Genomic DNA, 281883 nt, shown 5'->3' on the forward strand with positions numbered 1-281883 from the left:
GTTCGTTTGAGGGGGATGAGATCTTGGCCATATCACTGTCGCAATCCTCGTCCCGAGCCACCGAAGGCTGCTGCGCGGTAATGAGAGACTGAGGAATGTCGGAAACATTTACAGCGTGGGAATCTCCTTGCCTGTCATCGGTTACGGTTGTATTGGGGGTTCTGCTGAGATTCTGGTCCGAAGTGCGAGTCGAAGTAATGCCAAGAACCACCACTTTCTGGAGCAAAGATTCCGCGCGAGAAAACGGGCAACGGAGGATATAACGCATCGGTATTTCGGTCATCTGTCAGCCATCCTGGAAGGCCGAGATCCCGAGATGGCTCGGATGGCTGCCAATCTCTTTGAAATTGGGCTGCCATTTGGTTGCCGTCCCAAATACGTTGGATAAGGGGGAGTTGTATCCAGAAGCCGGATTTATGTATCCACTCTAGGTAATTGTTAGCCAAGTTTCAAAAATTTGGAGGTGCCGAGTAGGACCGAGTAGGAAATAGTAACAATTTGGAGGGCTTTCCTTTTCCTGTTCTCTTCGCCTCGCCACAATGCCGAAGAACCGCGACTTTCCTTGATCTCAACTTGATTTTGTGAGATGATGGCAGCTTGTTGGCTATGACCAAATGATGCACGAGCTAGGAAGGAGACTCTGGGTAAAGAAAGCTTGTAAATGCTGTTCGCTCGTCAGTCTTCATCGATTCCTGGGTGTTATGTGGCGCAACTGTCTCAGCATCTTGACTTGATCCGGTGTTGTCTGCAGATGCAGTCGACCGATAATTCGAGTGTGGGATTTTCTCGTCCAATGTCACATCTTGCCCCGCGATTTTGACCTCTGTGATACCGCGCTATTGGCAGACTCCGGTAGATCCCTAATAGAAAGTGGAGATGAGTGGGCTCTCATACTCCATAAGGTCAAGGGTCAAGCAGGCAAGAAGTCCACATCACGGGTCGGCCCAGGCCTCCATCAACAAACCAACGTCTACGGAAGGTCGGAACTATTGCCAATATCTGACTCCTGAAACCGGGAGATTTCGAGGGCCCCGGACAAGAACTGATGTAACTGTACGACATTTGCAGTTCAATGCGAGACCATGATCGTCTTCGTTGTTGTACTGTACAGTACAAAGATTCAGACTTGGCTGGAGGACTGAAAATTAGCTAACAAGCTTGGCAGGTGCTTTGACTCGAGCGGATGGATGCGAGACATGCCGTGTTTTTGACTACTGGCCACTCAGAACGCACTCAGCGTGGTACTAGCATATGCACGCCTGCATACAAATACGGTAAGCCAAGCGACTCTTCTCTCATTTCATCCCCATCACGGACCACGACGACTCCGAATGCTTTGTGATGTATCAAACATTCGATTACATAGACAAGCGGTCTGTTTTAAGTCCCAGGCCCAAAATCTGCTCCCCTTCCCTTTTCCAACACATATAAATTATCTTCCACCCCCGCCCGCCTTCCCTCTCTGTCATTTTTTTTTAAAAAAAATTCTCGACCTTCCGCCTTAGTTCAAATATCGGTCCCAAATTGTCGACAGCATTTCCTAATGCACAATGGCTATTATGAAGCGACATCGCATTCGCACCACAACAAGATCGGTGCTGCGGAGCCTGTGATCGTCGCTCAAAGTCAACCATTGAGTTATTCCTCCATTTCTTGAGTGTTCAAAGCAAACGTCTGGCCCTCGAGTCAGAATGACCCAGTAACCTACAATGTCGAGTACACAATTCGGCCTGGATCTGCGAGCGCCTCGACGGAGGTCTGCCTCCGGCCCGCCTTCATCAAAACTTGCTTTTCTCCTTTATCTTCTCGGAGAGTCTGCATTTGATTGGATTTGAAGCACCCAGCGTCTTCCCTGTCAAGGGCTGCAACGACACGGCCATCGAATTCTTGGTGACGGATCGAGCTTTCGAAATCTCGATTCGATAGGAGGTATAGTACCTCCACTTTGATGCAAATGTCGGCCAACATGAGATCCATCACACCTCACGGAAGTGGTCACCGCAACCCCCAATTGCAGTATTCGGATTAAACATATTCCTTATGCTGCGGAGTGCTGCCTGATACGCCCTTAGTCCGGTACCCAAGCTTTTGTGGCGACTTTCGGGCACACCAAACAATGGGAATTGCGGTTTGTCGTCAACCGTATTCTCGATCAGGCCCCGCTTGTGGAACCCGATTCACAAGGAACGCCTTCCTCTTCAGAGTGTCATCTTTCTGGTTCAGAAGATCTCTACATAACCAGGTTCAATGCTGCACTGCTACATCTGTCCACCCTGGTATTACCAATTCGACTACGCGCGAGGAACCTTTTGGCGTGGACTTATTCAACCTCTCTCGAGGCGGAGCAACATCCGGGATTGATTTTGGAGGCAGGGGTCGTTCCAAAATGGCATCGCGGAACTGGGAGCAGAACGATAATGAAGCAGTAGAAGGCGAGGCGGTCTGGCGATACTTGGACACAGCTCCTCAACCCTCAAATTTTTCCACCCAATGGCTACTGTCACCGAATGCTACCCCGCCTATATGGCCACAAATCTACAAGGTACCATTCGCGACCACTTCGGGGCTTTCTCGCAGCCCTCCACCTACAACTGGTCAATCCATTAACCCTTTTGATGGAACCTTTGGAGACGCTGCGGCATGGACCGCGTGGGGAGACTGGGATGGCTTGGGAGAAAATGGAAATAAGGGAGATGGGGGGTTGGGTGGTGGGTTGGAAGCCCAGCAAATTTGGCCTGGCTTCACGACAGGCATATCCCCACATAATTCCGATATCTCGAGTCCAGTATCCTACGCTCCAAGAATAGACTCGAGTGAAAGAGATTCTGCCAGCAATGGGCACGCCTACTCGCCTCACACCACGGCCAAATTCCTTTCCGTGCGAAGCGCAGAAACAGGTAATGGGGGCAGTGGAATGGCAGAAGCATGGCCGTCGGTGCCCTCGAGTTACCTTGAATCCTCGGATATGCAAGGCGTAGTAGGAATACCAGAGGGGGATAGTTTCCCGAGGGGTCAAAAACTAAGCACGATACAGGAGTTGGTGAACCACGTTTTCAGTTCTCCCGCGCACACAGAGCCTATATCCTCCCCAGCCACATCAATAGCATCACCTAAACCGTTCTCTAAAACCCTCAAGAATAGAGAGTCGAGACTTCAATCAGCAGAGTCCGGTGATGAGAGTCGGCAGAGCAGTCACGCACAGAGCGAGAAGAGGTATAGGACGACATTAAACGGCCGGTTTTCAAGTCTGCTTCAGGCTCTTCCGGACCCGATGGTAGAACAGACTGGACCGTTTAAAGGTAGATTGACGGCCGAGAAACCAGCGACTAAGGCGAATACCCTCGATCACGCAATGCTCCACATCCGAAATCTGGAGGCTGAAGAACAGGAGCTCAAGGAAGAAAGTTTAGTATTAGAGGGACAGGTAGCTGCGTATAAGAGATTGCTTGATGGGAGAGGTGGCCTCTGGAAGAAGTGGCCAGAAACTTGATTTACTGATCCGCACTCTTTATTTACCCTGTTGAGAGGAGAGTGTTTCGTTTTGAACGCTCATATGGAAATGAGGAGTAATCAGAGGGCGACGGATATTGAAAGAGCATAAAATGTTTTACCTTGAAAAAGCAGAGCTCTAGTATCAGCAGGAATCCTGGAACCCGGGTAAAGCTAAACTCTTTTCCTGGTGTGTCCTGTCTGGTAGTCCTTGTAGGGAGTCAGGTAAATCTATCCCCCCTTTCCAAAATCTCCCTAAAGATACGCAGAAAGCATTGAATATGCCTTTAGAGACAATTTTATGTGATGACGCACACACTTTCTTCCCCATGTTTGATCGCGAACACCCTTTCACGAATCCTCGATAACTCCGCTCAGAGCCTGGGACCCACCACAAGCACTTCCATCTTCGAACTGCTTGCGATGGACATCTTTTATGGAGATTTCGTTAATGACTATTAGCCTTGCCTCTCTCTTTTTCAGCACCCGCGGGGCTCGTTAAGAAGGTCCACAAACCTTACAAGGATGGCCGCTCTGCTGACCAGTATCTCGTACAGTTCGAAGACGGCGGCAACCTTCTAAAGACCTTTGGGACAGACTCAAACTCCATATCCGACGCTTTTATACCGACGAGAATAAGACTTTACAACAAGTGGCGACAGCGCTCAGCTACTATCCCCCCCCCCCCCTTGAATACTTACAGTGGGTCCTGGGATAACACCACTCCTGCACTGACCAACTCAAGGGTGTATGGCCAATAGCGATTCTGGAAAGCACCTGATATTTCCTAGTTGGGGGTTATAAACGAGGTTTCAGGGTGGCGTTATTAAAGGACCCGCTGTAAGTATTCAAGGGGGGGGATAGTAAGAGGATGACTTCTTTCCAGCATGGGTCTCGAGGCGTTACAGCTATAGATCTACGAATTGCTGAAACTATCCAGGGAGAAACAATTAACCAAAGGACTGCATGAGTGGAATCTCAGAAAGAATGTCATTAAGGGGAAAAGAAGATTTATTACAATGGCAAGCAGTGCACAGCAGTGTCGCTCAAAAGTTGTAGAGAATTAGATCGCGACAGCGAGACTGGAGACAACAAAAACCTACCAATCACATTTCGAGATAGCTCACAGCAGATCTTCTGAGCTGTCTCCGCCAATTCAATGTACGATAATGTCTCATAGTCGTGACGGTCACTAAAAAAGATCAATTCTAGAAATTTCCACACCTACTTCTCAAATATCGGTTACAGACGATTTCTACTCTCTGCAGAATATTTCACTCCCATGAGTGGTGTCTAATAGCTCGCCACTAAACGATGTCCGCAAACAATCGCCCGGGCCACAGCCATTCAATATCATGTCAGTCCGACTCTTTGTGACGCTGAAAATTCAGCCATTGAACCAATGTTCACTACAGTCTAGGCAGGAGAGCTTCTGTAACAAAGTGTATCAAGAAACGTCCGAGCCAATACCCTACCCAGGAGGACCCTACCGACCTCGCTGGCCCCACAACCCCAATGTTGTATTCACTCCGTGGGTCAAGATCAAATGACTTTCCTAGTTTTGTCTAGCTTTTCGGTGTTGATTCGGCTCCCACTCTTTACGCCAGAAAATACATATTTACTTCACCATTTCCTTCTCAAGTACTCTTTTCCCCATATCAAAGTGCAAATATCGTATTAACAGTATCAATATATTCCACATTCATTCAATACAGATCATTTACCCAGACAGTACAAAATGTTCCCACTCGCATCCCACGAAGGCGAAGCCCCCTTCCCGTACCCCTCCGCCCCCAAACCCCTCAAAACATGGAACAAAGCCTTCGGCGACCTCTCAATCTCCAAATCTCACCTTTCCATCAAACCACTCATCATCATCCACGGCGGCCCCGGGATGACGCGCCACTACCTAACACCGCACACATACCTCACTGAACACCACTCCATCCCCATAATACTTTACGACCAACTGGGCTGCGGCAACTCCACGCACCTCCCCGAACTGGCTGGCGATACTCTATTCTGGACCGTCGATCTGTTCATCACCGAGCTCGAGAACCTGATCTCTCATCTCGAGTTACAAGAATATGATATCCTGGACACCTCATGGGGCGGGATGCTAGCTTCGAAATTCGCAGCGCGCAACCCAACTGGACTACGGAGATTAATATTAGCCAATGCGCCAGCAAGTATGAAGATCCGGTACGAGTCGGCGGCGGAATATCGACGCGAGCTTCCGGAAGAGGTGCAGAAGGTGATCGATAAGCATGAAGCGGCCGGCACGTTCGATGACCCGGAGTACGAGGAAGCGTATAAAGTGTTCACCAAACGGCATATCTGCAGCCTCGATCTCGTTCCCGAGCCATTGTTAAAGTCCGCGATTGAGTGGTCGAAGGATAAGACGGTTTCGGATGTGATGGCTGGCGGCAGTGGGGATCATTTCAAGAATGAGGGGACGTTGGCGGGCTTTAGCACGATTGGCGAGGCGAAGAAGATTAAGGTTAGAACGCTCTTGATTAATGGGAATAGAGAGATTGCGAGTGATGAGGGGGTGCGACCGTTTTGGAGGGAGATTGAGAAGGTTAAGTGGGATACGATGAATGGGAGTACGCATAGTCCGCATTTGGAGGAGGAGGAGAGGTATATGGGTATTATTACGGAGTTTTTGATCGAAGAATAGACTTGCGTATTTATAAGATTCTTTTATTATTGCATATCGTGCTTGTTTGAAGTATCTGACAACAAGTAGCTGCAAGTTCCAGAAGGTGATTGCATCGATTCTGTACCACGAACGTGGCACGACGAGCAGACTTATCACTCAAACTATTCCCTATTCGCTTTGACTTGCTAATTTTTGCTACTCAGCCCTTACGTGTGTTTGGACGGACTAGGTTGATCATGATCGCGTATACGAGCTCTGCGAGGCTCTGCGGCTCGCTTGGCTATTTGGTCATGCATGATGAGGTGTTGAAAAGACTCGCTCAGGCTATAGCGCACCTCACCATCCTTCCCAGAATACCGGAAATTACCTTAGTAGACACAACTCTGGCCCTGAACTTAGATCCACCTAAGGCAACTAGTCAGTATCACCGCTCCCAATGCGTCTGATCAATGTCAACACCTTCAAGCTGAAAGAGTTCTTCGGCGCTGATACTCCGCACTATGCCATACTCTCACACCGATGGGAGAAAGAAGAGGTTACCTTCCAGGACTTGATGAGTGGGCGAGGAAAGACTATGCTTGGGTGGAAGAAGATTGAAGGCTGCTGTCAAATGGCTTCGCGCGATCAACTAGAGTGGGCTTGGGTTGACTCCTGCTGTATCGACAAAACCAGTAGCGCCGAACTCTCAGAGGCCATCAACAGCATGTTTCGCTGGTATCGCGATGCGGAAGTTTGCTATGCGTACCTTTCTGATGTTTCGGGTCCTTTGGAGTGGACATTTGGGGTGAATATGCACCCTAGGATGAAGATGCAGGACTTTCGTTCTAGCAAGTGGTTCACGAGGGGGTGGACGTTGCAGGAATTGCTCGCCCCGGACGAACTCAAGTTCTTCGATAAAGATGTATGTATTGCCCGGGTCCTGTGTCTCCAAGTTTAGTCTCATCCGAAATGGAAGAGATTCAAGTTTCAAGAAAACCTCACTTCGAGAATATCTTCGGAGTTGAAAGTTTCCTGATCAAGCTATGCTAACTCGGGTTACTCAGTGGGAGGAGATGGGAACAAAAGAGAGCCTTGGTGAAACACTTTCTCAAGTGACGGGTATCAAATATCTGTTCAATTTCGAGGATGCGAGTGTGGCTCAGAAGATGAGCTGGGCGGCGGATCGAGTAACTACCAGGCTTGAGGATCAAGCTTACTGCCTCTTGGGCATATTCGGCGTCAACATGCCGCCACTATACGGAGAAGGGCCTGGTGCTTTTCTCAGACTGCAGCTTGAGATTATGAGGATCTCAAGCGATGAGTCTCTCTTCGCCTGGGAAGATCACTCGATAGAATCGGGTGGCCTGCTCGCTCCTTCTCTCAAGTCGTTCAGATACGCAACTAACATCGTATCTGCGAATCCGTCGCTGATAGAACGACCGCCGTACTTGATGACGAATAGAGGGCTTGAGATCTGTCTCCATTTTCGAGAACTAGGTCTGAATGAAGAATACACCTTTCGCGACTCTCCGGGTGAAAACCAGCGGCTTGCACCTCTCAACTGTACGTACGAAGGGAAAGAATTAGTTCCTCTAGGTGTCATCATCTCCCAGGGGCCAAACACAAAAGGTCACTTTCAACGGACACGCTGCGATCTTATCGTTCACGACGGAGAGTGGTGGCGGGTAGGGAAGCTCGTGCAACCAGACCAGGCGCCCTATCGGTTGGAAAAAGTTTGGATCAACCAACCACAAATATATTTCGGGACCCACTCCTACTGCCACTTCCGGATCAGAACCCTGGACCTAAATGCGTTCGGGTGGGAGGTCAAAGAGCGGTTTCTATTGAATCCTGAGCTTGGGCGCTGGGGGGCAGACGCAGACGGTTGTGTAAATTTGAAGCTCTCAAACAGCACCGGATCTATCACATTCCAAGGAGCCCAGGGTTGGGGGGGGGGGGGGGGGGGGGGGGGGGGGGGGGGGGGGGGGGGGGGGGGGGTAATGCCCATGCTCAAAGTTTCATGTACAGGGAAAAATGGCTATGTTGCTCTTGTGCTGGTAGACGCATTCGAAGAAGGTTACAGTAATACAGATGTCTCTCATCATCTGAGGAATCCTACTTTCGACAAGCTTATCTCAAATGAGCCCACGGTCTTGACAAAATCAGTTGGCTGTGGGAAATCTTGGCAGGCTTCGGTCTGGAAGGAGGGTGGCTCTGGTAGTCGCGAGATATTCAATGTCAAGTTGGAAGAGGTCGATGAGGTTCCTGAAGGTTTGCGTATTTAGGAAGGGATAAACAGCTAGGACGCTTCTCAAATAAACCTGGGCTTGTTTTGTTACAAATATTTCGGCACGTTGTGTGACCCAGGGTAGGGAATCGTGTAAACTGCATTCTGAGACCACGGCCTGGATTTCATTTCCTATGCTGAGATATTTTAGACCTTTACGGCTTAAAACTTTGCACTAGACCGGGAAAACTGCATTCGAACCGTAGTTTAGTAGTCAAACCACAGTTTATACTATATTTTAAAACTACGGTAGGGAAAAGTTCTACTGCGCTAGACTGGGGACTTTCCAAGCCGGACTGAATGGCCAAACTAACGTTGCCCTTGACTGAGGTCGCCCTATAACCGACACAACTTGTGTCCAACAGATCATCACAAAATAACAAGCTCTAAGGACATGTCTGATTTGAATGGAGTAAGTTTGAAAAAGATCACTACTTCCTTCTATATCCTCATTGATATGCCTGCAAAATTGCCAAGAGTAGTAAATCTGATCACAAACATATTTCAGTTACGCCCGCTATAATGAAGGCGAGAGCCACCTGTAGAATATCAGTGCTACGTAATATAAAGGATCTTCTATGAGGTGCTACCAAGGCCCTGCGATCTTTGAATCGCTCAACTCTTCTATACTTGCGCGGCTGTGAAGGATAATGACGGTACTGAACATGATGGGCAAAGGTGAAGCAATAGTCTATCATTTTGAATGCATAAGATAGGTGCAAGCAGTAACTGTAGCAAGGGGTTATGCCAAACAGTGGCGAGGGGTCAAGGACCAAATATTTCGGATAGGTCGGAACTAACGTGCCCTACTGAAAACGAGGCTACGTAGCCTTATTACAAAGGATGTGAATTGATTTGGAAGTCGCGAGATATTCTCGGTATTGTAGTAAAACATCTGAAATGAAAGCACTGGAGTCATGTCTAAGAGGCCTGGCAACAAGTCAAATGGTAAAGAATCAACGCAGCCTGAAGGAATCAAAACGCAGTGGTCCTATATTTCGCAGGCTACAAACTTCAAGACAGCCATCTTTCAACCTAGACAATCTAGATGCCGTGAGCAATTTGAAGATATCAGCCACTAGGCGCTCAGGAAGTTATTCGCAGAATGTGCTTAAGCTAAGATCTCTAGAGAGAACCACGGGGAGCGTCCTCAACACGATACTCATGAAGAAATATGACATAGGGAGAAATGGATATCGAAGTCACAGCAAAGAGAATTTTTAATTCAACTCTGTTTTTATTCATTGCCACGGATGGGGTATCAAGCCTATCGTACAAGAAGATCATTGACCCTGCAGCCATATGTGTTTATCCGTTGATCGGAGCAAGTGCAGTATACATTCTGCTGTGGTATCACTATAACAAAGAAATAAATCGTGTGCTGACAATATCGCAGAAGAGAAGGGTTTAAGGGTTTGTTTTGCGTATGTCATATGACGAGCATGTGATGACTTTCATCCTAGGGTCGCACCAGCAGCCTTTGTCTTTGCCAATTCAAGGAACTGGCAAGGTGGCAAGCGATCGGGTGCTGAAAGCGGCATCAGGGTGCGCATGTGGGTGGTTGATATGTAGATTTCGTGAGAATGTTGCGAATAAGGCGAAGGTGAAGAAGAGAATCGCCCCGATGTCCATCCATACCGGCCAAATTCTCAGACCGGAACGCCTCGCTAAAGCCCAAAAATTACCACCAATCCCAAGCGCACCGGGCCTAAAGGCCAAAGAAGTAAGCAAGCCGAGAAGGGCACGCATTCATGAGCTTATGAGCGGCCGTCCCTGCTCGCAGGACGGGCGGTTGATGGGCGACTCTGCTGAAGCTCGGTCATTGACTCGGTGTCTTGGCAGAAACCTTTGCGTCCACCTGGGGCTCTGTTTCCAGCGTACTCGCGATCACCCTCTGCTGAGAAGGCTGCCATGACAGTGCGGAGGCCACCACCGCTAAAGCGCTTGCGATCCTTGAGATTGGTCCAGACTTGTTTGCAGGCAGGCAAGCTGGTAATTGCATAGATGAGTGCGTTCCAGAAGCCCTGGAGGGGGAGTACGAATGAAGACGCATACTCCAGAGGAAGAGAGACTTGACCAGGGTGAACAACAGAGTAAACTCGGTTGGCAGAAGAGGGAATCCAGGTGATCATCATGGCAAAGAAAAAGAGAACAGCAACCTTCGTGTAAGACCAGATCGCGGTGTTCGCTTCCATAGCAGCGTAACGGCGGGTTGGATAAAGGTTGGAATTGGGAGCATTAGGCTGGTAAGCGGAGGCGGGAATAGAGCCTTTGCGATCCGGGGCGGGAAGTGGCTTCTCGGTGTAAGACCAGCGAGTTTGAAGATTCCCAGGTTTACCATGACTTCCCGGATTCCCTGGAGAGGTGGTGATGTTGCAAATGTTCCCATAAGGATTTGCAGTTGCATCTGGCTCCTTTGGGTCGTTGAGGCGCCTGAGATCGATTTCATCGGAAGAGCTGACGGCGGATTCCGAGGTCACGAAAATTTCGGTGGTCTTAACAGAGCTGAAGGGGTCGCGTATGACTGGCATTGGGTCGGGCGGTGGTTGGCTGAAATTGCGGAGCTGTTGCCTCTTCTTGAAGATATCCTTTCCTGCTCGAGCATAGATGGTGATTGTACCAAGGATGACGACCCTGGACAAATATGAGCTTGAAATGAATATGAGAAGCAATGCACATACCAGACAGGACCATAGAAAGTGGCAATTCGGAAGATATCCCATTCGCTAGAGACCCAGCACCAAAGAGTGGCGTTTCCATACATATGCCCCTTTTCCTCCGTAGTTATGAAAAGGTAGGTAAGAGCAGGGATGAAGGGCAAGCCGTAGCAGCACAGGAAATAGTACTTTTCCAGACGCCGAAGTTGATCTGCCCCAAATTTATAGTAGAAGGTCAGGAAAACGTTCAAAGCCATAGCAAAGGTCCAGTAAGCATCAGCTGGCATGAACCTAGGAGAAGTAAGTTAAGCATTTTTCGAAGTTCACGCTATTACTTACATCTGAATCAAGAAGGCTTGGAACTGGCAGAAGGGCCCGTTGTAATGCTTTGTTTCGACTGCTGCTCTGGCCATGATGGTTGCAATGTTTGTGAATACATTGCCCATGGAAGCGTAGAAGACGAGACGGTTGATTGGCTTGTGGAAGGCCTTGGAAAAGAGGAAGGTAATGGCAATGAAGGAACATCCTGCCAAGGACAAGACTGAACCAACTCGCTCGAGGATGCTGAAGTTGATCAGCTGATGTGGGGTGATATCTCCGGCCAACATGGTGGCGATTTCGCTGAAGGCCAAGTGGTGGAGCAAGTGTAGTTCAACGGGCTGGTCCGGATTGACACAGCGGAAAGACTGCAGTCTGTGGGAGACAATATCGGAGGCTGATGGAGACGCCCGTGTCACGGCAACCTCGAACGCGTGGCGGCACTGTCAAGACGTTGTGTTGTCTTACAACGAGTGGGGAGTGTGTGTTGGAAAGTGATGAGGCCGCAAAGTTCGGAATTGAAGGTGGGCGGAGAGAAGGTAATGTCTGAGGCGAGGCTGGCCTTGAACTAGGAGTGAGTGGGTGCTCTCAGCAGTAGCGCGTCTTTGCTCGAAATGAGGGCTTCCGATCTTCAAGTACTTGCGTTCTCCCCACAATTCGCACAACTCCCAGCACAACACCAGGCACAGGAACGGCACAACGTCGGGGATGGTCCGAGAGCCAGCACAACCAGGAATCGACCAGGAGCAGAGTTGCGGTGCGATCTTCTTTTTCAGAGCCACGGCCAGACTGAGGCAAGGCGACAATAAGCTCCAAGGGGAACGAAGAGAGAACAGACTAAATATTTTGCGTCGAGATGTCATGCAGCCCCTGCAGCCAACGCAACCCTTTCGCTGCTCTCTCTAGGGCCCATTCAAGGGCACGGCGCCTGGTGCGTGCGCATGGTGATTGAAAGGGAGGGAGTGGGACTCTTGGGGGCAGCTCGAGCCATACGAAGGATTGCTGGATGGAAGGAGGCGGAGGAGCTCAGCACTTGCTCGCATTGGAGTTCCGAAGCAGCCAAGCTCGACTGCAGTCGTCGTCTGTCGTCAAGCCCCCCTCCCATGCAACGCCCCGGGCCTCGATGCACATTCAGCAGCCATTCTGGGAGCGGAGGGGTGGGCCGTGGGGATGGGAAGACATGGGCGTCGTCCACTGAGGCCGCACAAGCGGGAAGCCACCCCCGAGATGCATCCCTGTGAGACAGAATGCGAAAAAACGCCCGCCGAGCTGTCAAATCACCGGGTACACCAGGGAGGGAACCCCATCATCTGCAGATTGCGGCTGGGCTGCTGCTCTGGTTTGGTCGCTGCCATCCCACGTACGACCAGGGCGCCAAGCACGGGCGAGATCTGAACATTGCTATCCATTGCTGCCGCCCACTTACCGCCGGGTTGCAGGTTACTAACAACAGGTTTGAGAAGTCTGGCTCTGGCTCTGCGCCTTGGAGGATGAGGGGTCAGTGGTACAGCTTGCACAAACAGGCTCTGCACAGATGGAGCGCAACAGACGGTCGTGTGTCATAGCATAGGCTAGCCGTTACTGTGTCACGACACTCTCCGAGCTGTGGGCCTGGACTCGCGCCATCCCCGGACATAGCCTACAATTTGCGGTAAAGACTTTCAGGGGAATTACCAGCAGCGAGGTCGTGCTCAACCGTCTTGATCCAGGGAAATACCTATCATTGGCCAATTCTGGGGTAGCACATGTGAGTGTCGTGCAGAGTGGAGCCAGCAGCCCTTTGGGATTTTGCCTTCGCTGCAGCGCTGTCGACGCTGATCAGGCTGTCAACGCAGGAATGACTTCATTAACCTGCTGTCAGCTATCTACAAGCATCCACCGATTGGCGTTGTGCCCCGCTGGTTGTTGCAGTCAACTGTGGTGGATAAGGGGTCTGTCAGCTTGGATTGCCCCGCCGTTCATCCTCGGCCCCACGCTTGAAACAATCAAGATTCGCACAGACAATGATCTTCTTCAACGGGCAGCCCTTGGCAGGTCACTCGCCAAAACTCACCAATTTCTGGCACACACGCAAATCACGAAAATCTTTGCCCTGGAAGCTGGAAGCCTGAGGAAGCCGTATACTTGACAGCATAGGACAGAAACCCTGGCCTTTATTTAGCGGATTCTGTTTTAACCGCCCTTCCCAAATCCGGTTCCAATTAATTTCGAAGCAATTTCGACAGTCTGGAAGGAGGCCCCCTCATGACCAAGATCGCCCAGGTCTTTTCAGCCGTAAATATTAGTTTCGGCAACGTCCGGAGGCGTGACACTGGTGGAAGGCAGAATAACTCTAAGCATATTGCGAGACTTCTATTTTAGCGGATTGTGGACGAATAGACGTACAAGTTATGGCAGGTGCCTCCTCCTTGGACGGAGGAGTGCGACACAAACTTTTCAGCAAACTACGGAGAGACAATTCCATTCCATTTTTCCGAAAGCAATAATTTCCACTTTTTGTCGCCTTTGGGCCTTTGGTTACGTGTCGGGAATTCGGCGCGGTATTTGAAATCCCTGGGTGTACCGTTCCGTACCTGAATATCGCTCTACCGACTTGACGGTCGGCCGGGGCGGATATGTATATCCATATACTTTGAAATGCAAATTCCCCTGACGGGAATCGATCTTCGAATATCATTGGGGCTCTTGGGCTCGGGGAGCTGAAACTGATTCCAGCGTTGCAACGGTTCCGCTCTGTCCGCCTGCGCGATGTCGATTCTCGTCCACATCGGCAATGTCGGGAAGCAGCTGCAGAGTCGTCCACCTCCTTCAACCTCCATTAGTCTCGCCTCCTGAGTGCTTATCGAGGTCTCAACAAGCTGGAAATCACCTATCATAACACGATCGCCGCATCACAGTGGCACAGTTCTGATAGAACGAGAAGATGTGACGACCAAGTCATCATAATCGCCATCTTACTCATCGCTGGCTCAGCACAGGAGGCGAATGATGTAATGCAATGCCCCCTCAAAGATCGGCGGAAATCTTTTTCTCTTGAAGCGATGACAGCATCATTCCCAAGCTTACTGTTGATCGCAATGCAATCAATACCATGATCCTAAGTCAAAGTGAGGAGGCTCAGGGTTCGGTTCCTTCTACGACACTGATTCTCGTTGGTGACTATTTCTGCACCTGCATCAGATAGGGGGCAAAATTCGATTACCAACCTACAAACTCCAGGCTATCGAGGCTCCTTCAAAGTTGTCCCATAACAACGCGATAAGGCACCCTGATTAGATGGCTCTGAAATCACCCTTGTGGCACGTCAACAATTCTTTCAGAGAGCAAGCCACCAGCGATGACGATTGCTATTCACGATGAGAGATGATACCTCGATAAGAACCATCTCCCCTCCATCGTCCAAGCACTACGGAGGTACGGAGGTACAGCCCATAAAGATAGTAATAGCACTAGCAAGGGACCCCTAGTCTGGCGAAGGACTTGAATAGATCAGGTATTAAATCCCTCGTTTGGCTTGTTTTCTTTACTCACTTTGGCAAAGCTACATTGGAAAATGTACGTGCGCAAGAAACCCTTGCTGGTGCTATTACTATCTTTATGCGCTGTACCTCCGTACTCCGTACATCAGATGAAACGAACTGGCGACCTCTAACAAAAGCATTATCAGTTCGTATTCAAGCGCGTCAACATCCTGGTTCGTGTTCTCGAATCTCGATCCGGCGGCTTCGGTGCTGGTAGGGAGAACCTTGCCCCTCGTTACCAAAGTTTGCAACGTTGTTCCAGGGCTCCCCGGAACCCTCACAATAAGTTTCCGTTTAATACAGCAGGGACACTTCGGCGCCAACGGAGCCTGCCCTGTTCCAGAAATAATAATGTCCGGAGCCAGGAACCAGTTTTTCCCGTCGGTTCCTCACTCAATGCTCCATGGAGGTTGGTGGCTGGAGATAATCAATGATACTTTGTGCAATAACCAATGACTTTCGCAACGCACCCCAATTTGTGTTGCAAGCCCGCATGACTAGGAATCCGAATCTGGAAGGACTACACCGCTGTCAGAACCTCCCGCCCGGAAGTGGATTGTTTTTTTTGGCTTGGCCGCTCTAGCTTTGCGGGGAGGAACCAGTGCGGTGGAGCTGGTGGAGTGCCCCCTTTTTGAATGGCCGAACGGCTCCGTTATAATTGCGGCCGCAGAGCTTGTCTGCACTTCAGCACCAGAGAACTGGCAACGCGACTCTCTTGAATTCTAACGTCAGCTCTGTCATAGTGGCTCTTGAAAAGTCATTAGGGAAAGAATTTGAGGCGCTATCGGAACTTTGCGCACGCCAATTGCAGCCACATATCGAACCCTTGCTACCCCACAGAGTCTTCCTTTCTCGGCCACCTTCCGAAAAACACCTGAATCTCCATAAAACTGCAAGCCACCGTCACAGTTCGTGATCCAAGGCTTTTTATCGCATCATCGACCTCGAGTTCGAGCCTTCACTCGTGGTTAGCTTGGTTCGATCGATACGCACCGCAATTCGCTCCGCCGCTCTGACCGCATCTTCAAACCAGACATGTCTCAAGCCACCTCCACTCTGTTTCGATTCATGAACTTCGTGCCAATCAGCCGCAAGATTTTATCTGCTCTTCCCCGCATTCGAAGTCTCGTTTCAAGTTCTCCTTGCTCTCGTTGGTCGTCAAGTCCACGTGCGACACCTGCACAGTTCACCAGTTCATCGTGCTTGCCACGAGGCTTCAGATTTCGTGCTTTCTCGCATGAACTGATAAGTATCGGCGGCATAATTGATCGCAATAGGGCGAGACATCGCCCAGCGCCATCTAAAACGCCAACGACAGTAAGTACAATGAGTACTTGTACATGTTCATCTGATAGACAGTCCTGACGCCATTTTGTCTCATTCACTTTGAATGCGGATCATCAATCGCCTCGACTAGATAGCGATATCTGCGATTTGCCCCAGTACCATCCTGGTTCTCTCGACCACTAAGTCCACCTTCGCAATTGAGGTTATTCACGTCCTCGCTCGTGCCTGTTGCTCAAGACCAATAGATTTGTATCGCTCAAACTTCGGCCAAGTGCCGAGCCGTCCCCGATTTCCCCTCTCGACAGCCAACGGTTCCTGCATGTGAAAGTAGAGCCAATGCCAGAGCATTTCGCAAGACTCAATTTGGATGGGTGGCGTGCAGGTTGCTGCTCGGGCCATGACCGTGCGAAGCGAATTCGCCTGCAGGCCCCTACGCTCAGATCCTCCACCTGCTCGGTGCCATCCGCTGTCAACTGTGAGGCGGAGAAAGACTTCGTCACTTCTTCTCGAGGACTGATAAGGAGCTTGGGCGCGATAATCGATCATGTGGGAAATATTCCCAGGTGGGATGTGTGATGGGTTTGGGGGCTCGAGCAACGATGTGATGGGGACCGTGAGGATTGCCGATCCAGGCCAAGTCACCCTTCTGTGGATGCTGGAATACAACACTATGCCGCAGGTCAAGCAATGGCTGCAGCTCCAACGTTGAGCTGAAGGCAAGCTACGCAGATCTCATTGGCCATTCGGGGCTCCAATGCAACGGTGCGTCTTTAAGAGGTTCGAGCTCTGGGCAGAGCAGCCGAAGGTGGGGGAGGTCGGCACGCCCGATCAAGTTTCATCGTCTAAGCGGAGGGGCAGTTGAGGGGAACTCCTACGAGGAGGGGATGAGAGCTTGGGCCGTCTTTCGTACCAAGGAGCATTTAGCTTTGTGATTGCATCCACGATTTGTGTAGGTTCAAGGATAAAGGCATCCGAGTTCTGCTCACCGTCTTCTTGTGTTCAACAGTGCTCCAGCTTTGAACTTGGCTATCAAAGGAGCAAAGAGATCTGAACAGCTTCACTCAGAGTTCTCGGGCCCTTCGTGATTGATCACAAGAACAGGAAGTTCTCAACCTAGGTCTAACCCCCGAGCAGTGAGCTTCATGCTGGGCTCGGGGAACATCCGCACTTGGCCTCCAAGGCCTCTAGAGGAACTACGTTCCAAAGAATGACATACGGGCGAGGAAAGTTTCTCAGATCTCAGAAGTCTGAGTACATCCTTCAAACAGAGATGTATGTGGAACACATTTCGATGCAGTGCGTTACTAGAATTGAGGCGAATATCTCAGACCTAGAATGTATTCCGATCCATTCAGCTGAAGATGTTGTAGCAAGAGGTGGTCAATCTTCCTCACAGTCAGGACTCTTTCTCTATCCCACTTGTTCTTTTAGCCGAGGCTCTTGCCCCTTTTGAGTTGTCGATTGATATCTTTAGCAAGAATTGTAGACACCCGCGCCTGCTAGTTTGCAGAGCTATCAGTTCTCCCTGTCTTCTTATCTTCACCTGCGACGGTACCGAGATGACAATATTTTCTCTTCGAGCCATGTCTACCACGACATTCCGTATTTTGTTCTCATGGATTTCCCAATCCGACACTGAAATTCTAGACACTGGAGTCAGCTTCTCAAAACTCCTCCTACATTACTATCCGATCTCAGTTGGATGACAAGAGTTCGAAAACATTTGCGATTATTTTTAGTAGTTACATTAAGTTTCATGCAATATCGCGACGGCGTATCCTCTGCCCAATCAGCAGAGCCGAAATCCCACCTTCAGCGGCAGAGAACTCTATCCTGGTGTTGTTATTTAAGTTTTTCCTTCCTTGTACCTGTAATTATTCTTCCAACGTGGCTCTAGTACCCTCATCTCTGCATACCTGCATCCTTCGGAGATGGGCTGAAAAATCAGATCAAGCCCCCTGAATTTGAGCGATCCCCCACGGCCAATTCCCATATCGTCCACGACGGCTGGAGTGCGCAATGCCTGTACGACACAATGTCCCAATTACCAATCACGCAACACCTCGCCTATCGTTCATCTGTCTCACAATATCGATCGATAACGCCGTCCTTCCCGTTTGCCTCCTCGTCATGGGGCCTCAACCGCAGTATATTAGTCTGCTCCTCATTCTCCCTATTGATGCAACCTTCTTCACCCCGAACTTTTCTCTACCTTCCATTCTAGATACTATTTTCATCTATCCATCCGTGGAACCTGCCACGTCCCCCCCCCCCTCCCCTCCCTTTTTCTGTCTTTTTTTAGATGCTTCCATGCCGCGACGCGGCGGGAGGCAGGGCGGGAAGCTCCGAGTCGAGTCGGCAGCGATGCCAAGCACCGGTGAGGTGCATGTGAGGCACGGGAGCGAGAGCCGAGACGCGAATTCCCTTTTTCGGCCCGAGCTTGTGCAACGTGGGATACCAGTGATCAGCGTCTTAGAGAAGCAGGGAGAAGGGGGATTGGGAGAAATTGGGCAGGAGGCGGGTGTTCTGGAATTAGAAATGAAGGATTGGGATTCCGAGCCGAACACAACCAACGTGTTGCTTTTCATGTCTCTTAATCTATTGGAAAAAACTTGGTTCAATTCCGTTTTGTGGAATGCGAGGATGTGGCGTACATGAAAGTAACAGACTTTAGTTTTGAGTCTGACATGTATGAAGTATGAGTGGTGTTGGTGCTTGAAAATTATGGGATGAGGTTTCCTTTCGAACGTGAGGTTGCGGGGGAGAATTTGTCTAGGAAGGAGAGGAAGTGGCCTGCCTTCCCTTTCTGTTTGCTGTCCTCTGCAACTTGGAAGAGGCTCGAAGAAGACCGGAATAAGTGTTATACCACGGGAGATTTTGTCTTTATATTCTAAAAATTGCATCTACTCTCGCCTTTGCAAGCAACTTTTTCCCTATCCTCTCTCTCTTCTCCTCTCCTATCTTTTCACTTATCTTCTAATTGCTAATATTATAGTGAGTCTTGATCTTCAGATTGAGTCCTCTGGAGACTGGGAGTCTCGGAGTAAATATCAGATCCATGCGCTGCGTATGTAGTCTCGATCGATTCAAAAGCTGACCATGGAAAGCGCCACCTTCCGCACATCACTTCTATCTCACGAGCAACTACCGTCTCTTAAACTAACCAAGTTCGATAAATAAAAAAAGGTCATCGAAGCAAGTCTGATTGCGACCAATGTTTCTTCACTCCTTGGCGTGAGAAAATGTCTCTCGCACTCTCAGCCAAAGGTGGGATGGCTTGAGATTCGGCCAAAAACTTCATAGCGTGCTTATTTGCCACAGTGCTGTCCATGACACAGCGTGCACCCTCTCCTGTCCAACTTATTAGGCATCAATCCAGACATCACGTGGTGCTGGTCACGTAGAGCCTCCAAACCTTTCTTGGTGTACTAGGATAGCAGCAGCGAATCAAATTTTTTACTTTCGCAAGACAAATCATTCTCATCGGTTGGGGCACCTGACAAGTCGAGGCGCATGCTGCATGATCCAAAAATAGGTCGTGCAACAGTTAGCGCGCTTAGGCTCGTTCTTCTTATCGCAGCCTCGATACGTTTCCAACAACTCCTTCCTCCTCTCCTCGAACTGTCTTATGATTAATCACACCCGGACTCTGGAGCATCATAGTAGTCTCTGCCTATACAAAGGCCACAATATTTCGCAGACACAGAACCGCGCTTATTGGCTCTAAGGACGAGCCTGGTGCTCAAGGCTGAGCCACATAATCTCGGCTTCACTCTCTATTATAAGCTGGAAAAAAAGGTCGAAGTCTTTAAATATGGACAATTACCCTCGAAATCTGGAATGGTACATGGAGAGTGAGGCAGCATTCTCTGGAAATCCGATTGAGTTCGAGCCGGCTCCAATCTCATTCATAGAGATCTGGAACTATCCAGTAAGACGAGTTCAACTGTTTCAAAAACTATTCTAACTTAAAAAACAAACAGGACGGTGACTCACGAATTCTAGAAGGCTCACTTGAACAGACCGAAATCAAGATGTGGGTAAGTAAAGAGGCTCCGGGGTTAGTGAAGGATGGGCAACAAATGGTCCCTATCAATGGAATGCGCCTGTGGTAAGTATATTCCCTAAGCAAATTATTCGTTATTTGATAATCCTTGACCGATGTTAAAAGAATAGCAATGAAGAGACGAAAATACTGATCCCGAAGTAGCATAGAAAGTAGAACACATAAGCCAGGCTGGTTCAAAACTTGGTCTTGGGACAAGGAGAACTTACTGGCAATAATGTTAGATTTTAGGTTACCCTCTGCATTTCTGTAGACAAGTACCATGAGTCGTGGTCGTCTTACTGTGTTATCTAAGCAGGAGCTTGCTGGTAGAGGATCGGACCTAGACCTCGGTACAAATATGCCTAATATCACAATCTTCTCATTGCCATACTAAAAGATTCTAGGGTACATTATTGCACCTATTGCAGAGGCACAGACAGAAACCCAACTCGGGTTCTCATGGAAGAGCACTACGAGAACTACCTACGGCATACTTCGTATATGCAACCGAACTCTACTTGGCCATTATCTACGAGTACTTAAGAGCTTACGCCATCTTGTCAGCGAACCGCTCGTGCTCGGTATCGTTCTCTTAGAAGCTATATATATGTTAGTTCCTAAATGGTTAAGTACAGCTCAGGCCGATATCGCGGCAGTCCAAAGGCAAACCGGACATATAGGTGGCCTGGACCTTGATGACCAGAGCTCGCAAGGCCCTCTCGATTACGACCAAGTAAGTCTCGAAGTAAGCAGAATTAGCCAGATGATCATTTGGTGTCGTACTTTATTCAAATCATACTTGTATTTGTGCGAGTTCATTGAACAATCGGCTTCCCGGTCAAAACTGGTTAAAGGCCCCGGATCCTCTCCGGCTTCTGCGACGAATTGGGAAGTCTTCTCAGCACTTTTGAATTCAACTAAATGCCAAATCGCCCATGATCTCATCTATATCGATTATTTAAGGGATATGTGTGTAGTTCAAAATCAAAACGTTCGTCCAGGCTATCTCTCCGAACATATGAAGTGGCTAATTTGAGTTTGGCTTCCAGGTATATAACTTGATCGCACAGAGAGATGTGCAACAGAATATCGAGTTGGCTAGAGATTCTAAGAGCATTGCAGTTGCAAGCAAACGTGACAGTTCTGCGTGAGTTTCCCTATTTATGGACTTTATTAAGTCTGAGCCAACATACAAATTCTAACATTTTCCTCAGCATGAAATCCATTGCACTCCTGACAATGGTCATTCTTCCAGGAACTTTTATCAGCACCCTGTTCGCGATCCCTTTGTTCAATTGGGATGCAGAGTCATGGCGGGATGTGCCTAAATCTCGATTCTGGTTCTACTGGGCGCTCACTATACCTCTTACCATCCTCACCGTGGCAATGTGGCTAATTTGGCAAAAAGCCTTTGAGAGAACCGGGCGCAGCCTAGACAAAGCCGCAAGAGAGCAAGTGCCCAACTCTAGAATCCCCCATGATCAGACGAGCGGCGCATCGTCTTCATCTGGTGAGCGCGACGAGATAGAGCAGCATAATATCTCAGATGGGCCAAGAATGCGGAAGAAAGGCAGGCTTGACGGATGGTTGCCATGGCACAAGAGAAGCAACCGAGACACTGGAACAAATCAAGGCGAATCTCTGGTCTGAGCGTGGAATGACCCCAGGCAAAAGAATTGCGAGTACACCCTAGTAACAGCAGTCCCACCTTCATTATCTGAAATTGTATATACAATATCATGTGACGTTATGCTTCTACATGTGCTATTAGACGTGTGTGTCCATCTGAGAATGCTCTTATAATATTGCCCGTAAAGTTTAGGAAGCTGCCCGCCAAGGACCGAGACGTTTCTTTCCCAGGCCATGCAAAGCCAGCGACTTTTGTGCAGCCTAGTCACGCGCCCATGATATGACCGAAACGACCTCTTAGCCGATTTGAAAAGGGCTCGAGGATTTTCTGTTAACAACTTCGATTTTGAATCCATTCAAATTCTAATCCGGCTCGATACTTCCGTAAGTTCAAGTAATGAGAAGGCCATGGGATGACCAATTAAATGTGCCACGTTAGAGGCCAAGTATTCTTACCCATGTCTTGCAGACTCTTGACCCGTCGTCGGCACACGCGAGTTAAAAAGTGTACGAAATATCTCAACACATCTTTATAAGAGACGAACGGCATCCTTTTAATTGGCTAATATGTCTTGGCCCAGGTCCAGCAAGCTAGGGTTCATTCGATTGGGCAGAAGGAGCGGCATGTTAGAGGCCAAACGCCCTAAATGCCCCTAGACTTACTAGGAAGCGAAATTTTGGGAAATTTTAAATACAGCCTCATTATGGGACTGAAAGAATTTGATTAGTACTCTCTTCCGTCTTCTCTATTAACCCGGGGTTATACAAGAACTTGAGAAGTTCTTTGATTAACATTTTTAGAACTCCACCGAACCCTGGCCTTTACTACATGTACATAAGCGAATATGGATCCAGAAACAGTTCCGGAATAATTCCTGTTGGGGCTATAACGGGACTTACCCGTAGAGACACGGCGAGGAAAGTGTGACCGTGCCTTAAGGGAGCCAAAACAAGCTCCTGCGGATACTAAAATAGCTCTTTATTTGGCTGAAGCTTGCTCACCCATAGCTCAGGCCAAAGTAGCAGCTGCTCATATCCGAAGACGGAAATGGAAAATGTCATGAGAACATTCCCATGTGGGTTGGCCTGTTCACGTTTATTCTCAAACTTTCAAGATTTAAATTCTTCCTTTGCTGTTACATCAAATGGCTCGACCCAATTCTTGGCGATAGCAAACTCACGCACCGTTAGTTATCAGAACTTATTGGTTGACGAGGACGTGGAAGTATAAATGTCATTTTGCCGTTCAAGCAGAATTGGCTGTTGGTGAGATTGGGGCCTTCGGTGGGGGTTGGAAGCGGAGGAGTGATAGCGGCGATAAAGAACTGTACAGAGAGATTACCTGGGGTCTGCGTGGTGATAGTGGTCCCGTTCTCGCGTTAAGGATGAAAACCTTGCTTTCCAGGGAAAGGGGGAACGGTCACGTTTTTTTTTGCTTCACGTGACCTGCAGCCACCTGCACGATTGACTCACCTGCATCCAAGGCAGCAGCGATGGAACCTCGCAGCCTTATAAGGTCAAATACACCATCCCAACTATCCTTTATGCTTCCCAGGACTTAATTCACTTAAGTCCGTTCATCGTCATCATCATCCGTAAGTCTGCTCTCCCCTATTCGCATTCGCTTCGCAGATCGCGACGAATACCTTTCAAAACATCATCACAACCAGCCGGGTGAAAGCTTCTTTTCACAACCGCTTTGAGCCTTCAATGCAGCCTTTGGAGGAAAGCACAGGGCTCACTCCACGGTCCAGATTGCAGTCACGACTAGAGACATGCCTCTTGTACAATAGCGAGGCAACTCCGCAATGCAGTCGAGATCAGAGAAGCCTCATTTTCACGTCTGGATCTTGAGTTAAGCTTGAGAGACAGAGAAAGATAATTTGGGCATCCCGCAATGGGTAATTTGAAGGCGCAAGAGCCCGTGAACGTTCTGAAAAAGCCACACGTAGAAACTGCAGTCCCAAGTTGGCGCTCTTTGTGATGGTTGGATGTGGATATTCTGAGATTCGTGGTTCGTTTTGAAATTTCTAGTCAACACCTTTGAATCCAGCTGTTCCTGGTTCACTTTCACTGACTGGAACGTTGAGACTCGAGATTCGAGATCGCCTCTGCCTTCATCGCTCCTTCTTCGAACATCAGCCACTGAATAGGTCAAGACTACAAAGCGACACCTCTCGCACTCATCACTTCAACCATACAAGTATATTTGTCGTCGCTCGTTGAAACTATCATCGCTAAAATAAATCAGTCACATTCGTTCCCAAGATCGGTCTGCGACTTGAGGTCCACTGCGATACCTCCCCCATCGATCAAGCAACCGACCAAAGAATAATCGCATCGATTACCTCCATCTGCCAACCGAAGGGCAATGCTCTCGTTCCTTCGATCACCTAAACAGCCACAACAAGTCTCAACCCACACCATGCGCCACGCAACAACATTCCCAAAATTCTCCCTCCTTCCAGCTGAACTCCGCCTCATGATCTGGGAGTTCGCCATCCCCGAGCCACGAGTCATCCGCTACACTTCACGCACATACCACGAATACATTAGGTGGTACCACACCAGCATCTACCGGCTCGAACACACGATCCCGGGTATCCTTCACGCGTGCTACGATTCACGAATAGAAGCGCTCAAACGGTTCAAAGTCGCCTTATTAGTCGATCTCTCGAGACCCGTCTACTTCGACTTCGAACGGGATACACTGGAATTTGGAGATTTTGAAGCTCTCGAAGCATTCTCGAAACTCAATACGAAGTTTAATGGAAGTACACTGGAAGCAGATCGCATACGCACACTGGCTATTACCCTCGAGCAGCGCATGCAACCACATCACTTCAAGCTGATATGCAGCAACTTTGGGGAGCTGGAGGAACTGAAGGTTAGAGAAAAGAGTTCGAGGATAGAGTATTATTGGTGGAGCGGGAGCACGGGCAGCCCGGGGAGGTGGATCCCGGATATTAAGCCCTTGAAGGTCATTGAGAGGAAGGAGATTGAGACGTACCCTCCACTCATGGGACTGCTTGCCACAATACGGTGGAATATTGAGGCGAGGGCGGGGCAGGTGAAGGAATGGAAACCGCCGAGGGTGGTCGTGGGGTCGGAGAAACAGTGGGAACTTGCGTTGGAGAATGTAAAAGAATATCAGGAGTTGGATGAGATGGAAGTGGATGAAGAGAGTGGGAAGTGAGATTGTTTCTTGGAACGAGAAAAGCAAGCGAGCCCTTTTATTTCGATACCTGTCCTGTCAGACTGCAACACTGTTTGGAAATGAGTCTAGCGAAGTAATCACCTGGCATCAGGTTGATCAGCGAATTTAAGGTAAGTTTTGGTACCGTGGTACGGGTCCATCTGTGCCGTAAAGTCCGAGGAAATTAAAGTTATCAAAACCCCACTTGACGATCACAAGGACGTGTTTTCATGCAACACACGTATAAATTTACAGGGTGAAACCAAAATATAGCCCACCTCTCTCAACTTCACAGCATTCGCTCTCCCTTCGACCTCGCCCAAGTCTAACATCTCCCACAGCATTTCCTCAATGCCCTCCATCTCCGATAGCATCATCGTCCACAGTGTGTCAAATGAATAGATTAGATTAGAATACTGGCTAGTAATCTAATTTATTCATCAAAAATACCCACTAATTATATTCTAATCAGATTCTAATTGAGGTAATCATGAATATTCATGAATACTTTGATTACTATACACGTGACTGTCTCACGTGATATACTAACCTAATTAGGTATGGCTCCCGATCTAGCATCGTCTTTGCAAGGCTTTCGACCCACTAATTAGGCAGCGAGGTGGCGCTAAGGAGACACTAGAGCGGGATCTCTACTTAATTAGGCTAGAGTATCACGTGCCATGGTCACGTGTAGAGTAATCAAAGTATTCATGAATATTCATGATTATATATTCTAATCTAATCAAATTATTTAAGCATTGCAGTAATTATATTCTATTCAAGCTAATCATGAATATTCATGAATATTCGGAATACCTTGATTACTTTTTTGACACACTGATCGTCCAGGCTCCAATCTTGAGGTCCTCAAAGTCTGTCAAGACTTCGGAATGAATTCATTCTCGCCGCAGTTTCGTTGCCATTCGTTATTAGCCCCGCGCTAGCAAGAGTAAGATTATATGCTCACCTGCAAAATCTCCCCCTAAACTCAGTAACTGACCACTTCCAGAAACGTCGCTGCTCGTCGCAATTCGCAACATCTCAATCCTCCCAACTTCACCGCTGCATCAGACGAAGAAGCAGACAAAGGGTTGGTTGCTTACGATTTCGGCCACAGCAATGGTGCTGTAGCTGCCGGGCATAGATAAGGATACAAGTCGTTGGGCAATCAATCCTTCGCCGAACTCACTTGAACAGATCGGTAGCAAATGAAGTTTTTGAATTTCAGCTCTGGTTGCTAGTCGTATGATAGGCTGAAAATTTCGTGGATGCTTAATGTTTATGATTTGACATCACATTGCTGCCTGACAGCTAACTACTTCCTGTATGTCTTGGAGAAGACTGAGGTTGGGTTGCAGCACTGGATGGTGTAAGTCTGGTTTGTTTTGCGCTCTTTATTGAGGTTTGAGAATCTCGTGAAGCACTGAAGATTGACTTTTTCGGCATCACATTATATTTACTCGTATTTGGGATACAGGCTCGGTAACATCTTGGATGAGGAGCCCGTGGCTGAAAGTTCATCAACGTCGTCATTAAAAAGTGGGGAGGAAGCCCCTTTATTAACCGAGATTGCCCCTTTTCAACTTCCCAACCCAGGCAGATGAGCTCGCCTAGTCCAATAATGTAACGTAGAAACGTAAAAAGAAGGACAAATAGATTTCCCGTCTTGAGGTTGCTTTGGGCTATTGCTTGATTCTCTCGTTGTCGTTGTTTCTCTGGACTCGAGGATGCAATTTGCCACGCGAATCTGGTTTGTTGACATTGGTTTGGATTTTGATGTTGGATTGAATCTGACGTGTTGTCGCTCGGTAGTGTTGCAGTGTAATTTCTGACTCCAGCGGTGTTTTTGGTGCACTTTTCAAGTTTCCTAGTCTGTGAGTGAATCAGACTCAGACACCGCCCATAAGTTGTGTGCTTATCACGTGACGTGAATCGCCCGTACATGGGAACCCTCATCGAGTGCAAGATACAGCACAGAAACAAGGCAGGAAGCATAAAGTGTAATGTGGTCTTCAACAGGAAATATTTGGAAGTGCGGAGTCCGAAGCGGAGGAAAATATGGCGGGGTTAAATCATCCTCAATTCTGCTCCCCACCTGGGAATTCAAATGAAACATCAAGACCGTTCTCGCATCATTGCCTCACAGAACGAAGAATTAAAGAACAAAACAACTATGATTTCCAAGAATAGAACTAAATTAGACTAACAAACAACGCCACATAAGCCCCCAAGTCTATCTCACATCTCACCAAGCCGAGCTCTCCCGGAGTTTTCCCCTTCATCACGAAACACCACATCATTCGCTCTCAATGGAGCCTTACTTCTTAACCTTCATGCGTATCCCTGGTCGCAACCCTCATCGCGGGACCCTCAACCAACTCCTTCTCACTCGCCTCCGTCCCCCCCGCCACGCTCTGACCATCCATACTGTAGAATCTTCCCTTATTCCACAACTTCCCCTGCGCAGCCTTGATAAACCATGGCGGGTTGCCTCCCGGTTTATACGTCCAGTATTCCGCGAGATCCGCATCGGGAGGCTGTACCTTGCCTCTCGTGACGACCTTCGTGATGTATATCATCCCGTTAAGAACCGCGTAAGTGAAAAGACCAGCAATGAGGCCGTACGCAACGGAGTAGGTGTACGGCATCGTGACGATAGTGACAAATGCTGGGACTGCGTCACCGATGAAATTCCAGTTTACGGCAGTCACTTGGCGCATCATCATGCATCCGACCAGAATGAGCGTACAGCCTGTGGCCCAAGGAGGGATTGAGGCAAAGATCGGCGCGAAAAAGATGGAGATTAGGAAGCAGGTTCCTGTTGTCATGGCGGTGAGGCCGGTGCGGCCACCTTCTGTAATACCGGCGCCGGACTCGATGAAAGCTGTCACGGGCGAGCAACCGAAGAGCGAGCCGATGGAGATAGCGATTGCGTCGCAACAGTAAGCTAGTGTGGAGCGCGGGAAATCTCCTGTTTCGGGGTCGACGACGCCGGAGAAGCGGGCCATTGAGTATAAAGTTGCGGTAGCGTCGACTATATCGACATAAAGAAATGTGAAGAGAGCCAGCGCAAAATGGGCCCCGGCTTGGCCGATGTTCCAATCTTGTGCAGCGAGTGTGTGTTGGATGGGGTGGAAAGCGACGACTTGCTTGAAGTAGTTGAACATGCTATCGCCAGAAGAGGTGTGAGGGAAATAAGTGAAAGGAGTGTCTCGGCTGTGACAGTGTCAGTTACAATTCAGAACATCCTTGACATACTCACGGCCAAGACAAGATGGAAACAACTGATATTCCAATGATTATGGCTGCTTTGACGCGATAAGACATTAAATAAGCAGTCAACATGCCTCCGCAGACAATTCCGATCCACATCTGCTCGAAGGTCAGCGAAATGGTTGCATCTTGGTAAAAAGTACTTACTGTTGGGTTGGCCATCTTATGACTTCTGCAATTTCCCGCGACTGGGTCGAGATATTGCGGTGGGCAGCCAGCAATGTCAGTGGGTGTGACTGGAGAACCAGTAATCAGTCCGATGCCAGAGTATGACATCCCAATCTCAGTCAGGAACATTCCAATGCCAACACCGCTGGCAACCTTCACCGAAGCTGGAATCACTTTGACAAGCCATTGACGCATGCCAATCAAGGATAAGAAGATAAAGATAAACCCTTCCACAAACACTGCGGTGAGGGCAAGTCTGTACGAAACATTACCAGTCCCATGATAGCCCACAACTTGATATGCGAAGTATGCGTTAAGGCCCATACCAGGACTGCACGATTTTAGACTTGAATCTCGGCGGGGTCAGGGGCCGAACTTACGCTAGGGCTACCGGGAGGTTTGTGAAGAAGCCGAATGCGAGAGAGCCAATACCTGCAATGACGGCTGTTGCAGTGATGATATCTCTGTTGATACCTGTTGATATGAGCAAAATGATCGAGTTGCTCTGAAGGGACATACCAATCAAACAAGCGTTGTAGGCAACATCAGTCGCGCATGATTTGTCGACGATGTCAGTGCACATGCAAGTACCGCCACTTTGGGTTGTAATTGAAGCCTGCAAGATCAGAATGAGATTAGTACAAGGGAGAATTTGGCACCAACATTGACTGCTATAATATATGCCATTGTAAAGAATGTTGTAAGCCCAGCCCGAATCTCAGTGAAGAACTTGGAGCCTTTCCGCTCCTTGGGCTGCAGAGCGTCAGCAATATCAGGTCCCAGTTTCCTCCAATTTAGACTTACATGACCAGATCCATCGAGTCGAAATACTCTGCCAAAAGTCGACCTCGACACTTTGTAGTCAAGAGTCTTGACATGTTCATTAATTGAGAACATGTTTAATGAAGGGTCGATCCTGCTTGGCACCACATGGAGAAAACGTGGGATGGACAGATATGTTATACAGAGCGAGAGATAGGGGTAAGGCTGCAAGAGGTTAATTCAAACAACATGAAAATCAAAACCGCGAAGCATGGCCCGATGGAGATGGACCAGACATGACATTGGTTTTGCCAGCCGAAGAAAAAGTAATTAAGGGAGCAGCCCCTCCACAATGATTCGGACGAGACCAGACACCGACAGCCACTATCTCTATATGCGGTAGTAAGGGGTAGAAAGAATGAACGACACATCGGAGCATGTCAGCGGATGGGGTTGAAACTAGGAAGATGCACCGGCCCGTGTGTTACGCCGGTTAGGACAGAGCACGGCCTTGCGCCTCTTGATAGAACGAGAAGTTTTAAAAATGGAAGCAGTTGGATACTTGTCGGATGGTAATATGCGAGCGAAATTCTGGGCCAACCCGCTGCCAGAGCTGTGGAGGCGAGGGTGTTGAAATAGGGTTCAGCCACCTTGCGACAGATCAAAAGCAAGCCTTTGAAGATCTGGAACACACTCCCAGATGCGGTGAGTCAAGCTTACGCTTTGACATTTTGAACTCCCGGGATCGTAGATTGGAAAGGTTGAATATAGAGCAAAAAAAAAGCATCTTGGTAGATGCACCGCTGACCCATGAGAAATCGCCGGTAGGTTTCCGAGTGGGTCAATTCTGTGTGACTGGTGGCGACGATCGTACGACGCTGTGCAAGCCTACTTAGCCAAACATAATCTGTCTATCCTCGCACAATACTTGATCTCGAAGATAAGGCCTCGAAATGCAGAATAAAAATGCAGGTAATCGTTGATCGACAACGGGGTGCGACTTGGGACAAATCCAGGTCATCGAGGACCTGCAGGCTGCAGGTGGTATTGAGTTCGTACTCCGTAGAGAGCACACCGACCGACGATGTTTTCACGGCATCGAGGAAATACTTCGACGAAAGACAGGTGTTAGTGTCGGCGAAGGTCGCTGGTCGCTGGTCGCTGGTCGTTGGCTGTCAGCAAAGAAGAAATGGGAGGAAGAAGGAGAAACGTGGTCGAAGTTCTGCGGCAGGTCTATTACTGGTCAAATTGGGCTTAGTCGAGACACCAGCCCCCAGCCCAAAAGGGGGCTCGCAGGCTAGCGGGTCTAGCTGCCGCATGGATTTTGCCCCAACCCAACGGTGGCCCTTCACGCTGCACAACCCCACCCCTTTGCTCTCGGTCAGTCCCCTCTCCCTGCTTCTCTCACTGCCAAAAGACCCCTCTACTGTATCTCACTTTGTCACATCTCATCGGTAAGATTATGTTTCACGCCTCGCGGGCTATCGAAAGCCACTGGCTGGGTCTCGAGTTCGCCGGCAGCGTGCAGCTGCAATATCCAGATTTGAGATCACTAGAGGAACGCTACCAACACACGGCGACGAGCCCTTTCTCTAGACCAGAAGGTCACTCTCAGCCGTAGATCCAGCTGCCATGTGGGTGGGTAGTTTTACCTTTTGTATGATGGTTGTTCCTCGTGGGCTGAGATGGTCTAGGTGACATCTCATATATCCTTCCTTTTGTCACGCAGAATTGAGGGGGTTTGTCTTTTTCATCACATCATTCATTATTCCTTGCTGGGACCACCCTTCGTAGCTATTTCGCACCTGTTGGCTTTCATTTCGCAGATCGCACCTCTTCAGGTTCTGTTGCGATGTTTGATGTATCTTGGGTCGATCCCACAAGGGAAACCGTTGGCCAGCGAAAGAACAGAAAAGAGCACTCGATAAGCGCCAGAAATGTTTCAAGAAGATCTTCAATCCATAGCTCGGGATCGGGATCGACAGAATCTCCAAGCACCAAAACCAAGCCGTCCCTTTTGAACATTTTCGGCAGCGTCAAAACACCTTCTTTGAGCCGAACTGGATCGCATCCCAAATCTTCCAGCTTGAGAGTTCAAGATGCTTCCAAAGCATCAAGAAGAATCTCTAGCTATACTGTTACTTCAGACACATCTACCCAGGAGTTCTCTGACCCGACAAGCACCCCAAGATTCCCTGCCAATGGGTTCTTCAACGGTCCATATCTTTCCGATAACCAGTCAGCCCTATCAGAAGGTATGGCCCTTTCCGCGTTACGTATATTAATCTGATGAATTCGAAGTATCGGAATCCGTATTTTCAGGGCGGACAAGTCGATCAAGGAAGACAGAGTCCACGTGGAGCTCTGTCGAGTCAACCACCAGCGGTAGAAGTGTTCAGCCCTTGAGTCCAATATCATTTGTAACGCAAAGTACAGAAGTCACAATATCCCCAAGCAACAGCGTGAAAGCCGTAGAACAGCTAGCCACGGTCGTGCGGATCTCCTCAGTTGGTACAATCCCGATACAAATTCACGAGTCTCCTACAAGATCGTACGTTCACGAAGCGCAGGTGCAGATGTGGCTAACATCTTAGATCACCCGCTTCTACTACTTTTGATTTCCCAGTTCCAGTCGTCAATCTCCCCAAGAGGTCTTCGTCCGTCACATCAAAAGAGAGTCAATCAACTAGCTTCACGGCCGCCTCGAGAGGACAGAAAGATTCGTGGAAGCCGCCCGAGATATGGGAATGTCTCGATGATGAGGATGTACTACCAAGGGCCACAGTGCCGGAATTATTTGTGCCTCCGTTTCGACAGGCGGACAAAAAGAGACGAGATGGTCCTCGGCAGAGACCGCCACCAGTCGAGCTACAGCTCTTGCAGAGGAACATCAGAAGGATGGAAGCAGCCAGCCCGAAGATCATCCTCGAACGCCTCAAGGAAGAATGGGTTGAGGTCGTAGATGCATCTGTGTACCGAGAATTAGAGCTGGAGAAGCAGCTGTGGATGCTGTTTGCATTGCGCAGTCTCAAGAAGAAGTCGAGCATGACTCATGAATCGGATACCAACGTTCCTGCTTCCGGCATTGCGAAAACCTTGTCACTGTACGAAAATCATGGTACAGTACTTCCCGTAACCCACCGAGGACCTCTTCTCTTCTAACACGTCCCAGCATCATGTTCCATCCTCTCCGCCCTCACAACAGCAAAAGAAGTCCACCACCTCTCCCCTACCCCTCTCTCCCCAAAATCCTACCCTAACATCCACCCCCTCGCTGTCCCCGGACTAACCTCCCAACTTCCCTACACCTCCAACCTCTTCACCTCCATCCAAGCCTTCTGCTTGCCTGCCCTCCTCCCCGCCGCCTCGCTCCCGCTAATCCTCAAAGAATGCCACCGAACACTCGTCTCCGCCCCCTCACCGCCCTCTCCCACCGAACCTACACCTTGCTCTTCAACAACGACTATTGTCCCTATAAAGCCAATACCACAAACAGGAAAAGGTGGGACTTTACATCTCACGATCCTCGACCCGTCGCCTTTGCCCGCTACGCTTGGTCCTCGATTACGAGCATGGCTCGACAATCATCTTATCCTGAATTTGGAGCGACAGTTTCGGTGTATCAATCCTAGTCGCCTGTTCCCGATCTGGCTTGCCGATGCAGGATTAAGGGCCGAAGGAAGCACGATCGTGAACGTGCGATTCTTTGCCTTCGTGGGAACGGACATGGCTAATGGGGAGGACGAAGCAGACAGGACGAAGCAGGAATTAAAGAGCGTCGCGGGCAGGATGCTGTGGAAGGAGATGTGGGGTGGGTATGTGGAGGGGGAGAAGTGGTGGTGGGATGACGAGGTTGTAGTCGAGGAGTGCGAGAGGATGGGGACCTGTTGGGAGTATGCTGTTATTGAGGGGGTGAAAGAGGGGTAATATGGAACCGTCTTTTGATAGGGGGTTTAATTCTTCATTGCCTTTTTCTTGGGGTGGGGCTGGCGTTGGGAAAAGTTGATTTCCTACTCCTTCCAGGGCGGGCAGCTGGCTGGGCTCTGGTCCCCCTTTGTTTTGAGACTCGAAATACTACCACGGTGTGCTGGGCTTGAAAGCTTCATCTTCCAAATCCTGGATGTCCAAATTGAACCTATTCCGAAGTCAACGAATCATGTTCCGTCGGTGCTTGCCTTCGTTCCATGCCTCGCTCCTCCCACTCTCCGTTTCTCGCCATAAATCCCCCTCCCCCACAAAACAAAAGAAGTGTTGCACATCGGCGCCCCGGGACCACTTCCGTTTCTTCTCCCGTCGGTCACTTATCCTTTTTTCCCTTCGTCATCGCACCAGTTACGACACCACAACCCCTCGCCCCACCCCTACTCACCTCCCTCTCTCCTCTCCCGATCCCCACTTCCCACGTCTCTGCCCCAAGATTCCCAATTCCTCTTCCTTTGTTGCAGGTCGCAATTTAAGCCTTGACACGGGACGTGTCAAGGGGGCTGGTCTATATCTCGTAAGAGATACAGGTCACGATCGGGACTGAGAAAGGAAGAAGAGCTGGTGTCGGCAAAATCGCGGGTATGTTGGAGTAGACGGCGCGGAGAGCTCGAGTCAGGGTGGGAAAAATGCCGAGGTTCATGCGCTGCGAGCGTGGGGTGTTCTTGGAAGTACTTACACGAGTCAGGGACAGTCATGCAGTCAGTGGATTTTTGTCATGAGGGGTTGTTAATGAGTCGAGAGTTCTTGGCAGGTATATTTGTGAGTTTGGGTGACGAGACCTCTTGATGATCAGTTAGTTCCCTCTATCAAATTTGTGTAGACTCTTGTTCAGGAATTACAGATTGATAACTGGAAGCGAGTTCCAGTGAACCGCGGAACTTGCCAACAGTACATGAATAAAGACTACACCTCCACCATTCTCACAACTGAGTCAAGAAGCTTTCTTGTTTAAAAAAGCTCGATGCCAGATCTAGATATTATTCCCCTCCCCCTCGCTTTCCCAATCTCGGGACGGAGAAAAACATCCCGGGAATCGGGTCCATCGTCTTGCGCACGTGCCGTTCATTGCAAACGAGCCCGAGAAACCGGGGAAGGGGGAAGCGTGTCTTGACTCCTGACATGTTTGACGTACTGTCTTGGTTGGTCAGACGCAACGTCAATCAACCAAAGTGGTCTCAGTTTGAAATCCATGAGTCGAAGTCGAGGCGAATTAGAGCCTTTTGCAGTAAAACGGACAGCGTGCACTTCCTTGATGCAGGCGACTGACTCGAGTGTGAGGCTCAAGCCGCCCGGGCCCCGGAGAAATGGGAGATGGTCTGATAAGGTTGGGCACGGATCCCAGGGTGGGGTGTGTATTGGTTGTTTGGACGCGGTTTTGATGGGTGGTGTGGAGGCGGACCTGACAGGTGCGCTTTTTGGCCGATGTGCAACAAATATTTGGGTTGACGGTCGTTGAGGGCCTGGATTCGTGATGAGCTTTTGCTTGGTTGGTGAGTAGCGGGAAGTGAGAAAGCTTGGGAAGAAGGGTGAGGAGGGTGGCGAAGGTCGGGGAGCTCTGGATTAAGTTGAGGTATCTAATCTTGGACTTCACGATTCTCCAATTCTGAACAGTTAACTCTCTAATCTTTTCGCGCCCCTTTGAAGCTTTCAAGAAGAGTTCAAGCTTCGTCCCAGTCTCTTGTCAAAGTTGTGGACCTCGCAACCTCAAATGGACTCGAGTCAGGAATCGGGTCATGCTCACGCAAGTAAACTCCAAATCCGAATCTCACGACGTCATGTCTCTCGTCTCACCTCGGCCCTCTCCTACGCTTCCGCGATTAATGTTAATTTCTTTGACGTGCAACAAAGCCTTGGTTGGTTCGCCGAGCTTACTCTTTAAGCACTTGGTAAACCTCGTTGTGGACAAAGCTAGGCACTACTGTACAGTACGTGATAACATCAATTTCGCGCGACGTGCAACGAAGGGGGATTTCCGGAGGAATTATTGAGTCTTGAGAGGGACGGGCTCAAAGAGGTTCGTGCTGAGATGCAAGGGAGATTCGCGAGCGGAAATGGTAAGCGCTTAAATTGTGGAGACAGGACATGACTCCCTTCCAAGTTCCATCCCGTGAGTAAACTCAATTTCGTGCGATGTGCAACAAACCCCTTACTTTTATCTGGATTTTACAGTTGATATCTGCAAGTTTGATGGTTGGTGGCTGATGGCTTGGCGGGATTTGTCAGGGAGGATCCTCCGGACCTGCTAGTCAAGTTGCTTGGCGCTTACATTCCCTCTACATCTCCACTTTCAGGGAAATCGTACGAGGTCCTGAATCGTCGGCAAGTTGCGATATGCAACACAACGGTAGTATTTGGCAGTCAATCCATCAGCTAAGCCTCAGATTACAAAAGCTTGTTTGGATTGGGGGTCATGCTGAGATCTAAATCACGTGTGTCTCCACCACATCTCCACCACAAACAGCATCGTGGACTGATCCCTGAATCGGGAAATGTGCAGACTTGCAACAAATCCTTCAAAGAATTCAAATTTGGCCGCTCTTGACTCCCGAGTCCGGAAAGGATACGAGGCATGGGAGGATATCCATGTCTAGGTGTTACGATATTGTTTGGAGAGTCGGAGATACACAAGAGCTTGGCTAAATGCTCAAGGTTGACACGCAACAATACCTGACTCATTCCTACCATAATTTTGACTTCATCTGAGGTTTTGCCATCTATCCTGGAATCGTGACATCCAGTGGGCAGACTCGAGGTTGAGAGGGGCAGCTTGATACTGAAGACATTTGAACACTCAACGACTCTGGCGTTTTCACTCTGCTTCCCTAATGGTATCGTTGTCCAAGAACTCGCAGTCAAGTTTTAATAGAGCTTAAGATCTTACTCCTTCGGTAGTTCTATGGGAAAGTTTGTGTTGCCTTCGCCCCCACTCACCTCAGCCAGCAACAATATCATCGTCACGCTCCCATCTCGCCCCACTCTCTCCTCCCACGACTAGAGACACCCTGGCGAGGACAGCGACGTGCAACAGACTCCTTAGTCCTTTCATTCTTGGTCTAAATTTCCCCCTCCCCCCCCGCACAGATTGAGGCGGAACATCGGCTACTCCCCGGCGTACATGACTCGCTACTCCCGGAAACCCTTCCCGATTGCCAAACAGCAAACCTTTTTTGTAAGAACTCGGACCCGCGAGAAACTTCAATCAATAAATGCCAATTATTGCTTCAGACCTCCGAAATGGATGGCCTGGGGTCGGAAGTCAGGAGCAGATTCAGCAAGTGTTGAGAGCAGGGATGCGCGGATAATAATATAATTAAACATTAATAGTCTAGCCTAATTATCCAATAACCGTCTAGTCAAATATATAACGCATAATATACTACTTTTATACCAGAATTTTACTAGGCTAATGCAAATATAGGTATTATTCTAGAAGAAAATCTCGAGTTATATAAAAAACCCTAACTTTTGAGGATTGCTCAGGTTTCGGACTTACGTATTCGGGAAGCCCTTACGCCACGGGCCCGCATATTATAATGCATAATGGTCTAGTCAAATCCATAATTATGCCACCCCTAGTTGAGAGGTGGCGAGTCAAGACGGCCCGAAGGTTGTGGAGAGCGACTGTAGGTCACGGGGGAGCAGTGGGCTGACTGACTCGGCGGGGAAAAAAGAGGTGACGACTGAGCAATGCTGAGCATTCCTGAGTCGAGACGGGAAGCACGATATGCAACAAAGACTGCAATCTTTGTGTGATGACGAGCTTTGGTTGCCAAGTTGCCAACGAACAAGCTGCAGCTTCGGTAAAAACTCCGCCTCCCCTACCTTGATATATCTCCGGCTTCTCAGTCCTGGGTTCCGAGTACCCTCCTCACTCATCAGGCGGATATCTGTAGGTCCGAAAACGCGGCTTTACACCCTTCGAGCAAAGGAGATTTGAAGCCTCAAAGCTGGGGAAAATATTCAACGATAGAGACTTCTCTAGTTTAATGGTGGGTTCGCAGGGAGTAAATTCATCATTTGCCACATGTATCAGTATGCAGACGAAGCTACAGGGTAGAGCTACAGGGTAGAGGATGAATGCAATATCAAAGTAAAAGCAAGACTTATTACCCACTACCGACCGTTCATCCGAAAAGTCCACCATAGAACGCCACCCATGCATCCTCAGGTATCGCCCACCAGAAACCCAAAACTAAACGCCATCACTTAATACTCATAGCCACCCTGAGCCACGACACCCTGCTGCGCATATCCCCTCTGCTGCATCGGCATCTGAATTCCTTGATGCTGGGGCGGTCTCATAGCACCAGGCAGATCATTGAACCAAGGATGCTGCAGCGCATCATGAGCACTGATCCTCAACTCGGGGCGCAACTGCAGCATCCGCTGCAGCAAATCGATACCGCTGGGATCGATCTGTGGGAGGATCTGCCTCAAGTCCTGCGTAGCGTACATCTGGAAGTTCTGCTTGTATTCGGAGAACTGGGAGATGCCGGGCCAGGTGCGTTCGGAGGGTGTGCCCATGATGCGGAAGATACGCACGAGTTGGTCTTCGTTGGTTGTGCCGGGAAAGAGCGGACGGCCTGAGTACATTTCTGCCATAATGCAGCCAGCGGACCAGATATCGATGCTGGTGTTGTAGGTGCGAGAGCCGAGGAGGACATCGGGGGCACGGTACCAGAGAGTCACGACTTCGTTGGAGAAGGTGTTGACGGGGATTCCGAAGGCTCGGGCAAGACCGAAATCGGCGAGCTTGAGTTGCCCTTTGTTGTTGATGAGGAGATTTTGGGGCTTTAGGTCGCGGTGAAGCACTCGGTTCGTATGGCAGAAGTCAATGCCTTGGAGGAGCTGGTGCATGAAAGATTTGATGGTGATCGGGGGCAATGCTCCTCGCTCGCCTTGTGTGTCCATATACTTCTTCAGATCCTTATCCATGTATTCGAAGACCAGCATGAGCTTGTTCTCGGTGTGGATGACATCGTGTAGGCTAACAATGTTCTCATGCTTCAGTTCCTTCATCAACGAGATCTCACGGATTGCGGTCGAGGGTGTGCCTTCTTCCGAATCGAGGTGGATTTCCTTCAGCGCTACCAGCTCTCCCGTTTGTCGGTTCCGGCCTTTGAAAACCTGGGCGAGTCAGCAAAGTCCAGCAATTTTGGCAGCAAGATCAGAAGAGCAAGAAGCTATCTATATAGCCTTCCCCCTCATAGCTCCCAGGCTCACCACCATGTGATCGCATCTAAACGTACCGTAGCATATGTACCCTCGCCCAGCTTCTCCAGCTGCTGGAACGAACTCGGATGTCTCTTGTCCATGGCCGCGGTGGGTTCCTCCTTGCCGAGGTTCTGTAGACTGATAGTACTGGGTACCGAGACAGAAAGCCGCTGCAATTTGGGCGAAGGCGGAAATGTGCGGAAGGGAGGACGGGGTGAAGGACGTTCTCGCGATGTGAACTTGGGGTCGAAAAGCAGGGAGGCTGGAGTGATGATCTTGTCGAGAATTGCTAACGTGGCCTTCGACCCGTACAATGAAGCCGTTGTGAGGTCGGGTGGTGGTGCTTCGCGAAAAGGCGTCGAGCAGGCTCGAGGTTGATAGTCGCCCCGTATTGCCTCTTTTGACTCAGAAGGCGATGGCCCCATGAAGGAACATGGGGGTTGGTCTGGCATTGTCATTGGGCTGGATGAGCGCTTAATTCAACAAGCCGGCGCTTCAATTGTCCGCGGCGCACCGCCAGCACTTTAGCGGTTGCTTAGGTAAGGCAACGTAAGCGCCTGAGTGCCTTATATTTAGTCAGGCAGCTCTCCGCAGGCACCGCTTACGATAGGCGGTGGCTGGCATATGAGGGGTACAGCACAGGCAGCATGACCTCGTGTCTGACAGCGGATCCAACCTCGTCCTTGGTCTGAATATCCTCAACATTCTCCCACGGCGACTGCACCAGGATCGGAGCACGATATGACCACAATACACACACCCTGTTCTTGAATGCCCTGTCTCTTACAATATGCGGCCTCTGCCTGGTGACGATGCCTTCACCGCACGCTCTCGGAGTGGGAGCGCGGCCGATAATGAAACAACTCCCCTCGCAAGTCGATCCCAACCTCCGCAGATGACCTACTTCATAGCAGACGAGAAGACGATGGAAGCTTCCCAGAGCCATTCTCCAACTATGCTACCAAAGCACCGAGATTTCTCCAAGAGCAGCACTTACGGTGTTGAGAGCCTTGAAACCACGATAAGCTCTTTGGCTCATGATAGCGACGAGTCGGAGGAGAAGGTGCGGCGAGCAAGGCAGAACTGGAAGAAGCATCTCAGACAGCAGACACCGACTCGAGCGGAGGAGGGCCTGCCGGAATCGACCTCTCCATCCTTGAAATCCTCGGGCGATGTCAGCGGGAATGTCTCTCCCTCGCATCAACGCCGATCCTCCCAAGCTACGATATCAAGACCCTTCACACCTCTCTCTTTCGGATCACCAGCTCCCGCATCGGTCATGAGCAGTCCGAACTCTCGCAGAAATTCAGATGCAGGATCGTACATGGATGATATTGCCAGTCAGGCCATTGTGTCGAGTGGAGATGAGGACCGGGATGTCGGGTCGGAGTTAATAGATAGTGGGAGTGCGCCCCAACTGGTCATGCCGAGTATCAAGATGCCAAGTAGAAGGCCATTTACGGAAAGAGGAAAGAATATGGGAAGGCTCAAGGTGTTGATTGCCGGTGATTCTGGTGTGTATCCTGCCATTACCCCGCGTTTCCAGACTGACTCGTCTCAGGTGTTGGCAAAACCTCCCTCATCAAAGCCATTGTCCAAACTTGCGAAGATATTGTCCATGTCGACCCCTTATCCGCGACACCGATTGCGGCACCGGAGACGAAGCGGAAGAGTTCAAGGGCAAAATCGAGGAGTGGAAGTTCGGATCTACAATCCACGACACAAATCACTGAAGTTTATGCAAGTACGAGGGCATATCCAGCTTGGCTTTCCGGTTTAGAAGAGAGCCGAATTCTGCGAAGGCGGAAAAGCATGGGAGACTCGGTTTTGGAGAGGAATTTGTGCTTTGTTGATACCCCTGGTTACGGCAATAAAACTTCAGTGAGTAATCTGATCCCCCACCCCATGATTCTGCTAATAGCTCGTAGTGCTTAGAGTGTATCACCCCCGTCGTCGACTACGTTGAGTCTCATTTCAAGAAAACGTCTAATTTCGAAGGCTTGAGCGAGTTAGAGATGGTCAATATGCTTTCTGGGAATGGTGGATCTCAGGTCGATGTGGTGTTATACATTATTTCAAACAGTGCGGGGCTTAATAATCCTCTTCTATCCCATACTGACGACTAGCAGGAGTCAAACCCGTCGATATCGAATATCTCCGACGTCTTTCTCATCTGACAAACGTAATTCCATTGCTTGCAGGATCCGAGGCTTACTCCGAGGAGCAAATATCATCAACCAAAGAGCACATCTTGAGCGAACTCCAGGCAGCAAATATTCGGCCCTTCCTCTTTGGTCTGAACCCTGAATTCGCCCAACATACTTCGTACCCATCAGCTCCTTACGCAATTTCGACGACACCTTCTAAGGACCACGACACTATGGACGCTAGTCTCCTCATGTCACCAGACTATGTCCAGCCATTAATACAATCCGAACTCCAAGCACTGGTCACCCAGATGTTCGACCGTGACACTATATCCTGGCTGCGACATTCAGCTGCAAAGAAATTCGTCCAATGGCGAGCTTCTTCTACTCCTGTCTCAAAGCCACAGTCCCTCTATCAACCACTTTCTTCCTCCTGTTCATCTCAAGTTCTCACTGCACCAGTGGGAGCGACAACCTCCTACGCATTGGCAAGAATCACCGATCACACCCAGCGAGAAGAACGCATCGCGCAAGTGCGGCTTGCAAACTGGGCTGCAGACCTCCAACGCAGTCTCCAGAATGAGCGAGCTCGCTTCGATGCCCTGGCCAGGAGCGAACGAGCAGTATGGCTCACCGAACGACTTGGCGAATGCGTCCAAGACGGAACCATTGTCCCGGTTTCACAGGCCCGGAAAGAGCTGACATCTCCACAATTCGACTCTGGATCCGGAGCACTGGTGAAGCAAGGGACATACACTCGACGTCGAGAGCGCGAGCGAGACATGCGTGGAGAACTGGATGTCAACGATCCCCTGGGCCTTCTCAAGTTAAATGAGGAGATGAAGCGAAGAGGATGGGTGGTGTTGAAGATCGGTATCCTGGGCGGCATTGCATTCTGGATCACGAGGTCTCTGCAAAGTGCTGAGGCACAGGGTGGGTGGTGGAGCTTTGGTGGCTCGTCAGGATTGAATCTCAGGGATAGGCTTGAGCTGTGGTGGTTGATGTAGATGGCGGTAGCGATATATGAAACATTGGGTTTTTTGGGGATTTGGGGTTGGGAGATATCTTCGCTCTGATTTTTTGCATGCGTGGAAGGCTGAGGGCGAAGAGATTGGTAATAGGTGTTAGGGGATTGCGCATGGTTGGAGTATTTCATCTCTTCTCATAGTATAGCCGGTTACGTAGAGATGATAAGTAAATGAAGAAATTCAGATGAAGCTGGTGGGATATTTAGTGCGTTGGCACGTTTGAGATAGTGATACTGTGAGGTTTGAGCTCTTGTCTGTGTTTTTTTTTTTTAGCTCCCCAACATCGGACAACCATATAAAGTTATCAAAGTGGCCTTGATATCCATCATATCCCCGAGCGATCGAAATCAAGTTCTCGCTAAGCATCAGCATCGCCAACCAAACAAAGGTTTGTAGAACAGTCATCTAATCTCCTCCTCACCTCATCTACAGCATTGCTTCAATATTCTCAGTATCATACCCATATAGCCAGTAAAGTTGATCACTCTCTTTCATCCAACCCTCTCTTGCGAAAGGGTCATCCGGCCCCATATGCATTCCCAACACACTCAATTCTCTGAACCCGAGCAGTATCCCGTCGAGTAAGGATCTGCATAGCATTTCCAAAATTGCTCATGGTATTGCTTTCTTGATTGCGATTGCGAGGGTAGCAGCATCTTCAAGAGAGAGCGATCCTCCTTGCCCACCATTCGGCTTCGAAGCATGCGCCGTATCACCGATAATCACACCCTCTCGACTTCCGTTAGGAATGTCTCGAGCTCGGGCATAGCTTGGAATCTAGTACCTCATCAGTTGTTGATTGCCATACTGCTGGGAAATATCGACTTACAGCCAGCAATTCAAACCATGCAATAGGTCTCAGTAACCAATCCATGCACAACATTGGGATATACCTCCGAAGCATAAGGTTTTATTATCTTTCTCAACTCCTCCTTATCCTCGCCCAGTACTCTCCACTCCATTGATCCATGCAAAGAACCTCACCACCTCGACTCTCATCTGTAGGTCCAAGTGCAAACTGTCCCGCAGGACCAGGGAAAATACTCGGTAACGGGAATTCGAAAGCGCACTGTCGAAGTCTTGCTCGCTTCTGGTGCTGGGCGATAGCAAATCTGTCTCACTAGCGGGGGCGAGAGTTGACGCTGTATCTTATAGTAGTAGGCGATAAAGCAATGCATTGGAGTCGCAGCCACTAGGATGCTTATAGTCGATAATCGGGGAGAGGCAGTTTACACGCATTGTTTCGATCTGCCAGTCCACTCGCCATGGGATTTCTATTGGAGCGCGTCATGGGTGCCCATATGGCTGGCTATCTTCAAAAGGTGCGGGGTTCATTCGCGTCGTGGCGGGGTTAAGTGCACGGCTATGCCATACCCATGGCCACCAATGATGCGCCCTATAAATTCTGTACAAAGCCCATCGGAGGCCGCCTTAGGCAGCTAAAAAGACTAATAGTCGGACTTGACGTCGCGCTAAAGGGGTCTTTCCATCCAGTCGGGGAAAGCGAGATGTCCCGTTTCGGCCTTTTTTACCTTCTAAAAAAACGATATTAGGAACTAGCTATAGGAAATCTAATTAATACGTTTTATTCGCGATCTCATAGTTACCTATTGCATACTTAAGGGCTAAAGTTTTAAGAAAAAGAATAAAAATTTATAATTAAGCAAAAGTCGTAGATATAATACTCGCGAAGCGGTCGCAAATAAATAATTCTTACGATTTTTGTATTTCTCGCGATTTAATTATTAAAACTTTAATAACTCTCTACTTATATCTTTTTTTAAGATTTAGAGAATCGTATCTAGTTTATAAGGCTTATATTTTTAATTCTATTACTTAGAATTATTTAAAAAGATTAAAGTTTCAAGTTATTCAAGATTTTATTTAGTGCGGGACATCTCGCTTTCTCGGGACAACTCGCTTTCCCCGACTAAAGGGAAGGGCCCCTTTAGCGCGACGTCAAGTCAGACTATTAATGGACAAAAAAAACAAAAAACAAAAAAAAAGCCCGTCGGATTTTGCTAATGGCAAATTGACAGGCCGTTGGGACGACTCTATAATCGGAGGCAGCATTCACATATTCATCTTCAATGAATTATCCTACCTCCATCTCCTCTTCGAGTGGGAGAACCTCCCCACAGAGTCTGACGCGAGTAACGAGACAACTGGCATAAGTCTGTGTTTTCAGGCCGGTTTGAAGCGATATTACGGGCTCCTTTAAGGACGCTACGGCATCTATTATTTTTTTCGCAAAATCAAAATTGCGATATTTTAAAAATATGAGATTATTAATAATCTAAGTAATTCCTATAGTAGAATATAATTAAAACAGTCGATCTATATGGTATTTTATCGCATTCTATGGTGGGAATGTAATAGGGTGGGAAAATTAATAAAATACACGTGACATGCCCCCTTGTGACTACTAGGCTACTGGCATACTTCTTTCATATTTCTGTTCCTTTATTATTATCTTTAATTCCTTAATCTTTTATTATTAATCTCTTTATAATGCCTTATTTAAGGATTAATATTGACTATTATTAAGCCCATATCCTTTATTTAATTAGGTAATAATTATTATATAACGAGATTATAGAGAGGCTAAAGCACGACTTTAATATTAATATTTCCCCTAGAACTTTACGTAATAGGCTTTCCGATTAGAAAGCACCTTCCTAGTATTTGATATTTAAGCCTTCTCCTCAGATAAAGACTCTTATTGCCTGGTTCTTTTATAATATTCATATAACTAATACTAATATACTTGCCAACCTCCAGAGCTTAGGATATAATATTCCTAATTTACGACTATTATAACATGCTTGCTAAGCTATGGGCCTTCGATATCGAATGCTTAATTCGTATATTGAGCTAGAAAAGAAGTAATTATACTATATTCTCAAGTAATATATAATTAATAAAGGCCTATAAGATAATACTAGAAGTTATGGCTACCGGCTTCTATATACTTATCTTAACTCCCTAGGAGATAGCTAGAAGTTTTCTAGGAATAGAATAGCTTCTATAATACAGGAACTTAATCCAGAAAGCATATAATATTACTGGGAAGAGATAAAGGCAGCTAGGGGAGAATATAATATTTATAGGCCAAACTTTGTTTAGTCTATTAATAGCTATTATAAGGTAAGTATAATATATACTTAACTTTAAAAATCATTATTTTAATAACTACTAATCCGTTTACTTAGCTATGATTTTGTGGAATTGAGATATATACCGGTATTAATACCTACTTATAGTTTATACCTTGGATTTATATTAGAATCTCAAATAGCTGTATTATAAGTAGTAGTATTTCCTAATTTGGTACGGATATATTCCCTTGAAAATGCCAATATTCACTTAGTTATAATCCCGGCTATATAATTCTGTAGTATTATAGAGAACTAGTTATTTGAATTATACTTAATTTAGGTAATAAAACCCCTGAATCTTTATATTATATTATTTTTTTGGCCTGATTAATATTATACTAATATATACTTACTTATATTACTTTCTAGGTTACTATCCTAGTTTAATACCTTGATTTAGTAGACGAAATAGAGGTTATTTCACTCTATATTTAATTGGATAGAGGGTGCGAAATGCCTATAGTTATAGATACCTATTATATTCTCTATAAAGCAACGTATTAGATAAGGGATATTAATTCATATTAGTTTTTAGATCTCTATTAGTTCGGGACTAGTATAACTAATTAATATATTAAGGTATAGTAGGAATAAATTACAAAGGTAATTTATTTATACTAATTCTATATAGACTTATTTAATTAGCTAATATTATATAGGGTATACTAAATAAATAGAAGATATTTTTTAAGTAACTATACTCTTAAAGGCTTTATTCTTGCAAGCTTCTCCCCGATTATATAGCTATGCTTTTTGTCTATTTGCCTATTATACGAGAGTAAATTAAGGAGTTTATTCGGGTATAGAATATCTATTTAATTAGGAAATAGCCTAATTATCTATATATTATTCCTAATTAATCTTTCCAGAACTATATATTTTCAGAGTAAATAGGAGTCAGGGACTATGGAATTTCTATTAATATTAATAAATTAAACAAGCTATATAAAGGATATACTAGCTATAATAAAGACGTATATTTACCGGAGGTTATACTTGAGTAGTATAAGTAAGAGCTTAAGGATACCGGCTTTATTCTCCTAATTATAGAGTCTATATATAACTCGAATAGAGATCTGAATTACCTGAGTGCCTATATATATTTAAGGGAATTAATTACTAACTACCTAATTAATACGAAGAATACTCGTCCAAAGCTAGGGCTTTTATTAATATCCAAGGGTATATATAATTGGAATCTATTACTAGAGGTAGCTATAGAACTAGAAGAGGCAAGGCTAAAGGATTATAATAATTAAAATGGTATTTAGTTCGTTAATAAAGGGAGAGATACTAGCTATAGAGATAAAGATCTTATTTATATTAGCTCTAATAATAAAGCGGAGGTTGAAAATAATATAGAGGATACTAGATTTATTATAGATAGTATTACTTTTAATAGGGCAAATAGTAATTAGGTTATAAATAGTTAAGAGTATAGGCAGTTTATAAATAATGAATACGTATCTGAGCCTAAAGCAGAGAAGGAGGATAATCTAGAAATTCCTCCTATAAATATTAGATAGTTTATCCAGTAATAGAGAAGCTAAACGGAGACATATTAATATATATCCTAAAGAAAGAACTAGCTAAAAATATTAATATTTGCTAAAGTAATTAAATATAGAAGTTAATAATAGTTTGCTTAATAAGTCAAATTTATATAGTTACAGGTAGTTTAATATTAAAAGGTTATATAATTTACCTTCTTAAAAAATCGACCTTTACTTCTTTATTTTTTATATCTCCTATAATTATATTATTAACTTATTATTTTAGTAATAAGAATTCTATAATATGAATCAAATTCTTTATTAATACTAGCTTTATTAAATTAATAGTTCTTGAGAACTTTTGAAGTAATTACAAGATATATTTAGTAAAAATATCTCTTTATATATAGAATTTAATTTTTCTTCTTTAATTCCTATAACTCCTTACTTAATATTCTATAGCCCCTAGTATAGGAAACCATGTTTTAAATAATAATAATACTAGGGATAAATAAAATAAATCCAATTTTAATTTATACTAAGGGATATTCCTTATAGTTCTTGTATTTATTTCTTTTTATATATTAGTAATATACTATTATTAATAATCTTCAAAATAGGTCCCTAGTATATAAATTATTAAAGGAAAAAGTTATAGGAATATAGGCTAAAGAATTAAAATAATATTAATATATTATAGTTCTATTTTACTAATTATCTTTATATTACTATTTACTAAACTACTAGATTTATTAGCTATACTTTCCTTCTAATATTCGATATAAATTAAATTCTTATTCTTTTATTCCTAAATATTTATAATAGATAATATTAATCTATAGAACTCTTATTTTATATAAAAGGTACTATATCCCCCCTTTATAATAAAGTATTTATTATGCGATATAATTAACCCTACTACTTTTCCTCCGACTCCTATTACTCCTATATTAATTATTATATTAGACAGTATATTATTTTCTAGTTAAACCTAACTTCAAAATACTATTACCTAATTATTAAGAGATTAAGGAATTAATATCTTAGCTAATTCCTATTCTTTTTATTATCCCCCGGATATAGATCTCTTAAAAGAGGTCCTTAAGGCAGAAGTACGTAAGAGAAGGCAGCAGGCTAAACTCGAATATTTAGAGCAATTATATAGTAATTTTTATTAGGAAGCTTAGGGCAAAAGTATATATCCGTTTATTTAATTCCTAATATTAATATATTATTTACTAATTTTATTAAGTTCGGCCCAGAAAAGGAGTAAAGCCTTTAGATCTCTTATTCTCGGCCAGGAAATATATATAAAGGCCTTTAGTAAGGGTAAATTAATGATTCCTCTTACTTCTATTATTGAAAAACAATACAAGGTCCTTATTTCTATTATACTATATATATATGAAATAGAAAAGATCAAAAGTAGCTTTACTAGGAGAAGTATACCTGCTTTAACTATAAAGAAGTTCCTTAGTTTAGAAGAGTACCGGGAGGCTTAAATTATTCAAATTGAGCTATAAAGTATAGAATAGTTTAATATATATATAAAGCTTACTTATAGAAATATTACTTTACTAATATTGTTTTTTACTATAGTTAAAAACTAGTATATAAGAAATTTGCTATATATTTAGCCAAGGCTTTTTTATTATTAATTCCATTACTTGAAGACTAGGAGCTTAATTAATGAATTATAATCTTAGAATACGTAAATAGAGTTTCTTTTATAAGTAAAGTAAGCTAGTATTTATTAGTATCCTAATAAAATTAGTACTAATATAATTAGGTTTAGCTAAAGAACAAAAATAAGAGAATTAATTATATAACTAATCTTATATATAAAGCTGAAAAAGATATTAATGGCTTATTATCTTATTTTAGCTAATTAAATAAGAGTATACTAAAGTATATTTATCTTGTATTTAATTAAGATATTAATAAAATTCAAGAAAGAGATAACGAGATTCAGGATAAGTATAAAAGGAGAAATAGAGAGATGCCTTTACTAAATTATATCCCTTTTTTAGGGGGATCTCCTGATATTACCCCTAATATAATATCTATATCTATGGCTATATCTATGGTATCTTCTTTACCTGCTTTGACTCCTAATTAACAAATCGAAGCTATATGGGAGAAGGTTTCTCCTGCAGAGAATGGGAATGGGTCAGGTGATGACCTTAATTCGGACGATATGCCTGCGCTAGAAGCTAGAATTACGGTTTCTCCTGCTCCTGATCCTACTCCTGATCCTGCTTCTATACCTAGTAAGTTAATAGATTTAAATATACTAGTAGATCTGACGTTTTTACTAGCGTTCGCTCCCGCTCCCGCTCTACCCACTCAACGTCCTCTGAAGTCTATATTAAAGAGGAAGCGGGAGGTGATTATATCAAGCGATGACGATGATAATTCAGATCTTGATGATGGAGAGAAGGAATTACCAGGGGATGGTAATTATAGGCCGGGGAATAGGCCATTAAAACATAGGGGAAATCGGGGGCAGTTCAAATCAGCGAGGACAGAGTAATATTATTAGGGCATTTGACTATGATACATGGGATTTGTTTATTTGGCCATAATTAGGTGTGTTTTCTATATAAATACGGCCAAAAAAAAAATCGCGATTCATTAATTTTGATTTTCCAAAAATAATAATAGATGCCTTAGCGTCGCTAAATCAACCCGTAGATATCCAGGTTTCGCGACCCCGCCTTCAGGCTCGGAAAACCCAAACGGATCGCGATCACTTCAAACTTATGAGATAATTAGGAATAATTAGAACTTAAGACCGAGTAAACGATAATTTAAAATGGTAAAGAAGCTTGTAATAAAATAAAAAATAAAAATTCACGATTTCTAAAATTGCGTTTATTAGTAAAATGCCCGGACCTACGTGTGCGAGCTCGTATCCTCGTAAAGTCGGATTCGCCACTGGGTACAATATCATTCTGCATTGCATGGGTGTTGAGATGATCATCGGCGCGAGTAGCGCGAAACAGTTCGAGGAGGCGGTGGGTGAGATTGAGAAAGCGGAGCTAGAGAAGAGAGTTGTTAAGAGGACTGAGGCATTATAGGGGGGTGTAAAAGTGGATGCAGAGGTCGATACACTGAGGGTTTTCAAGAATGTCGTGCTGGGGTAAGACATGTAAGGGTATGACGGTCAGAAGGAATGGGGGCAGGTCCAGCTCGCGGTTGATGCGAGGTGAATATTCCCTGCCTCGTAGCTTCACCTGGAGCTGTGTGATGGATATGGACGGTAACTTCTGAAAATTGACGAGACGTGTGATGTGTGTAAAGTCAGAGAGGTTGTCATGTATCGAGGAAGGAATGTCGTAGGCGTGGTTTCCTTTGTGACGAGTTGCACTGGTAACTCATATAGGTATACAAATGTGTTTTCTTTAGTTCCGTTTGCGGTCTCGCTAGCTATCATTACAATATATATTCAGTAACGAGCATTACACACACCCCTCTCCCCACTTCCCCGATTATGGCAGTGTATTAAAAAATAGAGTAAAATAGAATAGCGGCCATTACCCTTATTTTATTCAAGCTTAAAACCTATTACTCTTATTTTATTTATATATATAATAAGGTTAGTCTAGTCGGATAAGACTTTGGGAGGGCCCGTACCTAGTACTACCTTATTATCTAATAAAGTAGTAGTGGCATTTAGTAAGTAAATCGGATCTCAATAATACTAAATGTGATATGTGCAGGGTCGCACGTGACTTAAGGGCATATAACGAACCTCGGATATCGCGGGTGTTAATTAGGGAGATCGGAGGCCCTTTGACTTTACAACTAACTACTCTTTACATTATAAGTATTAGGCTTATAAATCACTAATTATATATATGTTATTAGGGCCTCCTATTTAGAGGGGGCTTCCCTGGACCTTATAGGAGGAATAGAGATTAGTTCTATACTAAATTTAATACTATAATTTCATAACTCACTAATTTATTCTATTATCTTATTACCTACTAATAAATACCTTATAAGCTAATCTTTCTACCCTTAAAGAAGGTAGTTTAATAAGTAATTATGTCTCGAAATCTGCGAAATATATAACCTCTCGCCAAAGCTATTCCTATAAAGGAAGTCGACTAGATTAACCCTAATACGGGTAATAGCGAAGGCTCGTCTAATACTTTTAATAGGGCCCTTTAGGAGCCTCCGAGAGCCAGTAATAATAACGGAAATAATCCCGGTAATAATTAAGATACCGAGATTAATACCTGAGTTACTACTGCCCAAGCTATAAAATAGGGCTTATATACTAAAGTCAAAGCGCTCTAATAAAAGTAAGAATTAGTAAATATAATTAACTAATATATCCTATAGTAGAGTAATATAAGAGTATTCTTAGGAATATCTTATAGTTTATTATATCTCATAGAAACTCTATTTATAAATCTATCTTATTTTCCTTAGTAATTCTTACTAGGGAACTTTCTAAAATAGGATTAGAACCTATTCTTTTTCCTAATATAATAAGCTTTAAGAGTAATCTTAATACTATTTATTAGAAGCTACTATATAATATCCTAAAAATATATTTGAATTAAAAGAAGCTTTTTAAGATCTAAATACCTGATTTATATTATAGAAAATCTCTTAAGAAATAAAGAATATTTATATTTTCCTAAAAAGTAGTCTTTAGGACCTAACTTTAGATTTATAATAGATACTTTTCTAAAGTTAACTTTACTATAAGTACCCTTAGAAATAAACCTTATAATACTTAAGAAGCTATAATAAAGCAAAGCCTATTATTATATAAGGTCTATTAAGAGTAATTTAAGGCCTATTTAGCTAATATACTCTAAGTACTTTAAATCCGTTAATAAGATGCTTTTAAGAAGCTCTGAGATCTTTATTAAAAGAATAATAAGATAGTTACCGAGTTATATATTCGGATAATTAGTCTTAAAGTTAACTAAAACCTATATTCTAAGAAAGACCGGGTCCGGACTTTTAATACTACTTTATCTAATTATAAAACTTATTAGATACTTATATTTATTCTCTTAGAAAATAAGGTAATATCTATTTCTAAATAGCTTAAGAAAGCTTAGAAAATAAAGTATATTACTTATCCTAAATTAAGAAAAATAAAAATAAAAGAATTAAGTAAAAGTAATTCTATTTCCAAAGATTCTAACTTAGTAAATTCTAATTTATAAAGCTATTAAAAAAGAAAAAATAAGTTCTAAAAATTATATAAGAAATTCTTAGATAGTACTTTGGCTTTTTTAAGGCCTTAATAAAGTACTAGTTCTATTTTAGATATGATTTATTAGACTTATAAATAGAAAAAATATTTCTTAGGAAATATAAAGTATTTTAAATATACTAAATAGGCTTAGTAGAACCCTAATAAGGCTAAAATTATAAAAGAGTTAAAGTATTTATAAAAGCAGGTTAATATTATAGCTATAAAGAAATATTCTAGAGAAAACTCTTTTAAGAAATAAAGAAAAAAAAAGCCAAATCTTAAATATTAATAATTTTAGCTATAATAAAAAAGGTATATTACTTTATATAACTATTTAAGTAAGATTAATATAGCTAGAAATAAATACCTTAAAAATATATAGTAAACTCGGTAATACTAGATTAGATTATAACTTCCTTAATAATAATTAGGCTTAAAGCTAGGGCTTTATTATTTTAGCTAAATATAATTAAGAATTTATAATCTTTTATAGGAACTAATTTAAGATTTATTAAGCCTATAATCTTAAGATATTTATTATAAATAATTATAATAAGACATGTTTTTTTAAGCTCTAATTCTATAAATATAAGAATATTAGCTCTTATAGCCTTATTTTTAGTATAGAATTTTATAAAGTAATTCTTATATAATATATAAACTATATTAAGAAATAATAGATATATATATTTATATAATCTAATAATATTAAGATCCTAATACTAAAAGAATTTAGTAAGAAGCTTAACTGGTACCCTAAGCTAGTATCTCAAGTCTTATTTTTAATTAAAGGCAAATATAACTATTTTATATAATAGGCTTTATATATTTATAATAATTACTAGATCTTTACTTTATTATATAGTTCTAGTAATACTAAATAAGAGTTTTTAATATAATAAATTAATATTCTCCAAAAAGAGGCCTTAGAAATACTTGTTTATTTCCGGAATAATAAATATAAAGACTTCTTAGAAGTTTTTAACTCTAATAAAGCTTTAGAACTTTCTAATCTTAGTAGTATTAAATACTTTATTAATATAAATAATATAGTTTTATATAGGCCTTTATATAATTTATTAGAAACCTAACTAGAAGTATTATATTTATATTTATAGGATATACTTTATAAATATTAGATAAGGCCTAGTAAAAGCCTAGTAAAAGTACTTATTCTTTTTATTTCTAAGAAAAATAAAAGACTATGCCTTTATATTAATTATTATAAACTTAACTAAGTTATAATTAAGAATTAGTATTTGCTTTCTCTTATTAATAAAACTCTTAACTAGCTCCGAAAAACTAAGATTTTTATAAAGCTAGATCTCAAGAATATATATTATTAAGTAAGAATTCATAAAGAATATAAGTAGAAAACGGCTTTTAGGACTTATTATAACTATTTTAAATATCTTATAATATCTTTTAAGCTAGCTAATATACTAGTTATATTTCAAGTATATATTAATATTATACTTATAAGGCTCCTGAATTATTTTGTAATTATTTATTTAGATAATATTTTTATTTATTCCCGAAATAAGAATAAATACTATAATTATATTTACTAGATACTTACTAGGCTATATAAAAATAACCTGTTTTATAAACTTAGTAAATATGAATTTAATATTAAGGAAATTGAATTTTTGGGCTTTCTTATTAGAATAAAAGATATTTATACGAATTCTAAATAAATTTATAGTATTATTAAATAGCCAGAACTAGAATTATTTTATAATATTAAAGTATTTTTTAAATTTACTAATTTCTATTATAGGTTTATTTACTATTATTTTTAGGTAATTATAAGCTTAATAAATCTCTTAAAAAAAATAGAAAAAAACCGGAAATCCGGTTTCTTTATATAAATAAATAAAGTAGCTAAAAGCTTTAAGACTTTAAAAAAAGCTTTTATTATAATACTTATCCTAATCTATTTTAATTCTTTTAAGAAAATTTATATTAAAACTAATATATTAAAATTCATAATTACTAGTACTATTTTATAATAAGTTAATTCTAGTAATAGCCCGAAACAATACTAGTATTTAGTAATATTCTAGTTCCGGAAACTTTCCGGAGCCAAATATAATTATAATACTTATAATAGAAAGCTACTTATAATTATTAAAGCCTTTAAGTATTAGTACTATTATTTTAAAAAATCCAGGTTTATAATTAAAGTTATTATAGACTATAATAATTTCTAATACTTTATAAAAATAAAGTATCTAGAAAGCTATTAAGTATATTAGGTAATATATCTTATAATATATAATTTTAATATTATTTATTATAGAGGCGCCTTAAATCTAGTAAATAAATCTAGTAAAAGACCTAATTATAAAAAAGGTCCTATTAATATAACTTAGCTTCCGATCTTTTAAAATAAGTTAAAGAAAGCTTTTATAATTATAATTTAGAGGTTCTTATAAATATTTAAAAAGTTCCCTCTTTAAAATAAGTATTATTTAATACTTGCTATATTTATAATAACTAAAAAGAAATATTTATTATAAAACAAGTAAATAAATTATCTTATAGATTTCTTAATTATAGAATTAGTTAAGAAATAAAATATAGGGAAATGCCTTAAAGGCTCTACTATTATAGCTAAGGTAATAGGAGTATTTATAATTATATTATTTAATAAAATTAAAGATTTCTTAGTTTCCCGAGTTTTTAAATAAGATAATTATAAATACCTAATTTCTTATATATAAATATATACAGCTACTAAAAGAGCTATAATACTAGCTTCTTTATCTAAATCCTTTCTAGATATTATCTAGATAGCTTAGAGAAATAATTCTTAATATTAGAATATTATAAAATAAAGGCTTAGTAAGAAAGATACTAAGAGAAAAGAAATCTAGAAAAATAATTTGGGCCTATTTAAGTACTATTTAAGAATTATTATATCTAATAATTCTGCTTTATATTAAGAAATTATAAAGCTTTATTATAATAACCTAATAGTTAGATATTATAAAATAGAGAAAACTCTTGAGTTTCTTAGAAAGTTCTAGTATTAAGAAAATATAAAAAAAGATATTTATAATTATTATTAAGAATATAATATTTACTAGAGAATTAAGGTAAAGAGGTATTTGCTATATAGTTTATTTAGTAGTTTACTATAGCTTAAGAAACCCTAAGATAAGATCTCTATAGATTTTATTATAGGTTTATTATTATATAAGAATCTAGTAAAAGATTCCGATTTTAATATAATTCTTATAGTTATTAACTAGTACTCTAAAATAATAAGATATATTATATATTATAAGACTATTAATTTTCCGGAGCTTATTAAGATTATATAGAAATATATTTTCTTAATCTTTAGCTTCTCTAATAGAATTATTTCTAATTAAAAAATAGTATTTATTAGCTAGTTCTAGTTTACTTTTTATTTTTACTTAATATATAAATAATATTTAAGTATAGCTTATTATTCTTAGATAAATAGTTAAATAAAAAAATAAAACTAGGTCCTAGAATATTACTTAAGATATTATTATAATACCTAAAAAAATAACTAGTTTAAGAAATTATCTTTTATAGAATTTATATATAATAACTTAAAATATTAGGTTTTATAAGATATATCTTTTTATATATATTATAAATACTATTCTTAATTTCTATAAAATCCTAAGAATAGAATTATAAAAAAAGTACTAGCTATATATAAAAGGCTAGAAATTCTTAAAGTAAAGTAAAAAAAGCTTAAGAATTTATAGTATTATATATAAAATAACCGGGAAATTTATTATAATAAGTACTAGTTAGCTAAATACTACTTTAAAGAAGCCTAGATAATACTATTAATAAGAAATATTAAATTTAAGATAAGAAAGCTTAAGCTAAAATTTATAGATTTATTTAGGATTCTTAAATATATTAGTAATTTAATATATAAGTTAAAACTACTAAATATATATAATTATTTATATCTAATTTTCTATATTTCTTTTCTTAAAAAATATATAATAAAAAAGAATTAGAAGTTATACCTATATTTTTCTAAAGAACTTCTGGAATTAGTAAATAATAATAAAGAATAAAAATAAGAAATAAAAGCTATTATTAATTACTAATAAGATAATAGAAGTAAGAAGTAATAGTATTTAATTAAATAAAAAGTCTAGCTTAAAGATTATAATATCTAGTTATTTATTTTCTCTAATCTTAAAAATTTTAAAAAACTTTTAAAATTATATAACTAAAACTATAACTTAAAATCCAAAACTATCTTTTAATAATTTTTTAAGATTAAAAAGAATTCTAAACTATTAAGGAAAAGGCTATTTAAAAGAAAGAAAAAATTTAAATAATTAAGAAAAGATCTAGAATAATAATAGAAATACTTTTTTCCTAGATTTTTTTATTTATAAAGATTTTCTAGAATTTTATTAAGGCTTATAAGAATTATATTTAAATTATTAAAAAAAGATTTAGGATTAAGAAAGATTTATTATAAGTAAACTAGTTATAGGTATCTTAAATAAATAAATTCTAATTTCTATAAATTTCTAATTCCTAAAGTAAAAATACTAAATACTAGCCCTATTTAGAACTTAGTAAAAAATTAGCTAATACTTTCCGGAATTCGCTTATTTCTTAATAAAATATAATTATACTATAATAATATTAGTATTAAGAATATTAAAAGAAGTAAATAAGGAACTTATAATAGCTATATATATCTTATAAAAGACCTAAACTTCTAAAATTAAGTCTCAAATAGCTATAAGTATTATATTATTAGTATTTAAAGTACTAGTAATAAACTATTTAGTAATCTTAATAATAACCTTAGTAATAAGATTAATACCTTAAAAATAAACTTTATAGTATTTCTTTAAGAAATTAGTAAATACCTAAATATATTAGAAAAAACTTATTTTGAGAATACTAACTCAAATAGTATTATTATTTACTTTATTAAGATAGGAAAAAGAATTCCGAAGCTTATTAGTATTTTTCTAGTTTTTAAAAACCTAATTAATAGTATTATTCTTATTAGTATAATATTATTTAGAATATATTTTAAGAAATTTCTTAAAAATTATAATAGTATTTTTTTAGAACTAGTAAGTCTCTAATAAGTAATAAGAAATCTAGAATTATATTAGCTTTAATAAATATTAAAGCTAAAGAACTTACTAATATATAAGACTTAGAACTCTTATTATAATAGTTATAATTCTTTTTACTAAGTACTATAATATATAAGATAAAGGAATTAATAAGTAAATACTTGAAATATTTCAAGTATTTACTAGTAATAGAAAAGAAGGCTATAAGATTACTTTTATATTTATTATTATATAAGTAAATAATAAAGCTAGAAAAAGATATTATAGAATTAATTAAAAATAATTAAAGAAAACTTAAAGAAAGGCAGAAAAAAAGACTAGAAAATAATAATAGAAAAAGTTATTATATATATAATTATTAGAAAGAAAAAGAATATATAATAATATAAAGAGGTTTTTTTATAAAAATAAAGAACTACCTAAATTAATTACTAGTTTTTATACTAGTTCTAATTAGAAATTAGTATAACTAATTAATATATACTCCTAGAAGCCCGTAAATAATCTCTAGAATCTCAGAAATATTTATATAGGTTTCTTATATAAATATTTATTGAATTCTTTTTATATAGCTATTTAGATTATTCTAATACGAGATTTAATAAGTAGTATTAATTTCGTGAGGTAATGCCTTAGTACTTTAAATTAAGCTAATTAGAATACTCAGATTCTAAATAAAATTATAATTACTAGCTAGCCCTTATACCTAAAATATAATTACTTTTCCTTCTTACTTACTTAGCTCTAATCTAATTAAATAATTTTTATATCTATTATCTAGATTATATTAATAAAACTATTTCTTAAGATACTAGAAGTTTATCTTAATTAAATAAATAATTAATTAAATATTTACTAGAATAAATTAATGAATCTTGGGAATAAGATCCTAGGAAAAGAATATAGTTATAATATATACAGGATCACACGTGACTTAAGGGCATATAATGAATCTCGGATATTACGGGTATTAATTAGGGAAATTAGAAGCCCTTTAACTTTATAACTAATTACTATTTATATTATAAGTATTAGGCTTATAAATTATTAATTATTATTATATATACGGGTACTAGGGAGCTTAGCTTTGCTTACTCAACGGCCCCTTTTATTTCTAGAGGCTCCCTTTAGAGCTTCTTTTAATTAGACAACTACTTATGCAAATCACTATTTCTTACTACTTTACAATAATTATGAGCCTGGCGCACTAGCTACATACCTCTATTAGTAATTAGTAAGCGTTCTAGTAATTGCGGTTATTCTTACTACGGTCATAACCGCCAAAAGAACACGTTTTACCTGTTTTTCTCATCCTTTATTCCTCTCTTTAGAATAGCAGCTTTACTAGTCTCTAATATACGCCTTACTAATCGCAGAAGCTTCCCTGCATAGTACGCAGAGCTTAAAATCAATTCCACCTTTCGAAACGTGTGGTACCTCGTTAATCCCGATACTCCAGAAGCTCCTCACCTGCTCTCTGCAGAGCCCCCCCCCCCACCTCTTATAATCGATTAAATAATTGAGTAATCGAATATCGAGCGAAATACTCTATTAGCGATATGGGATACGGATAGGAGGCCAGAAGCAGAGAAGGGAGCATGACCAAGAGCTCCACGTCCAGCTCGTTTTAATAATATTAAGGAGGAATACTCGTTCAGGCTCAAGGAGTACTCTGTCAAGCAATCGAATTAGTTAACGCAAAGCTCTCGGTATTAGAATATCTGGGATTAGGTACACCATACGGTAGAACCTGCTCTGCTCGCACCACATCTTGAGTTACTCGTTTCCTAGCAGAGGCTCTCTCTTTAGAATATTATACGAGCTCTTCGTAATAAATTCCAGCCATCGGAGAATAATATGCGGGAATAAGTAAGGGAGGATTATAACAGAATTCTGGACCGTGGCAGAATAGGTTCAGAATCTCCCAAAGCCTGGATTAATAATTAGTACTAAGCTCTCGTACGAGCTCAAACCTACCGAGTTACAGAAGTCGAGGGATTCCTGGTAATCAAGGACTTTCTTCAAGTAATAGTAGCCAAGTTTATACCTATTTGGGGAGTATAGTAACTCGCTTTGGTAATTGAGGCTAATACGCTTGGAGAGCCCGTTCGTATACTCGAGTAATACGGAAGGGTCTTTGAGGCCCTAATTTAGTAAAACGAACGCTTTTTACTTGGGATCTTTGCTTCTCTCGCTAGATGATCTGATTTGCAAGGCCACTCGTACTCTTATAAGGAAACAAGAGCGGAAAAGCACCCGTGGAAGCCCGTTAATTGCTCTATTCTAGAGCTTGTAACCACTGGTTCCTATACCAAGAAACTTGATCCATAGCCTATGGACGAGTAATTAAAGGCCGTACGAGAACGCTTGGCAAAGGGATACGAGAAGCTATATGGGCAGCTTGAGAAGAAGGGTTAGATAAAGAATAGAGGGAAGTTACCAGGGGACTTTGAGTATTAATAGTATATATGATGTGGTTTCCTGGCTTTGGGCTTGCGGAGCCGTCCGGGGCTAGAGCTAGGCTTTTTTGGAACTAAGTATACTACCGGAGATATCTGGGGACGCTTTGCTTCCTACCCCTTTTGGTTCTATTAGCTTAATATAAGGCATTAGGGAATGACGGTTTCTTAGCTCTTAATTAGGGGAGATAGACTATATATATATACTCCTTTTTGCTTTGCTAGGAGTACTCCGTAGGAGTACTTTACTAGCTATTTCCTTTATATATAGAATTAGAAGCCTCTGAGGGGTATATCGTATATACGGGTACTAGGGAGCTTAGCTTCGCTTACTTAGCGGCCCCCTTTTATTTCCAGAGGCTTCCTTTAGAGCTTCTTTTAATTAGATAACCACTTATATAAATTACTATTTCTTGCTATTTTGCAATAATTATATATATATTATTAGGGCCTTCTATTTAGAGAAAGCTTCCCTGAACCTTATAGAAGAAATAGAGATTAGTTCTATACTGAATTTAATACTATAGTTTCATAACTCACTAATTTATTCTATTATTTTATTACTTACTAATAAATACCTTATATTAAAGAATTTCTAGAACTAAAAAAAATCAAGATTTCGAGAAAAATAATTAATTCATTATTATAGAAAATTAATATTTAAGTAATCTTATATAAGTACTAGCTTAGCTTATATAAGGCTATTTAATATATACCTTAGTACTTTTTTTTTAAAATTTAATATATATTAATTTATTATCTTAATACTATAGTTTGCTTTCCCGGATTTAGTATTTACTACTTTAGGTAAAGTATATATACGGGCCTGCTATTACTTTTAATATTTATAAAAGTCGTATATTTTCTGCTATTTAACTATTATTTTCTTTAATTATTTTCTAATATGCCTTTAGCTAGTTATTTATTCTTATTATATATTATAAACTCCTATTCATATAGATTTATTCCGAATAATTCTTTTATTACCCTTATTATAACTAAGAATAATTCCCGATCTCTTATTCTGGATTTGATTTCTCGAGTATTTATAATAGATAATTCTTTTTCTTAAATTACTTAAATTAGTTAGAATATAAATATTAGTAATAGCTTAGTTTTCTTATTACTATTATATTATTACTATTTTTATAAGAGTGCCTTACTAGTAATAATAATAGTATTAGCTTGTTTTAGTAAGGCCTTTATATATTATAATCTAGTTAATTAAAAAAACACTTTATAATAATATAGCTAGCTTTTATCTAGCTATATTATAATATTATATATTAGAAAAAAGAATCTTAATAAGCTCTCTAATATTATAGAAATAATAATATATACTATTTGTCTTAATTTAGCTTGATTTATAAAAAAAAAGAATTAATTCTTACTAGATATAGCTATAGTAAATAATAATCTATATAATAATTGTTACGAAACCGGGCTCTGGGCTTGGAAAGCAGGTAGAGTGGCTCTTAATCCGAGGATTCTAAACTAAGGAGGGAAGCTCTGAATACAGGAGCTTTAGTGTTCTAAATACTAGCCCCAGCCGTATGCGTCATCGCGTGATCACGTGACGCTAAATTTACTAGTGAAGCGGCAGAGCGTAACAATAATAGTAGTATTAAAAACTCTATTAAATATTATATAAACTAAATATAAAATACTAGTAATAAAAGAATATATTATAAATAAATATACTAATATAAAAGATTATATAAAAAGAGATTATATAATTTAAAAAGAAGCTCGATTTATAGCTATTATATATTAAAAGAATAAATCTAGTAATTTAAAAACTATTTCGAGAATTCTTTAGTTTAGTATACTATTATAATAAAACTAGAAGTATTACTAGAATAAATATAATATAATTAATACTATAAAGTCTCAATTCTATAAAAAAAAGATTAATTAGGCTTAGCTATACTAAAATAGCTATAAGCTTTATAGAATAGATATAATAGATTAGATTTCGAATAGAATTAAATTAATTATAAGCCAATTTCTCGATTTTTAGTAAAGCCAAATAATATTAGAAATTATATAATAAATAAGTTCTTATAAAAGCCTAGAGAAACTAAAATTTTATATATAAAGCCAGATTAATTCCAGAATAATATATAGTAATTATAAGTAATAAACTAATATATAAATAAAACTAATCTAATTTTAATAAATAAGTATTTATAAATTACTATTTAAGCTATTTAATTTCCTTTATTAAATATTCTATATATATTTAAATTAGTTTTCTTTATCTATTTCATTTTATAATAGCTATTCTTAAAAATATATAATTTATATAATTTGTATTTTCTTTATTAAATCTATTATTTTATAATAGAAATAATTTCTAGTTTTCTAAATTCAGTTATTTAATCTATTTATTTAATACTAGTAGTAGCTAGAAAATATATAAATTTATAGCTATTTTTTCTTATTTGGAATATTAAATTAAGGTAAATAGAAATATAATAGTAAAAGTCAAAAATATAAAAAAAAGCTATACTAAAAGTAAATTATTCTAATTTATTATTCTAGATTATAAATATATTTTTATTAATAATAGTAATAAATCAAACGATTTTCTATTTCTCAAAAAGCTTTCTCGGACTATTTTATATTCGAAAATCTTAATTAAGGCCTCGAAAACCGGGTTTATTCTTTAATAAGCTAAATTATAAATTAACTAAATATAATTAAGGTCAGGTAAGTATTAAAATAATAGTTGAGATAAATATATTAGCTATTATTTATATTTAGAAATAAACTATTAATTATATATAAATTAACTAATAATATTTAATAAGAATAATTTAAATAAAGTAAATACTAGAAATAAGACTAAAGGCATTTCTAGTAATATTAATACTAGATATCCTAAATAAAATACAAGTTTATATAATATTTTTCTAATTTTAGAATTCGCTTTAATACTAATAAAATCTATTAATATATCCGGTTTATAATATAATATTAAGAAGCTAGTTCTGGAATTTGGGCTTTATAAATAATATAATATAACTTCTATTTTTATATAAGTCTAACTTTAGATTCTTTTCTAGTTCTTTAAATTATTATAAAATTAGATTAATTAGTAAAGTATTAATAATATTATTTGAAATATATTAATAAAATCTGTATTTTTTTTAAGTTTCCTAATAATAATATAACTAAACTATAAAAAGAACTTAAGTTAGCTTTAAAAAAGTAATAAATAAAATTATTATTAGCTAGTATATTTATTTTTTCAAGTTTTTATTTAATTAAAATATTATAGAATAAGATCCAGAATTAAAAATATATTAAAATAACTAGTAATAAATTAGAAAAGCTATAAAATACTTTTTAATATAATATAATTTAGAGTTTTAAAAAGTGGAAATAATAAGAGATTAAAGTAGTATTAAAAGAGAAAGCTTAAATAATATAATAATAAAAAGAGTTCGAATATTAAATTATAAATAATTAGTAGAATTTAATTAAAGTTATTAATATAAGTAATTCTAAAAATAAAAAAGCTATTAATATTTTACTAGCTATATAATCTAAGATTCTCGAGATTAATAAATACTATTTTCAATTATATAAAATATAAGCTTAGTAGTTTATTAGATACTAGATAAAAATAATATAATACCGAGTTATATAAAAGAAATATTTAAATAGATCGGATTCTTAATTTAATAAAAACAATATATAAATATTAATATTATAGCTATTTTATAAACTATTTTCTCAAAACTTGGCTCTATAAATAAAAATAAATATTTTCCGAATTTATAATATATATTTTAGCTTATATAAAAGCAGAAAAGTTTTTAAATATCTAGTTAATATATTTGGTTTTAATACTTATATCTGAATTACTAAAGATTAATTAAGAATTTTATTTAGTTCTATATTAATTACTAAACTCAAAAGTAACTAGTTTATAAGTATTTTATTTAGAATAATATATTAAAGAATTAATTAGATTAATTAGATTAATTAGATTAATTAGATTAATTATAATTAGATTAGATTAGAATATAATTAATATAATTCATTTTTTTTAATTAAATTAGAATAATTAATTAAATCAGAATAATTAATTTAATTAATTATAATTAATCTAATTAATTTATTATATAACTATAGTAAATTAATAATTATTTAATAATTATTTATTAAATAGCCCTAATTAAACTAAGTTAGAGTTTATATAATAATAGCTAAATACTAACTTTTAATAATAATAAACTAGTTATTTTTTTTTTGAAATCTCTATATTTCTCTTTTTATTATTTGGCTTTAGCTTATTTATTAAATATTATTACTTCTAATTAGTATAATACTAGAGCTAGAGCAGATAGAAGTATTACTAGATTCGGCTAGTACTATTATATATTAGGGTCACGTGCGGACTAATTAATATATAAATAAAATATAATTAATAAGTTTTTTTTATAAATAAATCAAATTAATAAATATTTAATCTAATCTAATCTAATTATTTAATATACTAGTTTAGGAAATCTTAAGAAATAGGTTATTAATAGAATATATTTCAAATAATACCTTTTTTTTATTTATTAAACCAAATATAATTTAAAATCTATTTTAAGTATTTAATAATTTTAATTAGTAATAAATATTACTATATATTATAAGCTTCTTTTATTTTAGCTAATCTAATATTAGGATATAAGCCTATAATATAAAAGCAAGAATATTAAAATATATATATAAAAATTAATAATAAAACCTATTATTTTATAAATACTAATAATAATTATAATATATATAATATAAGTAATAAAAACTTATAATTTGTAAAATAATAAAAGCTATATTTAGTATTTATTATAATTTTAATTATTTATTATAAATATATTTTAGAGCTTTGCCTTAAATAGCCTAGCCTTATTATATTATTACTAATTACTATACCTGAAATTAATAATTAATAGCTCCAGATTAATTATAGAAATCTATTAATTTTTATTAATAAAAGCTATTATTATATCTTATAAAGTTCTCGGAGCTTATTTATAATAATAGAGGTAATACTAGTTATTAAATATTAGAAATAGCTTTTCTAAGGCTTTTTTAAATAAATTAGAATTAGAGATAATATTATATATAATTTTAAGTTTAAATTACTATTAATTTCGAAATACTTTTATTTATTAAATATTATTAATAATATTATTATATATTTTAAAATATATTAAATATTATTAAAGCTAAAAAAAGAAAGATTTTATAAATAAATAAAAAAGAAATAAAACTATTTGAGATATAAAATAAAGGCTATTTATAGAAATATATCTTTATTATTTTTTAGCTAAAATAAAGGAATTATTTAAATATATTATTTAATATTATTTAAAAAGTAATTATATATAAAGACTAGTTATTCTTAAACTAAAAGAAGAACTAATTACTTTATTAATATTAGAATTCTTATATTAGAAAAAGCTAAACTATTAAATAGTAATAATAATAATAATTCAAGTAATAGAGATTCGGATTTTAGTAAAATAAAATAGAGTTATTTAAATACAAGTAAATAAAGCTAATAATTAGATTTAGATAAATAATATTTAGGGATATAAAAAAGGAAAAATAAGCTTTAGAGCTAGACTTTTAGTGAGTTTCTAAATAGAATTTAATTTGTAATATATATATTAAATTATTATAATATAGAGGCAAATAGGTCTTTTTTTTATAAATAAATATATAATAATTTAAGATATATATTTATTTATTTCTTAGTATTTAATAGCTTTAAATTCTCGAATCTTAATATAAATTTAATAATAATATTTTTAAATTCATTTTATCTAATTTTAATATAAATACTTAAATATTAGCTTTATAATCTATTTATTATTATTAGTTTCACTCTTTTTTTATATAATAAACTTATATAATATATATATTATTTTATTATTATTTATATTTTTATAATTATAGTAAATATATAAAAATATAAAAATATAAAAAAATAATTCAAAATTATATTAATATATATAGCTTTCATTTTTTTAGTATCTTAATTACTATAAATTATATAATATTAGTTTAATAACTAGTTTTATTTAATATATTATTTAGTTCTTTTACTAAATTCAGATTAATTAATTTTTTCTTTAAATTCTATCTTATAGTAATATTTATAATAATAATATTATTTTTAGAAATATTTTAATAAAGTATTTTCCTATTTTCAAATAATAACTTATAGCCTATAATAGTATTATATAGTATTCCTAAAAGCTTTTTAATTAAGATATATATGAAATAATTATTTAGCTAATAAAACTATTAAATAATAATATATTTAATTATTATATATTTTATTCTTTTAATTAGCCAATCTATTAGTTTCGGTTTCTTTAATATTCTAAATATTAGAAATATTTTACTTATATTTTTTTATATCTGGCTTAGAATTTATAATACTTATTATTTAATTATTATTTAATTTAAATCTCTTTATTATATTATTTTTAGATATAGATCTTTTATTTCGTTTTTTTATCTAAAAACCGAAATTAAAATACTATTTATTATAATTTCGAGACTAGTTAAATATCTTATATTATTTTTAAATCTTTTCTAAAAACTATTTCTTATTCTCAAATTTACTCGACTAGATTTTATATTAATATTAATTTAAGAAGCTTTATTAGAAAGTTTTTATTATAGCCCAAATTCTATATCTTTTTATAAATTTATAATAGTATTTATTCTTCTATTAATAGTAATTTATTTATAATAGAACTATTTAATAATACTTATAATTTCTTTTTTTTTACTAATTTTAATAATCTTTTCTTTTATTATTTTTTATTAGATAGCTAAATAAATTTAATTATATACTTTTATTTTATTAAATTATTTCTTTTTCCTTAATAAAATATTATTTCTTTATATACTATTACTTTTATAGAAGTAATTAGCTAATTTTCTAGAATAATTCTTTTTTTAGATATAATAATATATTTACTCTATTACTATTATATTTAATAAATATATTTAAATTCAATTTTATATTAAATATTAGTATATAACTAATAAGGCTTTTAATAAATTACTTTAGCTTTTTATAAATATTGAATTTTATAAAGTTATATAAGCCAGATTTATTAAATATCCAAAGCTATATAAGACTTCTATAAATTATAAAACTAGTAATAAATTATTATTCTAATTAATTTCCGAATACCTCATATATATAACCTACTAATTATACTAGTATTATTATTAAATAACTTTTATTAGAATTTCTTTTATATTTTCTAATAATAAATATATTTAATTAGTTATATTTACTATTTTCGAAAATAATATTAGTAGGAGATTTTAGCTTTTTAAAGTCTAATTTATTTCTTATATTTATAGTCTAAACTAAATTATAGCTTATATTAATTAAAGTATAATTTATAAATATATATTAGATTATTTATAATAGTATTAAGTTATATAAATAATCGAGTATTTAAAAAGCTAGTATTATAGGACTATCTAATTTCCTTTTTAGAAATCTTAATTAAGAAAATAGATTCGAGGTTTTTATAAAATTAATATAATATTTTCCGGAAATTAAGAAAATTTAACTTCTAATAAAAGAATTCTAGAAACTTTAAATATCTTTTTTCTTCTTATATTTCTTATATAATTTCTTTTCCTTAACTTTTTTTTATATTTAATTACCTTTAATAAATATCTTATAAATTATATAAAGTGAAATTTATTATTTAATAGATATTTTATAATATTCTATTTATAAAAAAGATATTATATTTTGAATTTATTATTTATAAAGTTTATATTAAAAACAATTATATAAGTAATTAAAATAAAGGAGATTTTAATTAACTTATTTTAAATATTAGAAATAGCCTAAAGTATTTAAAACTAATTATTAGATTTCTAGAGGCTAAAATAAAGAAATAAGTAATTCTTATTATATAAAAAAGCAAATAGAAAATAAAAGATACTAATATAAATAAATAATTTTATTTTTTATTTTTAATAAAAATACTTATATTAAAAAACTATATAAGATAATTTAATGTTATAATAAGGTAATATTGCAGTAGTAGTAAAGAGCTTGAATTGAGCTGAAGGCTGTGCGCCCGGCTAAAAGCACCGGCTACACGCTAAGTCACGTGCAGTGGCACTACGTGACTGGTACCACGTAACATTTAATTAATATAATATGTTATTATTAAAAATAATAAATCAAGAAAATAAAACTATTTAATATTATTTATTTTATAAAGTTTTAATAGTCTCAAGTTTATTCTTAAATTATATTTAAAGATTTTCTAATTTATTATATTATTTTCTAATTTCCTTTATTAATTTCTTAAAATCTAATACTTTTTTGGCTTTATATTTAGTATTATTCTCTAGAAAGATATATATAAGCTTTATTAAATAAATAATATCTAATATATTCTAAAGGTCTTTTATATTAAATAATAATTTAATATAAGTTTTAAAATACAAGTTCTAGTATTTAATATTATTAGTTATATTAATAAGAAATTTATTTAAATAGCTAATTATCTAAAAGCATTTTCTTAATTATATAAAGTTTTTATTATTAAATAAAAGCTTTAAATAAGTTTTAGGTTTTATAAAATTTTCAAATATAAGTATTTCTAAGTAATTATTTAATAATATCTATTATTTAATAATTTTAAAAAAGTCTAGAACTATATAATAAAGCTCTATTTTAGCTTTTATATTATATTAGAAAATATTATAATATTATAATTTATATTAGATAAATTTATTAGATATTAATAATAGAATAATATATAATAATATAAAGCTATTTATATAAAATAAACTAGTATTAGAAATATAAATATATATCTGATTTCTTTTAGTAATAATTTTATAATATAGAATTCAATTATTTTATATTAAATATATTATATTTTAAGGTTTATAAATTTAGTTTATTAGTTACTAATATAGAATTATAGAATAATTCTCTAGTTTTCTATATTATTATTTTTAAGAGATTTATAATAATTATAATTTTAAAAAAGATTAGATAAAACTCTTATATATTTACTAAATACGGATTTATTAACTTGTTTTCTAATATTTATATATAATTTAAATATTTTATTACTAATTTTTATATAAGTCTTTATTTTATATCTTTTATATAAAATACTTTTAAAATAAAATAAAGAAAACTAAGGTAATTATTAAATATATATTAGCTATTAATAAGTATTATTTCTAGATTATAAATAATTCTATAATCTAGTTTAGTTTTATTTATATATATTAAATAATAATAAAAAGTAATACTTTTTTATTCTAATTTTAGCTAAAATAAAAATATAAAATAATAATTACTAAATCTAGAAGAAATTATTTTATATTTATTTCTAATTTTCTTATAGGAATAATTATAAAAAAAAGAAATACTATTAAACTTATTAATATCTTTCTAGATTTATTATATAAGCCTTTTTATATTAAAGAAAATTTCGTATCTTATAAAAATAATATTAAAAAGCTAATTTTTCTAGAAAATATTCTATTTAATTATATAATTATTAAATCTTTTATATTTATAGCTATATTCTAAAAGTTATTTATTTTAAGAATTAAAGTTAATAATAAAGAAGCTATAATTATAAAATACTTGTAATTAATTTCCGAATCTTTATAATATAATAAGAATCTAAACTAGTTCGAGTTTTATTTTTATATATTTGAGAAATAAATATTCTAAAATAATTAAAAAATAAATATATTTATTATTAAATATAACTTAAAGTTTTTTTACTAGTATTACTAAATTCAGAAGCTATAATTTATATTTCGAATTTCTATATTCGAAAAGATAACTTATATTTATATTTCTAATTAAAAAGTTTACTATAATCAGATTTACTTTATTTAAAAAGTTAGATTATATAATTATAATTTCTATTATATATAAAACTAGTAATACTAGATTTAGAATTAGATATTTATTTAAGGTATCTTTTTATTAAAGAATTAGTTTCTAGATTTAAATAAGAATAACTTAGCTTATTAGTCTAATCTTAATTTAGAAATATATTTTTATATTATTAGAAAAATAAATATTTGGGCTATTTAATATTTGCCTTATTTATTATAATAGTTTAAAATACTTTAAACTTATTATTCTATAATTTCAGCTTTTTATTAATTAATTATAGAAATTATAGTAATTTATTTAATATATCTATTATTTTTTATTTATTAGAAAAGTTATCTGTTTTTATATTATTTATAATATTTTAAATATATTTTAATTAAACTAGAATCTCGTTTTCTCGAATTTATAGTTCTTTAGAAAAAATAAAGAGAAATAAAAAGTTTAAATATAATACTTTTTTATATAATAATATTAAATTAAAAGCAAACTTTAAAATAATAATTATAAAATTTCTATAGTTTTAGTTTAGTTTATTTTATTAGTATTAAACTTTTTTAATTAAGTTTTATATATACTAATACTAACTTATATTTATATTTTATAGCTTTTTATATATAATTATAACTTTAAATATAAATAAATATATTTAATAATTAAATCTAGATAAATAGTATTTACTAATATATAAAAAGATATATCTTAGAATTATATTTTTAATAAGTTCCCAGATAAAAATCGGGCTATAATATATATATATTAAACTATAATATAATATAAAGTCTTATAAGCTTTTTTCTATTCTACTTATTTTATAGCTTCTATTAAAATAAATATCTAAATAGAGCCCTATTTTATTATTTATTAGTTAAAAGAAATTATTAGTTTATTAAATATTAAAAAATAGTTTTAATTTAATTTATAAAACTTATAATTAAAAATAAATATAGTTTATAAATACAAAATAGAAGAAAATAATAGGAAGTTCAGAAATAGTAATTTTTATAAAATAAAAGCCTATATATATTAGTATTTTAATATTTATAAATATATAAAAATAGTTTTAAATATTATAAAATAATTATAAAGCTATTTTCTTTTTTTTTATTTATCTTATTTATATTTATAATTCTATAACCTATTTACTAGATTCTTAATTATAATATTAAATAATTTATTTTTATTATTTTTTATTTATTTAATATAATAAAAAACTTTATTTTTTTTAAAGAATTTTCCTTTAAATTATTCTAGATAAAAACCTATATATTTCTAATTAATTATAGCCTTTATTCTAGTTTTATAGAATTAATAATTATATTATATATTAGTTCTTTAATATAATAGGTATATGTAATAGTATATAAATAGGTATTAGATATTAAGGATCTAGTTTCCTATTTTAGGTAAAGCTTATAATCGGAATTATACGAGTAATCGGAATTATACGAATTATATGAGATTATATTTCCTAGTTAAGTAAAGTGTTTTACAGGCTTGGCTAAGTACTAGGGAGCATATAAGGAAATGCTTCTAGCTTTAGAAAGGGATATTAATTAGTCTTTTATTAGAATTAATTCTTGGAATTAGTTATACTTATAAGTATTACTCTATAATTTATTTATCTTAACTACTTATATATTATCCTATTATTATATATCTTATATTCTAATTAATCTAATCTTTAGGAAGTAGTTTATTACGAGGTAATTAAGCTATTAATAGACAAAAATATTAATAGCTAAAGTATTAACTAGAAGAAATGCCTCTATTACTACTAGAATAACCTAACTAGATATCTAGGGAAGCGCCTAGTTAAGTACTCTTCGTATTACCTAATTAGAAAAAGGAAATAGAACTCAGATACCTCTAGAACTAGTAAATAGGATAATAATAACAGAGAAATTAGTAGCGGCTTGCTATTATATTACTGAGTTAGAAATAGAGATATAATATAGAGAAGATCTAGAGAAGCTAGAAGCTCAGATCTATTATCTTAAAAATATTTGAATATCTAATATAAAACCTATTATATCCCCGGTAATATTCTTGGTTTAGAGAGCTCTAAAAACCCGAGAACTGTCTACTTACTAGAGAAAGAGTATTAAAGAAGCCCAGAACTTCTTTTATTAGATAGAATTAAAGTAGTATAAAGACGGCAGAATTACCTAGGCTACTAATATAATAAAGATTATATATTATACTTCCTGTTTTGAGAATATAGCCAGGGATATCTGGAAGTATAAGAAATAATTAGTAGGTATTAATACTACGGATTAAGAGATCTTTATTGAATTTATAAAGAATTCTATCTTGGATCTAGAGAACTATAATAATAATACTCTTACTAAGTTTAAGAATACTAAATAATAGCCAGGCCAGAGTATCTAAAGTTTTATATCTTACTTAAATAGCTTATTAGATAACTTAGAATATACGGATTTATTATAAAAGCAAAATAACTTATTTAGTAGCTTGAAATAGGAAATCCGAGACAAGATTAATTATTAAGGAAATGCTTTATAAGAGAAAGAAGAGCTTATTTTTATTACTATAAAAGTTAAGAATAATTTAAACCTATTTACTTAATAGAAATATAATAATAAGCTAATAAGATAATAAAAGAAAGAAAATAAGAGAAAAAAAAAGAGAAATAATATAGAAAAACAGAAAAGAAATATATTTCTATTATAAAATTTATAAAACCGAAACCGGAATAGTAAAGGCATAATAATAGAATCTAATATAATACCTATATTAGAATCTATAAAACCGAGTATAATTTGCTTTACTTGCCAGAAAAAGAATTACTATATTATTACTTGCCCTAATTAAGGAAAACCGACTTGCTATAACTATAATAAGTCTAGTTATAAATTATATAAGTACCTAGAACTAAAGAAGCCGGGAAATAAATATATCTTATAATAGTTATATTTATTTATATTATAGAGAGCAAGGCCCCTAAAACGAGAATAATAATTAAGATTACTATTAAGATAAGAAAAGGTAAATAAAGAGTTAGAGTATTAATCGACTCGGGTATAAAAGCTAATTATATAAAGAGGAAATTAGTTTTAGATATAAGTATTTTATTAATATTAAGAGTAACTATTTTATTCTTATTAAAAAAAAAGAGGATTTATTTATATAGAGATTATATTCTTGGGATTATTACTAAGAATATACTAGGGAACTAAAGAGAGGCTAATATATACTTTATATTATATGATTTTAATCTAAAGTATATTAATATAATACTTGAATTCCTATAGCTTTACTAGATTAATTCCCTGATTTTCTTTAGAAAAGCAATATAGAAATACTAGATTTAATTATAGAAAGTTAAAGTTCTAAATACCAGGAAGTTTACTAAAGTAATAAAATATAAGATATATGTTTTTCTATTAATTACCTATTCTATAACAAATAGCTAAAGAATTACTACTATTATTACTAATAAGATAGTTATATTTCCTAAGAAATATCGGGACCTTTTCTAAATATTCTTTATAGAGGCTATAGATATACTACCTAATTATTATATAATAGAATATTATATAAATCTGGAACTAGGATTCTAATTATTATATAGTCTTATATATACTTTATTAGAAAGAAAGCTTGAAGTCTTTCGGGAATATCTTAATACTAGCCTAGAGAAGAAATAGATCTATTATTCTACTAGCCTAGCTAATACCCTAATTATATTTATTTTAAAGAAAGAAAGTAGCCTATATCTATATATTAATTACCGGAATCTAAATAGAATTACTATTAAGAACCAAATACTATTACTACTTATTAGTAAGACTATAAATAGGCTTTATAAAGCAAAGATATATATAAAGCTAGACTTAAAAGATATTTACTATTAGTTATAAATACGGGAAAATAATAAGTAAAAGATAGTATTCCAAATATATTATAGATATTTTAAGTACTATATTATATTTTTTAAACTATCTAATACTCTAGTAATATTTCAGGTATATATTAATTATATACTAGTAAGTCTTATAAATATTATTTATATAATTTATTTAGATAATATTTTAATTTATTTAGAGAACCCAGAATAATATATAGTAATAGTCCGATATATATTCAAGTAGTTATAATAATACTAGTTCTTTATAAACTTAATAAAATGCGAGTTTAATATAAAAAAAATAGAGTTCCTGGAATTTATAATTAGTCTAGATAATATAGAAATAGAAGCTAGTAGAATTATAGCTATTAGGGAATAGCCGGCCCTAAAGAATAATATCCGAGAAATCTAAGTATTCCTGGGTTTTACTAATTTCTATTAGAGATTTATTTATAAATACTTTAAAATAATAAAAGAATTAACTAATTTATTAAAAACTAGTAGAAACTTATAATATTATTTTAGCTAGATAAATAAGGCAAATAGGGCTTTTAAGAAACTATAAATTATATTTATAATAGTACTAATTCTTTATTATTTTAACCTAGCCTTAAAGATTTATATAGAAATAAATACTTTAGGATTTATAATTATAAATATAATTTCCTAGCTCTTTAGTAAAAGGGCAGAAGCCAGGTAGTACTTTATTGCCTTTTATTTAAAGAAGATAACTATAATTAAGAATAGATATAAGATATATAATTTTAAGCTCTTAGCTATTATTTTAGTATTTTATACTTAGTAATATTACTTAATATATATCTAATATACTATTATTATTAAGACAAATTATAATAACTTGAAATATTTTATAACTAAAAGAAAACTAAATAATTAATAAATAAGATAGGTAAAGAAGCTAGCTATCTTTAACTTTATTTTAGAATACTAGCCGGGATATAATAATCCTACTAATAGGCTATTAAGAAGGCCAGACTTTATAGCAGGTATAAATAAAGACACTTTACTACTTATACTTTATAATAAGCTATAGAATATAAAATAGAGAGCCCTATAAGTAATAATAATAGGATATTATATTATTCCTATAATAATATAATTTAAGGCCCAGGAAAGAAGAGATAGGTACTTCTTAATTAGTAAGATACTAAGGAATTTTAAAAGAGAAGTTCATTTTAGTAATAAAGTAATACTAGAGATACTATTACTTAAGTCTATTATTAGTATAGCTAGTTATAAATAGTATATACTACGAATTCTAGTTATATAAATAGCTAGGTCCAAAATAGTATATAAAAAAAGCAGAGAGATATTATTTAAACTACTATTATAATACTAAAGGCTTAATTTATTAGTATAATACTAGTAATATAAATAGTTCTTAAAGGAAATCTTTACTAGAGCTATTAAGACTTGAGAACTTAATATATCTAGGTTATTAAGATATTAGAGTACTATTTATATACTAAATAAGCCGGCTCTTAAAGAAAAATTACTATAAGCTAATTATAATAATCCTATAAGTAGGTATTTTAATACTAGTAAGATACTAGAGATTCTTTAGAGAAAGTACTTCTAGTAAAATATAAAAAAAAATATAGAAAACTATATTAGAACTTGCCTTATATATTAATAAACTAAAGTAAAGAAATATTTATTATATAATATACTTAGTTTATTTCCTCTTCTTTCTAAGCTATAATAAGAAATTATTATAAACTTTATTATAAGGCTATTTCTTCTTAGGTTTTATAATAAGATATATAATTCTATACTTATTATTATTAATAAATATATAAAAATGACATAATATATTCTAATTACTAAAGAAATCTCGGCTCCTGAATTAGCAGAGCTATTTATATATTATATTATTAAAAACTTTAGTATACCTATAAATATAACCTCTAATAAAGGATCTGTTTTTATAAGCAAGTTCTAGTCAAGTCTATACTTCTATTTAAAGGTTTAATAATAGCTAAGTATAGTATTTTATTTATAAACTAATAGATAAATAAAGAATCTAAACTAAACTCTAAAATAGTACTTAAGGTACTATACTAGCTACTAGTAAAATAACTAGATAGTAAAGCTTACTCTTATAGAATTCATATATAATAACTTTATATATTTAATAATATGAATTTCTCTATTCTAATATTAAACTATATATTAAGAATAATATTCCAGAAAAAGAAATACCAGTAATATAAGAAAGAATATAGAGGATTTAAGTAAAATAAGAAATACTAGAGAAGTAATAATAAGAAATAGTAAATATATAAAAAAAGTACTATAATAAGAAATATATTAATAAGAAGTTTAATATATATAATAAAGTTATATTTTATATAAAGAATATTTAATAGCTATAACCTAGTATAAAGCTAGTAAATAGATATTTCGGTTTCTTTAAAGTTCTAGAAGTTATAGAAATATATAAATAGATATATTACTTGGAATTACTATTATTATATTAGATCTATAATATTTTTTATGTTTTTTTCTTGGAACTATAATACCCGCAAGCTAGTATTATAATAGAACTAGAACTAGTCGAGATTAAGGGCAAAAAAGAATTCGAGGTAGAATTTATTATAGCCTATAGAAAGAATAGAAAAGAAAGAAAGCATCTTATTTATTAGAAGAGCTATTTGCTAATAAATAATATATAGAAATTACTAAGTAATCTAGAGAATATAGCTCCAGAATTATGAGAATATTTGGAAAAGAATAATATTATAATACTATTAACTAAATAAAGATATAAAAGATAAATGCTTTTATTAGGAAACTATTAAAAACCATATATTTATTCTTGGAAAAACTATATAAAAATTATTAAGAATTCTAAAAACTCTAATTTCTATATCCTATAAATACCCTATTCTTATAATTACTTTCTATTATTCTTATTATTATTCTTATTAGAATTCTCTCGAGAAATAGATAGTAAATTAGCTTATAAAGCTATTAGCTATTAGTAAGAAATAAGAAAAAAGTAAGCTTACTTAATACTAAAAAATATTAATTATATTATTAAAAGTACTTTATACTTATACTAAGCTAGTAAGAATTACTTAACTTATTTCTTAGATTATTAGGGGAATTTATTAGCCTCAAATAATAGCTTTAATATAAGAAGTATATATTATTTAGTATAAAAAAAAGGCAGTAATAGTTTTCTCTCTTTTGGGTAAAGGTTAGAGAAGAAGCTTATATATATTAATAGCTTAAAAAGGCGGTTTAATTATATTATATATACTTAAGAAACCTTAGATAATATTAGAATAGGAAATAAATAAAGAAAATTATAACTTATAGAATTATACTTTTTATTCTTAAAATAATAGTAATTATATATTAAGTAATTATTATTTTTAATATAAGTAAGGTCAGGAAACTTAGTAATATTCTTAGAATATTAAAAATAATAAGAGCAAATTAAGGATATAGAAATATTAGCCAAACGGGTAGTAATAGGCTAATAAGTACTAAGAGAAATATTTATCTTAATAAATAAAGAAGTAGAAAGGAAATTAGAAGAGAACTTAAATAAAGCTTAAATAAAGCTTAAATAAAGTTTAAAGGAGCTTAAAGAAGACTTAAAGAAGAAAAGCAAGAGATAAAAAGAAGCTAGATATAGTATTATAGTTAAGGAAAAAGAAGGTTAGTTAGTAGAAAAAGAAAGACCTTTTTATAATATTTTTTTCTCAAATAGTAAGTATAAATTCAGAACTAGCTCTATACCAGAAATACCTAGAAAATTCTAAAAAAGGAATTTATAAATAAATTAGAAGATTAGATTAACTTTTCTAAATTCTTAGGCCTATAAAATAATAATTTATTTATAAATAGAGGCTAAGTTAGAATTTATAAACTAATTAGAAGACCGGAAAAGCTTTATATCTAATAATATATATTATATCTATACTATTTTTATAAGAGAAAATTACTAGAGGTAATTTATAAGTTAGCTAGGTAGGATTAGTAAACTATATCCTTAATTCTATTACCTAGTATAATAATAGGGTAATTATAGGAAGTTTTTAGAGAGAACTAGTAGCCAGGAAAGTTTCAGGGAATTATTTATAAAGCTATTTATAGTTCTCTCAGGCTTTTTGGGAATAAGGGCCTAGAGAGAAAGTTAATATAATAAATATATATAATAGTATATAAATAAGTATTAGATATTAAGGATCTAATTTCCTATTTTGAGTAAAGCTTATAATTAGAATTATATAAGTAATTGGAATTATATAAATTATATAAGATTATATTTCCTAGTTAAATAAAATACTTTATAAGCTTGGCTAAGTACTAGGAAGCATATAAATAGACGCTTCTAGCTTTAAAAAGAAGTATTAATTAGTCTTTTATTAGAATTAATTCTTGGAATTAGTTATACTTGCAAGTATTACTCTATAGCTTACTTACCTTAATTACTTATATATTACTCTACTATTACATGTTTTATATTTAAACTCAAAAGGCTTTATTTTTTATTTTTAGTAGCTATTTTTAATTATAATATAATATAGTAATATAACCTAAATATCTTAATATAAAAAGAAATTTATTATTTCCGAGAATTTATTCTAAAACTTAAATTTTAACTTCTTTATTATTTTAAATAAATCTCTAATTTCTTTTTAATAACTTTTTATTTTATATTTTATATTTTATTTATTTTTTTTTATTTTTTTAATATATTCTATAATTAAATAAATAGTTTTATTATTTTCGAAATAGTAATATAGTTTAGAAATTAGAAGATTTATATATTTAATAATAATAAAAATATAATATTATTTTATTAAGAAATTGTTTTTTCCGAAATAAGAAATAACTAATATATTTATAAAAGAATTAATTTACGATTTTATTAGTTATAAGTTATATTTTATTTAGGTCTAATTAATTCTATAATATTCTTATTTAATTATAATAAAAATATAGTTTTTTTTATATTATAAATTAAGTATTATAAAAGAGAAACTATAATAAGATAAAAATTTATATAAAATATACTAAAATATAAAACGTAACTTAATAGTAAAATAATAAATTAAAAGTGTAAATAATAAAGTATAAATAGTATATAGTATATAAAAGCTTAATTAATTAAATACTTATAAGGAATTATTCTTTAGAACTATAAAAAAACTAGTTTTCTTATATAATTTCTATAAGTTATATATAAAAGGCTATAGCCTTTACTATATAACTAAAATCTTAAAACTATTAAAATAATATAATTTTTAGAAAGTATAGCCTATTATACTATATCTAATCTTTTATTTATTTATATCCTAAGTACTAATAATAATAAAAAAATCCTATTTAGAATCCGAAATAATAAAATAATTAGAATTCTCCTTTATTAGCTAATCTAATTTCTCTTTAATATATCTAAAATAAGACTCATTATTCTTAAATAGTCTTATTTTATATTCCCGAACTTATTTAAAAATAATCCGAACCTATTTAGCTATATTCTTATACTAAATCTAATATAATTCTCTATATTAATTAGTATTTACTTTTAATTATTACTCAATTTCCGTCTTTACTACTAGATATTAAAGAGACTTATTATAGTAAATTATATTATGAATTATACTAATATATTCTAAATAAATAGCTTTTTTAAATTTTATATCTTTTATAATATTCTTAAATTAATCTTTAATAAAAGAAGAAAGCTCTAGATAAAAGGCTTTAATAATCTTATAAGAAACTTTATTTTTATATATTCTATTTTTAATAGCAACTAGACTTATTAAAATTATAATAAAAGGCCTATTAAATAGCAAATTATTATTAAGCTATTTTTTGGCTTCTATATTATTCGAGAATTATTACTTGCTTATAATTCTAGACTTATAGATTATCTAACTAAAGGCATTTATTTATCTAGTTAAATAGACTATATTTGAAATCTTTTTTCTTATTATTTTTAGTAAATACTTACCTATTTCCTTAGATGTTTCTAACTTAAAATTATTAGAAATAAAAAAATAATTAATATTTTTAAAGAACTTTTTATTAAAAATAATAGCCTTCTTATAGTTTATAAGAAAAATATAGCTAATATTCTAATATTTTTTACTAAAATAGAATTTACTATTTAAAGCTTTAGTAATAGCCAGATTTTTAGTATTACCTTTATACTAATTATAATTAATATTTCTAGAAATATAGTATCTGGCTAGCTAAAGATAAGTAATTAGATAAATAGAATACTTATTTAATATCTTATAAAATCCGAGCCATATTAATAGATCTATTATTAAAAGTAGGAACTAAGATAAAGTAGCTATTACCTAGATTTCTATATTTTAATATATTATTTTTTTAGAAATAGAATTATAGTATTTCTATTTTCTTTATTAAAAGCTTTTAAATATTAAGCTTTTTAATTTATTTTAGGTAATTTTTCTTATAAATATAACTATTTATATTTAGATTAATAGTACTAGATTCAGGAATAGGAACTATAATATTAAATTAGAGCTATAGATTTGAATAGAATTAATTAGAAATATAATATTTATATTTATATTTCTTAATTTTCTAGATTTTAAAAAAGAAATCCTATATTTCCTTATTTATTCAAATAATAGAAATATACTTCTTACTTTTAATAACTTTATAAATCTTAGTAACTAGCTTTAGAGTATCCTTAATATCTTATATATTAATAGAGAAAGTATTAGTAAGCTACTAAATATATATTATATAGGGAGTTTTAAAGAATTTATTAGTAATTCTATAGTATTCTTACTTATAAATAGGTTCTAAAATACTACTATATACTTTTTTAAAAATATACTTATTTTATTAAATAAGTATTAACTTCTATTTAACTAGTATTTTATAAGTATATTAAATATCTTTTTTAAGTTCTCTGAATTTAATATCCTTAGTCTTTTATTTCTTGGTTCTAGATATAAATATAAGAGTCTTTCTAGATAATATCTTTTTCTTTAGAATAAAGAATTCCTTCTTACTTGTCTTTTTGTTTTCCTTAATTTTACTAGCTTTATATTTAGACTAGTATTTAGATTTTCGCTATTTTTTAGAAGTTTTGGGCTTAGCTTACTTTCCTTTTTTATTAGGTTCTTCTTATCTAGTAATACTAGTTCTACTAGTCTTATTAGTAGATTTATTATTAGGCTATATTAAATTAGTTCTGTTTTTATTAGCTAGATCTAATTAAGTTAAAGCTAAAATTATAATAGGAGCCTATTTTTTAGGCTTATTTCGGAAAGCAGGAAAAGGCTTATTATTATAAATTCTCTTAATTAGAATTCCGGAAGTATTAAAGATATACTATTTAGCTTTAAGATTATTAGCTAATAATAGCTTAAAAACTAATTCTCTAGGTTCCGAAATAGCTTTAGTATATTTAAGTACTTTAGTAATATCTAATTTAGTAAATATACTAGTATTCATATATTTTTTATTCTTAATATATTCTAAAATAGCTTTATTAATTAACTAAATAGCTTTATATATTAAAGCTTTTATTTTAAAAAGGAAATATAACTTCTTATAAATATTTTTATTAAGATTATTATAAATATTATTAATATATTAGCTAAAAGCTTTATTATATAATATAATTTCATTCTGATTCTTAGTATTAAAACCGTTTATTATAGTCTTAATCTTATTAAGCTTTTCTTATTTACTTTTAGAAATGCCTTTAATAATATTCTCGAATTCCCTATTATTAGCTTAGTAGTTCTTTAGTTCTTTCTTAGTTAATCCTAGTTTAGTTTTATTTCTAATAAAGGTTTTTTATTTTAAGAACTTATTATATATATTACTTAGCTTATCTAGGATATTTATATTAAATTCGGTAATTATAGCTATTTTTTCTAATATTAGTAGGCCTTTTATAATTATCTAAGCTTTCTTAATATTCTAAACTTTAATACTATTAATCTATAGGCTTTTAATAATATTATAGCTTATAAGAACTAGCTATTATACTTTACTAGCTTAAGAAATCTATTCTTTAGCTATTTTATTATTCTTAAAGAAGTTATAAAAGTATTACTAGTATAATAGTTATTAGTTATAAAATTAAAGATTCTCGAAATTATAAGAATTTCTTTTAAATACTTTTTAAAATAAAGAGTAAATTAGAATAAACTTAGATTATATAAAAATATTATATATATTCGAGTTTGTTTTTCTTTCTAGTAAGAAAATAAAGCTGAAATAATAATATATATAATAGAGAAAGTAAGTATAATAATTAGATATATTTAAAATAATTATAGAAAATAAAATATAAAGTTAGGGTTTTATTATAGAAAAAAATATAAATATATATATTTAAGGAAATATAATCTAAGAAATAATTAAGATAAGTTAAACTAAATAGTAATAATAGAGAAATAAGAAAGTAATATAATAGAAATAGAAATATAATAATAATATCTAAAGTATTAAAATATAGAAGAAAATAACGAAAATTTTATAATATAGATATATTTTAACTCTTTATTTATTTAGAAATATTCCTATTAACTCAAAGAATAGTATAAAAGAAAAGAAATAATATAAGAAATATATAGAAGATAAGATATATAAATATATTAAAAATATTTAAGAAATATAAAATAAGTATTAATAGAAAAGAAATTAAAATAATAGAATTAAGAAATAATTTAAAATAAGATATTACTTTTTCTAAAACTAATTTATATTTATTTAGTATTTATTAAAATCGACTTTATATAATATAAAACTATTTAGTTAATTAGGACTTTAAAATAATATTTATATTTATAAAAGTAATATTAAAAGTATTAGAGGTTATAGAAAAAAGAACTATAAAATAATATAAATAGAATTTATAATACTATTATTAAGAATATAAGATTAAAGATATCTTTTTAATTATTTAGATAATATTTAATAGTAAAAAATAGATTAGTAATAAGAATTAGTAAATTATACTAGTTTTTTAAAAAAGTAATTAGTTTCTAGTAATAAAATAATATTTTAATTAGGGAATGAGTTTTATATAAAAGAAGTTTTCTTTATATAGAAATAGAAATATATAATATACTAATTAAGCTTTAGTATATACTTTAAGTATAGCTATAATTATATAGGAGAAAAGATAAGCTCCTTAATTTAAGATAAGCTAGATATGAAATAAGTTTTAAATAAATAGATCTAGTTTATTTAATATTTAAGAGATTTCTAGAATTATATATTATTAAATACTTTCGGAAATAATTATTAGATTTAATAAGGTTTCTTTTTTCTCTTATAAGGCTTCTAGTTTGGCTATTTTATTTATATATAATTCCTAATTAGGAAGTTTATTTAAATATTATAAATAAACTTATAATAGTAATTCAAGTTAAAATCAAGATCTATAAATATTATAATTAAGCTTTAGACTAATATAAGCCGCAAGAATAGCTAGTTAAAAAAGCAAATAGAGCTTCTAAAAGGTTTCTAGTTTAGTAGAATATATATAAAAGACTTTTTTCTTTTCTCTTTTTTCTTTTCTTCTTTATATATAGTATTATGATTTCCAGATACCCGGTATCTGAGATACTTTACTAGATACCAGATGCCTTCTAGGTATATGTAATACAGCCGCCTTACTAGGGAAATATACTTGGAATATACTAGAGATATTTAGAAGGCTAGCTTCTTCGGAATTAGTATACTATAGGATATATATACTCCCTTATAGCCTCCTATATTCTAGTTTTCCCTTTCTTAGCTTTGAATTATCTTTATAAGAGACCTTTTACTTTACTTTCTAAGCCCTAAATACTATACCTATAATAGTATTTAAAGCTTACTTCCTTTAATCCTATAGAGGATTTCAAATAAACTAATTCAGAACTATTAGTAATATAGGTACTACTAAGATAACGGAATCTCAGAAATACAAATAATAGACTCCAGAATAATAAAAGCAAAAAGCTTTAGAATCCTTAGAGAAATCAGATATTTATATCTTTATAAATATATACTAGTAGTATATTAGAAATCTCTTTAAAAACCCGAAAATCGAAGAATTTTAAATAAAGGCTACTTTTCAACTAAGTCCTAGAATAATAGGCACTTATAGGCCAGTAACCTGACTATTACCCTCAAGCCCTACCCTATAACCTTATAGGCCCTATATATATACTAGTAATAAGACTACTAGAGAAAATATAATAGAGGAAAAGTATAATAAGTTAATTTCCTAGAATACTATATAACCAGGAACTATATTAATTTCCGCTAAGGCTTCTAGTAAAACTCCTGCTAGTTCAGGTTATCCCGTTAGCGGCCCTTCCCGAACCGAGTATTCTATTAGTATTTCTAGAGAATTTATAGACAAGTCTATAGAAATAGAACCCTCTACTTTTATTATAAAGCTTCTAGAAACCAAAAACCATATTATTACTAGAGAGTTATATAAATAGACTAATAGAAATCCAATACCTTACTCTCAGATATTAATATTATTATAAAGAGCTACTGGGAGAATATCTAAAGAGCTATTTTATATAAGAATACCTATAGCTATAATAAAGCTATTCTCGAGAATATTAAGCTCTATAATACTAAACTCGAGAATAATATTAAGTATTATATAGCTATAATAAATCGGCTTATAGTAGCTCTAATTACTTCTGCTTTATCTACTCCGGCTACTCTGGCTACTCCGAATTCTTCTTAAAAGAATTCCGAACTATTTCCTGCTTATTCCCGTTTAGGATCCCCTATATCTTATACTTCCTTTAGAGGTACTAGAGTTACTAAGCTCCCAGATCTAACTCTCTTTACTAGAGATTATACTATTTTTAATAACTAGCTAGTTTAGGTTAAGAATAAGCTATAAGGAAATACTAATTTATATTTCTTAGAGAATCTTAAGATTATCTATATTTCTAGTAAACTTACTAGTAATACTCTTGCCTTAACTAATCTTTATATAAACGAAAATAGTTCGAATTAGTACTATTAGCTCTCAGAGCTCTATTTCTATCTAAAGAAGCTATATTCTAATTCTAATAAAATATAGAATACTTACTATAACTTTAATAAGCTTTAAATATACTCTAGTTTAGTATTTCAGGAGTTCTATACTCTCTTCTTATAACTATCTATAGAAGGCAATATTAGTCTTTAAGATATTAAGTATAAACTAAATAAGAAGCTCTTACTAAAGCTCTAGAAGTTAGTATATATATATTATAATAATTCTTCTATTAATATTACTTGTTTTACTTAGTATTATATTACTAATAATTAGTAGATTAAGGCTATATATAAAAAAACTAAGGAATATAAGAAAGCAAGAGCTATCCTAGTCAAGTTTACTTCTAGTACTATATTCTTATATACTTCTAAGAAGTATATTCCTAAAAAGAAGCCTAAAGAGCCTATATTAACTACTTTTATTAAATATATATTCCCTTATAAATATAAGTAATATTCTATAAAGATTAAGGATTTCTTAATTATTAAGTATTATAACTATAATAAGTTCGGCTACTATATTAGATACTATCCGGTTCTATATAGTAAAGAAACTAAGATAGCTCTTTCTAGAATCGAGCCGGGCTTAGTTCCTATTTTACTAGAGTATATTATTCTAATAAAGTATTCGGAGAATTCGAGCTCTAATTCTAATATAAAACTAGAAAATAAGTACCCCTAAAGAAAGTCTCTATTTTAGGGGCTTATAGTATGGATTTAGTAGAGATTAATTTAACTTATCTAATAGAAGGAAATACTTTTATAATACTTTATACTATTAGTATAAATAGATTAGGAATTAAGTTTTCTTTCCTTATTAATACTAAAGCTAATAGTTATACTTTTATTAATATAAAGCTTACTTAGCTTATAGAATAATTCTTAGGAATAGAACTATAATTCCTTTCCTTATCCTATACTATATGTGGTTTTAATAGAAAGTTAGCTAAGTTTACTAAGAAATATATAGAAGTCTTATTTCTAATTAATAAATAAAGTATTAATATACCTATAATTATCCTAAACCTTAGAAATTATAATATTATTCTTAGTAGAAAATAGATAGTATATAGCTAAAGAATAAGCCTAAATCTATATAATTCGGTTATATTATTAGTATTTTATAGTAATAACTAGAGAAGTAATCTAATAAGAAGTATTAAAAAAATACTAATTAATAAGATTTTATTATAAGCTATTTCTAGAAACCTTCTATTCTAAAATAGTCTTTCTCTTTTCGAACTAATTAGAGGGAATTATATAAGACTATAAAAAAGAAGCTTTTATAGCCTAATTAAAATATAATACTTAAGTAAAAGCCAAAGAAGCAGGAAGAGATCCTTAATAAAAAGTAAATATTAGACCTAGCTATTCTTATCTCTATAGTATTTAACTATATAGCTAAGAAAGAAGATAATATTATTAGTTAAATCTCTATTTATAAGATTAATAAGAAGCTTAAAGCTCGGAAAAAAGAAGCTATTCCTGGCCCAGAGAATTAATAACCGGAAGAAATAGAGCTTTAGTAGCTATAGAAAATATTATTTCCGGAACTTAAGAAATATACTTCTGTTTTCTTTAAGAAGAAATCTAATATTCTTTCTTCTTATAAACTATATAATTATAAGATTCAGATTAAAGGCCTAAAGAAAACCGAGAATATTAGATATTAATTCTTCTAGTAGTAGTCTACTTAAAAGCTTCTAGAAATCAAGCATTTTTTAGAAGATAATCTGGCTAAAGGCTTTATTAAAGCTAGTTAGGCTTCTTTTACTTTACTAGTTCTTTTTATAAAGAAAGTAAACAGAGGTTTATACTTCTATATTAATTTCTATTACCTAAATAATATTACCCGGAAGAATTAATATCTTCTTTCTCTTATTAATAAGACTTTAAGTTAATTATCTAAGGCCAAGATCTATATTAAATTAGATATTTACTAAGCTTTTTATTATATAGCTATAGATCCGGACTTTTAGAAGCTAATAATATTCCGTACCTATTATAGAGTATATAAATATAATATCCTTTAGAAAGGCCTTATAAATAGCCTGGCTATATATTAATATTATATAAATAATATACTCTTTAAGTATTTAGATAACTTTTATATAATATATCTTAATAATATTCTTATTTACTTAGAGAACCTAGTAAAATATAAATAATATATATGAAAAGTACTAGATTACTTATATTTTATTAGCCTCTAAATAAATATTAAGAAATCGGAATTTAAAGTTATATATATAAAGTACTTGGGCTTTATTATTTCTATATCTAGTATTAAAATAGATTCTAATAAAGTTAAAGTAATATATAACTAGTAATTCCTAAAGATAATTAAGGATATATAGTTCTTTCTTGGTTTCTATAACTTTTATAAATATTTTATTAGAGAGTATAAACGGATTACTAGATCTCTTATCTTACTTATAAAAAAGAATATTTCCTTTAAGTAATTCGAGTAATACTAAAAGGCTTTTACTTATCTAAAAGAAGCTATAATTTCTATTCTAGTTTTATAATACTATTATTTAGATCTGCCTATAATAATAGAAATAGATATATTTAAAGAAATAGTTACTAGCCTACTTTTTTAATAAGATCCAGAAACAGGCCTTTAGTATCCTATAGCTTATTTTTCTAAAACTATATTCCTAGTAAAGTTTAATTATAATATATATAATAAGGAGATACTTACTATAGTTCGAGTACTAGAGAAATAGAAAGCTGAGCTAGAGGGCCTTTAGAATACTTTCTTTAAAATCTATTCTAATTACTGTATTTTGAAGTACTTTATAAGTACTAAGAAGCTTTCTTCTTAATAAGCTAGATAGACTAAGCTCTTATTCTACTATTACTTTAAGCTTATATATTATTCTGGAAAATCGAATAAGTAAATAAATACTTTATTATAGAAATAAAATAAAGCAAATATTTAGGGCCAGATTAAGGAAAAGCTATAAACTCAAGTACTTCTTCCTAAAAATAAGATTAATCCGGAGATTATTTATAACTTATAGCTTATAGTAATACTTTATAAGGTCGGCTTACTTAATCCGGAATTTGGCCCTAAAAACCAAGTATATATTAAAGATTTTCTGGAGGAGAATATCCTTATTAGAGATATAATTCCCCTAGAAAAAGATATTTTCTTAGAAGCTTTACTAGCAAACTCTGCTATAGTAGCCCTTATAGAAGTACTATTAGAGGCTCCCGCTAAATATAGTAGTTTATAACTTATAAATAAGATCCTATAAGATAATTATATATTACCGGATCTAGAAAAGTTATATATAATAGCCTAAGCCAAAAGTAATATCTGAATACTATAAGACAGCCTCCTTTTATACTATAGAAAACTCTATATTATAGAGAACGAAATAACTCTCGAATTACCTTTATAAACCGTTCTAATCTATAAAGTATATAATAAATTCCTTTCTAAATATCCTGAATATATAAAGCTTTATTAGCTATTAAAGAAATAATATTACTAGTTATTTATAAATAAGAATATTAATTAATACTATAGTAATTACTATACTTATAGGAAATTATATATATCTAGAGATAAGAAGCCTGGTTTACTATATTTCTTTCTAGTTCCTAATTACCTCTAGTAATATATTACTATAGACTTTAAGAGCTATCTAGAAAGCAAATCGGGCCATAATATAATTATTATATTCGTGAATTACTTATCTAAGTATCTAATTATAATTCTCGTATAAGATATAATTATAGCCAAATAGCTAGTACCTCTGTTTTTATTCTATATAGTATACTAAATAGGTATTCCAGAAATAATTATATTAGATTAGGGACTCTAATTTATATCCGATTTTTGAAGTGAATTCTATATGAGAATTAGTATAAAGCTCAAGCTTTCTATAGCTAATTATTCCTAAATAGATAAATAAATAGAGATTATTAATTAGTACTTTAATTAGAGATTATATACGTATATTAATTACTACTAGAATAACTAGGATAAATGAGTTACTATAATTAATTATTAATAAGCCTCCTTTTAGTATGAAACTATTAGCTAGTCCCTATTTATAACTAAAAAGGGCTATAAGCCTTATATTTCTCTGGACTAGAACTTCCCTATTAAAGTTAACTTACCTAAAAAGAAGCTAAATAGAAATAAAGCTAAAGTATTAGTAAATTAATTATATGAATTATAGTAACTTGCCTAAGGCTATATATAATAAGTATAGGAATAATATATAATATAAGCTAATAAATACTGCTATCTAATTGATTTCAAAGTATGGAATAAAGTATAAGTTATTATAAAGTATTAGAAATCCGATTATCCGAGCCGGAAGCTAGGGAACCAAATAGAGGGCCTATTTAAGATTCTAGAATAGTATAGCTACTTATTTCTCCTGAAACTACCGGAAACTATAAAGATATACCTAGTTTTCTATATAGAGAAGCTATAAAAAGACCCCCAGAATTTTCTGCCAAGTTAAGCGAATCCGGAACCGCCTCTATTAATACTAGAGGATAGTAAATAAGAGTATGGTATTAAACGGGTTATTATAGTTAAGCTAGTAAGAAATAGGCTAAAATATAGAATTTAGTAGGTTAGTTAGGATAAAGATCTAGTATAATATCTAGCTTTAATACTAAGTAATAGCTTCCTGGTTTTATAGAGTTTCTATAATAATAATATTAATATACCAGGACCTCTATAAAACCTGTAATACTAGCTAGACTATATAAAAAATAATACTTATCTAGAACTATACGGAAATAATAATAAATCCTCCTAGGTTATATAGTAAAGGCGCCGGCCTTTTATATATAATATCTATATCTGAGATACTAGTTTCACTTTAGGAAAGAGTATAATACGAAATTAGATGAATTAATGGCTTATATAAAGCTCGGAGACGAGCTTATTATAAAGGGGAGAGTAATATTATGATTTCCAGATACCCGGTATCTAAGATGCTTTACTAGATACCAGATATCTCCTAGATATACGTAATACGGCCGCTTTACTAGGGAAATATGCTTGGAATATACTAGAGATATTTAGAAGGCTAGCCCCTTTAGGACTAGTATACTATGGGGTATATATACTTCCTTATAGCCTCCTGTATTCTAGTTTTCCCTTTCTTAGCTTTGAATCGTCTTTGTAAGGGACCTTCTACCTTGCTTTCCAAGCCCTAAATACCGTACCCGTAATATATAGTTATTATTTATATTATAAGAACTTTTTAGGAAGTATTATAGTTCGGAATTAAGAATCTATAAAGTAACTTCTTAATTCTTTATTTATTTTTATATTAAAAGAAATACTTTATATTTAATTCCTAAGATCTAGTAATAAAATCTTATATTAAGAATATTATCTAGTAATAATAATTAGATAATAGTAAGAAATAAGTAATAGTAAAGTTTATCTGATTTCTAAAATAGTAATCTAATAAAAATTATTCTTTAAAGGCTATAAATAATAGTTAGAGGAAAGAAATAAAAGATATATAAAGAATTAAAGATAATAAGCTTTATTTCAGGTTAAGAAAAGCTCTTATTATTAGATACTTCCTTTTAGTTCTTTATAAAAAAGATATATTTTATTCTTTCTAATTCTAGTAATTCTGGAATATATATAATAATACTAGTAGTTTTCTTAATTTCCTAAATATTATTTTATTTATAGTATTTTATAACTATTTTCTTTTAATAAACTATTTAAGTTAATTTCCGGTATATATTTTTTGAAATATAGTACTATTAAGCTTTTCTAGTATATAGTATTCTTTTAGTTAATTTATATATCTTATTCTATATAGGCTAAGCTAGTAATATAGTAGCTTTATATTCCTTAACTTATTTTAATTTATTAATTTAATATTATATATAAGAATTAGATTCTTTTTAGAAATAGACTTTAAATGAATTTAGTAAATAATATTAAATTATTCTTTTCTCTCTTAATATTTTCTATTCTTTTTTATTCTAGCTTCTCTAATATTTATATCTCTTATTTGTATTTGCTTTATATATATCCCTAGAAGAACTTTTTTATTATAGACTTTATTTTATCTAAATATTCTCTAGATTAGAAAATATATTTCTATAAATAATATAGCTTTTCTATTATAAACTATATAAAAGAAAATAAATCTAATTAGTTTATATATAATAATTTAATTAGTAAATAGAATATATAGTAATAAATTAATCTAAGACTTCTTTTTATTTATTATAAATATAATAAATACTTAAATAATTAATTAATATTTTCTTTTAATTATATTATTTCTTTTAGAATTATAGGCCAAAACAATAATTCTATTAATTCCTAGCTTATTAAGTTCCTAAATTACTACTTCTTTAAATTCCGATTTACTATTTATTTTAAGCTAGCTAAATAAACTATATCTATAAATAATTTCTTCTTAAATAAACTTAATAATCTTTTTATTAGTTAGGTTTTTTAAAGATCTAGCTTTAATTTATCTTAAGAAGTTATTTCTAGTAATAACTAGTAAATTATATTCTTTATAATCTAGTAATTTAATTATATTAATTCCAAAATAATAGAAAAGAAATATAGCTTTTATTAGATATAGAGCTTTTTCTTGTTTTTTTTTTACTTTTATACTAATAGACTTTATAGGTATTAATATACTTTTATATATAGTTATAATAACTTTTCTAGTAATAATAGCTAGCTACTAAATAAAAAGTATTCTTTTTTCTAGTATATCTAATCTTATTATATAACTCTTTAATAATAATTTCTCTTTATTCTTAATTATTAATAATAAATTAAAGTAAATATATTTTAAATATAACTCTTTATAGTAATTAATTTTTTATATTATAATTTAAAGCTTCTTTATTTAACTTTTAAAACTTGGCTCTAGATATTTCTTCTGGCCTAAAGAATATTATAAGGTATTATATAATATTCTAGTATTATTTAGAATAGCTATTATTTAAGAAATCTAATAAAAATATTAGATTATTAAATAAAGTATAGAAATTAGTATTATTATTTACTATTTTACTAGAGATTATATATAAAAGACCGTGGCCTTTACTATATAACTTTCAAATATTATTATTTTTTAATATCTCTAATTTGCTTCTAGATATAATAAGGCTTTAATTATTAATTTCTAGTAATTAGATATTACTATCTAAATATTTAGTAAAAGTTATAGAAGTTTAATTTTTTAAAATAATATTATATAACTAAACCGGAACTGCTTTCTTTAACTAAACTTTCTATCTAATAAGTATTATTCTAATAATATTAATCTTTATTACTAATTATTTATTAACATTCTTATTATTTTCAGTATTACCTTTTTATTACAAATATTTTAATAATTTATTAGTAGTAATATACTTGGTTTCTTTAATATACTTGACTTTAAAATTAAATAATTAAATTTATATTAGCTAGTAAGTAACTAGAGCTCTAGAAAGATTTATAGCTACTTTGCTTAGCTATATAACGAGTATGTTAGTATCTAGTTCAAGAATAAAATAGATTTTATATAGCCAGAATTATACTTTCTATAGATATTTTACTAGCTTTTAGTATTTTCTCTTAGTAATATTATATTTCTATTTAGTATTATTCTAGATTTCAGACTTATATTATATAATTCTCTTTTTCTCTTTATTATTATATTAATTAAGAGTTCTGCCTTATTTATTTAAGCTAGTATTTATTACTAATATAATTATTTCCTAACTTTCTAATAAATTATAATATAACTTATAAAGTATTAGAATAGTAATAAGCTTTTCTTAAAGAATTTATATAACTAGTACTTATTTATTGCCCTAGTTTTATATTATATTTTTCCTTATTAAGTAATAAATGGGTTTAGTAATAACTATAAAGCTTTTAATTTAAATATAATAATAAATAATAATTCTAATAAATGCCTTGCCTTTAATTATATTATTATAATATTTCTATTTTAAGATCTTAGTAATTTCTGAGTTTAAAGAACTTCTTTTAAATACTTTATAAATAAAGCTAATAATAACTATACTATTATAATAGAACTATAATTTTTCTTTAATACTAGCTCTGGCTTATTTAATTCTATCTAAGGTTATATTTAGGTTTTAAAAATATTTAAATATAAAATACTAAATACCAGGTAAAATAAGCTAATTATTATAGTCTATATAAGGTTTTTTGACTCTAATATTATTAATAAATAATATAGTAATTTTGGGAAATAGATTCTCTAGAATAGTTATAATAACTTATATAAACTATATAACGGAATTAGTAGCTTCCTAAGGTAATATAATTATTTTTAATAGCCCTAAAAATATTATAAATATAATTAAATCTCTATTATAAGTATCTAATATAAGTTAATTATATCCGGAAAAGAAATTAATTAAAGAAATATATATATATCTAGTAAATTTCTCTAAGATCTTATTAGTAAATAAAGATAGATTAGTATTTTATAAAATTACTAAATTTATTTTTATAATAGTATTAATTAGTCTATAAGTTCTAGTAATTTTTTTATAACTAAAAACTATAGATTTTAGTAAAATTTATTATATTTCTTAAGAACTTTATAATCTAGATATTCTAATAGTATTTTTACTATTACTAGTACTAGAGCTTTAAAATATAAGAAATTCTTTTCTTATTAGGCCTTATACTTAATAGTTTTAATTAGAATAAATAAGCTAATATTTTTATAAACTTTTTTTATTTCTTTCTAATTAAATATAATTATATTTTCTTAATTAATTATTAATTCTCGAAATATAGCTAGTTCCTAATATTTAATTATTTAAGATATTCTAAAATAAGTTATAAATTTCTTAGAATAACTAATATTCTTAATAAAAGGTAATTCTTATATTTCCTAATATATTTCTATAAGTATTTTCTAGTTTTAGATTTCTTAAACTAGTTCGAATATTTACTAGAGCCTTTTTTAGTTCTATTATTAGTATTTATTAGTTAAATCTTTTTATTTTTTATTTTATATATTTCTATAACTAGAAATAAACTATAATTATTATTTTTTTCTTTAAAAGCTATAGCTATTTTTTCTAGTATTCTTTTTATCTAATCTCTAAAGTTTATAACCTTTCTATTTAGCTCTTTTCTATTTAAATATAGAAAGTGCCTTTTTATTTAGTATTTTAATATATTTTCCTTAAGCTTTTATATATTCTAGAATTCTTTCTAGTTTTGGGTTTTATATTTCTTAGCTTTAGAAATATATTTCTTTATTATTAAAAAAAACACTATTCTATTTCTTTTTTAGAAATATCTTTATTTAATATTTTTTTTACTTCTTCTTTTATTAAATCCGGAATTATTTTTAATAATATTCTAATTAGAGTCTTTTTTGCTTTAGTTTCTTTAAAAATATTATTAATTTCCTGAACTTCTAAACTCAAAATAAAAAAATCTATAAGAAATTCTAGTATTTTTCTATTTCTTCTAATATTACTACTAGTTATAATACTAGACTTTATTTTTATTTTTTATTTTTAGTTTCCTATTTTATATTACTTAATTCTTTAATTCTAGAAGCTTAATATTCTTAAATTATTATTTTCTTCTATTTCCTAGTATTTTTTAAAAATAGAATAATTATAATAATATAAGTATTCTAGTTATTTTTAGGATTAGTAAACCTTTTATTCTATGAATTATTACTTTCATATATAATATTTATCTTTATTTTTACTAAAAATAATTAACTAAATAGAATTTTTAAAGCTTTTTTAACTAGAAGAAATATATCTTTATATTTTATTTTATTTATAACTTTAGTTCTAAGCTTTACTATTTTTATAAATTCAAATTTAGCTCTAGTAATAGTAAATATTTAATAATCTATAATATTATATACTATTTTATTAATACTTCTAGAAATCTTTTTAGAGAAAATATTAACTTTAGCTCTAGTATTAATTATTTCTTTATATTTAATACTTTTTTAAGGGTTTTAAAATATAAATCAGAGATATAGAGATTATATAATATATTTATAAGCTAGTAATATCCGAATATTAATACTATTGCCTTTAAATTAAATAATCCTATTAGTATTAGATATCTAAACTAGTATTTCTAATTCTTTAAATATTTTATTTATTATATAAGCTATAGCTACTAGTTTTATAAATCTTCTAATATATCTAACTATATTTAATATAATAGTATTTTCTATTTATAAAATAATAAAATAAAAAGTATTATCTTTAATTTATTAATTTTAAAATATAATAACTAGATCTAGTATTTTTAAGATATTAATAAATGTTTTTATTTCTTTTTAAATCTTTAGAAATAAAATAATTATTTTCTTTAGTAATCTTATTAGAATATTATTAATTTTAGAAGTCCTATATTTATTATAATTAAGAATATATTAGATTCCTAATTTATTTTATTTATTTCCAGAAATATTAATATTTATTACTTTTTAAAATAGTATTTTTCTAGCCTTTTATATAAAATAGCTTTTCTTCTATTCTAGCTTGTTTTTAGAAAACCTTTTAGCTATTTTTATTTCTTTTCCCTTTTTCCTTAATAAGAAACCTATTATAATATTAATAGAAATACTATTTATAGCTAAATTTTAATACTATCTATTAATTCCAGAATCTAAAATATTAGTAATTCTAATATAATTTTCTCTAAGATAAAATAGCTATTTAGATTCCCTAAATATAACTTACTTGCTTTTATATATAGATTCCGATTAGCTAGTTCCCTTTTTTCTTTCTTGCCTAGTAAACTAGATATCTTCTATTAATTTCTAGATATTTTTGAATTAAATATTTAAGTTATAGTCAAATTCTTTTCTTTAGACTTAAGAAATAATTTAGTTAAACTACTAGTATTTACTAGTAAGAAAAAAGGAAATGCTTTCTTATTTAGACTTAAATAGCCCTTTATATTATTTCCTATTAAATTAGTAAATATATTTATAATCTATAAGCTTTTCTATTAATAAGTAATAAAACTAAGAAATATAAATATATTCTAGATTAATATTATTATTCTTATTTTTATTATAGTACTTATAATAAATTTATTTTTTTAGTTCTAGATTTATATTATTAGCTATATTAATTTAAGTAATATTCTCTAATTATATTTAAAACTAACTTTTTCTAGAATATAATTATTTAAACTCTTTACTTAATCTAGCTTAATTATTATAGTTACTATAGTATTTCCTATAACTTCTATTATAACTTCTAGTATATTTTTCCTAAAAACCTGAATTATATTTGCTAGGCTATTAATATTATTATACCTATTATAGTTAACTAGGTTATATAAGCAGGCTATAAATATTTTCCCGAATTATAATAATAGTTATATTAAGTTATTTTTATAGGTTTTCTTAAGTTATAATAGTAATAAATAGTTTTTCTAGACTTTTTACTAGCTAGTTAATATTATTTCTCTTAGGTTTATTACTTTTAATAAGTTTTATATAATTAGCTATAGACTGAATTCTTTTTTTATTTATATCTATAGTAGCTTTAGAAAATATAATAGGAGAAACTAGTAAAGAATAATTATTTTCTGGCCTGAGAACTATATTATAAACTATTATATTTAAGTATTCTTATTTAAATCTAAATATATCTAAGTTATTAATAATATTAAAATAGTATTTCTTTTCTTTATACTAATAAAATATTATTATTTTCTTATATATCTTACTATATTTATAAGTAGAAATATTTATAGACTCAAAGTTTATATTTTTAAGAATATAATCTTTTATTAGAATAAATAATTCTTTTATAAATTCTTGATATAAGTAATTTTATTTACCTCTTTTCTCTTTAGTAATTTCTTTAATATTTTATTAAATATATTAATATAAGATTTAGATAAGATTTCTCTATTTTAGACTTATATAATAATTTAATTAAGAAAGTTATAGCTAATTTTAAGTATTTCCTAATTATATTCTCGGAAGTTCTTTAATAAGGCCTTAAAGAATTTGGTTTCCTAGTAATTTCCTGAATTATTTATATAGTATTCTAGTATAGCCTTAATCTAATTCTTATAAATAAAAGAGATATAATAGATAATTCTCTTTTTTTTAGTATTATTAGAAATATAATAGTTTTTATATATATTTATATAAAAATATTATTTCCCTAAAACTATAGTATTTTAGAAGCTTTTATAAGTAGTAGATTTAAATCCAGTACTAGTATATACTTGTTTTTAGCTATATTAATCTTAATAATTTCCTCTATAGTAAATTATAAAGTTTCTATATCTGAGACTTTTACTAATAAGGTTTCTAAAAGACTAACGTCTTATTTAAATATATCTTTTGATTTAGAAACCGGAATTTGGAAGAAACTAATTAATAATAATAAATATAGTCTAGATTTGAATTTTAATATTAATAATAATAAGGTAATAGCTTTTCTAGTTTTATTTCTATTATTTATACTTTCTTCTTTATTCTATTAATTTAATACCTATAGTATTTTCTCTTAATTTCGCTAAACTAGATATATCTAATAATAAAAATAATAAATATAATTTTACTAATTTTTCTGACTTTTCTGAATTCTCTTTTTTTTCTTTACTTAGTATTCTTTTCTTTCTCTAGAAACTTCTCTAAATTATCTATATAATTTTTTATTTCTAATTTCTTTTTAATTCTTATTTCTAATTCTAGTTTATTATTTTACTTAAATTTAAAAATATTTCCTCTTTTAAATATCTTTTCTAGACTTAGAAATAAGCTTTTTTACTAAAACTAATACTATTTTTATTCTAGTCTTTACTATATCTAAAAATAATATATAAATTAATAATATAACTTTATTTTCGAATACTAAAGTCTATTTCTAATTAAAGTCTAATTTATATTATCTCAGTATAATATTTCTTATTTTATTTCCTCTATTTCTTTTCTTTCTATAATTAGCTTCTATTTCTATTATTTCTATATATTATACTAGTGACTATATCTTATAACTAATCCGTATTCAAGTTATTAGATATATTGGAAATTAATATAAAATACTAAAATTAATACTTATATATCCTTAATATTTTAGCCTTAGGCTCAAGGTATTATAATAGCTTTTTTCTTTCCTAACTTACTAAGCTAATAATCCGCCTTATAAATATTTCTTAGAACTTTATAAAAGTATTACCTTAACTATAAAGTTTCGATCTTCCCTATATTACTTATTATAAAATATATAAGAAGAAAACTATAATAAAACAAAAACCTATATAAAGTATACTAGAGTATAAAACGTAACTTAATAATAAAATAACAAATTAAAAGTATAAATAGTAAAGTATAAATAGTATATAGTATATAAAAGCTCAATTAATTAAATACTTATAAGGGATTATTCTTTAGGATTATAGAAAAACCAGCTTTCTTATATGATTTCCGCAAGTCACATGCAAAAGGCCGCGGCCTTTGCCATGTGACCAAAACCTCAAAACCGCCAAAACAATATGATTTTTGGAAAGTACGGCCTGCCGTATTATAATACTTAGGCATTTTTCTAATTAATTGGCTAATTCCTTTATAACATATAATAAAAGACGATTGCCTTTTATATAATAATATGGCTTCCTTTTTTATTATTGGAATTTAAATACCTGACATATATTACTTAAACTATATCGATATTAAACGGAAACTCTAACTTTTATCTATTAGGTTAATTAGATTAAACGGAATATATTGCGATATATAATAAATGCTTACTAATTACTATCTCATGCCAGAGCGATAGGATCCGAATTATTTGGCTATGGTAAAGGCTTATTTACTAATAGCAGGGTTTAATATATATGACGCTGCCTGCAACCGCGTGCGTGCGTCCTTTATACACGCTTTGGACCATGTAATATTATCTTGCATGTGCATTATTACTAGGAATAATATCGTCCGAATTAAGTCGTATTTCGAGGAGCCTTGGGCATTACATGAAATAATTAGTCAGTAGCATGCGCTCTTCTGTTCCTTAAATTTGACGGAGCGCGCAAGAGTCTCTCGCAAAGAATAATAAATGAAACATTATTATTAACCCTTCTCCTGATTGCACTACAAAGGGGACTGTAGTGTATTTAACGTTGAGATGGAACGAGATCAGGGCCGCTCGCTAAAATTAACAATTTTACCCTGATCTCGTAGGGGTCGGTCCCGGGTTGTTTACTGCCTTACTGGGGCCGTACAGGTAGAGGTAAGGAGTATATAAAGCCGGCGTGTACGCGTGCGGGAACTCTTGTTTTTCTAAGAGCCTTTATTTAATGTTTGTCGATTTAAAGCAGGTAGCTGTGTGAAGATTGAGGGTCCATAAAAATGAGAGAAATTGCCCAACAGAAGATTATGGCCGCGGATAGGGCATGCACATGGCGTACCAGAACTTGGGGGGTGTAAGCAGGGTGCCAAGATTCGAGTGCAGCTCTTGACTACTCGGCTCGGCCCTGCTTCCGCTACGTCCGACTGGAGGTTACCGGCGTCGGCGTCAGGTGACAATACGGTACGGCTCTGGGACACAGCCACCGGTGCGCTCCAGCAGACGCTGGAGTGGCATAATGGCAGGGTCTACTCGGTGGCCTTCTCGCCCGACTCGATGCTGCTGGCGTCGGCGTCACGTAAGACGGTGCAGCTATGGGGTGTGGCCACCGGCACGCTGTAGTAGAACATCACAGTTGACAGCTACCTCTCGACTCTATCGTTTGATATTACGTGAAGCAGGAATGATGACTGGGGTATTATACAACATCTTTTTAATTTTTAATGAGAAATATTAAACATTTTGATGAAGCTTGACGCCATTGAAAATCATGTGATCTAAAGCCCTCTGATTGGTGCCTATAAAACATATGGCCTGTCAACCAAGCCCCCTTAGCTGGTTCCAGCTTTTTGTCCACTTTTGGCCTGCACTTGGTTAGATTTTGACTCGATTCTGCCACTTCTTTGGAGTCTACTTTGTGCTTCAATCCAGGCGCTGGCTCCAATTCCTACTGTTGCTCTAATCCTTTTCTGGCTGCCACGCGAGAACCTACATCGTCGCACGGGTCCACTCCAGAATCCGGCCTTCACCTCTTTCTTGGCACTCTCCACAAACGGCATTTCGTATTGACCACACACGGCTTTTGGCCTCATCCAGAAACCACAAACAAGCATTCAATCTCGTCCAGAAACAGTGTGTCAAATAATTTAATTAATTATAATTATTGGCCGGTAATCAAATTAAATTAAGTCAGAATCGTAGTAATCAAATTATAATTAATTATTTGCTTAATTTAATTAAATATAATTAATTACTGGGTCACGTGTTATTACACGTGACTACAAATATAATATAAGCGTTATGGCGCAAAAGTAAAGCATATTTTACCCTAATTTAGATATCGCCTTACTATTATAGGGTTAATAGCTAGTATCCCGCCTTTACTCGCTTTATTTATCTTTGTAAATAAGTACTATCCCTTCGTCCGCTGAGACATTGCCACATTAGCGGCCGCATATGAATATCCCTAATTCGGCCAAAACATAATCCAAATTAGGGATATTCATGTGCGGCCGCTAATGTGGCAATGTCTCAGTGGACGAAGGGATAGTAGGGGTTTTGACTTCTCTAGTCACGTGGGTGCGGTCATGTGATATACAGAGCAAATAATTCACATATATATTACCTTGCTCTCCTTCTCTCTTCTTTGGAAATCAATTAACCTTTATTCTCTTTATACTTTAGTCATATATTATTTAAAGAAAAAGAAGAGAATTTATTACTTATATGACTTTTATATGGGTTTCACGTGATAATTAGAAATAATTAATTATATTTAATTATAATTTTTCTAATAATTAATTATTTTTTTGACACACTGTCCAGAAATAACATCCAAGCTTTCCACAAATGGCATTCAATCGAAACAGCATCCAACCTCTCCACAAACGGCAGTCGGTCTACTTTGTGTAATTCAAAATAAGTAGCATCGGTTGGATCGCGAGGACATCGAGCTCCGCCATCTGCTGCAACAGAGATACGATCAGATGGCATGTTGGTAGAAGCTTTATCGGAGATATGCAAGCTTTCAATGTCTATTCGCGCACTACTCAACTAAAATGACTGGCTCTAATTCAGCACAGGCTCCAAATATTTATATATATTGGCATAGCTTCCGCATCCTTGCCCCAGTAACAGAATCTGATCCAGTGCCGTCACCCTTTGTATATAAGCGACTGTATGTGTGTGATTTCGCGCTTGCTAGCGGGTTGGTGGTGACGAGTTGAAGTTAAAGTTGAAATCGAGCGGCCAAGTCAGAGCATGGATCCGATGGGTGCGGGATAATGAAAAAAACTGGTTAACGGGCTCCTAAAAATAGCACCAAACACTGTCGTTTTCGGTAGTTGACCATTATAACAGGTGAGAAGGGTTAAGAACTCGAACATCGTGATTCATTATTCGTGCTAAAAAGTATCATTAATCCTCAAACTGCTACAACAAACCGTCAACGAACGTTGCCCTGAACTCCAAGCCCGATCAACATTTCAGTTCGTCTATTGCTCTTGGGGGTCGTGGCCCAAAAGCCGCAAACCTAACCACATAGCACATCAAATAAATTGCTACCACAAACGTTGCCATAACTCCAAAAAACACTGCGATCTATACCCATCCCGCCATAGCGCCTTGTCAGCTCATATATCCACACGCATACTTATATAGAGTAGATAAAATAAATCAAAGTAGAACAAAGCACCAAGAAAGCTAAGAGACGGAATTCCATACCTTCTTATCATCTCCCCCCCTTACCGCTGCCTGAAAAATCCATATATTCAACCCGATTACAAATAGTGAAATCGCGGCTGTTAACAGTATAGCCGCGATATTCCAAAAACATACTGCTAACATGTGTGGCACGAATCGCTCCTGGGCATCGGGCCAATCGTTTGGCATATGTGACAAGGGGTGGCAAAGTGAATGCCGGAGACGTGCGACAGCATCTGGATCGTAGGAAATTGCCGTAAGCATCATTGTCTCTTGTACAGCAGTAAAGAGAGAAGCAAGATCAAAAAACAGAGCCGAGAGCCACAGAGCGCGGACAGGCCAAGAGAGAATAGCAGACCCTGCTAGGATTGAGGCGATGACAGAGGCGACGAGGGCAGCCTATATAGGCGTCAGTATAGGCTATATACAATATCTCATTTAGCTCTAGCAGGAAAAATAGAGAGAGGGGTATAAGTTGAAAAACAATAGAGAGTTTAGTCGATGAAACTAGAGACGCACAACGATGGCAACAGAAGATAATTTGTCTAGTTCTCCTTTCTTCCACTCTGTTAAAGCCTTCTTCCACTTGTCCTTGCCCACTACTTCTCTTGTAGAAACCTCGCCCCCGCCCTTACCACTCTCCTCGTCCTTTCGCGGTGTTGCAACATTGTCCTCTGTGTCTGGTGAATGAAGTAACGCATACATGCGACGCCTCATCTGGCGATAGGGTATGAAAACCTCTATCGGGTTCATCATTATTCTCAGGGCCATTATCTATTATATTAGAGAATGGGTTAGTTTAATATTTGGTAAAATATATCAGTTTGGCTTTGAGAAACATAGACATAATAATTAAGAAGACATAATTAGTAGTAGAAATACAAAATAAGGAGAATTATAATATAAAATGCTCATACTTGGGAACTCATCTTGCATCTAGCAAATTCCAGTGTTCAGAGTCCTGATCGTATAACAAGGTAATCCTAACAGGAAGGTCGCAAATATTTATCAGAAATAAGTGGTTGAAAGCTTCCTAGACTTATGTCTGAGTTGAGATTCAAGTGGTGCCTGTGCTGGCATTTATATGTCCCCGTCTATTTTCTACGAAATGGAGGGGTCATTTATCTTCGTACACCTAGTGGTTACATCCAATAAACCGACGGCTTCTCTCCTATTCGTTGTGATGATAATTCAATAGGCTTGGACTCAGCCATTCTATATGGCCTGATCTCTCGCTCTGCGGGACAACGAAGATCCTTGGACAGACGGACCTCCTACATTGCGGTGACTGCCGTGCCCCCTCAATTAACCTCTTGTGGACGCCTTGGGAAAAGTGGCGTCGCTATGAAGCGTTGTGGCTGGCGTGGCAATAGGTCCATCGACGATCCTCCCAAATGCACTTTAAATTGAAAGCTTTGTTAAATTTACTTAGTCTCTCGCAATCTGTAATAGATTTGCAAAAAGCTTCTCATTGGCTTAGCTCTTTTAATCACTTGCACGACTCTTACTATACCATCATAGAAAGCTTATTGACGTAACAGGGCGCCCCACCGTGTTGAGATCATGCATTAGTAAACATAAATTTTAACAGCGCATCACCCCCACCTTCTTCATGATTCATCTTCAGCTCGGCTTTTTATGGGCAGCCACATTTTAACAGCGCATCGCCCCCACCTTCATAATTTATCCGCAGGTTGCCTCTATACCCGATATAGGTGGAACAGCAGACACAGGAGCCGGAGCTATCCGTTCAGCTGCTGCCAGGTGCGCCTTGGCCTGTGCACCTCTAAGCGAACTTGATCAACAAATCATATTGTCGAATTCCTTATTTTAAATCCTCTGATTCGCTATAATTTTGCGGTACATTTCATCATGGAAAAGCGCACCTGGCAGCAGCTGAACGGATACTGGACCAACTTGAGCCGACGCCCATAGAGCCTTCTCACAACAAGGCATCAAGTGGAACGTGGAAAGAGTCTTTTGGAGCTATTATTCACTCTGCATCAGGGTGGAAGCTGGATGACTCCAAACGTGGGCCCATCATTAACTCCGGAAGGCGTCTGATTACGTATGCGTAACTCGTGACACAAGTTGTACTTTGGTACTTCGTATGTTTCTTGGATTTAGATTTCTATCTTATGCTAAGTTAAGAATCACGTGTAGACACCAAGGTTACCCCTGTTGTGGCTGCTGCAGTGCTGCGAGGAATTCAGCTGATTCCAAAATGATTCCCATTTCCTAGATCTGTCGATGAAGTGCATCGGCCCTTGAAAATCTGTTAATTCCTCTTGGATAGGATAAGTGAGAAATTTCTTTTTTGATTGGCGTGAGGTTTGGAACTATTACGTGGCTGCTGCGAGGAATTCAGCTGATTCCGAAATAGTTCCCATTTCCTTGATCTGTCGATGAAGTGCATCGGCCCTTGAAAATCTACGGACTCCTCTTGGGCGAGATAAGTAAGAAATTTTGTTTCTTGATAAGCGTGTGTTTTGGAATTATTGTGTGGCTGCCAAGAACAGACAGCAGCTGAAAAACAATTGGATAGCACAGAAGCCACGTCACCATCACCTTAAAGCCCCTTTGCTCAGTGGTGATGATGCTGACATGATGCTCTTTGATTTGATGGAAGGGATCGTTCAACCGTTGATTTTCGAAGAGTTTTCAGCGCGTGTCATGGGCAGGCGGGGGAGGATCGAGGTGGGGCAAGGAGGGGTCCGGTCCGCTAGAAAGAGTCTGCGGGTCTTGAACCATCTGATATTGATGATGAAGTGGCCTTTGTTGCATAGCTTTCGCAAGATCATGGTTCAGCAGCATGTGTCAGCCCTGTGGAGCGGGGTATTGGACGTCAACAAACTGCTTGACTGAGTTCTTGCTTCCCCGCTAGGGAGCTATGATCGTAAGGGTTAATGAGGTTATTCTTGTGCTGATTAGCCTGGCCGTCAGTGCGTGGAGTACGGAAAGCCGTAACCTTAAGGATTACTACGGAAAGCGATAAGGATCAGAAGACCAAGTGATTTTTGAATCCGGTTTTCGACTTTTGATATCCGACTTGTGGCACATATGCACCCTATTAAAAATCGCCTATATATTATGCCCTCTTTTTCTATACCTCTATTTATTATTATTACTTAAAATATTACTCTCTCTTTAATTCTTATTTATATATATACAAGAGAGGGGTAAGAGGCAAGGAGTAAATAGGAATAGAGATAGGGATATAGGAGGGAGAAGAAGATAGAGGGCAAGTAAAAAGTAAAAAGTAAAAAGTGAAAAATAAAAAGCAAAAAGCAAAAAGCAAAAAGCAAAAAGCAAAAAGCAAAAAGCAAAAAGCAGAAATTAAAAAGCAAGCTTTAAGATATATAACTTGCAAGAAAAAGAAAGCCCGATAATTATAAGCTATTTATTATTAAATTTTAGGGCTATAATTACTAAATTATAGGCTATAAATATTTAAAATAATAATAAAGATATTATTATATGGCAACTGCGTACTAGTAGTCACGTGCAGGCCCACGTGACTACACTCCTTTATTTAAGCTTTGGCCACTCGTACCACACCTCTCTTTCCTCTATATCTATCTATATATTATTATTATAATATAATATATATATTATAAATTAAAAATTAAAAATTAAAAACTAAATTTGAAAATTATTTATTTAAATAAATTTAGCTTATATTATATTTTTTTCTTTATATTTTCATTATTATTTTAAATAATTTCTTTTTTTAATTTTTCTTATTTTTTTTTATAAATATAAAAATGAAAATAAGAAAATAAAAAAAACTTATTAAAAATTTATATTATAAAATATTAAATTTTCAATATTTATAATTTATAATTTAGTAATTATAGTTCTAAAATTTAATAATAAATAATTTATAATTATAAGATAATTTTTTTATAAATTACATATCTTAAAACTTGCTTTTTAATTTTTGCTTTTTACTTTTTACTTTTTGTAACGGCTGGTATTACATGGTTAGTTTTAGCCAAAGGGGTTGGTTTCAGCTAAGGTTCCAAGCTATGGTTCAAACCAAGCTCGCTTCCAAAGCTCGGCGTTTCAGTGGTCTTGGCTATACCTATTTATCCACTGCCACACCTCACTCCTCCTCTTTAGCTTTAAATTCTCAAGACATAGGAAATCTTTAATCTTTAAGCCTCGCTCTATTACTCTGTTCCTGCCGTTACACTTTTTACTTTTTATTTGCCCTTTATTTTTTCTTTTCTTTTTTACTCTTATTTCTATCTCCATTTATTTTTTATCTTTTACTTTTCTTTTATATATATATATAAATAATAATTAAAGAAAAAGTAATATTTTAAATAATAATAATAAATAAAGATATAGAAAAAAGAAATATAATATATAAGTAATTTTTAATAAAATGAGTATATATTATGAGTCGGATATTAAAAGTCGAAAACCGAATTCGAAAATCGCTTGATCTTCTAATTCTTATTACTTTCCGTATATATATGTCTTATTCTTAACCTCTCTTATATATAACTCTTTTTGTAAAGTATTCTATCCGAAATCAGTCTCTTGCTTGCTATTATTAATTACTATTCGATTAGCAAACTTGGGTAATAGTACTCTCAGAACTATTGAAAGCACTACTTCAAAGGTTATTCCCGAATTCTCACAATGTCGCAAGACTTTGATACTAGTATTACCTGGGAGCCTTATAAGGCTGAGATTCTGTCCCGTTATGTGGACCAAAACCATATCCTAGAGGAGACCATGGCTCATACGAAGAGCAACCACGGGTTGAACGCCAGGTAAGTGTGTTAGTGCTTAGAGACAGAGCTTTCGTTCCGCTAATATAATTGGTGTACAGCATTCGCCAATTTAAGAGGCGATTCAGTGGATACAAGAATCTGAAAGCACACAAATGAATTGCGGTAGTGGAGGAGGTTCGAAACCGTGCCATGCGTAGAATCGACAGTGAAGTTTGTTTCCACGGGAGGGCTATTGACAGAGAGAGAGTCAAAAGAGAAGTCCGACGACGCGGAAATGATGCCCAGACAGACGCTTCTAGGAGAGGTACGACACGGTCAAGTGCAAACAACCTATTGATATTGAACGGCATTAGCTGATTAATATGCCTCAGTGGTGATTGGTCGCAGCACTAGGGACAGGATCTTTATTCGGACTCCAATACGCTGCTCTCCTTCACCTTTGGCTTTCCCCAGCGGAAACGTTCGATTGAGTAAGAGTTTAGACTTTTATCTTGTATCTATCAAGCCTCTGCTAACCTGCATCATTAAGTAGCACTTCTACGAGTTATGATAGCCTCTTCAATCTCGATTTTGAAGGGGATATTACCCCGGGTATGGACGGCGAATTTGGCTAGCCCTTCTGCTCACGAAGCGTCATCTCTGGTAGGATATACTCGCAACGGTGAGGGAATAGGCCGCAATATGATTGAGGAGATGGCCTTTCATGTCTCAGCCAACATGGCAATTTCGCCATCTACAACGTTTCTCGACTTGAACGGATTCGATTTTGAGGGGAACTATGATTGGGTGACAACTATTGACCTGCTCTGGTTCGAATTTCAACAAAAACTTGAACTTTAAGGTTGGTAGTCATGAAGCTACCCCAAATGTGCCTAGCACTTCTAACACAAATTCATAGAGCAGGGTTCAAGAATAAGCAACCCTAGGGTTTTCAGTCCTCGGCTCGGGGAGTTTTCCAGCTCTTCGAAGTCCAATTCTCCAAGTGAACGTGGAGCTGTTATAGCCCTAGCCGTTCCCGAGAGGCACCGCCTCCTGGGCACACTTCTGGGCTACAATACAAACGACTCAGTATTGGACTTAGTCCCTGGTTTTACTTCCTTTATTTCGAAACAACTGCCGGAATGGTTCACGGGCGAACTGGAAATGAGAGTTCAATAGTTCTTCGATCCGTTAGACAAGAATCCGCTCCAACGTCTCTTCGAGTTGGTGGCCTACTTTGTATCCAACAAGAAGCCGAGTAAAGACAGAATCAAGGACTTTCTCGAGTGGGTCATTGATCAAAATCATATACCTCAACTTCAAACTTTCCCCAGTATCGATTCCGCGACCACAAGCACTTTCTCCCGGCGAATTCTCGAAGCTACCCTCTCAATGAAAAAGACGGACTTGCTCCGATCTCTGCTTCTGTCCAGAGTAGATTTCCGGCCTGTTATCCAAGAAGCAATCCAGATTACAGACATCGGCTTCGTGGATCTCTTGCTTTCACGAGTCGATCCACAATGCTTATCGAGAGACTCTGGCGGACAGCTCCTGGTTCGTGTCAGTGAAACAGATAGCATTCGAGCTGCCAGCGTACTAGTAGAACATGGTGCTAATATCGATTTCAATCCTGATGGCCAGGCAACACCGCTCTATAGGGCGGTGGATCGGAATTAGCGGGAAATAGTGAGATTCCTCCTCGAGCAGTGTGTCAAAAAATAATCAAAGCTAATTAATTATAATTAAGTATGATTTAATTAGCTTGATTTTGACTTGATTTGATTTGAGTAAGGGGGTCTAATTAAATCAAATCTAATTATTTGACACACTGCACTTAAGTATAATAATGGCACACTTTAAGTTTCTCGAGTGAGAGAGCACTTACTCAAGCTGCCATATTAACTCCTATATAATCGACTCATTAATTATCGATATTACCTCCCAATAGCTAGCTTTTGCCGTCTCAACAAGCAAGTCTCAACCAGTGTGTCAAATGATTAGGTTTGATTTGATTAGACCCCCCTACTCAAATCAAATCAAGTCAAAATCAAGCTAATCAAATCATACTTAATTATAATCAAAGATAATCAAAGATAATTAATTAGATTTATCACGTGATTGCGCACATGACTCTGGAGCTTCGGAAGCCGAGATAAGGCCAAAATAAGGTCTGGGCTAGCCGTATTCGGTATTGCTAAAGGCGCTCTTTACTAAACCAGGCCTAGCGCTAATTAGTAAGCGAAGCCAAAGGCGCTAGAACCTCCTTGATTTCCGGTGTTACAGTAGTAGTAAAGAGCTTGAATTGAGCTAAAGGCTATCTGCCAGGCTAAGGAAGCACTGGCCACATGCTAAGTCACGTGCAATAGCACCACGTGACTAGTACCACATAACAAAAACTGGTTTGTTATTTTAGATTTAGACTAATTTTATACTCATATATATGCTTTATAGATTTTATTTATATTTTATTAATATAGCTATTAGTTATTTAATAATCTTTAGAAATTCCTAAGAAAGTATATTTTTGTATTATCACGTGATGATTATAATTAATTATAATTAATTATAATAAAAATCAAGCTAATCAAATCATACTTAATTATAATTAATTCTAATTAATTCTAATTAATTAGCCTTGATTATTTTTTGACACACTGGTCTCAACTAGCCTACACGTTATTAAGTCCATTCGACTTTACTAAAATATATTATGGCTCGCAATTTCCGTATTCCGATTACTGCATTGGCTTTACCAAATTAAATTTTTAGTTTAAGGAATCTTTTTACTATAAGTTAGGAAGCACGTGATTATAATACTAGAGTCGTAATATGCTAGCTTATACTTATAGCAAAAATATGACTTAAGATTTTTAAAGAGCTTAGGTAACCAATTACAAGTTTGTTAATACCCTGCCCTAATTAACACCCGGAAGGGGGGGAGTCGTTTTACATTTTCCCGATTAAAGGGTGAAATTAGGTTTAAAGAATCGATACTTTATCGATAGTATTAATAGCTTACGATTCTGGCATTAATACGTATCAGTACCTGAAATTAGGTATTTCTGCCAAGCCTGGTCTGTCCCCTGTTGGCGTCTGTCCACTCTGACCAGCAGCTTAAAGTATATCAAATAGAGAGAGGGAAATTGAATATAACCAAATAACGGTTCTTATTTATGTATGTATTACGTGGCATTCACATGAGATACCCGGTGATAACCACAACATAGGGTCCATGCACGCGCTACGCCCGTATAAAAGAGAGAAGGAGCACACAAGATAGCCAGCCACAGAATATTCTTGAACCAATGAAAGATCTACCCACACTTCTGAGCATAATCCCTTTACACACAGTGAATTGAAACCTTCCCTGCCAGACCCTTAGGCAGGCTAAATCCAAACCCGCTTGAAGGTCGGAAGCTTGCGAATCTAAACATGTTGGTCGATAGGTCCTAATGCAGGCTTTAGGCTACGGTCACTTGACAAAACCAGAGTCCCAATCGCTCGCGCGCCTTCTCGTTCTTAGCGCCAGCCCGAAGGCTACCAACCTGGAATGATGTTTACATATCCGCCCCTCCTGCTTTTGTGCTTGATCCTCTACATACCGCAGCAATGTTCTGTGCATCTGTACATCGGCCTCATGGTGGGTTTAGTGTACTCAGTGCCGCCACCAGGTTTTAAAACCGGAATATGGGACGCGGCGCCCCACTCATAATTTAACCTAGCAATTTCCTCTTTATTCTTCAGCCACTTCTCCTTGCAGCATGGGTACAAGCAGTCGTAGCATGTGAGAGCGGGATCCAGCGCAGACCACCCACTATAAGATTGCTCCTCGAAAGTACAGCAACGGCAGAAACAGCAGCCGCAATCCTCTTCTTGTGCACATAGTAGTAGACATGGGCAATATATGAGATTGCAAACCCGATTGAGCCAATCAGTACGCATTACTGAGATCGGGGATTCAGGTCTTGCTTCCGTTGACGTGATGTCCACTACCCACGTTAACATTGAGTTAAACGGTCGGCCCCTGCCATCTATACTTTGAGGGGCGGCTATGGCTGGACTGCAGCAAGGTTGTAACTGAACTGAAATTTGTAGTCTTAGGTTTGGTATAATGAATTCGCGAAGCCCCATTGTGCTTGCAACTGGCACAAGAGCTCGTCCGTGGGGCCAATCGTACCAGACATCTCGAGCTTCGAAGAAAGAGGGTTCTTCTTCACTATTGCGATCTGAGGGAATGTCGCTCGTGATGGCTTCATTATTGTCCTGAGCTTGGAAACCAGGCTGCCGACGCGTGAGCGCCTCCTCATAAGGTGTCTGATGTCTGTCTGAGTGGGTATAATTTTCGAGCCAGAGCTCTGGATTAAAGTGATTGTCAAATCGGAATGTGATCCGGCTGATCTTTGACCATTTGAAAAGTTCTGAGTTATTCGTCGGCTTCAAGGAAACAAATCCTGTATCACCCTGGTCTTGGTTAATCTGTTGGATATAATCAGGTTCAGGAGCTGTGCTGGTGGAGATAATAGTGATTTCACTTTCGTCGTAGCCAGGAGGTTGAAGTGTACGAAGCCAGAACCCGAAGAATGTAGTTACAGGCGGTGTCTTCGGATCGACCGGAAATCGAATTATCACCTCGCGACCCGATAATATATTGGTCAACCCTTCACCAATGTTTTCCAGATCTCGGACACGAACGAAAGTCTCGTCCCCAAATGTTTGGGAGATTGTGATGAAGAATTTGCTGTCTGGATTGGCTTTTCTGGTGCAATGAAGCAAAACCCTAAATATTCCTGGACTGTACTGGCGGATGCGTAAGCTGATAGACAGCTCTCCGTTGTTCTCTGAGAAGCATGCAGAACCTGGGGTTTGAACTATGTTGCTACAATCTCTGAAGGCAGAGGGAGTTGAGGCGAATACGCTGAAGTACGCTCTCGGGGCGTCACTGGAGGTATTCAAGGCCCATGCAAAGAGAGACTCGTCTTTACTCTTTTGGACAATATGTTGCTGCAGGCGCAGAAAGGCCTTCTCCCTTTCGCCGTAAATCGTCGGCATGTTGATATCAAAAAGCCCGAGAAGATTATAGGCTCTGTCTTCTATTCTACTGGTGACTCTCTGCGCTGCCCACGACATTCGTTGAGCGACCGAGCAGGTGGAAGGATCAGCAATGTTACCTAGAACATCACTAGGTACTCCGGTTTTCTGCGATAGACTTTCAAGCAATTCTAGCTTTGTTCCGAGGGGTTCCCAGTGCTGGTCGAAAAAGGAAACGGCCTTAGGAGCAATCAACTCCTGCAGAGTCCACCCACGATCGAACCACTCGCTATCCTCGAACCGATTTCTAGGAACGTCTTCAAGATACACAATGCATAAAGTACTAAACCCATACCACATATACATACTATTGATAGCCTCCGCCAACTCGCTCGAATTGGCTTTGTTGATACAGCATGTGTCGACCCAGCCATAGCGATAACCCAACAGTGAGGCTAAGCTGCAGAACTCTTTAATTTTGGCAAAGCCTTTCCTCCGAGAGAGATCTGTGGACGAGATCATGTCCTCATACGAGATCTCATCTTCGGCACGTCCCCACCCATGTGAGAGAATGGCGTATCGGTTCTCAGCTTGGGAAAGCTCCGAGTCAGCGACTTCTTCAAATTGAATGCTAGTAGTATTCAGGAAGCGCATGTTGTTTAAGAGGTTCACGATTTCGAGGATGCGATATATGAGGGACCGCGTTGATATCGATTATGGACAATCCCTGGATCAGGTGACTTTCGGATGATGTTGAAGATCCACAGAAGAAATAGGCAGAAGTGAACCGTGTACCAGGTTGACGAATTACCGGGTTGAATTCACGTTACATAGGAACACAAGAGATTTCTAGAATTACGATAAATTCTAGAAGAGAAGCATGAAGCTCGTAGAAGCTCGGGAGCGAGGCTAAATACTCCTTAGCGCTATAATTAAGCGAAATGTGTGCCTGAGGCTTAAGCGAATTTTCCCCCTCACAATGTTGCACTAACGGTTGTTTGGGTGTCGCGCTTTGAAGGCGCTAAATAGCAAGAGAATAACGATAGATCGATGGATTGAGATTGGTTGATTGTGTATGTCAAAGTGGTTGTGTATGTGGTTGTGTATGTGGTTGTGTATGTGGTTGTATCCATCTTAAGGCAACGTCCTGGATACGGCGAATGAACCATCCGACCGCCACGTGTCAATTAGGCTTGGCTGAAAATAGCTAGCGAAGCTTCGTTACACAGGCATGCGGGATTGGTCAGCTCACTCCCTTACGGGACCGGTTTCTTACTCTCCCCCCCCCCTAATTAAATGTAACAGTGGGTCCCCGCAAAACCAGCCTGGCACGGTCCAGTTGCCATACCAAAAAACCCCTGCACTTGGACCCACTGTTACATTTATTTAGGGGGAGTATGTACCGTCCTCGTAAGGGGATGAGCTGACTAATCCCGCATGCCTTTGCACCGGGTGGTGAACCCCTGCTGGAGGAGAGCAGTACCTACTCCGTAGTTCTGGCTGGCAATTCAAAAGCCCCTTACGATCCGAGACTCTTAGAGGTCAGGTCCTCCTTCACAACCTTGCAACTTTTGTGGGCCTGCTCAACGCTGACCCATGGCGGTGCAGTACGAGACCCCCATCCCTTCCCCGCCAAGACGTGCAGGAAGCGGTCATAGCGGCTTCGGCTGTCTTCATTCCTCCTTAACCTTTTCTAAACGACATTCCCACTCCCTTCAAGCAACAACCACATCGTTCGAGTGAACAAAAAATACGACTGCGCCGCCCCTCGAGTATCAGATGATTTGGTTTTCAATTCTAGTACTTTGTCTTTGTCTCACTCAAGCTACGGGTGCTCCGTGCCTTACCCGTAGCTGTCTTTGCTCCAAACCGCCCAATCAGGTAGGCGTAGCGGTGGTTCAACCTTGGCGCATGGCTTATCGCCATTTGTCAATGTTAACATAACATGGGGCATTCGGCTGATGGATGCATACTATCTGGACCATTATTTTGGTCATACTGCAATTCCGGAGCAAAAGCATGCTGTGCATGACACGCTACGGTCTGAGGGTTGCCTAAGTGGGCAGCTGCCGGATCGCGCCGGCATTCAAGCTTCCATTCACGACAGATCTCCCCGAGATGCCACTTTTTGGCCTTCAATCGTCGAATTCCGTCAATGAAGTCGTGATGCTGGCCCCAAATGATTCGCCCCTCAAGCGCTGAAGCGCTAGAGCATTCCCAAGACCTTCCCATTTCAACACTGAAGTTGATACAGATACCTTGGTTCACATATATTCACCGGTCGAACTACCTAGATGAAGCAGCAGGTAAGCGATCTACAAGCTTCACCTGGCTTAGCAGGAAAACAACTCATGAGGATGACCTTCGCTGGGCTTGGCAGCAAGATAACTGGAGGAAATGAGAGCTGATGTGCAGCTGTCATAATGGTCAATTAATATAAAAATGGGTAAATACCTTCTTATTTCTCAGTTCGACTCTCAAACCCAACTGCCTCTTATCACAAACCTGCCTCCTCGCTCATCATGCGTTTTCTCGCCCAAATTGGTGTTACAGCCTTGCTGTCAACTTATGTCCTAGGTCACCCAAAATCGACCTCTACGTCCCGTCGGGCTCTTCACCGCCGAGTCATTGATCTCGGAGCATTCCGATTAAACACCATCCCTTCATATAGTAATGCATCAATCACGGACGCCTCCGGCCTAACATCTCTCGCGAAAAGAGATGGCTATATTGGTACCGCTACGGCACTTGTTCAAAAAGTCATCCCTGGGGCAGAATTCCGCTTGGTTGATGACCATTACGTTGGCGTGAATCGCATTGCTCATGCTAATTTCAAGCAGACAGTTCATGGTCTAGATATTGACAATGCCGACTTTAATGTCAATGTAAGTTTCCCTCCGATTTTCCCGAACTTGGGATTGATGAAAAGGTAGATCGCTGCAGATGGATCGGTTTTCTCGTACGGGAACTCCTTCTTTACAGGAGTTATTCCCACCGAGAACCCTTTGATGAAGGCCGTTCATATTGATGCTGTCACTGCACTCAAGAAGGTGTCGAGCACTCTTGTCTTGCCAATCTCCGCCGATGCTGCAACTGCGGTTCCAGCATCAGATATTGAACACTATGTGCTGAAAGGCTCTTCGGGCGCACATTCAGACCCAAAAGCACATCTGGTATACTTCCAGGCCGCCGATAACACACTCTCCCTCTCATGAAGGGTTGAGACCGACATTGTTGACAACTGGCTTCAAACGTATATCGATGCCAAATCGGGTAGCAATATTCTTGGCGTTATACATTATGTCTCCGATGCATCATACACGGTGTTGTAAGTTCCTTCACTTCCGTTCACAACCCTGTCTAACAGCAGCACTCCAGCCCCTGGGAAGTAAACGACCCCAGCAAAGGCTCCCGCTCAATCGAAACAAATCCCCAAGAAAGCGGACCGTCTCCCTTCACCTGGGAAAGCGATGGGACGACCAGTTACACTGCCACTGAAGGAAACAACGGGTTCGCCCAAGCAAACTGGGAAGGAGACTCCTCCTATCTGAGCGACTACCGTCCCAGCTCCACAGGAGGCAACTTCGCCTTCGGCCTGGATCTCACCAACCCTAACCCCAAGACCTACGCCAACGCTTCAGTAACACAACTCTGGTACACGGCAAACCTATACCATGACCTCCTCTACAACCTCGGCTTCACCGAAGCTGCAGGAAATTTCGAAACAAATAACAACGGTAAAGGCGGAAAGGGCAACGACGCTGTGATCCTGAACTCTCAAGATGCTGCTGGAACCGACAACGCAGATTTTGCAATCCCAGCAGACGGATCCCAACCCAGAATGCGGATGTTCATCTGGGACTACTCTACCCCGCACCGCGACTGCGCCTTCGACGCCGGTGTCATAATCCACGAATATACCCACGGTCTCTCCAACCGCCTCACCGGCGGCCCTGCTAACGTCGCGTGCCTCAATGTCCTCGAAGCAGGAGGAATGGGCGAAGGCTGGGGAGACTTCGTGGCTATCGCTATCCACGTCAAAACTTCTGACACGCGAAACAGGGCCTATCCGCTGGGCGATTGGATCTATAACAATGCAGCGGGGATTCGAAATTATTTGTACAGCACGAGCTTGAGTACGAATCCATTGACGTATGCGGGCACCAATAGTTTGAATGAAGTGTATGCTATTGACACGCTCTGGGCGACGATACTATATGAGGTGCTTTGGAATTTGGTAGATATCCATGGAATTACAGCAACGCGCAAACCTGTCTTTAGTGGCAAGATCCCCACCGACGGAAGATTCTTGGCGATGAAGTTGGTGGTTGATGGGATGGCTTTGTCAGTTTCTCCTCCCTCCCCCTTCGCCGAGTAGAAGGGATTTGACTAACAGTAATAGACAACCATGCAACCCAACGACGCCGCAAGCTACAGATGCAATTATCGATGCTGATACGGCGCTCACTGGAGGTGTCAATAAGTGTGCGCTGTGGACGGCGTTTGCGAAGAGAGGGTCGGGGGCTAATGCTAAGAGGAACTCGGGGACGAACCGAAAGGAGGGTTATACCATTCCGGCGGGGGTGTGCTAGATTGCACTTCGCGATACCGGGAGTATGGGGAAGGTAGACGGGCGAGAAAGAGAGGGAGGGAGAGGCCCGAGGGGATTTTGATATTCATTACATTTCCTATGATTTCATTCGATGTTATTTCCTTCCTGTGTTCCGTATTCCATTTTACACAACCTTTTTATTTGGGCCTTGATTGGTTGAAGGGTTGAGGGCGTGTGCATGTGCTTGTGCATATGCCACCCGCAAGACAACATGATTCCACTTCAGCTGATGACACACAGCATTCTTGCGATTTCTTGCAAAGTTCGTGCTTTCCCAGATTCTTCTGAATATAAAGATCGTAAATATCAAAGACGTTTCTCATCAATTGCCTAACAAGAGGAACATGTCTTATCAAGCCCCGGCCTATGACATCGAAAAGATGAGCGCTGCTAGGAACATGGAAGACGATAAAAAGATTCTATTTTCCGTTGACAGGATCCCAGAAAAACTCGGCTTCAAACACCTTCCAAGTGGCAGGCCAGTACGAGCAGTGCAGAGGTTTGAAGAACTGGGGAGAAAAACTTGGTTGTTCTCGAAAAGAAAACTGAGAGACTCGAGCACGATCTCATTGAGCGTGCTCCTCTCATCACGGCGAAAACGGCTGTTAGGGAGGCCGGAGAGATCTTTGAAAGTCTCATAATAACATTGCAATAAAATAGTAAGCCGTTCTTCCTTTATAGCACATTATTCTATTGAGGAAAATTTCTCAATTATCTACAGACCGCGCTCTGTTTGAACAAAGGCCATTCTTAGTCTGCCAAGTTACACGCGTGCCTGCTCGAAAGAATACGATGAAGATTTAGTCTCTCGAGACCCTTTCTCATGCCCCCTCGGCTGCCCGCTTAAGGGCATTAGCAAAATCTTCACGTATCCGCGGCGCCCGCTTAATGACCCGTTTTACTAGACCAAAGCTGGCGGGTAATAAAAATAAATACCTTATATTAGTAATAATTGTCACGAGTACAAGATCTAGGGCCTGGAAGGCATGGTTAGACTGTCTCTATTTCGACGATTCAAAGCTAAAGAGAGAAGAGGATCTCGAAGGAGCCTCGGATCTAAATAATTGCAAGCTATATACGGGCCCATGTGCTAGCTTAAGCTCGGGGTCACGTGCAACGATCAGGTGACTACGGATGCCTCGCTCAGATGCCAGATGCCTTGCTAGCTCTAGTCTAACCCCTACTAGTACCGTATATCGTAATAACCGTAACATTACCCCCCCCCTCGAAGTAAGCTCGTCCCCGAGCTTCGAAAGTCCCTATTTGAATTTCCAAGTCGCAGGTTATATATTAAAGGCCAGAGCCTTTTGCACGTGACTTTAAAGGATTTCCGTCTGTGTTATACGGTTCCGGTAGTATATTATTCTTAGTATAGTCTAACTAATAGGGGAGATTCTATAGTAGTTCTGGCTATTTGGGGTTCTTGTTATAGAAGCTCTAAAGAGCTAGGGTATTATTACTTAATAAGGAAGCAGAATATTACTCTAGATCTAGGTCCTATCCTTTTTACTAGACTCGGTACTTTAGTTTTCTATAAAGTAGTTTTACTACTAGTACTTCTTAAACTTTATACTCCGTTTCCCCGTTTTATAGTTCTAATAGTAGAGGCTCCGGATTTACTTATCCGGGAAAGGGATTACCTGAGTCTTTATATAGCTTCTTTATATAAAATACTAGATATATTCTTATTAATTCCGGAAGCTTGAGCCTAAAGAAATATTCTACTTATTCCAGGATTTTATATGGCCCTTTTATTTAGTAAGCTAGCTTATGGCTCGGATAATTATTTTTCTAGTATTTAGTAGTAATTTATATCTTGTTTCTTATTCCGAAATCTACTAATTAGTAGTACTTATTAGCTTAAATAATATAATATTCTTATATTTATATTATATTCTTCTATATCTTTTATTATAATTTATAGAGCCATATTACTAGGGCTTTTACCTCTTATCTATTTAGCTTTTCTTTTGGAATACCTAATTATATTTAGGTTTCCTAGTTAAATAATATCTATAATTTATAGCCCTTTTCTATAAGAAACGGGAATTGGCTTATAGTTTTATAGACTAGAGCTACCTACTAGTAATTAATTATTATTACCTATTTATTCTAATTATTCTAGTAATAATTTATATAGAAATATAGCTATTAGTTAAAATACTAGTTAATAATCTTTATCTAGCTATTAGTTTAGAGATAATTAGTAGTTAATAACTTGAGCTTTATACTAATATACTTATAGAACTCATTTTAGAAATCTAATATAAACTAGGGGCCTTAATTAGATATTATAGTTTCCGGGATATTAACTTAGTAAACTATATAGATAAGAAATAAGAATACTAATTCTTTAGCTATTATTATATCTCGGATAAAAATTATAATAGAGTACTTATTTAGATAATTAATAAAGATTATTACTATATTATACTTATTTCTATTTTCTGGGTATTTCTTGAAATCTATTAATATATATTACTAGAAATAATTAGGAACTAGTAATAGATATAAGAGTTCTGGCTTTTTATTTCTGGGAATATAGAATTATTAATAGATATAGTAATTATTCCTATACTAATTAATATCTATATCTTAGCCTAGCTAGTAATAGCGGGCCTAAAGAAGCTATTAAAGCTTGGTTTATCCTAGGTATCCTATTAAGGGCTATATATATATTTCCTAAATAAGAATAGTATATAAAGATATCTCGAGTATTATTATATTATTAGATATAAATAGTTTACTATATTATAAAAAAAGGCTATCTTATAGTATTTAAGTATTTTTTCTCTTATTTCTTGCCTTATTTTATAGCTTTTCTAGCTCTAGTAATTCTCGGTTCTAACTTAATAGCTTATTTATTAGCTAGATATTATTATACTAGATTTCTTCTTAAGCTAGACTTATAAAGGCCTTAATTAGGGCTACTAGAAATCCTATATAATATTATTATTAATCTTTTATTATAAGAGGAGAATTTGAGTTTAGTAGGCTACTATTATCTTATTCTAGATAATTATATTCTTATATTTCCTATTTAGAATATTTACTTATTTATTTAACTTACTTACCTAATATATAAGCTTAAAATAATAATAAGAAAAGTATTTTACTTAGTAAGCTTATTTTACTAAAAGCTTCTTTATAGTTATAAAATACTTAAAAGCTTAGTAATCTAAGTAAATTATAAAGAGTACCTCCTATAAACCTTCTAGCTCTACTTATTATTTAATTAAAAAGAAAATAATAGTAAATATTTCTTTATTATAGATATTATAATTTAGCTTTACTAATTATATAGTCTTAGAAAAGAATACTACCGGATACTAGAGTCCTATTTAGGGATCTTATTATAAGAAAATACCGGCTATAATTCTATTTAATATATTTGTCTTAATTATAATAAAAAGATTTAGGTTATAATAATATAGAATTAGTACTAAAAATATAGCTTATTTTAGTTTAGTAAAACCTTCTTAATACTAATCTATTTATTTAAATAAAACTTTCTTATATATTAGAATTATTAAAGGCTTTATTATATAATTATATTCTATAATAAAATATTAATAAAAGTTATAAAAACCCAGAAAGCCTTATATTCTTTTAATTATTTTTAGTAATTACTAGTTTTTAATAACTATTATCTTATCTAGATTTATTTTAATATTTCTAATAAAAATAATAAAGCCTAAATATTTTATATAAATAATCTTAAACTCTAATTTCTTAATATTTATTTAGAGATTAGTATTATAGTTATTATAATATATAGTACTAGTAGGAGTTAGACTAGAGCTAGAGAGGTATCTGGTATCTAAATAAGGCATTTATAATTACCTGATTATTATATATAACTCTAAGCTTAAGCTAGTATATAGGCCCGTATATAGCTTGTAATTATTTAGATCCGAGGCTTTTTCGGGATTCTTTTCTCTTTTTAGATTTGAATTATTAAAATAGAGATAGTCTAACTATATTTTCTAGGCCCTAGATCTTATATTTATAATATAATTTAAAGCTTATCTATTTCTTAATCCTATAAAGAATTTAAATAATACTTATCTAATTAGTTTTTAATAAGTATAAATATAATATACTATAGCTATTCTCGAACTAATTAACTAATATTAGAATAAAAGAAAGGCCTAGAATAACTAGGCAAGAAAGCCCTAGACTAGCCAGGCAAGTAAATAGGCTAGTAATCTTATTATTAAATAAAGATCTATAAGAAAGCAAGTCCCGGAATAACTGGGTAAGTTAGAAGAAGCTATAGTATAAGATATTACTAGTATATTACTAGAAAGTAAACTAGAGCCTTTTATTAAGTTTCCTGAGAGGTCCGAGTATTCTATTAATATTTATAGTAAAAGAGATACTCTTTTCTAGAAAATAAAGAAAGAAGAGGGACCTGCCTTATTAAAGGCAAAGTTCTAAGAGTTATTTTGGAACCCAGAGGCTTTATATAAAGAAATTATTAAGCTAATTCTAAAGACATATAATATTCTTGCCTATAGCAAGAATTATTGGGATTAGCTAAAAGAAACTAAGTAAGTCTTATAAAAGAATAAAGCTATTATTAAGAAGCTTATTATATAGCTTACTAAAATAACTAGTTTCCTTATTCTAGAAAATAGATACTTAGTTAAATTTCCTAACTCTTTTATTTTTAAAGACATAACTAAGGATAGTATTACCTTTAATAATTAGTTAGTTTAGATTAAGAATAAGCTCTATAGTAACTCTAATACCTATTAGATAAAGGACCTTAAGATTATTTATATATCTGGCTATATAAATAGCTATATCTTTATACTAATCTCTTCCTATCTGAACTAGGATAATTAATATATATATAAGACTATTAGGGAACTATATACTTATCTAGAGGAGCTATATAATAACCCAAATAAGGAATATAATACTTAGCAAGTATTTAAAAAGCTATTTATAAAAAAGAGCTAGATTTTTTAGAAGTTCTATATCCTATTCCTAAAGTATATAGTAGACGGAAATATTAATCTATAGGATTTTAAGAATAACCTAAATAATAAGCTTACCTGGAAGCTCTAAAAGGCTATAGCTATATACTATAATAACCCGGCTATTTATATTATAGAGTTTATATAATATTATATTATAAATAACTAGTAAATCCGAACTTATTATAAAAAGAAAGAATAGGTATTTAAGAAAGCTAATAAAGATATAGATAAGCCAAGCCTAGGAAGCGCCCCTTATATAAAGCCTGCTCCCAAGATTCTAGTAATAGATAAGCTTATTACCCCGAAGCCCGGATTCTTAGATCTTAAGTATTATAACTATAATAAATTTAGTTATATGTTTAGGAATTATCTAGAGCCTAAAATAAAGTATATAAAGCAAGTTTTAATAACTAAGCTAGTAGTACTTATTATAAGTAAGTTATCTAAGAATATAAAATAGGGAAATAAGAACTCCTAAAAGAAGTTTCCTTTTTAGGGCCGTATTATATAGATATAATAGAAGTTGATTTAAGCTAGTTACTAGAAGGTAAAGCATTTATATTTCCTTATATAGTTAGTAATAATAGATTAGATATTAAGACTTTTTTTTTTATTAATACTAGAGTAAATAAATATACTTTTATTAATTCTAAGTTTATAAAAATAATTAAATAATTTCTAGATATTAAGCCTACTTAATTAGTATTATCCTATAATATAAGGGGATTTAATAATAAGTAGGCCATACCTATTACTTACTATATTAAGCTTATATTCTTAATTAATAGATAGAAAGTCCTAGTACCTATACTAGTTATAGGGCTAGGCAAGTATAATATGATTTTGGAATAATAATAGTTTATAAGTACTAGTATCCTAATTAATTACAAGAATAGAAGATTAATCTAGCTAGTTAATTAGCCTAGAAAGAAAAATTAGAATAAGGTCCTAATTATTATATATAAGAACTTGGAATCTGGGAAAAGTAACTAGTACTAAGAAAATATAAATAAAAGAAATAAAGCTATAGCTATAGATAAGTCCTGGAAATCTTAGCTTATAAAGAGGAAACCCTCTTATTCTTTTCCTAACCCGGGCTTAGAAAGCTATATATAGTAAAAGAATTAAGCTTAATACTATAGAGAAATATAAGTGGCTTTAGGGAATATAGAAGTTTCTTTTAAGCTAGAAATAGGGATATTAAAACCATACTATCTAAAAGAAAGTTATAAGATCTAGTTAAGGTCCTTAGTTAATATTATAGGTATCTCGCCGGCCGCTTTCTAGATAAACCTATAGAAAAAGAAGAACCTTTTCTTTATAATATTATTTTTCGAGATTAATAAAGAGCTAGAATTATAATAAAAGAATGAGTTTATTCCGGGTAAGTAATAGCCAGGAGAGATAGAGCTATAGTAGCTAGTAAGAGTCTTACTAGAGAAGTTTAAGGATTTTATAGATATTTTCTTAAAAAAAGTATTAAATATCTTATTCCTATATTAACTATATAACTATAAGATTTAGATTAATAATCCTGAAGGCCTAGAGAGCCTAGGGTATTTCCTGCTCTATTAATAGTTAATCTATAAGCTATAGGAGGTTAAGTGCTTCCTTAAAAAGAACCTCTAATAGGGCTTTATTAAGCTAAGCTAGTTTCTTTTCGTATTCCTAATTCTTTTTATAAAGAAGGCTAATAGAGCTCTCTAATTCTATATTAACTATTATAAGCTAAATGACTTAATATAAAAGAACTATTATTTTCTTTTCCTTATTTATAAAATCCTTATATAGCTAGCTTAAGCCAAGATCTATATAAAGCTAGATATTTAGTAAGTATTTTATTAGATCCGAATAAACCCAAAATTAGAAGAACTTATAATATTTCATATAAGATATAGGGCCTATAAATATAAGGTTCTTTAGAAAGACCTAACTAATAGCCCTATTATATATTAGAGATATATAAATAATATTCTTTTTAATTATCTTAATATCTTTTATATAGCTTACTTAGATAATATCCTAATTTATTTAGATAATTCCCTAAAGTATAAAGACTATATATAAAAAGTTCTTTAATAATTATAGAATACTAGCCTCTAAGTAAATATTAAGAAATTAGAGTTTAAGATTACTTATATAAAGTATCTAGGCTTTATTATTTTTACTAGAGGTATTAAAGTAGATCTAGATAAGATAATAGTTATTAAGAACTAGTAATTACTAAAGATAATTAAAGAAATATAAGGCTTTCTGGGTTTTTATAACTTTTATTAATATTTTATTACGAAATATAGCTATATAGTAAAGCCCCTAATAGCTCTAATATATAAGAGAGTTCTGTTTAAGTAAATAGATTAGTATTAAGAAGATTTTACTAAGCTAAAGTAAACTATACTCTTAATACTAATTCTATATTATTATAATCCGAACCTTTCTATTATAGTTAAGACAAATATATTAAATAGAGTTATAACTAGTATTCTCTTATAATAAGACTCCTAGATAAGACTCTGGTATCCGGTAGTATTTTTTTCTAAGACTATATAATTAATAGAGCTAAACTATAATATCTATAATAAAGAAATACTTGCTATTATTCTCTTTTTAACCAAATAGTAAGCAGAGCTAGAAGGCCTATAGGAGGTACCCTTTATAATTTATTTAGACTACCGAGCCCTCGAGTACTTTATAACTATAAAGAAGCTCTTAGTAAGACAAGCTTACTAGGTAAAGTATCTTTCCTGCTATTATTTTAAGCTTATATATTAGGCAAGCAAGTTAAATAAATAAGCAGATACCTTAAGTAGGAAATACGAGAATATAATTACCTAGAATAAGGTAATAATAGCTTACTAAATCCAAATTTTCTTTCTATAATAAAAGATTAATAATAATATTATACGGGATCTCTAGTTAGCTCTAATTAAGGCCTTTATAAGTCTGGCTCAGGAAGAAATCTAGTATAATAATATCTAGCTAGTAAATAAGCTATTAAGCAAGAACCGAAAGTTACCGGAGCTAGAAAAGCTATAAGATAAGGCAAGAAATAAGAAAAAAGGCACTTGGATATTATAAGATAGCCTTTTCTTATAATATAGCAAATTATTTATATCTAATAGTATAATAATACTCGAGATACTCTTATATACTACCCTTATTTAGGAGATATATATATAGTTCCTAATGAGATATCTAGGATAAGCTAAGCTTTAATAGCTTCTTTAGGCCCGCTATTACTAGCTAGGCTAAGGTATAAATATTAATTAGTATAGGAATAACTACTATATTTACTAATAATTTCACGTTTCTAGGGACAAGAAGCTAGGGCTCTTATATCTATTACTAGTTCCTAACTGCCCCTAGTAATATATATTAGTGAATTTCAAGAAGTATCTAGAGAATAGAAATAAGTATAATATAGTAGTAATCTTTATTAATTGCCTGGATAAGTGCCCTATTATAATTCCTGTCCGAGATATAGTAATAGCTAAAGAATTAATACCCCTATTTCTTACTTATATAGTTTACTAAGTTAGTATTCCGGAAACTATAATATCTAATTAAGGCCCCTAGTTTATATTAGATTTCTAGAGCGAGTTCTATAAGCATATTAGTATAAAGCTCAAGTTATTAACTACTAATTATCCCTAAACTAATAGCTAGATAGAGATTATTAATAAAGACTTTAACTAATAGCTATATTCCTATATGAATTATTACTAGGATAATTGGAATAAATAAGTAGTAATAATTAATTACTAGTAGGTAGCTCTAGTTTATGAGACTATAGGCTAATTCTTATTTCTTATAAAGAAGGGCTATAAACCGCAAATATTATTTAATTAGAAAACCTAAATATAATCGGGTATTTTAAAGGAAAAGCTAAATAGATAAGAGGCAAAGGCCCTGGTAATATAGCTTTATAAATTATAGTAAAAGATATAAGAGAATATAATATAAGTATAAGAATACTATATTACTTAAACTAATAAGTACTACTAACTAGTAAACTTTGGAGTAGGAAATAAGATATGAATTACTACTAAGTACTAGAAGAATAATTATCCGAGTTATAAGCTAGCTTACTAAATAGAAGAACTATATGAAATTCTGGAATAAGTAAAATATTTTTTTAGGCTTAAGCTTCCGGAATTAATAAGAATATATCCGGTATTCTATATAAAGAAGCTATATAAAGATCCAGGTAATTTCTTTCCCGGATAAGCAAATCCGGAGCTTCTATTATTAGAACTATAAGATAGGGAAATAGAATATAAAGTTTAAGAGATATAAGTAATAAAACTACTTTATAGGAAGCTAAAATACCGAGTCTAGTAAAAAAAATAGGATCTAGATCCGGAGTAGTATCCTGCTTTCTTATTAAGTAATAGTACCCTAGCTCTTTAGAGCTTCTATAATAAGAATCCCGAATAGCCAGGACTACTTCAGAATCTCTCTTATTAGTTAGACTATATTAAGAATAATATATTACTAGAACCGTATAATATAGACGGAAATCCTTTAAAGTTGTATATAAAAGGCCCTGGCTTTTAATATATAACCTATAACTTGGAAATTTAATAGGGACTTTTAAAGCTCGGGAATGAGCTTATTTCGAGGAAAAGAAAGTAATATTATAATTATTATAATATATGATACTAGTAGGAGTTAGACTAGAGCTAGAGAGGTATCTGGTATTTGAGTAAGGTATTTATAATTACCTAATTATTATATATAACCCCGAGCTTAAGCTAGTATATGGGCCTATATATAGCTCGTAATTATTTAGATCTAAGGCTCCTTTGGGATTCTTTTCTCTCTTTAGCTTTGAATTATTGAAATAGAGATAGTCTAACTATGCCTTCCAGGCCCTAGATCTTATACTTATAATAATTAGTATCTTATAGCTACTAAAGAACTTTTTATATATAGTTTTTATATTTTAGGAAATTATCTAAATAAATTAGAATATTATTTAAATAAGCTATATAAAAGATATTAAAGTAATTAAAAAGTATATTATTTATATATCTCTAATATATAGTAGAACTATTAGTTAGGTTTTCCTAAAAGACTTTATATTTATAAGCTTTATATTTTATATAAAATATTACAAGTTCTTCTAATTCTGGATCTATTTAGATTTAATAAAATACTTATTAAATATTTAGCTTTATATAAACCTTAGCTTAAGCTAACTATATAAGAATCTTATAAATAAGAGAAAAAGAATAATAATTCTTCTATATTAAATTATTTAGCTTATAATAGTTAATATAAAATTAGAGAGCTTTATTAGCCTTTTTTATAAAGAGAATTAGGAATATAAAAAGAAACTAGCTTGGCTTAATAAAGCCTTATTAGAGGTTTTCTTTAAGGAAATACTTAATTTTCTATAACTTATAAGTTAATTATTAATAGAGCAGGAAATATTCTAGGCTTTCTGGGCCTTTGGGATTATTAATCTAAATCTTATAGTTATATAATTAATATAGAAATAAAATATTTAATACTTTTTTTAAGAAAATATTTATAAAATCCTTAAATTTCTCTAATAAGACTTTTACTAGCTATTATAGCTTCGTCTTTTCTGGCTATTACTTACCCGAAATAAACTTATTCTCTTATTATAATTCTAGTTCTTTATTAATCTCAAAAAATAATATTATAAAAAAAAGGTTTTTCTTTTTTTATAGGTTTATCTAAAAGGTAATTAGTAAGATATCTATAATATTAATTATAAGTCTTAATTAGATCTTATAGCTTTTCTTTAGATAGTATAATTTTAATATCCCTATTTCTAGCTTAGAAGAAACTTCTATATTTTCTAAAACTACTTATATTTCTCTATAATATTAAGCTTAATTCTTTTACTATATATAGCTTTCTAAATCCGGTTTAGAAAAAAAATAAAGAAATTTTCTCTTTATAAACTAAGGTTTCTAGAACTTATTTATAGCTATAGCTTTATTTCTTCTATTTATATTTTCTTAATACTAGTTATTTTTCCTAGATTTCAAGTTCTTATATATAGTAATTAGAACCTTATTCTAATTCTTCTTTCTAGGCTAATTATCTAACTAGATTAATTTTCTATTCTTATAATTAATTAGAATACTAGTATTTATAAACTATTATTATTTCAATATTATATTATATTTATCTAGCCTTATAACTAGTATAAATACTAGGATCTTTTATTTATTAATTAAGAATATAAGCTTAATATAATAAGTAATAGATATAGTCTATTTACTATTAAATTCTCTTATATTATAGGGTAATACTAATTAAATAGGCTTAATATCTAGAAATTATTTAATTATTCTTATAAACTTGAAATTAATAAAAGTATATTTATTTACTCCGGTATTAATAAAATAAGAAGTCTTAATACCTAATTTATTATTACTAATTATATAAGAAAATATAAATACTTTATTTTCTAGTAACTAGCTTAAATTAATTTCTATTATATTTATATAATATAGCTCTAAAAAAGAAACTTTCTTTAGAAGTTCTTATTTTCCTGCTTTATATTTTAAATAACTTACTTATAATAAGTACTATTAGCTTAGCTATTAAGACTTACTTTATATATTTTATTTTAGACTTTAAATAATTTCTAGATATATAACCGAATCTATTATAATTATAGTATTTAAGATCTAAGGATCTAAGCTTTAGAATAATAGACTTATTTATTACTAGAATTTTGGGAACGGGCTTTATATAAAGAATACTTCCTAAGCTTAGCTTATTTATATCTTTATTAGCTTTTTTAGATATCTAGTTTTTCTTTTTATAATAAGCTCGGATTTACTAGTTATTTATAATATAGTATTATATAAACTCTATAATATAAATAGCCGAGTTATTATAGTATATAGCTATAGCTTCTTAGAATTTCTAGATAAGTTTATTATTTAGGTTATTCTTAAGATCTTATAGATTAATATTTCTATCTATTATATATTTTAGGAATAGAGTATAGAATTCCTAAAAAGTCTAGCCTTTCTTTATAAATAGTTTCTTAAAGGCTTATTAAATATTTTATTTCTTATTTGAGTTATTATATAACTTTTTTAGATAAGTATATAGTTTTCTAATAGTTTTATATATATATTAATTATCCTAATTTAGGTAAAAAGAGATTAGTATAAGAATATAGCTACTTATATAGCTAGAAATATAAATAATCTTAAGATTCTTTATTTAGTAAGTATTAGAATTATTATAAAGCTTATTTTTAATCTAAACTAACTAATTATTAAAGGTAATACTATTTTTAGTTATATTTTTAAAAATAAAAGAATTAGAGAGTTTAACTAAATATTTATTTTCTAGAATAAGGAAACTAGTTATTCTTATAAGCTATATAATAAGCTTTTTAATAATAGCTTAATTTTTTTATAGAACTTACTTGATTTCTTTTAGCTAATTATAATAATTCTTATTATAAGTAAGAATATTATATATCTTTAAAATTAGCTTAATAATTTTCTTATATAAAGTCTCTAGGTTCCGGAATAATTCTCAGAAATCTGCCTTTAATAAGGCAGGTCTCTTTTCTTTTTTGGTTCTCTAAAAAAGAATATCTTTCTTATTATAAGTATTAATAGGATATTTAGATTTCTTAGGAGACTTAATAAGAGGCTCTAGTTTACCTTCTAGTAATATACTAGTAATATCTTATATTATAGCTTTTTCAAACTTGCCTAGTTATTCCGGAACTTGCTTTTTTATAGATCTTTATTTAGTAATAAGATTACTAGCCTATTTGCTTACTTGGCCGGTCTAGGGCTTTCTTACCTAGTTATTCCAGGGCTTTCTTTTATTCTAATATTAGTTAACTAGCATAAAAGTAGCTATAGTATATTATATTTATATTTATTAAAAACTAATTAGATAATATGAGAGGGAAACTATAATAAGACAAAAACCCATATAAAGTATACTAGAGCGCAAAACGTAACTTAATAGCAAAATAACAAATTAAAAGCGTAAATAGTAAAGCATAAATAGTATATAGTATATAAAAGCTTAATTAATTAAATACTTATAAGGGATTATTCTCTAAGTCTATAGAAAAACCAGCTCTCTTATGTGACCTAAATCTCAAAACCGCTAAAACAATATGATTTTTGAAGAGTATGGCCTGCCGTATTATAATAGGTATTATTTGAATTCTTTATAAGATTAAGAAGTAAGAGAGCTTTGAATTATATTATAAGTATAAGATCTAGAACCTAAAAAATATAATTAGACTATTTCTATTTTAATAATTTAAAGCTAAAAAGAAAAGAGGATCTTAAAAAAGCCTCAAATCTAAATAATTATAAGCTATATACGGGCCTATATATTAGCTTAAGCTCGGAATTATATATAATAATTAGATAATTATAAATATTTTATTTAGATACTAAATGCTTTACTAGCTCTAGTCTAATTCTTACTAGTATTATATATTATAATAACTATAATAATAATAGTAATAGTAATAGAAGTATTAGTAATAATAGTAGTAATTAAGAAATATATATAATAATTAATTTAATATATTAATTTCTTATAATATTATTCTTAATAAATATATTAATATTAAAATTAATAAAGTTTTTATTAATTAACTTTTCTATTTTATACTAGAATAATCTAATATTAAAATAATTTAGAATATTTATTTTATTAGTTTATTATCCTGAATTTTTAGGGCTTAGCTCTTTTTAGTATATATATATAGTTTATAATAAAAAGAATTCGAGAGTTATTAAAGTTTATAAATATTTTATTTATAATAAGAAATTTAGAATATAAAATATCGAGTTTTCTAGAAAAGTTCTAAAGCTTAAAGAAGTTTAATTTAATAGTAAAATCGAAATAGAAGCTAAAAAAAAAGCTTATAGGGCTTTAGGGATATATAGTTCTAAAGAAGAAATTATAGTAATATATAAATAAAGTTATAAATACTAAAAAGATAATCTTAATACTAATTAAAGTTAATTTTAAAAAATAATAGAATTAAATAACTAACTATTTATTAATTAGTAAAAGCTAGTTATCTTTTTTCTTAAGTTACTAAATATTTTAAATTATAGAATTAATAAATAGTTCTCTCTTAATATAAACTAGATTACTATTATTAAGGGCTATTAGATATCTTATTTAATATAAATATCTATTTCTAATCTATATATATATAAACTAATTAGTATTAATTTACTAATAATATATAATATCTAAATATACTAAGCCTAATTAGTATTTATATCTAGTATATCCCGTTTTTTTTATATCTTATTACTTATATATAAGAAATCCTATTACTATAAATTCTAGAAAACCGGTTATATTAATAATAAGAAATAATAATAAAGAAATAATTAAAATTTAAAAACTTATAATATAATATAAATTATTAAATTAGAAAAATAATTATTATTATAAAAATAATATTTAATAACTAGAATTAAACTTATATAACTAATAAAATATAAATAAAGGAAATTAATAAAAGTAAATATAAGACTTTACTTAATTTTCACTTAATTATAATATCTTTTCTCTTAGCCTTCTTTTATATTATTTTTCTTTATTAGTAAAAAAGAATATTGCTATATTATAATAAAAACTTGAAAGAGCCTTAGCTAGTAATCGCGTTATCAAACCACTGAAATCATAATTAGTTAGCATATTTATCTTATAATAAGATATTAATGTAATATAAAAGGAGATACCTTAGGTTAAGGCGGATAGTATATAAGACAATGAGGAAAGTTTCAAAAGCAAGGCGATAACAAATTTTAAGAGTTCGGTAGTTCTTACATCATTGTTACCGGACTTAACAGCTTGCCACACCAGACCCCCAGAAAAGTAAAAAAGCCGTAATTGAATCGCATCAGCTGCCCAGCCTAACGCAGTGAGTGCCCCAGGACCCCACGAATCACTTGGATCCCAAAGTGGCGAGTGAGTTAGGTTCCCTGTCGGAAACCATAGTCTGTCGGTTGTACAGTTATACTCATAGATTCCTTTATCTTTTCCGATGTAGTATGTTCGTAACTCGCCAGGAGTAGCCACAGCCGCAAGAGACACCGTAGGGCCCCGCCAGCTAGTTATGTTTGAGCTCGTGGCTGCGGGAATAGCTAGGAGATCGATCAATACCCAGTGGATTCTAGAACCAGAAAATTACCTACGAGACAGCCAGTTGTCTGAGGTTGAGAACTGGGTAACGAACAAAGATTCCGTTGTCGTATCAATATAGAACAAGTTCATGCTTGGATCGGGGCCCATATTCGAGATAGCCAGCGGCGTGCCCTCGATGGCCTTCGCGCTCAAAGCTAGACCTGCGGTCCATGTTCCATACTCGCTATAAAGCTCATGGATATCTAAGCTTGGGTCTTGGTAGTAAACCCTCCAATTCCCTGAAACCTGAAAATAAAGTGCGGCGAGTGAGGTTGATTGATGCGCTCCTGTACCAGTTGATATGATATCGTTGGTACCGAGAGTCAGGTTCGTAGAGATGGGGGCACAATGGAGATATGCTTCGACAATGTTGTTCGAGTTCTCGAGGTAATAGACATTCAACTATAATCTGTCAGTTTCGCAACATCATATAGCAACGAACTAAGTTTTCACAGTCTGAAATGGAATGAACCTACATGGCTATCGCCACCAGCCTCCTGATAAGAAGTTGCAGCTAGAGGGGTTCCATCCCTTGCTGGTATCGTCAGAGGAAGCTTTTTTGGACGGCTAAAGCCCTTCGTCTCCTCGTCAGCCTTGCCTGCCCAAATTATATACCACACATCTATGCCTTGCTGATAGAATATGTATGTAAAGGCGCTAGAGCCGCTGGTGGTAGTTTGAATATTGGTTGAGGTTATCGCACCGGGAGTACCTGATGGTGAAGGCACGGCGCTGGTTGTCGAAGTTGTAGCACTTCCAGTTGAAGTCGATGCAGCGCTTTTCGAGTTATTCTTCGCAGCTAAAGACCCACCAACTCCACCTCCAACAGCGCCAGCAACCAAAAGTAGTATAATTATTAGTACTAGAACCAGCACCGTTCTAGTCATACCACAATAATTTCGGTGTTTGTTCGAAGGCGCACCAACCTGTGAGTTTTCGGCTTCGGGAGTTTGTCCAGTATATGATAAACCCCGAAATGGGCTTACACTGACGTAAGCGGATTCTCGAGAACCTTGAGCCATAGGCTTGGGAGCAAATGCTTCCTGGGATATTCCACTCATAGGTGGAGAGTTCTCACTCAGAGGAGGCGAATTTCCGCCCAGAGGAGGTGAGTTACCGTACTGCGGCGGCACACTCTCTGGAGATGCATTAAGTCCCCTCTCCCTACTCTCGGTCGAGTTGGTGTTGTACATGGGACCGGCGTGAGAAATGTGCGTCGGATATTGCTCCTCGAAGTTCTGCAATACATCCCAGCATTAAACCCATGATCTCGTCCGGGGATCTCCATAACTTACTGTCTTAGACATCATAATATATGAACTAATCTCCAATGAATAATAACAGACCGTGTTAAGAATATGTTTTTGGCAAGGTTTCGGGTCTGTCTTACGATACAGCTAGTGCAGAGACATTTTCAGCATTGAGTGGGGACTTCTCCGCTTTGTAACTCCGAAGGCACACCACTTCAAACCTCTCAGCTGCTCAAAAAGAGATTTAGGGTTTTGATTGGGACTGACTTCAGCGGTTTCGGGATACTTTTCAGACCCCAAGACACATGCACCATCATGTACGTCTGCATCTGCTGAACGTCTGAAGGATTCTTGGCTTCAAAGAAGGGCCTCTATTGGATAAATGAGACATGAGATGGATCTTAACCGAATTGAAGCTGAATGTTCCGGAGTTTTAAGCCTAACCTGAAGGATTTCCATCATTGAGCGGGTGAGGCTGTGAGCCGCCAAGCAGCCTTCATTCACCCACTGTGCAATTATATCAGTTCCTCATAGCCCAATTTAACTCACTCTAGCCTTTAGATGTTCTACAAATTGAACAACATTCGAAAAAGCCATTGAAATCAATTGGGATTTTCCTGCCAATGGTATCCGTAAAGGTGGGCAGAATTACGGAACTCTTAGCCGTAAAGCACATCAGCAATGGCATCGGGCCGACAGGGCTAATGGCGCGCGACGCAAATGCAAAGAAACAAGTAGTGGCATGCACCCTCGTGTCGATGATCATCCCACACCCACGGCTGCTTACCCTATCGGTATGGAACTGTTGTACAAAGCTTTGTTGCCAATTGTATTTTGTGTCTCACGAGTTGCGCTTGTACTAAGCGAACCCTCTCCCCTCCCCCCGCCCCCACCCTATTTCAGTCTCGAGTCTGCAGGAAGTTTTGGTTTCGGTTTGTTGCACAGAATGCCACCACACCACCCTATGCGTATTCGACCAACTCTAAGGCTTACGCGCCACCCAGTTACCGGATTGGCCTCTGACTGTCACGTATTTAGATAGCTGGTGTTTGTATTTGCCCCCGACGAGAAACTGAGCTGCGCCTTAATCCTCCTGCTTTCGGCCCACGTTCATTTGCCTGAATCTTGAAAGTGACCTCCAGCGTCACCTCATCACCCCAAATTTCTGACTGTCATTTCTCTCGTCCTTCGTAACTTTTCGAAGCTTACTAAAATTATATAAAAATATACTTTCTTAATTTTTAATTTCTTTAATAAAATTATTTCTAATTAAAAAATAATATTTATTAGCTAGTTCTAATTTGCTTTTCATTACTATTTGATATATAAATAGTATTTAAATATAGCTTATTATCCTTAAATAAATAGTTAGATAAAAAGGCAAAACTAGGCCTTAGAATATTATCTGAAATATTATTATAATATTTAAAAAAAATAACTGATTTAAATTTTTTTTTTTATAGAATTTATATAAAATAACTTAAAATATTAGGTTTTATAAAATATATCTTTCTATATATATTATAGATATTATCTTTAATTTTTATAAAATCCTAAGAATAAAATTATAAAAAAAATATTAGTTATATATAAAAGGCTAGAAATTCTTAAAATAAAATAAATAAAAACTTAAGGATTTATAGTATTATATATAAAATAACCGGGAAACCTATTATAATAAATACTAGTTAATTAAATATTATTTTAAAGAAGCCTAAATAATATTATTAATAAGAAATATTAAATTTAAAATAAAAAAGCTTAAGCTAAAATTTATAGATTTATTTAAGATTCTTAAATATATTAGTAATTTAGTATATAAGTTAGAACTACTAAATATATATAATAAAAAGAATTAAAAGCTATATTTATATATATTTTTAGAGAACTTCTAGAATTAGTAAATAATAATAAAAAAATATAAATAGAAAATAGAAGCTATTATTAATTATTAATAAGATAATAGAAATAAGAAACAATAGTATTTAATTAAATAGAAAGCCTGGCCTAAAAATTGTAATATCTAGTTATTTGCTTTTTCTAATTTTAAAAATTTCAAGAAACTTCTAAAAATATATAATTAAAACTATAGCTTAAAATTCGAAACTATTATTTAATAATTTCTTAAAATTAAAAAGAATTCTGAATTATTAAGAAAAAACCTATTTAAAAGAAAGAAAGAACCTAAATAACTAAAAAAAAGAGCCCGGAATAATAATAGAAATTTTTTTTTCCTGAAATTCTTTTATTTATAAAGAATTTCTAGAATTTTATTAAGGCTTATAAAAATTATATTTAAATTATTAGAAAAGGATTTAGAATTAAAAAAGATTTATTATAAATAAAACTAGCTATAAATATCTTAAATAAATAAATTCTTAATTCCCAAAATAAAAATACTAAATATTAGCCCTATTTAGGACTTAATAAAGAATTAGATAATATTTTCCGAAATCTGTTTATTTTTTAATAGAATATAATTATATTATAATAATATTAATATTAAGAATAATAAGAAAAGCAAATAAGAAACTTATAATAATTATATATATTTTATAGAAAGCCCGAATTTCTAAAATTAAATCCCGAATAATTATAAGTATTAATAATAAATTACATAAAAATCTTAATAATAATCTTAGTAATAAACTTAATACCTTAAAAGTAAACTTTATAATATTTCTTTAAAGAATTAGTAAATATTTAAATATATTAGAAAAAACTGATTTTTAGAATATTAATCTAAATATTATTTTTATTAGCTTTATTAAATGAGAAATAGAATTCCGAAGCTTAATAAACTTTTTCTAGTTTTTGAAAACCTAATTGTTAGGCTTATTATTAATAGTATAATACTATTTAGGATATTTTTTAAGGAATTTCTTAAAAGTTATAATAATATTTTTTAGAACTAGTAAATCTCTAATAAATAATAAGAAATCTGGAATTATATTAGCTTTAATAAATATTAAAACTAAAGAATTTACTAAGATATAAGATTTAGAATCTTTATTATAATAGTTATAGTTCTTTTTACTAGATATTATAATATATAAGATAAATAAATTAATAAATAAATAAATACTTAAAATATTTCAAATATTTACTAGTAATAAGAAAAAAGACTATAAAGTTATTTTTATATTTATAATTATATTAATAAATAGTAAAACCAGAAGATATTATAGAATTAATTAAAAAAAAAATATAAAAAAAATAAAAGAAGAAACTAAAAAATAATAATAAAAGAAGTTATATATATAATTATTAGAAAGAAAAAGAATATATAATAATATAAAAAAGTTCTTTTATAAAAATAAAAAATTATTTGAATTAACTATTAGTTTTTATATTAGTTCTAATTAGAAATTAGTATAATTAATTAATATATACTTTTAGGAACCTATAAATAATCTCTAGAACTTTAGAAATATTTATATGAATTTCTTATATAAATATTTTATTAAATTCTTTCTATAAAGCTATTTAAATTATTCTAATATAAGATCTAATAAATAGTATTAATTTTATAAAATAATATTTTAATATTTTAAATTAAGCTAATTAGAATATTTAGTTTTTAAATAAAATCGCAATTACTATCTAGCCTTTATATCTAGAATATAATTACTATTTGTTTTTATTTATTTAACCCTAATCTAATTAGACGATTTTTATATTTATTATTTAGATTATATTAGTAAAACTATTTCTTAAGATACTAGAAGTTTACTTTAATTAATTAAATAATTAATTAAATATTTTATTAGAATAAATTAATAAATCTTAGAAATAAGATTTTCGAAAAGAAATATAGTTATAATATATATAGGGTTATATATAACTTAATAATATATAATAAATTTCGGATAATACAAATATTAATTTGAGAAATTAATAGCTTTTTAATATTATAATTATATTACTATTTATATTATAGGCTTTAGGCTCATTAATTACTAAATATATATTATTAAAAGCTTTTATTTAAAAGAGGTTTTTTTAGATCTTATAAAAGAAATAGAGATTAGTTTATACTAAATTTAATATTATAGTTTTATAATTTACTAATTTATTCTATTATCTTATTACTTACTAATAAATATCTTATATTAGAAAACTATTTTAGAAATATATATTTCTTTATTTATTAAAATATTATTATATTAGTAGCTATATATAAATATTATTATATTAGTAGTTATATATAAATATTTCTAATTAGAATTATATTCCGGCCAAATTAGAGATATTTATATATAGCTATTAATATAATAATGTTTTAGTAAATAAAGAAATAGTTTTTATATCTGAAATATATATAAAACAGGTTTTAAAAAATATAATTAAAGCCTATAAAAAGAAAAGGCTATATTTATATTATAATAATACTAGTTATTAAATATAAAATTATATATATTTAATACTAATTAAATTAAGAGTTAATTCTAGAAGTTATATAATAAAAATTAGTATTTTAAAACTATATTAAATTAATGAAATTCTAGAGGAATTTAATTCTAATAACTTTAAAAACAAATAGGCCTCTAGCTCTATAAGAAAGAAAGTAATATAATAAATTAAACCCGTAATTTAAACTAGGTTATATAACTTTTATTATTATAGCTATAGAAATATATAGTATAACAGCTAGTATTATATAATTGGTTTTAGCTAAGGTTCCAAGCTATAGTTCAAACCAAGCTCGCTTCCAAAGCTCGGCGTTTCAGTGGTCTTGGCCATACCTACTTATCCACTGCCACACCTCACTCTTTCCTCCTTAGCTTTAAATTCTCAAGATATAGGAAATTATTAATCTTTGAGCCTCGTTCTATTACTCTATTCCTGCCATTACATATAGCTTATATATATTTAGCTTATATAAGAGCAAGACTCTTTTTTTCTTTAGTTATTTCTTCTTATATTAAAACTACTAGTTTTCTTTATATAAAGGCCTGGCCTATAATAAGTAAACTAAAACTAATTATTAGCTCTTTTTATTTAAGTTAATGAACTAAATCTAATTATTATCTTTTCTTATTTTAAATTAGTAAACTATAATTAATTCTTTTTATAATAAAAGAAAATTATTTCTTTTACTTTTATTAGTTATTAAGAAAATATTATTTATTCTAGCTATAAGCTAAATTATTAAAAAAAAATTAATATATTAATAGAAAATCGATATATTAGAGATTAATAATTTATAGAATAATTAGCTATAAGAGAGTGAAGTCTGATAGTAGAGAAGAAAGTATTTAAAGTAAGGGTTTTTATTTCTATTACCTATTGGCAATATTAATAATACCGAGCCCGCTTTCTCTAATATATTATAAATCAGCTAAGAAATCAAAAGTAATCAAAATAACGATATATTAGTAAGCTTGGTAAGCTCAGCGAATTACAAATGAGAGTGGAGAACCCTAAATTAGTGGTTGAACCTGGTGCTGGAAGGACTGGTAAGCTAGCTATAGCAGCATACCAATTTCAATACAGACTCCGAGGTCAGCTCGATTGTAGAGGACGGGGGCATTATCTGCTCCAGTTGAGGCCCAGATTCTGAGGTTAACTAGGTTGTGGAGGGCGCCGGTTCTTTCTTATTTTGAGTCGGCAGAACGGTACCGACTGTCGTTCTTCTTTCTTTTGAATTCGGAAGAATACTGAACGTTAGGAGCGGTAATTTGTCTTTACTCCCTAAGAATATAGTGCCCTAGTCCTTTATTAGGAGTATTAATATTGCCTCTGCAGGCGAGTCGAGTGAGCTTAGTATTATGTAACGGCAAGATCAATACAATGGTCGAAGGCTCAAAGTTCAGAGAGAATCTCATGTATTGAAAATACTAGGCTAGAGAGTAAAGGAGGGAGGAATGCCTCGATCTTTAGTAGAGCTTTGCCCAGACCTCTGGCTTAGTTCCCCTGTTTCACACCTGTTTCCTGATTCCTATCCCGGCGGATCATACCGTGACGCCAGCCGTCACACCAAGGGCGCGATTGGGCAACCGCTCGGATTGGCGAACGAGGGTTATCAGAGCGGCTCGAAGGACACCCAGCAGCCCCCTCAAGAGCCACTTGCCCAGAGCCCTAGACTGTCTCTTACTACCAAATTCGCAAACTTAACGCCAGAAGAAGAAATATGGAACGACGCGTACGACGAACTCAAAAGAGACCCGGACACAACGGAGCTTAGTAATAAATATAATATATTACCCCTAAATGCTGCTTACTGCTATACCCCACTCACGTCGATGAGGAAGTTGCGACAAGGAGTTTCTATAAAGGATGCCATTGCTATTAGTCTAGCCAATCAGATACCTCGCGAACTCCGTGAACCCCCATGTTTTAGCGGTACGCCCTGCGTACAAAGCCTTGTAGGCTGGTAGAGAGATTCAAGAACGTCTTGGTAAATCCCACGAACGTCTCGGAGCGGCGGGTGACATCTTAGAATAGGTCTTGTTCTGGTTATGCCGCCCTACCCATAATCAAATGATTCAAATGCATACTTATCTCTCTGTATCCGGACCACTCATGATCGACAACGTGGCAAGCCATGGCTCTGCATCGAACAGTGACAGCCAATTGCCAAATAGAGCGTATTGCGATACGATAAATCATTTGATAATCCGGCGCTTTCTATTACGATAAGCAATGCCTTCTATGCATAACCCGCAGAGCTGAAAGCTGAAAAGGTTGCACAGAATTGCAACTTATTGACAACGTGGCAAGCCATGGCATTGCGTCGAATAGTGACAGCCAATTACCAAATAGAGCGTGTCGCGATACGATAAATCATTTGATATCCGGGCGCTTTCTAATCCGATAAGCAATGCCTTCTATGCATAACCCACAAAGCTGAAAGCTGAAAAGGTGGCAAAGAATTAGGACTCAACCTATAAACTAATCAAAATCCATAAGCCGAAAGAACCCATACGCCATGAATAGTATTATTATCCAATGCCATTTGATTGGCTTTGGAAGCTACGAGGGAGGAAGAAATCATATTACTCCGTAAGGACCTTAACTCCTTCAGTTCGCTATTATTGAGCACGACTGGCAGAGATAAGTGTTCGACCGCAGGCCCTCCTTCGATCGTTTCTCCTACTCTTTCTTCGCCTGAAGAATTTGACAAATATTTCTGTCTTTCCGGACTCTCAGCATTCTCTGGGCCTGTTTTGCCCCCCTGTTCTTTGTCATTCTCGTTCATAAGGTTGGCACTCGACAATATGTCCCACTTTCATCAAGGACACAACGTCGATGACGAAGGAGCGGCCGAACTAATCCCGGTAGGAGAGGAAGACTACGCACAGTCGGACGATACGCCGGCAGGGTACGAAGGCGATGGCCGCCTCATGGCCACGCGAGACGGCGTCCTTGGAAAACCGAATGCAGAGTTAAGGGCAATCTGGCAGCAGTATTACATGGACACAAGTGGCAGTGGGAATGTGCTTCTGAGTGACCACAGCCTCAGACGGGGACTCAGCGGGCTTACAGCAGCTCCTGTCGAGGAAGTTGCCTTTACCTACGAGAAGGGAGAACGTTTGGATGTTTACGACGACAAGGCCACGTGCATTGACGTGGCAATCCACTACATTACTGGCGCCGACTTCGCCGAGGTCATTCGACAGGAGAACGAAGGAGTCATGAGAGGGGCACCAGTCAAAAAGTCACCCACGTGGAAGGCGGCTACGGCAGGCGATCTCTTGAAAGAAATCGAGGCTACCGAGGAACTCGAGTTCGACTTCAAGGACATGACGCCGCACATTCTCCAGCAGCGTAGAAACAGGCAAGGCAAGCAGGCTGCGAATAATGGAGCCGAATCTAAATCGAAAGTTAACATCAAGAGCGAGCGAGTGCACATAGTGAACGCGGATTCTCCAAAGCAGCATTTCGATTTAGAGTGCCTTTGCATAGAGCTCCACGGAAATAGCCTCATGAATCTCATCTACAACTTCCGAACACTATTGTTGGAGAAAGGAACCAAAGCTCGCCGGAACGCAAACGAGATTATCCAGATTCTCGAAACTATGGTCGAAGATGCTCGGCGCTTGCTCTCTTGGAGCCCGATTATCGGCCGGATAGCTCACAGGCTGGCAATTCATAAGTCTACCTACACTCGATACGGCTGTGACAACGGCAAGGCTTTTTGGACCCTCGCCACCAGCCGGGGAATCGCGCTGACAGTCAAACACAGCGTTTCATACCTCTCAGAATTGAAAGCGTCCAATTCCAAACTGGCCTTTGGCTCGATCAAACCAAAGGTAATGCAAATCGTGGTGCTATTGCTTTCCCTCCTCAACGACAGCGATCTCAAGCAACTCGAGAACATGTTAGAAGATCAATACCAACTCAAAGCGGACCGGAAGAGCATGGAACTTACCATCATGAAAGTCTTGACCCTGAGCAGTGTTGGCGCGCCGCTGTTCTTGTCATCGCTTCTCAGCTCCTTTGACGGGGGTCGTTGTGATACCCAGAAGTTCAAAGAGAAATCGCAACGGGTAATAGCCTGGGACTCTTTTGTGTCGGCTATTACCAGAGAAGGCTGGATATTGCCAGGCTCCCTCATTAAGAAGAGGCTCAGAGATGACAAGACATCCAATACCAAGGAGCAATCTTCTTGGAAGGTGAAATGGGACGAGTACACGGACACGGAAATCTTTAATCATCTCCAATATAACGGTGAGAAGAAGGAAGTCAACGACATTCCACCTCTGAAGCTCCAGTGTAAGGACTTTGAGATAGAGGAAGTTCTTGCTGATTTTCGAGACGGGAAAAAGTACGTGGTCGCCTTTAAAGACCTGGAGGGGATCACGTTGGCCTCTCCAGGCACGTATCAGCTTTCGGATCCAGAGTCCGGTGAAAAAAAAGATCTAAGGGTGGACACGGAAGATCAGTTTTTCGAGCTCAAAGACTTGTGGAACTCCATCAGGAAACTCTGTGTTTCCGTGAGTGAGCATGCACCCCGAGGAGAGATGCAGCGAAGCTGGAAAGTAGGCAACGCCCTCACTCGAGTGAAACGTTCCATGCTGGATGGGAAAGCTCGACCCGCCCGGGCTCCCCCCACGTGTTCCAGAATCGCGGGAAGAAGAGCCAAAAATACGACGACCATCGAGACTTCTGCCTCGGGACAGTGCCAGGAGATTGCCGTGTGCTGGTTCTTAGAGGGGGGGAAGATCACAAAGGCTGAGATGCTTGAGGGCGTCCTGGAAGATTGGAATACACTTGACAAGACGGTAAAAGAGTTGAAGAGCTTCTCCGTCTCAACTCGCCGTAAAGTAGCCCAAGGGAAGGACAGGGTGAAGGGTAGCCAGGCCGCTACAGAGGAGACGAAGCTGCTCGACATGCTCGATCGCGAGCTTGAACGTATCAACCAAGAACTCCTCAAAATGAATGAGAAGCGCCGACAACTGAGCCAGGAGCCCGACAAGGACGACGAACCCATCGCTCGCGTGCACTTCCCAAATCCGGTCCACTACAAGCAGGACATGCCATGGCTCTGCTTCCGTATGAATCTCGATAGAGAGGGGGCCGGTCTCGAGGTGTGGGCCGACTTGTACAAGATTTGCGAGCCGCCCAGATGGAGGGCCAGCATGGGTGAGGTGTCTATCCAACACCTGAATAAAAGGAGGACACTAGGGGTGGTACCGCTGGACCCAGTCCCCGAATCGCAGCGTAAGCGCGAAATCACAAAGCACGACAAAGTACTTCTCCTGGGTGGGCTAGTTGTGGTAATAAATCGAAAGGAGAGAGTTGTTAACTACCTCAAACTCACCTCGCTCGATATTATAAAGGACGATGATGAATCGGGGAGATCGGAGGACGAGTCGGAGGATGAGAAATTAAACCCTATGATAAAATTGCTTTAAATATATACTAGTAGCTTTTTTTAGTACTTTCCCTAGCCTATTCAATAAATCTCTCAATTAGTAAGCACCTTATTCACTTGAGTTTTAGAACTAGTACTAGCTCTTCCTTTAGTAGTTATTTTAGCTTTATTTTAGAAAACTTATAAGGTTTTTATTATTAATTAGACCCTTATAGGGCCAGGTCCGTACTTAAGGATCTAGTCCCTTAGAGATACTTGCTAACTAAGCGTGCATGCTAATGATGAGAGTTTTGGTATTGTCCGAGCGCCTCTATTTTGAGTTAGTGGGGAGTCCGCTGCATCGTCGCCTAAAACCTCGTCCAGGAAGCTGTAGTCCACGGTGTAGATACCGCAGACGGCGAGACCCTGGGGTTTGCAGACGAGTCGGCCGTCCGGCAGTTCGACTGGACTGTCTGGCCGCGGAGGCTTCGTAGAATTGAATGCGATTCTGGCGGTTTCTGCGAGCTGGCTCTGGAGCTAAATTAGATACCATGGAAGCAATAGGGGAGGAATCCAACTTACGAAGGAGCTTGGCTAAGACGAGGTTAACCAAAGGAGATGACTTGTTGAGCTTGTTGAAGGCTTGACAGAGGCTGCTGAGGTATTGGAAAGGCGTTATGGTCGTCATTTGTTCTGCAAAAGGGAAGGACGAGGGGACCTCACTTTAAAGTGGCTCGCTACCGGAGGAAGTAGCAACAGATGGTCACGTGATGCCCCTTTTCATCCCAAATTCTCTCTTTAATGGGTAAAATTTAGAAACCTGCGCGCGAACATAACTTCGCAGCTACGAGGTAGAATTTATTTGAGTATCTAAGTTTCAGAGCCATAGTCTCAAGTCAGTTCCCGTAACCTTAATCATCTGTTGGCACTTTGTACAATCGGATTTTAACCTGTTCCAGGGTTTCTTTGAACAAATTGATTATCGATGCTTTCCTCATTTGATGCCCTATTTTTAGCCACACAATTCTGAACTTTTGGCTTCTCAGGTGTGCAACCTGCACTCGTTTTCAAATAATTACATTCAAAGTTGTCAAACCTGGAGGAAAAGCTGAAACTTGATTGACTTATAATCAAGGGTGATATCTTGGAAGAGTTTTCCTGGGCCTAATCGTTGAATCATCGATCCTTCAGAAAAGAGTTGTGCCTTCAGATTCGGGTCACCAGGGTTTAACGCGCGCGGGCACACTTTTGAACACCGCAAGTAAGCCTGTCTCCCCAAACAAGATACCACCTTGGACTAGATGAGCAATTCCGCGTGCAACAAGGAAAATGCTCGCCATCCCTGAACCATTAAATCCAGCAAGAACGAAGTGGTCCGATTCCCCAAGGACCAGACCGACATGGGACTGGGAGTTCTCAGTGTAGCGCATTACTGTGGGTGGTTAGCCTGTAATCAGAACCAAGATATATACGAACGAGGAAACGCACAGGTCAATATAACAGTCTAAAATCCATCAATTGTGTGAAACTACTTCCAGTCCAAATATGATCAAACTTTTCGTCTTCCAATCTAGACTCCAGCCATGGAAATACCGTCTCATATATCCTTCATACCAACGGTCCTGGACACTTTCAATGAGTGTTCCGTCATCAACCATATCATACCACACACTCTCATCAGCAAGATACAGTAGCAGACCCCCACCAAGAATGATACTTCCATTGGATTGCGGCACGAGATGCCCGCGTGAAGATAGGCCGCCATTAATGTTATCAGTGTTCGCTAGTCGTACGTCAGATGAGGGTGGAGTAACCTTTGTATCTGGCGGGCTCTTGAGAGACGAAGTCTGTACAATAAGACAAGCTGTTCCCTGTCCTGGAGTGTTAGTATTCTTATACTGTGGAAGCAAGTTCAAGACTTATGCATTACTGACGAAAATGATCTTTTTCGCAAGCGTTATACCTTGTGGAATCTCAATAGCAGTGAAGCTTTTCGTGCTTGCCGCCTGAGGATTTGGCCAGCTTCCTTTTCGGATACTCATTCAATGCTAGTTGCAGGTGTGAGTGTGTTAAGTTAGCCACCAAGCTTGACAACGTGCTGAAGTAAAAGCCTGCACGAACTTGTAGTGCCAAGGCGAGACAGTAGGACAGCACGCAGCTGTTTTGGTGCTACGAACCGAAGTTACCTGTTGGATTTCAGTAACAATGTCGAAGGAGAGGGAGTTACTGTAAGAATTAGAAGTAATTGGAATTGCTCGTTGTTCCACTTACCTGTTCTGCAATATTACCCTTCAGAAATTGTATATATCCTGCCCACTCTAAATCACACTCTCTGCTCTCTTTCCTTACGAACTCCTGCTTTCCAGTAACGGTCTTATTCCATTCTTTCTCTGCATCATTGGCATGGTACTCATCAAGAAAGACATCACATAGCCTCATGACCAACAGTTCGCACTCCTGTATCAAGGTCTTGTTAGACCTGTTCTGAGGTAGCTCGTTACTAGGCCGCCCAGGGACAATGACATTCTCAGCACAAACCTTCATCTTGTACATCAGTTCCCTAATAAAGAGAGGAATATGCTACTAATTGTGGCTTTGCGTGTCCGCCATTGTGACCAGTTGCGCCTGAGCAGGCTTGTCGAGCTTCAAAGATGGCGCTGCTGGTGCTGGTGTCGGTGAGGTCTCGGCTCCTGCTAGGAGATGATAAGCGGTGCAAGCTCCCGACAGACCGCTCCAATAATGGCGACGGCGGTAATAGGTGGGACGGTTTGACTAGAGCAATACTCGTCCAGAGCATGTGGCTGGGTACGCCAGCGAGGTGTTGTTGACGGTGCGTTGGGAGGCGAGAATGCGCCTGCTCAACGGTGGAGTTATTTTCAAAGGTAATCAGTAATTACCCATCAACTAATTTACCAAATTCAATAAAACATCTATAGACAAGATAGCGGAAAGTTGGGATTTAAATAGACGTGCAATTTCGAGGCATTTTGGCCGAAAATGCTGGCGGACCCTGAAGCGAGATGACGTGTGGCTACTCAGGGGGGCGTTAGCGGGTTGCATAAGTCAGACACAAAGCGGATGCCTTACGATCGATAGGAGTATAAGTGCTGATGAATAACTGAGCTAAACGTACTGATTGACAACTGACTTCTTTGAAATGGCAATCTCTCGCAGCTGGAAAACAAAAGTACTTCTTTGGACTGGGCAGTGTGTCAAATGAATAGATTAGATTAGAATACTGGCTAGTAATCTAATCTATTCATCAAAAATACCCACTAATTATATTCTAATCAGATTCCAATTAAGGTAATCATGAATATTCATGAATACTTTGATTACTCTACACGTGACTATTGCACGTGATATACTAACCTAATTAGGTATGGCTCCCTATCTAGCATCGTCTTTGCAAGCCTTTCGCCTACTAATTAGGCAGCGAGGTGGCGCTAAGGCGACACTAGAGCGGGGCCTCTACTTAATTAGGCTAGTATATCACGTGCCACAGTCACGTGTAGAGTAATCAAAGTATTCATGAGTATTCATGATTATATATTCTAATCTAATCAAATTATTTAAGCATTGCGGTAATTATATTCTATTCAAGCTAATCATGAATATTCATGAATATTCGGAATACCTTGATTACTTTTTTGACACACTGGGACTGGGTGCTCGGCACAGTGGGTTACACTGTGTGATAAATTCTACAACGTCTGGGACGTGTGGGGTAGGCTTTGAACACCCGAGCCAACATTTTAACACAGAGATACTTGAAATATTCAGTTTAACTTAGAAGGTTGAAAATGATGCCCACTTTTCTGTTTATCATGTGATACTGAACCTGCAAGCTTGCAGCCGCTATTCCTCATCAAGGCACCGCTTCAGCCACGTAGGCACCAACCCCGGCCTGAAATCCAACGTCAACTCTGATATCGTGCTCCCAAACCTCCACCTACATTCCATAAACTTAGGATCCACGCCATGCCAAGTCTACTCACGATTCCCCGCGAGATTCGCGACCAGATTTACGATTGGATGTTGTCAGATACGCTCCCCTCTTCCCGAAGCCGAGAACTACAGCGAGAGCGCAAGACTATCGAATACTCTCGCTCCGACCCCGAAACCCTCTTTGGACAAGGGGCCATCCAATTTCCCGTGCATACATCATTGCCTCCTGCTCACGGGCTGCTCCACGCAGCACGACAAATCCGCCATGAGTTTCTGGACAGCATCAAGCGTCTCGGTGGTGTGAGATACAAAGTCGACTTGGTGGACCGCAAGGACCGAGGAGTCTTAGCCCCCACTTGGATCTCTGTCCCTTGTTTGCCGTGCTTTGCAGACCGTATCGACGTGTTGGAGGTCCACTGGCGGGTGAGAAGCGGCAAAACAAGTAGTGTTGTCACATCTGTTGGAGAGTCTGATCATTTCAACTGCAACCAATTCAACGGATCCTTGGCTCTGCTCCAACGCTTTATTGAGCGAGGCATTTACTTGTTGTCCAAAAAGAAAAGGGTCAAGGTCCATATTGGAGTTCTGGAGATTCACCTGAATGCGGGGTGGGGGCCTGAGTTGTTTGGGTTTGAGGTAGAGGTTGACGAGTTTGCGGAGGCAGCTGGTTTGTTCTTGGATGATTATTTGCTAGGAGAGGACAGCTTTGTTGATGATGGCTTGATGAGACAGGAGTTTGATGCTCAATTTGAGATGCTTGTCGGTAAGATTGATAGGGTTCAAATGTATGCGAATGGTGCTCTCAAGCGAGAGTGGGAGTTACGAGATGCTATTGCGATGAGAGAGGCGCACAAGATAAATGCAGCTAGAAGAGGAGAACTGTCAGGAGATGAACACTAATAGCTATTTGAGACATTACGGCCGAAGGTATTTCGATCATCCGAGAAGCGGGTAAGAAAAAGAAGTTCAGGTCTTCCACAAAACCTACAATATTCGAATATCTACTATCTAGCCTTCAAATTTTCCTAGGATAAATGAGTTAATCTATGAAAGTCCGTCTATAAGGATGCTGATAGCCGTCCCGCACAGGGATGGAAGGGAGAAAATTACCCGTCGCCGAGGAGAGAAAACAGCGGTCAAGCATCTGAATAACAAGTAACTTAGAAAGTAAGAGATATTGATGTGTTGACAGGTGGTGAATTATAAGATGGGATGAGAACTCATTGAAAATAACTGGACAGGGGCTCGGTTAGGTTTGTGTGACTCAAAATCTGTCACCCAATATTCAAAGACTACCTCTAAATTGTGATTTCTATCTCCACTTATGTGAACAATTTCATAGCGGAGATAAAGATGAGTTCCGTGATATCGCACGCTGCCTTGATTTTTATTTATACACCGTTGTGATCCAAATGAAACCAACCCAGGCCTGTTTCTACGGCTGAAAACGTAATACCAAGGAGAGCCAAGAGCATCATGAGATATGTATAAATCTTGTACCGCATTGCCTGAATACAGGGAACAAGTGTCGTCCGACTTTGACCTCTAAGTACGTAAAAAGAATGTATAGTAAAAGCGCTGACCGTAAGAACTGTATAGAAGACTCTTTCCAGCAAGTTGGAGGCGTAAATGCAATCACCAGGGACCCATGTAGTAAACAAGATATCTGTGCATGAGTAGAGAGCATATCCAGCCAATCCCGCCATGGAGCAGATCCACCAAGAGCGAAATATGACTCCCCTCCGGCCCCAAGCACTGTAAAGTTCTTCCGAGACCCGAGCTTCGAACGGCGTTGTCATAATGGAACCATCGCAGTTGCTGAACGGCAAATAGGCACCCTCGTCAGACAGCCAGAATGCAGATTGCAGCCTAAACAATCCTATGACCGCGAGCGGCGCAAAGAAGTCCGCTAAATCGGACATGGAGCCGTTTGTCACAACGATAAAAACAGAATAAGCGCCTTGAATTGTCATGGTGATGGTCGCGAGTGTAGAGCCAGACAGGAAATCGACATGTGTTGAATTCAGGAGTTTAGAGGGGAAGTTCCTGCTCCTGATCATGATTACCTCCGACCCATCCCAGTGTTCGCCATCCCAGAAAAGAGCGTTCGTGGCAGCCAAGTCTTCTCTGCTCCAGCTTTTCGAGCGCAATCGTCGGTCGGCGATTGCGTGGTAGCGCCATAATATCGAGCTTGGATTGAAATGTGAGAGTCGTTCCGACCATGGTGGCTTCTCCAGGCTCTCTTTACCTCCGATGATGGTTGGCGATGGAACCCCTGCTGCTATGTGGACGATTAAAGGGGCGAGACAGGCAGTAAGTAGATTTAACCATTGGGATGCTGGAACTGAAGGTGACTGATGATTGAATGGGCAGATGCGAGACGTTGGGTGTGGCGGAAGAGGCTCAGAGAGAGAAGGTACGGCTTGGAAGAGGAGGGCGGCAAGATAATAAAGCGACATTAGAAGTGTCTTATTTGAAAGGTTGCGTTTGAACGGTAGTTCTGTTACCTTTGAAAGCAGAGTAAATCGCTTTCGAACAGAAGATGGGACGTAAAAAGTTGCAGGTTGCGTACCCACACCTACTATGCGGGGGTGTTTTGCTCGTAGTTTGGGGCCTTTGTAGAGCAGGGGAGCGCTGAGTATACAGGTGGAGATTTTGTGCAGTGTGAGTTCCTGAATGTTGGTCCACATGGAATATCCCACGAGGTTCTCAAACTGGAAAGATGGAAAAATTCAACGCCAAAATTATAGAATGGGAAAAGACATCAGCCATTCAGGCTGTGCTAAACGCCATATCGAATTCCTGAAGGTTGTATTGGTTCGTTGGCCATTATCGCCATCACCTTATGGAGGTTGCCGAAGTATTGAGTCTCATGCATAAGCCTCTTTCTTGTGATGAGGTGTGCTGTATGATGCATACGCGCCACAGTGTGCCAAGGCTGAGACGCAAGACTTGGGGCTGGTGATTGTGACGGCCAAACATGAGGGCAGTATCCTGACCTGGGTCATCAGGACAATGCAATTCTAGAGGGCGAAACTTCTTCCATGGCGGTTATCCAGAAGTCGAGATCTTTACAAAGTACTCGAATCTCTGGAACATCTGTTTTAGAGAACGTCAGAAATATTTCCACGAAAATCATGGTGCGAGGTTAAACGTTTGCTAATAATAGCATACCTGAAATTCCTAGCAATTGCCCCGAAAATTGCTCACTAGCACTCCACCAACCGTGAACCTATGTATTAGCAACCTGCTTCGAGAATCGCCCTTTTCCCACCCGATGTGCATTTGATCTTCTCCTGCCCTACCTGCAATATAAAGTGTTCTTAGGTTTGACTTCTTAGACATTAACAAATACGCAACTTACCTATTTGAGACACACCCAAGCGACAACCCCTCTCATTCCTCTTAATTCCCTCCCTGGGCTCAACACATGCGCGTCTTAAGCTCATGCACACCTGCTTCGCGTCCATATTAGACAAATCCCTAGTCCAACTTCTCCTTCTGGCCCACAGAGCACACAGGCAATCTTGTGGCTCTAGAGATACTAATTCAAAAAGCCGAAGTCGTAATAATCACCCAAGCGATTTCGAGCCCCTGTAAACCTTCGTACTTTGTCATCGTGGAAAAAGCCACCCCGGACCAAGTCTCAATAAAGCCCTCCTCTTTTCTCTCGCAGAAGGCTGTGGCCTTCATGTGTCGAATGGGGAAACGGCGTGCTTGTCCCAGACATTCCGAATTACGCAAATAGCGTCTTACTGAACAACATTGTGCAGAGGTTCATACAGAGCTCGGTTTGAGACTAGAGCCGATGTATATGGAAAAGTGTCAACTGTTTCAAGAGAACAGGATTTCCATGGCCTTCTTCCTGTAGCTGAGCTGCTGAGAGCAAACGAGATTAAGAGTCAAGAAGTGTTCCGCTATTTCTGAGTCGGTGATGAATGCGCGTTTGTAGGACACGAATGCAGGAATCGGATCCCAAAATCTGTACCATAGCTTTCTGAGAGTCGGCCTCCATTTTGGATTTATGCTGAGACTGTCATCATGAAAAAGAAGCAAGGATCTGCTGACGGAGTTCAAGAGGGATTGGAAGACAAGGCTTGGAAAACAGGGCTTGGCGATGGACCGGATACGAGATCGATATTTCTCGAGGTTCTTCACATGAGGTACTGTGCGTTGTTTCGAGGAAAGTGAGCGATAACTCGATAAACGGGAGGTTGATGCTAAGCCCTCCAGAACCAGAACGAGAATGGTCAACGCGCAGGATCGAATCTGGTCCCCAGGTTCGGCGAGAAGTGAAATGTGAAATTCTCAATCGACTCATGGTGAGGTAGTACCTGCCACATGAACTGCGTCTTGATGGAGTGGTGGCCCGAAGTGAGCTTCGTTCGGGTAGGGTCGTGTCGGCTCCCTTCGGGCAGTGTGCCGTTTCTGCCAATACGCCGATCTGAATCGCAAGAAGAATTTCAAATGGATAATGAGCGATTTATGAAGAACAATGATCGGCGGCCTCTGTGCGTCGAGGGCCACCGCCTTGCCCGGTCCCAATGCTGAAAGCGAAACACTAAATACCTAAGAGTATAATAACCGCCGTCCCACACTCTTTCGAAACTTCAATTAAGGCATTCGTGAGCATATTATTTTGGCTGTCACTTCTCTGACTGCGCTCGCAGGCGTCTCACGACACCCGCAAGCTCAGAAGAGAATAGCTCAACGATATCGCCGAGCGGAGCCAGAATGGAATCAGCCTCTAGCTTTCCTCATCGCATGGCTACCATGTGCCGCGATAACCTTACATGTAAGACAACCTCCTCAAAATCTAAGAAACTGATGTTGAGGATGGGTTCTGGCGCGAGGGAGAACGTTGAAGAGGATGCGCGTTGAAGAGGATGCGCGTTGAAGAGGATGCGCGTTGAAGAGGATGCGCGTTGAAGAGGATGCGCGTTGAAGAGGATGCGCGTTGAAGAGGATGCGCGTTGAAGAGGATGCGCGTTGAAGAGGATGCGCGTTGAAGAGGATGCGCGTTGAAGAGGATGCGCGTTGAAGAGGATGCGCGTTGAAGAGGATGCGCGTTGAAGAAGATGCGCGTAAGCGATTTGGAAAGGCATTGAAGAAGCGAAAGAGCTTCTCCGGCATTACGCTTTGGATGTTGAATGTGGCCGTGAGTGAGCTGATGTTTGCACTCTGGTTCTTTGCTATGGCACCAATTTTAAAGAGAGTTGCAGTTGTTTTTGTGGGGAATTATGAGAGGGTAGAGGGGTGGGGAGGCGCGAGTCAGATCGGATACTGATAAAGCAGCCAAAATGGGACAAAACAAGTATTAAGACATTTGACAGCGAACGAGTACTCACTGGAAATAATAATCGACCGCGATTCTTCAAAACCTACTTGGCGCACAGAAGAAACGTTCGCTGGTAATTTAAGACTGACTGGTGTGTCAACTGCTTCTCTCCTTGCAACATCGCCCGTGGTCGTCTTGCAATTCTCCAGACAATGCACCCCCGTGCCTCTCCATCATTTTCAAATCCAAGCAGGTGATTCACGGAAGGCTGTAGGGGAGGTTTATGTATTCAAGACGGGAGAAGCAGACAGGTCATGTGATACGGATTGGGATCTCAAATGAAAGTAGGGCAACTACTGTGGGGAAGACTTCCCCGTAAATGTGAGCAGTGTCACTATTCACTCTGGCCTCAAAACCGCTCCTGGCTCAGAAACCTAATATTATCATATGTAGAGGCATGCAAATATCGCTTCTCCAATTCTCCACCAAACGCCGAATATGCAACTTTTCCGTCCCTGGGTCGTCAAATCAACCACTCTTCGCCTTCTTCTTCGGTCTCTTCTCCTCCTCCGCATCACTTCCACCTCCCTCTTCGTCATCGCTTCCACTACTCTCATGCGCAGAGTCGAATTCCTCCGCAACATCACTCTCGCTATCCTCCTGGAAATCCTCATCCGCGCTCTCAGAGTCCTCGTCGGCACTGCCTCTATCCGCCTTCGCAGCCACAACCTCCTCATCACTGGATGCCATATCGGGGTTGTCCCTAAGTGCAGCTGCAAGTAAAGCAGAAGTATCTTCATCCATCTCGTTCTTGACTCTGAGACCCTTGACTTTGAAGAATTCCTCCAGGGGCTTTTGTTCTTCTCGGTTAATGTTTGAAAACTGAGATTCGGCGCCTGTTTTCATTTCGATGGTTATGTCGAAGGTACGCGAGGCGGAGACGGCACCCCCAACACGGGAGAGAACGATGTTTTTGATTTGTTCGTAGGCGATGTAGGTCGCGGGCTTGGGGACGAACATGAAAGCTTTCTCGAGGCAGTAAAGAAAGCCTTCACTGGCTTTGATGGAGCACTTGATGCCGAATTGTTGGTGGTGACTACAACTATAAGCTTTGACTTCAACTACTCGAAAGAGCTGCTTACCTCAAGAAATCCTTGGCGGGCTGATTAACTTTCTTTCCTGTCAAACCTCGGAAGACTTGCGTGACGACCTCGTGTAAGGGCTGTTCGTAATGTGGGAGAAGCTTGCCATCGTATTTCTCCTTCAGTAATTCATCCGTCATGTTTAAATCAATCGTAACCTCCTCATCTTTCTTGAATTGCATAACCAAGAAAGGGTATCGGGTCTGGCCTTGCCGAAGTGGAGGATCGAGACCAATACAGATCATGAAATGTAATTCGTCGGGCTTTGGTAAAATCATGAACTTCTTGAGAGTGTCATACTGAATCTTGTAGTCGTATGTCTTGCCTCGCAACCGGAAGGAGGTTTCGTACATATCGATATCGAAACGACCTCTGTACAAAACGTCAATTCTGTTCAATGATGAATGAAACTCTTACGTACCTAGGAGTAAGATGCAGCACATCCAGGAAGGTGGCAAATGTATCACCAGCGACCTCTCCAATATCCGCCTTCTCCATTAGCGTATCATAGAATAGATTCGCCGCATTCTGCTCCTCCTCGGCCTCCTCAGCGTCGCTAGGCGCATCCTCTCCATCCAAGGCCTCTTTCTTCGTCGTCACACCAGGGATATAGAATCTCATCTCAACAAGTTGGTCCTTCCCAGCACCTGCCTTCTTGCCCTTTCCACGCGCGCCACCCAGAGCTCCATTCGTTCCAGTATCATCACCATTCGCCGGCAGCGCAAATTCGACGGCAACTTCGTTCTTACCCGCCAAATTTGTGTTCGAGATCTCTGAGTATGGGATTTCGAAGGCTGGGCGGTTTTGTACATTGAAAGCTAACTCAGCCTTTCCGAACTCGCCTTTGCCCCAGTTCCATCCGCGAAGTGCATGTTCCTTGTGTTCGAGATTCGTGCTATACCAGTTCTTAAAGACCTTGCCCAGGCGCTCGAAGTCCTAAGTTTATCAGCTATTGCCCCCGAAGTACATGCAAAATGATCTCACCTCTTGAACGAATCCATCCAGTTGGACAATGCCTGAAGTCCTCAACATAATCTTGACCTCGTAGCCCTTCGCTGCACGACTCCATTGTGCGCCGCCGATGTTCGAGTGATCGAGGGTAAAGGTATCGCCACCGCCAGAAGGCTTCCACCCAAAACCTGTCTCAGCGAATCTGCACTTGCCCGACTCCTTCGAGAGATCGAGGTAGATGTTGTCGAAACTTTCCCTATCGTATCGAGCTCGGTCAGTCAACGATTCCTCCATTGTACCAGGATATCTCGGTGATGCAGATCTGGAGATGGGGGGAAGAAGGACGGTAAGGTCTTACATGGCCATGACGAACAGATTCCGTTTGCTTGATGCAAGTGTTGAGGATTGTCGAAGGAAAGGTGAGGACGCGTAAAGTGGTAAAGACGGGGTCGCGCCAGAACGCGCCCAGAAATTTTAAGTGGAGAGCAAAGCACGTGATTAGGGGGCAAACCCAAATATTTTTTCTACGAGGATTTTGGGTGGTTTAAGCTTAACACGGACTTGTGTATTACTGCCCCCTTCTGGAAACGCGAATTCAATCCGATGCGCTTGTGCTTTTGAGGTTTTCATGTCCGAGTATATCGGTTCTTTCTCGGGTATTCCCCATCTCTGCTGGGGCTGCTGTTAAACACCCTGCTCAATTTTCATCTCACCTTGTTCTACTGAAGCTGTCTTACTATTAACACCCCCAGAAAAACTTTTCAACCTCTCGGCCACATTATATCCTAAGAACATCTCCACATTTGGCACAAAGCAAGCCGCCAAGATCAACAAGGCACTAACAGGATCGTCACATAGAACACAATCCTGAAGCTTGAGATATATGTCCGCATGACCTGCGGTCCTAAGGCCTAAATGATCTCTGGATAACACACGAGGCATTGGAGAAGTTGTCAGTGGCAATACCACCCAAGAGAGCCGGAAGTGACGAAGACGGAAGGCTGGCTGAAAGTACAGCTGGCGTAGCATATTCAGGAAGGTAGACTGCAATCTTGTTCTGAAGAACAGAGACGTAAAGTGCTTGATCTGTCGCTCCACCGCATGTCCGAATAGAACTTAGGACTCTGCTGACATGGCCAATGTCATGGGGTTCGACGACCAGTGTCACGGGGAAGGTGATGTTGTCCACGAAGCCGATCGCAGTACAACCCGGGACTCCGAGGACAATGAAAGCAGCGTAATTTCCCTTTGAGATTGGCGATAGGTATGCGACGACTGCGAAGGCCGGATAAGATGCGATGATGGCTTGGTGTTTGTCTTTTGGGATGTAGGAGAGAGCGAAACCGCCAAGGACTCGGCCGAGGTGAACTCCTCCGCCAACAACGGAGGATTGCCAACCAATTGTATGAATATCTGTTGAGAAGATTGTTCCAATAATAGTTGGCCAAAGGATTGTCATCGAGTAGTAGATCATGGCTGCGATTGTGGCACAACCTACCAGGGCAACGTAGCCAATGTTCGTGAAGAGTCGGACTGGGATCAGAGCTTGCTGTTTTACAATAAATGGTTCTGAAGGAGGATTACTGGTCATCTCAGAGAGTAGAATGTCCTAAGGTACCAAAACAATCAGAGCTACAAGTCTCGCAATGCCAAAGAGCGGTGGGCAGAGTACTTGAGCACTCTCCCAGGGGAGACAGTCCTCCCCCCAACACCCATGAAAGACCCACTGGGAAGGGAATCATGCCAATCGCGAAGAGAAAGTTGTCGCCATAGCCAATCTCGGCCGTCTGCTGACGTTTGCTCTTCCCATGAACATGGAGTTGATCATAAGTTAGCGGATGATACATGAACTGGTACGGCAAAAGGGCCATTACAGACTGATAATCCCTAAATAGCAAGAGTATCTCCAGTCAGATAGAGTGTGAGGTATGAACGATCTTGCAATCACAGGCCCGAAGACTGTTTCTCATCAGACTAGATTACCGTAACCATGATGGAAACTCATCAGCAATGGCAGATTCAAGAGAAAGAACAGAGTGACGATTGGTCCTCTCTGCTTGTTGGCACTAACTCTCCCAGAACAACCCCAAATGAGAGTTGACCAGCAGCTGCCAGGGCATTACACATGTTCGCTCCAATGAGCCCATTCACACCCTGAGCTGTGCATACCAAAATATTTCCAACCAATCCAAGCACCGACGTTCCCATCACCATCCATTTACGGCCAAAGATATCTGAGAGTCGTCCAACAAGCAGAAAGCCCGACGTTGAGCCGAGATTCCAGACTGTAGCAACCCAGCTGACGTTGGAGACGACCCGATGTCTTCATTGATAAGAGAGCTTTAAATTGTCAGAGTCGGTACAATGAAAGTTAATATAAGACCCTTTGGATACACGAACACTCACAACCGCAGTCCCAATGAATGGCACGCTTCGGAAGTGCCCCTCAGACATCTGATGCCAGGCAGCTCCAAACGCATTCCTATCTACGAAACTAATACTCCTATCCTTATGCACTGTCTACACCGTATCCGCGTCTCATTAAGTCTCTCATGTTCGTCCTACAAAGATTCCCTTATTCTCATTCATCTTTCATTGCTTCCAATTTCAGCAACACGGCCTCCCTACTTATAACTTTTTGGTATTTCTTCTAGAAGACTTGCTCAAGAGACATTATAAATACATTGCTCAAATAAACTTTCTTAATGCATGAACATAGCAGCCACAAGCCGGCTAAGGAAGTCAGATCTCGACATCAAACAGGGAATCGAAGTACCGGTATGTACAACATCTCGATCTTTTCATAATACGGTCTTCTGAAACAAATAATCTAAATTAAAAGAGCGATTACATATAATAGCAAACAATGCTCCTCACGCCCAGAACGTATATAGCCTACCAAGTGGAAACTGTACCGCAATTTCTGGACAATGGGGATACGGGGAACCGCTTCCCACTAGGATCCCCTCCTCAAACCTCATAGCAACCAGGGATATCAAAGTGAGAATTAATTCAACTGTTTCAAGAACAATTAATCTGTCCTCCATCGCCTTCTTTCAACTCCAGCTCACAACCCAATAAACTCTTGGTAACATCCCAAGAAACCGTGGACCCTGACTCGTAAACGCCTCACCCTTCCAACATCCCATCCCATCTCGTTTCGTCCGGAAAGACCCGATGTCTTTGGAATAGTCGAGACGTTTGCAAATGGGATTAAATCAGAATCGTTGCATCTGCCTTGCAGTGAATCTGTGTCAAACGGTGTTTTGCTCTGGGTTGAGTTTGGCCAACTCGAATTAAGTTCCAGTCAGATTATTCTGGGAGGATATGGGAGCATTGAAGATGAATGGCGCTCGGCGTAACTATCTGTGGAAGCGGGAGGGAAGCAAGTTGTGTTGAATCAGCGATCGTGGATTCGCCTGAACCTTCTCCTTTTCAAACAGAGAGGATCCTTGGCCTCGGGAGACTTCCTATGGGCTGGCTTACACGGAGAAGCTAGCAGCCTGCCATCCAAATCTTCATCCAGGGCTGACGAACATTCAAGCCATAAAAGGTATAGAGGAATGAATGTATCTAGTTGACTTTCTGCCATTACTCTAGAATAATTACAGATGTTTCATCGCACGGACCTCCCACCTATCCATTCACTCTCCTCCCTCAACACTCCAATACCAGCCCACCAAAGCCTATCCCGCTAAACTATCCATCCGTCCATATTTCCCAGCCATCGCTCACCAAGACCTATGCCACATTGAAACATGCCATGCGGCCCCAGCAATGTCATGATATAGGAAAGGGGGAATCGGAAAACATGCTAACAAAAGCACCGCAGTAGATTTTTGATGAAAAATGCTTCCTCTCCCGAGATTGCAATTTTGAAGCCTCAGCCCATCCATTGAAAATGCAAAATGACGCGCGCGGAAGCAGGGCATAGAGCATGATAAAAAGTTTGCAGAACTTTTGCTTTGAGGGACAACGTGGAAATGAGTAGATGAGACCGGTAGAATGCATGCTGAAGAAGTGTAAAGTCGGTAGAGTACAGGTCTTAATGTCGTAAAGAACCGAAGTTCAAGTATGGTACAATGACGATGTTATGGCGCTGGGGAAAAAGGAGGAGGTCGATGACTCGGGATGGGGCATGATGTTGAGAGAGTTCATGCAGTGGTAGTTTGGCTCGTGCCTCGGCCACGAGGAGCTCCTCCGCCTCCGCGACCACGTTGCTGGAATCCTCCCCGACCTCGCTGATTCATGCCTCCACGTCCTCCGGTATATCCGTTTCCTCCATATGCACCAGCCTTGGGTCGGCGAGGCTCAACATAGATAGGCTCTCCCATAACTTGGTGGGGATTGGCAGCGGCGGCAGCTTGATAGCCCTCAGGAGTCGCGTATTCGACAAAGGCACAGTTCTACACATCTGTCAGCGGCCATGATTGGATTGAGAATAGTGTTTAACTTACCTTGCTACGGTTGACATCAAAATAGATTAACTGACCAAAAGCCGCCAAAGCCGCCTTCAACTCCTCAGTACCGACCTTATCAGTTACGTTTCTGACATAACCCATTGTGCCCTCTTTCTCAGGGGGGGCAGAGATAGACTGCGGTCTGTTCTGGCGCTTGGCATGTTCGCTACCTGCAGTCTGCCATCCAGCTCCAGCTGGGTTGTTTTCTTTCTCCTTCTCGCTGGGGGCGACCGGAGTTGGAGTTGAGGATTGCGCAGGCTTGGCGGCTGGAGGTGCAGCACGAGTCTGGGCAGGCGGGGTCGAGGTCTTGGGGGCAACAACTGGTACGGCGGGCTTGGGCGTTGTAGAGGGTCCCAATGCAGCAGCCGCTCGGCTTGCCCAACTCAATGGCTTTGGGGGAGCTGCTGGCTGGGCTGTGGCTGGGGCTGGTGTCGGCTTGGTAGAGGACTGAGCTCGAGTAATTACCGGGCTGGGAACGGGGTCCTTTGGCTTCTCGGGCTCCTTGATCTCGGCTTCAACTTCCTTAGCAGCAACCTCGGGGGTGGGAACATCATCTTCCGCCGTGGTGGCAGTAGTTGCGTCTTCAGCCTCAACCACGGGAGCTGGCGTGCCATTCGTGGTAGGAGCTGGCTCTGAGACTGCTGCAGTCTCGATGGTTTCCTCCAGCTTCTTATCAACGACTTCGGTATCCAATGGTGCAGCTGTTGGCTCCTCAATAGAAGGTTGTGCCTTTGGCATCTCAACATCTTCAACCAAAGGTCCAGTTGCAGCCGAGTCATCTTGTGCATTGTCAACCAGTTCCTCCTCACCCTCATCATTTATGTACCGGAAAATATCGTTAAGAACAAAGTATCCGGTAGGTTGTTGGGCGAGGACGAAGGTCTGGACAAACTTCTTGAGCTCGGCAGATTTGTTGGATGTTTCACCGATGACTTGAATGACGATGTTATCGTAGGATGCTTGGGAATCGACGTTGGAAACGCGGACTTTGCAGTCTTGGAAACCGAGTTCCTTGATGCGCTCTTGTATAGCCTGTATTTGTTAGGTTGTGAAGTGGTGTAAATATCTTGCAAACTTACACTTCGGCCCACGGAAACTGGAGCTACCTCGGCCTCGAGACCAGAAACGAACTGGGATCGTTTCCCGTAAAAGAGCTACATCTGTCGTCAGCGCTTCACTTTCGAGTAAACGGTATAGAACTTACATGAAGCTTCTCCGGAGATTTGCTCAAGGTGGTGTAGTACTGTTCGACGAAATACCAGCCCACCTCGTCCTTCGAGAGGTCATTGCCCGAAGCACTGCCAGTGCTGGACTCAGTAGGACCCGAAGTGGCCGGATACTGCTCAGTAGTACTCTTGTATTGGTCTTGCTGCGAGAAACTGCCATTGGTCGCCATTATGCCTGCTAGTTGGGGGGCTGAGGAAGACAGATGTCGACCTCAAGGACAGGCGAAGGCGGATAGCTGCTGTGGAGCTGAAGACGCGCAGATACGGTGCAAAGATCAAGGAAGCCTCCGCAGGACAGGAGACAGGTGTGAAGGCCGCTGGTAGAGCTGTCGAGTCCTGTCACGGATATCGAACGCGTTTCCTGGGGTGTGGAGGGATGCTGTGGTGAATTTTTCTAGGACGAAGAAGGATCTCGAACTGAGGAAATACAATAAGATTAGGAAGGAGGTGGATAACACGAAACCGAAAGGTAGGTCCAAGAGGGAGGACTGGAGGCGGAGGGGATGGGAACAAGTTTGTTGTTGGTGGTGTATCGAAAGTGGAAGAGGTCCCTTGTGCTCGACGAAATTGTTCAATTGAAGCTAGTCGCGCTTGCTCGGTTATGGCTAGCTACCCACGTGACATGCCGGTGTGCTGAACCTCCATCAACATCAACTTGATTCTGTTCACCTCTCTCCACTAAACAGAGACAGAGAAAATTTTGCAGTTGTCTCCCATTCCACGCTCGGCAGTATTTTGTTCTCGTTTCATTCCGAGTATATCTAAAATATTCATCTATATTGTTTGAATTTGCACGCCAAGGTGCGCGTTTACTCGTAGCGACAGCACAACTCTTCCTGGCAGCTTCCTCTCTCCCTCTGTCAACATGCAACCTGCAAGAGATGTTGGAATAGCTATAGTGATCTTTGTATGTTCCAATGTGCCTTAAGCAAGCAGTAAGAGGTATGGATAGAAGTAGTTTCCAGCCTCGGGTCCCCGTTGAGCAAAACTTTGGACACGGTTACATTTCTTGCTCTTGTGACGTGGTGTCCCAAAAGCTGCTGCATGTCACTTCTTTCAACTTGTTTCGCTCTTGAAGTCATATAATTAAGTATTTGATATCAGTCAATGGTCAACTTTATATCAAATTTTGACACTTTCCCTGCCTTCCTAGAAATCGTCATTCAATTTTCAAATCAGAGATTATAATTCCGTGCAACAGGTATGTGAAGTGAAGCTCATGGGATCTACCTCTCACTCCCCTTTTCTCGCCTAGGTCCTACCAAAGAGACTCCAATCCATTGCCCTGAAGTTTCTTGCTGATGCTGGATAAATTAAGCTATAGCCCTAGTCTGCACGAGAAAACCCATGCTAACTTAATTTGTATTTGTATCGTGACCAGAATAACTATGAGCTACCCGTGATTCCTATCTGAACACAAGTCTTTTCGCCTTATCAAACGAGCATTCTTCGGTTTCAGCATGAAGACCGTACACTTTCAACGCCCTGTGAGTTAGCAGAAGATAAGTTAACAAAGATAATAGAAAATTGCCCTTTTGCTTCTTGCCAAGATGCAGCTCCCCAGCTCCTATGCCATACCTATGCCTTGTTCTAAGCTTGAAGTAGTCTTACTTTCATCTTAGCAATCGCTATCATCCTCTCCTTCATAGTAAGAATGTCCAATCCCGAGAGTTGCTCCATTGAAACTTCGGCGCCAATGTCATCCCGCACTTCGCATTTGGTGCAAAAATCGAGAGTCGGGAAAGCAGTAGTGTCCTTTGCTCTCCTGACGACAGGGCTTGCTGAGCCAGCCAAGAGAATGGCAGCGCAGAGTAGCCAGCTCACTCCACTCAGTACAATATATGCGATCAAACTTCTACAGCCGACAACGATGTTATATCTCAGCACCGCTGGCAATATGGCTGTGTCTGGCTCCGTAGTTGGGAAGACCGAAAGAATGGCGCTTCCGATAGCTGTGCTGTTATCGAATCCGAGACCGCGCTCCAGGTCCGCAAAGTCCTTTGCTTGGCAGTGGTAGATGGTTAGGGTAAGTAATGACTGTAGCCCAGCGACTGCCCGCGCGTTTCCGGCAGCATCATTGCGCGGGAGGGCGTCGATGCCGTGAAAATACCACCATATAAAATACGGGAGTGCTGGCATCCTAGAGCCAAATACGGCAAATGGACTGATGAGAGTCGTGTTGCTGCTGTCTGCTCCTAGAATGATGTCAAAGGCTTGCAGGAGCTCGGTCGCGTTTATCGAAGCGTCAATTGTTGGAATATTGGAGAATTTGTGGGACAAAATCGTTCCATTGAATCTGCCGTACGCGACCGTGGCACGATGGTAAGATGTTCGGACGCTTGTACTCCAGCCGTCACCATCGCGCCAGGTGGTACTATTAAAGCATTTGTCAAAGTTTAGGGTTAAAGAGCAAAGGGTAAGGTCTAATCAGACAGTCAGTGGTTCGTTAATCGCAGTAGGGTAGTTGCAATTCTACTCACGGGCTTGGACCCCTCCATCTGCACCATTCTTCAAGCAAAGTGCGAACGCAAACAGCTCAGAACCGTACACTCCGCCCTCGGTTTCCGTATTGTACGTCCAATTTTGCGTGCCCTGTTCAAATTCAAAGAGATAGCCTTGTTGATCAATGGCTAGGTAAGCATCCGCCTCCATAGAGTTGTTGGTTTCTAAAACTTGTTGCACAGAATTTTCGATTCCCCCAGGAACAAAAAGTGTGGTCAGACAGTTCGAACCGATTCGTGCGTGATTTTGGCGCGCGCAATTTTCCCGGTTACTGCCTTCCGTTATGTCGACAGTCCTCGTAGTGTCGGATACAAATTCATTGAAGCCAGTTGAGTAAAGCAGGTCGGTTGCTGGTGCCCATAATCGTGCAAGTGAGGCGTTGAAAGTACCGATTCCGAAGCCGTAAACGGGGTTTGTTTCGACGCGATAGAAGGTTGCTCTTGTTTCAACATTGCCTAAAACGGTGTCAGCAATTTCGATCAGAATATTTGGGAATGGGATCTATGGAAATGTATGATGCTATCTATCACTCACTCATAACCACTATATTCAAGACGGGGACTAAGGCTATTGCGATCAAACGTACTACACTCCATAATCGAGTGACAATTCCAACTTTCCCTCTCCAAGCAACGATGCTAACCAAACTCGAAAATCCCGATCCTTCTTGTAAGACCAGATAATCTAGGAAGCCGAGGCCGCGAGGAGGGTTATTACGGGCAACAAGAATAGTTTGCAGTGTATTGAATGCAGCTGCAATCGTTGCAGCAAGCATCACACCTCCTACCTCAGACAATATTCTGAGTATGAGAAGTGCGCTGCTGGGTGAACTGCCTATAACGCGAAGGTGTGACACTGATTGTGGATAAAATGCATAAGTTGTAGTGAGGATAGGGAATATCAAAGCCAGAATTGCCGACACCCATGAGAGAGAGATATGCCCAAATAATTTTCTAGTCATTTCTGTGCATTCTCGAAGCAAGCCTAGCAAGTAGTGCTTGATCGTAGAAATAAGCGAGACCTTTACCACCTTTCTATACTCTTTGGCACCACTGCAAAAACATTGATTAGTGATCAGTGATTTGGAGGTAGGAGTAGGAAGAGCCTTCTTACCAATTGACCTTTTCAGGAGGCATTACGTCTGTCTTCTGCATTTGCAGTTGATAACGTGCAAAGGCTTGTTGATGCGTTGATGTACGTATCGGGTAGCTAGACAAAACTGTTTAGTTGGATAATGCGTTAAATATTTTGAGGGAAACTTTAAAAGCAGGGGTTGGAATCGTTTTGCTCTAGAGTGAGTTCGGGGGCTGATTTCGAGGCTGTCCCCTGGTCTCGATGGGCGAACAATTAAGACTACTTAAGACTTTTTTACGACGAGGCTTGGTGAGAGAATAAATTCTGGAGCTGCCGTTCCCGATTCCGATGTTTTGTACAGTGATTGGATAATCTACTCAGTCGGGCGTGTTGCGGGTTCCTCCCCACACTCGGGCGTGTCTTTTCGCCTTGTTCTGTACGACTAGGTACAATGCGCCACAAAAGGAGAAGATCCGTGGTGTTTCCTAATGAGAGGACAGCAAAGTGGCAATAAGCATATGGATAAAATAATTGCCTCATATGTTTGCAGTCTCACTGGGCTATTGCGAACCTCATGGTTGTAAGTAATCATACATACTAGCAATTTCAAACTGAGCTTAAATATTATCTGCTGCCTTGAACCCGGCTGCGGTGGTCATTTGAAACTGTGAATAGCTTAACCGGGCGTAGCTGTCTCGGAACTTGCCAGAAGTTGAGTATAGGAGATTCAAATATCGCCATTTTCGGCAAGTATGGTTGTGTCCCCCGGACCAATCGGAGCCAAAAGAGAATATGCGATTAAAGCAAGACGAAGACTTGTCACCATACCTTAAGAGAGCCAAAACGGTACCCTTGAGTGCTAAAATAAAAATAATAAAAAAATAAAAATAGATAGCCTCCAGGTGAACGCTCAGGTTTTCTCCGTGTGTGCCGGAGTTGCTCAGGCTTTTCTCAGACATACTCGCCCTCGAAAACATTGTACTGTTTCGCCCCCACTCTGCTTTGAGTACATTTTTGACCAAGTACGAAAGCAACACCAAGTCCAAGAGTAATTGACAAAAGTCGGTTCTCGAGTATGAAGAAACAATAGTTACGAATTCAAATCCCATAGCCCCTTCTCATGGTCTTGAGTTCCAGGATTCCTCTTCCTCTTAGGCCCTATCTTCGCCGACATAGGAAACTGTGCTTTCAGGCGCTGCACAATCCGATCATAAAGCAAGAAGATTCCAACAACGAATGTCGTTAAGGCAATACCCACAACCCAAAAGAGCCAGAATTTGCCTTTTCCTGGCGCGAAACTGCCTTGAATACCCAGGATCGTTGCCACCGAAGAGAATGGCAGAAACACCATGGCCAACAGACTAAGCCTAGCAATCCCATGATTCTCGACAAGACCCTGCTTCCCCTCTCCAATCTCCACCAAAGCCGTGAGGAGCCGGATGATCTTCTCTATCCTCTGAGACGTAGCGTGAAACCAAGCATGAAGATTCACGAAATCATCCTCCCAGTCGCGAGCCTGCTCGGCACCAAGCAACGAAGTTGGATCTCGTGGCCAGGCTTGAGGTCCCCGTTTCACACATTGTTCTTTGGTCTCGTCGATGAGCTCAATGTAGAGTGTGACCCGACGGCGGTGGATGAACAACTCCTTCAGATAAGCTTCGAGATCTCGAAACCCATGCTCCTCTCTTTCGAGCTTGTATTCGATGGTTGTGATATCTCGGTTGACATATTCGTTGATCACGATCCAGTTCGAGGCCGCCAGCTGATAAAGATCACCGAGGACGAAGAAACAGTCTGAGCGGGCTAAGCGGCGGTGCGAGTCTGTCGAAAGACGTTCTTTGAGATGGCGGATAAGGGCTTCGCGGTTCGTTGCGTGTGGACCGATGTCATTGATAGATGGATTAGCCAATGTCGGACGGCGCATGAAGCTGCGGTATACTGGAGGTCCGCAGAATCCTGTACCTGGAGGGAGCTTGAACGGGGCGTCAATGAGGAAAATGGCTGAAGAACCTTAGCTCTATAGTAATTCAAGATTTCGTATCTGTCACTTACCACTCCAGCCTTTAGACTGAGAACTCCTTTTCCCAAACCAAACCGCAATATTCTGCTTCGTACAGAGAAGGAATTCCGGCCTCTCATCACCTCGTTCCAGTAGGTTCAATTTTCCAGCCTTTCGAGGTAGTCTCGTAATGCTCTCGTCAGGGACTAGATAATCCAGGGAAGGGTCTTGCGTGACATCTGCGCCAGCTTGGGGCCCACATTTCGATGTTGAGTTGACGGAAAGAGATTTATTGGAGATTGCGAGGCTTTGAACAAATCGTATTTGCAAGAAGTCATGCCACTTCTGGCTCGAGGGCAGGGCAGGAAGTAAGTCCATCAAATTTCCATCCTTGAACCAATCTCCATTCTTTACGTGGTCCGCGAAGAACTGCGGATTGATGTCAAAAAACCCACCTAAGAGAGCAATAGTCTCTGGGCAGACATTTTCAACCAGAAAGATGTTGCAGGCTTCATTTTGGTCTTGTAGGTGAGGAAGGTATTCGGCCAACTTTGTGGTACCCTCGAAATCTCGGCGGTTGATGCTGGATTGGCCGGACTCCTGAGATTCGTTTGTGTTGGCTATAAGGATCGTGAATTTTGGGGCGCTTCCACAAGTATCCTTCTTAATGTTCACAAAATCATCGAGTCCTTTGTATCCAGGTGAAGTGTCGTTCAAACGACGAATTAGAGCGCAATAGTCCTGAGAAGACTGGAACAATGAGTTGGCCATTGTGAAACTGCGTTCAATGTAGGAGAAAGAAAAGCTCTGGCCTCCGGAGAGCGACATCTTTTATTCTTAGGGTAGCACTCCAGTAGGATTTGAAGATATGCAGGCGGGATCAAGAATGGAAGCACGCAGCTTGTGGCGTCATGGAGGAGCCTTACCAGGGCTGCCTAAGACAAATGAAGCCATTAAGCGAGTTAAACCAGGCTAAAAAGAAATGAACTTGTGGGGGGGGCATAAGGCTGCCAAGTACTTTACGTAAAGAGAATTCTCAGACTCATTGTGATCAGGATCACCTCTTGAAGGTTCTGTTCCCGCACGTCTTATTATTTCTCCAAAGGGGTTCCAACCCCTAAAACTGTAACCGTCATTGAATACATTAGGGCGCCGCTGCTCTGGAAACAGCCGTAGCAGTGAAGAGAATGAGCACCTTGGGAGAAGGGAAGAACTCGATTGGTATACGACGTCGGGGTAGTGTAGTGAATATCAAATACACTTGAGGCAAGAAGCAGTTGTCTCTGATGTACAGCACCGTCGGAGAGATCGAGAGCAAATTTCTCGACGTTAGGACTCGCCGTGAAAGGAGGTGTGTTGCTGCGGCCAGGGTCTTCTTTTTCTTGACCGGCGGACGCAGTAAGTTCTGGATAGGATAGTGCGTCCATCCGCGTTGAAATTTTGGAGATTTTGTGTGCGAGAAAATGAAAGAAATTCAGGAATGCAGTGTAGAGGCAAGTCAGGAGGATTGGGACCGGAAATCCGAGAATTTGATGTATTTAATAGGTAGAATGGCAAAAAAAAAAAAAAAAAAAAAAAGGCACAAATATCTACAAGAGAGAAGTTGCGCATGAGTTGCTTCTAGTTCCTAAGAATTGAAGTATCTTGTTCTGTAGTATCCCAAAGGAGGGGGATGTTGCTCTCTAGCCCTTGATTTCTAAACCAAAAGAAAGGGGTGCTTAACGTCGAAATTCCTCACGTGCTTTGGAATCTGGATGGCAATACAAGACGACCGTCCAATACAAAGATCACGCCTTTGAAGATTCTCACATTCGTTTAACTCGAAGTAGGCAAGAAGGACACGTCTTATCTCGCAATGCAAAAGGGAGACGTGCCAGGCTCCTCCACAGCAAGACCTTCCTTTTCGATAATTCTCAATGACTACGTCTCCTTGAGCACATTGAAGTGTATCCTTCGAAACTACTAACACGGTAATGTAAGAGAAACAATCATATAGGGAGAAGATGCACTCAACACATCCAAGGCGCAGATTCAACTCCGAGAACAAGCCCCAACACCAAAGCAAAAGGAGCAACAGAAGAGAACTACGAGCACAACACTTGAGCACATCATTTAAACTCAAGGAATACCTCATAATTCAGGTTGCCCACAGCAATGCAAGAAACGCAGATGGAATGCGGCGTTTCCCTGCGGCATCGAGTTTTGTACAATCGACAGCGGGAACATGTCGTTGGTATAAGATCCTCAGCATCAGATAGGCTCTGGGTTGCGAAATTGGTGGGAAGAGCAGTTGATTGAACCGAGTCGGGAACGTCATTTTTAAGGTCAAGCATGCGGTCATGCAAGTTTTTGGGTGTGTTAATTGGGGGCTTGAGTTTGGGTTTGGGCGTTAGGTTCGAGCTCTTCAGGCAGCTCTTAAACATTAGTTCGGCGTAAGTTTGTGGTTGATATTCATCTGAATCCTGATAACCGGAGTCGGCTGTCAGGTTCGACGCAAGACTGCGATGTGACCATGGTCTGGCGGAAGGCAACTCAGGCCCGGGAAATTGCTTCGCCATTGCAACTTCTCCGGGTCCAAAAGCGGCCGACGGATTTGAGAGGCGGCCCTCGGGGAATTCAGTGGAGAGCCCTTTTGCTTTCGCTGACTCCGGATGGGAGCTAGGCCCAGTAATATATCCGATGAATGTACAAGAAGGGTGGTCGGGAAGCATATCCCAGACAGATATCAGCATCGACAGAACGATCAATGTTGAAAAGCTTGGATAGACGGCTTCAATCTTGGCCCGCTTTCCAAGAAAGGGTACGCTCTCCAGCCACCGTAGGCACTGCTGCATGTCCAGTGGGCCTTGGTTTTGCTCTAAGCCTAGCTTGACCAAGACATGAGGAGTTCGGAATTCTACCAAGTCCCTTCTGCTCAAAAGTGGACAGGGAGCTGTATGGGAATCCTCAAAGTCAATGTCCATCGCATCCATGAATGTCGATAGCCTTGTAGGTTCTTCCAGAGGAGGCACTTGTTCTGGAGGCTGGAGGATTTGTCGTGGACAAAACTCAATACCAGGAAGCTTCGAGTCTGCTGTATAGTCGATATGAATTGGCGTGGTGCACCACTATAACCTCCTCCCCTTTCTGCCTTTCTTCGTCTCCTTCAACTTTAATTGAAACAAAATCTCCGCATGAAGACAAGAGGTCGAGAATCTCCGTTTATTGATCCAGTTATCGAGCACTTCGATCAATGTGTTCGTGAAAGAGTACTCGCCAGTTGGAGAAGCTCGGGATTCGAAGCCACACGTGACGATGGCTTCCATGGTTCCGTACTGAGAGCGCATTGTTGAGCTTGCTGCCGCACATGTGTCGAGCAGGATGAGAACGTCTGATCTTGCTTTTGCGATGAGACTTTGGATTGCGGATCAGTCGACGGAGGTATAGTCTGGGCCTTGGCCGCATGTCCACTCCGCTTGTCTTGCGTTGCTAATTCTCCCGTGTCCAGCATAGTACAGGATGAAAAGATTGCGGTCATTATCTGCTGATCGCAATAGGTCAATGGACTTGCTCATGAGTTCTAGATGGGAGTCGCGGCTTGGTATCAGCCAGGTATCGGTCTTGAAGCCATAATCTTGGAATTTCTCGTCCAGGGGATGCAATTCGGGCTCCATTCCAAGTCCACCATATTACCAGCGCATCAAGTTCACGCTGACAGTATCATAACGAGTGCGGCCTTTATTTGGGAAGGCAGCTTTCCGCAGCCTCGTTGAGGTCGGTGGCGAAGGCTGAGATGTCTGTGATATGATACTTGGCGCTGGAAGTATCATGGGACGAGCCTGAGATGTTGGTATTCAGGGAACCTCTGCCCTGAGGACTTTAGATGTGTAGATGCGTCGCTTGGTACTGGGCATACTGTAGCCTCGTCGCCAGACGAGAGGACATCGAACGCGGGGTCCATCCCACACAGCCTTGGGAAATTAACTCTCCTCGGTCGGTATGGTTAGTGAACGAATGAATATTAGAGATTTGTTGAGTGAGATTATAGGAGGGAAGCATCTAGAAGAGAGGCTATAATAACGCTGATAGAAGGAGAGGACTAGTGGAGGAGGCGCTGCTTCGGGTGACAAGGCTGCGCTCTGGCTGCAAGCTTAGTCACCCAGCCCTCAGCCAATAATCTGCATCTTAAGTGATCGTACCCAACTACAGCACCTCTCCGATGCAGTACAGTTAGAAATGCATAGAAACATATCATTCTCATTGATCCGGTTTCCTATCTCTCTTCAAGGATCTCTTTGTCCGCCTGTACGCTGTTGAGAAGAGTTAGAGGAGTCATTTATAACAAGTCTAAAGGGTATTTAGTTGGTGCGATGGAGCAAGACAATTTCACTGGGTTCACTTGGTACGGTAGGGTGAATATTCAAGAGGTCAAAGTTAACAAAGCCAGGTTATAACTCTACCAAGCCCGAACTCAAGATTCCGGACGTAATATCCCATCAAGACCAGCAAGTTCGTTAGAGGATTACCGCAACTAGTATGCGAATCACGCAACCGAGCCCAGGGATTGAGCCTTTATTGCAAGAAAGGGGGAAACTAGCACAATAACCACGACTTGAAGGCTGAGGGCCTAATTCTAATCAAGACGAGGTTGACGCGTAGCATCAGAAGACATTCAGGACAAGCAATTCCCTTTAAAGATAGATACTGAAGCAGGGAATCTAGAAATAACGAACTAATCAATGGCAATGGACGTTTTATGATACTGTTTCCAAGCAAGTGCAATCACCCTCTGACTGAAGACACAGCCAACAATAAGGCATTTCCCTCTGCCGCACGAAAGTAATAACGACAAATTCCGAGAAGAGAAACAAGTGCAAATCCAATCTCAACAAAGACTCAACTTTGAATTCACCTGACACAACCCACAAAAACCTCATGCCCTTCTCCTCTTCTCCCTGGATAACTTATCCATCGTTCTTATCCAACAAAGAGATAAGGTTCATAGTTGCGGTACGAATACGCGACTTGCAAAGTTCGAGCTCGCCTTCTATGGTTCCCGATTTAGACTGCCGAGATCGGGATGGATGAATGAATGACTGCATTGCCTCATATATTGGGGCCGAGATGCGATACAACTCTCGAGCTGAGAATGAAAGTCAAATATATTGGCCGTTTAATCGGATCCCGCCATACAGTCTGAGATCGGGGTGGGGGGTTGATTCCTGCTTGGGATGGCTGAGTTTTGGAGCTAGGGAAGAGGTGTGCGGTTTGAAAAGATGTGAGGAATGCACGATGCTTAGAGAGCTCCCCGCTTGGGGAAGCATATCTTGTTTGTAAGAGTGATAGAAGGGAAGGGTAGTATGCACGGTGATTAGATGGCTCTTTTTTCCCAGCAGAGAGTTGGATGGAAACTGTTCAACGTCGCCCTTCATACTCTATGTATCTGTTAGAGAAAGAACATGGTGCTGCTCCTACTAGCATGATGCGAAAACCCACGCCTTCCTGATATGTATTAAAAGCAGAAACAAAGGAGAATTGTGCCTGTCTTTGGTATAAAGCGTAGCGGCGACATCGATTTCCATGCAAGCAAACAAGAAACAGAGATTCCAGTGAGAAGCATTAACGCCATTGCATGCCAGCGTCATTCTCTGTCGTCTGCAAAGCCCAGTTAATCAGCCAACGTTGCCAATGCATCGAATATCCATCCTCGCTCCCCCCAACTTCCAATCCCCAATCTAATCATCGTATCCATCCGTAAATATCGTGATAATGTCCAGTCGAGAGCAGTGTCCGGGCCGTCGTATCCATGAATCATTCAAGCAACAGCGACCTTCTCCCCGCCACTCAACAAAACCTTCTCATTCTCCACGTCCATACCCTTGGGGACACCCCGCTTCCGCATAACCGCATCCTGGCCGCCCATTCTCCGGCCTAGCGCGCGCTCCAGCTTCGCCCCCAGCGCCAGCTTGCTCAGGTTCTCGCTCTTCTCGGTGCTCGGGACGTAGCGCTGCGTGGCCAGCTTCTTGTTCTCCAGCTTCTCGAGCCCCTCCTCGATGTCCTTGATTTCTTGCTGTGCGGAGGCGGAGGAGAGGGAGGTCTTGACGGTGTTGGCGACCGAGGGGGCCATGCTGTAGGTGCTGAAGCGGGTGGAGGCACGTTTGGAGGACAGCTGCGGAGAGGATATTATGTCAGCGGATGCGACAACGGCGAAGCGTGGCGAGGAGGGATTGTGATGGGAGAGAGGGGGGGGGAGCTTACACTTGGTGCCATGATGGGGCGAGATGACTCGAGAGAAGCGCCCATTGTGGTGATGTGATGTGATGTGATGTGATGTTTCAGGATCCGTCGCTTCCGATCTGTTGCTCAGCTCGACTCGGCTCGACTCGATATTCTCTCCGATAGCTTGGCTGTGTGCTTGTGGCTCGCAGAAGGAGATCGCAGATGTGGGATTCGCGCGTTGATGGAGGTTTGGTTGTTGTGCGAAGGTCGGAAAGTGGACTTGCTCTAGTGCGATCTTGGGGCGGTCGGAGGCGTTTGGGTTGCCACGAGGTAGCGGATCAATCTCAAACACGAGTTCCCTGAAAGTGGGTCGAGAGCCTTTAAATGCTCTAGTAAGGGCACAGTCACAGGCCAGGCACAGGGAAAACTTTCTTTTGTCTTCTGTCGTCAAAGGGCCAGCTGTTTGAGCCTTGAGGGATCGGATGGCTGTCTGTCTGTCTGGAGGTGAAGTGAAGTGAGGTGTTCGGGCGTGAGGAAGTGAATCGCGGGGAAGAGGAAGAGCCCAGCCGCACCGTCTTTGTCCACAGAGCAACTGTACAGTACTGATCGGGATCAGCGAGGGTCTGGTGCAATTCAATGATTCCCGGTCTGGTCGCAATGGAATTTGGCTTCGGGTTCTACAGGTACAGTATGCACGCAAAGACGTTGGCGTTGGCGTTGGCTACTGCGATGATCCGACCGCAATGCAGGCAGGCTTTGTTCCGATGCTGGTGGTGGGTTCACTGGGTTGCTCCCGGTGCAAGAGTAGATGTGGGTGTGTGCTGACTGTGTGGTACAGGAACGGTTCCTCATTCGGGACTCGAGGGAGCGCTGTGAGTGGAGGAGGGAGGAGAGGAGGGGCAGGGCAGGATTCTTCTGCAGCGGAGGGCAAAGTCAAAGTCAAAGTCAAAGGAGGGCAAAGATGGGCGGCAACCACGGACCACCACCACCAGCAGCAGCAAGCAGGCCAGTTCAGCCAGCAGGCCAGTAGCCTCGGGTATGCCGCTGCCCGTCTCAGCTGTGCGAGGTAGCCTGCTGCAGTTCCCGCACGTGGCAGCCCACCGAGAGAAGGCCGATCAGGGGCAGAAAGGGGCTTCTAGCGGCCCAGTGAAACGTGGAACTTCAGGCATTGCCCGGCACGCCACGTGAGGGAAGCCGATAAGTCAAGGCCCCATGTCGATGACTTACTGTGGTATTCACAACACTGAGAAGAACACACAAAGGCTTGTGGAACAATTATAAGACTAAGTCATCTTCTACTATTCCTTCCGTGTTAGTAACCCACACACCTACTGCTGCCTTGCAGTGGCTGTGGCAGTGGCAGGACACAACATGAAGCCGAGGCTACCCTATTGGTGCAGGCGGCTAGCGAATTAGACAACACCCACAAAATAGCAACTTCATGCTCTTCACACGTCTGACTTCCATCTCATTTCCTGCACGCTGGTCCCACCACCACCACCACCCTCCCGCATCTACCCCCACTGTCCCTTTCGCCTATTTGTCATATCTCACAATGCCCAAACCTAAGCAGTTCCTGAAAGAGAACAAGAAGAAGTCAAAGCATGCCCCATCGGTAGGATAATTGGCCCCTTCAACAAAGAAAAGATAGTAACCTGCAATAGGCTCCAACGACGGCAGATGAATACCTGGCAGGTGCGGAATGTTCAGAATGTTGTTAGAGCAGATCTGATATCGTTACAGCGGGTGTAGACTTTGAGGAAGCGGGCGAGAAATGGAGAGGTGGTGATGCTGCAAAAGTTTGCTCGCTTTGAGACCGAGTCATGTGACATTCACACTGACTTCACCAGTCGACCAGATTCTTTGTCAGGGCAATTGATTGCTACGAAGATGCTTTGAAGAAGTTCCCTCATTCTTTTGATCTTGCATACAACAAGTAAGGCTCGTCTGGAAAATGGATTGGTGCAGGTGACTGACCTCTGCGACTAGGGCGCGACTTCAATATGAGCTCACACAGCATCCAAAACTTCTCCAGCAACTCCCTGGATCACTCTTGGAGCTTTTACAGACCGCAATTGAATCCAGCAGATATGCATTGAAGTTGAATGAGCAGAATGCAGATGTCTTATTGTAGGTCATTTTGCTTTCGCTTTCACATATCCTCATCATTTTCAAATTTTCTGCCAGTGAATCTTTCATCACTGCCTCAGATATGCTGCCGATATTCGGCCACTACGCGTGGCTATTTAAACAATTTTACCAATCTTCCGATCTGTTCCAAACGTTCCAAAATCACTCCTATTTCTCCTTGCACCTTTGTTTACTTGCACATCCCCAACCATGGAGGTCTCTGTATGGACAATCCAAGCATGCATTGGCGACATGTTCTCCAACCGCCAAACCATTGCATGTGCTAATTTGCTCAGCAACACGGCACAAGCACTCACCAGCTACGTCGAAGCCCTGCAAGACGCGTCCAACGCGACTGATCCGCTCCCGTTCCTTGAGGAAGCTCTCGAACTCTTCCAGAAATGCCTCGAGTATCAAGAACTTCAGCACCGAGAGTTTCGCGTGCAAGCCAAAGCCGCTGCTGCTCAAGAGACCGATACAGATGATGGTGGTGTTTCCTTGACTACCGGCTCCACAATGAATGTCGACTCTGAACCTGGTATGTACATTATCCTCATTTGAGTGTCTCAAGATCACTGGAACATTCATCTTCCATCCTTTCTCAATGTTCTCTCAGTTGTGATACATTCAACGCGTACTGATTTGACATTGTACAGCTACTCCATCGACAAATCGCACCCTACCACTTGAAGCCCCTTCCTCACCACCGGCTGAATTCGAGGATAACCGCTGGTTCGTAATTCCGTTGTACCCAGGGCCTCCCGGAACAGCCAAAACTGACATTCTCAGGGCAACGATCATTGAGCCAGTAACCAACCCCTCCCTCCTCGACACCATCATCGCCCAACTCCGCACCCTCTCCCTCTTGTGCTCGCTTCTCCCAGTCCCTTCCGGTAATCTTACATTCCCCGTCCTATTTTCCCAACTTCTCTGGTACAATCAACCTAACCTCCTTCCTCTTTAGGCCAAGCATTACAATTCATCCAAGACTACGCTACCGGAATCATCGAAATAAAACTCGACGCATATTGTATCGGCACAGGCCGGGACATCGAATCCGCCCTCGCGCGCGACGAGTACTTTGCTGCTCTCTCCGACCTACAATTCCGCAACGGCCTCCTCAACGTACAACCCTACTTCGACATAATCAAGCAATTGTACAGCTTCCCCACCGCACAATCCAACCCCGAAGCCCTGGTCAAGTCCGCCGAAGCAAGGATCACCTTCCACAATAATGTTCTCCTCTATGAAGACACATTGAACTTGAGCTGGGAAGCCTTATCCACCGCCCTCGTCACCCTCACTACAGCCTCCAAACTTCCAGACGTAGAAAACCTCGCCGCAGTCCATGTCCTAAGAGGCGACGTCGAGATGTTGCGGTACCAGATGGGTCAACGCGGTTTCGCGGCTGCGAAGAAGAGTGCAGAGGTGCTGTTGAAAAATGCAGAGGTTTTCTATCGCGGCGGGAAGAATGTTGCAAGAGCTGCCGCGGAACAGGGTGTTGAGGGCGAGGGCGCGGTGAAGGAGGGTTTGGTTAAGGGGTTGAGGGGGGATGGAATGGGGATGCAAGGGGTGTTTGCGGGGATGCTCGCGGGCTCGCAAGGGGATGTCGTGGAGAAGATGATTATTGAGGCGGTTGAGGATGGAGTTGTCACGAGAGAGCAGCTGCAGGGGTTGGGTTTCGCGGCTTAGATACATGGGCTTAGATGGGAGAATGGATTTGCTCTTTTCTGAGTGTTTGGTTTGATTTTGTGGTGACTTTGGGGACATTCAGCAGTAATGTGCCGGTGCGTTCCGGAGATGCATGTTAGTTTGTCGCTTTGATTAGCAGGTTGGTTGTCCTGGTAGTTCCAGGCCATTGAGCTCAACTGGCCATCCAAGCTGTGCAAGCAAAAATTCCGTTTTGGGTATTTATTCAGGGGTCGTATTTTGGTGCGTTAGGGTTGAGTCGTCTTCTATTTGGAGTCGCAGCCGGTGCTCCCATCCCATTCTCTCACGGCAAGAACGCCTCATGCGGAGCCTTACACGCAACTGCCAAAACTTCTCAGCAGCCACAACCCCACCTTAAAGCTCCCATTTCCCTCACGAAGCCGTTTCTCATTCTCATTCAACTTTTGCAAATGCGGTCGCATGTGTATGGCGATGTTCGTCGTTGCCACTAGCACACAGTCTGTCTAAGATCTTATGACTCGTCGCACCACGCTTATGGATCATGGAGTCCAGCCTTGCCAGCATCGGAACCTTCAGCGGCCAGGCTCTTCAAGGAGTCAACCAGCTCCACGCGTTCTTCAAAGACGTCTCTCTCGCGCGGCAAAGGACCGCTGATCTGCTGGATGAATTGCAATTTCTTGCATTCACGCTCACAGATATTCAACGGCTTGTCGCCAGACTCGAGCAGGCATCAAATGATAGCGGAAATCTACACACTGCCTTGTATAAGACCGTTTCCAATATTTCGACCCTGAAGTCTCGGCTGAAAACATGTGCGATGGAAGTCACAGCATGGGTGCAGGTGACCACGGACTCGGATCCAAGCTCGGAGAACGGTGTCTGGGCGTTCTTCAAAAAGGTGAAGGTAGCTGTTAACAAGAGTGGCTTTGAGGAGATGGGGAGAAAGATATCGGGTCATCGACAGCGCCTTGGCCTTAGCCTGTCTGTCCTGGGCAGGTGTGTCACGACTTACATTGCATGCAGGATCAAATTTGTACTAATATGGTGTCTAGATGGATGGATCAAGTTGGCTTCACACGCGTCGCTGAATTATCAGCCAAGTTCGATGGGCTAACTGACGCCCACTTGAAGTTGAACGACAGCATCAACAAACAGATTGCGGTTTCCGCCGAAGATCGGCCTCATGAGGCGGCCATCTCGGAAGCCATTGGCAGCCAACTTCGACCCTTGGAGACCTCGATTGAAGATCATTTCGACCGGATGAGTTCGAATCATTCTGAGAGTCAGCAGAGCATCCACAGTCTCTCTCACAGCATATCGAGTCTTGCGTCGCAAATGTCGCAACTCCTTGAGATGGCTAACGTCTCTGACGTCAGTCAAAAGCATTCAGTGAAAGCCCCTGGGATTACGAATGCCAAAATTGCCGAGACTGAAGATGAATGGTGTTGCGACTCGATCTCAGGAATAGACGGCGGCTTTATTGAAACTGGGAATGCCAAATATTCGTGCATATACTGCTTTTCCGTGTTTCAATGGGGACCAGAAAACTCTCACGAGAGAGGCAGACACCTTGCGGAAGCTCATTCATTCGGAAAGTGCAATCTTATGATCACATATCAAAGCTGGGATGAGTTGATGCTACATCTCGACACATTTCACGCGGCGAAAAGGATCCATTGGGCTGATGATCTCTTTTGCAGGAAAAGGAAACCTCTACCTCTGCTTCGTGACCAGCATTTCAGCGATGAACACCCTTCAGAGGCCGTTGAGAGATCTTCTGAAGGCAAAATCATTCGAGCTTGCTTGAATATGGCTCTAGCTGAGTGTGGCCTGCCAGAACCTTCCGACTATCTAGCGTATAGCTTGGAACCATGCGAAATTTACGGATCTTACTGGTACCGCACGGCAGGAAACACTCAGAACGACGCACGATATAAAATAGGATGTCTATTAGAGGAGCTATTTGTATCTGGCAACGACGGGTATTTCGACAATACGCACGCACTGGAATCACTGATTATAAGCAAAATAAAAAATGAAGTGTGTAAGGATGCCCCTCATCAAGATGGATTCACGCAGAGAAAGAGAATCAACGCTTGGTTTTTGCAAAGCCTTACGAAGTCACTTCCATTGAGGTTGCTCCTCGCGTCCGGGAAAGTGACCGCCGATTTGACACCAGCCACTTCTCCAAACTGGCTGATTCCGATCCTTGCTGTCTGGAACATCGACGAAGCGGCCACCGGCGCCGAGCAGCTATGCGAACTTTCCGATGGTGCGGTCGACAGTCGGGATGACCTCAAACCTGACCCTGACTTTGATGTTCAGCTTGCCAGCGATGACCAAAACAACGCTGAAGAGGTCACTTCGGCTCGCAACCACTTGCTCCTCACTCAGAAGCTTATAGATTGGAGCCCGACTCTCTCGGCGATTCCCGATTTCCCTTCTCTAAGATCAGGTACGATTGGGGAAGATGACCGCATTTTTCATCCTTTAGTTTCGAAATATTTAATCAAAATGGCGGATAGCGATTTCCTTGAGGAGCGGCTGGATAGGTTTCTACATTCGAAGAAAGCACTCGAAAGGAAGCGCCAACGGCGTGAGCGATTTAATCAATCCCTTGAGCCGGAAGAAAAAGCTTGGCTGGAGAGGTCCGACGCTGAACAGAACGAAATATCAATGATGCTACAAGAAGCAAAAGGGAAACTTGAAGAATTGAGAGAACAATGTCTAGCTGCTGGGTTAGTAGATGAGATCGGTCGGGCGATAGATTATTCAAGCAAAAGAGAACGTTAGAGAGCTCAACACTTCATCTTCCTCACAAAGCAAACCGTACGTTTCATGATCGGTCTATTAAAGTTTTGATAGCGGATAATCGATACACCCAGGCCTGGACGGCAATTCGCCGCTATTCTATCTCTGGCCGGCCCTGCTACTATCAAGAAGCCTAGCATGCAAACTGGCCTCGAAAGTTCGCAGAAATCCATTATTATCTTATGGGCCTTGCAAGCTTCCTCGAGAAAGAGGAGCATATTACAAACAACCCCGATTCCCATGCCCATTATAATCAACGATAAAATACCTCCTCGCATTGCAGGTCGTCTCATTCCTGATCACCCCAACGCGAAGGTATAAAGACGATTGAAAAGCTGCTTGCTGTGAATTAGAGGTACAGCTTGTTGTTTCGCGCCAATCCTCACTTCACTTTGCGGGTGCGCCAAGCTACCGCGCATGTGACACCTCGCCGCTCTGCTCACCCTCGCTTCACCTTAACCTCACCATCCTCACCGGCCTCCACTATAAGAGATATTTCGCCCCCTAATCTCCTGAATATAATTATATTAATTATGAGAAATAATATTATAGGTGATACTAGAGAGCTAATTGCAGAACCTCGCGCTCTGGAGTATTTGCCGTCTCGCAAATGCATCCATCTAATTGCTATAACCTTTACGCTCGTGATCGTACGAATGAATGGAAGTCTCTGGCACCGGGGATATTCGAAATGAGTTACGAGGTTTTGTACGAGACTATTTGGCGGTGGAGTGAGTTTCTTCGAACTTGACTGTCAGCCTTCGTAGAAGTGAGGCAGATGGGGTAGTTGGATATCATTCTTGCGGCATGGTCCCCCACCCCCTTTTCCCTGCTTTTAGATGGAATGTATTTTTAGATACACATACACCAAGTTTTTCTGGCCGTCAATGGCGTCTGTGAAAGAAGCATTGAATGTGAGAGTAGGTGCGTACTAATTGCATCTTTTCAATCCCATGGCCTTCTTCATCCCACTGAAGCAGCGTTCTCGGTACTATACCGCGATATATCCGAGGGGAAGCGTGTTCATATAGCAATAGAGAGTCTCATGTTATTGTCACTCTTCAAGTTCTGTGTCTTCTTGATGCAATAAAATTAAAGGATACTAAAATCAATTCTCTCTTAACTACTCGTTAGACCCCATCCAAATTTCTTGACTTTTCTCATTTCCTAGCTACTTATCACTCTTGCTCTGCATCAAAAATCGGTCAACCATTGCCTTTTTTTCTCGATAACAAGGTCGAGACTTACTAGCCCCAAATAAAGCTTTGCATCTATTTAACTGCCCCAGCATCCAGTAGAATTTCTCTAGTCTTTGCATAGCCCCACTTTGAAGCTGCTTGCAGGGCAGTTTGACCAGACCAACCATCAGGAGGAGCATTTACATCAGCACCAGCATCTATGAGCTCTCTCACAACTGATTCATGGCCCCAGAGTGCAGCTGCTTGCAAGGCAGTACCATTAAAACCAGGAGGAGCATTTACATCAGCACCAGCAGCCATGAGCTCCCTCACAACTGCTTCATAGCCCCCGCATGCAGCTGCTTGCAGGGCAGTTGTACCACAAGAACCAGAAGGAGCATTTACATCAGTACCAGCATCTATGAGCTCCCTCACAACTGCTTCATGGCCCCCGCGTGCAGCTGCTTGCAAGGCAGTTGTACCATAAGAACCAGAAGGAGCATTTACATCAGTACCAGCATCTATGAGCTCCCTCACAACTGCTTCATGGCCCCCGCGTGCAGCTGCTTGCAAGGCAGTTGTACCATAAGAACCAGGAGGAGCATTTACATTAGCACCAGCAGCTATGAGCTCCCTCACAACTGCTTCATGGCCCCCGCGTGCAGCTGCTTGCAAGGCAGTTGTACCATAAGAACCAGAAGGAGCATTTACATCAGTACCAGCATCTATGAGCTCCCTCACAACTGCTTCATGGCCCCCGCGTGCAGCTGCTTGCAAGGCAGTTGTACCATAAGAACCAGGAGGAGCATTTACATTAGCACCAGCAGCTATGAGCTCCTTCACAATTGCTTTATGGCCCCCGAGTGCAGCTGCTTGCAAGGCAGTTGTACCATAAGAACCAGGAGGAGCATTTACATCAGCACCAGCAGCCATAAGCTCCTTCACAACTGCTTCATGGCCCCCGCGTGCAGCTGCTTGCAGGGCAGTACTATCATAAGAACCAGGAGGAGCATTTACATCAGCACCAGCATCTATGAGCTCTCTCACAATTGCTTCATGGCCCCCGCGTGCAGCTTCTTGCAAGGCAGTTTCACCTTTATAGCCACCAGGAGTAGCATTAACATTAGCACCGAGGACTATGAGCTTCTTCACAGCTGCTATATTGCCACTTTGTGCAGCTGTATGCAAGGCGGTCCTACCACAAGAAGTACCGTCAACGTCGGCACCAGCAGCCACAAGGTTCTCCATAATTGCTTCATGGCCCCATCTTGCAGCTTTTTGCAGGATAGTTTCACCTTTAAAACCACCAGTAGCAGCATTAACATTCGCACCGAGGGCTATGAGTTTCTTCACAGCTGCTATATTGCCGCTTTGTGCAGCTGTATGCAAGGCGGTCCTACCACGAGAAGTACCGTCAACGTCGACACCAGCGGCCACAAGGTTCTCCATCACTGCTTCACCGTGACCCCTAATGGCTGCTCGTAAGTCTGAGTTGGTTGCTTCACAGCCAGCAGCTAGTAAAACATCTACAACTGCTTCGTGACCATTCGCTACGGCCACTCGTAGTGCAGTCTTGCGATGATTCTGGCTGTCAATGGAAGTAGATGATTGCTTCGGTCTTTCAACCCTATCAGCGCCTGCCTCCAGTAGCGTCGCCACCACCGCGCTGTGCCCGTTTTCAGCAGCCCGGTATAGTGCAGTCGTTTGGTCCTTGTCCAGTGTATCCACGTCTGCATCGAGTTCCACTAGCCGGTCCACTAGTAGGCGTACAATTCCTTCATTACCCGAACGGGAGACGTCGTGGAGCATTGTGTCGCCTTTCTTATTTCTCTCTATAATGCTAGCACCAGCACCATGTCGTACAAGAATCCGTAAAGTTGCTTCGTTCCCGGTCCTGGCTGCATAGTAAAGGGCTGCCATGTTGTCGTCATCCTTAGCCTCGATATCGATGCCCTTGCCCAATAACTCTTGTATCATCTCCACATCCCCGTTCAGCGTAGCGACGTGTAGTGATGTCTTCCCTGTGTCGTTTCTCACTGCGATGTCTGCCCCAAACAGTAGCAATTGTCTCACCGTTGGGATATGGCCACTCTGGACAGCTTTCATGAAGCTCAGACGGTCTGTCGCTTTCTTCTGTTCCTCCAGGCCCTTCTCGTAGGCCGCCCGAACTTGTTCTGTGACATTCTTTCCCCCATGCGGTTTGCGTAAATGCTTCAAAAGATTGTCCCTTCGCCAGGTGCCTTTGAAATGGCAGCCGGGCCATGCACAGTAGAATTTCGTGTCGGCCCGTCCGCCGTGTTTGGCCTTGTGCCGATTAAGGTCGGATCTTAGAGCAAATCCTGCCGTGCAGTGATCACAACGGTATGGTTTCGTGTGGGTTTTACGATGGCGGCTGAAGAAGCCGTTAGCCTAGCTGACAAGTTCAAAATGGACCGGGGCAATACTTAAGCTGTCCGCGCAAAGCAAAAGATTCAGTGCATGATTCGCATCTGATCAACCCTTTGATTCGATTGTCTCTCTGTAGACTTGACATGATGTCTGTTGGATTAAATTTTGTATCAAAGGATGTGGATGTGGCAATGCCAGCTCGGATGTTTGTTGACCGAAATCGGGCGTCAGCGCTGCCTGATTTGAGCCAGATTTCGTATGAGGCCTCCCGATACGCTACGGAAGCACTTGTACACTGCAAGGTTATTCGTGTATCCGTTGCTGCCACAGCGCCCGGGTTTGCCTACCGATTTTGTCCTCTCTTTTAGACCTCAATAATTCGCCACACAGTTATATGATATTCAGAAACCAAAAGTTCATAAGGAATAGCCTCTTAAGCTATAGAAATATATAGTTTGTTTTTATTTTCATAAAGGTTCAGCTACGTAGTCTAGATTGGCAGTATGAGACTTTCAATGTTCCTTTGATTTAAGCGAGGCCCCGGGCGCTGTGGCAGCCTAGCAGCCCAACGAATAGCCCCCTGCGCACGAGGGCTGAGTTGATGCATGGGACTAAAAAAGATGGAAGCTCGCCCCAGGCCTCCCATAATGTTAAAGACCAACTGCCCCTCTCAATGTTCCATTCAAATTCGCGGAGCCTCTCCACCTCGACAGCATCCGAAATCCTCTCAACTTTTACCGATTAGTCGCCCGCTTTCGCCCACTTTCGCCCTTATCCGCCCTTCTTCGTCGCCCTATTTCACACGCTCCCCTTATTTGTCGCCCTCTGGTTCAGGAAATTATGCCGACAGACAGTCACATCGATGCCCTCGGCCAACCAGCTGCCTATTGCAGCAATTGTCACGCCGGGTAAGATAGAATTTTTTTTTTAACGAAAATGCAGGTATGCCTCCAGCAGCGGCGAGAGCACAACACCTCCACCAATCCGCTTTGTAGCCTTTCAATCGGCTTGGCTTCGCCCTCCTGTGAACCCCTGGCCCTTAGCAGCGCCAAGTCCCGGTTTCACCAACGGCGATGGCAATCACCGCGACGTCGACTCGCTCGTCACATCTACCAACCATAACGCCTCCCCCAATCAGGCACTTGCAGGGACTCCAGATGCGACCGTAACCCGAGACCAGCATATCCCTATCTGGTCACCGAGCACTGCCAATAATGGATGGAATAATGGATGGAATCCCAATGTCTCCACTCCGCTTCCTGCAGGGGATCCAGCTTCTCATGGGCTTGCTCAAAGCTTAGTGACACCAGGCTTGGGTCAACCCTTCACCCCCACTTTGTGCTTGGTCGACATGTATCCTAATGCCATCGAAAACGGTCAGCCTGATCCAACCGTCCAGGTCCCTGTCTACAATGACTTCAGCGTCATGCGTAATAGCTTCGTCAACCCCAGTTCGGATACTCAGTACGATGATTTCGATTTTCAAGAGACTATGGCAAACTTCAATCAGTTGCCTCTTCCCACCACTACCAGCATGCCTGCCGCCCCAGCATTACCTATCCATGCTACCAACATGTTCACTGCACCTGCGGTGCCTCGTCCCATTGCCAGAGGGGTGACATCTCGACGTTCCAACGTCGATACTAACGCGCATACCTGCGGCTACGCTGGATGTGGAAAAATGTTCGCCCGCCCGGGTGACCTCGCTCGACATAGCAAGCAGCATGGCATCCCTCAGCACCCCTGTGACATTCCTGGGTGCAACCGTCATGGGGCCAGGGCTTTTTATCGCGCTGACAAGCTCCTTGACCACCAGCGCAAGAAACACGGGAGAGGCAATTGAGGGGCGGAAGGAATCAGTGGAGGCGCGGAGGAGTTGAAATTTAAGGGTAAGCGGCATAAGTTGGCAAATTGGTAAAAGAGATTTCAATGGAGGAAGGAATTTAGGCGGAAAAGGAAAGAGTTGGTTGGAAGTCGAATAGGTTATAAGTTATGGTTACTTTGCTTTCCCATTTCCTTGGAGCTCCTTTCCTTTTCTATTTGTTTTCGACGAACGACACGGAGGGATGTGAAATGTGACCACGATGAACTCATTCCTTTTTTTGGTAGCTAGTATCTCAATCATGCTTTAACCTTTTTGAAGACCCGCTCTCGAAGCACGATGCTCGACTGTCCTAATGCTGTCAAGCATATCAATTGCGTGCCATTGCCTTTGATTCTTCTTTGGCCCAGCCTATGTGAATACCGGAATAGCTTTCCCCTAAACTTCTCTTCTCTGCACACAGCCAATTTTTATTTTCTCATGCTCCGCCTTTGGATGGCCACGGCGGTTTACGTTGCAGCACGGCATGTATCCTTGCACATTTGTCCTAGCTGAATCTCTGTAGGACATATCTTCCAAGTTACAACAGCCGGGACAGCCCTCCTACGGCGTCAGCCGTCCCAGGTGGCTGATAGGCCTGGAAGATTTGTCCTAGAAACCCCCTCGTTCCAGGACAAATGGGCCAGGACAGATCCTCGGTTAGGGCTTGCTCACCACCACGCTCACTACACTTGAACACTCGCTGTATAGAGGGAGCCAGAACGGGACCCCCGTAAAAATAGATGTCCCAGAGCTGGTCAGAAACGGTCCCGCAGAGCACTACTTCATCTAATACCCAAAAACTATTCTCTTGCAAATAATTAAAGCCAGTGCCATAATAAATATATCCTTCTCTAATATAATGGCCTTACTTTAATCAAGTAACCTGAATCTAGTATATTAAAAAAATTATAGTAATTAATTATAACTTAATTATTAACCTTCGAGGAAAAAATTAATTATTAGACTAATTATAATTAAAAATATTTAATTATTTCCAATTATTATATAAATAAAACCTAAAAAGAGTAAAGATTAATTAATTTTCTAAGAAGAGAAAAGAAGTATAAAGTAATATATATACGGGCTATTTGCTTCTAATATTATATAATTATATCACGTAATTATAAGAACTAAAACCCTTATTATAATACTTATATATAAAGATAAACAAAGCGAGTAAAGAGTACTAGCTATTAAGGTTATAATGCGAGTGTTCTAAAAGAAAATCTCTATTTCTTATATACGAAAAATATCGAAATCCGGCATTTTGTGCCCTTTACGAGCTGTGCCTTATTTTTTAAAGTAGTTTTTATAACTTTATATTTAAGCTTCTAGAAACTAAGCCCTTTAATAAATTAACAGCTCTAGTATATGCGCGTATTTTGATTTACTTTTTATTAGGTTTAGACTTAAATTAAAGAAGTTATAAGGGGGTTGAATTTGAAAAAAGAGGTATAATGGGGAAAAGCATACGAAAACCGAAAAATGTGCGCACAGACGAAAAGCGCTGATTCTTACAAGTTGCTTTACCTTGCATTTGCGGTTGTGTGACTTCACATGCATGTAAGCCGAATGATCTCCAAATCAAAGATGGTGGGCTGAGAAAGTAGAACCTGGAATTGTCACTATCGGCAATCAACAACAAGACAAGGCATATTTAGCTTGGTGATACCTGGTCGATGCCGAATTACGTTCGAAGGAGGGAAACATGCTCGATCTGAAGAGTCATCAGATCGAGAGAACTTTCGGCAGGGAAACTCTAGCCGATGCGCGTAAGAGAGAGAGAGGAGGGGCGGAAGAGGGGTAAAATTGCTTGCGGAATTGGCTGAGGTTTCTCATACTCAACATTTCCGTCATCTCTTCGGACCTCAATTAAAGCCGTTCGGGTTTCTTTTGCGGTTATAGAGACTACCCTGACTATTCTGGCACCGGCCGCACCTCATCGAGCCCCCAAGAAATACATAGAACTCTTGCTATCAAGAAAGACAATCGAGGAAGTATTCGACCTTAATCAGCAAAGACGAGAGCCCGACTGGGAGCATCGAGTATTCTTTTTCTCGTCCTTGCAAACTTGACGGCCATCTGCTGCCTTCAGAGATGGAACGATACGAGCCAACTATCGTCAAACATGACGACGGCGTGCAAACAGGCGCTTGCAACCAACATCTCATTCAACGCCCTTTATTCAATCTCAGACATGACGAGTCAACTACCCAGTAACGCAACAGATCTAGAGAACCATTGCACTAATGACCGTACAAGCTCACTTGAGGTAAGAAGAAGGAGCCATTCCTTGAGAGAATGACACACTGAGGACAAGAAACCAATCATGAATTCTTATAGTGCAGAGCTGGGTAAAATCTGTCAATAGTGCCTGCACCGATTCGAACTATGCGAGAGATGGATGAGGCAGCATCAACCCGGCCTCGATAGCCTCAGACTTTGTCTGGGCTCAGCACACAGCCTGTTTGACCGACAACGCAACTTGCCAGTATTGCGGTGTGCTGCTCGCCAACACTCTCGCAGATAGCAAGTGCAGCAACTGCTTCCTCAAGTATATAGCCGCGTTGTTGAGCTCGTGGTATGGAAGCGGACGTGTGAGCTCCGGCGATTGGACGTCGTTGCTCGACCAGTGTTGCGCCAATCCAAGCGATTATCCCACGTCTACCTGGACTGCGCCGCCTGTTGCCGTGTAAGTCTACTGAACTTGTTCTATAGCTGCAAGAAGGGAGAAGTTCTAGAAAACTCCCGCACGAAAAATTTGGCTGACTCTTCTAGACCCACTGAGCTCCGAGAAATCACTTGTTTTGGCGGTTGCTACGACGGGACGCAGAAAGGTGATACATGCCACTCGATCGCAACCGATCGATTCCTGCACCAGGACGAGATGAACTGGAATTGTTCGCAACCAGTGATGAACCGAACGGTGTGTGTTGGGAGCCAGTGTGTTTTGTACAAAGTCAGTCCAATGACTTCCAGGGGCTGAAGCGGAATGGGCAAGGAAGTGAGGCTTACCCATATTTTATGGCAGATCCAAGCGGGCGACACATGCACCTCCATTCTGAACGAACATGGGATAACGCTGACTGAGCTACTGGAGTGGAACTCGGTCATCTGGCCGAGGGATTGCGGCAATATTGACGCTCTCGTGGACAGGACAATCTGCATCTTGTAATTTTCCAGAAAACCCAAAGTACCTCTGTCTTTCGCAATATTACCCCTTTTCTAATCGTCACTGTTAAACGCATAGGCCACCGAGCACAGAAGAATACACACCAGTCAACCTCACTGTGACATGGGGAAACACTTGGGTGATACCAATAGGCTCCTGGACAACAGTAGCGATAGTCGGGTTTGTGGCACCCAACTCGACAGTTCGCACGAAGCTGTTTCCAAGAACACCTTTCCCAACCTCGACCATGGTAGGTGATGCGACGGCTAACGCACTGATAGAAAGATATGGGGTGCATTGTCCTGTAACTGAAGGGGATTTTGAGAACGGGTTCAGGTGGGAGTATTTGGGCCATACGTGCTACGAGTTGTTGCATCCATATTGTGGTGCTAGGACTACTGGGCCTCTGCCTACTAGTACAACTTTTCCTGCCGTGTGTCTCCCAAGTGCGGCTATGAAGCAAATTAGTGATGAGATTCTCAACTAGGCGGATTGTGCAGGAAGTAGAGAAGTCTTTCTGTTCTCAGAACATGTAGTTTTAGGTATCCATAGTGTGGCGTGTAGATTATCTACGTACCCGCAGCTCAAATGAATAACTCGCAACCATTCACCTGAGAGGATGAGAAGCAGGCATTGATCTCAGCCAAGCTCATGGAATTCCAAGCGCCATTATATTCCAGCAGATTCTCGGCGCTGACCTTGTGATGCCATATGGCATCGCCGTGGGTGTCGAGGTAGAAAACCTTGATTTTGCCACTTTCCATGGCTTCGCGATCGGTGACATAGAGCCGAATGGCGACGTTACGAGACCACAGCCACCGCTCCAATGCCTCGCGATCGCTAGCTGGGGGGGCTTCGATGTCTTCTTCATGTTCGCTCTCGCGGTAGTCCTCCTCGGTGGAGTGACGCTCTTGATCACACAGCTCCGGCACGCGCAGCAGCAGGCGCTGCCAATCGTCGCCAAAGTCGTATAGAGCCTTGTCATTCCACGTCCCGTCCTTGTCAACGAGGTTATTAAGTATCGCATTCCCAATCATGACCTTGTGAGCCCCATCCTGGTCCTGCCCATTAACGTCGCCATAATACGTCCTCAGCAAAGCCGGGGGATGGGATTCATGAGTAATCTTGCGGCCACAGAAAATGCGCTCCTGGACTGTCTGAAAACGGGGCAGTATACGGGTGGTAATGGTAGCTTCCGAGCCTGTTGTTCCTGTTGCATCGTAGTTTCTGGCCATACGCCGCGCGGATTCTATATGATATGGCTTTTATTGTCTTCAAGTTAGCGCCAGGCTGAGCGGACAAAACATAGCAGAGCAAGAGGCCCTAGAGAGTAGATATGTGTGAAAGTACAGTAAAAGTGCGCACATATCGCTCCCTGGGCACCATGGCGAGATACTGGCGCGCGAGCGAGTCCCATTGTTGCTTATCTTGTGTCGTGTCGGCGGCATAATCCCATCGCTCCTTTGTCGCGTACAATATTAATAAGTTTCTGGACCTTAAATGTGCACTTTTATGTTCCATCGAAGCGAATGCTTACCGCGAGAAACATGTCGAACGCCATATGGCCATATTTTGCGGGCGTAGTCAAGTCACGCGTTTGGGTTGGGGTTAGGTTTGCCATTGGTCTGTGCGATAAAATGAAGGCGAAATATCACATGTACTGTATCCCAAAATTGAAATGGTTGCGGTGAAGGAGTTGCGCTCTACTTACGTAGTGATCCTGATGGATTGACAGAAAGGAGTGAAGCTTGATTTCTGCCAGGCGCTAGCAAGGGGCCTGGCTCAGGGCGAAAAGGGATAGATGACTAATAAGTTTATAAGCAAGAGTACGCCTGCACAGTCTGAGCCAGGCCCCTTTGCTAGCGCCTGGCAATGTCTTAGCAAATGAGGGAATAGAGTTTTATAAGCTAAATACTTGGCTTTTATATACTATTCTTCTTTTAAATTACTTCTTGGCTTGAAATACTTCCTTAATATCTTATATTAAGCTTTAATTAAGTATTTGAGTATTAGAAATATAAGTATATTATTAATACTTATAATAAATATTATTTTATAATTAATATAAGCTAGTTTTAAACTAAGCTTTAGGCTAAGCTCGATATTTTAATAATTTAGTTTTATTTATTTATTTATTATTATATTTTACTTTTTCTTTTTTTCTTTAGCTTTAATTTTTTTTATAAAAAAAACAGAAAATAAATCTTAATACTTTGTTTTAATATTTTAACTTTATTATTATAATTATTATAAAGCTTGGCTTTAAACTTAAAGGCAAAATAAAGTAATTCTTATTTTAATAATATTAAATTAAGAAAAGAAATATATATAAATACTTAATTATATAAATACTTAATTATATAAATACTTAATTATATAAATACTTAATTATATAAATACTTAATTATATAAATACTTAAATATTTAAATATTTAAATATATAAGAAAAAATAAAAGAAAAGTAATAAATAAAGTATTTAAAAGTAATATTTTTTAATAATAATAAGAAATAAAACAAAGATTAAAAATAAGGAACTTTAAAATATAATATATTAGAAAAACTAATTATATATATAAATAAAAGTTTTATATAATTTCTTAAAGTAATACTAATATATTTAAGAAATAAAACACATAATAATTATTATAATACAAGAAAGAAAAACCCTTATTATATAGCTTTCTTTTATATAAATATAAGAATATAAATATAATAAAATTATATATATTTTTTATAACTAGTAAAAAGTTATAATTAAAGAAATACTATTAACTTTATTCTTTTTAATATTTAAAATACTTAATCTTTTTTTTCTTAAATAAATAATTATATAATATATAAGAATTAGGCTTATATTAAAGTTTACTAGGCCAAAAGACTATAGTATTTACTATAGGTAAATATGCCTAATTATAGTTAAATAGCTGAAGTATAGTCACGTAACTATAGTTAATTATAAGTGTAATATGTGCAGGGTCGCACGTGACTTAAGGGCATATAATGAATCTCGGATATTGCGGGTATTAATTAAGGAAATCGGCGGTCCTTTGATTTTATAACTAACTATTATTTATATTATAAGTATTAGGCTTATAAATTACTAATTATATATATATTATCGGGGCCTTCTATTTAGAGAGGGCTTCCCTGAACCTTATAAGAAAGATAGAGATTAGTTCTATACTAAATTTAATACTATAGTTTCATAACTTACTAATTTATTTTATTATCTTATTACTTACTAATAAATACCTTATAAGCTAATCTCTTTATCTTTAAAGAATATAGTTTAATAAGTAATTATATCTCGAAATCTGCAAAATATATAATTTCTTGCCGGAGCTATTTCTATAGAGAAAGTTAACTAGATTAATCCTAATATAAGTAATAGTAAAGGCTTGTCTAATACTTTTAATAAGGCCCTTTAGAAGCCTTCGAGAGCTAGTAATAATAACAGAAGTAATTCTAGTAATAATTAAGATATTGAGATTAATACCCAAGTTACTATTACCTAAGCTATAAAATAGAGATTATATACTAAAGTTAAAGTACTCTAATAAAAGCAATAATTAGTAAATATAATTAACTAATATATTCTATAGTTAGAGTAATATAAGGATATCCTCAGAAATATCTTATGGTTTATTATATCTTATAGAAACTCTATTTATAAATCTATTTTATTTTCCTTAGTAATTCCTATTAGGGAACTTCCTAAAATAGGGTTAGAACTTATTTCCTTTCCTAATATAATAAGCTTTGAGAATAATTTCGATACTATTTATTAGGAGCTACTATATAATATCCTAAAAATATATTTAGACTAAAAGAAGCTTTTTAAGGTCCGGACGCCTAACTTATATTATAGAAAGTCTCTTAAGAAATAAAGAATATTTATATCTTTCTAGAAAGTAGTTTTTAGAACCTAATCTTGAATTTATAATAAATACTTTTCTAGAATTAACTCTATTATAAGTACTTTTAGAAATAAATCTCATAATACTTAGAAAGCTATAATAAAGTAAAGCCTATTATTATACAAGGTCTATTAGAAGTAATTTAAGGCCTACTTGGCTAATATACTCTAAATATCTTAAACCTATTAATAAGATATCTTTAAGGAGCTTTGAGATCTTTATTAGAAAAATAGTAAGATAGTTATTAAGTTATATACTTAGATAATTAGTCTCGAAGTTAACTAGAACCTATATCCTAAGAGAGACCGGGTCCGGACTCTTAATACTACTTTATCTAATTATAAGATTCGCCAGATACTTATATTTATTTTTTTAGAAAATAAAGTAATATTTATTACTAAATAACTTAAGAAAGCTCAGAAAGCAAAATATACTACTTATTCCAAATTAAGGAAAGTAAAGATAAGGAAGTCTAGTAAAGATAATTCTGCTCTCAAGAACTCTAACTTAGTAAATTCTGATTTATAAGACTATTAAAAAAGAAAGAATAAGTTCTGAAAATTATATAAGAAATTCTTAGGTAATGCTTTAGCCCCTTTAAGGCCTTAATAAAGTACTAGTTTTACTTTAGGTATAATTTATTAGACTTATAAATAGAAAGAATATTTCTTAGGAAATATAAAGTATTCTAAGTATATTAAATAAACTTAATAAAACCCTAATAAAACTAAAATTATAAAAGAGTTAAGGTATTTATAAAAGCAGGTTAATATTATTATTATAAAGAAGTATTCTAGAGAAGACTTTTCTAAGAAATAAGGAAAAGAGAAAACCAAATCTTAAATATTAATAATTTTGGCTATAATAAAAAAGATATATTACTTTATATAACTATTTAAATAAGATTAATATAGCCAGAAATAGGTATTTTAGAGATATATAATAAATTTAGTAATACCGGATTAGACTATAACTTTATTAATAATAATTAGACTTAAAGCCAGGGCTTTATTACCTTAGCTAAATATAACTAAAAATTTATAATCTTTTATAGAAATAGATTTAAGATCTATTAAGTCTATAATCTTAAGATATTTATTATAAATAATTATAGCAAAACGCGTTCTTTTAAGCTCTAGTTCTATAGATATAAAAATATTAGCTCTTATAGCCTTATCTTTAATATAGAATTTTATAAAGTAACTCTTATATAATATATAGACTATATTAAGAAATAATAGATATATATACCTATATAACCTAATAATATTAAAATTCTAATATTAAAAGAATTTAATAAGAAGCTTAACTAGTATCCTAAGCTAATATCTCAAGTCTTATTCTTAACTAAAGGCAAATATAACTATTCTAGATAATAGGCTTTATATATTTATAATAATTACTAGATTTTTACTTTATTATATAGTTCTAATAATACTAAATAGAAGTTTTTAATATAGTAAATTAATATCCTCCGGAAAGAGGCCTTAGAGATATCTATTTATTTCCGGAATAATAAATATAAAGACTTCTTAGAGGTTTTTAATTCTAATAAAGCTTTAGAACTTCCTAATCTTAGTAATATTAAATACTTTATTAATATAAATAGTATAGTTCTATACGGGCCTTTATATAATCTATTAGAAACCTAACTAGAAGTATTATATTTGTATTTATAGGATATATTTTATAAATATTAGATAAGGCCTAATAAAAGCCTAGTAAGAATACTTATTCTTTTTATTTCTAAGAAAAATAAAGAGCTATATCTTTATATTAATTATTATAAACTTAATTAAGTTAAAATTAAGAATTAGTATTTACTTCTTCTTATTAATAAAACTCTTAACTAGTTCTAAAAAGCCAAGATTTTTATAAAGTTAGATTTCAAGAATATATATTATTAGATAAGAATTTATAAAGAATACGAGTAAAAGACGGCTTTTAGAACCTATTATAGCTATTTTAAATATCTTATAATACCTTTTAGGCTAACTAATATACTAGTTATATTTCAAGTATATATTAATACTATACTTATAAGGCTTCTAGATTATTTTATAGTTATTTATTTAGATAATATTCTTATTTATTTCTAAAATAAAAGTAAATATTATAATTATATTTACTAGATATTTACTAGACTATATAAAAATAACTTATTTTATAAACTTAGTAAATACGAGTTTAATATTAAAGAAATCGAATTTTTGGGCTTTTTTATTAAAATAAAAAATATTTATACAAATTCTAAATAAGTCTATAATATTATTAAATAATTAGAACCAGAATTATTTTATAATATTTAATTATTTTTTAAATTTACTAATTTCTATTATAAGTTTATTTATTATTACTTTAAATAATTATAAGCTTAATAAACTTTTTAAAAGAAATAAAAAAAGGCCAGAAATCCGGTTTCTTTATATAAATAAATAAAGTAGCTAAAAGCTTTAAGACTTTAAAAAAAGCTTTTATTATAATACCTATTCTAGTCTATTTTAACTTTTTTAAGAAGATTTATATTAAAACTAATATATTAAAATTCGTAATTACTAGTATTATTTTATAATAAATTAATTCTAATAATAGCCTAAAAAAATACTAGTATCTAGTAATATTCTAGTTCCAGAAACTTTCCAAAGCCAAATATAATTATAGTACCTATAATAGAAAGCTACTTATAATTATTAAAGCCTTTAAATATTAGTACTATTATCTCAAAAAGTTCAGGTTTATAATTAAGATTATTATAGACTATAATAATTTCTAATATTTTATAAAAATAAAGTATCTAAAGAACTATTAAATATATTAAGTAATATATCTTATAATATATAATTTTAATATTATTTATTATAAAAGCGCCTCAAATCTAGTAAATAAATCTAGTAAAAAACCTAATTATAAAAAAAGTTCTATTAATATAACTTAGCTTCTAATTTTTTAGAATAAGCTAAAAAGAGCTTTTATAATTATAATTTAGAGGTTCCTCTTTAGAATAAGTATTATTTAATACTTGCTATATCTATAATAACTAAGGAAAAATATTTACTATAAGACAAGTAAATAAGTTATCTTATAGATTCTCTAATTATAGAATTAGTTAAGAAATAAGATATAAGGAAATGCTTTAAAGGCTTTATTACTATAACTAAGATAATAGAAATATTTATAATTATATTACTTAATAGAACTAAAGATTTCTTAGTTTCTTGAATTTTTAAATTAGATAATTATAAATACCTAATTCCTTATATATAGATATATATAGCTATTAAAAGAGCTATAGTACTAGCTCCTCTATCTGAATTCCTTCTAAATATTATCTAGATAATTTAGAGAAATAATTCTTAATATTAGAATATTATAAAATAGAGGCTTAGTAAAAAAGATATTTAGGAAAAAGAAATCTAGAAAAATAATTCGGGCTTATTTAGATATTATTCCAGAATTATTATATTTAATAATTCTGCTTTATATTAAGAAGTTATAAAGCTTTATTATAATAATCTAATAGCCAGATATTATAAAATAAAGAAAACTCTCGAGTTTTTTAGAAGATTCTAGTATTAGGAAAATATAAAAGAAAATATTTATAATTATTATTAAGAATATAATATTTACTAGAAAATTAAGGCAAAAAGGCATTTACTATATAATTTACTTAGTAGTTTACTATAACCTAAGAAACCCTAGAATAAGATTTCTATAAATTTTATTATAGGTCTATTATTATATAAGAATCTAATAAAAGGTCCCGATTTTAATATAATTCTTATAATTATTAACTAGTATTCTAAAATAGCAAGATATATTATATATTATAAAACTATTAATTCTCTAAAGCTTACTAAGATTATATAAGAATATATTTTCTTAATTTTTAGCTTTCCTAATAAAATTATTTCTAATTAAGAAATAGTATTTATTAGCTAGTTCTAGTTTACTTTCTATTTCTATTTAATATATAAATAATATTTAAATATAGCTTATTATTTTTAGATAAATAATTAGATAAAAAGATAAAATTAGGCTCTAGAATACTATCTAAAATATTATTATAATACCTAAAAAAAAATAACTAGTTTAAAAAGTTATCTTTTATAAAATTTATATATAATAACTTAAAATATTAGATTTTATAAAATATATCTTTTTATATATATTATAGATATTACTTTTAACTTTTATAAAATTCTGAGAATAGAATTATAAAGAAAGTACTAGAAATTCTTAAAATAAAGTAAAAAAAGCTTAAGAATTTATAATATTATATATAAAATAACTAGGAAATCTATTATAATAAGTACTAGTTAGCTAAATATTATTTTAAAAAAGCCTAGGTAATATTATTAATAAAGAATATTAAACTTAAAATAGGAAAGCTTAAGCTAAAATTTATAGATCTATTTAAGATTCTTAAATATATTAGTAATTTAGAATATAAGTTAGAATTACTAAATATATATAAATATTTATATCTAATTTTCTATATTTCTTTTCTTAAAAAATATATAATAAAAAAAAGTTAGAAGCTATATTTATACTTTTCTAGAGAATTTCCGGAATTAGTAAATAATAATAAAAAATAATAATAGAAAATAGAAACTATTATTAATTATTAATAAGATAATAGAAGTAAGAAGTAATAATATTTAATTAAATAGAAAGCCTAGCCTAAAGATTATAATATCTAATTATTTACTTTTCCTAATCTTAAAAATTCTAAGAAATTTCTGAAATTATATAACTAAAATTATAGCTTAAAATCCGAAACTATTTTTTAATAATTTTTTAAAATTAAAATAAATTCTGAACTACTAAGAAAAAGGCTACTTAAAAGAAAGAAAAAACCTAAATAGCTAAGAAAAAGCCCGGAATAATAATAGAAATACTTTTTTCTTAGGTTTTTTTATTTATAAAAGTTTTCTAGGGTTTTATTAAAGCTTATAAGAATTATATTTAAATTATTAAAAAAAAGTTTAGGATTAAGAAAGATTTATTATAAGTAAACTAGTTATAAGTATCTCAAATAAATAAATTCTAATTCCTATAAATTTCTAATTCCTAAAATAAGAATATTAAATACTAGCCCTATTTAGGACTTAGTAAAAAATTAGCTAATACTTTCCGGAAGTTGCTTATCTCTTAATAAAATATAATTATACTATAATAATATTAGTATTAAGAATATTAAGAGAAATAAATAAGAAACTTATAATAGCTATATATATTTTATAAAAGGCCCGAACTTCTAAAATTAGGTCTCAAATAGCTATAAATATTATATTATTAATATTTAAAGTACTAGTAATAAATTACTTAGTAATCTTAATAATAAGCTTAGTAATAAGATTAATATCTTAAAAGTAAATATTATAGTATTTCTTTAAGAAATTAGTAAGTATTTAAATATATTAGAAAAAACTTATTTTTGGGATACTAACTCAAGTAATATTATTATTTGCCTTATTAAAATAGAAAGAAAATTTCCGAAGCTTATTAGTATTCTTCTAGTTTTTAAAAACCTAATTAATAGTATTATTCTTATTAGTATAATATTATTTAGGATATACTTTAAGAAATTTCTTAAAAATTATAATAATATTTTTCTAGAACTAATAAGCCTCTAATAAGTAATAAGAAATCTGAAATTATATTAGCTTTAATAAATATTAAAGCTAAAGAATTTACTAATATATAAGATTCAGAATTCTTATTATAATAGTTATAATTCTTCTTACTAGATATTATAGTATATAAGATAAAGAGATTAATAAGTAAATACTTAAAATATTATAAAAATAATTAAAAATAATTTAAAAATAATTAAAAATAATTTAAAGAAAAGTAAAAGAAAAGGCTAGAAAATAATAATAATAAAAGTTATTATATATATAATTATTAGAAAGAAAAAGAATATATAGTAATATAAAGAAGTTCTTTTATAGAAATAAAGAACTACCTGGATTAATTACTAGTTTTCGTACTAGTTCTAATTAGAAATTAGTATAACTAATTAATATATATTTCTAGAAGCCTATAAATAATTTCTAGGACCTTAGAAATATTTATATGGGTTTCTTATAAGAATATTTATTAAATTCTTTTTATATAGCTATTTAGGTTATTCTAATATAAGATCTAATAAGTAATATTAATTTTATAGAATAATACTTTAGTATTTTAGATTAAGCTAATTAAAATACTTAAACCCTAAATAAAATTATAATTACTAGCTAGCTCTTATATCTAGGATAAAATTACTTTTTCTTCTTACTTATTTAGTCCTAATCTAATTAGATAATTTTTATATCTATTATCTAGATTATATTAGTAAAACTATTTCCTAAGATACTAGAAGTTTATCTCAATTAAATAATTAATTAATTAATTATTTACTAGAATAAATTAATAGATTTTAGAAATAAGATCCTAGGAAGAAAATATAGTTATAATATATATAGGGTTATATATAACTTAAGGGCATATAATAAACCTCGGATATTACGAGTATTAATTAGGGAAATTAGTAGTTCTTTAACTTTATAACTAACTACTATTTATATTATAAGTATTAGGCTTATAAATTACTAATTATATATATGTTATCGGGGCCTCCTATTTAGAGAGGGCTTTTCTGGACCTTATAAGAGAAATAGAAATTAGTTCTATACTAAATTTAATACTATAATTTCATAACTTACTAATTTATTCTATTATCTTATTACTTACTAATAAATACCTTATAATAAGCCGCATACATATATACTAATACATATTATAAATTAAGTATTATTTCCTTATTTTCTAGTTCTTTATATATTATTAATTCTTTTATTTTCCTTTTTAAAAACTTTATTATTTCTTATATAATAAGGCTAAATATCTTGTTTTTTTTAGCTTTACTTAATAATTTATTTTTAATTTCTTTATTTTTATATAAATTATTTATAAATTATTATTAGAATAGCTATCTTATAAATTTCCTAGTTATATAACTAGTTATATAAGCTCGCGTTATATACGTAACTCGACTAGTAAACTAGTTCTAATTAGTCTTAATAGATTTAGAAATTATATATTAATATTATAATATTATAATTCTTATTTTAAAAAGAACTATTTTATTAACTTATATATTAAGTATTTTATATATATTATATAATAGTACTATATATTACTAGTAAACTAATAATTATTTTTATATAATTATTTTTAAAATAATAAAAGCTTATAATAAATATTAAATAAACTTTTTATTATAAAAAACCGTCTTTTTCATAATTCTTTTAATTTTTTTTTTTTAATAATAATTTTAATATCTTTTCTTAAATATTTATATTTCTTAAATATTTATATTTCTTAAATATTTATATTTCTTAAATATTTATATTTCTTAAATATTATATTTATATTCTTTAATAATAATAAGTTTATAAAAATTAATATATAAGCTTATAATTAAAAATAGTATTATTTAGCTAAATATATAATAAGTATATCTTAAATTATTATTTCAATTATTAATTATTTTAAAAAGTTTTATTTTTTAATACTTGTAATAAAAATACTAATAAACTTATTAATAATAATTATATTTATTCTTATATTTAATAAATATTACTAATATTATTATTTTAATTCTAGTTATAGTAAATATCTTTAAAAATATAATTCTTATAAATAATTCTTTTATATAATTTGCCTTTTTCTAATCTTATTTAAATTCAAATACTAATAATAATAAATACTAATTAAAAAGATAAGCTTTTAGCTTTTTAGCTTTCTAAGAAGTTTTTTTTTCACTAAGTTTTAGCTTTTATAAAAATATAAAAATAGCAAGTATTATAAATAGTATTATTTTATATAAAATAAATATATTAAAGTATTTTCTTATTTATTATTTTTAAAAGAAGCTAGTATTAATAAGAAAATTACTAATTTATTATTAAGCTTTAAAATAATAATACTTATTAATTTTATATTTTCTTTCTTTTTTTCTGATATTTATTAATTAATAATATAATATTTTCTTTTTATTATTTAATAATATTTAAACTTTAATTACTTATCTAAGAATTTCTAAAACTAGATATAATAGTATAAAGAATTTAATAAAAAGTTAAATAGATTAATAGTAATTAAAATTATTACTTTATTTAAAAATCTTAAAAGCTAAGTATAACGTGTAATGTGCAAATGCGCAATGTTAAGCTTTTCGGGGTTATGTTACTACAGGCGTTATAGGCTCGATACAAAGCGATCAAAGCAATCAAAGCGACAAAACACGACCTCAGCTCTCCGTAATGCAGTGCAAACTTTCTTCTTGGATTTTACAACATTGAAAATTTGATGGAAACACCAATTTCCGGGAAATATGTTGGCTTGAATAATAGTAATTCACGTGGAAAGCAATGACACCTTCTGTTATGTGGCACCAGTCACGTGGTGCCACTGCACGTGACTTAGCGTGTAGCTAGTGCTTTTAGCCCGGCACACAGCCTTCAGCTCAATTCAAGCTCTTTACCACCACTGCAATATCACCTTATCGTGACACCTTCGAGATGAACATTAGGTATGAGTTTGAATTTCCATGCCTACAGATTGCTGTCACATCCGGTTTTGTGATTAAAAGCCCATTATTATCCCTATTCCGAATTTTTTATTTATACTGCCATCAGTATAGCGGGCGCACTAACCAAGGGCCACCCCGCAACTTTTCGATCGTTTTAGGGAAAGGAAATATGTTAAGTTCAATAAAGAATCACTGGTAGAACGAGTCAGTGCATGCTGTAAAGACACCCCATCAAGATAGGGAAAATGCATACTTTTGCAATCGTCTTACTTCACCTATGACACGGTGATAGACGAACTCCCGCTACTCTGGTAACCCTCAGTGGCAACAATTTGATAATTGTATGTGCCAAGGTTCATCCCCAATTTTGCCCAAGCGTTGAAGTGAGTTGCCGTCGTCACAGTACCTCCCACCCTCTTCGAAGTGCGTATAGACCAGTACTGATTGAACGTCGCAGTTCCAATGATAGAAGGTGCATTGGTGCGAGTTGACTCATAAATATTGTATGTTCCACCATCGGACGTAACAGTGCCTTTGAAGGTTACGGCAGAACCAGGGTTGTACGTGCCATAAGACTCTACGATGTAGTATTCGACGAGGGGGCCGGTGCTCCACCCATAGACTGAGAGATAGCCGTTTCCACTTGGATTGAAGGTACCGGAATAGTTGATCGTACGAGCACTGCCTGGATTCCAGCCTTTGCCAGCGACAAAGTTGCCGCAATTTACCCAGGAAACTGTGTAAGAGCCGCTGGCACCATTTGCGTAGTTGACGGTTCCGCCGCCGTCAGTGTAGAAGGAATAGAAGTAACCATTTGATGTGCCTTGGCCACTGGGGGTGCCAGCACGCTCGACAAGCTCGGTGGCATTGAACTCAAGTGGAAAGGAGAGAACATTTAAAGCGACGGTGGCGCAGAGGAGGAGTATTGAATTAAAGGAGACCATAGTTGCGGTGGGTCTATGAACCTGATCCTGGATGAGGGCTGTTGACGGGGTGTTCGACTTCCTATTCTCTCCCAATGTCAAGCCGGAATAGCTCACTGGTTTTATATTTTTTTCTTGGTCCGGATTAATCACTTCCCCTCAACAGTGTCTTGTCTTAATCCACTCCGAGATATCCATAACATAACTGTTAAGAGGCCCCTCTTTTTGTCCTCCAGGACTGGTTCGGGCTTACCATTTCGAAACTGGCCCCTGTAGCCAGGAGTCACATCCCATGACCCAGTCATAACAGAATTGTTCAGATCAACAAGCCTTTTGTCCGATACTGTCAGACAAAATTATGATGGCCTGTGTTGCGTTCGTTACCTGTTTTCTCTGACGAATGATCTGATGAAAATGGAGTCGATTAGCCTGAATACCATGTGGAAGCCAGAGGGTGGCAGTGGAGGTTGCAAGATCTAGTCCTAGATCGTTCAAGCTCCATCGACTTCGAGAGGGGAAACGGAAAAAACGGGAGACGCCCCGATTCAAGGTTTAAGTGCCGGGAACTTGATCTCGCATCAACAGGGATAGCGGACCTCGGCTGCTTAGCGAACCTCCTTTATTCAATGTAGGAGAAGCGCTGGAGACTCAACAGCTACTGATTAAGATTGTTTCCAAGAAACAATTATTAGAGTCGCTCAACCTCAAGAGGAATATGGCATGAGCCTCAGTAAATTTAGACCAGACAGCCGCAAAATAAATCTATTGCAAACATGTGTGGCGGTGCTCGGCAGTTAACCGAGACCCCCTTAATTTAGCCTTTAATCAATCGAGTCCCAGAGATCGGATGGTTGGAAACCATAGATTGCACCCCACAATTGCAGGGATTTGTAAGACCATAAACCTAGCCCAGGTACAAACAAGCGTTAGTATTGCTCTACCACGTGGAGAAGGAGGACTCGGAAAAGAAACTAAATTTTGTTCGTGCATGAAAATCGCTGAATGGAGTGTCGCTGCCGTCCACTTCACCACCTGACCGCGTTATGGTCACTTTTTTGTTTTTGGCAAAGCGGTGATCGACGCATCACACGAAGGCTGACCCCGCAATTTGAACATCTACTTGCAAGGGCTACCCTGCCATTTCCTTGGAAATGTTTCTAGTTCGAAATTTCGAATAATCCACCAGTACAGGCATGACTTTGTGACGTGTTCTTCAGCCTATATCAGTGGGATGAAGAGGTAGCAAGCTAGAATTCTAAAAGCGCTTAGTCTCCATATGGCCGGCACATGGCAGATCCAAACAACAATTGCAAAGGAAAATCGGATTGCGCTGTCGTTTTTAGCCCAAGCCAAAAGCTCCACCTCCATAGGTCCGGTTTATGGCAGTACCCAACGAGAGTTACAGGAGGGGAGAAGCTAGCCAGATGGTGAGACTCGTGGTAGATTGATTGGCAGACAGTGACTAGATCTCCTGCAATATAAATAACTTCCAACTCTCTCCACATATGAAATATCATCCAAGAAAGCTTTCCAGCTTCCACTCCTCAATTCAATCTTTCTCTAAGTTACATTCTATTCGGTGACCAATATCTACTTCTCCCACAATGTACTCTCTTAAAGGAACATCTCTCTTCCTCCTAGCACAAGCAGTTGCGTCCTCTCCAGTCGACCAACTCCAAGAACGTGCCTGCCCAGGCATTCATGTATTTGGTGCACGTGAGACGACAGTTTCTCCTGGTTACGGCTCCGCAGGCACAGTCGTAAACTTGATTTTGAACTCCCACTCCGGCTCAACGTCCGAAGCAATCAACTACCCAGCTTGCGGGGGGCAGAGCTCATGTGGTTCGGTCAGCTATGCGAACTCGGTAATTCAGGGTATCTATGCCGTCGCCAGTCAGGTCAATAGCTTCAACGCACAGTGCCCAAGCACACAGCTTGTATTGGTTGGTTATTCGCAGGTCAGTAAACCTCTTTGGTTCTTCTATATTTCTTCCATATCAAGAACTCTGGGTGGGAGAAATAGCATGAAGCTAATGAGTATCCGCAGGGTGGCCAAATATTTGACGACGCATTTTGCGGAGGTGGAGATACGAATGAGGGCTATACTAACACTGCTGTTCCTCTCTCCGCATCGGCGGTAAAGATGATCAAGGCAGCAATTTTCATGGGAGATCCGCGCTACATTTATGGCCTCTCCTACGATGTTGGCACTTGTACTGCTCATGGAGTAAGTACCTCCTCTCGTTATTGGTACCTTTCAATGCCAATTTTTGTACCCTGGTCCCTCGACATATGCTCTCTTCCGTCATTTTGGTGTCTTTTTTCAAGCATACTTGAGAACATAGCTGACGCAAACACCCAGTTCGCTCCCCGTCCAGCAGGGTTCTCTTGCCCATCTGCTAGCAAAATCAAATCATACTGTGACGCCTCAGATCCCTATTGTTGTAATGGCAGTAATGCCGCAACACACCAGGGATACGGAGCCGAGTATGGACAACAAGCTTTGGCTTTCGTTAATAGCAAGTTGAGTTGAACCAACATCAGTCCCGAAGCATGGAATTTATATAGCTGTTGCTGCTCTATTGGGTTTGAGTGATTCACAGTCCTTGTTATATAGAACTGCAGGCAAATCCTTATTACGGTGGCCAGGAAGAGTGATAAAAAGGCCTCTTTCCTTCCTCACGATGAAAACGCACATCAGGACACCTTCCATTTAAAATTTCAACCACTCTTCTTCAGCTGCGCCGTTTCTTTTTCAAATTTCTCTTGAAGCACATGTTCTCCTTCTTAACTCTCGCTCAATAACTCCACGATAACCCCCCGATAGAAAGACCTTTCCACCTTACCAGCAAGATAAACAAAAATCTCCCAACCTCAAGATATGCCATCATTCCGTAGGCTCATCCTACCCTGCTTTAGCAACCCACTCCTGGATATAGGGCAGGGACAACCCATGATAGATGGTATTCGACCGTAGACCAGCACCCCAGAAAACAAGTTGAATTGGATTGATAATGGATGGAATCCCTAATCGTTCGGCGCTCCCCACCTAGTCTCGCTTAGTGACACTCACTAGGTGAGGGCCACCAATACGCAAAGCACACCAATACACAAATCTGAGATTTTGGTAGTACCTTACCAAAAATTGTCCTTTAAATTCTTATAATACAACGTATTAAAAAGGTGTTTATATAGTGGGAAATAATCCTAAGACTAAAATCCTTTTATTTATTAAATTTAAAGAGCAAAAAATAAAGGCATTATTATTTTTGAACTTTATATAGTTTTTCTATATAAACTAGATAAAGTATTAGATCTGGGAGTTCTAAAGCTTATTTCTCTACTAATATTAGAACCTTAATAGGCTAGGGGTACTCCGTTTAGTACTTTTAATACCTTATAATATATGAGATATAACTATATATGAGATATATCTATATATGAGATATATTTATATTTAAAGTATATTCTTTACTAATATAAGGATTTTAATAGGCTAGAAATATAGTATTTAATATCTTTAGCGCCTTATAGAAATATATATATATATATATATATATATCTTAAATATATTAAATTAAAGCTTAATTATAGTATTTTTCTATAAAAGCCTAGCTTTCTTAAAACTCTGGAAATTATAACTTTATTTAAAAGTAGACTATATAATATATAGCTCCTGATTTTTAATAAAATACAAGAAGTATATATATATTCTTAAGAATATATTTCCTAAATAATTATAAATAAGAAATAGAGATATATATATATATATATTAGAAACTAAAGAATAGCCGAAAAATAAAGCCTTATTTTATAATAAAATTATAAAAATTAGCTTGTGAAATATAAAGGAAAAAGACTAGAAGGGAATTTAATTCTTAATTATATAAATACTTGTTCTAGAGTTTATTTAAAGAGAATACTTATATATTTTAATTAGAGTTAGTCTTTTATTATTTCCTCTTTAAATATATATCTATATTTTAGGAATATTATATAAGTAAAATAAGGATATTATAGGAATTAGTAGAGATATACTATTTTTATATCTATTTTATATAAGGCAAATCGGGCAGATTTATATTATAATAATACCTTAATTTTTTAGTCTTAAAATTTGCTAAGCTAAAGGGTCTATATATTAGAATTAATTACTCTTACTTAAATACTATTTTAATATATTATATTATGAGATTTTAAAGGGTAAAAAAGGGAGATTTTTGGTGGGGTGTCACTAAAATCTCAGATTTGCGTATTGGTGCGCTTTGCGTATTAGTGGCCCTCACCTAGTAAGTGTCACTAAGCGAGACTAGGTGGGAAGCGCCGAACGATTAGGGAGTGAAGGCGGTACTCTGGCTTCCATCCCCATGTCCAAAACGAGCACACGTGTGGAGTGGGAGACGATCAAATAGGCATCTGCTGTGGATAAGGGCAATTGCCATGCCAATCAAATGGGTAAACACTTCTGTTCAGCAGCTTCACTGTGTTGAAAAGATTTATCTTCTATTATATTATGCCGCTATTCAAAACAGGAACAACATCAATTCAAAAACACGTTCTCGCAGTATTGCCCGCCCTGAATTTGGCTAGGGTTGGGTTCTTTGTCGGGAAAGTCTTGCCCGTTAGTGGGAAGTCTCCGCGTTATCGGGGCCCGTTTTCGACACCGGCAATAGTGGGGTGAATGGCACGGGCAGATGAATTCAGAGTCGAATATCCATATCCAACCTTTCTCGAATTGTGACAGGTCTCTCGTTTGTCAATTATCATTTATGTTGATTTTTGCACAACAGCGATGCTTTCGCTTCGCCAACAGGCCGTACTGATAGCCTTTCCAGTCCTGCTAATCGCAATTTTCTGGTCTTCATTGTTTCAGGATTCTACTCTTCGGTCGCATATATCTTCACTGGACATTTTATCATTTTCTAGTCCACGAGTGTCTATCCGGCAGGGCCATGTCATTGGAACACTCCTTACGAAGAACTTTCCTCAGCCGGTAGAGGCATTTATGGGATTGCCATATTGTCAGCCACCAACAGGGGACGGGAGGTTTCGAGCTGCAGCACCATTACCTGCTTCAAATAAGACATTCAAAGCTTTAAATTATGGTCCAATGTAGGTGTGCAATTGGTGCTTGGGAATAGTGCTAAAAATTCTAGATGTCCTGGAAAACAGTTGCTTGCTGGGAAGACCTACCCTAGCAGTGAGGGCTGCATGACGGTGAATATCTTCCGTCAGAAACCAAAAGATGTGGAAAGGGTGCCTGTGGCTGTGTACATCCATGGCGGTGCGTTCAATCGCGGTAGCTGTAAGTTTTCGGGTTTCTTTACTTCCCAACCGATAGCACGTGAGGTCCTGGAAGTGTTTCTGACTGATCGTTGCTTGTTTTAGCAAGGATGCATAATACTGCATCAATGGTGGCATTCTCAGAGAGTCCGTTTATTGGCGTGAGCTTCAATTATAGGTATGCTACGGATCTCAATCTTTCTGGTCGTAACTAATTTTTTGGGTAGAATTGGAGCTCTTGGCTTCCTCCCTTCAAAACTCACTTTTGAAGAAGGCATCGTAAACCTGGGTCTCCATGACCAAGTGTTCCTGCTTCAATGGGTGCAGGATAACATCGAAGAATTTGGTGGCGACAAGAAAGGTGTGACCATTTTCGGCCTCTCAGCTGGCGCCCATTCGGTCAGTGTCCCTCTCACGTTCAGATTTGGAATCGCACTCATAACGTTAGATTGGCCACCATATCATGAACTACAAGGAAGGAATGACGCCGTTCTTCCATAAGGCTATTCTGGAGTCCGGGTCTGCTACGTCCCGTGCCCAGCATCCCTACAATGCGCCTGTTCACGAGGAGCAATTTGCGCTCTTTATTGAGAAGGCAGGATGTGCTTCTGTGCCCCGCGATAGCATAGTTTCTTGCCTTCGCTCCCAGCCGGAGGCAATCATCAATGAAGCATCAACTCACGTGTTCGACAAATACAACCCCAGCCTGCGATGGGCCTTCCAACCAGTAATTGACCACGACCTGATCCAGCGCAGACCTATTGATTCATGGGCGACTAAGAAGTGGCACAGAGTTCCAATTATGACTGGCCACACAACGAATGAAGGTACATATTATGTTCCCAGTGCACTTGCAACGCCAGAGGAGTTCACCGGTTTCTGGCACGTCCTCTTGCCGCACTATTCAGAAGAAGACTTGGCGGCGATAAATTCTTTATATCCCGACCCATCGTCTGTTGAAGATAGCAAGTACAAGGAGACACGTGATATGGAGAGTATCGGCGTTGGTCCACAGTACAAGCGCGTCGAAGCAGCGTACGCGCACTACGCATACACTTGCCCTGTACGACAAACAGCAGACCTCGTATCGATCGGCCAACAACAGCCTGTCTTTGTCTACCATTGGGCTGTGAACAAGACGGTCAAGGGTGGCGCGAATCATGGGGACAATATGTACTACGAGTCATATCCCGAGGATGTGACGAGCATCAGTGAAACAACACAGGAGATTAGTGGTGTCTACCACGCGTATGTTACGAGTTTTATCACGAGTGGCAATCCGAACACGATTCAGGGGAGATATAAGTACCGGCCAAAATGGGAGAATTATGTCAGAGGAAGCGAGAAGGTTATGATTTTGGGGAACGGAAATGATGAGAGGGCTGGGGGGACGAGCTTGGGTACCCCGGCAGAAATGGTGGATAGCAGCTGGATCAAAAAGGAATGTGATTTTTGGTGGAAGAAGAGCCATGAAACGGAAGAATGAATTACGCAGCCTACGAGGCAATGATAACTCCCTACCGACTGATCAGGACAGAAGATAAACCCGAAAATGCATCCAGGTTCATATGGCAACATACCCAGCAGCCTCGGCCGTGAAGTGAAATATTAGGAATCGAGTTCCGGGGGGGTGGCGGGCAGACGGGCAGACGAGCTGTATCTGGAATGAGTCGTCCGTGATCATCACAGACACCGCGACTTCGGATTTTGACGGAGAACGTAAGGTTACAATATTAGCGGGCCGGCCTTGCCAAGATCCCAAACGGTTTTGGGTTAAAACTAGTCGATCTTACCTCACAGGCGATAGGCGATAGTTGCCAAGATGTTTCCCGCGGAAAACTACTTTATCTGCTGACCGCATGTTTCCATCGCCTCCATTGTTCGCTCAGCCCTTTCGAAGCGACACTCAGCGCCATGGCGATTCTCCCAGCAATTCGCCAATAGAAAGCTACGCTATGTCCGAGGGGCCAATTGACCTACTTCCAGGGAGCCTATCCCCTCACAAATCCCGCCCTTATCGTTCCCACCGGTTCCCTGCCTGTGACTTTTGCCGGCGTCGGAAAAGTCGCTGCACACGAGATGTCGACAATCGCCCCTGTCTGCTATGTCGCGTGAATGGAGTTGAGTGTACTCGGAACGGCGCAGGGTCTACAGCAACAAACGAATCTGTGCCTGCCGTCCATCGCAGAAAGCGCCCCCGTGAGTCTCGGCCGGAGCTTCCGCTGGAGGACTCGCATTCTCATTCGGCAGCACGAGTTAAAGATGCCTCGTTGATGAATATTCATTTCTCCAATGCGCAATCGCAATCACTGCTGGAGGGACACAGTCCTGAAGAGATAATCCGCCCTCGAATGAAAACTCCTACCCCGAGATCTGTTCCGACCCCGCAACAAGCTCAAAATCAAAATCAAACAGGACATATTGTTGGTCCGGCGGTTGCAAGAGATGTCCAGGTACTAGAGCAGTTTATGTCGCCAACATACGGCGGTCTAGCTGTGTCTTATGCACGGCCGAATCCATACAGCGTTTATTCAGATGATCCGAAGCATCCAATTGTTTACTTAAAAGTTCCGCGGCAGCGCGTGGCTTCTTCTTTGGGGAATGGCTCAGCTGGCTTCAAGCAGTATGAAACAATTGAAAAGATATTAGAGCCTCTAGGAAATGATTTGTTTAGTTTGTAGGTGTCCTTTGCGGTTTCGGACCAAATTTTGCTTTGTTTTGGCAAATACTGAGAAGTCGACAGATATTTTGACATCTTCCACCCTTCATTTCCCATCTTAGATGAAGGGACAGTGGTCGAGGCGTATCGGCACGGTAGCCTTCCTCATTCTCTTGTTTGTGAAATATACGCCTGCTCACTCATTTCTTGGAATACTTCTACGAAAATCTCATTGACGAGTCGACCCCGACCAGATATACGCTACATCTGGGAACAAACAGTTAGCGCTTTGAATGATGAATTTACAGCCCCTGGGTTTTCGACTGTACTAGCATGTATTTTGGACCTTTCCGGGCGGCCAACAACTTCAATGACATATAACGCGGTAAACATCGGCAGAGTTGTGGCATTATCGAAGAGTCTTGGTCTCAACCAAGACCCCCGAAAATGGAGTCTTGACCAGCGTCAGAAGGACCTTCGCGTCAGAGCATGGTGGGGTGTTCTAATCCACGATTGGTGGTACGTTCTCACAGATCTTCGGATATTCTAAGCTTGTAAAGCACGCAGCTGATGCATGACAGGGCAAGTCTGTCGCACGGCACTTCTCCAAACATACACCCTACACAATTTGATGTTGAGATACCCGGACTTGATTCAATTGTCACGGGTGCGGGGAAGGCCACTTCAAGACAGCAAGCGTCTGATGCTGGAACTGCGGGTGCTCTTTGCTTTATCGCTTTATGCCAATTGACAGAGATCTTAGGCGATATCCTACCTCTCATCTACAATACCAAGCGTGGAAAGCACCACGATCCTCGAAAATCACTCCTACGTAGTGAGGCTTCACTGGAGGAATGGGAAGAAAATTTACCAAACTGGCTGGACCCCAAGAGCCTGGATTTTCAGCGCGAACTTCCTGGTGTCCTAAGTCTACAGCTTTCGGCTTTGGCAGTTAAAATATGTATTTGTAGGGTGTCACTGTTGGTATGTTATGTGCAAAAGCAATTCATAACTTCTGTCTCTCTAACAAGGGACAGGAGGCGTCCAAGTCTGACGAACGCGACGATACAGAAATGCGCCAATTCTATCAATCTAGATGTCGAAGGGCAGCCAGAGCTGTTGTTGAATTTGTCACATCGCTTCAGCAACGTGACCTAGACGCGTTCTGGTTACCTTGTAAGTTAATGAGGCTGATTTCATTCCCAAAATAGCCCTGGTCCATCTTTATTCAGGCTAGGAAGCCTCACTACACAACTCCCATTATTTGCCGACTTGACTAAAAATGCATAGATACCGCATACCATTTTGCATCAGCAGCCACATTGATACTTCGATGCGCCCTAGAAGCGGCGAATGACGACATAGCTCGGGAGTGTGTAGCAAGTGCGCAATTGCTGATCAGCCATCTGCGTAAATTTAAAGACGAGTCCAATTGGGACTTATCCGGTGTCTGTCTCTCCCAATGCGATGAAGTAGTGCGACGAATGAGCGAAGGAACGGTTTTGGATTTTCGGCGTGGGCATGCACACAGTTCAGGCTCAGCCTCCGCTCCCAGTGGTGCCGCATTCGGCTCAAATAACGAGGATTCTGCTTACTTGTCAGGTCCAAATAGATTTCAAAATTTGGAATCGTATTCAAGGCCGCGGGTTGAGTTTCCTCGAGATATTTCACGGGATGTGGCTGCTGCTGAATGTCCGGCTGGATTTGCGGGGCAAGGCAATGCGGCACTACTAGGGGGCAATGATATGGGAATGGAGAGTCAAGAGCCAGGGAATGACTTTTTGCTAGTGCCGGACTTGTGGCAGATGGATGGCTTTGACGAATATAATCACTTTGTATTGTGATATATATTTAACACAGAGCAATAACACTAAACAATATGTGGGAAATAACTTAGAAACAAAAATTTCCCACGCCTTTTAATAGATGTATCTGAAATGAGGATTCTGTTCCGAACTTAGCTTGTGTTTCGAACAATATCCAGAAGAAAAGCTTACCTCGAAATCTGTCAAATCGCCGCCAACCTCCTCGATTGCATGCTCCTCCGTCTCAGTAATACCCCTCGCAGCAGCAGTTGCATCTCGGCTCTTGTTGCGTCTCACCAACAAGAACCTCAGAGTGATCGAGATAACAACCTGCGTTGCTGAGCATGAAAGAATAACAATACAACCCGTAGGGTACGTTGGGGATTCGCTCGACAAGAAGGCATGCGGTCCGATGATGTTGCCGGCACAGTACGCCATGAATACAACAGCCACACCCGTGACCCTCTTGGTGTAGCCACCCAGGTTCGTGGAGGGCATCTGCAGAGCGAGAACCAAGGAAGTGACGTACGAGCCAACAATATAGTAGCCAAAGAGCACACCGACAAGATGCTTCGCGCGGTTCAGCTTCCAAATGAGGCAGATGCCTAGCACAGTCGGGAGGAGATAGATCACCATAACGGCAGTGCGGAAGTTCCGGATACGCGAAGCAAGCCAGGTCCCGGAAAGGATCCAAAAGACCTGGAATGCGCCTTGTGGTATGCCAAGAACAGTTGTAAGCAGCGGATCCTTGACAAGGCCCTTAATGATGAGTTTCCCGAAAGATGCGATGCCCCCATTGATGACTTCGTTGAGCAGCATAAAGAGGGTGAGGAGCCAGACCTGCGGGTCTAAGAGTGCTTCTTTAATCTGGTACCATTTGATCTTGCGGTTGAGGATCCCAGTGCGACCGAGCTTGCCGCGACCGACCAGTACAGCTTTATCTTGGAGGCTGAAGCGTTTGGCGGAGAGGATGTCATCAGGAAGGATGTAAAGCATGAGGAAACCCCAAGCAACGGTGACGCCACCGCAGATGAGGAAAATGGCCCTCCAGACGGGGAAGGAGTGCATTTGGCCGATGGCATAGGTGACAAGCCCACCAATCATAGACCCAACTCCGTTACAGGAGTAGAAAACCCCCGCCCTGAAGGGTTGTTCTTGGCGGGTGTACCTATGCGTGTGATCTCAACGTTAGGCTTGGTGCTATATATTCACTTTGGGGATGAGCGGAAACTGAAAATGGGCATTACGTACCACATGCTGACAATCATCATAAAACAAGGAGTGATAGGAGCTTCAAAGACACCCAACAAAAAGCGGCAGATTGACAAACCAGCAAAGTTTTGGCAAGCTGCCGTGATCATGAGGATAGCTCCCCAAGAGATGACACAGCCAGACACAACTTTAGCCATTCTCGTCCTCTGCGCCAAGTACGACCAAGGGTACTCTGCAGCCAGGTAAGCAAAGTAAAAGATACTTGCCAGCCAGCTGTATTGGTCATTGCTGATGCCTGTGTCGGTAAACAGGTCGAAGACCGCCGAGTAGGCGAGGGCTGATTTGTCAACATATTGCAACACGTAGGTGCCAGCAAGCATTGGCAGTAAGATCAAGTCGATCTTGCGGACGAGTTTCTTGTTTAACTCTTTGTCGACAAGTAGCTCTTGGATGTACTCATGAGTGAAGTTATGCTCGCGCAGAAAGATATCTGCCTCGTCCAAGCTAGAGATTTCGCCAACTCCAAAATCATCGACCTTGCTATTTGGCGTGGTTTGCATCACGTCGCTCTTTTCGGCCTTGTCGTCCATTTTGGATAGCCGATGTTAAGACTGAAGTGGGGAAATGGGGCCAATGATGAGAATATTGAGACTCGGGTTGTCTCAGTCATGAGAGGGCCATTTGTCTAGTGGCCATGGAGTGTTGTCGCACATATATAGACATACAGTTTAAGCTAATCGCGGATTCGCGCGGCCACTCGCACTAAACATCCCCTGCAGTTTTAAGCAGGGACGTAGGAGCTTTAGTGCAAGCCCTGACGCACGATTAGACCGACAGCTGGAAAGATAAAGTATCATCTCGCTCTCAGATAACGACGGAGTGGTTGTGGAGATGGAGACCCCAGGCATTCGATATGCACAGGGCAAAGAAGGTTACATTAGATACGAGCTGGCTGATGTCGGAAAACTCCCATCCAGCGCTGTGTCGGCTCATTAGCCTCGCACCCGGCAAAACGTCGGCTGATGCACGGACTTTATTCCCCTCATCAACCGATCCCCCTCTCGAGACATACGCACCACCACTACCACCATTACCATGCTGAAGCTATATCATCTAACTTCACCCAAGTTCACTTTACCTTCAATAACATATTCTTAATGCATTGCCAATCCTCAAATCGGTTATCATTGAGGAAGTGCGGCAAGAAAAGTGTTGTGCAGTTTGGAGGGGAAAACATGCAGAACGTGATATAGAAAAACCAAGGAGAAGCAACGTGCCAATGTAAAGAGGAGCGCATCCAACCTAACTTATGGATTTGAACCAAATAATATCGTGGGGGTCTCTTCGAAAATGTTTGCACGCTTCAAATGGAATAAATTTAAGTTCATATCAAAGGGCATGCGTTCTCCGCCGGCGGGTAAAGGCATTCTTGATCTACTGTGATCTTCCTAAAATACGTGTACTTTATCCAGAAGCATTGGAAATAACAGTGTCTGAAATAGTAATAATAATAGTCGTTACTAGACTCGGCCTTAATATTCGAGGTATTAATACGGAATAATACTAGAATGAATGAATTAACCTTAAGTGAGCCTTAGACCAAGTACCTACTATAGTTAACTTATATATAAGGTACTTCTTCTATTTACCTCGCTCTCTCTTTATAAAATGCCAAAAATTGAGATTTTTAAAATTACTTGATTTTTTTTTAAACCCCCGTCTCTAGAATTAATACATTAATACCTTTAATTACTAATTTTGCCTTCCCTTTTTTAAGTAGAGATAGTTATTGTAATAAAATTATAGCTTTAATAGCCAAGGGGATAGTCGCTTTATCGCTTAGGATAAATATTGATCTATTCTAATCCTTGGAGTAATCCGGAGCAATCCGCGACCCGCGGAATTTAGCCGAGCTCGGCTGTCTCGCATTTCGTCGGGAAACTGTTTTCCGCTGGGAGTAGTTGCGGGAACGACGTTACGACGGGCAATGTCGCCCGTTGTAAAAGTGACAAGCAGCACCCGAGTGACACTCTTTGATTTGTTGATCTCTGCATCTTGGTCACGTCATTTGTTCTCCACGGAAAGGATCGTCTGCACCTTTTCCTGCCACCATGAGAGCAAGACGGCCAAACTTAAGTAACTAAGTTTTAGAATGGGGGGGCCAAGACTCCATGGGGGACACTAAGATGACTACCCGCATCCCCTAACCACAAAAGGAGGACTTTGGATTCGTTCGGTATTATTCAGGCCTGCTTCAATGTCGAAAACGCGATGGATCGCGAAGTTACCTATAAAACCCACGATTTCTGTTTCTGCATTACCCCTCCATCCTCCATACGACTACAAAACAGTCTCCTTATTTCCATCCCGTTCATAACCAAAACAGAAATATGGGTTCAATCGCTCTCGGAGCGAAAATGCTAAAACTTCCGGAACCTTTTGCCAGCATCCCAAAGGAAACCTTCCTTTTCGGGCCCTCGCCAATCCAATACCTGCCACGAATCACAGAAGCACTTGGTGGAAAAGTTGGTGTTTACGCAAAACGCGAGGACTGTAATTCCGGCCTGGCCTTCGGTGGAAACAAGGTTCGCAAATTAGAGTGTGCAACTTCAGCCCCACAGCTACACGAATACTCTAACATTCTCCAAACAGGTATTTTGGCCCTGCGGCGGTGGAAGCAGGCGCCGATACACTGGTCAGCATTGGAGGCGTTCAATCTAACCACACCCGTGCTGTTGCGGCTGTTGCAGTCAAACTCGGGCTGAAGTCAGCGCTGGTACAAGAGAAATGGGTGGATTGGGAGGACCCTCTATACGCCAAAGCTGGAAATATCCAACTATCACGCCTAATGGGTGCAGATTCACGTCTTGACCCCTCGCCATTTGGAATCGAGCACAAAGATACTTTAAAGAACTTGACGCAAGAAGTCCTTGATAAGGGGGGCAAGCCATATTATATCCCAGCTGGTGCTTCAGATCATCCATTAGGTGGACTTGGTTTCGCCAGGTGGGCCTTTGAGGTTGAGGAGCAGGAGAAGGAACAAGGCATCTTCTTTGACACCATCATCGTCTGTGCGGTTACGGGTTCCACTATGGCGGGCATGGTGGCTGGCTTCAAGCTCGCCGCGAAGAACGGCTCGCGGCCGCGAAAAGTCATCGGTATTGACGCATCGGCCAAAGTACAGCAGACATTTGATCAGATTCTGCGCATCGCCAAGGCAACTGGAGTGAAGATTGGACTGAAGGAGGAAGATATTACAGAGAACGACATCATCTTGGATGGCAGGTATCATGCCGGATGCTATGGTATTCCTGACAAGCAAACTATCGATGCAATTAAGTTTGGTGCTTCAACCGAAGCATTCATTACGGATCCTGTCTATGAAGGAAAGAGCTTGGCTGGAATGATGGATATAATTCGAAAGGGAGAGCTACCTCCTGGTAGCAATGTATTGTACGCACATCTCGGGGGGCAACTTGCTCTCAATGCATATACTTCCATGTAGTTTCTTGCTATGTTACAAACAAATAAATAGAAATTTGATTAGTACGGTTGTATTCACCTGGAAAACTCCTATTTTGAGGTTTACTCTACTTCCTATATTGGCACTATTGTACACAGGCGCCTCCATCGACAGGAATATCGGCTGTAATAAAGCTTAGTTAAGGTTAAAAGAAGGAGTTGAGTGCATGAAATAAAGAAATCAATACCTCCAGTCAAAAATACCTGCACTGATTGTTTCCACCCCTCTCGAGTTTCCTCAGGCCAGTCCAGCGGGATATGGAAAGAGCAAATCAGTAGCTGGAAGGGTCCTTGAGCGAGGGCCAAGATGATGCTGATTGGGCAGATTATTCCAAGCTGAAAGGATAGAGCAAATAATTGTGGAATGTTGATGGGATGACTCCGTTGCTGATCAGGAGTGCGCTGGTTCCTCGACCTTGCCTGATAGGTTGGGTGGTGGATATTCTTGTGACCGAGTTGAGGTGGATGTCGCTTCAAGACTTATTTCTGAAGTTGATGGGTTGTCCAAAGAAGGAGGAATGAAGAACAAGAACGCAGGTTCCTGTACAATGTTATGCATCCGAGACAATATTCTTGGAGGGCCAAATTCTTACCAATGCTGACGCAGTCGGGGTTAGTGTTTGAAATGGTTGGATACAGAGAGTGGTTGAAAATGATCGGCAAAAGTGAGTACAATATTGTGAAGAACCCCAGCCGGAAGTCGCCGGAGCTCTGGGAGTCACAGGCGTGGGATCATGGCGAGATCAGATCTGATACAGATGCTGGTGGCGAAACGAGTCTGATGTCGAAGACCGCGTAAAGAGTTATTGATGGAGACTTGGTGGCTGAGATTCTAGCGGCTTGGAAGAATGTGAGGTAAACACTCGAGAGTCGTTACTGCATTATATAATATGAATGGTTTGACACCACAAAGGAGTGTAAAGATCCATACCCCCTGTGATTCAGTAGGGTGAGATCTGCAGGAAACTTTGCTTCTCAGATTAGATATCTTCACGACAAGATATTACATCAAGAGCAATATAATTCTAAAATCAAGTCATGAGGTGTTCCCCGACCTTCTGGGGATTTGTTCCATCGTATGCTTGCCACCGGGACATTGGCTTAATGAATTGATTTGCTTTGGGTGAATACGGAAGGGCAGTTTTGCTGAAAGTCGCCCCAATGTATGGGAGTATATCTGAACGATGAAGTAAAAAAAACCCCTCGACCGCACCATTCTACTTACACTCAAAATAATTCGGGAGGCCAACGCTTCCTTTTAAACCAAATCCACTTTATATGAGTGATCGTAGCTTCTGATAGCCTCTAATTCCATTCTTTCTTTGTCTTTAATTATAAATCAAGTTATTAGGGCCTCCTTCGCAACTTTCAAATGCTAGCATTTGCTTAGTATTCGAATACCAGCTTTGGATTATTAGGAATTTAGTGTTTCACAAATATTTGTATGCTAGCAACCATTACAAGCATTTGATTACTAGTGTTTGCTCCCATACAAATCGTAATTTTTTCTTAGAATTACTTATTATAGGTAGTTGTAAAAAAATTGAAGTATTTGAATACTAGCTTTTGCTCTTTCTAACTACTTTTATAGCACTTCTTAAGGGACAATATTTTAATTATTATATAACTATCGCGCTTCTCGTATAATTTATTGTGAAGTTCTGCCTTAGTAGGAAAGCTATTAATTGAGATATCTCATATCCTCCAGTAACTATATAAAGGGCAGAGCGATATTATAGAGTGTGGACTGCGGGCACTCTTGCGTACGGTGGCTGAGGAACACCTCTATGGGCTTGGTTTAGGGTAGACTGCGGAGCTTTTGTCAGTTGTAACTAATCGGGCATATACCCCTCCTTCTAAAAAATGCAAAAACAACGTTCAACCGCAGTAATCGCGATCATTATTGAGTATTTACATTTTGCGAAACACTCCTAATTTTTACAGATACTAGCTTTGAATATTGAGCATTTTTGAATGCTAGTAATGGTTGCTGGCAATTGCTAGCAATCAAAAGACGTGCATCCGTACGGAACAGGCTCTTATTAGTCAGAACTTTTGAAGTGGTTTGGGCGTATCCGATCCGACCGATCATACATATGTATTAAGAAGGAATGTATCTCAGCACAAGACGATCAACTACGCCATGTTCTTCTTCCTTGCATCCCGGTAGCTGGCTCGTCACCTGGACCGCCTTCTCAAGTCGCAACTCGATATGCTTCTCGCCGCCAGCCCGAGTGCTCCATGACACAATAGCAAGATTTTCTCTGCCCAGAGCCACTTTTGCTTCCACAGCCTCACTCAATCGCACACGTGGCTTAAAGAGCACTTTGGCAGACCCAGGAGCGATAGGACGGATACCCGCAAGCCCAGTACAGTACTCATACACGGGCACACTACCCCAAGCATGGCAGTCCGACCGCTGCCGCACATCATCCTCCTCCCACGTTGAGAGGTTGTTAGCCAACATCGCCCGCCACGGATCCCACACACGCGCCCAGAACACCTCCCAGGCATCATCGCCTGCGAGGGCATATGCTCGCAGTGCGTAGAACTTCATCACGTACGAGAATTTTGAGAACTTCGGCTCCGCGAATGATTCCGTCAGGAGACGAGCACGGTCCGAAGGCGCAGCAGCACCGCAGAGCACGCCGAAAACTTGGCAGTGCTGGGAGTAAGATAAAGAGTCGGCGATGTCTGCAGTGGAGTCGGTGAAGAACCGTCCGTCGAAGCAATGGGCCTTGATCGCTTGCACAACACTCTCACCACGCGATTCATACTCGCCCGCGTACCCAGGGCGGCCGACGTCTCGCACAAGCTTCGCAGCTTGGTTGAGGACGAACGCGTAGAGCATGCTAAAGTAGGTGTGACGGTTTGATTTCCGGCCGGAGGTGGGAACCCCTTTGTCTGGATGCTCGTCTGTTGCGCCCCATGTTGTCACCCAGTCGATATACTGCCACACATCCTCGGGCATGCCGCTGACAAGGCCCAGGTCGTCGATGTGCGACTCGAAGAAGTCGAGCACGCCATCGATACGGGGCAGGAAGGAATGGGCATATGATGTATCGCCGAAGAAGAGGTGGTGATCGCATACTTGGAGGATCCAGTAGAGGGGAAATCCAGCGATGATTTGCGGTACATGTGATGGGAAACGGGACTGTGTGAGACCTTCGGGAGTGACTGAAGACGCAAAGTTGGTGATAGCTTGGCGCATCAACAGATCGTCCCCTGATAGGAGGTAGTGGAACAGCCCAACTGAGCGTGAGTCGCCAGAGTATCTGTTCTTGTGATTAGTTGCCATGTCACCACTCTGAACTGGACAGATTTCAGTGTCGACTCACTGGAGCTGCTCGTAGAAAGGGCAGTCCGAATACCCGTCAAACATACAGTTCCGCATCGTTCTGATGGATACATCCCATATTTGCTCGCTGTGCTTATCTCCGGGCTCCTTCCAGCTTGCCTTCACTGCGAGAGGGTAGTTCACCTGGGTGGCGTCAAAGGAGAGCAGCTGAGCAGGCTCCGGCCCAACTGAGATTTCCAGTCGTAGAATACGGAATGTCCGAAACCAGAACGGCTCATATGTTACGGTCTGGCCGTGTGGAAGGTCCAAGATCAATTCATCATAGGGGCCGATAAGATGCCCCTTTTCCGCATCCAGGCGATCGGCTTTGGTTCGAAAGAAAGGGTAATTACGAGGTTCGAGCTCGTAGCCTTCCGAGTAAGTAACCCTGAGTCTGATCTGAGACCGCTTCGCCTTCGCCCTGAAGGTCCATTGTAGGAAGGCTGTGGAATGGACATGTGCCTGCACTTCCAAAGCATGCGATGATCCTCCTGGAAGAATTATCGTCCTGTTTGCTGCGAGATGGGCAGTCCAGTCATTGATAGAGGCAGTGCTCTGGCAGGCTCTGACGGTGCTGACGGCAACTGGACTTTCTTCGGCCATAGGGATAGCACGTGGACGAAGGCGCCAGGGAAGAAGGTCGCCATTCAGCGTCTTCATACCATACAACACAGGCGTGATCCATGGGTTTGGGATGGTAGGAGCAATGCGCTCGCTGATCTGTCGCGGAGATGATAGAGGTCAGTAGAAGTTTCAATGACACCATATATATGGCATTGGGGGAGCTAACATGGAGGAAGCCGTCGTCGACCAATCCCATGGGAAACAAGATGCTGTCGTCCACTTGGGCCTGCCAGTCCACGCCTGAGGTGAGCTCCAGGACGGCTGCTCCCGCCTCCAACTCCACACTACCAACGACCGTCAAGCCTGCATGGGTTGTCCTCTCAAACGGCATCGCACCCCTCGAGGCTGCGAAGTACTGAAGTACCTCAAAACGAATCTCATTGCTGCCGCTCCCAAGATACGGTGCAATATCGAGCGTATCATAATGCCAGATCAACAAACTGCTCCTCGCTGGTCCTACCGCGACGCGGATCCTATTGATGTAGAGCTTGTATCGGGTGTCTGCAGAGAAGTGCAACAACGTACGAGTTGCAGGAGTGTCGAGGTTGAACTTGCGACGGAATCTGACAATTCGTCCGGCTGTGTTGCTCTTGGAGGAATCTACCCAACCAGGGACCCAAATCCAGTTTGCCTGGAGCTTGTTGATGGTCTACATGTTGTTGTCAATAGCATCTGGGCCCAACGTTGGGCGGGAGGCGTGCGCTCCTACTTTTTGCTCCTCGTCTGTCACCATTGTGACTAAACGTGATGATCGAGTTTGACTGTTCTTGACGGTGTTTCTCACGAACCATGCTCAGAGGCTGATTGACAATCACTACGCCACGAGGTGTTCAGAAGACTTATAACGATGACCTTGACGACATACGGCTGGGAAGACATGCTCGTTTTCGGCATATGTAACACCGAAACCAGCTTTTCCCAACGAAAAGAAAGGTAAGAATAAGTCTCCACGGCCCAAACGCAAGTGTGCGGCGTGGTGTTACAGTCAGTGAGTCGTATGAGGAACTCCTTGCTGGGAACGCGGGTCCTATCGGTGTGCATTGTCCCGCTGCCCGCCGAGCCGAAGCGGGCTCGAATTGTGCGTGAGATCTCCGCTATTATCCTACCCCCGACCATCCCCACACCCCCAAAAACGGCCATTTCTCCGCAGTCGCTTGTGACGCCTGGGGCTTTGGCCATGGATTTCTAGGGTCTTCCCCCTCAGTGGCGCGGTAATTGGCTGCCTCGGTCGAGAGATATGCCACCAGTGCGAGGCCTTGATCTCCCCGAGCTAAGCGAAGCAAGACAATATATTGCACGGCAAATACTTATATAGCCGATAGGGAACCTACCGCAGACTGTTGGCAGCTGTTCCTCTAGCAACATCACAAAGACCTACAAAGCGGAGCCCCAGACTGCTCAGCTGCTTCTCGTCTCAATGGCAGACCAGCAAGGGAAGCGCGATAACGAAATGGTCGAGGCGGCCACGACCACCGAGGAGCAAATGCCGGCTTCAAAAGGCGAGGTGCCGTTGATGCGCTCCAAGGCGGACGAGCTTGGTGTTTGGCAGAGTGCGTTGATATTCAAGTGCGTGGGGCTCATGGCCATGACTGCAGCGTTCTGCGCGGCCCTTGATGGCTATCGTAAGACACGCCTTACAAAAGAAGCCGCACGCCCATGAAGTGCTGACATCGCTCGTCCATAGAAATTAACCTCAATGGCGGCATTATCGCCAACAAGGGATTCATCAAGCAGTTTAACCCCTCTAAGACCGCTGTCTTCGACGGCAAATACGTATCGGCGTGGGGTGGCATTCAATCTGCAGGCCAGTTCTTTGGCCAAGTTGTGCGTATCTCATGAGTTGCGTAGGTTATTCCAAAACACCACTGACGGATTCTCTTCCAGCTGCTTCAATATGCCACGGAAGGGCTGGGCCGTAAACCAGCACTTTTGATTATCTGGGTGGTTCTTGTAGCGGTAAGTCTGATCCTTTCTATTACTTTGTTTGATGTTGAGTCTTCCCCGGTTTGTGGACGATACTCTGTAATGCCTTTACTAAGGCATTCCGCTGGGTTTAGAGTATTTTTACCGAGTCATTCGCCAGCGACTGGCAACACTGGCTAGTCGCAAAGCTCCTCTCCGGTATGGGAGTTGGCATGTTGCAATCAACTATGCCTCTCTATCTATCTGAAATTGCTCCAACCCAGTTGAGAGGATTCTTCATCAATGCATACAGCTTGTAAGTCCCGTTCCCCAAAACCTACATTCCCCATATCTCCTATCCCCTTGTTTTCTCTGTTTGCAAATGCGGGCTGCTGTTTACCATGAGGCCATTCTTCTAGGTGGTTCATTGTAGGCCAACTGTTCGCGTCCGTGGCCCTCTACAGGCTCAAGGCCACGGATCCGTTGAACTACAAGACTCCTATTTATACCCAGGTGAGCTAGAAAACTAGTTTAGCTCCGGACCCAACTCGCTGACCACTTTTCAGTGGGCGATGGTTATTCCTATTGGTATCGTCTTCGCTCTTCTCCCTGAAACACCCTGGTGGCTCGCTAGCAAAGGTAAACTCGAGAAGGCAAGGAAGGTTCTGCAACTATGCAACGGTGGCGTCGAGGGCTACGATATCGAGGAACAGATTGTTCGTTTTCCCCAACCCACTTGGATACCTGTTCTCCTGTGCTAAGTACTTGTGCTGACTTAATTATAGGAAGTCATGACCTCCACGGTCAGGATAGAACGCCAAACTGCCGAACTAAACAAGGAGGTCGGGAGTTGGGCTATCTTCCAAGGCCGGAATCTCCTACGATTCGTCATCGCCGGATGGCCGAAAATTACCCAGCAGTTTGTCGGCTTAACCGTGTTTAATACGTTCGCTGTGTACTTCTGTAAGTGACTGTAATTCTGGACATTTCAGCTATCCCAGTCTAACTCAGCTTTATAGTCCAATACGCCGGCAACAAGAACCCTTTCCTCGTTACTGTTATCCTCTCCTGTGTGCAATTGCTCTCAATGATTCTCACTTGCACGCTCACCGACTCCATTGGCCGACGGCCACTTACCGTCTATCCCTACGCCATCACAGTCGTGTCCGTCTTGTGTCTAGGAATCATCGGCTGCTTTGACTACACTACCAAGGCACTAGGCTCCCTCCTTGTCAGTCCACCCTCCTAACAATATCCCAAAATCTGCCCTTCCTCAAAGCTATCCAACTGACTGCTCGGTTCCCAGATCTTCTTTGCCTGCCTAGCTACCTTCTCGACTACCGGCGCATCAGCTATTGGCTATGCGTACGCCGCCGAAATACCCATGCAGCGCCTGCGAGCCCGCACTGCGGCCTGGTCGCTCGCATCGTCTAATCTCATCGGTATCATGTTCAGCTTTTGCACACCGTTGATGATCAACCATGGCACCACTAAATGGGGCGTCAAGACGGGCTTCTTGTAAGTGCATCCAGTTGCCATACGTCATGCTTTGGGGGTGGGATGGGTAGTACGGTTATTAATTCTGTACGTAGCTTTGCGGGCACAGGTTTCATCTCTGTTGTTATTGCTTGGTTCATCCTCCCAGAGGTGGCGCGCCGGACACCAGGTGAAATCGACGAGTTGTAAGTTTGCTTTTCATGACCGACTCGTGCCGGGCTCGTCTTGTGCGCTTCAGAGAGACAACTAACGTTTTCGGTGCTTGGTAGATTCGAAAGAAAGATTAACCTCCGGAAATTTGACAAGTATGTCACGGACGTTCAGATTCGTGCAGTTGAGCTACACGGGGATGAAAATGCAATGGCTTAGACGTTATGGATGAGTAGGGCAAACCGAGAGGCGTGATATAAGGTATCTTAAGGCAAAGGCATATGAATTAGTTATACTGGATAAATAATCGTTGTTGTGAAACCTGAGTCTGTACCTGAGTCTGCGTGCTCGCCAAAGCCAGTAAACGTCGCTTATCGTTGAAGATGAATTTATTAACCGGATTAGAAATTTTATATCCCCTAGAGGGGACTCATATTTCAACCATTTTTTACAATAAAATTACAGGTTTCATTAAAGTAATCCAGGTGCAAATTGTATTGTAGCAAGAGTCAGAGCTTCAAATGCAAGAATGAATGAGGCAACCGCAAATCCGTCTGATATGCTTCCATGCTTGACCGACCAAGAAATGCCAAAAACCAAACTAATTACGAAGCCCATCAAACCCCAGAAACAAATCCTACGAACACTGAAACCGTCTTGGAGGTAAAGACCCCAGCCGGTAAACATGTCTGGCGGCTCTCCTCGTTCTGGACGCCTTTCTATGCGCTTTGGGAGTTGGTTTAGGCAAACAGTACTGTTGCGGCAAAAACCAGGGTCCTTGAACCGGTGTGTTAGGAACCCGCTGCTAACGGGTGGAACTAAACCCGGTGGCCTAGGAACAAAGCGATAGTGACGGTCCACTGAAGAAGGCAGTTGGTTTGGCTGTAGGCCATCTACCTCTTGGTTTTCGTGCAGTGTAAACTAAAGATAATCAGCACTTGCCAAGACAAGGTGTATGGTCTCAAAAAGTATCCATTTACTTTAACGAAGGTGATATTTTGAAGGCTTTTGAGACTGATAACCTTGTGGATCCAGTTTCTCCTGGAAAAATACCGGGTCCGCAAGCAAGTAAACAACTGCTAGTCTGAGACTACTGGAGTCAGGTCCAAGTCATCTCGAGTGACCAAAAGCTTCGAATCATTGATGCACAGAAGAACATAGTCAGCCGTCACGGGACTGCTAGTTGTTGGTGCCCGGGGAGTAGCGCTAGAGCTTGTTATTAGTGGAATACCACTGCTAGAGCTCTGTCCACTTGGTTGGCTGGACGAGGATAATGGGCCGTGCGCTCTTTTGGATGACGGAGTTTTCAATGGCGAATTCTTGGGCGAATCTGTGGCCGGATGGTTCCCAGATGGGTTTACTTGCACTCCCGTCGGACTGCCGTCCGCTTGGTCTCCACTACGGCTTCGAAATGTCCTATCTAGATCAAGCAATATGTTTAAAAAGAAAATGCTAATAAGGACGAGGAACATCTTGATTGCATCAAGGAAGGGGCCCGATAGTCCGAGCAGTTCCACTAAAACGACGACACAGGCAACTTCTAATCTCCTGGCTAATTCATCTATGGCACCTGCTCGGTATTCCATAAAGGAGTCGTTTCCCCTGTAGCCGCAAGACTGTGATGAGTATGAGCAAGCGATAATCACGACCAGATCTCAGAACTTACGCAAGTCCAATGAAGACGAAACTGTTTGGGGACAATATCTAATTGAGCGGGCACAGTTACAGGCTGAGGCTTTCTAGCCACAAGACTTTTCTTTCGTACCCGAGAGAAGGTGGCAGTTGGTGAGGCAGGCTTGAGGCTCATACCAAGCTCAAGCGGCGGAGAGGGCGGTGGTCTTCGATTTACTTCCCTTGAATTGATATCAAACCAGGTTGCTTCAATAACTCGATCGCGTACATCAAGTGCTTCGCCGTCCATAATGCCATATATGTAACTCTCGCCAACTAGTTGGTATGTACCAAACAGATCTTTTCGAAGTAAAATGGGAACATTACAACCAAAAAGAATGCAAATACCTGTGAGACATGTTAGTCTGACCTGAATCAATGTTGCGGTAAAGTTTTCAACTTACAATCACCTATCTCGGCGTGAGAAGGGGCAATTCCTAGCCTCCCTTGTCTGGTCTTGATTGAAGATCTGTCCCATATTACAGCTTGGGCTCGGCGCCAAAATTCGCTCTTGATAGATCCAGGCTCGTCAAACTGGATTTGATCGACAATGACGACGCTAGATTCGCCGATTCCATGCAGGGTCGCTTCGAATGCCCTGGAATAGTATGACGGGCACTTAGTGCCTTGAGGCCCACGTCCAGCCACAAGAGTGTGCCATATCGCCTCTGGGACTGTGTCTTTTGACATGCCACCAAATTTGAGCCATTCTGTTGGCATATTTCCATCCCAAGCTGGAGAGGTGATTGCATCGACGGAATCGACAGTCACTCCCATGACATGCAGTCCCTTTTCGCCCCCAGCAATGCGCCATCCTTTCTGAACTTTGAGCTTGCCGGATGCGCTGTAAGTGCGAGGTTGCCCTGGTGGGCTCACAAACGGATCTGCATTCACTCGAACAGCCTCAGGCCATTCATTCTTACTGCGCACGCCGAATGCCAGGCGATCTAAAGTGCAAATCCAAGATGAGAGGTTTGACCCTGCACCGCCAGGCGCCCAAGGTTGAAAGATAATATCAAGAGAGCCCGATTTGGAGATGGCGAAGCTAACAAATTCATCACACAGCTGTGAAAAGTCCTTCGAATAGTCAATGCTGATATGAATTTGGCCATCCTGGACTGTGTCTATGCTCTGGTTCGATTCCAAGATTCTGCTTCGGATTGCCGTAGTTTCATGGACTTCGAGGTATGCGGAGGCTGCCTGAAGACTCTGAGCTCCTTGATCCGGAGGTCCTGCCCGGCTCGTGTCGCCTTGGGTCTCGTCTATCGACGCGGTTTCGAATTCCTGTTCGCTAAATTCCTGGGTCTTTGGCCATCTTTCAGTATCATTCGCTAGTCCAAGGAGAGCAAATATACGGTCATGAGGATCCGTAGACTGAAATAGGGACAATGTCGTAACGAGGGTCTCCAATGACAGTGACGGGCTTTGGATCTTCCCAAGCTCATTTCTTTTGAAGATCCGATTCACGATGTCCACAAGGCGGCTTGCACCAAATTCCGTGACTGGGCCGTATTCCATACAGATTTGAGATTTGCGAACAAGGAGAGCGAGACACGAGTCAAGCTGCGTCCAGTCTATGGTATTGGCGCTGCACCAGATTGTTGCCCTTTGAGCCACAGCTATCTCTTGAACGACCCATATTCGGCTGAATCAGGGCAAGCAGATAAGGCGTACTACAGCTCTCCATTCTTCGTCGAAGCTAGAATCTCGAACGAGGCTATCTAGGTCTGAAACTTGGCCTAGTTTTCCGATGAACTGCATGGCGGTTCTGCTACTCTCGTCTTCTTGGCCTAGCCAAACGCAGACTCTGGAAGCACATTGAAAGATGTCCCGAATTAATGAAACCTGATGGCGCCTTTCTTCTATATCCCTCTGGTTGATGCATATTGCGTCAATCCAGAGGGCTCTCTCATGATTCTTCAACCGAAGGAATTGAAGAGCTTCGTGAAGATTGCCAGGGATTGAATATAGACGGCCATCCACCATGACGTCGACCCATGTGAGGTCTGGATTCCTCCAGGTGTATGACAAGGCCTCATAACTTCTGGTGAAATCTGTAGTTGACACGATGCGACAGCGGATGGGATCGTTTTCGGTCTCTGCTGGCTGGAGCAGAGCGAGGCGAAATCCGTTCTTCGGGATTGGAGAATGCTGGTATACATGATCATCACGGAATAACCGTGCGGGCCGCATTTCGACAAGTTCAAAATAATATGTCAAAGAATCGGGCCTCAAGGTTTGGGAAAATGCAGTCCTTTAGACCGCGAAAAAAAAAAAGAAGAGACAAAAAACATTAAGAGAAAAGGGCGACTTGCTTTCAGCTGGTCAGCTGGTTTCAGCCACACCAATAGTGGTTGTATCTGTCCAATGAAGCTGTGAGGGGCGTTCGAAGGGTCAAGTGCAGGCGAGCCAAGGCCGATTAAGAATACCTCAGCTGCTGCGCCTCTGCGATAGGCCAATGCCGTCCCACTAGAGAATCTCGATTAAAACCATCTGGTTGTCGGATGTTAATCAAACTTGGAAAAAAAAACGTTTTCGTTCGGACGAGCACTGTTCGCGCCGGCTATTGCCCATACTGTAGGGGCACCCCACCTTCGCCTCACAAAACCCAACCTGGCACACCCTGTAAAGCAGCTGTGCTTACCTTTGCGAACAGAATCACATTTCGGGCAAATTAGGAATCGAGGTAAACAGCGATCTATACAGAAACTTCTGGACCACATTGCCGTGGATTATCACCCGGAAATAAATAATCCACCTGGAATTAAATTCTAAGAATGAAATTGTCTAATGCAATTTGATCCCAAAATGATTCGCTTAAAATAGGGGGTTCTCGTCATCCGTTATGCGCCTGAGCCGTATGAAAGAGCGCCCTTCTTATCCGATGTAAACCGGCATCTGGCTTTCACGCCATTCAGACTGAAGTATAGTTTGAGAAGTGATAAGATGATGACAATGATGCCAACAAAAGGCTCGAAAAATCATTGTGACCCAAGCACCCAGTATACTCTGCAACCTTCCCCGACAACTCTTGAAAATATCCCAGTAAACGTTCATCGAAGCAGAATGCCAGTCGCGGCCAATGGGAAACAACCAATGAGCAGGACGTTTCTTCTTGTCCTTGACTCTCCCATAGCTGAGGATGGCCATTCGTAGATGTTCGACGAGAAGAGTGTCATAGCAGAAACCAGGCCTTTGATCCTTTCGGTCGCTGCGGATAGATCCTAAGGGATCCTCATTGATTGAGATGAGGAAGACTTCCGCGGTATCAAGCGCGTTGTGGATTTCTTGTTGATACACTTCCGCAGCCTCATAAGCAGGGATTGGAAGGGTCATATGGTTAGGCGGCACAAATGCCCAGGTAGAGTCGTTGGCGTTCCATAACCCCTTGTGCATGGTCTCGAATTTTAAAACCCGAGCTTGAACCCAAAGGAGTTGTTGAGATGTGGCGCCTCTCTGTTCGGCAATAGGCCTGCAGTCGGTGGCAGAAGACATGAAGACCTTCTCGAGTCCTGAGGAGACCTGCAGAATAAGTATTCGGCATTGGAATGTTGCGGAGGTTAGAAACAACGCTGCTCATTTTCTCGGCCGTCAATGGGATCACGTCGTTAAAGCCTGGAAGCCATCCAGGCTTCTCTTTCCTCGCAGAATTGAGGTGCTCAGTGAGACTCAAATTCTCGGCTCCAGTATTGTCCAGGAAATCTAAGAAGCCTATGATTTCATCTAACGTCCCCATCGCTCGATCAAAGCAGCTTAGATTTTTGTTCCCCGGAACGATGCCGAAGATCAAAATCGGATAACCAGCAATAAGGAGGTAGGAGTTTAGTAATAGGTCACCTATACTGCGACGAGAGCGAACGATCTGACGAGTATCAGAAGGCACCAGACGTTCAGTTCCGGTTTATTCGATGCATAGACTTAGCGAGCGAACAACTCTTGAAGTAATCAATTGGCCTGGCCCATCGGCAAGTAGCGTTCCAGTAATGGGATTAAACTCCTTCCAGTTCATATCGAGATGAATGCTTTGTAGGTTCCTAGTCAGTGCTGAACTGGACAATTAAGGCAAAGAGACGTACGCAATGACGGAAATATCAGAGAGGGTGGTCATGCACGAGGGTCGAACAATCTCAGCCGGCTGTAGTTCTTCGTCAACATGCAAATCTAACGGATGTCTGTGACAGAGTCCATTACCATGAAGTCCCGTGAGCGCCGCAGAATGCGCATACACACAACAACCGGGGTTCCCGACAAGTGCCTCGTCTGTGCTCCTCCTTCTCGTTGCACTTTCTGAACAGCAATAACGTCAAATGCCTTTTTCATGTCACCTTGCGCTATTCGGAGCCTCTTTAAAAGTGCAACCCAGCACACCTTCTCTCCAGACCCTTCTGAAATTTCTCTTCGAGCTATCCAATCATTAGCTTCCATTTTATGAAGTACGTCCATACATTTTGGGTGCTTTTCACGGATATGTAAACTATAACGTCGTTGTCTAATTTACTCAAGTGGTCCGCCATGGCCCAAGGGAGGAAAATATTAAGGCAATAGAATAATAATAGCCTAGAAACTGCCTCCTTAAAATATGGTCAAGTAAAAGATAGGACGAAAGATGCGCTTTAGGACCGAATAATGGAAGGAAGGAAAATACCCTCTACTTGGATTTGTGCATTGGTCTTCTCTTCCGCTACTGTTGGGTTCTTTCTGGACAGATTCAAAGTGTCCCAATCCATTTGAAAAGCGTGTGTTTCCGTCATGGCATGGTTGATATCCGTGGAATTGACGAATTCAATGGAGAAGCTAGGAACATAGTAAAGTGTCTCATAGCGAAGCTCTCTCCATCTCATTCTTTTCCGAGGGCGGTCAAGGCTGTGAGATCTATCGTCATACTGTCTTATTTTCTTCCCGAAATGAAATGTTCAGGCAAGGGGTACATCTACTCGGGTGAAGTTGCCTTTTAAATACTGTTCCCATACTAAGGGAGCGCGAATTGACGGGAGCAATAGAAATCGGGCGAGCCTGCTGCCTGCTGGTAACTTTTGAGGCGATGCACAGCCCCTTATGACGTGGTGTTCCTTGCTCCGGCAGTTAGACGTTAATACGGGGTGCATGAATTAGTCATCTCGTGGGTGTTATTGCGAATGAATGGGTCCTCAATGAAGTTAATTACGGCCTAATAGTAATAAACTACAGCGAAGTGTATTATTGCAATATGCTTTTCAAAGTGAAGTGGGCATGGAGCAATTGTTAGCAGTTCGAGATAAAACGTTGCATTTTCTATTTGCGGTTGGATATATTCAGTCTAGTAGTTAATTTTCTCGTGCACCTCTTACAAGCTTCCGCTCGAGCGGAACAACCTCTAAACCTGAGTACCTTCGCTCACCTACTTCTTCTCTAGCCATTTAGCAAAGGGGAAGCTCAACCACATCTGACAAATTAAGCGACACCGATACCCTACATAACCTCATCACATACTTCAACATTCCACTCACGAGGAGAGAAAGTGTTCAGCCATCGGAATTCAGCATCGCCGCCCCAACCACTTTTCCTTCTGGAGTTTCTTGAACTTCTACGTTGACTCTAGGCATGATGTCAGAATCAAATGCCGACTCCTCCAGAGCACCACCCCAAAATCCACAATCGCAGCATCCCAAAGACAAAGAAGAAGGCATCTCCTGCTACAAGCCCGACGGCTTCCACCCCGTTCGCATCAGCGAGATCTTCAATAACAGTTACATCGTCATACGCAAGCTGGGCCGGGGCCGCTGCTCGTCCATTTGGCTCGTCCAAGACTTTTTCACCTCGTTCGTTTCTCCATCCTCATCCTCACCCTACAAACCATCTTAAGGCCATACATAGCGCTGAAAAGAAATACGCCATGAAAGTGCTCGGCGCCGAGTGCTGCGGTACCGGGTCTGACAACTTCGAGCTCGAGATCCTGCAAGCTCCAACATTGGGGAGGCAGAGATCGAAATCACCCTGGCTACGAACACGTATCCATTCTCCACGACTTATTCACATATAAAGGTCCAAATGGCGACCATATATGTCTAATTTTCGATCTATGTTAGTGTGGATGGAGAATTTTCTTTTATATTCCCGACCGGTTTTATTTCTTCTGATGCACTCAATATCAGCGATTCAGGAACATCTTGGCGAGAAAATACTGACACCTATTATACCTAGGGGTGAGGATTTGAGTACATTCAGAGACTGGTTTGATGAAAGGAAGATACCAACGCCGTTGGTGCAGAAGTTTATGAGGCAGCTGCTTCAAGCATTGGAGTACGCGCATGAGAGAGGCGTGATACACACTGGTATATATATTGTCCCTACAGTCCCTAAACCTTTAGCCATTGACATGTGCTCCATCCATCCATCCAAACAGCATCATGGTCCATGTCCCGACGAGATAGCACTTAGTAATCCCCGTCTGGATGCAGCTCCACCGGAAATCATATTCTCGGAATCTGAAGCTTGCAAACATCTTCCGAACTCAATCTCTCAGAGATATCTACGTCAAAGAAGGATACAACCTGATGAATCTCAACATCGCGCTCTCGGACTGGGGCGTCGCCTCGTTCATCAACAGGCGCCTCACCGAGGAAATCCAACCCCTGCTCCTCCGTACGCCTGGAGTGTTGCTCAGCGCGCCTTGGTAAGTCCCCATTTCCCTTACCCTCTTTTGTGTCGGTTTCAGGATCTATAGCAATATTGAGCAGCTTCTGAGATATTCAACTCCTGGAAGTACTTGAACGAAATACTGTGTAATGCTGACTCCGATTTCTTGGTAATTAGGGACGAGAAAGTCGATATCTGGAATTTAGGCGCATTGGTTCCGGAATTGGTTTTTGGACAGAATATGTTTTCTGCTGAGGATAAGAAAGGAGTTTATAGCGTAGGGAGACATCTGGAGGAGATGGCTGCTTTGTGCTGACCGTCTCCGAAAAAGTCTACTGGAGAAGGGAGATCAAGGAGTGGTGAGCGAGGTGTTTGATGAGGAAGGAAATGTCAAAGTTAAAGAACTGGACAAGGTGGTGCGTTTGGAGAAGAGGTTCGAAGGTATGGATGTGAAAGAGAGGAGGAAGTTTGTAGCGTTCGTCGGGGGGATGTTGGTGCTTGATCCGGCACGACGGCCGAGTGCTAAGGAACTGCTAGGTGACGAGTGGTTGAAGCATAACTATGATGAGAGCTTTATCGAGGAGGAGTTGTAGATACCGTTAAGCAGCGGCGAGGCGAAACGCAACTTGGGTTTAGAAAACGTATTCTAACTGCAAGCAACCCAGCAATTGTAGGCCTAGATTGCTTCCACCCATGTCTTTTCTCGACGTAGTCGTACAGCGAATACTCCATAAATATGTGCCTTCCATCCAGTCGTTTGTCTCGTTGAACCCCCTTTCCCCTATCCCAAATTCCAATGCCCAAAGTCCCCGAAAACGCCTATCCGTGCCATATATCTCACCGACCGCTTCCATTCCCTACCCTCTCCATCAACATCAAACACTCCCCAAACTCTCCTCCGCCCTCCTACTTCCCTCAGCCAACTCCTCCCCCTGACTCCCCAGCCGCCGCCCCGCATCCCCCACATCCCCCACCACTCTCTCCGCCAGCTTCACCAACTCCTCAATCTCCGCCTTCTGCCTCCTCAAAACCTCAATCAAGTTCGCATTCTGACTCTGCGTCGTCTGAAGCCTAGCATTCAGCTGGCTTTGCTGACTCCTGTGTATTGGGTTCAGATGCGCGTTAACGAGTGGTTTCGGCGGTAATGTATGCGGCCTATCATTCCACCTAGCATTAGCACTCCCACCTTCAATCTCTCCCTCCCTCCCCTCTCCCTTCCGCTCAAGATGACTTACGGAACTGGTTGTTCATCTCCATCCGTCCCCGATGTAGACCTCGCCTTCCTCTTCTTCGCATCAGAAATCAAATCCTCAAGCCGATTCAAATTCTCCACGACCCTCCGTTCCTCCATAATCGTGTCGAATTCCGCTAGAGCGAAAGAGCGGAGGCCGGCTGTCATGCCGGTGTGCATGGCTGCGAGTTGCGTGGGCGCATTTGTCGAGATGGACGGGAAGCAGGCGCCGAAGGAGGAGGGGGAGATGGCTTCTAGGGTTTTGTCCAGCGCGGCCTTGTACAGGGTGACGAAGGCTTCGGCGCGATAGCCCGGTGTGAGTGCTGTTGGCGCAGAAGCGGGTGGGCTTGGAGACCTTTCAGTTTCTGGGGGTGTCGCGGACGGCATTGTGAAGTATGTTGATGGTGACGGCAGTTGTGCGAGAATTGGGCGTTGTGTGGTGGAATTGTGACGAGGTGGTATTGAATTGAGGTTTTGTTTACACGCGACGCGATTGTTTTGGCGAGGCTGAGAATTTTGTGTGGTTCTTCGCAGTACATTTCGGCTTTGCACTGCAATCTTATTAACGTGCATCCCTGCGTGCCGAGAAACCCTGCGTGCCTAGAAAAATGAGGGGTACTTTGACTTGGAAAATTTCAAACTTTGCGCATACTTTAATATTTACTATATTTCTGCATATGTTGTATTTTGTGGCCATTTGGGAGTACTCTAAGCCCCTTTTATTAGAATTTTATATTTATATCGCCGTCCTTGCGTCTGATTTGCAGACGGTCTCTATTTATAACGGAACGAAGTTTCTTTACAATAGTTCTACCATTAAGCTTTTATTACTTCTAATACTTATAAATGGTTATATCTAAGCTTTAAATCCTTATAGCTATATATAAGAATCGTTTATTAGTCTTTGCGGCTGCTATGGCACATAATTTATGCAGAATTGCCACGTGGATCGGTACTTCGGCTAAAATTACTAACGGTTTGTAGTGAGTACAGGAAAGCCCTGTCGGTAAAACTTTTACGTCTACGATAATTTTTACTTATATAATTACTTACAAAGCTTGTAGCCATTTAAAACTGTGGCTGACACGAAGTGGAATAGTATACGTGGGATATAGAACTCTGCAGCAATTGTGTTACAGTGACGCAACGTGTTATCCTGTCCACCAGTCCAACGCAAGAAGCTCAAGTACCATAACCTTATCTCGGCTTTTAAATTTATAGCATTGTTTGTTCTGGGGTTTCAAGCTCAACTACAGTGTTAAAAAGTTACTATTAGTATTGTAGCCGCCCTAGCGCCACAGGTTATGCACCGTCGCCAACTCCATCCATACTTTCTATTGGGTTGATTAAGGATCCCTATCTGTCGTTGTAGTATTCCATCCTATACTTACAACAACCAAGCTTTAATTTGTTTAGAGATTAAGGCAATTGAAAGGTTAAAGGCGGATTTTAAATACAGTTAGCTGCGTTTTATTTTTAATTATTTAGGTTTACTACTCTAATGTTGCGTAGATTTTTAGTTAGAACAGTGCTAGAGAGTTTAAACGTTAGAAGGGACTGAACAGGAGATAATAGAAGAAACGAGACGTTAGCTATTTGGGCACAAGCCGGTTTCCACCAAGCGCGCTGAGAGTTAAGGTGTCATTACTTTAGAATTAGGCCAAAAATTGTTAATTTGAAGGTTATGAGACCTCCTGAAAAGGAAAGCTTGGGCGTTCAAAAGGTAAATATTGGCGCTCGCGTGAATGGGAGCGCCAATATTCGTCTCCTAAATGCTTAGTAATTGGAGAGGGATAGAGAGGCAAAATTCTCTTTGCAACAAATGGCAAGTGTTAGCTATATTGTGTAACAGAACGCATTGTTGAAATTCAATGATTTAACAATACAAAGCTAATCTGTATGCAGGCTTTGGCGTGAGGAGCCTCGACGGTCATGGGCACGACGAGCAGTGCGACCGGCGAACACGGCCAGGACTGTCATAGCCATAGCAAAGCAAAGTTACTTTGTGCCATTTTCGAAGGCAGATCTTCAGCCGGCAAAGATCAGTCGATAATGCTATCGCAAATGGTTGTTTGCGCTGTAAAGCTTTATATTCACGCCCCCGGCGACTTTATCTACCAATTTCCAATCACAGGGCAGTCGTCCTTTCGGCAAGGCTGATCCATCAATTGAGTCGAACTTTTGCAGGAGCCTGACTGTGACATAGGCAATCTCAGCAAGGGCGAATTGTTGTCCGATACATATTCGAGGGCCAGCGTTGAATGGGAGGTAGTTGAATCCAAATTTGCGCCCCTCCCATCGTTCTGGATTGAAGCGGTCAGCATCAGGGCCCCAAAGTTCTGGGTCTGAGTGCATTGTCCAAAGCTATACGGAAGAGATGTCAGTACTAAGGAGAAGCCAGAGGCACAATAGTAATAACAAGACGCAAAGACGTACCTCCCAAGCAATAAGGTGACCTTTAGGTATAAATACTGGTGAAGTCCCATCGGAGCCACCACCTACGGGCAGTGTTGTGTCTCTAATGGCCTCACGGAAGTTGACCGGAACCGAAGGGTAGACTCGAAGAACTTCGTTCAAGCACCATTGAAGGTATGAACAGTTCTTGAGCCCGCTGAGCGTGATCTGCTTTGGTCGATCGAAGGATCCAAAGTCATCTATGATGATGTTGCGAAGCTTCTTGAAAATATGAGGATATTGTGCCAATGAGGCCAAAAGGAAGCCAAGAGTTCCCGAGATGGTGTCGCTGCCTGCCAGAAGGATGTTCAATAGCTGGGAGCGGAGCTCCTGCGGATCCTTCACGCCAGCGACAATAGCATCCAGAACGACGTCCTTTCCCGTCCCTGGCTTTTTATCCCAGCCACCATCCCTCAAATGGCGCTGGACATACGTATCGACGAAGTTATGAACAGCTTTACACTGTTCCTTGAATTTGCGATCGTGCGTTAGCCAGAACAGGTCGCCGTATATCAAAGATTTCGCCGTTGTCTTCTCTGCTCCGAAGAAGGCCTCTACGAACTGCATCATCTCCTTCTTAGAGAACAAAGTACTCGTATCTGTACTATCATCTTTCTGGCTGTATACGCTTTCGCCAAAGAGAAACTCTGTAGCAGTATCCATTGTAAAACGCTCCAATAACGGTTGCATATCGAAAGTCGAGGTCCAGTTACCAGGCTCCACGGCACCTGGGAGGGCATCAAAGAGATCTTTGACATGTGTTTCGAAGAGCCCCAGGTCAGCTATTTGTTCACGCATGAATTGCGGTCTTAGAAGAGCTCGAGAGTGTTCCCATTTAGGTCCGTTCGCTGAGAACTGTTGGAATTAGCTCTGCGTATGTTTTAAGTCGCAAAACGTACAATACCGAGACCCAGAAGCGCCTCGAACGCTCCCACTCTGGCCGCTGGCTGCTGAAAATCTTGAAACTGGGTCGCTAGCACAGCCTGCAGATTCTTCGGGTCGAAGGTGTAGAACCACGTCTCTCCCGGTGGATATTTTATTCGAAATGTTTTGCAGTCTCGTCCTATCTTTGCGCTCATTTCTTTCTTGCGATCTGAGAAGGCATAAGATAAGCGGTTTGTCTTCATTCCATTCATCTTAATCTTGAAATTCTGCACGCCAAATACATCCCAAGGCCGAAAGAGTGGCGCTGGTTGGCAACCGAAAGATTTTGCCTTCGCTGCCTGTCTTACGTGTGTAACTACACAGTAGATTGTGAAAATTGCTGCCACAGCCGGCGGCAAGAATAGTAGGAAGCCCATGTTGGAGAATGACTGAGATAACGGTCGATGTTCTAGGCTGGGCAACTTGCATATATAATGTCGATTCTGATACGCTAGACCAGCAGTTAACTTTAGCCGTTAAGGTCGTGCTTATCTCAGCTGATGCTGCCTAAGGCGAGGGTTACGTTTGGTTCGCAGGATTCGCCCTCAAATGGGGCAAAACCGAGCGTATCGTTTAGGGCCTATAGGGCTTTACGGATTAATAAGCGAATTTGGATATCGCACTTGCTATCTACCGCCAAAAATTGTCTTATTTTGCTACAATTAATATGAAAATTCATAATTTCTAATATCTGAGGTCTATTAAAAGTATAATCATTTATATATTAATTTCCTAATTTTCAATACTAATTCTAATAATATTATGGGAGATAGTATTATTGGTATGGCTGTTAATACCGGTAATATATATTTGCGCTAATGTAAGGCACGTAATAGCAGGGTGATGCACAAGTAGTCAAGGTAAGTAAGCTGCAGAGTGACGCTTGCAAGTGTAACTAATTCCAAGAATTGATTCCAATAAAAGACTAATTAATGCCCCTTTCCAAAGCTAGGAGCATCTTCCTATATGTTCCCTAGTGCTTAGCCAAGCCTGCGAAGCACTTTACTTAACTAGGAAACATGATCCCATGCAATCCATATGATTCCGATTACCCGTATAATTCCGATTACAAGCTTTACCTAAAATAGGAAACTAGATCTACGACATCTAATACCTGTCTATACGTTATTACGTATTGTGGTACGGCAGGCCGTACTCGTCGAAAATCGCATTGTTTTGGCGGTTTTGAGGTTTAGGTCACATGGTAAAGGCCGCGGCCTTTTATATATAACTTACGGAAATCATATAAGAAAGCTGGTTTTTCTATAGACTTAGAGAATAATCCTTTATAAGTATTTAATTAATTAAGCTTTTATATACTATATACTATTTATACTTTACTATTTACGCTTTTGATTTATTATTTTGCTATTAAGTTATATTTTATACTCTGGTATACTTTATATGGGTTTTTGTCTTATTATAGTTTCTCTCTTATATATTTTATAGTAAGTAATATAAGAAAGATAGAAACTTTATAGTTAAGGTAATATTCTTATAAAATTTTAAGGGATATTTATAAGGCAGATTATTAGCTTAGTAAGTTAGGAGAGAAAAGGGCTATTATAATACCTTAAGCCTAAGGCTAAAATATTAAGAATATATAAGTATTAATCTTAGTATCTTATATTAATTTCTAATATATCTAATAACTTGAATATGGGTTAGTTATAAGATATAGTTACTAATATAATATATAGAAATAGTAAAAATAGAGGCTAATTATAGAAGAAAAAGAAGTAAAGAAAATAAAATAAGAAATATTATACTAAGATAATATAAGTCAGATCTTAGTTAGAATTAGACTTTAGTACTCGGAAATAAAGTTATATTATTAATTTATATATTATTTTTAGTTATAATAAAAGCCGGAATTAAAGTAGTTTTAATCTTAGTAATAAAGCTTATTTCTAAGTCCGAAAAAGATATCTAAAAGAGAAAATACTCTTAAATTTAAATAAAATAATAAACTAGAATTAGAAATAAGAATTAAAAAGAAATTAGAAATAAGAAATTATATAAATAAACTAGAGAAGCTTCTAGAAAAAGAAATAGATACTAAGTAAAGAAAGAAAAGAGAATTTAGAAAAGTTAGAAAAATTAGCGAAATTATATTTATTATTTTTATTACTTTTAATAATATTAATAAATATATCTAGTTTAGTGAAATTAAGGGAAAATATTATAGGTATTAAGCTAATAAAATAGAAAAGAAAATATAAATAATAGAAATAAGACTAAAAAAGCTATTACTTTATTATTACTAATACTAAAACTCAAACCTCGATTATATTTATTATTATTAACTAGTTTTTCTCTAATTCCGGTTCCTAAATTAAAAGATATACTTAAATAGGAAATTAGTTCTTTAGGAATATTATTAATAGAAGTTTCAGGTATAAAAACTCTATAATTAGCTATAGAAGAAATTATTAAGATTAATATAGCTAAGAATAAATATATACTAATACCAGATTTAAATCTATTATTTATAGAAGCTTCTAAAGTATTATAGTTTTAGGAAAATAATATTTCTATATTCTTGAAATAATATATAAATATATATAAAAACTATTATATTTCTAATAATACTAAAAAAAAAGAATTATCTATTATATTTCTCTTATTTATAAGAATTAAATTAAGGCTATATCAGAGTACTATACTAATAATCCAGGAAATTACTAGGAAACTAAGTTCTTTAAGGCCTTATTAAAGAAATTCCGAGAATATAATTAGGAAATACTTAAAATTAGCTATAATTTTTTTAATTAGATTATTATATAAGCCTAGAATAAAGAAATCTCGTTTAAGTCTTATATTAATATATTTAATAAAGTATTAAAGAAATTACTAAAAAGGAAAGAAATAGATAAAATTACTTAGTACTAAGAATTTATAAGGGAATTATTTATTCTAGTAAGAAATTATATTCTTAAGAATATAAACTTTAAGTCTATAGATATTTTTACTTATAAATATAATAAGATATATAAGAAAATAGTAATATTTTATTAGTATAAAAAAAAAATATTATTTTAATATTACTAATAACCCAGATATATTTAGACTTAGATAAAAATACTTAAATATAATAGTCTATAATATAATTCCTAAACTAGAAAATAATTATTTCTTACTAGTTTCTCTTATTATATTTCTTAAAGCTATTATAAATATAAGTAAGAAAAGAACCTAGTTTATAACTAATTATATAAAATCTACTAAAAGTAATAAACCTAAAAGAAATAATATTAACTAGCTAGTAAAAAGTCTAGAAAAACTATTTATTATTACTATAACTTAAAAAGACTTATAAAAATAACTTAATATAGCTATTATTATAATTCGGGAATATATCTATAGCCTACTTATATAGCCTAGCTAATTATAGTAAATATAATAGTATTAATAGCCTAGTAAATATAATTCGAGTTTTTAGGAAAGATATACTAGAAGTTATAATAGAGGTTATAAAGAATACTATAATAGCTATAATAATTAAGCTAGAATAAGTAAAGAATCTAAATAATTATATTCTAGAGAAAGTTAGTCTCAAATATAATTAGAAAATATTACTTAAGTTAATATAGCTTATAATATAGACCTAAAACCGAGAAAATAAATTTATTATAGATATTATAATAAAAATAAGAATAATAATATTAATCTAGAATATATTTATATTTCTTAGTTCTATTATTTACTAATAAAAAAACTTATAAACTATAAATATACTTATTAATTTAATAGAAAATAGTATAAAGAGCTATTTAAGCCTAAATAAGAAAGTATTTTCTTTTTTCTTACTAATAAATACTAGTAGTTTAACTAAATTATTTCCTAAGTTTAAAAAGAAGAATTTAATTATAACTTAAATACTTAACCTAAAAATATCTAGAGATTAATAAGAGATATCTAGTTTATTAGGTAAGAAAAAGAAAAAGGAACTAGCTAACCAGAATCTATATATAGAAATAAGTAAGTTATATTTAGGAAATCTAAATAGCCGCCTTATTTTAGAGGAAATTATATTAGAATTACTAATACTTTAGGTTCTAGAATTAATAAATAATATTAAGATTTAGCTATAAATAGTATTTCTATTAATATTATAATAGGTTTCTTATTAAGAAGAAAAAGAAAAGAGGTAAAAATAGCTAAAAAGATTTTCCGAAAATAAGCTAGAATAGAAAAAAAGCTATTTTATATAAGAGGCTAGAAAAATATTATTTTAAGAAATAATAAATAAGGAAATAGCCTAGCTAAGAATATAAATATTAATACTTCCGGGAATAAATAAAATAAATTAGGAACTTAATATATTCTTAATTATAATAAGTATAGAATTCCTAAAATTAATAATATTTTAATAAAATTACTAAAGAAAGTAATTATTTTATTTCTGAAAACTTAGAAAAAACGAAAATACTTATTAATACCTTAAAAATACTAGATCTAGCTATTATATTTTAGAACTAATAGATTAAGAATAATACTTTCTATTTTACTATTTTATAAATAGGAAATACTATTATATTAAATATAGTTAGATATACTAGGAGATTTATAAAACTAGTAGCTATAGCTTATATAATAAATAGAATATTTAAAGAATTAAAAATACTAATTTAAGTATCTAATACTAATAGAATTATTTAATTTAAAAATAATAGTATTAATATTTAAATATTACTAGCTTATAAATATATTATATAAACTCTATATTTCTAATTTATATTTCGAGAATCTTAAGGAAATATTAAATATAAAAAAATAATTAATACTAGAACTAAAATTAATATTTTTCCCAAAAAGATTTCTAGAAATATTAATAAAGTAATATATAATATTATAAATTATTAAATATTTATTATTACTAGAATAAAATTTGGATTTATAAAAATAGTAAAGCTTAGAGCTAAAATTATAAATAAAATAAAATATAAAAATATATTCTTTCTAGTTAAAAAAGCTTTAAAGATCCTACTTAATTAATTATTCTTAGTAAAGATAAAAATAAATATTATATATAGAAATAATAATTTATAAAATAAAAGATTTACTAATCTTAAAAATAACTAAAATACCTATATTATTATAATTATTTTACTTTTAAAAAATACTAGAAAGTAAAAAAAAGTAATAGTTTAAGAATACTAAGCTTTTAGAATTAAAGAATTAAGTAATATAAAGTAAGAAACTAAAAGTAAAAAGAAAAAATAAAGCCTAATATTATAACTAGTAATAATATTAGGAAAAACGAAAAGATACCGGAATTTCCTATAAAATTTTTTATTTTGGGTTTAGAAATTTAGGAAATTAATAATATTTTTAGAGAAACTAAAATAAAAAAGGCTCTAATTAGAGTATTATTAAGAGTAGTTCCGGAATTAATAAAAAAAGAAATAAAAAGAATATTAAGTAAAGATATTTCTAAAGAAAAAATAAAGTAATATTTCCTAATAATAATAAAGTAATATTTCCGAAGCTAAAAAATATTAAACTTAAGACTAGAAAGAATTCTAGAATATATAAAAGCTTAAAAAAGATATATTAAAATACTAGATAAAAAGATATTTTTTATATCTAATTAAAAAAAAGCTAAGTAAAAAAGTTATAAATTCCGGAGATTAGATAAAAAAAATACTAAAGAAAATAATTATAGCTCTTAAAAAAAAAAAAATAATTATAGTCTATTTCTAGTTACAGGAATATATAAAATAAAGAATAAGAAAATTTAACTAGTAAATACTAATAATAGAACTAGAGAAGGCCCTAGTAAATATTCGAACTAGTTTAAGAAATCTAAAGCTAGAAAATACTTATAAAAATATACTAGGAAATATAAAAATTACCTTTTACTAAAAATATTAGTTATTTTAAGAAATTTATAACTTATTTTGGAATATCTTAAGTAATTAGATATTAGTAACTAGTTTTAGAAAAAGAAACTAGTTATATTTTAAGAATTAAGAATTAATTAAGAAAATATAATTATATTTAATTAGAAAGAAATAGGAAAAGTTTATAAAAATATTAGTTTATTTATTTTAATTAAGACTATTAAATATAAAGTCTAATAAAAAAAGAATTTCTTATATCCTAAAGCTCTAGTATTAGTAATAATAAAAATATTATTAGAATACCTAAATTATAAAGTTCTTAAGAAATATAATAAATCTTACTAAAATTTATAATTCTTAGTTATAAAGAAGATTACTAGAACTTATAAACTAATTAATACTATTATAAAAATAAATTTAGTAATCTTATAAGATACTAATCCATTTCTATTTATTAATAAGATCTCAAAGAAATTTACTAAATATATTTATATTTCTTTAATTAATTTCTTTTCTAAATATAATTAACTTATACTAGATACTTATAATAGAGATTTAACTATATTTATAATATTTTTAGGGCTATTAAAAATAATTATACTATCTTAGGAAGCTACTAATTCCATTATATAATTTATATAGGTTATTATAACTATTCTAGAGAATTTATTTCCTAAAATTACTATATTATTTATTAATAATATTAGAATTAAGGAACCTTATATAAATTATAATAAATAGCTTATTTTACCTGAAATTTAGTATTTTATATTTAAATATCTTTAAAACCTGGATATAACCCTAAATAAAATTAAATAAGCTAAAGCTAATATAAAAGAAAAATTATAGTTTTATTATAATAGAATAATTATTATTAGCTTTATTTATAAAGTACTTAGAAAAAGCTTTTTAAATTTAGGAATTACTAAGATCTTAAAATAGAAATATTATAATAATATAACTAAAAGTGAGGCATTTATTAGAATTATTATTTATTATTATATTTAGATTAAAGGCTTTATAATTATTATTAAACTCATTTATTACTTAATAAAGAAAGATATAATATAGAACTAGAATAATAAATAAAAGCAAGCTATATAAATTCTTTAAGAAAAGCTTATTATAGCTCTAATATTCTATAAATTATATTATAATTTATTAGAAAATTAGGAAATAATTATATTAGTAATAAATACTAGCTTGGATAAATAAGGTAAAACTCTTAGTTAATATAATAATAAAAAATAAAAAAATAAAGTTATATAATATAAGTCTAAAATCTAAAATAATACTAAATAAAGATATAATATTACTAAAAGAAAATACCAAGAACTAGTAAAGTATTTATAGAAAGTATAATTCTAGCTATATAGAGTTTATTTTATTCTTAAACTAGATACTAATATATTTATTATATAGCTAAGTAAAATAGCTATAGATTTTCCTAGAACTCTAGTTACTTACTAGCTAATATAAATTTAGTTATTTAATTTTAAAATTAAGTATATTAAGGGAACTAAATATATTATTACTAATAAATTATTAAGATATTTATAATAAGAAAATAATACTAAAAATAATAAGAATATTAATAAATAATTAGTAATAGAGCTTAATATTATTAGAATAGTACCTATTAAATAGAAAATTTAAATAAAGAAAATAATTCCGGTTTAGTTATATAATATTATTTTAAAGAATCTAATTCCTAAGATCTTTACTAGATATTTAAATAATAGTATCTAGTTACTAGAGATTAATAATTAAAGCCTTATTATATCTAGAAATAAATTAGTAATATTAAAAAATAATAAAATCCGGAAGTTATATAGTAAAAACTATAGCCTTTTATATATAACTACTAGTAAAATAGTAAATAATAATACTAATTTATATACTTTATTTAATAACCTAATTATTTTATTAGATTTTTTAAATAATAGCTATTTTAAATAATACTAGAATATTATATAATACCTTATAATATTTTTTAGACTAGAAGAAATATCTAGAGCCAAGTTTTAAAAGTTAAATAGAAAAGCTTTAAATTATAATATAAGAGATTAATTACTATAGAGAATTATATTTAAAATATACTTACCTTAATTTATTATTAATAATTAAAAATAAAGGGAAATTATTATTAAAGAACTATATAATAAGATTAGATATATTAGAAGAAAAAATATCTTTTATTTAGTAGCTAGTTATTATTACTAGGAAAGTTATTATAACTATATATAAAAGTATATTAATACTTATAAGATCTATTAATATAAGAATAAAAGAAGATAAAAAGAAGTTCTATATTTAATAAAAGCTATATTTCTTTTTTATTACTTTAGAATTAATATAATTAAATTACTAGATTATAAAAAATATAACTTATTAGTTATTACTAGAAATAACTTCTTAGAATAAATTAAAGCTAGATCTTTAAAGAACCTAACTAGTAAGAAAGTTACTAAGTTTATTTAGAAAGAAATTATTTATAGATATAGTTTATTTAGATAACTTAAGATAAATAATAGATCGGAATTTAAAAAAATAGTAATTTAGGAATTTAATAAGCTAGAAATTAATAGAATTATTATTTTGGCCTATAATTTTAAAAGAAATAATATAATTAAAAGAAAATATTAACTAATTATTTAAGTATTTATAATACTTATAATAAATAAAATGAAGCCTTAGGTAGATTTACTATTATATATTTTATTTACTAATTAAGTTATTATATATAGACTAACTAGATTTATTTTCTTTTATATAATTTATAATAAGAAAATAATATTATTTATAGAAATATACTTTCTAATCTAGAGAATACTTAAATAAAATAAAGTCTATAATAAAGAAATATTTCTAGAAATATATATAAAATAAATATAAATAAGAAATAAAAATATTAAAATAGCTAGAATAAAGAAAAATAAAAAATATTAAGAAAAAAAGAAGTAATTTAATACTATTTACTAGATTTATTTAAAGCCTATTTCTAAAAAAAATCTAGTTCTTATATATAATATTAAATTAATAAATTAAGATAAATTAAGAAATATAAAGCTATTATATTATTAGCTTAGCTTATATAAAATAAGATATATAAATTAACTAAAAGAATATTATATACTAGAAGAATTTAATAATATTATATTTTAAAAAATATATATTAGAAATTAACTTAAATAATTAATTAAAAGAAATAAATTCTGGTATTTCCCTAAAAATAAAATTAATAATAAATATATATCTATAAATAAATATTTTAAAATAGATATAAAACTAAAAAGAAAAATAATTATAAAATATTATAAGTAAAATAATATTTAGAAAATCAAGAAAGCTATTAGTATTATTATATATATTTTAGAATTACTAGAATTAGAAAAAGTAAAATATATTTTCTTTATAAAAAATTAGAAGAAAATATCTAATAATAAGAGCTTTTCTTAACCTGAAATAAAACTTATTATTTTTAATTCTTTATATATTTTTAATTTTTTTCTTTTAATTAATATTTATAATCTTTAGAAAATATTATTATTAGACTATTATTCTAGAAATTAGATAAGCTTTATTATTACTTATTTCTTATTATTATTTAATTATTATTACTAAATAATATTCTTAATATATGAAATTCTATTATTAGATCTTAGGAATTAAATATAAAGGATTTCTTTTAGTATAAAAATAAATAAGGAATTAAAAAATTACCTTATAAATTCTTAATTCTAAATTATAATAATAAATAATAATTATATTTGAAATTAGAAAAAGAAAAGAAAAAAAAAATCTTTTATATATATCTTACTAAACTAGAAATCTTTTAAAGACTTTATTTACTTTTTTAACTAGTTATTTTTATAACTTATACTAATCTAAAGCTTAACTATAATATTTATAAATCTCGATTTTAACTTGAATTACTATTATAATTTTCCTTATAATACTTAAATAAACTTCCTAATTAGAAGTTATATATAAATAAAATAGCTAAACTAGAAGCCTTATAAAAGAAAAAAAAATCTTATTAAATTTAATAGTTATTTTTAAAGATTCTTAATAATATATAATTCTAGAAATCTATTAGATATTAGATAAACTAGATTTACTTATTTAAAGCCTATTTTATATTAGAAAACCTATTTTCTTTTTAATATAACTATAGCTATTCTTAAAACTTATACTAAGGCTTAGTTAATATATTATATATTTCTATTTCTATATAAAAAGAACTTTTCTTATATAGAACCTATTTCCTAATTAAGATATTATTTTATTACCGGGAACTAATTATTTTTTTAAAAAGCTAATATAATTTACTAATTCTTATTATTAATTTATTTCTTACTATTAAATATTATTTAAATAATTCTTATATTCTTAATATTAATTCGAAATACCTAATCTTTCTATATTCTATATTAATTTTAATATTAACTATTTTAAACTTAATAATAATATTATAAATCCTATTTATATTATTTTATAGTTTTCTTTTTTATATATTCTAATATCTTTAGTATTACCTTTATTAATATAAATATTACTTTAAAGTTCTAAATAACTAAATAGTTTTATATTATTTAAATTTGATTTTAATAAGTACTAAATAAATATAATTAGTTTTCGGAAAAGATATAAATTAGTTTTAGAAAAAGTAATATCTTATTTTAAATTATTTTTTAATTCTATTATTCTAATTTCTTTTTTATTAATACTTACTTTATATTTTCTCTAATATCTTTAGTATATTTATATATTTTATCTTTTATATATTTCCTATATTATTTTTTTTCTTTTATATTATTTTTTGAATTAATAGAAATATTTCTAAATAAATAAAAAGTCGGGATATACCTATATTATAAAATTTTTATTATTTTCTTTTATATTCTAATACTTTAAATATTACTATTATATTTATATTTCTATTATATTATTTTCTTATTTCTCTATTATTATTATTTAGTTTAACTTGCCTTAATTATTTCCTTAATTATATTTTCTTAGGTATATATATTTATATTCTTTTTTATAATAGAAGCCTAACTTTATATTTTACTTTTTATAATTATTCCTAATTTATAATTATATTATCTTAAATATATCTAATTATTATATTTACTTTCCCTATTATATATATTATTATTTTAGCTTTATTTTCTTATTAAGAAAAAAGAAAAACTCGAATATATATAATATATTTATATAATTTAAGACTATTCTAATTTACTTTTTGTTTTAAAATATATTTAAAAGAAATTCTTATAATTTCGAGAATCTTTAATTCTATAACCTATAATTATTATATTAATAATATCTTTATAATTTATTAAGAATAATAAAATGACCAAAAAATAGATTTCTTAAATTAGTAAAATATAATAGCTAGTTCTTATAAGCTATAATATTATTAAAAGCCTATAGGTTAATAGTATTAAAGTTTAGAATATTAAAGAAGCTTAGGTAATTATAAAAGGCCTACTAATACTAGAAAAGATAGCTATAATTACTGAATTTAATACAAATATTATAGAAAGAAAACTATAATAAAACAAAAACTTATATAAAGTATACTAGAATATAAAATATAACTTAATAATAAAATAATAAATCAAAAACATAAATAATAAAGTATAAATAATATATAATATATAAAAGCTTAATTAATTAAATACTTATAAAGAATTATTCTCTAAGTTTATAGAAAAACTAGCTTTCTTATATAATTTTTATAAGTTATATATAAAAGGCCATAGCCTTTATTATATAACCTAAACCTTAAAACCACTAAAATAATATAATTTTTAATAAATATAGCCTATTATATTATATTTAATTCCTTATTTATTTATACTTATTTCCTAAATATTAAAAATATTAAAAAAATCCTATTTAGAATCTAAAATATTAAAATATTCAGGATTTTCCTTTATTAGTTAATCTAACTTCTTCTTTATATATTTAAAATAAGACTTATTATTCTTAAATAATCTTATTTTATATTCCCGAATTTATTTAAAAGTAATCCGAACTCATTTAGCTATATTTTTATACTAAATCTAATATAGTTCTCTATATTAATTAGTATTTACCTTTAACTATTACTTAATTTCTGCCTTTATTATAGGATATTAAGGAAGCTTATTATAGTAAATTATATTATAAATTATACTAATATACTTTAAATAAATAGCTTCTTTAAATTTCGTATTATTTATAGTATTCTTAAATTAATCTTTAATAAGAAAAAAAAGCTCTAAATAAAAGGCTTTAATAATTTTATAAGAGATTTCATTTTTATATATTCTATTCTTAATAATAACTAGACTTATAGGAACTATAATAAAAGGCCTATTAAGTAATAAATTATTATTAAGCTATTCTTTAACTTATATATTATTCGAGAATTAATACTTTCTTATAATTTTAGACTTATAAATTACCTAGCTAAAGATATTTATTTATCTAATTAAATAGATTATAGTTAAAGTCTTTTCTCTTATTATCTTTAGTAAATACTTGCCTATTTCCTTAGTTACTTCTGGCTTAAATTTATTAGAAATAAAGAAGTAATTAATATTTTTAAAGAACTTCTTACTAAAAGTAATAGCTTTTTTATAATTTATAAGGAAAATATAGCTAATATTCTAATACTTTTTACTAAGATAGAATTCGCTATTTAAAGCTTTAGTAATAGCTAGATCTTTAGTATTACCTTTATACTAATTATAATTAATATTTCTAGAAATAAAGTATTAGGCTAACTAAGAATAAATAACTAGATAAATAAGATATTTACTTAATATCTTATAAAATCCGAGCCATATTAATAGATTTGCTATTAAAAATTAAGAGGCTAAAATAAAGTAGCTATTACTAAGATCTCTATATATTAATATATTATTTTTTCGGAAATAGAACTATAGTATCTCTATTTCTTTTATTAAGAGCTCTTAAATATTAAGCTTCTTAATTTATTTTAGGTAATTCTTCTTATAAATATAGCTATTAATATCTAGATTAGTAATACTAGACTCAGGAATAAAAATACTAAAAGCTAATAAAGTATTTATAGAAAATATAATTCTGGCTATATAAAATTTACTTTATTCTTAAACTAAATACTAATATACTTATTATATAGCTAAGTAAAATAGCTATGAATTTTCCTAGAACTCTAGTTACTTATTAGCTAGTATAAATTTAGTTATTTAACTTTAAAATCAAGTATATTAAGAGAACTAAATATACTATTACTAATAAATTATTAAGATATTTATAGTAAGAAAGTAATACTAAAGATAATAAGAATATTAATAAATAGTTAGTAATAGAGCTTAATACTATTAGAATAGTACTTATTAAGCAGAAAATTTAAATAAAGAAAATAGTTCTAGTTTAGTTATATAATATTATTTTAAGAAATTAGATTTCTAAAATCTTTATTAGATATTTAAATAATAGTATCTAGTTACTAGAGATTAATAATTAAAGCCTTACTATATCTAGAAACAAATTAGTAATATTAAAAAATAATAAAATCCGGAAGTTATATAATAAAAACTATAGCCTTTTATATATAACCTCTAGTAAAATAGTAAATAATAATACTAACTCTTATATTTTATTTAATAATCCAACTATTTTATTAGATCCCTTAAATAATAGCTATTCTAAATAATACTAGAATATTATATAATACTTTATAATATTTTCTAGACTAGAAAAAATATCTAGAATCAAGTTTTAAAAGTTAAGTAAAAAAGCTTTAAATTATAATATAAGAGATTAATTACTCTAGAAAATTATATCTAAAATATACTTACCTTAACTTATTATTAATAATTAAAAGTAAAGAAAAATTATTATTAAAGAATTATATAATAAGATTAGATATACTAGAAAAAAAAGCATTTTTTACTTAGTAGCTAGCTATTATTACTAGGAAAATTACTATAACTATATATAGAAGTATATTAATACTTATAAGATCTATTAGTATAAGAATAAAAGAAAATAAGAAAAAGCTTTATATTTAATAAAAGCTATATTTCTTTTCTATTACCTTAAGATTAATATAGTTAAATTACTAGAATATAAAGAATATAACTTATTAGTTATTACTAGAGATAATTTCTTAGAATAGGTTAAAGCTAGATCTTTAAAAAACCTAACTAGTAAAAAGGTTACTAAATTTATTTAGGAAGAAATTATTTATAAATATAATTTATTTAGGTAGCTTAAGGTAAATAGTAAATCGGAATTCAAAGAAATAGTAATTTAGGAACTTAATAAGCTAGGAATTAATAGAATTATTATTTTGGCCTATAATTTCAAGAGAAATAATATAATTAAAAAAGAATATTAACTAATTATTTAAGTACTTATTATATTTATAATAAGTAAAAAGAAGCCTTAGGTAAATTATTACTATATATTCTATTTACTAATTAAGTAACTATATATAAACTAATTAGATTTACTTTCTTTTATATAATCTATAATAAAAAAATAATATTATTTATAGAAATATACTTTCTAACTTAAAGAATATTTAAATAGAATAAAGTCTATAATAAAGAAATATTTCTAGAAATATATATAAAACAAATATAAATAAGAGATAAAGATATTAAAGAAGCTAAAATAAAGAAAAATAGAAGATATTAAGAAAAAAAGAATAATTTAATATTACTTATTAGATTTATTTAAAGCTTATTTCCGAAAAGAATCTAGTTCTTATATATAATATTAAATTAATAAATTAAGATAAGTTAAGAAATATAAAGCTATTATATTACTAGCTTGGCCTATATAAAATAAGATATATGAATTAACTAAAAAGATACTATATACTAGAAAAACTTAATAATACTATATTCTAAAAAAATATATACTAGGAATTAACTTAAGTAATTTATTAAAAGAAATAAATTCTGGTATTTTCCTAAAAATAAAATTAATAATAAGTATATACTTATAAATAAACGTTTTAAAATAAATATAGAACTAAAAAGAAAAGTAGTTATAGAATACTATAAGTAAAATAGTATTTAGGAAATTAAGAAAGCTACTAGTATTATTATATATATTCTAGAATTACTAGAAATAGAGAAAGTAAAATATATTTTCTTTATAAAGAATTAGAAAAGAGTATTTAATAATAGGAGCTTTTCTTAACCTGAAATAAAGCTTATTATATTTAATTCTTTATATATCTTTTATTTTTTTTTCTAACTAATATTTATAATCTTTAGAAAATATTATTATTAGACTATTATTCTAGAAATTAGATAAGCTTTACTATTACTTATTTCTTACTATTATCTAATTATTATTACTAAATAGTATTCTTAATATATGAAATTCTATTATTAGATCTTGGGAATTAAATATAAAGGATTTCTTTTAGTATAAAAATAAATAAGGAATTAAGAGATTACCTTATAAATTCTTAACTCTGAATTATAGTAATAAATAGTAACTAGGTTTGGAATTAGGGAAAGAAAAAAAAAAGGAAGTCTTTTATATATATTTTACTAAACTAGAAACCTTTTAAAGGCTTTATTTACTTTTTTAACTAGCTATTCTTATAGCTTATACTAGTTTAAAGCTTAACTATAATATTTATAAATCTCGACTTTAACTTAAATTACTATTATAAGTTTCCTTATAATACGTAAATAAACTTCCTAATTAGAAGTTATATATAAATAAAATAGCTAAACTAGAAGCCCTATAAGAGAAAAGGGAAACCTTATTAAACCTAATAGTTATTTCCGAAAGTACTTAATAATATATAATTCTGGGAATTTATTAAATATTAGATAAACTAGATTTACTTATTTAAAGCCTATCTTATATTAGAAAACCTATTTTTTCTTTAATATAACTATAACTATTCTCAAAACTTATACTAAGGCTTAGTTAGTATATTATATATTCCTATTTCTATATAAAGAAAACTTCTCTTATATAGAACCTATTCCCTAATTAAGATACCATTTATTACTAAGAACTAATTATTTCTTTAAAAAGCTAGTATAATTTACTAATTCTTATTATTAATTTATTTCTTATTATTAAATATTATCTAAATAATTTCTATATTCTTAATACTAATTTAAAATACCTAATTTTTTTATATTCTATATTAACTTTAATATTAACTATTTCAAACTTAATAATAATACTATAAACCCTATTTATATTATCTTATAATTCTTTTTTCTATATACTCTAATATTTTTAGTATTATCTTTATTAATATAAATATTACTTTAAAGTCCTAAATAACTGAATAGTTTTATACTATTTAAAGTTAACTCTAATAAGTACTAAATAAATATAATTAGCTTTTAGAAAAGATATAAATTAGTTTCAGAAAAAGTAATACCTTATTCTAAATTATTTCTTAATTCTATTATTCTAACTTCTTTTTTATTAATACTTATTTTATATTTTCCCTAATATCTTTAGTATATTTATATATCTTATCTTTTATATATTTCCTATATTATTTCTCTTTATTTATATTATTTTTTGAGTTAATAGGAATATTTCTAAATAAATAAGAAATTAGGATATACTTATATTATAAAAATTTTATTATTTCCTTTTATATTCTAATACTTTAGATATTATTATTATATTTATATTTCTATTATATTACTTTCTTATTTCCCTATTATTACTATTTAGTTTAACTTACCTTAATTATTTCCTTAATTATATTTTCTTAGGTATATATATTTATATTCTTTTCTATAATAAAAGCCTAACTTTATATTTTTATTTTCTATAATTATTTCTAATTTATAATTATATTATCTTAAATATACCTAATTATTATATCTACTTTCCCTATTATATATATTACTATTTTAGCTTTATTTTCTTACTAGAAAAAAAAAACTCAAATATATATAATATATTTATATAATTCAAGACTATTTTAATTTACTCTTTATTTTAGAATATACTTAAAAGAAATCCTTATAATCTTAAGAACCTTTAATTCTATAACCTATAACTATTATACTAATAATATTTTTATAATTTATTAAAAATAATAAAATAGCTAAAAAATAGATTTCTCAAATTAGTAAAATATAATAGCTAGTTCTTATAAGCCATAGTATTATTAAAAGCCTATAGATTAATAGTATTAAAGTTTAGAATATTAAAGAAGCTTAGGTAATTATAGAAAACTTACTAATACTAGAAAAAATAGCTATAATTACTAAATTTAATATAAATATCCTAGATAAGCTAAATAATATATATAATAAGCTCTTAAAATAGAAAATCTTTATTAAAGACAGAACTAGACTAAGATTAACTAAAGAAAAGCTAAAGAATTACTAAGCTAATAATAGGGAATTCGAGAATATTATTAAAGGCATTTCTAAAAATAAATAAGAGAAACTTAATAAGATTAAGACTATAATAAATAGTCTTAATACTAAGGGTCAGAATAGAATTATACTATATAATAAAGCTTTTAGCTAATATATTAATAATATCTATAATAATCTTAGTAAGAATATTTATAAAAAGTTATATTTTCTTTTTAAGATAAAAGCTTTAATATATAAAGCTATTTAGTTAATTAATAAAGCTATTTTAGAATATATTAAGAATAAGAAGTATTAGAATACTAGTATATTTACTAAATCAGATATTACTAAGGTACTTAAGTATACTAAAGCTATTTCGGAATATAGAGAATTAGAATTTAAGCTACTATTAGCTAATAACCTTAAAGCTAGATAATATAGCTTTAATATTTCCGGAATTCTAATTAAGGAAATTTATAATAATAAGCCTTTTCCTGCTTTCCAAGATAAGCCTAAAAAATAGGCCCCTATTATAATTTTAGCTTTAACTTAACCGGATCTAGCTAAGAAAAATAAAGCTAATTTGGCAGAGCCTAGTAAGAAAACTATTAGTAAAGCTAGTAGAACTAGTATAATTAAATAAAAAGAACCTAGTAAGAATAAAAAGTAAGCTAAGCCTAAGATTCCTAATAAATAGCAGAGATCTAAGTACTAGACTAAATATAAAATTAGTAAAATAGCAGAAAATAAGAAGAAGCCCTTTATATTAAAGAAAAAGATATTATCTAAAAAGATTTTCTTAATTATACCTAGAACTAAGAAATAAAAGACTAGGAATATTAAGTTCAGAGAACTTAATAAAGGCATTTAGTATATCTATAAGATATTAGCTAAATAGAAATTAATACTTACTTAGTAAGATAAGTATATTTTTAAGAAAATATATAGTAATATTATAAGACCTATTTTTAAATAAGAATATTATAAGATTAATAATAGATTTCTTAAAGCTCTCTATATAATATATACTTAGTAACTTACTAATATTCTCTCTATTAATATATAAGAGATTAAGAATACTCTAAAGATAATTACTAAGATCTATAAAGTTACTAAAAACAAGAAATATATTTCCGTTATTTAAATAAATAAAAAAACACGAGATTTCTTTTTTAAGAATTAGGAAATTAAGAAATATAAATATAAGTACTATATTTCTAATTAATTTCGCCCTAATTTATAGCTCTAATTTAATACTATAGTTCCTATTCCTAAGTTTAGTACTACTAATTTAAGTATAAATAATTATATTTATAAAAAGAATTACTTAAAATAAATTAAGAAGCTTAATATTTAAGAGTTCTTAATAAAAAAAATAAAGATATTATAATTCTATTTCCGAAAAAATAATATATTAATATATAAAGATTTTAATAATAGCTATTTTACCTTAGCCTCTTAACTTTTAATAATAGATCTATTAATATAGCTCGGATTTCATAAGGTATTAAGCAAGTATCCTATTTACCTAGTTATTTACTTTTAGCTAGTCTAATATTTTATTTCTGGAAACATTAATTATAATTAGTATAAAGGTAATATTAAAAATCTGGCTATTACTAAAGCTTTAAGTAGCGAATTTTACCTTAATAAAAAGTATTAAAATATTAGCTATATTTTTCTTATAAACTATAAGAAGGCTACTATCTTTAATAAGAAGTTCTTTAAAAATATTAATTACTTTTCTATTTTTAATAAATTTGAGCCAGAAGTAATTAAGGAAATAAGTAAGTATTTACTAAAGATAATAAAAGAAAAAACTTCAAGTATAATCTATTTAACTAGATAAATAAATACTTTTAGCTAGGTAATTTATAAGTCTGAAATTATAGGAAAGTATTAATTCTCGAATAATATATAAGTTAAAAAATAGCTTAATAATAATTTATTACTTAATAAGTCTTTTACTATAGTTCTTATAAGTCTAGTTACTATTAAAAATAAAATATACGAAAATAGAGTCTCTTATAAGGTTATTAAATCCTCTTATCTAGAGCTTTCCCCTCTTATTAAAGATTAATTCAAGAATACTATAGATAATACGAAATTTAAAGAAGCTATTTATTTAGAGTATATTAGTATGATTTATAATATAATTTGCTATAATAAGCCTTTTTAATACCCTATAATAAAGGCAGAAATTAAGTAATAGTTAAAGGCAGATACTAATTAATATAGAGAACTATATCGGATTTAGTATAAGAATATAGCTAAGCAAGTTCGGATTACCTTTAAGCAAGTTCAGGAATATAAAATAAGACTATTTAAGAATAATAAATCTTATTTTAGATATATAAAGAAGAAATTAGATTAACTAATAAAGAAAGATCCTGAATATTTTATTATTTCGGACTCTAAATAGGATTTTTCTATTATTTTTAGTATTTAGGAGACAAGTATAAATAAATAAGAAATTAGATATAATATAGCAGGCTATATTTATTAAAAATCATATTATTTTAGTAGTTTTAAGGTTTAGGTTATATAATAAAGGCCATAGCCTTTTATATATAACTTATAGAAATTATATAAAAAAGCTAGTTTTTCTATAGATTTAGAGAATAATTCTTTATAAGTATTTAATTAATTAAGTTTTTATATACTATATATTATTTATACTTTATTATTTATGCTTTTAATTTATTATTTTACTATTAAGTTATGTTTTATACTTTAGTATACTTTATATGGGTTTTTATCTTATTATAGTTTCTCTCTTATACTATATAACTGAATTATAAATAATAAAATTAATAATTATTTCCTTTTTAACTAGAATAATGGCTTTATTTCTAAGAAACCAAATCTTAGGCAAGTATAACTTAATTCTTTCTAATTTATAAGTACTAAATAGGTCTTATTCTAATCTAAATATAAACTAATTAGTATTAGTTTACTAGTAATATATAATACTATTATATAGGTATAGAAGTACTATTTATATAAGATTAGTAAAGTTATTATTTAGAAGTAAGAATTATAGTATTATAGTATTAATATATAATTCCTAAATTTGCTAAGCCTAAAGGAATCTAGTTTACTAGTTAAGTTACTAATAAAATATAAAGTTATATAACTATATCTCGTATTTTATATTCTATTATCTATATTCTATTACTTATATCTTATATCCCGTATTTATATATATAACTTCTAAAGAAATAGCTATACTAATAGTTATATCTATAAATATATTAAAGTCTTTAATAATATAATATATAAATAGCTTTACTAATTTAAGAACCGAGATTTCCTTAATAATTAGAATATATTATACTATTTTTATATATTTATTAATAATAATAAGTATAGAATTATATATCTTATTATAAAATCTAGAAAAGAATAGTTCTATAATAAAGTCTATAGTAATTTCTTATTATAGCTTAGAGAAAAGAAGAAATAAACTAAGTATATTATATAATAAATATCTCTTTATTTTAGTCTATTAATATATAAGACAAGTTCTAATATAGTTTTTTATATTCTTTTTTATATTTTACTAGAAGTATTTTCTTTAATAAATTTCTAGTATTTTACTAGTATTAAAATATCTATTTATAAAATTATTATAGTTAGCTTATAATAATTCTTTTTTAAAAGCCGGCTTATTTAATATATAAATAATACTCTAATATTTTAATAATCTAGATATATTAAGTTCTTAAGTCTTAATAGTTCTAGTAAAAGTTCTCTTTAAAAACTATTTATATTACTAGTATTATATTAATAAATTAAGCCTTTAATACTATAATAGTAGTTTAAGTAATATTTCTTTGCTTTTCTTATATATTATTTCGAACCTAGCTACCTATATAGCTAGAATCCGTAATATATACTATTTATAACTAATTATACTAATAATAGGCTCAAGTAATAGTATTTCTAGTACTATTTTATTACTAAAATAGACTTCTTTTTCGAAATTCCTTAGTATTTTACTAATTAAAAAATATTTATTTTCTTTTTTCTAGGCCTTAAATTATAATATTATAGAAATAGTATAATATTTTATTACTATTATTTATAGGGCTCTTTATTTTATATTTTATAACTTATTATAAAATATAAATAATAAAGTATTTTTATTTATATCTATTATAAAGTCTGGCCTTTTTAATAGCCTATTAGTAAGATTACTATATCCCGACTAGTATTCTAAAATAAAGTTAAAAATAGCTAGCTTCTTTATTTATTTTATTTATTAACTATTTAGTTTTCTCTTAGTTATAAAATATTTCAAGTTATTATAATTTATTTTAATAATAATAATAATATATTAGATATATACTAGATAATACTACTAAATATAAAATACTAGAATAATAACTAAAAGCTTAAAATTATATATTTTATACTTATTCTTAATTATAGTTATTTTCTTTAAATAGAAGATAATAGGATATTATCTAGCTTTTGCCCTTTTATTAAAGAACTAGGAAATTATATCTATAATTATAAATCCTAAAATATTTATTTTTATATAAATTTTTAAGGCTAGATTAAAATAATAAAAAATTAGTATTATTATAAATTGTGAGGTGTTTGTTGGTAGGCAATAAGACAATAGAATGAATTAGTGTATTGTGAAACCACAGTATTAAATTCAGTATAGAACTAATCTCTGTCCCTCCTGTAAGGTCCAGGGAAGCCCCCTCTAAATAGGAGGCCCCGATGGCATATATATAATTAGTGATTTATAAGCCTAATGCATATGATATAAACAGTGGTTGGTTGGGATATCGAAGGGCTGCCGAACTCCCTGATTGACACCCGCAATATCCGAGGTTCGTCACATGCCCTTAAGTCACGTGCGACCCTGCACACATCACATAAATATAATTTATAGCTTCTTAAAAGCCTTATTTGCCTTATTTATTTAGCTAAAATAATATTATAGGTTTCTATTAGTTTTTAATAAATTAGTTAATTCTTTTATTATTCTAAAATATTTATAAATAAACTTCTAGTAGAAATTAGTAAAATCTAGAAATACTTAGATTTCTTAGATATTATTTTTTGGGGCCGGCTATTTTCTAATAACTATAATTCTACTAGCTTTTATTTCTATATTATTTAGGCTAATTATAAACTCTAGGAACTTTATTCTTTCTATATTAAACTCGTATTTTACTAAGTTTATAAAAAACTAGTATTATTATAACTATTTAAGTATATATTAGACTACTACTATATATTATTCTGGATTCTCTAAATAAATTAAAATATTATTTAGATAGACTATATAAATAATATTTATAAGGCCTATTAGTATATAGTTAATATATATCTGAAATATTACTAGAGTATTAGATAATTTAAAAAAATATAATATAATACTTAAAATATTTATAATATATTTAAAATACTATTTTTTATTTATTATTTTTCTATATTTATAACTAATAGTAAGTATTTTTTAAGTCTAGCTTTATATATATTTTTGCTTTATAAAGCTTATTTATAGTTTTATTAATAAGTAGTAATAGTATTTAGGTCTTAATAATAATTTTATTTAGATTCTAGTAATTAATATATAAATATAGGTTGCCTTCTTTTTTTAGAATAAATATAATTAAAATACTAGCTAGGCTAGTAAAATAATAGATCTATTTCTTTTCTAGACTAATATTAAGATATTCCTAAAGAACTTTAAGCTTTCTTTCTAATAAAATATATATAGAACTATATAATAGTTAGAACTCTAGTTCTAGATCTATATAATACTTTATTATATAGTAGTTAAATAATATATTTATAGCCTTTATAGAAAAAATTTAGAAAAAATTCTAATATTTCTTAAGAAATATAACTATTCTATTAGTAATAATAATAGTAATTTTTTAATTATCTATTATAAAATAAGTAATTAATAGAAAAACATATATTTTATATTTTATTATTTTAGTAAACTTCCTAGTATTTAGAACTTTAATCTTTTATAATTAAATCTGGTATTTCTATATTACTTTTCTAAAAGAAATTAGAGAATTAATCTAGTAAAGCTATAAGAATTCAAGTATTATATTAATATAATTTAGATTGAAATTATATAATATAAAGTATATATTAGTCTTTTTTTAGTTCCCTAGTATATTTTTAATAATAACCTCAAGAATATAATTTCTATATAAATAGATTCTTCTTTTTTCTAGTAAAAATAAAGGAATTATTCTTAATATTAATAAAATACTTATATTTAAAGCTAATTTCCTCTTTATATAATTAGCCTCTATATCCGAGTTTATTAATATTCTAATTCTTTACTTATTTTTTCTTATTTTAATAATAATTTTAATTATTATTCTTATTTTAGGAACTTTATTTTCTATAATATAAATAAGTATAATTATTATCGAATATATTTATTTCCCGGCTTCTTTAATTCTAAATATTTATATAATTTATAACTAGACTTATTATAGTTATAATAAGTTAGTTTCCCTTAATTAGGGCAAATAATAATATAATAACTCTTTTTCTAGTAAATAAAGCAAATTATATCCGATTTTATAGATCCTAATATAAGTATTATATTAGATCCTATTATTATATTTTTATTATTCTAGTTTTATAAATCTTATAATAAGAATATACTTCTTTTTTATTTCTCTTTATTATTTCTTTTTTCTTTTTTCTTATTTTCTTTTTTTTACTATTTTATTAGCTTATTATTATATTTCTATTAAATAAATAGGTTTAAATTATTCTTAATTCTTATAATAATAAAGATAAGCTTTTCTTTCTCTTATAAAGTATTTCCTTAATAATTAATTTTATTTCGGATTTTCTATTTTAAGCTACTAAATAAGTTATTTTATTCTTATAATAAACCCGTATATCCTAAGTTATCTAATAGGCTATTTAAATAAAATATAAAGCTTTAAATACTTTAGTCTGGCTATTATTTAGTATCTTTAAACTTAATAAAGATATTATTATTATAGTTTTCCGGATCTAAAATAAAATTCTTTATAAATTTAATAAAGATTTCCTAATCTATAATATTAATACCTACTAATTACTTCCTATATTTCTAGATATTCCTGGCTATATTCTTAAAATAGGAAATATAATATAATCTTTACTATATTAGTAGCCCAGGTAATCCTGCTATTTTTATACTATTTTAACTCTGCCTAATAAAAGAAGTCCTGGGCTTCTTTAATATTCTTTCCCTAGTAAATAGGCAGTTCTCGGGTTTTTGGAGTTCTCTAAACCAAGAATACCGCCAGGGATATAACAGATTCTATACCAGGTATCTAAATATCTTTAAGATAACGGATCTAAGCTTCTAGCTTCTCTAGATCTTCTCTCTATTATATCTCTATTTCTAACTTAGTAATATAATAGTAAGCCGCTACTAATTTCTCTGTTATTATTATTCTATCTGCTAGTTCTGGGGGCATCTGAGTTCTACTTCCTTTTCCTAATTAGGCAGTACGAAGAGTACTTGACTGGGTGCTTCCCTGGGTACCCGGTTGGATTGCCCTAGCGGTAGTAGAGGCGCTTCTCCTGGTTAATGCTCTAGTTATTAATATTTTGTCTATTAATAGCTTGACTACCTTGTAACGAACTGCTCCCCGAAGGTTAGATTAATTAGAATATGAGGTACGTAATAGTAGGGTAATATACAAGTAGTCAAGGTAAGTAAGCTACGGAGTAACGCTTACAAGTATAACTAATTCCAAGAATTAATTCTAACAAAAGACTAATTAATGCCCCTTTCCAAAGCTAGGAGCGTCTCCCTATATATTCCCTAGTACTTAGCCAAGCCTGCAAAGCACTTTACTTAACTAGGAAATACGATCCCATGCGATCCGTACGATTCCGATCGCAAGCTTTACCTAAAATAGGAAACTAGATCCACGACATCTGATACCTGTCCATGCGTTATCACGTGTGCCCATCACAGCTAAATCCTGATTAGGAGGGTGGCACTTTGCATATCCACCCTTTGATCCGGATAAACTCGGCGTATAGTTTTTTTTGTACTTTGTATTTTCAAAGCCTGAAGGCATTATTTTTCCTTAATAGAAGTTTCGTATTATAGCTCCGAAATTCAATAATAGACCAATATTCATGATTGAACAAGGGGGAATTAATAAAACGGATCTTGACGCCACTAATAGTGTGATTGACAGCACAACCAAAACTATAGTATTTCTTTTGCTACAACTAAGTCCTGATAGAGAAATGACTAAAGAATAATAGTATACTAACTATAGCTTTATATATTTTTGTAGAAAATATTTAATGCCTCTAAACTATAAAGTCGTCTCGGCACGCAGGGATGCACGTTAGCACTGGCAACGGCTGCAGAAGTGTGGGGCAGCCTTGCGGAAAGCTGAGCTCTCCCATTAACAAACCACTATTTCTCCTCCAAAAGTAACTCAATCCACAGACTCACCAATCAAGAAAGGGAAAGGATTAAAGTGTATGCATCAATTCATTATTATAGACATCCAATCATCGTCTTGGCTTTTCCCGCTGTTCGCAGGCCCAACTTCGAAACCATGTCCAAAAGAGATGAAGAAGGCAGACTGCCAGCTGAACTATTTTACAATACCCGAACTCCATCTTTCCCGCTGGAATCACGAAACGCATCAAGAGAAATCTACCGTCCCTGAAGGCTGATTTGGACGATTCCGCTCCGCTCTCCTTCGCCTCCGTCGCTCATCTACTGTTTCACTCCCAGTCGGACTCATCGCGCTCCATGTTCCATGGCTCTCAGGACTGCCGACTCCACTTCCATGCGCTGGACCAACTCCGCCACTACCACTTGCTTCGCCAGGTCGACCAGAATAATACGCGCTATCCTTTGGCCTTCTCCCTCCTGCGAACGCCGGATTAGGTGGATTGAGCGGAGCCATAGCCGGTGGCGGAGGTGGAGGAGCAGAACTCTCAGCCCTCATCTCTGCTTCCCTTTGATCTCTCCTGTATCTCCTCCTACTGGTCGCAGTATCAGTTCCACTCAAGCTCGACACCGAATCCGCTCTTCGTCTCCTGTGTTCACTTTTTCTCGCTTCTCTTTCAGCTGCTGCTTCTTGTTCTGTAAGTCGCCGTAACGTGACGTGTCTGTTTGCATCGTCGTGGACTTTGACTTTCACGGATACGGGAGGACTGTTCATATCCGCCCTGGGATCGCCGCCACGAGAGCGCGAGCGTCGTCGGCGGACTTCTTCTTCGGCAGCGAGGGCGGCGGCTCCCGCTACTGCCGCCGCGGCTGCTTCTTCGCCTTCTCTTCGTCGACGAGAAGAGTGTCGTCTATGAACGTGTCCACCAGCTGAGTTGTAGGCTTCACTGCCGGATTCTTCTGGATGGAGGATACCATGGGGATCCGGCGGCGCGGGAGGCATGGAAACGGGTTCCGTAACGGTATGTCTCGAGGAACGCATTTGTGATGCTGCTGCTCCTGCGAGGCCACCTGCTGCCATTGCCACTGGGATGGGAGGAATGCCTCCTGGTCGGATACCATGTGGATCGTCGATTACGGAACTCATGTCTGAAGACACTCCTGAGGGTGCAGGCCGTCGTAGTTTTCGACGAGGGGTGGAGGGATATCCATCCCCGGTAAGTCGAGAAGGGGTTCCTCCTTCTCGAGCCAATCGTTCTCGTTCGACCTTCTCGGATTCTTCTCTGTCTAAGCGGTCGAGCTCCTTCTTGTCTCTTCTGTCTTTCATCTTCTTTGCGAACCAGCCGAGACCAAGGCCTGCTAATACACCCTTTTCAAGTCCATGTGAAGACCGAGGACGTCGAGAAGGAGACATTGTTGAATCGTACGAGGAATCTGCGGAATCGAAACTTTCCGTTCGACGAGGTCGAGGTGTTCTTGGTCTCTTCGATCGAGGTTCCGCGGCGCTGATAGCTGCTGCTGCCAAAGCTGGATTTCCTGGTCCTGGTAAAATAGGACGATCTCCTCTTCTCCCCTCCTCCATCCTGTGGACTTCAACACTCTCTTCGCTGACGCTATCATGTCGCCGATGTCGTCTTGAAGGCGTATCCGGATCCACGGAATCGTAATCCTCCTCATCCTTGCGTCTCTGCCTCTTATCCCACCAGCTCTTCGCCAATCCAGCAGCGCCAAGAACCGCCGCTCCCTTCAACAAAGTGTCAAACGTGCCACCACTCTTCTTCTTCTTCTTCCTACTCTCCTCATATTTCTCGTCTTCAATATAACTCCCACTCCCTCTCCGACTGGGAATGACTTCTTCTCTCCGACTTCTGCTCCTGCTTCTATTTCTCCTCCCCAATAAAGCTGCAGCACCCGCCCCAGCAGCCAAAGGCCCAAGCAACCCTCCAAATACAGATGTCTTCTTATCCTCAATAACGGTTCCCCCATGACTAATACTCCCGTCCCTCACAAGAACGCCACCCGTATCCCCAATGCTCCTGTACGCCAGGATAAAGAACAGCAGCAGCAGGAACGTCATCCACAGCGTATAAAGCACAAACGTAAACTTCGGACTGCCATACAGCGTCAACCCCAGTGCCACCTGCACAATGCCCAACAGCGCAACCGCCCTGCCAATCCACCAATGCAGCACCATCTTGATCGTCGGCTTACGATGCAGATGCTTCCTTCTCCTCCTATAGTTCCACCAGCCGCCCATCGCTTGCACTAATATCAACACATAAATCGACGTCCCGATCCCATGATGCGGGTTCGTGAGACTTCGTGCCGGTCCGACTGCGAACCAGCCGAGTGTGAAGACTACGGTTGAGAGGGCAACGGTCAGGATTTGCAGATATACGTGATGTCGCATGGCGTTTGGACTGCGTGAGTATTTCGCTATTAGGATTGCGGCGGGCACGACGAAGAGGAAGGTGATCACGGCGACGACGCCGTGGCCTTTGATTATTTGGTGGTATTGCGGTAAGGAAGCAAATCTGTTGCCCATTCCTATTCATTGTACCAGTACATCAGTTTCTGTCCTCTCCACTATAACTGTTTTGCAAATTGGAAGGGAAGGAGAAGAGAGGGAGTCAAACCATTATATCTCATCGTCTCGAAATTTAAGCCCACCAGATTCGGCAGCAGGAAATCATTGCGAGTCGCATCCCACGTTCCGTCTCCAACATACATGGTGTTCGAGGTGTATGTGCTGCTCCCGGGCGGCGAGAGGTTGTCTTGGGGTGCCATTGTTGCTGCGAAGGAGCTCTGCTCCGGCGCTCACCCACTTCTGCCAGCGGCAGCTCTGGTCAATTCTTTGTTCGGTCCCCTCGATCGCACAATGTATTGTGTTAAATTCGCTATGAATAGATTGCTATCGATAGCAGTAGGAATGCGCTCCGTGGAGAGGAATGGACGTTCGAGAGCTCGCTCAACCGTGTGCTGTCAAAGTCGGTTGTCGTTGTCGAGCCCAAGCGGTGAACCTTATCAGCCCAGTAAACAGTGCCCAAGGCTCTTATCGGTTACCCAGCAACGCCCGCTCCCCTCCAGCATATGATTCCGTAAGCGGTATGCAAATGCTGTCGTCGTGAAGAAAGGGGGAAAAGTGAAGCTTTGGAAGCTTCGGTATCAGAATTGGACTCAGGTATCGTGGAAAGGGTCTGGGTGGACGCAAGGATCCTCAAAGTGTCGTGCCCGAGTCGTTCGCAGGGCGATGAGCTGGTGAGCTGTTAGTGGGGATGCAGGTGATGATTGCAGCGAATCGCGGGTGGCACGGCAACGATCAGGTGCAGGATCGACAGGGATTTGTACTCGGTGCTTACGAGGCTTGATCGATATCGAGCGACAACGAGAAATACTGTACGACGGAATTTCGGTTTGATTGTTTGTACAGTGTTAGACTTGTTCGTGAGTGACTGAGGAGCGGAGTTGAGTTCAAAAGGTGAGGAAGACTGGAAGGGCCAGATTGATCCGCGTACCACGTGTTTGATAGTCTGACATGTACTTCGCACAACAATTCAGAGAAAAGAATGACGCTGAACAACGAATATGATTCAAAGTCCAGACCTCTATAAACTCCCGAATCCGCCATCTATGGGTATACGCAAGCCTTCTAAATCCATTCCACATGTACAAACAACGCCAATCCAAACCCTCTAGTTCCTCGCAACCACCTTCTTGATGGTGCCAAACAGACTCGAGCCTCTCTTTCTCCCAGGCGACATCAAAGGAATCTCAACTACCTGGATAACATCTTCATTCACATCCTTTCTCATAGGGAACTCCTCGTCTTCATGCACACTCCCTTGCAAGGTACTGCTGTCCGAGTATCCACTGATTCTCCGCGCATGTGAAAGTGGAAGACGGCTCGTCAGACCAGTCACACTGGCGTGTGTAATTTGAATATTGGGGCTTAATTCTGGCTCCAGGCTTTGGGTTTCTGGTGAGGTAGGAGACTGGAGCTCGAGCTGATTGGTTTTAAGCATCGATTGTGCAAGGCTTTGCGTCGGTGAGAACATCTGGATGTCCCCCAAGATGAGATGGGTGGCGTCTTCTCGATTGAAGTCCAGATCATCTTCAATCTCATCGTCCGAATCGATGTCGTGGTATTCCCCTTCTGTCAGAAAGGGCGAGCATGATTGACATTCAGTCTCGAAGGTCATTCGTGGGGAGAACGGCGGAGTCGAAGCTGGTGAGAAAGAGACTTCATTTATAGATGCAGTCCGCGAGCAGTGGCCTTCCTTCAATGTGTTCTCAAGCACTTCATCCATCCTGTCATACGTCAGTATGAGAACCAATTGATGCCAAAGAGTGCTCACAAGTCGCTTGATTGGTCGAAGCTTGTCGCAAGCAACACATCCAAACTCTGCAGTTGACTTCTGAATGAATTGATTTCCTCCTTGTAGCTGTGAACTTCGTCGCCCGATATGCTCGCCCGATGCAATTGTTTCGCGAGCTCGAATCCTGCCGTCGAGACTCTCTCGATATTCTCAGCGACGCTCACTTGATCTGCCATTTCTCTCGTTCAACGATTGACAGTTGACAAATTGATGATGCGCAAATTGGAACAGAAGAACAGCAAACGACAATCAAGAAACAAAAACGAAAGCTGACCTGCTGCCTCACTCGAGGCCCTTCCCCATTCAAGTACCTGACCACCTCATCACTCCGCCTCCTCCACGACGCAAATCCTCCATCAGCATCGCCTCCCAACTGTGCAAGGGGACGCGGTATTATCGGGTGCGTGTCGTTCTGCGCCTCGCGGTCATTGAGTACCGATGCCTGGGGTACAGGCTGCTCAGCCACGATCAGGTTCAACTGTTCGGTTGAGCGGTTCGGCAGTCCCGCCAGGCTGCACTTGCAGGTGGGAGTCAGGTTTTTTTCCATGTTTGTGCATGTTCTCGGAGGAGGGAATAAGAGGATTTTACGGGTGTTTGCGTTGTGGAGGAAGAGTTGTGCGGAAGGAGTGAGGTCGAAGGTATTTTGGGGTGGTGCGCCTGGGCGATCGCCGCAGGGGCCCATTTTGGGACCTTCGGCCCCTCTTTTTTCCTCCTCATCATCATATCACTTCACCACAAAGTTTGCCCTTCTCGAGCCAAATTATCAACCGAAATTTCACCCGAAGACTACTCGTGCTAGCTCAATCCATCCGATGAAAGCTCACGTTGAAAGAAGCAAGCTACATTGATCTCGTCTGCAATGCTGCGTTGAGTCTTCCATCGAAGCTTCCAGCCTGCAAATCCTGACCCCAGCAACTTGCGGGCACAGCAGTGCTTTCCGGATCTATGATTTTCGGTGCCCTTTTGGAAGGAACGAATCCCGAACGATCATGCTGGTGGGGGCGTGACGAAAGATATCGCGAATCACAGTCAGGATAAGCGTGTACTCTCAGCCTCGCGGACTTGATAGCACAACACCATGGGCGATTTCCACTCTACTATAATAATTCTTCGTTCAGATCACCGAGTTTCAATCGACCGCTATAGAGAACTCTCAATAGCGCTATTGCCGTGTCATACCTTTCGCTCTTGGGCAGTGGCCTGACACTCAGGTTGCTTGAGCCTCCCTGGGCTTAATAGTCGGACTTAACAGTCGCGGCTATTAGTTCTCACTCATCTGTGCAGCCTAATCAGTTTTGAGCGCCCCGTCATCTCTCTTCGATCGTTCCATAAGCTCTTGTCTCAATTATCCCCAGCTTAGACACCTATCTTCCTCATCATCGACTCCCTGTACTGTACAAGACAGCGATGCCTCGTCGCAACCCAAAGAGGCAGTGCCGCTTGAAACTTGGAGATCACTTGGAAGTATCGCTGTTTGGCGCAGACGAGGGAAAAGACACCACAGCCGGACCCGTGGGAACGGTCGATGACGACCCAGGATCACATAATCCTGAGCCTCCCCCAAAGCACCTTCGATATGTTTACGAAACACTTGAAGGACTGGACAAAATACGCACCCTAGAACTGCATAGTACGAAGGAGAGAATTGAATGTACTCTCCAACAAATCAGTATCTCCAAAGGCGGATATCAAGCGCTCTCCTATGTGTGGGGAAATCCAGAACCAGATTCCAACGCTATTGTCCTCGACGAAAACGGACACAAACTTGGATACATCCCTCTTACGAAGAATCTTCAAACTGCCCTGTGCGATCTCCGGCAGACGGGGGAGATAACGAGCAAGATTTTCTGGATTGACCAGATCTGCATCGACCAAGAAGGAGAGGAGAAGAACCACCAGGTAGCACTAATGGGAGACATATATCGAAATGCAGCCCGAGTGATAACTTATTTGGGGCCTGCTGCCTCGGATGAGGAGGAGGAAAAGCGCGGGATTGACTTGTTGCATCGCCTATACGAACACTTCACCGACGACTACGATCTGATTTATCAGGCCGGCAATCTGTACCAAGCTTATCTGAAAAAAGCAGAGTTTCCTGTGACGACCTTGCCAGAAGCATTCCAAGAGGGCCATTTCGACGAAGGGAAGTATGTGGCACAGGGATGGAAATTGTTATTCCAAGTGGCATATGGCGAATGGTCACGACGATTGTGGATTATTCAAGAACAGCTGCTTAACGAAGAAATGGTGATGCTTCGCGGTTCATCATTGTTGTCCTGGGACGCCGTTGCTATGATTCCCGTACTTTCCAATCTACAACTGATCCCCGCAAAATTAGTCATTCGTTTCACCAGTTTCTGGCGAGAAAATACCGGGAACTCAATTGAAAACTTACATCGAATTGAGGACTCCATCTACTCCCTATGGCACACGCGAAAACAACAGAAGGAGACGGAATGCCTCTGCGTTGGAACGCAGTTGTTGTTTAATATGGCACGGTATGAATCTCAGCATTGCTGTGACCAGCGCGATCGGGTCTTCAGTTTATTAGCTATCTCCTGTGATACTATGAAGCTGGGTATCACTCCAGACTACTCTGCTAGCATAAGGCGCGTCTTTCACGACGCTACTATTCGAATACTGCTGACCTATTCAACTTTGGAATCACTAGCCTGGGCTTGCCGCTGGGGTGGCAGCAAAACATGGTCTGAGGGTCAATCCGAGAACTCAGATCCCACTGCTGCCACATCAAGTCCCTCCTCGTGGGAGCTCAGGCCACCTTCTCCACCGTTTCCATCCTATATTATGTTCAGTGTATGCACTCCACATCCCCGAACTTCTGGCCTTACACGGCCTCCTCGATTTCTTCTCAACTCGACCGTCCTGGTTCTTAAAGGCCGCTTCGTCGATCGCATTTCAACAGCCACTCCCGTCATATTTCTTAGTGACTCAGTCCTTGACGGACGCGTAGATTTATCGTGGATCCAATGTGTATCTCACAGGTGGACCTGCTTCCTTAGAGTGCTCCAGCAACTCGGAACCACATTTCAGAATGCATCTCGTCTTGCCCGCGCTATAGCTTGCGACCCAACTTGGTCTCCGCCTATGCAATGTGGACTTTCCGTCGAGGAGAGCACGTCTTTTGCTTTTTTCTCCTATTTGCGATCGCATGTCAAGTACCTTAGATCAGAAGTTGCCAGTTTACGCCTTGAAGTCTCGGACCTGGTTCCAGAATTAAAGCAGTGGGATACTCAAATCCAAGAGCTCGCAGCCCAGCTCAGCAAGGCAATCGACCTTGGCTCGTTCCACCCCAACACTGCTATAACTCCCCAGGAGTACAAAGCATCCAATGAATTGAAGAGTCGAGGTAGCTTACATGGCCGTTCATTTTGCGCCACCGAGAACGGCCGTGTCTGTAATGCTATGAACCAAGCTGAAAAGGGAGACTTGGTGGCGGCTTTCGAAGGTGCAGACAGGCTCTTCATCCTTCGGCCTGCTGGAGAGAGGTATCGACTGGTTGGCGATGCATATGTTGACGGCTTGATGGAAGGAGAAGCGTATGAGGGTCTTGATTCGGATAAGGTGGATTATGATATCGAGTTGGTCTGATCTCGTTCTTGAACGTGTGGTCTGGGATTTCGTTGTTCCTTGTAGGGTGTTAACTTATGGACAAAAACTGGTATGGCAGTACATCTGAGATCGAACATGATGCAAGAAATGACATATTCTTTAGAGACTTTTTCGAAAATCATCTATTGTACGAGATATGATGGGCAGTTAGTGGATGGCGATCCAACCCGCTCCGGAATTTACCTTTTATGTCGAACGATGAATGGGGGGCAAGATAGAGCTAGCTTGTCGGTGTTGGGTGTTGCTCTAGGAACTCCCTTGCTCCTAGACGCTTTTTCCTTGACTCGTCCCCATGATGTCAGGAACGCCTTTCAAATCGTAGGACCTTGCAGGAAGTAGGCTCTCTCTCCTTATACACCAACTGCTTACTGAACACTAAATTTCTACTTACAACAATAGTATTCACATGGTTAGATAATCAATAACATTTTTTTATCAGAGTCATGGGCGAAAAAAAGAAACAGTTCCCCTTGTTGATGACTTGAACAATACTCACTGGACCAAGTTGTTGTAAGCTCTCACAACTAATCCATTGCATAGCAGAGCAAGCCGTCTGTGACACGCATAGAGAGGCAGAGGAACCCTTCAGGAACTACTTGTGGACCGAGCACCAACGCGTGGTAGGTAATAATCGTGCACAGTTTCACACATTCTGATATTAGTAGCTCTGCCATTAAACGTGAGAGGGGACTTCGATGACTACGAGTGCAAGATAACAGTTTCTTTACAACACGGAAAACCAAATCCCGTGTCGAGTCAGAGTTGGCCTTGAAAGGCTTCACGTAACCGGCATAAATCCTGCGTTGTAAGTGACGAGACCATCTAACGTATATCATGCTCATGCCGCAGGCGGAGCTCTTGGAGGCCAAGGCTTCACTGGAGGTGCTAGCACCGATATCACCTGGGCTAGGGAGTTTATCAAGGGTACATTTCAGTAGACCGAAGCCACGAGGGTCCACTGCTACCTACATTGTGAATGATTGTTTCTAAAGCCGTATAGTACGAAGAACAATTACTAAGAAATATTCTCAGTGGACATCATTCAAAGGCCATGGTCGCGATGTGAAGGTTGAGAAGTCGAATGAATCCCACAATTTAATCATCTATACACAAGAAGACAACTCATTTCTGACTGAAAAGTTATGTGTTTCTGATGTTTTCGCAGACAGCTCATGCTGAGGGGTGCTTCCTGTTATAGCTATAGAGTGGGCAGGATCGATTGGTCCATATCGGACTTGACGCATGATTCAGGTGAGAGATGGAGGTTCCCGTGGAGATTCGTGGTGTTGATGTCTACAGCAAGAGGATCTGGGGAGATTCTGCTATTCCTGATCGAAGTTGGGTCCTCAGATAAGAAGCGAATTTAGCATGCATTAAATATTTCGAAGCCTTGAACACGGCATGGTAAGCCAAGAAGCTCTGGAAAGAACCAAATCTGCCTGCATCCACAGAGCCGCAAGAACAAACTTGGTACTAGATAGCACTTCCTTAGACATGATGGCTTTAGGAACTATTGGTACCGATGGACCCTCTGTGTAGAGCCTTCTCTCCCAGAAATTGTGGATGAAGTGAGGATCCATCTAGAAGAGGAGTAGTTCAAGTCTCCGGATATTAACCTGGACCATCCTCCTTTCAAAACAACTACGGATAAGTAAGGTCCAATTAAAATCACTGCCACAGTAGTAGTGAAACGTGGTTGGAAGTTCAAACAAGCGGGCAGAGCCGTTCCGCAAAGCCTATTTGGGCTCCCAAGGATCCCGAACAGGATCCTCCCACAAAAATAGATCTATGCTCGTGAGCTTGCCATGACTTCCAATCCGACTAAACCACGCTGAAGTAATCCAACATAACGTAAGCTAATGCCTGCAGGCCTGTCAAACAAGGCTAGGCGTCATTCTGATCATTAACCCGAGATGCACTCGCAGATATTCTGCGACCTAATACCGGAAAACCGGAAGATCCGATTGTAGGAGGATTGAAAAGTCGTCATCTTCATCCATCTCTCACACTTTTTGTCAATCCAAAACTGTGCCCTCGAGGCTGATATTCAACATCTATCAACCTTAGACCCGGCACCCAAAACGAGCCACCTCCGGATACTAAAATGGATCTTTAATGCATGCTCGGGGTTACTTAGCGTGTGCTCAGGCCGTGCTTAGGAATGCTCACCTACGGCTTAGGTAAAAGCAGCAGCAGCAGCTCAGGTCTAAAAACGGAAATGGAAATGGTCAGGTCGACATTCCGATGTGAGATGGCCTATTCTCCTAGCACTATTCACCCGTAAGTAGCCCCTATTATTTCTGCTGGGACTGCCTATCCTCCTAAGCGTATTGCAAGACTGCTATTTATTAATCTAATTGCATTTGAGCTTTACTCAAGCTCTTATCGAGGCTAAAAGAGATTATTAGCAATATTATCTTAAAGTGGTACGCTCTTACTCCTTTTAGAAAAGGCACAATGAAGGGGATTGCTAATCAGACAGTGAAATGCCTAAAAACAGTCGCTTAAACGCCCGTACCCTCACTCACAACACTAAGTTATATGCGCGCTATTTAAAAAGAGGGGAGAGTTTTGGGTGGCTAGCGTAGCGGACTAGAAAGCGTAGGTGGCCATGGACTCCTCCCGGAGCTTGCGTAGGGGCAAGATGGCCTCTGGAGTGAACGCTCGCTCCACCTGGCAAGTTGAGGAGGGAATCTCACATTCCTTGGACCTGAGTGGTGGGGGTGCTTAAGCGACTGTTTTTTTCATTTTTTTTCAAGGCATTTCACTGTCTGATTAGCAATCCCCAAAATGAAGTACTAGTTTCTTTTCTTTTCTCCTGATTTCAGCCTTCTTGACCTTGGCCAATGCGCATGACATTTAAGAATTTAATAAGAGGGCGTACAAACTACCCAATTCACAAGCACGGTGATATAGCCTTCGGTGGGACAGTGATAATTTGGGGAAGGTTGTTTGCGTTTACATCTCCTTTCATTCTTGCACTTCTGTGGAGCAAGTCAATAGTGTAAGCCCTTAGATATAACATACTAGCATAAAGTTATAGTTTCCTCTTGCAACTCACCACGACCCATCATTACTTTCGCTTCACCATGCATTACTCCATGAATGTAAGCCTCTCCAACAAGCTTAAACTTTCCTTCCGTCTCCGTTCTTCGAAGAATAAATGGCACACGCGCTCCAAATATAACACAACACAAATCTTCTGGCTCCATAACTGCCGGCCCCAACACATAATAGCCATTCTCGGTGAATGCGAAGCTTCGCGCTCTACAAACAATTCTCATATCGAGCCAGAACTTCTCACGATCTCCACTTCTAACTCTTCCTTGCGAATCTGCGGAGAGCTCAACTGGTGTTGAACCTAGTCGATAATTTACGTAGGCCGCGAAATTTTCCTGGTGTTGATGCAGATTCGCCTCGGCGGAATCGTAGCCACTACAACCAGCTATGAGTGTGAAACAGAAAGCAGTCAAATAATTGGACTGATACGCAGACGCTGACTTATTCTCTTGTATTTGTCTCCAGATTTCTCCAAAAACGCCTTCACTCGCATCTACTGACTCTTCATCGGTCTTCTTTCCAGGCTCAGCCATGTCAGAAGTGGTGAATTTGAATGAGCTGGTAATAGCACCGAGAATGACCCCCTTTATTTGGAGGCAATTTCCCCCAAGGATGTCCAATGCACAAATATCAATTCCAGTAGAAGCACCGTAAGGGAAGCCGGTGTAGATGCCAAAATTGGTCATGGTTTCCTGGACCGTCCAGTAGGGAACCCAAGACGGGAAATCGTCGTTAATTGTATTTTCATTGTGTTCCACCGCAGATAGTAATCTATGCCCCTTCTTCTCTTTCAAAAGTTGCAATGCTAACTCGAGATAGACCTCATGGAAATCCTTGGAATAATCGGCTTTCACCAGGGTTTCGCTCTCGCCATCCAGCTGCGCAAAAGGATGGCCAAGCATTGCAAACACATGATCTCTATGATCAGCACAACCCAGCCAACTTCCCTGGTTCATGAGGTCGAGGAAAGACCGTTCATGGGTCCAATTATTCTTCTCCCATTCCGGGGACCAATCCACCCATTCGATATGGATGCTGTTGAACTCAACGCCGGCTCGGAGCAACAAGTGGCCAGCACACCTATCCACCCACATGGCCATTGTCATGAGTTTGCGGTAACTGAACTCGTAGTCCCCATACAGAACCCACGGATCTTTCGCCAGTCCCACCTCCTGGATAACCCACGTTCTTGTCCACCACACGCACCTCGCCAAAGTTGCTACTGCTGTCCATCTCACATCATTTAAAATCGGATCATCGGTTAACAATATTGGCATCTCCTCAACAGACTTGTACTTCGAGACCAGCTGATGATTTTCTGCGACCAACTCGGCAACATCTCGAGCACCGCCATCCTCGTCTGGTCCAAGACAAACAAGGACCCGTTTCGCCTGGCTATAAATCGCACCCATAAACCCAACATGATGACCACGTTCCCTGATATTGCGCTGATTGATACAAATCGCGTCTGCCCACACCACGTGGGGTTTGTCTGCATACCGGACTCTCGCGAGTGCAGCCCTCAAATTCTTGGTGATAGGGACTGTGCTGTTATTGACTTCAATCTGCTCGACATCTCCAGAGTGGCCCCATACGTATGATAAAGCGTCGTACGGAGGTGCCGAGATGAGAGGAAAGGTTGAGAGGTGAGCTGTGATGGCGTCGCGGCCGGTGCCGGGAGCGAGATACAGGAGACGAATGTAGCGTCCGAGGGGAAGCTCGGCGTAGATTGCTTCGGTAGCGTCTCCCATGTTGGAATAGCCGATGGAAAGCCTTTGGGTCAGAAAGGCTTCTGTTGACTTGTCAACTAGCGGGACTTTCCTATCAGTGGAGTTCGGTACGGAACCTTGACTGTTGCGAGGCTAGGAACATTACACGTCAAGTTTTGTTTATTAGATAAATGAATCTCAATTACGTAAAGCTGGCAGACTCCAGCGAATGATTTCCGAGTTCACACATCTAAAGTCCGAAGCCCTGCAGTGTAACACTCGGCCGTCCTCTTCCATTCTACAGAGGTAAGCGAGCTCCGGGATCCATCAATTGTTGGATAAATATTTACAATCAAATTATAAGAGGTTTTAAATATGTTAAAATGAACGCAAAACGTAACCGGATGACTGAGAGGAAAAGAGGGGGTTGGCTTCTTAATAGAGTGAAAGTCTCCAAGTCAAAAGACTCCTGATTGGAGACGCAACCTGGAGAGATTTCTGTTTCTCCCATAATATTTCAAGTAATTAAGTTGACTTTTGTCTACGGCCGAGGATGATTGTAGAGACCTCCAGGCAGGTTCTTCTAACAACATTTATTTGCCAATTTGCTTAATCTTCGCTATTAGAATGCTGCTAAGGGTGTGAAACGTACCCGTTCCGATGTTAGTTGGTTGAATATAGGCCCTTATTTACGCAAAAGTAGGCGGACAATGGGTGCAAAAGGTTAATATCGTAGTTGTTTCCAGTTCTAAGAAGTGAGGAAGATGAGGGGTCTTTTATGCACCTAAATCAGAGGCTGGTCCTTATCTAGAAATGAGATGATTCACGTGATATTCAACTGACATCCCTTCTCTGTAGCTGATGAACAGAGCAATTCACGGCGTCTTTTGTACGGAAAGGGGGTGCATCTGCCATAGAACCACGTCGAGTACTTCAAATTTTTACGCAAATTCCTTGAGTTTGGTTGGCAAAAAATGCTTCAATCAAAATGGCAGAGTACATAAGGTTACTTACTATATTCTTGGATGATCTTCTATTTCGTTAAAATATTTCCGAACAGGCCCAAAAATCTGGACAAGGCACTTAGGCCATTTGGTCGAGGTCTACATGTGACTTGCTCCAGTTTACTGACGGTAACCGTACCAGGAATAGTCCTTAACCTGTGGGCTGAGTGCCTGAGGTAAGCTATGCCACGGAGGTCAAAACAAACTGTGAGGCTGAATTACTAGTCACGTGCTCTCTGACAAGAGGGATCCAGAATCTGCTCCAGCTCAGAGAGCAGAAACGGAGTCCCGGGCAAAATTAGGTAAGGAAACTATAGCCGAGGCATACAGGAATCCAAAATGGGTTTCATATTATAGTGTGCAAGCTGATTTAGGGCGTGCTCAGGCTCTGCTCAGGCATACTCGCCCGGTGGCTCAGGTTAAAGCAGCAGCTGCTCACGTCTAGAGACTAAAACGGAACCAGCGAAGATGAGATTAGAGTTAAGCTTTTATGGTAGTCAATCTTCTTGACATTTTGAACACCAATTTGGACTTGGGTGCTCTAATATACTTTATGTTGGAACGTAAATCCAAGTCGCACTGCAAAATCCACCGAACGTATTCGGACCCATTGCGTACCTGAATATGGGCGACTGGCCTGGGTTAAGAGAGACGCGGTCAGGGCCAGCACAAAGAAGCATGTTCTATAAGTGCTTCTCGTTTTGAAGTCACAAGACATGGAAAGTGCCTTGATGGGTATTGTCAGCATATGATGTAATACCCAAGCAGATCTTGAATGAACCATCAACTTGCAGCAAACTTAGCAAAGCAACCTGCTCCAAGATCCTCGTCGCAACAGTTGTCAGTTCTTCAATTGTCTGCTCATACAAGTGGGAAAGAAGTCATTCTTCTAACCGAATTGGCGAGACTCGAAGTAATCAGATTGACTTGGAACCCCACCACTGCCCAGTCAACAATTTCTTCAACGTCTCACGCTAATCAGCAGCTCGCGAAGTTGGCTACCACAGTTTTCTGTCTGCATATACGCCTACATCGCCAATTCGCCAACTGTTACATAACTTTGAAAGCCGTTCCTAGCATCGTCAGCTTGGGGAACATCTCTGTCATAAGAGCAAGTATCATGAAAGGGGCGAAGATACAATACGAACATTAATACGAACGGACAAAGAAAGATATCTTGATAAATTGCCTCAGACACGACCCGGCCTTAATTCACCCACCCCTTTCCATACACACGCCCCTTCACGTGCTCAATTAAAAGAGAGCAACAATGCTCTGAAAGCGACTTGCTCAGTTGTCCTTTAGACCTATATAAATTATTGCGAAAGGTCGCGAACAAAGGTCGGAAAGAGGCGGGCTCTATTCAGGGGGGTCAACAAAGTGGGGCGATCTGGGTCACCGTAGTTGGCGAGCTGCACTCACCTTATCTCTTCTTCGAAGGAAGCTTCTTTCTTCGTCCTGCAATGATGGCATGTACGACCTAAAGTGAATGATCCGACTGGTGTGACACTAAACATCGTAAGGTGCGACTCCTAACGTCGAAACTCGCACCAAGGCCATCCACAGTTGTTCTTTGAGGGCCCAAGGCAGCCCCGCACTTGCCTGGGCAGTTTACCCCGCCTCAGCCTCAATAACCACCACGGCGGGCCAGTTCTTCAAGAACTCATGGCGTTCAGCATGCTAAGTCTTCTATTTGGAAGCTTTCTGATCTCAATTGCCGCTATCTTCGGTCCATGCCTCTTTGCAACTGTACGATGGTACCGTAAATTGCACAATTCGCAGCTGTGCCTGCCACCGAGCCCTCCTGGCCAGCTTTTCTTTGGTCACACGAGGGTGATCCCTTCTCAGAACCCGGAGATATATTACCAAAAGCTGTCAAAAGAATACAGTGAGTATCTCATGGACTGTTACGACAAGTTCTGGCAGGAATCTTACATGATGTAGAGTCCGATGTCCTTTACTTCCAGCAGTACAGAACTCCAGTCATTGTGCTGAATTCCGGGAGAGCTGCAGATGAACTTCTTTCCAAACGCGGAGCAAATTACAGTAGTCGACCAAGATTTGTGCTTTTCGAAGTGTCAGTAGAAGTTCCCCGCCGTCTACGTGATTCTGACGATGACCTAGGATGCGCTGGGGGTTAACGCTCACTTTCATGCCTTGGGGTCCTCTCTTCAAAGCCCACAGAGCCTTGCTTCAAAAGAATTTCACCAAATCCAATGTCCTGCAATACCAAGAACGGCAAGAGCAGGAAGCGCGTCGAGCCATCTTGAGCATCACCAAAAATCCTTCCGGCTGGGAGTCTCACATCAGAAGGCCCGTGTAAAACCCATCCATTTTGTAAACTAGCTGACACAAACACGCAGCTTTGCCTCAAATATTGTTCTGCAGATCGCCTTTGGGATGGAATTGACTCGAGATGAAGATTCGAGCGTTCAAGTTGCGACCGGTCTTGCAAACAGAGTTCTCGCAGAAGGAGGTTCCCCAGGATCGACAGTTATTGACAACTTCCCTTTTCTTAGCAAGCTGCCGAACTGGATTGTACGATCTGAAGCTTTGCGCCATGCTAGAAAGTGGGGTTGGATTATTCGACACCTCCACGATACCCCGTTCTCGGCATCGAAAAGACACTTTGTATTTCTTCACAATACATTGCGCAAGAGCTGGGCTAATTTCTTGTCTAGGAAAATGGAACCTTGCAGCACAATTCGTTTGCGTATCCTCTTTTGAAACGACATGCCGAGAACCAGAGTCGTGGAATTTCTAGCGACTTGACCATGGCAGACATCAATGGCGCGGCTGCAACGATCTTCATCGCTGGTTTCGACACGACAAATACCACAATCCTGGTTGGGATTCTTGCATTGCTCTTATACCCCACAGTGTTCGGTAAAGCCCGAGAGGCACTCGATCGAGCCATCGGCAAGGACTGCCTTCCGGCCTTCTCAGATCGTGAAAATCCCGGCTTGAGATACATCAATTACATCGTGGAGGAGACCAGCCGCTGGAGACCTCTTTCACCACTCGGCGTGCCACATAAATCTCTGGAAGATGATGTCTATAATGGCATGTTCATTCCCAAAGGCTCGACTGTTTACTTCAATGTCTGGGCAATGAGTCGTGATGAGAGTACCTATGAGGATCCCGAGCTCTTCAATCCTGACCGGTATGTACCTATAGAGGAAGGAGGCGTAGGAGAACCTATTCTGCAAGGTCCCTTTGGGTTTGGACGCAGGATTTGTGTTGGCAAACATCTCGCACAAGCAAGTGTCTGGATTGCGTTGGCAACTTTGATCGCGACCATGGATATCTCCAATTCTTTCGGACCTGATGGAAATGAGATCAAGCCCGATGTGAAGTTCAGTTCTGGTCTCTCCAGGTGAGTGTTTCTAGATTTGATGGGCTTTGCTGATTCGTTTGATAGTCATCCTTCTCATTTTGATTGTCTCTTCAAACCTCGGTCGAGCGAGGCGGAAGTTTTGCTTAGAAACTCCATCGATTGACAGATTGGATCAGCTGCAGTTTGTTATGATAGACTTGGAGATTACTTAAAAATTGATTTTTCTCCCACTGTATCTCTCTGCTAATATGAATAGCGCTGCAGGAGTAATCTCGGAATCTATGATTTCGCGATCATGTGACCAGAGACGAGAGCGAGACATATACAACCTGCCCCAAATGAAGATTATTGTGATGAACGGTCCTGTGACAACCCAGAATCTTCAGAGAAAATTCTCTCGTAGGTCTACCAAGTAAGACTGGCTTTGTGGCACGGCTTACGATCTCACAGTACCGATACGAAGATCCTTGTCGCCGCACCACGCAGCTCTTGGCGTCCTTGCAGAAAGAGGTAATGATCACTTATTACCCAGGCAATGAACTAATTGCGAGGCGACACTGAACCGCCCAAAGCCATTCAAGAAGTTGCTTCATTTATCAATGGCTTTCGTTGGTGGATGTTTTGTGGTTGCACAGCTGCCCACTTGCTGACCCGACGCTTGCCAAGTGCCACCAAGATATGTTCCTCCGTCATTTGCATCACCAACTCCCAGATTCTTACTCATTATTGTTGTACTTCCTTCCGAATTAAAAAGCGGCTCTCTTGAGAGAAGTTTCTCCGTATTCGATACGATGTTCGTGCCTGGCAAGTGGGTATAGGCATCCATTTTCAAATCAAGGTATAAGTACTTAAAAAACGGCAACTTTAACGGAGGGCTTGCAAGAACTTTGCCCGATGTCCTTCAAAATGGCTTTCCTTGAGACTTTTCCACGTCTTTTCATCTTTTTCTTGATCTTCGCCCTTTCAACCCCATCTCACAGCACCCTCTGCCCACCAGACGGCCCCCTCGTCCCCCGCCCCACAACCCTCTACAGCTCGCCCCTCTTCGCCAAGACCTCCTCATCACTGACCTCAACCCTCAACTCTGCCATCTCCGGAAATCTCACAATCCCCTGGTCCCTCCCCAACGTCTCCTTCTCCATCGCTGTCGTCTCGCTCTCTGATCTTTCCCCACATTCGCCACTCTGGGAATATCATCATCTAGCCACAAACAACGTAAATGGCACTAAACATGTTGATGGAGATAGTCAGTATCTTATCGGTTCCGTATCAAAGGTGTTTACGGATTTGCTACTGTTGAAAAGTGGGTTGAATATGGATGATCCGGTGACGAAGTATTTACCTGAGTTGGGGGGTGAGAGTGTGATTCAGTGGGAGGATGTTACGTTGGGAGCGCTGGGGGATCATCTGAGCGGGATGCCGGGGACTTGTAAGTTCTCCAGTTCCCATTCTACTTTCCAGAAAAAACTCCTCCCGAAAAGATCCATGCTAATACAAGTGCGCCCACAGACGGATTCCCTGAGATCTCCTTCCTCTTTCCCATCTTCGAAACCCTCGGCTTTCCTCATCTCCCAATTGCCGACTTCCCAAACTGCGGCGTCATTGGCCTTAACGCTGGCTGCACAAAACAACGTGTGTCCCTCCCAGTTTTGCCAACCCCCTTTCCACTCTCTTCTAACGCCACCCAGAGCTCCTCGCAAACCTCAAAACTTCTCGTCCAATCGCAGCCCCTAATCTCCGACCCTCTTATTCATCTTTAGCATTCACGCTTATCTCCTACGCCCTCGAATCCGCAACCGGAAAGAATTATTCTCAACTTCTACACGACGAGATTTTAAGCCCGTTGAATATGACAAATACAGGCATTTCGCCCGGCAACGGAGAGAAAGCCGTGATCCCGTCAACGGATAGTTCTTGGGGAAGTGATTATGGGGATAATGCACCCGGTGGTGGTCTCTACTCTAGCACGAACGATCTCAGCAGCTTGCTCGCATCTATCTTATCTCTCTCTGGATCTCCGATACTGTCCCGAGCACAGGCTCTCGCGTGTCTGAAGCCGCAAACAACGACGTCGAAACTGAATACCTTGGTTGGCCGCCCGTGGGAGATTTTCAGGACGCAGAAGCTCACGCCGAAATATCCACATACCATCGATCTCGTCACTAAAGGGGGGACGGCAATTGGGTATCAGAGTATTGTTGCTGTGATCGAACAGTACGGACTCGGAATTGTTGTCTTGACAGCAGGCGCACAGGGAGCGGAGGCACAAGAGCCGCTTTTCGAGCACGTCGTGGGAGAGGTGGTGGAAGCTGTGGAGGAGGTTGCTAGAGCTGAAGCTGTTGCATATATTGGGAAGTACCAAAACTCAGACGCAGCCCGCGGAGGGATGGAAATCGGTATCGATGACGGACCAGGCCTTGTGTTGAAGAAGCTGAGCAGGAACGGCACCGATATGCTGGAAAGTATTAGGACGCTGTTTAATGGGATCGGTATCGGTGGTGTGAAGGTTGGCAATATGTCTAGCTCTCAATTGAGGATTTATCCTACGGATGCATGGCGGGAGGTTGGGGGGATCAGGGAAGAGGATTGGAGGCTGCAGTTTGATGTCGAGGCTCCGGGGTGGAAGAGCGGGTTGAAGGGGTGGAGTGAGAGGGAACAAATGTGTACGGCGTGGATCGCGGGTGGTGCGCTTTATTATGGGGGTGAGCCGGTGGATAGGTTTGTCTTTTCAAGGGAGGCAAATGGTGGGAATGTGGTGGGGGCGAAGGTGCCGAGTTTGAGGTTGAATTTGACGATAAGTGGTTGAGAATTGATTATCGTTAAGAGATTGAATGATTCGACGAAAAGAGGAACACATTTAGAGTAGATCTCGTTATGGTGTCTTTGTCTAGGACTGAATGCTTCCAAATACCTGCTTCCTAAGCGAGCCCCTTCGCTCACCAAACTTGCCAAAATGATGGATGGCCTTTCGAACTCCAAACAGTGGTTAGCAAAGAGCGGCTCCAAGGATTAAGTGGTAAAAAATGTTCCGTCACTGTGGGGTAACTTGGGCCGTCGCAGGAATCGAACCTGCGTCCCCGGAAATTTTCCACACCGCAGTGCTGTCAAAATCCGATGTGATGATAGCTAATGCAGTTTGTTAATGTGCTTCCAAATCAAGTGTTTTGAAATAACTTACCCACTACACTAGACAGCCATTGGCCAGAAATCAGCCCTTGTAGTACATAAAATCCACCTCATCAGCGTCAAAGTGAAGCTTCACTGCACTCTCCACCTCCTGTTTTCTCCTCTTGATAGGGGTTCGCTCACGTGTTCCCCCACCCCCGGCGCTAAATGACGAAGTTCCAGGCTGCTCCCCTATTCCTTGCTTTTTCCGAGCACAACGCCCCAATCGCTACAATCGCCATCCCCACTCCAACCCTCCCCAACCCACCCCACACCCCTGAGATACTTCTTCCGTCCACTCACCGCCAGTGACGGCGATGCCTCCTCCTGCACGTCGTGTCGATTGTGGAACGCTCGGTGTGCAATTCGAACGAGATGGAAGGTGCGGATCGTCGGTTCTTTCCTCGCACCATTCTGGGCAAAATCCTGCTGAGCCTCGGACAATTCCAACACCGGATGGCTCTTCCGCAGCGCAGGAACATGGAAAAGGGAACGGACGCCATAGATGCTCCTCCCTCCGCGACATCCCACTTATATCTTTTATCCCGCCCTCCCCCTATATACCGCGTACAGCCCTCGGAATTCCTCCCCCCTTCCCTCCTCTCCACGAAGAAAAAAAAGGAAACAATAACAGCAACAAACGGCTCACCGCAAGACGGTGTTACGTTACGAGACGTTGTGCGAAAATCATGCCTGACCACCACTCCTCATCATCCGACCCTCGACAATAGTCAAGAACGGCCACGTTGGCAATGGGTTTGGATAACGACGGTGGCAGTCATGTAGCTGCCAATGCCGTGTTGGACGGCGATGTGCCTGTGTCTGGCCCAAGCAGACACATCGCTGTCGCCAGTCCTCCAAATGCATACCGGCACTCGATGGACGAGTACTATCAGCGCGAGGCAATGGGATCATCAATCATCCCCTCCGGCGCACCTCCCGATTACGACGCCCTCCTCGACTCCCCAAGTCTGCGCCGAAGATTCAATATCCAGCCCCGCGAAGACGAAGGCCGCGAGGTTCTTCCACCATACTCCAGCGCCATCAGCCTGCGGGCTGTCTTTCAACGGAAGATGGAGCTCGAGGGAGCCGTCCACCGCGCGCAGAACAGGAATTGGGTCAGAGTCTATGTCACATTACAGGGCACAGCATTAACATTCCACAAATGCAAGATTCCTGGGATCCTGGGGACGAAGGGGAGGACGACTCCGGATTTCCCGACGGGCACGACGAAGGGCGCGTTTCTGCAGAGCTATAACCTGCAGCATGCGGATGTCGGAATCGCGGCAGATTATGTCAAGTATGGAGACCCCTCTTATCAGCACATGTGGGGATACTAATTAGTTGATAGGAAGCGCTTTGTTATCCGTGTTCGTGCGGAGGCAGACCAATTCCTGCTCTCTTGCCACAAAATCGAGACGTTCGTCCTCTGGCTGCAATCCCTCTTCGCAGCCATCGACCTGGCACCTCCCCTCGACGACCGAGAAATCCCGCGGGATCTGAGCGTGCCGCGACGGATCAGGCGGCGGATACGTGTTGAAGCCGCAGCTGAAGGGGAAGGCGGTGACCACAATGAGGACATCGTCAGACAACAAGAAGAGATCCTACAGTCCCAATTCCCTACCCTAACGGATGGAACGGAAGAAGGAGAAGGAGATGCGTCTGACTCGCAATCCCTCGCACCATCCGACACTATCCCGGAAGATCCGGAATCCCCTACCCAGTCATCATTAGACGTGGCCTCTCCCCCCTCCGACGCCCCCGACCCCTCTCACCCTGCAACAGCAATCGATGCCGGCCCCTCCTCTGCCTCCCAAGGTCTCATTGCTCGTGCTCGTCAAGCTATCCAATCCACAGCCCACCTCTCGCAGTACGCGCCTCACTCCTCTACACCCAATCCCTCTATCTCTGCAGACGGGAAATGGAAGCCCACGCACCACTGGAGCCATTTCTACGATATGATGTACGCGAAGCGGTGCATGGCTATCTTGACGCATCGGAGTCCTAGGAAGAGCAATCTGGTGATTATGAAAGGGAAGCAATGGATTGTGGATTGGGCGACGGGAGCGCTGACGAGGTGCGAGCCGCCGGATTATGGCGAGTTAAGTGCTATCGTGGCGAAGGAAAATGCTCCTCGTGTTAGAGCCGCTGGCCAGTTGGCGAGCGCTTAGATGGAAGTAAAAAGATTTCGGCGGAGTTTGGTGCATTGGGTTGGTAAGAGACAGGACTGTATGTATGTACACCTACCTAGACAGCATGAAAATCTTTCATCCTAGAATCTGATGTCATCGGTGGCTGTGTGGCTAGTTTTGCCTTACTTGCTGAACGGCTGATGGAGACAAGTGTTCCCTATGCTTCAAATTTCGCTTTTTTCCTTTTCCTTTTGGTGGT

The 281883-nt window shown here is 37.4% G+C and overlaps 54 protein-coding genes and 1 non-coding gene across 55 annotated transcripts; 22 read left to right on the forward strand and 33 right to left on the reverse strand.

Moving 5' to 3' along the window:
* The first annotated feature begins 1811 nt into the window (after positions 1-1811).
* K444DRAFT_433429 (uncharacterized protein) lies at positions 1812-3643 on the forward strand. Its single transcript, XM_024872791.1, has one exon. The coding sequence runs from the start codon at positions 2117-2119 to the stop codon at positions 3488-3490; it is 1374 nt and encodes a 457-aa protein (XP_024735394.1). The 5' UTR covers positions 1812-2116; the 3' UTR covers positions 3491-3643.
* A 1584-nt stretch (positions 3644-5227) lies between these two features.
* On the forward strand, positions 5228-6169 carry K444DRAFT_591794 (proline-specific peptidase; the record flags this gene model as incomplete). Its single annotated transcript, XM_024878209.1, has 1 exon — positions 5228-6169. One exon carries the CDS (start codon positions 5228-5230, stop codon positions 6167-6169), a length of 942 nt encoding a protein of 313 aa, XP_024735395.1.
* Positions 6170-6587: 418 nt separating this feature from the next.
* On the forward strand, positions 6588-7467 carry K444DRAFT_478018 (HET-domain-containing protein; the record flags this gene model as incomplete). Its single annotated transcript, XM_024872953.1, has 2 exons — positions 6588-7052; positions 7195-7467. Coding segments are annotated over 2 exons (738 nt in total), but the record flags the coding sequence as incomplete, so codon positions are not given.
* Positions 7468-10174: 2707 nt separating this feature from the next.
* K444DRAFT_531954 (family A G protein-coupled receptor-like protein) lies at positions 10175-11682 on the reverse strand (the record flags this gene model as incomplete). The annotated part of the gene is made up of 3 exons (XM_024875038.1): positions 10175-11051; positions 11099-11365; positions 11414-11682. The coding sequence occupies 3 exons, from the start codon at positions 11680-11682 to the stop codon at positions 10175-10177; spliced, it is 1413 nt and encodes a 470-aa protein (XP_024735397.1).
* Positions 11683-11769: 87 nt separating this feature from the next.
* Positions 11770-12408, reverse strand: K444DRAFT_433477 (uncharacterized protein). The gene has a single exon (XM_024872792.1). The coding sequence runs from the start codon at positions 12253-12255 to the stop codon at positions 11857-11859; it is 399 nt and encodes a 132-aa protein (XP_024735398.1). The 5' UTR covers positions 12256-12408; the 3' UTR covers positions 11770-11856.
* Positions 12409-23878: 11470 nt separating this feature from the next.
* Positions 23879-25122, forward strand: K444DRAFT_433542 (uncharacterized protein). Its single transcript, XM_024872793.1, has 2 exons — positions 23879-24080; positions 24129-25122. The coding sequence occupies exon 2, from the start codon at positions 24249-24251 to the stop codon at positions 25071-25073; it is 825 nt and encodes a 274-aa protein (XP_024735399.1). The 5' UTR covers positions 23879-24080; positions 24129-24248; the 3' UTR covers positions 25074-25122.
* A 2275-nt stretch (positions 25123-27397) lies between these two features.
* Positions 27398-29411, reverse strand: K444DRAFT_631082 (xanthine/uracil permease family protein-like protein; the record flags this gene model as incomplete). Its single annotated transcript, XM_024883300.1, has 7 exons — positions 27398-28289; positions 28336-28445; positions 28494-28845; positions 28895-28988; positions 29034-29130; positions 29178-29267; positions 29319-29411. The coding sequence occupies 7 exons, from the start codon at positions 29409-29411 to the stop codon at positions 27398-27400; spliced, it is 1728 nt and encodes a 575-aa protein (XP_024735400.1).
* Positions 29412-30242: 831 nt separating this feature from the next.
* Positions 30243-33203, forward strand: K444DRAFT_631083 (uncharacterized protein; the record flags this gene model as incomplete). Its single annotated transcript, XM_024883301.1, has 5 exons — positions 30243-30730; positions 31071-31531; positions 31578-31787; positions 31903-32394; positions 32449-33203. The coding sequence occupies 5 exons, from the start codon at positions 30243-30245 to the stop codon at positions 33201-33203; spliced, it is 2406 nt and encodes an 801-aa protein (XP_024735401.1).
* A 4021-nt stretch (positions 33204-37224) lies between these two features.
* On the reverse strand, positions 37225-38924 carry K444DRAFT_614269 (Pkinase-domain-containing protein). The gene is made up of 2 exons (XM_024880509.1): positions 38510-38924; positions 37225-38387 (listed from the first exon to the last, which is right to left on the reverse strand). The coding sequence occupies exons 1-2, from the start codon at positions 38897-38899 to the stop codon at positions 37467-37469; spliced, it is 1311 nt and encodes a 436-aa protein (XP_024735402.1). The 5' UTR covers positions 38900-38924; the 3' UTR covers positions 37225-37466.
* A 215-nt stretch (positions 38925-39139) lies between these two features.
* Positions 39140-41799, forward strand: K444DRAFT_614270 (uncharacterized protein). Its single transcript, XM_024880510.1, has 4 exons — positions 39140-39988; positions 40036-40355; positions 40403-40556; positions 40604-41799. The coding sequence occupies exons 1-4, from the start codon at positions 39265-39267 to the stop codon at positions 41626-41628; spliced, it is 2223 nt and encodes a 740-aa protein (XP_024735403.1). The 5' UTR covers positions 39140-39264; the 3' UTR covers positions 41629-41799.
* Positions 41800-41885: 86 nt separating this feature from the next.
* K444DRAFT_614271 (uncharacterized protein) lies at positions 41886-42676 on the reverse strand. Its single transcript, XM_024880511.1, has 2 exons — positions 42479-42676; positions 41886-42426 (listed from the first exon to the last, which is right to left on the reverse strand). The coding sequence occupies exons 1-2, from the start codon at positions 42521-42523 to the stop codon at positions 42262-42264; spliced, it is 210 nt and encodes a 69-aa protein (XP_024735404.1). The 5' UTR covers positions 42524-42676; the 3' UTR covers positions 41886-42261.
* A 15912-nt stretch (positions 42677-58588) lies between these two features.
* K444DRAFT_614272 (uncharacterized protein) lies at positions 58589-59439 on the forward strand (the record flags this gene model as incomplete). The annotated part of the gene is made up of 3 exons (XM_024880512.1): positions 58589-58690; positions 58868-58924; positions 58985-59439. Coding segments are annotated over 3 exons (225 nt in total), but the record flags the coding sequence as incomplete, so codon positions are not given.
* Positions 59440-100386: 40947 nt separating this feature from the next.
* K444DRAFT_664553 (uncharacterized protein) lies at positions 100387-101742 on the reverse strand. The gene is made up of 4 exons (XM_024886976.1): positions 101627-101742; positions 101229-101483; positions 100731-101108; positions 100387-100607 (listed from the first exon to the last, which is right to left on the reverse strand). The coding sequence occupies exons 1-4, from the start codon at positions 101636-101638 to the stop codon at positions 100485-100487; spliced, it is 768 nt and encodes a 255-aa protein (XP_024735406.1). The 5' UTR covers positions 101639-101742; the 3' UTR covers positions 100387-100484.
* Positions 101743-109978: 8236 nt separating this feature from the next.
* On the reverse strand, positions 109979-111115 carry K444DRAFT_474637 (HET-domain-containing protein; the record flags this gene model as incomplete). The annotated part of the gene is made up of 1 exon (XM_024872923.1): positions 109979-111115. A coding segment is annotated over one exon (1137 nt), but the record flags the coding sequence as incomplete, so codon positions are not given.
* Positions 111116-112983: 1868 nt separating this feature from the next.
* On the forward strand, positions 112984-115378 carry K444DRAFT_664555 (uncharacterized protein; the record flags this gene model as incomplete). Its single annotated transcript, XM_024886977.1, has 4 exons — positions 112984-113346; positions 113395-113634; positions 113832-114805; positions 114864-115378. The coding sequence occupies 4 exons, from the start codon at positions 112984-112986 to the stop codon at positions 115051-115053; spliced, it is 1767 nt and encodes a 588-aa protein (XP_024735408.1). The 3' UTR covers positions 115054-115378.
* Positions 115379-129707: 14329 nt separating this feature from the next.
* Positions 129708-131553, reverse strand: K444DRAFT_631089 (uncharacterized protein; the record flags this gene model as incomplete). The annotated part of the gene is made up of 5 exons (XM_024883302.1): positions 129708-129734; positions 129890-130206; positions 130258-130648; positions 130723-131484; positions 131542-131553. The coding sequence occupies 5 exons, from the start codon at positions 131551-131553 to the stop codon at positions 129708-129710; spliced, it is 1509 nt and encodes a 502-aa protein (XP_024735409.1).
* A 7163-nt stretch (positions 131554-138716) lies between these two features.
* K444DRAFT_725829 (uncharacterized protein) lies at positions 138717-141356 on the forward strand (the record flags this gene model as incomplete). The annotated part of the gene is made up of 1 exon (XM_024888655.1): positions 138717-141356. The coding sequence occupies one exon, from the start codon at positions 138717-138719 to the stop codon at positions 141354-141356; it is 2640 nt and encodes an 879-aa protein (XP_024735410.1).
* A 1156-nt stretch (positions 141357-142512) lies between these two features.
* On the reverse strand, positions 142513-143208 carry K444DRAFT_531969 (uncharacterized protein; the record flags this gene model as incomplete). Its single annotated transcript, XM_024875040.1, is given in 3 exon segments — positions 142513-142727; positions 142828-142857; positions 142872-143208. Coding segments are annotated over 3 exon segments (582 nt in total), but the record flags the coding sequence as incomplete, so codon positions are not given.
* A 1994-nt stretch (positions 143209-145202) lies between these two features.
* On the forward strand, positions 145203-146536 carry K444DRAFT_614275 (uncharacterized protein). Its single transcript, XM_024880513.1, has one exon. It carries the CDS (start codon positions 145277-145279, stop codon positions 146141-146143), a length of 867 nt encoding a protein of 288 aa, XP_024735412.1. The 5' UTR covers positions 145203-145276; the 3' UTR covers positions 146144-146536.
* Positions 146537-146634: 98 nt separating this feature from the next.
* Positions 146635-147702, reverse strand: K444DRAFT_532151 (uncharacterized protein; the record flags this gene model as incomplete). Its single annotated transcript, XM_024875058.1, has 1 exon — positions 146635-147702. One exon carries the CDS (start codon positions 147700-147702, stop codon positions 146635-146637), a length of 1068 nt encoding a protein of 355 aa, XP_024735413.1.
* A 3121-nt stretch (positions 147703-150823) lies between these two features.
* Positions 150824-153160, reverse strand: K444DRAFT_591814 (SSrecog-domain-containing protein). The gene is made up of 5 exons (XM_024878210.1): positions 152973-153160; positions 152648-152870; positions 152085-152599; positions 151664-152035; positions 150824-151617 (listed from the first exon to the last, which is right to left on the reverse strand). The coding sequence occupies exons 1-5, from the start codon at positions 152978-152980 to the stop codon at positions 151050-151052; spliced, it is 1686 nt and encodes a 561-aa protein (XP_024735414.1). The 5' UTR covers positions 152981-153160; the 3' UTR covers positions 150824-151049.
* A 49-nt stretch (positions 153161-153209) lies between these two features.
* Positions 153210-155094, reverse strand: K444DRAFT_631095 (uncharacterized protein; the record flags this gene model as incomplete). The annotated part of the gene is made up of 6 exons (XM_024883303.1): positions 153210-153307; positions 153352-153452; positions 153550-154223; positions 154342-154501; positions 154686-154937; positions 155021-155094. The coding sequence occupies 6 exons, from the start codon at positions 155092-155094 to the stop codon at positions 153210-153212; spliced, it is 1359 nt and encodes a 452-aa protein (XP_024735415.1).
* Positions 155095-156768: 1674 nt separating this feature from the next.
* On the reverse strand, positions 156769-158470 carry K444DRAFT_531884 (uncharacterized protein; the record flags this gene model as incomplete). The annotated part of the gene is made up of 4 exons (XM_024875035.1): positions 156769-157020; positions 157072-158106; positions 158154-158228; positions 158279-158470. The coding sequence occupies 4 exons, from the start codon at positions 158468-158470 to the stop codon at positions 156769-156771; spliced, it is 1554 nt and encodes a 517-aa protein (XP_024735416.1).
* Positions 158471-162615: 4145 nt separating this feature from the next.
* Positions 162616-164648, reverse strand: K444DRAFT_664560 (uncharacterized protein; the record flags this gene model as incomplete). Its single annotated transcript, XM_024886978.1, has 2 exons — positions 162616-163877; positions 163929-164648. Coding segments are annotated over 2 exons (1631 nt in total), but the record flags the coding sequence as incomplete, so codon positions are not given.
* Positions 164649-165983: 1335 nt separating this feature from the next.
* Positions 165984-166847, reverse strand: K444DRAFT_631099 (uncharacterized protein; the record flags this gene model as incomplete). The annotated part of the gene is made up of 1 exon (XM_024883304.1): positions 165984-166847. One exon carries the CDS (start codon positions 166845-166847, stop codon positions 165984-165986), a length of 864 nt encoding a protein of 287 aa, XP_024735418.1.
* A 2900-nt stretch (positions 166848-169747) lies between these two features.
* K444DRAFT_510198 (uncharacterized protein) lies at positions 169748-170148 on the reverse strand (the record flags this gene model as incomplete). Its single annotated transcript, XM_024873432.1, has 2 exons — positions 169748-170023; positions 170113-170148. Coding segments are annotated over 2 exons (312 nt in total), but the record flags the coding sequence as incomplete, so codon positions are not given.
* Positions 170149-171628: 1480 nt separating this feature from the next.
* K444DRAFT_531908 (uncharacterized protein) lies at positions 171629-173895 on the forward strand (the record flags this gene model as incomplete). The annotated part of the gene is made up of 8 exons (XM_024875036.1): positions 171629-171688; positions 171738-171768; positions 171817-171872; positions 171924-172009; positions 172063-172203; positions 172500-172741; positions 172974-173096; positions 173168-173895. The coding sequence occupies 8 exons, from the start codon at positions 171629-171631 to the stop codon at positions 173893-173895; spliced, it is 1467 nt and encodes a 488-aa protein (XP_024735420.1).
* A 520-nt stretch (positions 173896-174415) lies between these two features.
* On the forward strand, positions 174416-176667 carry K444DRAFT_631102 (uncharacterized protein; the record flags this gene model as incomplete). The annotated part of the gene is made up of 2 exons (XM_024883305.1): positions 174416-174870; positions 174927-176667. 2 exons carry the CDS (start codon positions 174416-174418, stop codon positions 176665-176667), a joined length of 2196 nt encoding a protein of 731 aa, XP_024735421.1.
* A 1170-nt stretch (positions 176668-177837) lies between these two features.
* Positions 177838-178619, reverse strand: K444DRAFT_563873 (uncharacterized protein). The gene has a single exon (XM_024877042.1). It carries the CDS (start codon positions 178182-178184, stop codon positions 177957-177959), a length of 228 nt encoding a protein of 75 aa, XP_024735422.1. The 5' UTR covers positions 178185-178619; the 3' UTR covers positions 177838-177956.
* Positions 178524-178901, reverse strand: K444DRAFT_510385 (ankyrin; the record flags this gene model as incomplete). The annotated part of the gene is made up of 1 exon (XM_024873436.1): positions 178524-178901. A coding segment is annotated over one exon (378 nt), but the record flags the coding sequence as incomplete, so codon positions are not given.
* Positions 178902-179220: 319 nt separating this feature from the next.
* Positions 179221-180710, reverse strand: K444DRAFT_434192 (ankyrin). Its single transcript, XM_024872795.1, has 4 exons — positions 180599-180710; positions 180308-180546; positions 179690-180255; positions 179221-179615 (listed from the first exon to the last, which is right to left on the reverse strand). Exons 2-4 carry the CDS (start codon positions 180394-180396, stop codon positions 179542-179544), a joined length of 729 nt encoding a protein of 242 aa, XP_024735424.1. The 5' UTR covers positions 180397-180546; positions 180599-180710; the 3' UTR covers positions 179221-179541.
* Positions 180711-181824: 1114 nt separating this feature from the next.
* On the forward strand, positions 181825-182094 carry K444DRAFT_531864 (uncharacterized protein; the record flags this gene model as incomplete). Its single annotated transcript, XM_024875033.1, has 1 exon — positions 181825-182094. The coding sequence occupies one exon, from the start codon at positions 181825-181827 to the stop codon at positions 182092-182094; it is 270 nt and encodes an 89-aa protein (XP_024735425.1).
* Positions 182095-185849: 3755 nt separating this feature from the next.
* On the reverse strand, positions 185850-186549 carry K444DRAFT_614288 (uncharacterized protein). The gene has a single exon (XM_024880514.1). The coding sequence runs from the start codon at positions 186520-186522 to the stop codon at positions 185872-185874; it is 651 nt and encodes a 216-aa protein (XP_024735426.1). The 5' UTR covers positions 186523-186549; the 3' UTR covers positions 185850-185871.
* An 11512-nt stretch (positions 186550-198061) lies between these two features.
* On the reverse strand, positions 198062-198730 carry K444DRAFT_631106 (glycoside hydrolase family 11 protein; the record flags this gene model as incomplete). Its single annotated transcript, XM_024883306.1, has 1 exon — positions 198062-198730. One exon carries the CDS (start codon positions 198728-198730, stop codon positions 198062-198064), a length of 669 nt encoding a protein of 222 aa, XP_024735427.1.
* Positions 198731-199985: 1255 nt separating this feature from the next.
* K444DRAFT_644028 (carbohydrate esterase family 5 protein) lies at positions 199986-201242 on the forward strand (the record flags this gene model as incomplete). Its single annotated transcript, XM_024884912.1, has 4 exons — positions 199986-200079; positions 200375-200667; positions 200757-200936; positions 201072-201242. The coding sequence occupies 4 exons, from the start codon at positions 199986-199988 to the stop codon at positions 201240-201242; spliced, it is 738 nt and encodes a 245-aa protein (XP_024735428.1).
* Positions 201243-203501: 2259 nt separating this feature from the next.
* On the forward strand, positions 203502-205478 carry K444DRAFT_631108 (carboxylesterase family protein; the record flags this gene model as incomplete). Its single annotated transcript, XM_024883307.1, has 5 exons — positions 203502-203821; positions 203866-204014; positions 204098-204170; positions 204220-204391; positions 204441-205478. 5 exons carry the CDS (start codon positions 203502-203504, stop codon positions 205476-205478), a joined length of 1752 nt encoding a protein of 583 aa, XP_024735429.1.
* A 469-nt stretch (positions 205479-205947) lies between these two features.
* K444DRAFT_644031 (1-aminocyclopropane-1-carboxylate deaminase) lies at positions 205948-213173 on the forward strand (the record flags this gene model as incomplete). The annotated part of the gene is made up of 11 exons (XM_024884913.1): positions 205948-206138; positions 206181-206261; positions 206319-206669; positions 206736-207170; positions 207233-207631; positions 207748-207827; positions 207942-208166; positions 209412-209540; positions 209942-209971; positions 212081-212267; positions 212321-213173. The coding sequence occupies 11 exons, from the start codon at positions 205948-205950 to the stop codon at positions 213171-213173; spliced, it is 2961 nt and encodes a 986-aa protein (XP_024735430.1).
* A 1967-nt stretch (positions 213174-215140) lies between these two features.
* K444DRAFT_664572 (glycoside hydrolase family 78 protein) lies at positions 215141-217884 on the reverse strand (the record flags this gene model as incomplete). The annotated part of the gene is made up of 4 exons (XM_024886979.1): positions 215141-216465; positions 216529-217247; positions 217318-217800; positions 217861-217884. 4 exons carry the CDS (start codon positions 217882-217884, stop codon positions 215292-215294), a joined length of 2400 nt encoding a protein of 799 aa, XP_024735431.1. The 3' UTR covers positions 215141-215291.
* A 409-nt stretch (positions 217885-218293) lies between these two features.
* Positions 218294-221025, forward strand: K444DRAFT_664573 (general substrate transporter). Its single transcript, XM_024886980.1, has 11 exons — positions 218294-218773; positions 218836-218975; positions 219036-219107; positions 219209-219369; positions 219473-219566; positions 219620-219769; positions 219839-220016; positions 220073-220284; positions 220360-220571; positions 220646-220735; positions 220820-221025. Exons 1-11 carry the CDS (start codon positions 218569-218571, stop codon positions 220917-220919), a joined length of 1614 nt encoding a protein of 537 aa, XP_024735432.1. The 5' UTR covers positions 218294-218568; the 3' UTR covers positions 220920-221025.
* Positions 221026-221779: 754 nt separating this feature from the next.
* K444DRAFT_631114 (uncharacterized protein) lies at positions 221780-224564 on the reverse strand (the record flags this gene model as incomplete). Its single annotated transcript, XM_024883308.1, has 4 exons — positions 221780-222316; positions 222367-222719; positions 222776-223934; positions 224046-224564. 4 exons carry the CDS (start codon positions 224562-224564, stop codon positions 221780-221782), a joined length of 2568 nt encoding a protein of 855 aa, XP_024735433.1.
* A 684-nt stretch (positions 224565-225248) lies between these two features.
* K444DRAFT_631115 (uncharacterized protein) lies at positions 225249-225866 on the reverse strand (the record flags this gene model as incomplete). Its single annotated transcript, XM_024883309.1, has 1 exon — positions 225249-225866. One exon carries the CDS (start codon positions 225864-225866, stop codon positions 225249-225251), a length of 618 nt encoding a protein of 205 aa, XP_024735434.1.
* A 203-nt stretch (positions 225867-226069) lies between these two features.
* Positions 226070-226899, reverse strand: K444DRAFT_434390 (uncharacterized protein). The gene is made up of 3 exons (XM_024872796.1): positions 226563-226899; positions 226448-226506; positions 226070-226393 (listed from the first exon to the last, which is right to left on the reverse strand). Exons 1-3 carry the CDS (start codon positions 226812-226814, stop codon positions 226273-226275), a joined length of 432 nt encoding a protein of 143 aa, XP_024735435.1. The 5' UTR covers positions 226815-226899; the 3' UTR covers positions 226070-226272.
* A 376-nt stretch (positions 226900-227275) lies between these two features.
* K444DRAFT_644036 (kinase-like protein) lies at positions 227276-229579 on the forward strand (the record flags this gene model as incomplete). The annotated part of the gene is made up of 8 exons (XM_024884914.1): positions 227276-227295; positions 227984-228169; positions 228225-228278; positions 228331-228431; positions 228578-228682; positions 228876-229023; positions 229164-229263; positions 229331-229579. The coding sequence occupies 8 exons, from the start codon at positions 227276-227278 to the stop codon at positions 229577-229579; spliced, it is 963 nt and encodes a 320-aa protein (XP_024735436.1).
* A 282-nt stretch (positions 229580-229861) lies between these two features.
* K444DRAFT_591855 (Nnf1-domain-containing protein) lies at positions 229862-230604 on the reverse strand (the record flags this gene model as incomplete). Its single annotated transcript, XM_024878211.1, has 2 exons — positions 229862-230141; positions 230222-230604. 2 exons carry the CDS (start codon positions 230602-230604, stop codon positions 229862-229864), a joined length of 663 nt encoding a protein of 220 aa, XP_024735437.1.
* Positions 230605-232012: 1408 nt separating this feature from the next.
* K444DRAFT_591858 (cytochrome P450) lies at positions 232013-234008 on the reverse strand. The gene is made up of 3 exons (XM_024878212.1): positions 233571-234008; positions 232654-233526; positions 232013-232581 (listed from the first exon to the last, which is right to left on the reverse strand). Exons 1-3 carry the CDS (start codon positions 233970-233972, stop codon positions 232273-232275), a joined length of 1584 nt encoding a protein of 527 aa, XP_024735438.1. The 5' UTR covers positions 233973-234008; the 3' UTR covers positions 232013-232272.
* A 25453-nt stretch (positions 234009-259461) lies between these two features.
* K444DRAFT_631119 (uncharacterized protein) lies at positions 259462-261998 on the reverse strand (the record flags this gene model as incomplete). The annotated part of the gene is made up of 2 exons (XM_024883310.1): positions 259462-261758; positions 261848-261998. The coding sequence occupies 2 exons, from the start codon at positions 261996-261998 to the stop codon at positions 259462-259464; spliced, it is 2448 nt and encodes an 815-aa protein (XP_024735439.1).
* Positions 261999-262134: 136 nt separating this feature from the next.
* On the reverse strand, positions 262135-262980 carry K444DRAFT_434537 (uncharacterized protein). The gene is made up of 2 exons (XM_024872797.1): positions 262571-262980; positions 262135-262466 (listed from the first exon to the last, which is right to left on the reverse strand). Exons 1-2 carry the CDS (start codon positions 262837-262839, stop codon positions 262271-262273), a joined length of 465 nt encoding a protein of 154 aa, XP_024735440.1. The 5' UTR covers positions 262840-262980; the 3' UTR covers positions 262135-262270.
* K444DRAFT_434544 (uncharacterized protein) lies at positions 262561-263947 on the reverse strand. Its single transcript, XM_024872798.1, has 3 exons — positions 263567-263947; positions 262941-263519; positions 262561-262901 (listed from the first exon to the last, which is right to left on the reverse strand). The coding sequence occupies exons 1-3, from the start codon at positions 263761-263763 to the stop codon at positions 262817-262819; spliced, it is 861 nt and encodes a 286-aa protein (XP_024735441.1). The 5' UTR covers positions 263764-263947; the 3' UTR covers positions 262561-262816.
* K444DRAFT_614301 (uncharacterized protein) lies at positions 263429-264186 on the reverse strand. The gene has a single exon (XM_024880515.1). It carries the CDS (start codon positions 264132-264134, stop codon positions 263748-263750), a length of 387 nt encoding a protein of 128 aa, XP_024735442.1. The 5' UTR covers positions 264135-264186; the 3' UTR covers positions 263429-263747.
* Positions 264187-264994: 808 nt separating this feature from the next.
* On the forward strand, positions 264995-267653 carry K444DRAFT_591861 (HET-domain-containing protein; the record flags this gene model as incomplete). Its single annotated transcript, XM_024878213.1, has 4 exons — positions 264995-266276; positions 266319-266779; positions 266948-267266; positions 267321-267653. 3 exons carry the CDS (start codon positions 264995-264997, stop codon positions 267194-267196), a joined length of 1992 nt encoding a protein of 663 aa, XP_024735443.1. The 3' UTR covers positions 267197-267266; positions 267321-267653.
* A 2576-nt stretch (positions 267654-270229) lies between these two features.
* K444DRAFT_664582 (HET-domain-containing protein) lies at positions 270230-272028 on the reverse strand (the record flags this gene model as incomplete). The annotated part of the gene is made up of 2 exons (XM_024886981.1): positions 270230-270243; positions 270279-272028. The coding sequence occupies 2 exons, from the start codon at positions 272026-272028 to the stop codon at positions 270230-270232; spliced, it is 1764 nt and encodes a 587-aa protein (XP_024735444.1).
* Positions 272029-274667: 2639 nt separating this feature from the next.
* On the forward strand, positions 274668-276370 carry K444DRAFT_532229 (cytochrome P450; the record flags this gene model as incomplete). Its single annotated transcript, XM_024875065.1, has 5 exons — positions 274668-274878; positions 274935-275067; positions 275115-275309; positions 275354-275621; positions 275672-276370. 5 exons carry the CDS (start codon positions 274668-274670, stop codon positions 276368-276370), a joined length of 1506 nt encoding a protein of 501 aa, XP_024735445.1.
* Positions 276371-277233: 863 nt separating this feature from the next.
* K444DRAFT_532180 (beta-lactamase) lies at positions 277234-279133 on the forward strand (the record flags this gene model as incomplete). Its single annotated transcript, XM_024875060.1, has 3 exons — positions 277234-277756; positions 277837-277959; positions 278016-279133. 3 exons carry the CDS (start codon positions 277234-277236, stop codon positions 279131-279133), a joined length of 1764 nt encoding a protein of 587 aa, XP_024735446.1.
* Positions 279134-279375: 242 nt separating this feature from the next.
* On the reverse strand, positions 279376-279523 carry K444DRAFT_t23. Its single transcript has one exon. It is a non-coding gene; the product is annotated as a tRNA-Pro (tRNA).
* Positions 279524-280244: 721 nt separating this feature from the next.
* On the forward strand, positions 280245-281663 carry K444DRAFT_631125 (uncharacterized protein; the record flags this gene model as incomplete). The annotated part of the gene is made up of 2 exons (XM_024883311.1): positions 280245-280792; positions 280844-281663. The coding sequence occupies 2 exons, from the start codon at positions 280245-280247 to the stop codon at positions 281661-281663; spliced, it is 1368 nt and encodes a 455-aa protein (XP_024735447.1).
* Positions 281664-281883: the final 220 nt, after the last annotated feature.

Source organism: Hyaloscypha bicolor, assembly GCF_002865645.1.
Source record: "Hyaloscypha bicolor E unplaced genomic scaffold K444scaffold_92, whole genome shotgun sequence".
NCBI classification, from domain to species: domain Eukaryota; kingdom Fungi; phylum Ascomycota; class Leotiomycetes; order Helotiales; family Hyaloscyphaceae; genus Hyaloscypha; species Hyaloscypha bicolor.

Coding starts and splice junctions, on each gene's coding strand:
- K444DRAFT_614269 (XM_024880509.1), bottom strand. CDS start 38,899: ATGGGGCCATCGCCTTCTGAGTCAAAAGAGGCAATACGGGGCGACTAT. Junction 38,388..38,509: donor GCGAGGGTACATATGCTACG/GTACGTTTAGAT, acceptor TGACTCGCCCAG/GTTTTCAAAGGCCGGAACCG.
- K444DRAFT_434390 (XM_024872796.1), bottom strand. CDS start 226,814: ATGGACGTACTTCATAAAATGGAAGCTAATGATTGGATAGCTCGAAGA. Junction 226,507..226,562: donor GGCGCTCACGGGACTTCATG/GTAATGGACTCT, acceptor GAAGAACTACAG/CCGGCTGAGATTGTTCGACC. Junction 226,394..226,447: donor TCTGATATTTCCGTCATTGC/GTACGTCTCTTT, acceptor GAACCTACAAAG/CATTCATCTCGATATGAACT.
- K444DRAFT_614271 (XM_024880511.1), bottom strand. CDS start 42,523: ATGGATTGGTTACTGAGACCTATTGCATGGTTTGAATTGCTGGCT. Junction 42,427..42,478: donor CATGGTTTGAATTGCTGGCT/GTAAGTCGATAT, acceptor ATGAGGTACTAG/ATTCCAAGCTATGCCCGAGC.
- K444DRAFT_614270 (XM_024880510.1), top strand. CDS start 39,265: ATGCGGCCTCTGCCTGGTGACGATGCCTTCACCGCACGCTCTCGGAGT. Junction 40,356..40,402: donor GTTACGGCAATAAAACTTCA/GTGAGTAATCTG, acceptor AATAGCTCGTAG/TGCTTAGAGTGTATCACCCC. Junction 40,557..40,603: donor GTTATACATTATTTCAAACA/GTGCGGGGCTTA, acceptor GACGACTAGCAG/GAGTCAAACCCGTCGATATC.
- K444DRAFT_434544 (XM_024872798.1), bottom strand. CDS start 263,763: ATGGCAGATCAAGTGAGCGTCGCTGAGAATATCGAGAGAGTCTCGACG. Junction 263,520..263,566: donor TTCGACCAATCAAGCGACTT/GTGAGCACTCTT, acceptor GACGTATGACAG/GATGGATGAAGTGCTTGAGA. Junction 262,902..262,940: donor AGAAAGAGAGGCTCGAGTCT/GTTTGGCACCAT, acceptor GAGGAACTAGAG/GGTTTGGATTGGCGTTGTTT.
- K444DRAFT_434192 (XM_024872795.1), bottom strand. CDS start 180,396: ATGTCAAGTCTACAGAGAGACAATCGAATCAAAGGGTTGATCAGATGC. Junction 180,256..180,307: donor GCTTTGCGCGGACAGCTTAA/GTATTGCCCCGG, acceptor CGGCTTCTTCAG/CCGCCATCGTAAAACCCACA. Junction 179,616..179,689: donor TGCTAGCATTATAGAGAGAA/ATAAGAAAGGCG, acceptor CTACTAGTGGAC/CGGCTAGTGGAACTCGATGC.
- K444DRAFT_664573 (XM_024886980.1), top strand. CDS start 218,569: ATGGCAGACCAGCAAGGGAAGCGCGATAACGAAATGGTCGAGGCGGCC. Junction 219,770..219,838: donor ACGATATCGAGGAACAGATT/GTTCGTTTTCCC, acceptor ACTTAATTATAG/GAAGTCATGACCTCCACGGT. Junction 220,572..220,645: donor GGCGTCAAGACGGGCTTCTT/GTAAGTGCATCC, acceptor TTCTGTACGTAG/CTTTGCGGGCACAGGTTTCA.
- K444DRAFT_433429 (XM_024872791.1), top strand. CDS start 2,117: ATGGGAATTGCGGTTTGTCGTCAACCGTATTCTCGATCAGGCCCCGCT.
- K444DRAFT_433542 (XM_024872793.1), top strand. CDS start 24,249: ATGCTCTCGTTCCTTCGATCACCTAAACAGCCACAACAAGTCTCAACC.
- K444DRAFT_434537 (XM_024872797.1), bottom strand. CDS start 262,839: ATGGCGGATTCGGGAGTTTATAGAGGTCTGGACTTTGAATCATATTCG. Junction 262,467..262,570: donor CTCGATATCGATCAAGCCTC/GTAAGCACCGAG, acceptor ACAGCTCACCAG/CTCATCGCCCTGCGAACGAC.
- K444DRAFT_614288 (XM_024880514.1), bottom strand. CDS start 186,522: ATGGCCAGAAACTACGATGCAACAGGAACAACAGGCTCGGAAGCTACC.
- K444DRAFT_591858 (XM_024878212.1), bottom strand. CDS start 233,972: ATGGGCTTCCTACTATTCTTGCCGCCGGCTGTGGCAGCAATTTTCACA. Junction 233,527..233,570: donor CGCTTCTGGGTCTCGGTATT/GTACGTTTTGCG, acceptor TAATTCCAACAG/TTCTCAGCGAACGGACCTAA. Junction 232,582..232,653: donor GTCACCTTATTGCTTGGGAG/GTACGTCTTTGC, acceptor TCTTCCGTATAG/CTTTGGACAATGCACTCAGA.
- K444DRAFT_614275 (XM_024880513.1), top strand. CDS start 145,277: ATGCCAAGTCTACTCACGATTCCCCGCGAGATTCGCGACCAGATTTAC.
- K444DRAFT_563873 (XM_024877042.1), bottom strand. CDS start 178,184: ATGGCTGCTGGTGCTGATGTAAATGCTCCTCCTGGTTTTAATGGTACT.
- K444DRAFT_591814 (XM_024878210.1), bottom strand. Junction 152,600..152,647: donor TGGATGGATTCGTTCAAGAG/GTGAGATCATTT, acceptor TGATAAACTTAG/GACTTCGAGCGCCTGGGCAA. Junction 151,618..151,663: donor CCCGCCAAGGATTTCTTGAG/GTAAGCAGCTCT, acceptor TTATAGTTGTAG/TCACCACCAACAATTCGGCA.
- K444DRAFT_664553 (XM_024886976.1), bottom strand. Junction 101,109..101,228: donor TATCTTCTGTTGCCATCGTT/GTGCGTCTCTAG, acceptor ACGCCTATATAG/GCTGCCCTCGTCGCCTCTGT. Junction 100,608..100,730: donor GGGGGGGAGATGATAAGAAG/GTATGGAATTCC, acceptor GGATGGGTATAG/ATCGCAGTGTTTTTTGGAGT.
- K444DRAFT_614301 (XM_024880515.1), bottom strand. CDS start 264,134: ATGGAAAAAAACCTGACTCCCACCTGCAAGTGCAGCCTGGCGGGACTG.
- K444DRAFT_433477 (XM_024872792.1), bottom strand. CDS start 12,255: ATGACATCTCGACGCAAAATATTTAGTCTGTTCTCTCTTCGTTCCCCT.